Genomic DNA, 288,358 nt, shown 5'->3' on the forward strand with positions numbered 1-288,358 from the left:
ATTGCAAAAGAAGCAAAACTTGCAACTTTCACATTGCCATAGGAAGCAAGAATCATGAGCTTACACAAGAAAGCTATCTTGTATTTGCTTTCGTAATTTTTTGCTAGCTTGTATGTAGTAAAACTTGCATATCGTAAAAATTGCTAGCTTATAGTCTAAAGAGAAGCAAATAGTTGCTATCTCAAAATGCAAAATATGCTAACTTGCTATAGAAGCAAAATTGCTAGCTCAAACATTGCAAAGGAAGCAAAAATTTGCTAGCTTGCAACTTGCATATCGTGAAAACTGCTAGCTAGTAGTCTAAAGAGAAGCAATCAATAGCTATCTCAAGAAGACCAAACATGCTAAACTTACACATCTTTAATCGTTAGATTGCATGATGATAAAACTTGATATTATGTTTTTCATGCAATAAGTTGAACCCATATAACAAACACTTGATTGTGGTACTTCTCCTTTTTGTTGATGACAAAGGGGGAGAAGCATGTTGATGACATGACATGTGATGCATAACTTTTATGCATATGTTCATGATGATGTGTTGCAAGTATTCATGATGAATATTGCAATGACTTGAATTCAGTTTGAATTCAAGGTTCTATCAATATGGTATATTGATAGGGGGAGTTTGTTTAAACTCCGGGAGTTAAGGTTAACTCCGTCATCAAGTGGTTGTCATCATAAAAAAGGGAGAGATTGTTGAATCTCGTATTTTGATGATGAAACCACTTGACATGTGTTTATAATTTAAACTGCATTTTGAGTGATGCAGGTCTACTCGATCAGGATTAGACAAGTTAACGCAGGAAGAATTGACGTTGCGCCGGAAGAGATCACGTTAGGATATTGGATGGCTGAATGCTTCGGACATCGGGCATCGAGCCAAGGAGAGCGAAATTACGCCAAGGATATCAGGGTTGCGGAGGTCAACCGTCGATTGGGCAATAAGCCGCAAGAGAGGACGATGTGCTGAAGAATCGGATAAAGCGCCAACCAATGACGTGCCGGGCAACAGAATGTCAATTTGTGTTGTAATAATTGTCTAGATCAGAGTAGAGTTTTTACTTGTGTGTACAGGATTAACTACGATAACGATGAAGACATAAAGCGAAACAAAGTGTCAGAGTCAAGCACGAAGGATTTGTTGCGAGTTTGAGAGTTCGACGGAAGTCCGAAGGTTCGTCGGGAATGCTGCCGGAACTAGCCGAGAATGAGTAGGGAGCTTGCCGAAGGGTTTTTCGGAAGCTCGTCGGAAGGTTCGTTGGAAGTTCACGGAGCTCGCCGAGAAAGATCGGAGCTTGCCAAAGAAGCTCATCGGAACTCGCCAAGATCAAATCGTGAAGTCTAGGAGCTTGCCGGGAGTCCGCAGAATGGTTTCCGAGAGTTTATCGGAAGACCGCCGGAAGTTCGCCGGAAGCTCACCGGAAGAAGTCTTGACTTACGGACTTTGGAATAGCTTAGAAAATATCTTTAAATTCGTAGTTAGGACGTTAATTATGGTTAGGATTAGGTGTTAATCCTATAACCCAAGTAGGGGCCAATTGGGCCCGAGTTCGGACTAGTTTAGGCCAAGTTTAGAGCCCAACCAGTGAGCTGAATTGGCCTAGGTGGTGGCACCGCCTAGACTGGGCGGTGGCATCGCCTAACACCCGAGAGCTGGGCGGTGGCACCGCCCAACACCCGAGAGCTGGGCGGTGGCACCGCCAGTCCAATATCAGTGTCAGACACTAACAGGCGGTGGCACCGCCACTGACAGGCGATGGCACCGCCGGCCTTGGAAACCCAAGAGAATTCAAAATTTGGAGCCCAAATTTGAATCCTCTTGAGGCCTATAAATACCCCTCATTTCTCAGTAGAGAAAACAACCTTTTGAGAAGCTAGAAGTTGAGAAAAGCTTTAGGAAAAGTCTTGTTTTCAATAGCTTGAGTGTGCACCTCCTTTCTTTTCATTGAAATCTTTGTAAAAGGGTGAACCACTTGTAAGAGGTTGTAAGAGAGGTGTAAGAAGGAGGTTGATCTTCGCCTAGTAAAGGAATATCATTAGTGGATGCCGGTGGCCTCGACGGAAGAGGAATCAGAGGAGTGGATGTAGGTCACGATTGACCGAACCACTATAAACTACCGTCTTCTCTGGTTTGCATTTTGTTCTTGCCATTTACATACTGCAAACTACTTTAGTTAGTCACTACGCTTCCATATGCTTCTAAGTTATTAAGATTTTCAAGTTCAATTTTTTATCGTACGAAAGATTTTGTGAAAATCGACGTTTTAATCCGCTGCACTAATTCACCCCCCCCCCCTCTTAGTGCCGCTCCGATCCTAACACAATTTTCTTTAAATTGTAAACTGCCTTCTCATTACTTGCTACGCTCCTCTTATTTCTTTCAATGTTAAGCATTTTCAAAATCGGTTTTATCATATGAAACGAAGAAATTTTCGTAACCGACATGATTTGACCATTGCACTAATTCACCCCCCCCTTTTAGTACCGACTCTGTTCCTAACAATTGGTATCAGAGCCTTTTATTTCTCATTTGGTTTAACACCTAAGAGAAATGACTCTTTTCGGCTTTCAAGAGGGATTTTCTCTCATTCATCCTCTCTTTTTCAATGGGATGGACTACACTTATTAGAAAACTCGAATGATAGTTTTCTTGCTTTCTATTGATTTAAATTTATGAAATATGGTCGAAAATAGATTTCAAAGGTCTTCTCTTCCAATGAACTATTGGAATAATTTGGAGAAGAAGACGTTTTCTCTAAATGCTAGAGCTATGAATGCTCTATTTTATGCCTTAGACAAAAACGAATTCAATTAGTTTTCTTTATGCGAAACGATTTTCGATATTTGACACATTCTTGAAATTACACACGAAGGCATGAATAGAGTAAAAGAGTCTAAAGTCAATCTTTTATTGTACAATTTTGAACTTTTTTGAATAAAGCCGAGCGAAACCATTGTTGATATGTACACTCGTTTTATATATGTCGTCAATGGTTTAAAAGCTCTTGGCAAATATTTTTCTAATTTTGAACTTGTTAATAAGATTTTATGATCGCTTTCTGAGAATTAGGATTGGAAAATAATGGCTATATAAGAATCAAAAAATTTAAATACTTTTTTGATCGAAGAACTTATCGGGTCTCTAACGACCTATGAAATGACGTGCAATGCATGTAAAATACTTGAGAACCACCTTTCAAAGGACAGAAAGGATTTCAAACTAAGAACAATCGAAGACCACTCGAGCATAAGCTCAAGTGATGGGGAACATGAACTCCTCACTATGAAATTTAAAAGGTTTATAAAACAAGAGTTAAAGGACAAAAATAAACTTAAAAAAAACACAACTACTTGCTATGAACGCAAGAAGAGGGAAGCACTTTGGGAGGGATCGAGCTTCTCCGAAGACAAGGAGAAATCAATAAAGGCGAGGTGGCAAACTACGTCTTAACGGCTTTCGACGATGACGTAATCAAAATGATCTTAATTTATTTTGAAATTACATAGTACTTTACATGAGTTATTCTTAAATTAGTTTAGAATAATTATTTTTCTTGAAAATTATATGTTTAATAAATGAAAATATAAAAAAAAGGAATCATGCTTATCATGTTAGTAATTTTGAAAATGATAATAAAAATTACATGTTTTATGTTAAAGGAATAAAATGTTAGATTTAAATCTAATGATAATCATATGTATGTTTTTCAAGAAGAAATAATGTGTATCATGTTTATTTCCATATTGTTTCTCGATTTTGATTGAAAATGCTTCATGTTTAATGAAATCATACTTAATGATTTAATGATGCATAATGATGTAATTATGTAATGGAAATGTTAAAAAGTCTTGGTATCATGCTTGACGATTTTATAATTATGCATGGTGATTTGAAGTAATAATGAGTTTTGGGTTTATTGAGCTTGATGATTTCTATGATTTCTATATTATTTTTTGATTATAAATAATGAAGCATGGCCTTTGTATGAAAGGCTTGAACATGAAATCAATCACAAAATTTGGAACTAAAAGAACTTGAGCTATTTTTAATGTATCTATGGTGCTTTCATTAAAGGATCCGAAAAGTGATTTTGATGATCATTTTAGATTTGATAATTTATTTTTATATTTAACCAAACACTTAATTTATTCATGTTTATGATATGAGATGTATTTTATATGAATCATTTTATTCTCATATGATTTTATCATCTAAAGAAGAAAATTATCATAATGAATCTATAAATCTCTTGGACTATGTAAAAGATTTTGATGATTTTATATATTTTGGATTTCTTTTCATTTGATTCGTTTTAATAATAAGATAATATATCCAATCAAATCATTTTTTGACATTTATAACTTGAGATTTCTTATGCACGAATCAAGATCTCTTATGTTTCTTTTATCCATTTATAAAAAGAAGAGATTTGATGAAATAAATCATGTCTTATGGCATTCATGATTTGATATTATTATCTTTCATGACATGTTGTGTAAATTCCTTTGTATTTGTGGTTATAAACCTCATATTATAAGTAGAGTATTGATGTAAAAATTATATTCTTCCACTCTACTTCTTCCTTGATTACAATAAAGGGGAGAAAGAAAATTGCTAGTTTGAATGTTAAATTTAGCCAAATTGCAAAAGATGCATAAACTCTCCTTATGCATTCTTTTTCGGATCATGATCTTGATTTCTCGAATTTGAAACTTGAATCTTCTTTCTGAATCAAGATTATTTTTCCTATCATGCTTTCTTGTCAAAAACGATATATGATCTTTTGACATTCATCTTTATTGTTTACCTTTGCCATGATTTGAAAATTATTGTAAAGGGAAAAAATACAACATTGTATTCTTCCCTTCTTTTTGACATTGACGAAAGGAGAGAAATATCGCTAGCTCATCTTGCAAAATTTAGAAACTTACACTTTGTAAAGGAAACAAAATTGCTAGCTCAAACATTGCAAAGGAAGCAAAAATTTACTAGCTTGCAAATTGCATGGAGAAAGAAGTGCTATCTTGCAAATCTCAAGACGCATAAACGCAAACTTGCAAATTTTGTAATTTTGTACATCTTTAAAATTTATGATGATTTTGTTGAATCTCGGATTTTGATGATAAAATCAATTGATGGGTTAATTGAACTAATTTATATTATTAAGTTAAGTGTGCAGGATTAACTACGATAACCAGAAAACATAAAGCAAGAATACCGGAGTCAAGTTCGATGGACGTTTAAGAGACCGAAGAATCGTCGGAGATGCTACTGGAACCAACCGAGAAGAAATCGAGAACCTGTCGGAATTTTCCGAAGTTCACCGAAGAGATCGTCAAAGGTTCGCGGAGATCACCGAGAAGGCTCGGCTACTCGTTAAAGTCATTACAAGATCGGGAGCTTGCTGGGAGTCCGTCGGAAGAAGTTCGTCGGAACAAGACTCGACGTTCGCGGTTGAAAACTTGCTTAGGATGTTTTTAGTTATGTAGTTCACGTGTAATTAGGATTAGGATTAAGAGATAATCCTATATCTTGGTTAGGGGCCAACTGGGCCTAAAATTAGACTTGGTTTGGACTAAATTTAAAGCCAAACCAGTGAACCAAAGGGTTTGGCGGTGGCACCGCCAGACTGGGCGGTTGCACCGCCCAGCACCCGAGAGCAAGGCGGTGGCACCGCCCAGCACCCGAGAGCCAAGCGGTGGCACTGCCAGTCCATTGTCAATGTCATACATTGACAGGTGGTGGCACCGCCACTGATAGGTGGTGGCACCGCTAGCATTGGGAACCAAAGAGAATTCAAATTTTGGAGCCCAAATTTGAATCCTCTTGAGGCCTGTAAATACCCCTCAATTCTCAACAGAGATTACAACTTTTTGAGAAGCAATTGATTGAGAGAAAGTTCTTAGAAAAGTCTTAGCAAGTCTTGTTTTCAATTTGCTAGAGTGTTCACCTCCTTCTTTCTTGCTGAAAATTTGTAAGAGTGTGAACCGCTTGTAAAGAGTTGTAAGAGGGGTATTTGCCCTTCCCCTTCAAGAGATTTGCTAGTGGAAGGTGGGAGCCTCATCAAAGAGGGCCTCGCAAGTGGATGTAGGTCATTTGACCGAACCACTTTAAAATCGGCGTGATCTCTGGTTTGTATTTCATTATTGCTATTTACATTACTGCAAACCTTCTTACATTCTTTATTTCCTCATTACCTTTGCTGCACAACTTTACGAATACGCTTTCAAGTTAAGCACTTCCGAGTTCGATTTTTATCATAAGAAAGATTTGTCAAAACCGACATTTTAATCCACTGCACTAATTCACCCCCCCCTCTTAGTGCCGCTCTGATCCTAACAATTGGTATCAGAGCTAGGCTCACTCTCATATTTTGTTTGATACCCAAGAGAGATGGCTTACTCCGGCATACATGAGGGTCATTCTATCATACGTCCACCCATGTTTAATGGGTCGGATTATACTTATTGAAAGACTCGTATGAGGATCTTCCTCATTTCCATGGATTTCGAGCTTTGGACTATTGTTGAAAACGGATTTCAAAAATCTTCTCTTCCGATAAGCGAATGGAATGAATCGGAGAAGAAGGTTTTTGCTTTAAACGCAAAAGCTATGAATGCCTTGGTTTGTGCACTAGACAAAAATGAATTTAATCATGTTTCAATTTGTGATTCGGCTTTGGATATTTGGAGAACTCTTGAGGTCACTCATGAAGGCACTAGCCGAGTGAAAGAGTCCAAAATCAACATCCTTGTGCACTCTTACGAACTCTTCTGAATGAAACCAAGTGAGTCCATCGGAGACATGTACACCCGGTTCACGGATGTTATCAATGGACTCAAAGCTCTTGGTAAAGATTTTACTAACTTTGAACTAGCAACTAAAATCTTAAGATCCCTCCCTAAAAGTTGGGATCCAAAAGTTACGGCCATTCAAGAGGCCAAAGACCTTAAAACATTCCCTATTGAAGAACTTATTGGGTCTCTAATGACCTACGAAATGACATGTCAAGCTCATGATGAACTCGAGAACCCCCTTCCAAAGAACAGGAAGGATATGGCACTCACATCACAAGAAGACCACTTGAAAGGAACATCAAGTGATGAGGACAGTGACAATGACATTGCACTTTTGACTCAAAAATTTTAAAAATATTTAAGAAAGAATAAATTTAAAAATAATACAAAAAATAAATTCGAACACAAGAAGGACCAAGTGATTTGCTATGAGTGGAAAAAACCGGGACACTACAAGAACGATTGTCCTCAAGCCAAAAAGAGAACATCAAAGAAGAAGGCGCTCAAGGCAACGTGGGATGATTCAAGCGCGTCCGAAGAAGAGGAGTCCAACACCGAGCAAGTTGCTCATTACGCCTTAATGGCCATCGGAGAAGAGGTAATAGATTTAATTGATGCAGATTTACCTTATCATGAATTATTAAATGCCTTCCATGAGTTATTTGATGAATGCAAGACAATTAGTAGAAAATACAATTGCTAAAAAAGGAGCATGATAGTCTCACTTGTAATGTCAATAAATTAAAGACTGAATATCATGATAGTTTAGCTCCATGTATAAAATGCCATGATCTAGAAACTCTCCAAAAGGAGAACATGCTACTTAAGGACACCTTGAAGAAATTCGATGTTGGTAGCAAGTCTTTGAATATGATCCTTACAAATAAGGGTCACGTTCATAAAAGAAGTGGAATCGGATTTGTGAGAAGTCCTCACCAAAATCCAACCACCTTCATTAAAGGCCCTATCTTACATGTTCGGCACCAAAGCAATTACAACTTTTATTACAAATATGGACATAAAACTTATAAATGTCAATTGAAGAAAATTAGTCCGAACAAACTAATTTGGGTTCCTAAAGGAACCATGATCAATTCTATGCAATATGATGAACAAGTTAAATCAGTTTTTAAAGCACCCAAAAGAAAATGGGTACCTAAATATAATCCCTTCTTGTAGAAACATACACCATCACAAGCTAGGAGCAAGAGATGATATCTAGATAGTGGATGCTCAAGACATATGACTAGAGATCCATCTAATTTCTCTATGCTCACTAGCAAAGAAGAAGGGTACGTCACCTTCGAAGACAACAACCAAGGCAAAATCATTGGCAAGGGAACCATAGGTAACAAATTAAAATTTTCTATTGATGATGTCTTACTAGTTGATGGATTGAAACATAATCTCTTAAGTGTTAGTCAATTATGCGATAAAGGTTATATCGTTAGATTTGAATCAAATGTGTGTATTATTGAAAAACCAAACCATAACATAACTATGATTGCATTAAAACAAAATAATGTCTACACCATCAACCTTGATGAACTAAGTAATGAAATGTGCTTCTCCGCTTTAATTGATGATGCTTGGCTTTGGCATAGGAGACTAGGCCATGCAAGTATGAAACTAATATCTAAGATCTCATCTAGAGAATTAGTGCGAGGAATTCCAAATATAAAGTTTATTAAGGACAAAGTATGCGATGCATGTCAACTAGGTAAACAAATAAAAACTAGTTTTAAACCAAAAACTCAAATTAGCACCACCAGACCATTACAATTGATTCATTTGGACTTATTTGGGCCAATTGACACGACAAGTCTAGGAGGAAGCAAATATACGTTTGTAATTATGGATGATTATACTAGATACACTTGGACCTATTTCTTAGCTTACAAAAGTGATTGTTTCAAGTGTTTCTCTAAATTTTGTAAACTCACTCAAAACAAAAAAGGTTTCATGATTTCATCAATTCAGAGTGATCTCGGTGGCGAATTTCAAAACCGTGACTTTCAAAATTTTTGTGAAGTTAATGGATACAATCACAACTTCTCCACTCCGAGGAATCCCCAACAAAATGGATTAGTTGAAAGAAAAAATAGAAACCTACAAGAAATGGCAAGAACGATATTAAATAAACATATTTTACCCAAGTATTTTTGGGCCGAAGCCGTAAATACGGCTTGCTACATCATGAATAGAGTCCTAATAAGACCATCCCTATCAAAAACTCCCTATGAATTATGGAATAACAAAAAACCAAATATTTGCTATTTTAAAGTTTTCGGTTGTAAATGCTTTATTTTGAATGAAAGGGATGCCTTAGGAAAATTTGATGCTAAATCCGATGAAGGCATCTTTCTTGGTTACTCTTCCGTTTCTAAGGCTTTTCGGGTTTTTAACAAAAGAAACTTAGTAATAGAAGAGTCTATTCATGTAGTTTTTAATGAAATTTCTAATTTAAAGAAAAATAATTTTGATAATGATCTTGGTTTTGATAATTTGAATTTAAATGAACCCCCTCCTCAAAATAGCAACTTGGATGCACCTTCTTCCGAAATTTCCTTACCCAAGGAATGGAACTATATAGATGCTCATCCAAAGGAGCTAATTATAGGAGATACATCAAAAGGGGTTCAAACTCATTCCTCTTTCAAGAATTTTTGTGCTAACACCGCCTTCCTTTCTCAAATCGATCCTAAATGCATTGACGAGGCCTTAAAAGATGATTTTTGGGTTATTGCAATGCAAGAGGAATTAAATCAATTTGAGAGGAATAAGGTATGGAAGCTTGTTCCTAGACCTAGTGACCATTTAGTCATTGGTACTAAATGGGTCTTTAGAAACAAGCAAGACGAAAATGGTATCGTAGTTAGAAACAAGGCTAGATTAGTGGCCAAAGGTTTTAACCAAGAAGAAGGTATCATTTACGAAGAAACCTTCGCTCCTGTGGCAAGATTAGAAGCCATTAGGATGCTCCTTGCCTATGCTAATAGTAATAATTTTAAATTATTTCAAATGGATGTCAAAAGTGCCTTCTTGAATGGTTTTATTTCGGAAGAAGTATATGTTAAACAACCTCCCGGATTTGAAAATTCTCTTCTACCTAATCAAGTATTCAAATTGACTAAGGCTCTCTATGGCTTAAAACAAGCTCCTAGAGCTTGGTACGAAAGGCTTAGTTCCTTTCTTATTTCAAATAATTTTACCAAAGGCAAGGTTGATACTATATTGTTTATCAAACACTTTGAAGATAATTTTCTTATTGTGCAAATTTATGTTGACGATATTATTTTTGGCTCTTTGGATGAACCACTATGTGAATCATTTGCCAAATGTATGAGTCATGAATTTGAAATGAGTTTAATGGGTGAATTAACTTTCATTTTAGGATTACAAATCAAACAACTTAGTGATGGTATATTTCTTAACTAATCTAAATTTATATTAGAATTGTTAAAACGATTTAACATGGATAATTCAAAAGCAACAAACACCCCGATGAGTACTTCGACTAAGTTAGATTTGGATGAAAATAGTGAAAATTTCGATCAAAAAACATATAGGGAATGATAGGTAGTCTACTCTACCTCACCGCGACTAGACCGGATATTATGTTTAGTATAGGACTTTATGCTAGGTTTCAATCTAATCCTAAATTATCTCATCTTAAGAGTGTTAAAAGAATATTTAGGTATCTTAAAGGAACTCCAAATCTAGGATTGTGGTATCCAAAATCTGAAAAATTCGATTTAATAGCTTATGCAGATGCCGATTTTGGCGGATGCAGGATAGACAGAAAAAGTACATCCGGAACATGCCAATTTTTAGAACATGCACTTGTTTCTTGGACTTCCAAGAAACAAAATTCAATTGCACTATCTACGGCGGAAGCCAAATATATTGCTGCAAGTGCATGCTGTGCACAAGTTGTTTAGATGAAAAATACATTAGAAGACTATGGAATTCACTTTAAAAATATTCCCATAAAATATGATAATACTAGTGTCATATGTCTTACTAAAAATCCAATTCAGCATTCTAGAACTAAGCACATCGATGTTAGGCATCATTTCATATGCGATCATGTCCTTAATAATAATATTGTTCTATAATTCATTGGCATAAAGCATCAATTAGCAGATATATTTACAAAAGCTTTGAATGAAGACCAATTTGAATTCATTAGAAGGGAATTAGGTATGTTAAATTATCCCTAAGAATAAACTTGTTTGAATGGATTTTTCGTAAAGTTTTATCATCCTCTCTCTGTTCCTCGGTGAATTTGATCCTTCTCTTTCGATTCTAAATGACACGTTAAATTACCTTATCCTATCTTGAGTCAAACCCCGCTCCCATCTGATTAAGATTAATGATTTTATGATATTTTTTGAATCTCGAAATTGATTTTGATGGCTTGATTATGAGTTTCAAATTGACGATTTGAATTTTAATGAGTTTGTATTCGAATTATGATCTTGACTTATTGGAGTTACTACTTGAATTTTTTTTTTAATCACAATCTCTTCTTTGTACACCTACAATTTTTGTTATTTATAGAAAGAAGAGATTTGATAAAATGGATGAATGCTGAATTTTCCTTTAAGATGAACTCTACGTAAATATTTTAGCATACTTAATTTTGAATGATGAATTTTTGTATGATCAATGCTGAATTCCTGATGTTATAATCACAAATTATGTGCTTCAAGTCTCATTCCATTTTTGTTGATGACAAAGGGGGAGAAGTGATGACTAAGTGATGACTTATACCATTTCGATAGCATGACTTAATGAAAATGTCTTATGTGCATCGATAACATGACTTATATGAATTACAAGAGCTTGTATAATACAAATATCTCATATGCCTTGCAAAATCTTTGAGAATATCGCAAGATTGATTAATCATATTGAAAGCTCATATGCCTTGCAAAATCTTTGAGAATATCGCAATATTGATTGATCATATTGAAAGCATGCCTTACATCTATATCATGAAATTCATGTTGAAAATCTTTATCTCCTGTCGTAGTAAAAATTGCCCTTATCATTCGACTTGAAAATGATTTTCATCGAAGTTTCGTATTTACTATTGCTTAATGAGAATAACGATAAGTTCTATGGTTAGAACTTATCGGTTTATGCTTGAATTCAATGGGATGGAATTCAAGTGTTTTTATCTTCTCATAATATGTCATATAGATAGGGGGAGTTATGTTTAACTCCGTCATCAATTAATTATCATCATCAAAAAGGGGAAGATTGTTGAATCTCGGATTTTGATGATAAAATCAATTGATTGGTTAATTGATATAATCCATATTATTGAGTTAAGTGTGCAGGATTAACTACGATAACCAGAAAATATAAAGCAAGAATACTAGAGTCAAGTTCGATGGACGTTTAAGAGACCGAAGAATCGTCGGAGATGCTGCCGGAACCAACCGAGAAGAAATCGGGAACTTGTCGGAATTTTCGAAAGTTTGCTGAAGAGATCATCGGAGGTTCGCGGAGATCACCGAGAAGGCTTGGCTACTCATTAAAGTCATCACAAGATCGGGATCTTGCTGGGAGTCCGTCAGAAGAAGTTCGTCGGAAAGCTCGCCGGAACAAGACTTGATGTTCGCGGTTGAAAACTTGCTTAGGATGTTTTTAGTTATGTAGTTCATATGTAATTAGAATTAGGATTAAGAGATAATCCCATATCCTGGTTAGGGGCCAACTGGGCCCAAAATTAGACTTGGTTTGGGCTAAATTTAAAGCCAAACCAGTGAACCGAAGGGTTTGGCGGTGGCACCGCCAAGCACCCGAGAGCCAGGTGGTGGCACCGCCCAGCACCTGAGAGCCAAGCGATGGCACCGCTTGGCTGGGCGGTGGCACCGCCAGTCCACTGTTAGTGTCAGACACTGATAGGCGGTAGCACCGCCACTAACAGGCGGTGGCACCGCTAGCATCGGGAACCAAAGAGAATTCGAATTTTAGAGCCCAAATTTGAATCCTTTTGAGATCTATAAATACCCCTCAATTCTTAACTGAGATTACAACTTTATGAGAAACAATTGATTGAGAGAAAGGTCTTAGAAAAGTCTTAGCAAGTCTTTTTTTCAATTTGCTAGAGTGTTCACCTCCTTCTTTCTTGCTGAAAATTTGTAAGAGTGTGAACCGCTTGTAAAGAGTTGTAAGAGGGGTATTTTCCCTTCCCCTTCAAGAGATTTGCTAGTGGAAGGTGGAAGCCTCATCGAAGAGGGCCTCGCAAGTGGATGTAGGTCATTTGACCGAACCACTTTAAAATCGGCGTGATCTCTGGTTTGCATTTCATTATTGCTATTTACATTACTGCAAACCTTCTTACGTGCTTTATTTCCTCATTACCTTTGCTGCACAACTTTATGAATATGCTTTCACGTTAAGCACTTCCGAGTTCGATTTTTATCATACGAAAGATTTGTCAAAACCGACGTTTTAATCCGCTGCACTAATTCACCCCCCCCCCCTCTTAGTGCTGCTCCGATCCTAATAGATTTGACAATTATGTATGTTCTAAAATGTTGTAAGATTTACTAGCTTGCATGATGTAGAACTTGCTATCTTGAACATCACCAAGAAGTGCTATCTTGTCTATCACAAGAAGCAAAAAATGTTATCTTGCACATCTAGCAAAATTTACAAACTTGTATATTTCAAGATGCAAGAGTTGTTTTTTTGAACATCTCAAAATTTCTAGCTTGCATGTTTTAAAATGTTATAAAATTATTGTTAGCTTGCATGATAATAAAACTAAAGATTATGTTTATTATGTAATAATTTGAACTTGTATGTCCAAATATTTGAAAGTTGTTCTTCTCTTTTTTGTTGATGACAAAGGGGGAGAAGTATGATGTTATGCATAAGTTTATGATAAAATGTTGCTTGAATTTTTGAATTTAAGAGTTCTATCAATATGACATATTGATAGGGGGAGTTAAGGTTAACTCCATCATCAATTAGTTGTCATCATCAAAATGGGAAAAATTATTGAATCTCGTATTTTGATGATGAAACCAATTGATAGTGTTTATGATTTGATATGCGTTTTGAGTGACGCAAGATACTTCGATCAAGATGAGACAATTAAAGTAGGAAGAATCATGTTGGGCTAGAGGAAAACTGATACTAAGCGATAACACCACCTAACACACTGACACTAGCGGTACCACCACTCAGTCTGGTGGTACCACTACCTGATAGCCTTGGAGATTAGGCTTTTGACTATTCCAACTTATAGGCAGTTCCACCACTAGTTTGGCGGTGCCACAACCTTACCCAACTTTTGAGTAATTGAACGAGCCTCATAGTGAGCTCAAATTAGTCTCAATTTAGGCCCAATTGGCCCTTAATTAAGTTAACATGATTACACCAAAAACTAACTCAATTAGCCCCCTAAACTACTTCGATTTAGACAAATGATTACAAAGCATAAATCCTTTGTCCAGCTTGTCATTAGTTCATCCGACCTTCGTTCGATCCTTCGGTGCATCATCCTCTCTTTTAGCATATTGCCCAATCAGCATATTAATCTCTCGTAACTTTCAATATCTTTGGTAAAATGTCTGATCCCTTGGCCCGATGCTCGAACTCATGGCACAAAGTCCTTCTTGCATGTTGACCATGCTCCAGCCCGATGTCTAATCTTCTTACATGTTCTACTCCGACCCGATATTTGATTCTTCCTGCTTTTAATCAAATTATCTTTCTTTAATCGAGGTTAGTCTTACATCACTCAAATGCACATTAGATCATAACTTCATTAATTAATTTCATCATCAAAATATGAGATTCAATAAAGATAACAAGATAGACTAGTGTATTATATACCCATCCAATATTCTAACATATTTTCCTCTGGCCCAACATGATTCTCCCTGCTTTAATTGTCTTATCCTGATCGAAGTATCCTGCGTCACTCAAAATATAGATTAAATCATAGACACTTATCAATAGGTTTCATCATCAAAATACGAGATTCAACAATCTCCCCGTTTTTTATGATGACAACCAATTGATGATGGAGTTAACCTTAACTCCCCCTATCAATATGTCCTATTGATAGAACCTTGAATTCAAGCTAAATTCAAGTCATTACAAATTTCATCATGAATATTTGCAACATGTCATCATGCATAACATGATCATACTTCTCCCCTTTGTCATCAACAAAAAGGAGAAGTGACAATTATCAACTATTTGGACATAGAAGTTTAAATCATTGTATAATATAATCATGATCTTCAGTTTAATTATCATGCAAGCTAGCAATAATTTTATAATATTTTAAAACATGCAACCTAGAAATTTTGAGATGTTCAAGAAAGCAACTCTTGCTTCTTGAAATATACAAGTTTGTAAATTTTGCTAGATGTGCAAGTTAGCATGTTTTGCTTCTTGAGATAATCAAGATAGCAATATTGCTTCTCTTGAGATTGGAAGCTAGCAAGTCTAGGTGATGTTCAAGATAGCGAGTTTTACATCATGCAAGCTAGCATATTTTTACATCATTTAAAAAAATGTAAGCTAGCAATATTTCGAAAGCAAATGCAAGATAGCTTTCTTGTTGAAGTGTGCAAGCTAGCGATTCTTGCTTCGTTTAGCAATGTGCAAGTTGCAAGTTTTTACATTTTCTTGACTTGCGCAAGCTAGCGATCTCCCCCTTTGTCATTATCAAAAAGAAGGGAAGAATACAATTTTGTATCTCTTTTTTTCTTTACAACAATTTTCAAAGCATGACAAAGGTAAAATATCAATCTTATTTCAATATGTTTGTGCATCATAATAGTTTTAAATTAAAACATACATAATTTTAAAACTTTACATTTCATTTTTCATGCATGATACAAAAAAAAAATAAATCAATCATCATTATGACAGTATCATACATGATACTAAGACAATAAAATTTTTAAGCATTTATCAACATTTTGATCATGATACCAAACAATCATCATTTAAAGTATTTATGATACCAAACATTAAATCAACATTTACAATACATCATTTTAGCAACAAATCATAGCATTTTAAATCATGATGGTATCTAAATGTCAAATTACATTGCATCCCATATTTCATGCATATTTTTATTTCATCACATTCATTTCATCTCATAAAAAAAAGAAAGATCAAGTCTAAAGTTCGAGAAATCAAGAGAAAGCATGATTCATTTTAATAAATCTCCTCTTAAATAATTAACAAAAAGAATTCTTAGGAGATATAGATAAAATTCATTTAATCTTGTAGGAGAACAAGATCTCAATTCACGTATATAAAATCGTTAATCATCAAAATTATGATTCATCTAGAAAATTCTCCCCTTTAAATATTCAATGAGAGATCTTAGGAGATCAAAGGATATTCAAATGAAATTTTAAGTTATGAATTTTGAAAAAGTTATTCTCTTTAGTAAATCGTAAAAGGAAATGTAGGAGAAAAATATTTCAATTCATGCATAAGAACTCTTATGATTCATATTGAAAATTTTCTCAAAATGCAAGTGAATAAAGAGTAAGAAATCTTGATTCATAAAAGATTTCAAGTTATAAATCTCAAGAAATCAAGATCGTGATTTCGATAAAACCCATTAAATTCAAACCATCAAATCAAAATCATTTTTAAGAGATACATAAAAATGACACAAATAGATTTATCAAACTAAATTTCATGGTTCACAAAATTCATAACATAAATAGATTCATTATCTAAATTCTAATGATAATATATTTTCCTATTTATGTGTTTCATTTTAAGTGATTGATTTCAAATAAGCATGCTCAAGTTTTTCGTATGAAAACCATACATCATAGTTTAAAATCGAAAGAGCAAATATCTTCATGGAATTCATCAAGATCAATAAACCATAAATTACCCTAAACTCATCATTACTTCAAATCATCATGCATAATTTTGAAAAATAAATTTATTAGGCATGATATCATCACACATGATTTCATAAGGAATTTTTAATCAAAATCATTTTGTTTATCATAAACATGTAATTTTCATGATTATTTTTAAAATTACTAGAATGATAAGCATGATTCCTAATTTTTTTATATTTTTATTATTAAACATGTAATTTTTAAGAAAATTAATTCTAAACTAAATTAAAAATAACTTACGAAAAGCATTATTTAATTTTGAAATAAATTAAAGGCATTTTTATAACCTAATCGTCAAAAGTCGTTAAGGCACAGTTTGCCACCTCGCCTTTGTTGATTTTCTCCTCATCTTCGGATGAGCTCGATTTGTCCAAAATCGCCTTCTTATTCTTTTTATGTTCATTTTTAATTTTTTATTATTGTTTTAAAATTTTCATGAGTTTAAGTTTACTATCACTTGAGCTTATGCTCAAGTGGTTTTCAATTGTTCTAAGTCCGAAATCCTTCTTGTTCTTTGGAAGGTGGTTCTCAAGTTCTTCACGTGCATTGCACATCAATTCATAGGTAATCAAAGACCCTATAAATTCTTCAATTGGTAATGGTTCAAGTTTTTTTATTCTTGAATAGCCGTTACTCTTGAATCCTAACTCTTATTAAGAGAATGTAAAATCTTGTTTACAAGTTCAAAATAAAAAAAAATTCTAATAAGTGCTTTTAAACCATTGACGACATCCGTAAAACGAGTGTACATGTCTCCAATGGTTTCGCTTGGTTTCATATAAAATATTTTAAAATCGTGCATCAAAAAATTAACTTTAGAATCCTTAACACTACTTGTGCCTTTGTGTGTGATTTCCAAAGTGTGCTATATATCGAACATCGTTTCACATGTAGAAACTTGATTAAATTCCTTTTTGTGGAAGGCGCAAAATAAGACATTCATAGCCTTTACATTTAAGGAAAAAGTTTTCTTCTCCAAATCATTTCATTTTTTCATTGGAGTAGAAGACTTTTGAAAATCGTTTTCGATAATATTTCATAAATTCAAATCTACGAAAGTAAGAAAACTCTCATTCGATTTTTTCAATATAAATAGTTCATCCCATTAAACAAGGGAGGACGAATAAGAGAGTGACCCTCTTGAAAGCCGAAAAGAGTCATTTCTCTTAGGTGTTAAACCAATTGAGAAATAACGAGGCTTTGATACCAACTATTAGGCAGTAAAAACGTCAGTTCTGAAAATTCTTCATACGATAAAAATCGATTTCAGAAACTTAACTTGAAAGCGTGTTCGTAAAAGTATTAAAGGCAGTTTGCAATTAATGTAAATTGCAAGAAGGAAATGTAAACCAGATATTATAGTGGTTCGGTCGTCATGACCTACATCCACTCCACCGATTCCTCTTCCGTCGAGGCCACCAGCATCCACTATCGGTCTTCCTTCAATAGGTGAAGACCAACCACCTTTTACAACTCGATTCTTCTTTTACCATATTTAGAAGATAACCCTTACACCCCTACTTACTCCTCTCTCAAACTATTCTAATAGTTAGAACTTTTGAGAGGAGTTCACACAAGATTACAGCAGCATTTCTTTCTATTTTTACTCTCAAGTCTTGTGTAGTTTAACTAGGGATTAGAGGGGTATTTATAGGCCTCAAGTTAATTCAAACTTAGAGCCTAAAGACATCTCATCTCGGGTTTCCTGGGTTCGGGCAGTACCACTGCCAGTGTCAATCTGACACTGACACTGCACTAGGTGGTACCACCACCCAATCTAGTGGTACCACTACTTGGGAGGCTGTGCTGTGCGGTACCACCGCCTAGACTGACAGTACCACCGCCTGACATAGTCTCGAAGACTGTGTCACAACGGTGCCATCTCTTAGGTCATTGTTTAGGCCTTTCATTGGGCCCAACATAGTCTTTACATGGGCCCAACTGGCCCATAATTGGGTTGGTCCAAATCCAATCTCAATTATGTGCTAACTACGAATTCTAAGACATTTCCTAAGCTAAAAAAGTATGTAAGTCTAGTTTATTCCGGTGAGCTTCTAGCGATCTTCCGATGAACTTCTGATGATCTCTCGACAATGTTCTAGTGGAGTCCCAGCAAGCTCCTAGACTTCACAATAATTATCTTGGAGAGTTCCGATGAGCTTCTCTGGCAACCTCCAAGACTTCTCGGCTAGTTCATGCAGAACTTCCGAAGAACATCTGGACTTCCGATGAACTCTCAAACTCCTAACAAAATCACATCCTTGACTTCAGGACTTCATTTTGCTTCATGCCTAGCTATCGTAGTTAATCCTGCACATGTAAAACACACTTGGATTTAGACAATTATTACTAAGCTTGAATCATGTTGTCCGACATGTCATTGGTCCATCAACACTTCATCTGATTCTTCGGTGCATTGTCCTCTCTTGCGACCTATTGCCCAATCGACCAATTGACTTTTGCAACTCTGATATCATTAGCACAATATCTGCTCTTCTTGGCCTGATGCTCGAATCCATGGCTCGAAGCCTTTTGTTGATACGTCGACTGATCCTCCGGCCCGACGTCCAATCTTCTGACATGTTTTCCTTCGGCCCAACATGATTCTTCCTGCTTTAATTATCTCATCCTGATCGAAGCATCCTACATCACTCAAAACATAGATTAAATCATAAACACTTATCAATTGGTTTCATCATCAAAATATGAGATTCAATATGGTTGTTGTTTGAGAAGCCCTCCAATTTTCATCATTTGTGGGTTTGAGTAGACGACTAGTGCGTGTACCGTAAAGTCAGTCGGTTGTGGCTCTTCTTCCACATCTTCTTCTTTATGTTCAAGGCTCTGTTATGAATGTTTAATGACCTCCTCTTCTACTAATTCAATGATAAGAAGTCTCCCTTTTTTATAGCGATTCGCGTGGCTTCACAGCTTATCGCAATGCCAATATAACCCCTTCACAGATTATTTCCGAAGCTCTTCTCTTGTCAACATTTTTTATACAGGGGCTTGGTTGATAGTAGGAGGGGCTGAGAGCTTCAGTATTGTTTATTGGGTAGCAACTCTAGTCCTTTGGGCTTCATGGTTCAATTGCTCCTCTTGAAGTAGTGCGAAAGAGATGGCTGTCATAAGTGTGTACGATTGTCGCGCTTCAACTTTTTCTCGGATCTCTGGCTTCAAGCCCTCAATGAAGGTCTCTAATAGCTATTTTTTAGACCAATCATGAGTTTGATTAGATAACCTTTCAAACCAGGTTTGGTACTCCTAAATGATGGAGGTTTTTCGGATCTTTGCTAGCTATCTATCAATGTTCTCGTAATCGGTTGGTCCGAAGCGGATCAGTAGTCCTTCTTTGAATTGTCACCATGAGAGGACTCCATGAGTGTGGTCAAACTAGTCAAACCATTATATGGCATCTCTTTCAAGATGTATAGCTATAATTTCCACCATAGATGCGTCCGCAGTTTTGTGGTACCGAAAATATCACTCCGCGCACGAGATCCAACCAATCGGGTCTCCTTCTTCCCATCTAGGGAAGTCCACCCTCATGTGTGGATAGCAGGGATTGGTCATAGAGCCTCCCCTCTCTTGGAAGTTATCTCTTTGGGTTTAGTGCGATTGGTCAAAGCTCTCTCCTTGATGTGATTTCTTAGGGCTTAGTGGTCGATCCAAACTGAGTTCGGTAAAGAGAGTCTAAATCTTATCCTCCATTCGCGCCTCGAAGGCTTCGAATTTAGCATTAATTGCCTCCTCAGATGCCATAGTATATGCCTCTAAATCTGTAATGTTAAGATCTCTCTTTTGTTAATGGGTTAAAGGCATGTATAGGTTGAGAGAAGTGGTGGTCGAAAGGGTTGGTGGATTGGTGGATGTAGGTTATAGTTTAGGCTTGTTTTGTGGCTATTTAGGGTGCAGTTTGTGTCACGCCCCTCAAAATATCCATGATTTTTAAAATTTTCATCACAAACCAATCCAGGATCCAAACTAACATTTGAGGACACTGAAAAACATTCTATCAAATTCACATATATAAAACCTGTGCAGTTTATAATCATATATCACATCACTCGATAATTCACATTTATGGCAACCCAAGCCAACTTGACAAACATGAACAACACTTATAAATCCACAAGATAAATAAATTATACAATCAGAACTCCAACTATTTACCACAAGTTCATATCATCATAAATTAGGCTTAACATTTCGAAATTCCAAATAAGAGAGATCTTCTAACACTTTTACACAGTATATCCATTTCGATTCATCAACAACATTTCATTACATACAAAATATGCTTATACAATAATAACATAACAACCAACAAGACTTGCCCATAATTCTGAATAGCTATCCATTGCCTCAGCCCAAATCAAACATCTCGAAGAGTGACACGCTGACATGAAGGATTTATATAACAACGGAGTGAGCCAAAAACGGCTCAGCAAGTGACAAAACATATTCAGAACAAAAGGAACGGTTTCAAACGAGTAAGGTATCAGGTTTCAAACGAGTAAGGTATCATAATATAAGGCAGAATACAAGAATTCTCACGGATACCATCTCATTAGATACAAAATCATATGTATCAGGTCATTCAAAACATATTTGATTCATAACAAATGGAGCATAGAGTAATTGGAGCATATCAATGGCAGATAGGACATTTCAGAACATATCAGTTCATAGCAAATGGAGCATAGAGTAATTGGAGCATATCAATGGCAGATAGGACATTTCAGAACGTATCAGTTCATAGCAAATTGAGCACAGAGTAATTGGAGCATATCAATGGCGTATGAAGTGTTCCGGAGCATATCAACGACATATGGAACATTTCGAAACATATCAACAGTGGATGAAACATTTCAGAGCATATCAATAACAAATGCCGTACAGAAGCTCAAACGTCGTCTTTGACGTTGCAAACATATCAATCTTATCCAAAGCATGTACAAAAACACATAACCAAAGCTCTGGATATCATATCAAACATACAGAAGGTGTAGTGGGATCTCAGTCAGAATGTAATTCATCCATTTCTGAATGACCACCTGACAAAAGTCTACAATATCCCACAGAGCGGGACCCCATAGAGCGGGCAATAAGCGCATACCCTTTACCATTTATGGCAAAGGTCCAGAATATCCCACATAACGGGACCCCACATAGCGGGCAAATAGCGCATACCCTTTACCATTTCTGGCAAAGGTCCAGACAATCCCACACACCAGAGTACAAAAGGGCAGTTTCAACAATAAGTAGCATATATCGGAAGCACACGCGGAACAACAAAACGTACATGTGCCTTTTCAAGACAATATGCTACAAGGAACAAATCTCTCACAAATGTATTCATATTAGGAATGAAATGGAAGCAAGAGTATACAGGGAATCCAAGCAATCATATTCAGCTCAATTCAAATAAGAAGGTTAGAAGAATTCAATATCCAAAGGAATGAAACTAGAATAGGCACACATCGAAGCAAATGCGGAATCATGGGTTATACATGTGCCTATAGAAGTCAATACGATATAGCTTAAACGTTACACAATAGTTTTCAAGAATGCAAATAACTTTAAGGACAAGAGCATACAAGAATTCAGAGCAGTATTATAAAGCTCAATTGAATAAGAAAGCTAAAGGATATCAATTTCCAAAGGAATGAAATCAGAATATTAGAAATCGACCAAAGCTCGATTTCTGGCAGAATACAAGAGGCACATTGAACAAATGATTCAAACTATCAATCGTGCTCCAATTGACTCAGAAATATATCATTGGATTATACTTTCAGATAAGACAGGCTTCATATGAATTGAACTGTCCAATAGAGAGAGTTACAAATAATTTGGTAAATAAGGGTCGTAGAACAAAATCTCTGTTTGGCAGAATTCATAATGTCAGATTCAACAGATAACTAGGCAGGTGTTTGGATTCCAAATCTTTCAATCCATATATCAAAAGAAAGATCTATGAGTCTTGTTTCCAATGAAATAAGCTTTGAGGAAATCAATGTTTGCAACAGGGACTTATAAGCAGTTCAGTATCAAAAGGTCAGAAATTACGATCCCTGTTTTGCAGAATCTGTAGGCTCCTTTGAAACAGAAGTTTGGGTAGACAAACTTACTCTGAATTCTTAAAATAAGCTATCAAAACAAAGGTTTATGAGTCTATATTCTGATCAAATAAGTTTCGTCCAAATCAGAGGTCAATACATGAAGTTATAGCCATAACAAAGTAGAAGGGTCAGAATATCAGAAGTTGCATAGATTCGGATCGATATGTCTAAACAAGAGATATATCAAATGAAAGGCTAGAACAATTCAAAGTTCCTCATATTCAAAACAAATGTAACGGTAAAATTGCGGTAAGGAAAGATCAGGACACTTGCAATAGGAAAGATTAGAAAGCTTGCAATAGGAAAGATCAGAACACTTTCAATAAGAAATATCAGAGCAATTATAGGAGAAACGATCAGGGAACTTGCCTTTCAAAGATTTCGATCCGAAGATCCAAAGAAGGTGCTAGCCCAAATCCTTCTACTTTTCCTCCGTGGACTCTCTCTGTTTCGTTTTGTGCTCCCGTTTTCTTCCTTTCTTCGCAACTACACCACGTGTCGAACATCGAGGCACAGTCACCGGCTCTCTCTTACTCTCATTCCTTCTTTTTCTTTCCCAAACGCAGCTGCCACAGCCGCCGCCACTACCGCTGCCACAATCGCAGCCCCTTCCACCGCACTACCTTCCTTCCTCCCTTCTCTCGCAGACAATAACTGCTGCATATGCAGTCGCTGCCGCTGCGTCCGCAATCCCGTCCGCAGCCCCTTTTTCCCCCTTTCTTTTCTTTCCCAGCTGCAACTGCCGCAGTCGCAGTCGCAGTCGCAACCATGGCCGCAGCCACCACAACCGCAGCCTCTTCTTCTTCCGCTACTCTATTTCCTCTCCTTCTTCTCTTCCAACCGCAGCTGCCACTGCCGCAGCTGCCACCCCTTCTCCTCTTCCTCTCTTCTTCCTCTCCTCCCCTTTCTCTTCTTCTTCCTTTCCTTCCTCTTTCCCTGCCACAGCTGCAGCTGCCACAGCCGCAGCCGCAGCTACTTCTTTCCCTTCTCCTCTTCCTCCTCCTTCCTTTCTTCTTCTTCTCTTCTTCTCCTTCCTCCCCTTCTTCTCCCCGATGAACAGCTCCTCCTTTCCTCTGTTTCCTCCTGCAGGAAACAGAGGTGCCGCCTCTTCACCTGCTTCTACTTCTTCTCTTCTTCCTCACCATCTTTTCCTCTCCTTCTCCTCCAACTGCAGCTTCCACTACCGCAACCGCAGCTCCTCCTTCCCCTTCTCTTCTTCTCCTCTTCTTCTTCCCTCCTCCTCCCCGGCGTCACACACACCCTCTCCTCTGTTTCCTCTGCAGGAAACAGAGGTATCACAACCTCTTCTCCTGCTTCCTCTTCTTCTTCTCTTCCTCTTCTCCTTCCTCTCCTCTTCGAACGCCCCACACCTCACCTCTATTTCCACCTGCTGGAAACAGAGGTGCTGCAGCCCTAGCTGCTGCCACCTCTCGCTCCTCTCCCTCTTCCCTCTCTTTTCCCTCTTCTTCTCCTTCTCTTCTTCTCCTCTTCCCTTTTCCTCCCCAACGCCACACACCTCCTCGCTGCAGCCCTGCTGCAGCTATCCTCCTCTCTTCTTCTTCTTCTTCTTCTTCTTCTTCTTCTTCTTCTTCTCTTCTCCTCCCCAACGCCCCACACATACTCTCCTCTGTTTCCACCTGCGGGAAACAGAGGTGCAGCAGCCCTAGCTGCTGCTGCTGCCTCTCCCTCTCCTCTCCATCTTCCCTCTCTTCTTCTTCTTCTTCTTTTCTTCTCTTCTCCCTCTTCCTCCTCTCTTCTTTTCCCTCTTCTTCTTCTTTCTTCTCTCCTCACGCCCCACCGCTCCTCTCTGTTTCTCGAAGAAACAGAGAGTGCGTGGGAGGCGGTGGGATAAAACCGAAATTTTCGGTTTTCTTTATTTTCTTTTCATTTTGCAACTTAGCAGTTTAGTCCTTGAAATTTTTATATTTACATATAGGTCCTCAAATTTACATATAGTTTCTTATTAATAATTTTCAAAAGTGAGGGATATTACAGTTTGAGGGTATGGTTTAGTGAAGTTTTAGGGCTATGATGGTAGTGGATGAAGGTTAGGGAAAAAAGTTTTAGATCTATGATAGATGGCAGCAAAGGTTTGATAGAAATCAGTAGAAGTTGTTGCAGTTATGTGTTATCTTGTAAGAGCATAATTGTCGTCGAAGAAATAATGGTTTCTCGACAAAATTTCTAGCAAAAACCGAGAAATTTGAGGAGAAAATTTGATAGTAAAATCTCAGTTTAGATAATAGCAAAGATGACCAATTAAAACAAGAAAATTTTGGTAGTATAACAGTAAGGAAGTTGTTGCAAGTTGCGATAGCAGAATTCTCATCAAAAAATTTCAACGGTTTATGACAAAAATTTGCAGCAACACAAGAACGTTTTTAGAGATGAATTCCTCAATATATAAATTTTAGATGGAAGTCAAGATGATCTATGAAGTGTATAAGAAATTTCGTTCATAAAGGATTGCAAATAGATCGGTAAAGACCAACAATATGCGGTTGAAATTTTCTGCAGCAATCATTCGTTCGCAAAGATGATAACTTTTGCGACGAAAGGAATTCGCAACATGGGATAGATAAGAAGACTTCTTCTTGGTATTTTGAATGGAGAATTATAGCAACAAAAGGTATTAATGATAGGAGAATACCAGATCTCTGATGCAATTAGAGGTGACGACAGTAGATTAATTTGATCTAGGCAGAAGATGACGGTGGAGATGTCGATGTCAAGAGCAATTATGGAAATTGCTTGGCTGATAGTGGGCAGCAGAGATGACAGTAAAAGCAGCAAGATCGTTGCTCTGATATTAGTTGTTATAAGCCTTGCAGATTCTAAACTTGAGGTTGATCTCTTTAGGGGATCGGCCTCCTTAGAACTTTATAGGGGTTCCTTCCTCCAAATTGCTACTTAAAGGCTACAGAAAAAATTCATCTATTGCTGAAGAAAAGAGGATGAATACATAACTTTTTATAGGGCTTCTAAACCTGAACTCCTAATAGGACTTATGAATAACTCCTAATAGGATTCCTACTCAAGACTCCTATTCATTTATAACTCCTAATGCTTCTTTAAGAAATAACCTTCTAACCTTAGCCCTAGGGGCCGTTTACTAAGTGAGTTACCCCTTTTGCCCTTAACCATAACCAACTAGCCTAGTAAAAGGGGTGGCGGCTAGGAAGCTTAAAGGTGCAAATATAAACCCTAGCCACTCTTCTTTATAGGATAGAGGCGGCTAGGTGGGGTTTATTACAATCTCACATAGTTTTATTAACTACTTCTTGGTTAAGTATGTTGAATCTCATATTTTGATGATGAAGTCAATTGTAAATTATTTGATCTAATCTATATGTTGAGAAAAGTATGCAGGATTAACTACAATAGCAGTAAGACATAAAGCAAGTGTTGTGCTGGAGTCAAGATCGAGATCTTATTGGGAGTTCGAGAGTTCGACGGAAGTCCGGACGTTCGTCGGATGTTCTACCAGAACAAACCGAGAAGTCCAGGAGCTTACCAAAGAAGCTCATCGAAACTCACCAAGAAGATCATCATAAAGCCCAAGAGCTTGCCGGGAGTCTACCGGAACATTGTTGAGAGTTCATCGGATGTTAATTGGAAGTACGTCGGAAGCTCGCCGGAAGAGCAATTAATGCACCGAAACAAGAAGCACCGTAAATTATGTCTTAATTATCATAGTTAGAGTATAAATTAAGTTAGGATTGGGAGATAATCCCACTAACTTAATTAGGGGCCAACTGGGCCCTTAATAGGGTTGAATTGGGCTGAATTGTGTACCTGATTCAACCCCTGAAAACATGGCCGACGGTGTCACCGCCTGGAAGGCAATGCCCTTGGACTTCTAGGTGGTGGTACCACCCTGATTAGGTGGTGGTACCACCGACAATAGTACTGCTAGCGGTGGTACTGCCCTTGTTCGGCGATGGTACCGCCTAGTGTTAGATCAGTAATGGTAGTACCGCCCAATTACGGTAGTGGTACCACCAGTACCCCGGATTCCGGGGATATGACACTTTTTTGCTTCAATTTTGAAGCCATTGGGATCTATAAAAATCCTACCCTTTTCTGCATGAAAGTGCATGAAAGTATTAGCTTAATCTTTAAGTCTTGAGTCATAAAAGTATTGTAAAAGTTAGATTTCTCCTCCTTCATCTCTTAGCCTTGTAACCATCCAAGAAAGAGGAGTGAGACTTGTAAGAGTTATATCCTAAACTCAGTAAAAGGAAAAAGTTTAGTAAAGAGGCGTTCGGTCTTCACCTATTGAAGGAAGGCCTTTAGTGGATGCCGGTGACCTCGTCGGTGTTGAATCTTGGATTTTGATGATGAAGTCAATTGTCATTTGTTATCTAATCTATATGTTGAGATAAGTGTGTAGGATTAACTACGATGAAAGTAAGACATGCAGCAGGAGTTGTGCCTGAGTCAAGACAATGATCATGTTGGGAGTTCGAGAGTTTGACGGAAGTTCGGACAGTCATCGGAGGTTCTACGGGAACAAATCCGAGAAGTCCATAAGCTTGCCAAAGAAGCTCGTCAGAACTTGCCAAGTGAATCGTCGCAAGTCCAGGAGTTTGCCGGAAGTCCGTAGGAGCATCACCGAGGGATCATCGGTTGATCAACGGAAGTTCACCGGAAGCTCGCCGGAAGAAGCGATTGACGCACCGGAGCAAGTTGCAGTAAATGTCTTAGTAAAAATCGTAGTTAGCACAATGATTAAGTTAGAAATGGGAGGTGATCCCATTAACTGAATCTTGGGGCAATTGGGCCCCTGAAAAACCCAAATTGGGCCAAATGGATTAACCCATTCGGGCCCTGATTTCTGCCAGGCGATTGAACCGCCCAAGGCAGGAGGTTGCACCGCCTGGGCTCAGTCTCCGAGCGAGACTGGGAGGTGCAACCGCTCCAGCCAGGCGGTGGCACCGCCTGGGGCTTAGTCTCCGAGCGAGACTGGGCGGTGCAACCTCTCCTAACAGGAGGTGGCACCGCCTGAGCTCAGTCTTCGAGCTCTGCCAAGCGGTGCAACCACCTCAGTCAAGAGGTGCAACCGCCTCACTCAGGAGGTGCAACCGCCTGAGCTCGATCTTCGAGCTCTGTCAGGAGGTGCAACCGCCCCTGACAAGAGGTAGCACCGCCCAAAGGCTCAAACTTCGAGCTCTGCTAGGCGGTGCAACCGCTCTAGTCAGGAGGTGCAACCGCCTGATCCCGGAATTTCGGGAATTGACAGTTTTGAGCTCCAAATTTGAACTAGGTTGGGGCCTATAAATACCCCACCCATTCAGCACTGAAAGCACAGAACTTACACCGAAATCTTGATCTTTTTCTGTGATTCTAAAAGCTCAAAATTGTTGTAAAGGCCAAAAGTTCTTCTCCCTCTGTTCTTTGAAGTTCTGAGTTGTAAAGAGAGGAGAGAAAATTCTGTAAGGGTTGTCTCCTATGCCCGTCAAAAGGAGTGAAACTGTAAAAGGGTGGTTGGCCTTCACCTATTGAAGTAAGGCCTCTAGTTGACGTTGGTGACCTCGTCGGTGGAGGAAGCCAAAAGTGGAGTAGGTCAAGATTGACCGAACCACTCTAAATCTCGGTTTGCATTTACTTTGAGCATATTATCTTTACTGCAAACCTCCTCTAAAGCTTACTACTTTCTGCACATATACGATGGGGTTTCAAGCTTTGCACTTTCCGAATCAACGTTTAGACGTAAATCTATTTTTCGTACGATCATCATATTTCAGTTTGCATTTACGTATGATTTCTATCTTAACTGCAAACTACCTTTATATCCTTGCCTAAGCTCTATCTCGCCTAATCAAAGTGATTTACGAATCAGAATTTAGACGTAAATCAGTTTCTTCGTACGAACGTCGTATTTCAGTTTGCGCTTATATTCTAGTTTTCATCATAACTGCAAACTGCCTTCATAGATTGACTTTAACGTTATCTCGCTTGATCTTAAGTTAAAGTAATCTGAGAATCGGCCTTCACACCGAAATCGTCTTTATCGTTCGAACATTTTTTTATCATCGAAAGATTTCCGCTGCACTAATTCACCCCCCCCCCCTCTTAGTGCTCTTGATCCTAACAATTGGTATCAGAGCAGGGTTAACTCTCTAACGGATTAAAACCCAAGAGAGATGGCATACGCCAAAACCAAAAGGGCCATTCTATTACACGTCCACCCATGTTCAGTGGGACGGACTACACCTATTCGAAGACCCGAATGAGGATCTTTCTTATTTCTATGGATTTTGAACTTTGGAATCTTGTCGAAAATGGATTTTCGAAGCCTTCTCTTCCAGTGATCGATTGGAATGAATTGGAGAAGAAGGCTTTCGCTCTTAATGCAAAGGCTATGAATGCCTTATTTTATGCACTTGATAAAAACGAGTTTAACCGTGTTTCGACTTGTGAAACCGTATTTGATATTTGACATACACTCGAAGTGACTCACGAAGGCATAAGTAGAGTGAAAGAGTCAAAAATCAATCTTCTGTTACATTCTTTCGAACTTTTCTGGATGAAACCGAGTGAAACCATTGGCGACATGTTTACCCGTTTCACGGATGTCGTCAACGGTCTAAAAGGATTCGGAAAAAGTTTTTCGGATTTTGAGCTCGTAAATAAGATTCTAAGATCCCTTCCTAAGAGTTGGGATCCTAAAGTCACTCCTATTCAAGAGACAAAAGATCTAAGTAACTTCCCTCTTGAAGAACTAATCGGGTCATTAATGACCTACGAGATGACTTACAAAGCTCATGAAGAGCAAGAAGACATCCTTCCAAAGAACAAGAAGGATATAACACTTAAAACTTCAGAAGACCACTTGAGAGAAAACTCAAGTGATGAGGACTGTGATGATGACTTGGCACTTCTAACAAGAAAATTTAAAAAATTTATTAAAAGAAACAAGTTTAAGAATGAGACAAAAAATAAATTTGAACCCAAGAAGGACCAAGTTATCTGCTATGAGTGCAAGAAGCCGGGACACTACAAAAGTGATTGTCCCCAAGTCAAGAAGAGAACATCAAAGAAGAAGGCGCTCAAAGCAACATGGGATGCCTCGACGCCTCCGAAGAAGAGGAGTCCAACACCGAACAAGTTGCTCATTACGCCTTGATGGCCATCGGAGAGGAGGTAACAAATTTAATAGATGCAGATTTATCATTTGATGAATTATTAAATGCCTTCCATGACTTATTTGATGAATGCAAGATTATTAGTAGAAAATATAAATTGCTAAAAACGGAGCATGATAGTCTTACTTGTAATTTTGATAAGTTAAAAACTGAATATCATGATAGTTTAAGTTCATGCATAAAATGCTATGATCTAGAAACTCTCCAAAAGGAAAACTTGCTACTTATGGAAACCTTGAAGAAATTCGAGGTTGGTAGCAAGTCATTGAACATGATCCTTGCAATCAAGGGTCACGTTCCCAAAAGAAGTGGAATTGGATTTGTGAGAAGTCCTCACCAAAATCCAACCACCTTCATAAAAGGCCCCATCTTACATGTTCGGCACCAAAGCAAATGCAACTTTTGTTGCAAATTTGGACACAAAACGCATTATTGTCCATTCAAGAAAATTAGTCCGAATAAATTAATTTGGGTTCCTAAAGGAACCATGATAAATTCTATGGAACATGATAAACAATGTAGATCTATTTTTGAGGCACCCAAAAGCAAATGGGTTCCTAAAAATCATCCTTTCTTGTAGAAACCTATACCATCGCAAGCTAGGAGCAAGAGATGGTGTACCTTAATAGTGGATGCTCAAGGCATATGACCGGAGATCCATCTCAATTCTCTAAGCTCACTAGCATAGACGAAGGCTATGTCACCTTCGGAGACAACAACAAGGGTAAAATCATTGGCAAAGGAACCATAGGTAACAAATCCAACTTCTTTATTGAAGATGTTTTGTTAGTTGATGGTTTAAAACATAACCTCTTGAGCTTTAGTCAATTATGTGATAAAGGATACATTGTCAGATTCGAATCTAATGCTTGCATCATTGAAAAACCACACAAAAACATGTCTATGATTGCATTAAAACAAAATAACATATACACTATTGACATCAATAATTTGTGTAATGAAATGTGTTTTTCGGTTTTAAATGAGGATGCTTGGCTATGACATAGAAGATTAGGTCATGCTAGCATGAAACTAATCACTCAAATATCATCTAAAGAACTTGTAAGAGGAATTCCTCATATCAAGTTCATCAAAGATAATGTATGTGATGCTTGCCAATTAGGTAAACAAATTAAGGGTAGTTTCAAATCTAAGAATCAAATAAGCACCTCTAGGCCCTTACAATTGATCCATATGGACTTGTTCAGACCAATCTTTACATCAAGTCTTGGAGGTAGCAAATATGCCTTCGTCATTGTGGATGACTATAGCAGATATACATGGACTTACTTCTTAAAACAGAAAAATGAATGCTTTAGATATTTTACCAAGTTTTGTAAACTTGTTCAAAATGAGAAGGGTTCTATGATTTCGTCAATTAAAAGTGATCACGGTGGAGAATTTCAAAACCATGACTTCCAAGAATTTTGTGAACTCAATAGATACAACCATAATTTCTCTACTCCAAGAAATCCTCAACAAAATGGAGTAGTAGGAAAAAAAATCAAAATTTACAAGAAATGGCAAGAACCATGTTAAATGAACATAGCCTACCCAAATATTTTTGGGCCGAAGCCGTAAACACCGCATGCTATATCTTGAATAGAGTTCTAGTAAGACCCTTACTCACCAAAACTCCTTATGAGTTATGGAACAACAAAAAACCCAATGTTTCATACTTTAAAGTCTTTGGGTGTAAGTGTTTTATCTTGAATGAAAAGGAAAACTTAGGAAAATTTGATGCTAAATCCGATGAAGGAATCTTTCTTGGTTATTCTTTGGTTTCTAAAGCTTTTCGTATCTTCAATAAAAGAACTTTAATCATTGAAGAATCCATTCATGTTATTTTCAATGAGATTTCCGAAATCAGGAAAAACGATTTTGATGATGATGTTAACTTTGATTCCTTGAATTTAAATGAAACCCCATCTTCAACTAGCAACTTGGATGCATCCACTTCCAAAACATCCTTACCCAAGGATTGGAAGTATATAGATGCTCATCCTAAGGAGCTAATCTTAGGAGACACAACAAAGGGGGTTCAAACACGATATTCTCTTAAAAATTTTTGTGCCAATGCCGCTTTTCTCTCCCAATTTGAACCCAAATGTGTTGATGAAGCCATGAAAGATGATTCATGGATTATCGCAATGCAATATGAATTGAATCAATTTGAGAGAAATGAGGTATGGAAGCTTGTTCCTAGGCCAAATGACCATTTAGTTATTGGTACTAAATGGGTCTTTAGAAACAAGCAAGATGAAAATGGTATCGTGGTTAGAAACAAGGCTAGATTAGTGGCCAAAGGTTTCAACCAAAAAGAAGGTATCGATTATGAAGAAACCTTCGCTCTTGTGGCTCGATTAGAAGCCATAAGGATGCTCCTTGCCTACGCTAGTAGTAATAATTTTAAGCTGTTTCAAATGGATATTAAAAGCGCTTTTCTTAATGGCTTTATTTCTGAAGAAGTCTATGTTGAACAACCTCCTGGATTTAAAAATAATAGCCTCCCTAATCATGTGTTTAGATTAACTAAAGCTCTCTATGGTTTAAAACAAGCCCCAAGGGCTTGGTATGAGAGACGTAGTTCTTTTCTTATTAAAATTAATTTCACAAAAGGCAAGGTTGATACTACATTATTCATCAAGAATTTTGAAAATAATTTTCTCATTATTCAGATTTATGTTGATGATATTATCTTTGGTTCCACGAATGAATCTCTTTGTGAATCGTTTGCTAAAACTATGAGTCTTGAATTCGAAATGAGTTTAATGGGAGAATTAACATTCTTCCTAGGCTTACAAATCAAACAACTAAGTAATGGCATCTTTATTAGTCAAACTAAATATGCTATGAATTTACTAAAAAAGTTTAATATGAATAACTCGAAGGCTATTAACACTCCTATGAGCACCTCCACTAAGTTAGAAATTGATGAAAGTGGAGAAAGCTTCGATCAAAAAACTTATAGGGGTATGATAGGAAGTTTACTTTACCTCACTGCAACTAGACTAGACATCATGTTCAGTGTAGGACTTTGTGCTAGATTTCAATCAAATCCTAAGATATCTCATCTCAAAGCAGTTAAAAGAATACTTAGATATTTTAATGGTACCACAAATCTAGGATTATGGTACCCAAAATCAGAGAATCTTTAGTTAATTGCTTATGCTGATGCGGACTTTGCTGGCTGTAGACTTGATAGAAAAAGCACATCAGGAACATGTCAATTTTTAGGACATGCCCTCGTTTCTTGGTCATCTAAGAAACAAAACTCGGTTGCACTATCAACAACCGAAGCTGAATATATTGTAGCAAGTGCATGCTGTGCACAAGTTGTATGGATGAAAAACACCTTAGAAGATTATAAAGTTCATCTTAAAAATATTCCCAATAAATGTGATAACACAAGTGCAATATGCTTAACAAAGAATCCTATACAACACTCAAGAACAAAACATATTGATATTAGACATCACTTTATACGAGATCATGTTACTAATCATGACGTAATCATAGAGTTCATTGATACTAAACATCAACTAGCTGATGTATTTGCAAAACCTCTGAGTGAAGAGCAATTTGATTTCATAAGAATAGAATTAGGAATGTTGATGTGTCCAAATACAAAAACTAGTTAAAATTATTTTTCGGACTTTATTGAATGATCAAATCACTTGATTGCCATTACATGCCTAAATAACATGTTGGAAATTATGTGTTGAATACAAAAATGTTTTGTCTTCATGATTGTATTTGAAAATCTGTAGCATAGTCTTGTCCGAATGCATGAAAGAGTTCATTTTATTTTTGAATTTGTTTAACAATTGGAATGCTAAAAATCGGATTTTCTCATACACTCTTATGAAAAATATTTCTTCTGAAATGAAATAATTCCTGTTTATGAATTCCATCTTGAAATATGGATGATAGTATTTTTACTTGCAAAAAGCTGTTTCACACACATATCTTGACTCAAAGTAAAACTCACAAATAGTTGGTATCTTAAATGGCTTTCCTCCATCATGTGAAAAGATTATAACAAAAAAAATGAAGAAGTATTCAAAGCAATCTACGTATCATGCCTTCCTTTATATGCTTGATAATTTGCTGATATCATAACTACCATACTTTTTGTTGATGACAAAAGGGGGAGAAATATATGAATTGATATTATAAACACTGATGCTATGATTATGCCATGCTTGCATCACCAAGAGATATATGAACAGATGCCATACATTAATTTACATTATGCCTTGAGTTGATATCTTACCATGTGAAGAAATGCAATACTTGCTAAAATATTTGAAATGTGTACATTATGTAATGATATCAAAATCTTACTTCACAGCTTTACATGTTGATATCTTACTATATGATGAATTGCTACTATTACCATCATTCAAACTTGTTATATTTGAAAATGAATGTCAAGTCTTGACATCATCTTCAGAGAGATACATCATGATGGGAATAATGATGGGAGTATTGATAAGTTCAAATGATTTTAACTTATCAATATGACTCTTGAATTCTTAGGTTTTGAATTCAAGAATGACTTATCTCAAGTATGGCATATAGAGAGGGGGAGTTAAGGTTAACTCCATTATTAATTGATTGTCATCATCAAAAAGGGGGAGATTGTTGAATCTCGGATTTTGATGATGAAGTCAATTGTCATTTGTTATCTAATCTATATGTTGAGATAAGTGTGCAGGATTAACTACGATTAAAGTAAGACATGCAGCAGGAGTTGCGCTGGAGTCAAGACAATGATCACGTTGGGAGTTCGAGAGTTTGATGGAAGTTCGGATAGTCGTCGGATGTTCTGCGAGAACAAATCCGAGAAGTCTATAAGCTTGCCAAAGAAGCTCGTCGGAACTCGCCAAGTGAATCGTCGCAAGTCCAGGAGTTTGCCGGAAGTCCGCAGGAGCATCACCGAGGGATCATTGGTTGATCGACGAAAGTTCGTCGGAAGCTCGCCGGAAGAAGCGATTGACGCACCGGAGCAAGTTGCAGTAAATGTCTTAGTAAAAATCATAGTTAGCACAATGATTAAGTTGGAAATGGGAGGTGATCCCATTAACTTAATCTTGGGGCAATTGGGCCCCTGAAAAACCCAAATTGGGTCGAATGGATCAACCCATTCGGGCCCTGATTTCTGCCAAGCGGTTGAACCGCCCAAGGCAGGAGGTTACACCGCCTGGGCTCAGTCTCCGAGAGAGACTGGGAGGTGCAACCGCTCCAGCCAGGCGGTGGCACCGCTTAGGGCTCAGTCTCCGAGCAAGACTGGGCGGTGCAACCTCCCCTGATAGGAGGTGGCACCGCCTGAGCTCAATCTTCGAGCTCTGCCAGGCGGTGCAACTGCCTCAATCAGGAGGTGCAACCGCCTGATCTCGGTCTTCGAGCTCTGTCAGGAGGTGCAACCGCCCCTGACAGGAGGTAGCACCGCCCAGAGGCTCAGTCTTCGAGCTCTGCCAGGCGGTGCAACCGCTCCAATTAGGAGGTGCAATCGCCTAATCCCAGAATTCTGGGAATTGATAGTTTTGAGCTCCAAATTTGAATTGGGTTGGGGCCTATAAATACCCCACCCATTCAGCACTGAAAGCACAGAACTTACACCGAAATCTTGATATTTTTTTATGATTCTAAGAGCTCAAAATTGTTGTAAAGGCCAAAAGTTTTTCTCCCTCTGTTCTTCCAAGTTCTGAGTTGTAAATAGAGGAGAGAAAATTCTGTAAGGGTTGTCTCCTAAGCCCGTCAAAAGGAATAAAACTGTAAAAGGGTGGTTGGCCTTCGCCTATTGAAGGAAGGCCTCTAGTTGACGTCGGTGACCTCGTCGGTGGAGGAAGCCAAAAGTGGAGTAGGTCAAGATTGACCGAACCACTCTAAATCTCGGTTTGTATTTACTTTGAGCATATTATCTTTACTACAAACCTCCTCTAAAACTTACTGCTTTCTCCACATATACGATCGGGTTTCAAGCTTTGCATTTTCCAAATCAGCGTTTAGACGTAAATATGTTTTTCATACGATCATCATATTTCAGTTTGCGTTTACATTTGATTTCTATCTTAACTACAAACTGCCTTTATATCCTTGCCTAAGCTGTATGTCACCAAATCAAAGTGATTTACGAATCAGTATTTAGATGTAAATCAGTTTCTTCGTATGAACGTCATATTTCAGTTTGCGCTTATATTCTGGTTTTCATCATAACTGCAAACTGCTTTCATAGATTGACTTTAACGTCATCTCGCTTGATCTTAAGTTAAAGTAATCTTAGAATCGGCTTTCACACCGAAATCGTCTTTATCGTTTGAACGTTTTTTTATCGTCGAAATATTTTCGCTGCACTAATTCACCGCCCCCCCCCCCCCCCCCTCTTAGTGCTCTTGATCCTAACAGTCGGAGGAGGAATCCGGAAGTGGATATAGGTTACCTTGACCGAACCACTCTAAATGCTAATTTGCTTTTCATTTGTATAATTTACTTTACTACAAACCTCCTTAATCTTCTTTTGCACTTTTATGAAAGCTTTTGAGTTCAACTTCTCTCCAAAACTGATTGAATCGAAACCATTTTTGTCGGAATCAGTTTTAAACGAAATGAACAATTTTCTGAAATCGTGAAAGTTTTTCACTGCACTAATTCACCCCCCCTCTTAGTGCCACTCTTGATCCTAACAAAGTAGGACCCAACCCTACTAGGGTTCTATCATGCTATCATTCCACAGTCATCCATCAGCCCTCTATAGCCGCCCAAAGCAATTCCCGCAATTGCTTAAATTATCGTCAGCAAATTCCACCATCATCTCCACCACCTCGGATCATCCTTTGATCTCCCCATGAATTGCAATAGGTTCTGGTTTCCTACCTTATTGCTATTGCAATTTAGTTATCCTTATTCGAAAATCTAAAAAAATTATTCCTATATTGCTACATAAACATTTTGTCGTAAAGTTTTCATCTCTATGACGAAAGACACATTGTAGAATTCCAACCGCATAGCACAGTCTGTTTGATCTTGCTACTACATTTTTTTTGTCCAAAGCTCTGTGAAATTTTTATAACAGCTTTGACACTTCCTAACAGCATATTTTCCTTTAGTTTCGTCAAAAAATTCTTAATATAAACCACTGATATTTTACATCCAACCTACTACACTTGAAAATCTACACTATAGAATTCCAACCACATAGCATAGATTTTTTGATCTTGCTACTATGTTTTTTCTATCCAAATCTTTACAAAATTTTTATTACAACTTTGACACTTTCTAACAGAATATTTTTCTTTCATTTTGTTAAAAAATTCTTAATATAAACCACTGAACTTTTACGTCCAATCTATTACACTTGAAAATCTACATTACATAATTCCAATCGCATAGCACAGTTTGTTTAATCTTGCTACTATATTGTTTTTAACCAAATCTTTATGAAATTTTTATGATAGCCTTGACACTTTCTAATAGCAGATTTTCCTTTAGTTTTATCAAAAAAATTTTAATATAAGCTATTAATCTTTTATGTCCAAGCTACTATACTTTGACATAAAAATCTGCTACGGTACCTTTCTTTGATCCTCAATTCTTCTGAACCTTCCACCATCTATGCCATTAACCCATTAATAAAAAAAATACAGGGACATCTCTGATCTATAGGCATATACTATGGCTTCTTAAGATCCAATTGATGCCAAATTTGAAGCATTGGAATCTCTGATTGAATCGTGACTTAAATCGTGCTTAGAGGACAAATTGCACGCTTTGTTTATAGAATTTAGAATTGGAAAACCACTGAGTCTAACCAAATTTCAATGAGGAGAGAGTTTAAAGAGGCTTCTAGAGAAAGAGAGATAGCCCTCAGACATGCTGCAGCGATGCATGAGGGTGGACTTCCCATAATGGGAAGAAGTCGACCCGGTGGGGTGATTTCGCTTGCCGAACATTACTTTCGCTACTACCGAACTTTGGATTATGCTATGGTGGAAATTGCTATCATCCACCTTGAAAGAGATGCTATTAAATGATACAATTGGTTGGAATATAATCATGGGACTCCGATATGGAATAAATTTAAGAACACACTGCTGAATCGTTTTGGACCTACGGAGTATGAAAATATCGATGGCCAACTCGTAAAGATTCGACAAACCTCTACGATTCAAGAGTACCAAACTACGTTTGAGGAGCTATCTTACCTTGCTAGTGATTGGACTAACTATCAATTGTTAGGAACATTCATCGAACGACTCAAGCCAGAGATAAAAGGGGAGGTTAAGGTACGGCAGCCCCATACCGTGACAACTATGATTTCTTTCACCCAAATACAAGAAGAATGACTCAACCAAGATGCTTGGAGGATGAGAACCTCTCCTAGGCCCATGGCATATAAATCTCCTTTTGCTCCCAGCCATCCTTTGCTGCCAAAAAGTTTGACAAGAGAAGAACTACGTGATCGATCAGCAAAGGGTCTTTATTGGCATTGCAACGAGCCATGGAACCATGATCATTGCTGCAAAAGGGGCCGCCTCCTACTGATTGAACCTCTTAAAGACATTGAGGAGAAGGTCCAGGAGCATGAGGAAGAGGTCGCAGATGAAGAACAGCAGCCAATTGAATTACGATGCATGCTCTTGCCGGTTACACGAACTTGTAAACGATGAAAGTGGGAGGACTTCTGAAGCAACAACCTATCACCATTCTTATTGACACTAGGAGCACTAATGATCTTATGAACAGCAAGGTCACTATCCAAATGGCCTTACCTATTGAGAATTGCAATAGGTTTGATGTTAAGGTCGCCGATGGATGAATTTTGAAGTGTGATCATAGGTGCCCGCTGGTGAAACTATTATTGCAGGACCAAGAGATAATTGCAGATTTCTTCCACCTCCCTCTTGATAATTATGAGGCCATACTCAGCATCGAATGGCTGACAACATTAGGTAATGTCCTAGAATTTTATGAAACTAATTATGAAATTTTATAGTAAGGGGAAACATATGATACTGCACGAGAAACGTGGGGGTAACATAACGACGATTTGCACACAACGACTTTTTAGTACAACTTAAGCAGTAAACTAAGGGAGGGCCACCATAATTTGAAGATCCGATCCAAACCTACTTTCTTTACTTACTGAATTTTCATATATATTTGATGAACCATGCAACCTACCTCCTACCTGTCGGCATGATCATTGTATACCGATTCTTCCGGACAAACCTCCAGCAAATACTCGACCATATCAGTATCCACATCTCCAGAAGGATTAATTATAAAAGATTTTAAAAAAGATGCTCAAAACATTAGTTATTCGGCCAAGTTGCAGCCCCTATTCTTCACCGATGCTCCTCGTATGAAAGAAGGACGGAACATGGTGAATGTGCATTGATTACTAAGCTCTCAACAGCATAACTATCAAGGACAAATACCCTATTCCAATAGTAGATGAATTGCTTGATGAATAAAGGGAGCATGAGTCTTCACAAAGCTGGACCTTTGATCCAAGTATCATCAAATACGAGTGTGTGAAGAAGACATACCGAAAATCGCTTTTTGAATATACAATAACCACTACAAAATTTTGGTAATGCCCTTTGGTCTCACAAATGCTCCCTCCACCTTCCAAAGCCTTATGAATAATCTTTTCTAGAATTATCTTCATAAGTTTGTGCTGGTTTTCTTCGACGATGTCCTTATTTACAACCCTTTTATTGAAAGTCATTTTCAGCACTTACGACATGTTTTGACTATTTTGTGAGAACATGTTCTTTTTGTTAAAAAATTGAAGTGCAGCTTTCTTCAACAAAAGATAGAATATCTTAGGCATATCATATTGGAGGAAGATGTGATGGTAGACCCCTCTAAAATTAAAGCAATGTAGAACTGGCCGACCCAGAGGAACATATAATTGCTACATGGATTTCTCGGTTTAACGGGCTACTACCGCAAGTTCGTAAAAAACTACGAAAAGATCAGTGCACCCCTTACTTGCTGAAAAATGATGCTTTCTAATGGTTGGACAAAGCCACCATCGCCTTCGACGAACTTAAAGTCACAAAGACGACAACGCCCGTACTAGCGCTACTCGACTTCGGCAAGACTTTTGTTATTGAAGCCAATGCCTCCGGAGTCGGAATTGGTGCTATGCTAATGCAAGATGGCTGCCCCCTTGCTTATACTAATAAGACATTATCTCCTTCCCATCTCAGGATGACTATTTATGATAAGGAGATGATCGCGATTGTGCATGCGGTGGCCAAGTGGAGACCGTACTTGATCGGGCGACACTTTCAAATCAAAGCCGACAATAAAAGCCTAAAATATTTCTTGGAGTGGAAGATATCTTCCCCCAAGTAGCAAAAATGGGTAACAAAGCTTCTTGGATATGATTATGAAATAACTTACAAAAAGGGGAAAGAGAATGTTGTTGTAGATGCACTTTCACAACTATCCAAGTAAGCTGAATTTTTTGTCATTTCACTTCTAACCAGTGACTTCCTTGAGGATATTAAGAGGGAATGGTAGGAAGATTTAGATACCAATAAGATCATAAAAGAATTGGAGGAAGCACCATGCTCCGTGGCTCATTACAGTTAGGACTCAAAAGAATTATGCTATAAGGGACACATTGTGCTTATGCCAAATTCTACTTGCATCTTTATGAGCAGAGTTTGGACAGAGTTATTCCAGATGTAGGGCACTAAATTGAAAAAGAATATGGCCTATCACCCATAAACCGATGGCCAGACTGAAGTGTTGAACAAGTGCTTGGAGACATACCTCAGATGCTTCACTAGTGACCAACCAAAAGAGTGGACAAAGTGACTTCCCTAGACCGAATGGTGGTATAATATAACTTATCATTCATTCATAAAATGTACTCCCTATGAGGCTTTGTATGGCCAACCTCCTCCTATGATCCCAAAATATGTGTTGGGTACCTCTAAAGTGGAACAAGTAGACAGGAAACTACAAGACAGAGATAAAATACTGAAGTTGCTAAAAGATAATATCACTATAGCTCAAGTAAGGATGAAACAACAATATGATCAACACAAAGGTGAAAGAGAATTTTCAGTAGGAGATTAGGTCTTCCTACGACTCTAGCCATATAGCAAACATCAATCCAGACTAGAGCATCTATAAAGCTTTCACCTCGATTCTATGGACCCTACCAAATTTTGGAGCACATTAGGGCTGTAGCATATAGATTGGACTTACTTGCTATCTCCCAAATTCATCTAGCCTTCCATGTGTCGTGTTTAAAGCTCAAGCTAGGATAAATTGAGATAGCCCAAAGCCATCCACCAAATATGAGTACCCAAGGAGAACTCCAAACCCAACAGAGTACCATTATTGATTGACGGATCGTGACTCGACGACGACGACCCACTACTAAAGTGCTAATATAGTGGGCAAACATACTAGCAGAAAGTGCCACTTAGGAGAACTATGACGACTTGAAGGTCAAATTCTCAGAATTCATAGATCGTCAGCCTCGAAGATAAGGCTGATTTAAAGAGGGCGAGTCTTTTAGGACTCTAGCTAGGAGAGTCCTAATTAAGAGGGGTATTCATGTAAAACCTACCTAGCCGACCCCTATTAAAGAGGTGAAGAGGCCGGCTAGGGTTAGGAGGTTGTTTCTTAAAGAAGCATTAGGAGTTGTAAAAGAATATGAGTCTTGAGTATGAGTCAAATTAGGAGTTGGTTAGAAGTAGAAGTCTTGAGTAGGAGTTCTATTAGGAGTTAGAGTTTAGAAGCCCTATAAATAGCTATGTATTCATCCTCTTTTCTCAAGCAATAGATGAATCATTTCTGTAGCCTTTGAGCAGCAACTTAGAGGAAGGAACCCCTATAAAGTTCCAAGGAGGCTGATCCCCTAAAGAAATTAACCCTAAGCTTAGAATCTGCAAGGGTTCTATCAAATCCTCTCTCAGTGTCATAAGAGGAATATCTCATACGTTCTTGCTTAGGCAAATCTCTAGCCAAGATCATTCGGATGAAAAGAGAAAACGTTTTCTTGGATAATCTGATTAGAACGAGACTCAAGTAGAAACCATATAGGCTTGACGACACCATGCCCGGTATATGGTCTTTGGGATATTAGATGGATGAGGTGTTAGTTATAAGTGACCTACAAGCAAATTACATGAGTGATGGCACTTATGGCATGCTGCGATGATCTCTTTACTTATTATTACTAGCATTTTATCACATATTATCTCGATGTATACCGTGATGTCCTTGGATTTGTGCAATAGGAATCGAATTGTGATGAGATCATAATAATGAGATCGATTCATCTTTAAACACAAACCCTAAATTATCTCGATCATAGGTTATTCGAGAAGGACATCGAAATAACCAGATAGACTAGTGCACTGTATACTTATTCGTATGATGGAGGTGGCTAGTCTAATAGTCGCTCGTGTGGGAATACTAGAGGTATAATTCACTAATAAATATGCTTATGGAATACTAGATGGTTAATGATATGTAACGTCAGACAGTGATTTTGTACTCCCAATTGTGTGTCTGGTTCTTAGACTTGAGATATGAAAGATATCTTATATGAATACTCTATTCTTTAATGCTATATTTACAGGTTTGGAAGTTTCATATCTGATATAACCAATTCTCAAGAATGACAGCCAACCTTACGAAGGCAATTAAGTGTCAATAAAGGATCATCCACTCTTAGTATTGCAAGAGAAATATCCCATATGTTTTCACTCAAACAAAATCCCTAACTAAGGTCGTTAGGATTGAGAGGGAAGGAGTTCTTTGAGAGAATCAAATTAGAGCGAGACTCGGATAGGATTCCATATTGGCTTGATGTTATCATACCCAACATATAGTCTCTAGAATATTATATAGATAAAGTATTATAGATATATGGTAATTGTGGACAAACAGGTCTGATGGATTAGATCCCCCTATACCGTTTGGAGACTATGGCGTAGTGGCCTAGTACGTACATAGTCGATGAGTCGAGTGAATTGTTATGGGGATAATAATTTACTATATTAGAAGGAGTCCTAACAGAATAGACTCACGACCAGCTCGGTATTGGGCCTAAATGATCACATATATATGATGGATGTTGTGACGAGTAAAGGTATAGATATGAGATATTCGCAAAGCCCTGTGTTTGGATAATATGGATAAGATCGAATTGGACAATTGGATAGAGATCTAATTGGATAATTCGATAGAGATCAAATAAGGATACGATCCATTAAGATTTAAGTTGCTTGCACCTTTATAAATAGGAGGAACCTCACGTATCATAAGCTAGAACTTTTGGTGGTCACCCCTCCTATTCTCCTCGGCCTCCTCTCCTCCTCACTCTAATAGCCTTATGGTGCACGTGGAGAGGGAGGTTGTTAGGTACCTTTTTCTGAGCTTTTGAATAATGTTTATTGAGTCAATTTAGTCCAGTTGTTTATTGAGTCGGTTTGGTTCAGTTAGAGTCAAGTAGAGGTTTATTTAATATTTATTTATTATTAGAGTTCAAGTCCTCATGGACTCTAGGTGGAACTCTATAAATAGGGATGTAACTACTTCTTTACAGTAATCTATGAAAAATACTATTTTGTCTTTTGACAAACCCTAGGAGGTCGATCCCCTCAAAGCGATCAAGGAGGGCCAATCCCCTCGAACCGATCAAGGAGGCCGATCCCCTCGAAGTGATCTTCTCTTCTTTTTTACGATAAGACTTTAGAGTCTTATCAATTGGTATCAGAGCCTACGATAAGACTTTAGGGTCTTATCAATTGGTATCAGAGCAACGATCCTTGGCGCAGCCCACCGCAGCCTTGCTTCCCTTCTTCCCCACCACCACTACAAGGCAACTCTTTCTTCACTATTGTCATTGTTTCCCCGGCCAGCGACCTTCGACCACCGCTCGACCTCCTCGCTGCCCCATCTTGTTCAAAAAAAAAAAAAAAAAAAAAAAAAAAAACACGAGAGGAAGAAGAAGCCGTAGCCACCCCTGCATCCCCTGCTTCCGGCCAGCGCCCACCATCGCCCCGCTTCCCGGCCGGCGACCACCGTCGCCGCTGTTCCCCGACCAAGAGACGATGCTGCCAGCATCCATCCCAGCCCTACTGCCGTCGCTCGCCTCCCCTTGCGTCGCAGCATAGCCGCTCGACCTCTCCTCCTCGGCGATCATTGGGGATGCTGCTCCCAACCGTGCCACCACCGCTGCCTCTCCAACGCCACCCGCCTCCCCTTGGGTCGCAGCCGTAGCCGCCGATTGTCGCCCTCCTCTCGGCGACCGAAACAGGGCAACTCACGGATTGCCCTTGTTCCCGGCCGCATCGCCGCCGCTCGATCACCCGGCCAGCGACCTCTTCTCCTTGTGTCCTTATCTCGCACGAGCGAGAAGGACCGCCGGCACCGCAGCAGTAGCCGCCGGTTGCCGTAGCCCCTCCTTGCAGCGGTTGCAGAAACAGAGCTTCCTCTGTTGTCGCAGACCCTCGTCGATCGCAGCCACGCCTCGAGCGTCTTCGCCTTCCAACCAACCCACCACCACTACCAGCCACGGTGCGGCGACCGCTGCTCATCTCCCAACCGCTGCTCCCCCGGGCTTGGGCGAGAACGACCATTGCCACTCCCCCTTGCTCTGCCCCCTTGTGACCGAGAAACAGAGCAATCCTCTTACTACTGCGAACGTCGGTTGCCACCACCGTCGCCACTACTACCCAGCCAATAACGACGCTGCTTGCTACCTAGCCTACCACGACTGCTGCTGCCAACCACTGTAACCTTCACCTCAACCCCCTCGATCTGCACCATTGTTGCAGCCCCTTTGCTCTGCATCTTTGCCGCAACCGCCGGTTGCCACCACTGCAGCCTCAACCCCGGCCCTTCAACACCACCTCCCTCTTGTTCTGCCTCCGCTACTGTAGTTGTTGGTTGGCATCACCGTAGACTCAACCCGGCTGCTCGGCGATTGCTTCCTTGGGTCACAGCAGTCACAACCATCGCCTTTTAGCCTCGGCGCTCTCATCTCACACAGTGACAAAAACACAGGGCAGCAACTCTTCCACCATCGCAGCCACCGCAACGGCGAGTCCTTGTCGGCCACATCACCATCGCTGCGTCCCAGCCCTCAGCAGCAGCGATCCCTCCACGCAGCGACTGCAACAAGCATCGTTGCCTCTCACCAGCGCCTCCTTCTGTAGTGTGACAAAAACAGAGCAACGCTGCCTTCTATCCGCGCCGCCGCAGCTATCACAGCGGTGCTGCCCTAGCCGCACCACCATCGCTGCCTCCAAGCCCTCAGCAATAGCGATCCCTCTACGCAGCGACCGCAACAAGCATCGCTGCTTCCCACGCGGCGACCGCAGCTACATCCCTTCATCCTCGCAACAACCCTTCATTCTCATAGTGTTGCCACCGACTGCGTCACAACTGCAGCACCGAATAGGGCAGTGATTGATGCCCTTGACCAACACCAAAAATAGGAGTTGAGATTATAGATTTGCAGTCTTATGAAATGGCCACCGATAACTCAGTGAAAGCACAAATGGAAGCATTGGAAATTAGAATTGAGAACCGGTTACAAGAAGTACTTAATGATTTCAAAAAAGACTTACTGGGGAGCCTTAGTAAATTCCAACAAGGTGGGAGCTCAAGTTCTACATTGCACATATTTGAAAATACTAGAAAAGGGCCCCAAGATTGTGACATAATCTACTCATACATGAAGGTGGATGGACAACTCTCAAAAATTTGTCAGACTTCTATAGTGTTGGAATATCAGAGTAGGTTTGAAAGATTATCAAATCAAGCTAGAGATTGATCGGAACGACAACTTCTGGATACATTTATTGAAGGGCTTATTCCAGAGATCCGATGTGAAGTTAAGGCTCGTCAACCCCATACTATGATAGCTGCGATCTCATTTGCAAATCTATATGAGAAAAAAATTAGCAAGGAAAGATCAGCAAGGGGTTTGTATTATGATGAAAAATAGAGTATGGAGCACCGATGTAAACAAGGTCAACTTCTGATGATTGAACTAATTGGAGAGGAACCGAAAGCTAAGAATGTGGACTCCGATCATGAAGATATAAATTCTAATGAAGATGTTGGACCTACCATATATATAATGCATGCATTAGCCGACTACTCAAACTCGTAAACTATGGAAGTTGGCGAAACTCTGGAACATCAGCCTGTTATAGTTTTGATGGATACTGGTAGTACTAACAATTTTATGGACAGTGAGACTGTTGCCCGATTGGCTCACCACATTGAAGACTATGACAGATTCGAAGTAAAGATCATTGATGGATGGATTTTCACTTGTGATAGCAAAGGTTCAAAGATAAAATTGATTATACAGGGCCAGAAGTTTCATGCAACGATTACTACACTGAAAGACCGACCCGTTGCTTACACTATCAAAAAGTGGAGACCATACTTACTTGATCAACGGGTTGTGATGCGTTGCAGATAGTCTATGGCTAGTGCTAAAAGAGAAGCTCCCCGAGATTGATGCTACTCAGTCTTGAGGACAAGGCTGATTTGAAGAGGGAGGAACTATTAGGAACCTTTTTCTGAGCTTTTGAATAATGTTTATTGAGTCAGTTTAGTCCAATTGTTTATTGAGTCAGTTTGGTTCAGTTAGAGTCAAGTAGAGGTATATTTAATATTTATTTATTATTATAGTTCAAGTCCTGATGGACTCTAGGTGGAACTCTATAAATAGGGATGTAACTATTTCTTTGCAGTAATCTATGAAAAATACTATTTTATCTTTTGACAAACCCTAGGAGGCCGATCCCCTCGAAGCGATCAAGGAGGGTCGATCCCCTCGAAGCGATCAAGGAGGCTGATTCCCTCGAAGTGATCATCCCTTTCTCTTCTTCTTTTTTACGATAAGACTTTAGGGTCTTATCAATTGGTATCAGAGCCTACGATAAGACTTTAGGGTCTTATCAGAGGTCCCATAGCGATCTGAGGAGTGTCGTCACTATATTTACTATGTGGATCACCGTTAAAGAGGAATATGTGAGTTCTCCTTCATCCACTCCATCATATCCGAAAATCTCAAGCATATACGATCTACCTAACACTTCTCATGCGTTATGTGTAGTTTTTCTTATTTTACAATTTTTTTGTGCACCAATCATCGCACAATGACTAAATACTTGACTTTGAGAAATCTAGTTTTGTTGTTTATTTTCCGCTATGCATAAGATGTCGACCCATGATTTCCCAATAGTAATATAAGAGCCAAGTTCATCGTGCGATGATTGACTTATAAACTTCATGTGTTGTATTTAATTACGTAGAATTGTTTTTTGTGTTCTTACTATATTTGACATAGTTTTTAGATCTGAAAGACATTTTATCTTATCGTCTTTAGAGTGGTCCTTCAATGTCAAACTTGTTAACATAAATGAAGGAAATGGTGGTGGCAACTGTTGCTGCATAGTGGATGAGTTGAAGGTGTTGGGAAATATAGGGTGACATCACATATGCAGTAGAAGAATAGAAACAAAAAACATAGATTTCCCATAGAAAAATATTTCTTATCATCATGGAAAAATTCGTGCGTAAAAACCCACGAAACTGAAAAACTACGCATATATAGGAGATTGTGTTACGTAGGAAGATCGTATATCCCTGAATTTCTACAAATCTATAGGAGAGGATAAAGGAGGTCAATTATCTTTCTATTTAGTGGTGATCCATGTGACAAAGGTTGTAAAAACACTCCTCAAATCGTTGTACAATCTATTAGGATGAAGAGCGCACTAAGAGGGGGGGGTGAATTAGTGCAGCGGAAAACTTTTGCTATTTAAAAAACTTTATTTCTATTAAAGCTGATTCAACTAGAAAGATTTCAACTCAATTCATTTCAGAAGGAATTTGAACTTGAAACCTTAAGTGAAAATGCAAGAGAAGACTAAGGTGATTTGCAGCAATTTTAGTTGCACAAATGAAAAGCGTTGATTTCGTAAAGTCTTTGTACGATTAAATCTAATCTCGGAAGATGTTTATGTCAAAGTGTATGTAGACATAGTTAAAGCATAGTAAGGAGGACTAGTAGTTTGCTATAAAAGCAAGTTGCTCAAAGTAAATGTAAACTGAGTTTTAGATTAGTTCGGTTAAACGTGACCTACATCCACTTTTAGCTTCCTCCTTTGACGAGGTCACCAGCGTCCACTAGAGGCCTTCCTTCAATAGGCGAAGGCCAACCACCCTTTTATAGCGTTTCTCCTTTTGCCGGGCTTAGGAGATAACCCTTACAAGTTTCACTCCTCTCTTAAATGATCTTAACACTTAGAAAGAAGGAGGAGAACTCTAGCACTTTTACAACTTTTTAACACTTCAAAGACTCAAGAATATATCAAGATTTCGATGCCCTTTCATGCAGAAAAGGGTGGGGTATTTATAGACCCCATTGGCTTTCAAAAATGGAGCTAAGAAGTGATGGTACCACCGCCATTACTGGGCAGTACTACCGCCTAACATCTACCATTGGGTGGTACTACCACTCAGTCTGAGCAGTACTACCGCCTGATAGAGCTTGAAGACCGAGCTCTGGCAGTACTATCACTTGATAGGGGCGGTACCACCATTGGCAGTAATAACTACCGACGGTACTACTACATGACAGGGGCGGTACCACCACCAAGAATTCTTGGGAGATCGAATCTCCCAGGCGGTGCCACCGCCAGCTAGGAATTCAAGGGCCGAATGGGCTGCTCCATTCGACCCAATTAAGGCCTATTAAAGGCCCAATTGGCCCCTAATTAAGTTAGTGGGATTACCTCACAATCCTAACTTAATCTATACTCTAACTATGACAATTAAGACATGATTACTGCAATTCATGTTTCGGTGCATCAATCGCTTCTTCTGGTGAGCTTCCGACGTACTTCCGGCGAACTTCCGGCATACTTCCGACGAACTTCCGACGAACTCTCGGCGATGCTTTGGCGAACTCCCGGCAAGCTCCTAGACTTTGCGACGATCTTCTTGGCGAGTTCTGACGAGCTTCTATGGCAATCTCCTGGACTTCTCGGTTGGTTCTTGCAGAACTTTCGATAAACATTCGAACTTCCGACGAACTCTCGAACTCCCAACGTGATCTTAATCTTGACTCCGGCATAACACCTACTGCATGTCTTACTGCCATCATGTTAATCCTACATACTTTCTCAACATATAGATTAGATCAACAAATGACAATTGACTTCATCATCAAAGTCTAAGATTCAACAATCTCCCCCTTTTTAATGATGATAATCAATTGATGACGGAGTTAACCTTAACTCCCCCTATCTATATGCCATACTTGAGAAAAGTCATTCTTGAATTCAAAGCCTTTAAATTCAAGAGACATATTGATAAGTTAAGTTCATTTAAACTTATCAATACACACATCATGATTCCTATCATGAAGTAACATTCTGAAAATGATATCAAGGCATGACATCCATTTTCAAGTCTTGATATTTTAAATATGAACGATAACAATCATAGCAATTTCATTCTATGACAAGATATCAATTTGTAAAATTACAAGTTACTAGATATCTTATCATAATGAAGAAAATCTAACATCCAAACATTTCAATTATAAAATTACATATATTTATCATCAATTTACCACATTTTGGTATCATTTCTCCCCCTTTGTCATTAACAAAAAGGAGAGCGATTCAATAATAAATGCAAGTGTGGTAAAAATTCATATCATATTTCAACTTGTAAAGAAGTTCATACCAATTATAGTTCATGAATTTATGACATGGTATCATTCAAAATTTCTCAACATTATGGAGATAACTTTCATTACTTCTTCCCTTTTATTTATTATCGAAGCTTTGCGTGAAAAAGGAAAGTAAGGAGGAAAAACCATTGGGAACCAACTGTGAATGAAGTTAAAAATGATAAGAAAGTTTCATTAAATCATGCTTCATTTTTCATAAGGATCAAGATATTCATGTAAAATTAAATCCTTGCAAGTGTTCATCTCAATAAAAAAATTCTTCCTTCATCAAGAAGGAATTCATGTGAAAGGATCATCATATCAAATCCATTTCTCAATTTAAAAATTCACAAGAGATAAATCCATGAGAGATGGATTTGTCAATTAATTCCATATATCAAAAGTCATTAAGTGATGGAGCATGGATATAAAATAAACTTGATATGGCATAGACTCAAGAAACCTCCATTCAAGAAATACATTAAGTGAAAGATAGTCCAGAAAGAAAATATACATCAAATTCATGCATTTATAAAGTGTTTTGTCATAGCTTTTCATCACTATTTGCATGAGGCAAAATCATTAGTGCTTTGTAGTACTCAAAGATTAAGAATCTAATGTATGATTAAAACTACTCAATATTTAATAGAAATCATAATCATCAAGGTAAACATGATATTGCATTATTGTATGATAACATGCTCATTATCATAGAGACTTTTAACATCAAAGCACAAAATTTCCAACTTCAAAGTAAACATGTTATTGAAGCACACATCCTTATCATCATGCAAGATTTGCATCATAAAATTATTAGCACAAAATTTAAATGAGTGATCAAAGAATCAAGAAAGTCCAAAAACAAAATTTAACAAATTCATGCATTCAGACATATTAACATTCCTAACTCCGCAAATGCTCATCAAATATTACATCAAGTCGTAGATACCAATAGTTAAATATATCAAGGACTTGCGATCATCAAAGTGAGTAGCATAAAAAGTTTACAACATTAAGGTAAACAACATGGTATTACAACATTACAAGGAGGAATTGTGTCCACTTTTCCTAAATACATACACATGCTTATTCAGGTGGTGGAAAGTTAAAATGTCTAAACAAGGTATCAAACTGTCGATGAATCTGTTGTAGCTTAGTTAAGATTTGATCATGGCATTATTTAAGTCGATCTTGTCTTTGTTCAAAGCGATCCATCTGAATCCCTATGTCTTCAATAGATAAAGGAGGTCCTTGCTCTACTAGAGGCGATTCCTCAAAGAGACCAGTTGGAGGAGATAGATTACCCCTAAAGATTAGTGTATCTAGTTCTAGTTCAAGTTAGGGGGGATCGATCCTTCTAGACAGTCTAACCCACAAACCATTTCTGAATGTACATCTCATCTGTCAAAGTAGATTTTTATTTATGATACTAAATCTGTCTAGTTTTATAACTTCTTCGTCAGGTGGAATGACAATATCATAGGCATGGAGTATTCTTGTGATTAAGCCACCATATGGAAGCATCATATCCTTTTTAGATATTTTAATCATATTTTGTTGGATTAGGTAACCAAAACAGTTGTTATATCCGTTCATGATCCAATACATGGTAGCGAGTTTCATTTGGCTTACTTCATCATGATGATATTGCTTTGGGAGAATGATACTAATCAAGATATGATGAAGTATTTTGGTGCTTAATGGTAGTAAATGTTTATAGCTTTTTGGAAGTATCATCAAGTTAGTGTTAGGATCAAGAGCACTAAGGGCGGGGGGGGGTGAATTAGTGCAGCGAAAAACCTTCTGCGATTAAAATCGAAAACTGCTTTCGTTCGATAGAAGTGATTTTGGTAAGAAAGACGATTTGTAAATCACTTCAACTTTTGACTAGGAGAGATGCAGCAAAGATATAAACGCAGTTTGCAGTTATGATGGAAATCAGAATATAAGCGCAAACTGAAATACGACGTTCATACGATAAAAGCGATTTCGGTATAAAAGTTGATTCGTAAACCATTTTAACTTGAGATAAGGCGAGATGTAGTTAAAGCAAACTGAAATACAACGTTCGTACAATAAAACTGATTTACGTTTTAAACCCCGATTCGGAAAGCACTGAACTTTAAAACATGTTCGTAAAAACACAAAAGGAAATAAGCTATTGAGGAGGTTTGCAGTAAAGATAAGATGCTCAAAGTAAATGCAAACTGAGATTTAGAGTGGTTCGGTCAATCTTAACCTACTCCACTTTTGGCTTCCTCCACCGACGAGGTCACCGACGTCAACTAGAGGCCTTCCTTCAATAGGCGAAGGCCAACCACCCTTTTACAATTTCACTCCTTTTGATGGGCTTAGGAGATAACCCTTAAAAATTTTCTCTCCTCTCTTTACAGCTCAGAACTTGGAAGAACAGAGGAAGAAAAACTTTTAGCCTTTACAACAATTTTGAGCTGTAAGAATCACAGAAAAAGATCAAGATTTTGGTGTAACTTGATTCACCTTCAGTGTTGAATGGGTGGGGTATTTATAGGCCCCAACCCAGTTCAAATTTGGAGCTCAAAACTATCAATTCCCGGAATTCCGGAATCATGCGGTTGCACCTTCTGACTGGAGCGGTTGCATCGCCTGGTAGAGCTCGAAGACTGAGCCTCTAGGCGGTGCTACCTCCTGTCAGGGGCGGTTGGACCTCCTGACAGAGCTTGAAGACCGAGCTCAAGCGGTTGCACCTCCTGATTGAGGCGGTTGCACCGCCTGGCAGAGCTCGAAGATCGAGTTTAGGCGGTGCCACCTCCTGTCAGGGGAGGTTGCACCGCCCAGTCTCGCTCAGAGACTGAGCCCCAGGCAGTGCCACCGCCTGGCTGGAGCGGTTGCACCGCCTAGTCTCGCTCGGAGACTGAGCCCCAAGCGGTGCCACTGCCTGGCTGGAGCGGTTGCACCTCCCAGTCTCGCTCGGAGACTGAGCCCAGGCGGTGCAACCTCCTGCCTTGGGCGGTTCAACCGCCTGGCAAAAATCAGGGTCCGAATGGGTTGATCCATTCGGCCCAATTTGGGTTTTTCAGGGGCCCAATTGCCCCAAGATTAAGTTAATGGGATCACCTCTCATTTCCAACTTAATCAATGTGCTAACTACAATTTTTCCTAAGACATTTACTACAACTTGCTCCGGTGCGTCAATCGCTTCTTCCGGCGAGCTTCCGACGAACTTCCGTCGATCATCCGATGAATCCTCGGTGATGCTCCTGCGGACTTCCGGCAAACTCTTGGATTTGCGATGATTCACTTGGCGAGTTCCGACGAGCTTCTTTGGCAAGCTTATGGACTTCTCGGATTTGTTCCCGCTGAACTTTCGACGATTGTCCGAACTTCTGTCGAACTCTCGAACTCCCAACGTGATCATTGTCTTGACTCCGACTCACCTCCTGCTGCATGTCTCACTTTCATCGTAGGTAATCCTGTACACTTATCTCAACATATCGATTAGATAACAAATGACAATTGACTTCATCATCAAAATTCGAGATTCAACAATCTCCCCCTTTTTTATGATGACAATCAATTGATAATGGAGTTAACCTTAACTCCCCCTATCTATATGCCATACTTGAGATAAGTCATTCTTGAATTCAAAAACTAAGAATTCAAGCGACATATTGATAAGTTAAAATCATTTGAACTTATCAATACTCCCATCATGATGTATCTCTCTGAAGATGATGTCAAGGCTTGACATTCATTTTCAAATATAACAAGTTTGAATGATGGTAATAGTAGCAATTCATCATATAGTAAGATATCAACATTTAAAGCTGTGAAGTAAGATTTTGATATCATTACATGATGTACACATTTCAAATATTTTAGCAAGTATTACATTTCTTCACATGGTAAGATATCAACTCAAGGCATAATGCAAATTAATGCATGTCATCTGTTCATATATCTCTTGGTGATGCAAGCATAGCAAGTATTGCATTTCTTCACATGGTAATATATCAACTCAAGGCATAATGCAAATTAATGCATGGCATCTGTTCATATATCTCTTGGTGATGCAAGCATAGCAAGTATTGCATTTCTTCACATGGTAAGATATCAACTCAAGGCATAATGCAAATTAATGCATGGCATCTGTTCATATATCTCTTGGTGATGCAAGCATGGCATAATCATAGCATTAGTGTTTATAGCATCAATTCATATATTTCTCCCCCTTTGTCATCAACAAAAAGCATGGTAGTTGTGATACCAGCAAATTATCAAGCATATAAAGGAAGGCATGATACGTAGATTGCGTTGAATACTTCTTCCTCTTTTTTTGTTATAATCCTTTTTGCATGAAGGAGGAAAGTCATTTGTGATACTAGCTATTTGTGAGTTTACTTTGAGTCAAGATATGTGTGTGAAACAGCTTTTTGCAAGTAAAAATACTATCATCCATATTTCAAGATGGAATTCATAAGCAGGAATCTTCAGAAAAAAATATTTTTCATAAGAGTGTATGAGAGAATTCAATTTTTAGCATTCCAATTGTTAAGCGAATCCGAAAAATGAAATCAACTCTTTCATGCATTCGGATAAGACTATGCTATAGATTTTCAAATACAATCATGAAGACAAAACATTTTTGTATTCAACACATAATTTCCAACATGTTATTTAGGCATGTAATGGCAATCAAGTGATTTAAGCATTTAATAAAGTTTGAAAAATAATTTTAACTAGTTTATGTATTCGGACACATCAACATTCCTAATTCTCTTCAAATTGTTCTTCACTTAGAGGTAAAACTATCAGCTAGTTGATGTTTAGTGTTAATATCATGGCAATGTCATGACTTATCAACTGCATTGGTATATCACTTTCTCAAATTATATTTATCATGGAAATCAAGGCACAAGGTTTTCAAAACATTTAGTTTCAATGTAAAATCCAAGATAAACAATGAGAGATGTTTGTAACTCTGCATATGCTAAAAAAAAAAATATATCAAGTAACCATATCAAGGATCAAGGCAAAGCCCATCATGGTGAGTAACATAAGGAATTTACAATAACAACATATGATTGTGTTCATACAAGCTCATTCATGAGGTGGAAAATTAAAGTGCCTAAACAAAGAGTCAAATTGTCGATGAATTTGCTGCAGCTCAGATAGGATTTGATCTTGTCGATGTTCAAGCCGTTCTTGTCTTTATTCGAATCGGTACATCTGAATCCCAATATCTTCGACAGATGATGTATGAGTTTGCTCAAATGGATGTGTTTACTTAAAGGGACAGATCGGAGGAGATTGGGTACCCCTAAAGACTGGTGTTTTCGGTTCTGGTTCAGGTTGAGAGGGATCGGTTCTTCTAGGCATTCTAACCCAGTTACCATTTCTATAAAAACATCTTAATTGGTGAAGTAGATTTTTATTTATTATGTTAAACCTATCTACTTTTATTACTTCTTCTTCCGGTGGTATTATAATATCGTAGGCTTTCATTATTCTAGTGATTATACCACCATATGGGAGCATCATGTTTTTCTTAGATAGTTCTAACATGTTTTGTTGGATAAGATAACCAAGACAGCCGGAGGTGCTACCTCCAGCTGGGGCGATGCCACCGCCTGCAGGCGGTGAGCACTTGTTCTGATCGCAGTGTGATCTGATTTGAGAGTTTTTGTCTTGAGAAGAATTTTCATTCAGAGCAATCAACTTTACTTATGTAATTATGTAAGAGTTTTCATTTTAAGACAAGAACTTTTGCACGATCAAGATAGATCTTTTAACGTGCATACTCTCAATGTCGTACACATGTTTGTGACAGTTTGTTCAAGTTGGTAAGCCTTGCAAGTTCATGACAGACTTAGCCAGGCGGTGAGCACTTGTTCTAATCGCAGTGTGATCTGATTTGAGAGTTTTTGTCTTGAGAAGAATTTTCATTCAGAGCAATCAACTTTACTTATGTAATTATGTAAGAGTTTTCATTTTAAGACAAGAACTTTTGCACGATCAAGATAGATCTTTTAACGTGCATACTCTCAATGTCGTACACATGTTTCTAACAGTTTGTTCAAGTTGTTAAGCCTTGCAAGTTCATGACAGACTTAGTCAGTTCATGATATAGAGTTGGATTCGAAAGTTATGAACGGATGAAATTGATGGGTTCGAAAATCCAAAGGATATGTGAATTGAGAATCATGCATTTCTAATTCTGAAAAATCAAATAGGATTGCATCTAAATCGCATTTGTGATTTTTAATTTCTAATCTCTATCTGTTATTTAGGCTAGAGAGCATTGCGAGTTCTTTTTGGATCTTGGGTCATTAATATCGAGAATCGAAGGAGCAGAATATTATTTCTTGCTCCAGCTTATAATTTTTTATGTTTTTACAGGAAAGGATGATTTTTAAGTACCCATTTTCTTTTGGGTGCCTCAAAAATAGATCTACATTGTTTATCATGTTGCATAGAATTTATTATGGTTCCTTTAGGAACCCAAATTAATTTGTTTGGACTAATTTTCTTGAATGGACATTAATGCGTTTTGTGTCCAAATTTGCAACAAAAGTTGCATTTGCTTTGGTGTCGAACATGTAAGATGGGGCCTTTTATGAAGGTGGTTGGATTTTGGTGAGGACTTCTCACAAATCCAATTCCACTTCTTTTGGGAATGTGACCCTTGTTTGCAAGGATCGTGTTCAATGACTTGCTACCAACCTCAAATTTCTTCAAGGTGTCCTGAAGTAGCAAGTTTTCCGTTTAGAGAGTTTCTAGATCATGGCATTTTATGCATGAACTTAAACTATCAGATATTCAGTTTTTAACTTATCAAAATTACAAGTAAGATTATCATGCTCCTTTTTTAGCAATTTGTATTTTCTATTAATAATCTTGCATTCATCAAATAAGTCATGGAAGGCATTTAATAATTCATCAAATGATAAATCTGCATCTATTAAATTTGTTACCTCCTCTCCGATGGCCATTAAGGCGTAGTGAGTAACTTGCTCGGTGTTGGACTCCTCTTCTTCGGACGCACTCGAGTCATCCCACGTTGCTTTGAGTGCCTTCTTATTTGATGTTCTCTTTTTGGCTTGGGGACAATCACTCTTGTAGTGTCCCGGCTTTTGCACTCATAGCAAATAACTTGGTCCTTCTTGGGTTCAAGTTTATTTTTTGCGTCATTCTTAAACTTGTTTCTTTTGATGAATTTTTTAAATTTTCTTGTTAGAAGTGCAAAGTCATCATCACAGTCCTCATCACTTGAGTTTTCTCTCAAGTGGCCTTCTGAAGTTTTAAGTGTCATATCCTTCCTATTCTTTGGAAGGATGTCTTCTTGCTATTTATGAGCTTTGCAAGTCATCTCGTAGGTCATTAATAACCCGATTAGTTCTTCAAGAGGGAAGTTGCTTAGATCTTTCGCCTCTTGAATAGTAGTGACTTTAGGATCCCAACTCTTAGGAAGGGATCTTAGAATTTTATTTATGAGCTCAAAATCCAAAAAACTTTTTCCGAGTCCTTTTAGACCGTTGACGACATCCGTAAAACGGGTAAACATGTCGCCAATGGTTTCACTCGGTTTCATCCAGAAAAGTTTGAAAGAATGTAACAGAAGATTGATTTTTGACTCTTTCACTCTACTTGTGCCTTCGTGAGTCACTTCGAGTGTGTGCCAAATATCAAATACGGTTTCACAAGTCGAAACACGGTTAAACTCGTTTTTATCAAGTGCACAAAATAAGGCATTCATAGCCTTTGCATTAAGTGAGAAAGCCTTCTTCTCCAATTCATTCCAATTGATCACTAGAAGAGAAGGCTTCGAAAATCCGTTTTTAACAAGATTCCAAAGTTCAAAATCCATAGAAATAAGAAAGATCCTCATTCGGGTCTTCCAATAGGTGTAGTCCGTCCCACTGAACATGGGTGGACGTGTAATAGAATGGCCCTCTTGGTTTTCGGCGTATGCCATCTCTCTTGGGTTTTAATCCGTTAGAGAGTTAACCCTGCTCTAATACCAATTGTTAGGATCAAGAGCACTAAGAGGGGGGGGGGGTGAATTAGTGCAGCGGAAAACCTTCTGCGATTAAAATCGAAAACTGCTTTCGTTCGATAGAAGTGATTTTGGTAAGAAAGTCGATTCGTAAATCACTTCAACTTTTGACTAGGAGAGATGCAGCAAAGATATGAACGCAGTTTGCAGTTATGATGGAAATCAGAATATAAGCGCAAACTGAAATACAACGTTCGTATGATAAAAGCGATTTCGGTATAAAAGCTGATTCGTAAACCACTTTAACTTGAGATAAGGTGAGATGCAGTTAAAGCAAAGATATAAAGGTAGTTTGCAGTTATAATGGAAATCAGAACGTAAGCGCAAACTGAAATACGACGTTCGTACGATAAAATTGATTTGCGTTTTAAACCCCGTTTCGGAAAGCACTAAACTTTGAAACACATTCGTAAAAACACAGAAGGCAGTAAGCTATTGAGGAGGTTTGCAGTAAAGATAAGATGCTCAAAGTAAATGCAGACCGAGATTTAGGGTGGTTCGATCAATCTTGACCTACTCCACTTTTGGCTTCCTCCACCGACGAGGTCACCGACGTCAACTAGAGGCCGTCCTTCAATAGGCGAAGGCCAACCACCCTTTTACAGTTTCACTCCTTTTGACGGGTTTAGGAGACAACCCTTACAGAATTTCCTCTCCTCTCTTTACAGCTCAGAACTTGGAAGAACAGAGGAAGAAGAACTTTTGGCCTTTACAACAATTTTGAGCTCTAAGAATCACAGAAAATGATCAAGATTTCGGTGTAAGTTGATTCACCTTTAGTGCTGAATGGGTGGGGTATTTATAGGCCCCAACCCAATTCAAATTTGGACCTCAAAACTGTCAATTCCCGAAATTCCGGGATCAGGCGGTTGCACCTCCTGACTGGAGCGGTTGCACCGCCTGGCAGAGCTTGCAGACTAAGCCTCTGGGCGGTGCTACCTCCTGTCAGGGGTGGTTGCACCTCCTAACAGAGCTCGAAGACCGAGCTCAGGCGGTTGCACCTCCTGACTGAGGTGGTTGCACCGCTTGGCAGAGCTCGAAGACCAAGCTCAAGCGGTGCCACCTCCTGTCAGGGGAGGTTGCACCGCCTAGTCTCGCTCGGAGACTGAGCCCCAGGTGGTGCCACCGCCTGGCTGGAGCGGTTGCACCTCCCAGTCTTGCTCGGAGACTGAGCCCAGGCGGTGCAACCTCCTGCCTTGGGCGGTTCAACCGCCTGGCAGAAATCAGGGTTCGAATGGGTTGATCCATTCGGCCCAATTTGGGTTTTTCAAGGGCCCAATTGCCCCAAGATTAAGTTAATGGGATCACCTCCTATTTCCAACTTAATCAATGTGCTAACTACGATTTTTCCTAAGACATTTACTGCAACTTGCTCCGGTGCGTCAATCGCTTCTTTCGGCGAGCTTCCGGCGAACTTCCGTCGATCATCCGATGAACCCTCGGTGATGCTCCTGCGGACTTCCGGCAAACTCCTAGACTTGCGACGATTCACTTGGCGAGTTCTGACGAGCTTCTTTGGCAAGCTTATGGACTTCTCGGATTTGTTCCCGCAAAACTTTCGACGACTGTCCGAACTTCCATCGAACTCTCGAACTCCCAACGTGATCATTGTCTTGACTCCGACGCAACTCCTACTACATGTCTCACTTTCATCGTAGTTAATCCTATACACTTATCTCAACATATAGATTAGATAACAAATGACAATTGACTTCATCATCAAAATCCAAGATTCAACAGTTAGGATTGCCAAAAATTGTTCTTAAGGCATCAACATAAGTTGTCCCAATTGTTTCATCATCCCATTGTCCTCTAAAATAACAACATCCTTCTTTTACCGGGATTCCTATGATGTCATAAATTGATCTATCTATAATGGATATATGATGTCCTAACAAATAGATAGATACCCTTTCTTATTCATCTACATGTAGATTGTTATAAAATAATCTAACAAGTCTTGGGTAGATAAGTTCACTTATTTGTAGGATTGGGAGAATGTCTAGATTTGCAAACCATTGAATAAGTTCCAAATCACTTAGTTCATTTAAATCAATATATTTTCCCTTATGAACATGTCTAGATTCTATGGATGTAAATTTTAGTACATGTTGATTAGAATCGAAAAGTATGGATCATAATTTTCTTCTAATCTCCTCTTCTCTTTGTCCTAGAGGATCTTCTAGAACCCATAAATACTGCTATTATGAAGATAGATAATGAGCAAGAGTAGATAATACAAAAGAGAAATCAATGCCGTTTAGAGAATACCTTAGTTGAGATCTTCAAGAGGATATAGGATTGATCCTTAATCTAGCAGGAAATAGAGATTTTTGGGCAGCTAGAGGGAGAGAATGGTATTCATCGGGGGTTTGGAGCTATTTGGGGAAGTAGAAAATGAGTTGGGGTCAGTTATACCACCAGCCCTAGCTTAGTTTTATAAGGGGGCAGGTTGCGGGTGTGGCACCGCTAGTTGGGCGGTGCGATCGCCTACCACCCGTGACAGCTGACGGTGCTACCACCAGCTGGGCGGTGCCACCACCTACAAGCAGTGAGCACTGCTTACAAGTGTGTATAGGCTGATGTGGGTGATTTCAACTTGAAGGAAGTTTTTGTTTATGGAGCACACAACCTTATTTACATAATCATGTAAAAATTCACATCATAAGAAGAGAAGATTCATACATTCATGATCGATCTTATAAAATGCATACCATACCCAAAATCATATAGAACTCATATGTTTACAATATGTTCATGACTCATCATGCAAGCATCGTAAGCCTCGTAATATATAACGCAAGTTCATGATTTACATCATACAAAATTCATATACAAACCTAGCTTGCAAGACTTAAGTTAATGATCTTGTAAGATATAGTTGGATTCGAAAAAAAATTGAGGAAGGAATGTATCTGATAAATTCGAAAATCCGGAAGATGTGTGAAGGGGAATTCATGCATAAGAGTTTACAAGTTTCAAAATTTTAAGGGGTCAAAATTAAGTGTTTATCACACGAGATTAACATATGGAATATAAGTATCATTTTGTAATTGATAGTTTTAATTCTAATGACCCTCTTTTTGTTATTTTGGCTAGAGAGTTTTATGAGTTATTTTGGATCTCTAGTCATAAACCTTGAGCACCCAAAAGCAAGATACCATCTCTTGCTTCTAGCTTGTGATAATATACATTTCTACAAAAGAGGATGATTTTTAGGTATCCATTGGACCTTAGGTGCATCAAAAATCGATCTAAATTGCTTATCATGTTGCATGGAATTCTTTACGGTTCCTTTAGGAATCGAAATTAATTTGTTTGGACTATACTTTTTAAATAGACAATGATAAGCTTTATGTCCATGTTTGCAACAAAAGTTGCATTTGTTTTGGGGTGAAATATGCAAGATAAGGCCTTTTACGAATGTGGTTGGATTTTGATGAGAGCTACTCACAAATCCAATTCCACTTCTATTATGAATGTGACCCTTATTGGTATGGATCATATTAAAGGACTTACTACCAACCTCAAATTTCTTCAAAGTATCCTTGAGTAGCAAGTTTTCTTTTTGAAGTATTTCTAGATCATGACATTTTATACATGGAGCTAAACTATCATTATGCTCAATTTTTAATTTATCAAAATTACTAACAAGAGAATCATGCTTCTTTTTTAATAATTTATATTTTTTACTTATTGTTTTGCATTCATAAAATAAATCATGAAAAGTATTTAATAATTCATCAAATGATAAATTTGCATCAATTGAACATGATACCTCCTCTCTAATGGTCATTAGTGCATAGTGAGCAACTTGCTTGGTGTTGGTAGGCTCCTCTTCTTCGGATGCGGTTGAGTCATCCCATGTTGCTTTGAACACCTTCTTCTTTGGTGTCCTTTTCTTGGCTTGGGGACATTCACTCTTGTAGTGTCCCGGTTTCTTGTATTTGTAGCAAATTACTTGATCTTTCTTAGGTTCAAATTTAATTTTAGTGATATTTTTAAATTTATTTTTTTAATAAATTTTTTGAATTTTCTTGTTAAAAGTGCCAAGTCATCATCAAAGTTCTTATCACTTGAGTTTTCTCTCAAGTGGTCTTCTTGTGTTCTCAGTGTCATATCCTTCCTGTTCTTTGGAAGGGTGTAATCAAGCTCTTCATGAGCTTTACATGTCATTTGATAGGTCATTAGTGACCCAATTAGTTCTTTAAGAGGAAAATTATTTAGATCTTTGGCCTCTTGAATAGCTGTTACTTTAGGGTCCCAACTCTTTGGAAGGGATCTTAAAACTTTATTGACAAGTCTAAAATCCGAGAAACCTTTACCAAGTCCTTTTAGATCATTGATGTCACGCCCCTCAAAATATCCATGATATTAAAAAATTTTCATCACAAATCCATTCAGGACCCAAACACATATTTGAGGACACTAAAAAACATTCTATCAAATTCACATATATAAAACCTATGCACTTTATAATCATATATCACATCACTCGATAATTCACATTTATGGCAACCCAAACCAACTTGACAAACATGAACAACATTTATAAATTCACAAGCTAAATATTTTATACAATCAGAACTCCAACTATTCACCACAAGTTCATACCATCATAAATTAGACTTAACATTCTGAAATTCCAAATAAGAGAGATCGTTTAATACTTTTACACAGTATATCCATTTCGATTCATCGACAACATTTCATTACATACAAAATATACTTATACAACAATAACATAATAACCAACAAGACTTGCCCATAATTCTGAATAGCTCTCCACTGCCTCAGTCCAATTCAAACATCTCAAAGAGTGACAAGCTGACCTGAAAGATTTTATATGACGGAGTGAGCTAAAAATAGCTCAACAAGTGACAAAACATATTCAGAACAAAGGAACGGTTTCAAACAAGTAAGATATCATATGCAAGGCAGAATACAAGAATTCTCAAGGATACCGTCTCATTAGATACAAAATCATATGTGTTATGTCATTCAAAACCTATTTGGTTCATAACAAATGGAGCATAGAGTAATTGGAGCATATCAATAGCATATGAAATGTTTCGGAGCATATCAACTACATATGGAACATTTTGAAACATAACAATAGCAAATGAAACATTTCGGAGCATATCAAAGGCGTACGAAATGTTTCGGAGCATATCAATGATAAATGAAATATTTCGGAACATATCGATGGCATATGGACCATTTTGGAGCATTTCAAAGAACGAATACGAAACAGAAGCTCAAACGTCGAATTAACATTGCATTTAGTTCATTCTTATCCAAAGCATGTATAGAAACACATAACCAAAGCTCTGGATACCATATCAAACATACAGAAGGTGAAGTGGGACCATAACATAATATGGTATATCCATTTCTGAATAACTACCAAACATAAGTCTCCCACATCTGGGAGGTCTCCCACGTTTGGGAGCTCCATCCACCCACGTCTGAGTGAAGTTATAGGGGTCGGCAGAGCATCACAAGCTCTATATATAACTCCCTTCACCATTTCTAGCAAAGGTTCACAATACCCCACAAACACCAGAGTACAAAGGGACAGTATAAACAATAAATAGCACATATCGGAAGCACACGCGGAACAACAAAACGTACATGTGCCTTTACGAGTCAATACGAAGTAAGCAATAATCTTTCACAATTGTATTCAAATTTGAAAGGAAATGAAAGCAAGAGTATTCAAGGATTCCAAGCAATCACATATAACTCAATTCAAATAAGAAGGTTAGATAAATTCAATGTCCAAAGGAATGAAACTGGAATAGGCACATATTGAAAGCAAATGCGGAACAATGGGATATACATGTGCCTATATGAGTCAATACGATATAGCATAAACGTTACACAATAGTTTTCAAGAATGCAAATAACTTTAAGGACAAGAGCATACAAGAATTCAAAGGAGTAATATAAAGCTCAATTGAATAAGAAAGCCAAAGGATATCAATTTTCAAAGGAATGAAACCAGAATATACGAAATCGACCAAAGCTCGATTTTTGGCAAAATTCAAGAGGCACATTGAACAAATGATTCAAACTATCAATCATGCTCTAATATACTCAAGAAAGCTATCAAAAGAAAGGTTTATGAGTCTATATTCTGATCAAATAATTTTTGTCCAAATCATAGGTTAATACATGAAGTTATAATCATAACAAGGTAGAAAGGTCAGAATCTCAGAAGTTGCACAGATTCGAATCGTTACGTCTAAACAGGAGATATCTCAAATGCATGGCTAGAACAATTCAAAGTTTCTCATATTCAAAGCAAATGTAGAGATAAAATTACAGTAAGGAAAGATTAGGACACTAGCAATAGGAAAGATTAGAAAGCTTGCAAGAGGAAGGATCGGAACACTTGCAAAAGAAAAGATTAGAAAGCTAGCAATAGGAAGGATCAGAACACTTGCAATAGAAAGGATCGAAACACTTGCACTAGGAAGATCATAATAATTGCAATAAGAAAAATTAGAGCAATTATAGGAGAAACGATCGGGAAACTTGCCTTTTGAAGGTCTTGATCCAATGATTCGAAGAAGGTGTCAGCCCAAATCCTTCTACTTTTCCTCCGTGTCCTCTCCTTATTTCGTGTTCTACATATGTCTTTTCTTTTTCCTCCACAACTGTAGCTCATGCAGAACATAGAGGCATAGTCACCTACTCTCTCTTACTCTCATTCCTTCATTTTTTTTTTTCAAATGCAACTATCGCAGCTATCGCCGCTGCCACTACCACAGTCGTAGCCACGACCGCCCCTTCCATCACAATCGCAGCCCCTTCCACTGTGCTACTTCCTTCCTCCCTTCTCTCATTCCTACTTTTTTCTTTCCCAAACACAACTACCGCAGACGTAGCTGCCACCACCGCAACCGCAACCTCTTCTTCTTTCCCTTTCCTTTCTTTCTCTTTCCCAAAAGTAGTTGCTGTAGCCACCACCGCTGCCGCAGCTATCGCAGCCAACGTCGCAACCGCAGCTGCAGTCGCAGCCACGGCCGCAGCCACCACAGCCGCAGCCTCTTCTTCCTCCCCTGGTTTGTTTCCTCTCCTTCTCTTCCAGCTGCAGCTGCCACTGCCACAGCTACCTCCCCTTCTCCTCTTCCTCTCTTCTTCCCTTTTCCTTTCTCTTCTTCTTCCTTTCCTTCTCTTCTTTCCTAACTGCACTGCTGTAGTCGCAGCCTCAGCCACGGCCGCAGCCACTTCTTCCTCCCCTTGCTCATCTTCCTCTCCTTCTTCTCTTCCAGCTGCAGCTGCCATTGCTACAGTCGTAGCCCCTTCTTCCCCTTCTCTTCTTCCTCTCCTTCCCTTCTTCCTTCCTCTTCCTCTTTCCCTGCCACAGCTGCAGCTGCCATAGCCGTAGTCGCAGCTGCTTCTTTCCCTTCTCCTCTTCCTTCTCCTTCCTTTCTTCTTCTTCTCTTCTTCCTCACCTTCTCTTCCTCTCCTTCTCTTCCAGTTGCAGCTGCCTCCGCCGCAGTCGTGGCTCCTCCTTTCCCTTCTCTTCTTCGTCTCCTCTTCTTCTTCCCTCCTCCTCCTCAGCGTCACACTCACCCTCTCCTCTGTTTCCTCTGCAGGAAACAGAGGTATCACAACCTCTTCTCCTGCTTCCTCTTCTTCTTCTCTTCCTATTCTTCTTCTTCTCCTCTTCGAACGCCCCACAACTCTCCTCTGTTTCCACCTGCAGGAAATAGAGGTGCTGCAGCCCTAACTGCTGCCAACTCTCGCTCCTCTCCCTCTTCCCTCTCTTTTGCCTCTTCTTCTCCTTCTTCCTTCTCCTTCCTTTCTTCTTCTTCTCTTCTTCCTCACCTTCTCTTCCTCTCCTTCTCTTCCAGCTCTAGCTACCACCGCCGCAGCCGCAACTCCTCCTTTCCCTTCTCTTCTTCTCCTCTTCTTCTTCCCTCCTCCTCCCCGGCGTCACACACACCCTCTCCTTTCTTTCCTCTGCAGGAAACAAAGGTATCACAACCTCTTCTTCTTCTCTTCCTCTTCTTCTTCTTCTCCTCTTCGAACGGCCCACACCTCTCCTCTGTTTCCACCTGCAGGAAACAGAGGTGCTGCAGCCCTAGCTGCTGCCACCTCTCGCTCCTCTCCCTCTTCCCTCTATTTTCCCTCTTCTTCTCCTTCTCTTCTTCTCCTCTTCCCTTTTCCTCCCCAACGCCACACACCTCCTCGCTGCAGAAACAGAGGTGCTGTAGCCCTAGCTGCTGCCACCTCTCGCTCCTCTCCCTCTTCCCTCTATTTTCCCTCTTCTTCTCCTTCTCTTCTTCTCCTCTTCCCTTTTCCTCCCCAACGCCACACACCTACTCGCTGCAGAAACAGAGGTGCTGCAGCCCTAGATGCTGCCACCTCTCGCTCCTCTCCCTCTTCCCTCTATTTTCCCTCTTCTTCTCCTTCTCTTCTTCTCCTCTTCCCTTTTCCTCCCCAACGCCACACACCTCCTCGCTGCAGCCTTGCCGCAGCTATCCTCCTCTCTTCTTCTTCTTCTTTTCTTCTCCCTCCTCAAAATAGAGAGCGTCGGAGGTGGTGAGATAAAACCAAAATTTTTGGTTTTCTTTATTTTTTTCTTTTTGCAACTTAACAGTTTAGTCCTTGAAATTTCTATATTTACATATAGGTCCTCCAATTTACATATAAATCCTTATTAATAAATTTTTAAAAGTGAGGGATATTATAATTGATGACATTCGTAAATTGGATATATATGTCTCCAATGGTCTCACTCGGTTTTACTCGAAACAATTCATAAGAATACACTAAAAGGTTAATTTTTGACTCTTTCATTCGACTAGTGCCTTTATGAGTCGCTTCGAGTGTGTGTCAAATATCAAAAGTCATTTCACAAATCGATACTCGATTAAATTTATTTTTATCTAATGCACAAAGCAAGGCATTCATAGCCTTTGCGTTAAAAGCGAAAGTCTTCTTCTCCAACTCATTCCAATCATTCATTGGAAGAGAATACTTTTGAAATCCATTTTCTACAATATTTCAAATCTCAAAATCCATTGAAATCAGGAAGATCCTCATTCTTGTCTTCCAATATGTATAATCTGTCCCATTGAACATGGGCGGATGTGTAATTGAATGACCCTCTTGGTTTCCGGCAAATGCCATCTCTCTTGGGTTTAAAACAAACTGAGAGTGAACCTTCCTCTAATACCAATTGTTAGGATCAAGAGCACACTAGGGGGGGGGGGGGGGGGGAATTATTAGAGTGAAAAAATTTCACTATTTCAAAAACCTTATTTCGATTAAAGTCGATTCAATGAGAATGATTTCAACTAAATCCATTTTGGAAGGAATTTAAACTTGAAACCTTAAGTGAAAATGCAAGAGAAGACTAAGGTGATTTGTAGCAATGTAAGTTGCAAAGTGAAAAGCATTGGTTTAAGAAAGTCTTCGTACGATTAAAGTCGATCTCGGAAGATGTTTATGTCAAAGCGTATGTAGATGTAGTTAAAGCACAGTAAGGAGGACGGGCAATTTGCTATAAAAGAAAGTTGCTCAAAGTAAATGCAAGCCGAGTTTTAGAGTGGTTCGGTCAAACGTGACCTACATCCACTTTCGGCTTCCTCGTCCGACGAGGTCACCGGCATCCACTAGAGGCATTCCTTCAATAGATGAAGGCTAACCACCCTTTTATAGCTTTTCTCCTTTTACTGGGCCTAGGAGACAACCCTTACAAGTTTTACTCCTCTCTTGAATGATCTCAACACTTAAAACGAAGGAGGAGAACTCTAGCACTTTTACAATTCTTTAATACTTCAGAGACTCAAGAATATATCAAGATTTCGGTGCCCTTTCATGTAGAAAAAAGTGGGGTATTTATAGACCCCATTGGCTTTAAAAAATGGAGCCAAGAAGTGTCTCATCCCGATTTTCCGAGGTCTTGACGGTACCACCGCCATTACTGGGCGGTACTACTACCTGACATCTGCTATTAGACGATAGTACTGCTCAGTCTATGCGGTACTACCGCCTAACAGAGCTCTAGCGGTACCACCACATGACAGCGGTGGTATCACCGCTAGCAGTAATAACTACTAGTGATACTACTGCCTGACAGGGGTAGTACCACTGCCGAGAATTTTTGGGAGACCGAGTCTCCCAAGCGGTGCCATCGATAGCCCTAACTGTCACAGACAAACTTCGAAACAGGATGTTTGATGTAATGCCTATGTATGTTCGTGTCTTTTGGCATGTTCATGCCTTGTACAGCATGTAGAGGGGCGGCCGAAGGCTTGATCGTCCTATTTTAGTTGGGTTGGTGGCCTTTTTAGGCTTGTAAATAAAGGTTGTGTCATGTGGACACGTGCGAGAGATTTTCGGTCTGTAATGGACCATTTTACCCTTTGTTGTGCCACTGTTCAGAGCTTGTAAAGTCTGTTTGTAATTTGCATTGTCTATGAAGTGTTTTTCAGAGATGTTTGCTTGTGGATCCCGATTGAGGCGTTCTCTCTAGCCCGTTCTCTCTTTTGTTGGTCCTAAGGGACAATGGGAGACTTCGGGGAGGCTGACCTTTGTGGATGGACACGCAAGGGTGCCACACGACTTAGGCAAAACCAGCTAAGTCCGTGACAAATGGTATCAGAGCGGGACAAGCATTCATAGAAACACTTAGCATGAAAACGTGGGGGACCTAGCGGGGCTACGTTGAGGGCAGTCAGCACACGCGCGATCGTTTGGGGGAAAACGAGCATGGAGATGTAGGGAAAAGGAGTCACTCAGAGGAGCGGGCATCCGAGATTGGCATTCAGAGGAATGGCCAACCCTTCGCGCAAGAGGCACCACGAGAACAGGCAAGCTTGGAAGAATGTGGAGCGCACAAAGGTTGGGATAGCTGAGTTTGAGCTACGGCTCAATGTTGACAACTATACTTGATGGTGCTCAAGCCAAGCGAGGCGCTAGGTAAAGGATGAGACCATGCAAGGTGGAATGAGTTGCTCAACGACCAAAAGAGTTCTGCAAAGCTCACAGAGGTGAGGGGAATTGCTAACTCGAAGAATTTCATACTCATGCATGGGCTTGTATACGGATGATGCAATGTTCGTGGCCATCCCAAGGCGACCGAAACTCGGCGCCATGGAGCATTAGAACTTTCTCTTCGACATGTTAAGGATATGTCCGTAGGAGGCTGAAGTGTGCAATGAGTTCAGCATGTTGCTAGGCCTTGAGGGGTGTAGTGGGGACTGTATTGATGTGGAGGCGCAATCTAGCAAGTGCGTTTGCAGGAGGCAGAATGATAGAACCCTTGCAGATTCTAAACTTGGGGTTGATCTCTTTAGGGGATCGGCCTCCTTGGAACTCTATAGGTGTTCCTCCCTCCAAGTTGCTGCTCAAAGGCTGCAGAAAAGATTCATCTATAGCTTAAGAAAAGAGAAGGAATACATGGCTATTTATAGGGCTTCTAAACCCTAACTCCTAATAGGACTCCTACTTAAGACTCTTACTTCTAACCAACTCCTAATAGAACTCCTACTCAAGACTCCTATTCCCTTACAACTCCTAATTCTTCTCTAAGAAAAAACCTCCTACATGAATGCCCCTCACAATTAGGACTCTCCTAACTAGAGTCCTAACAGAATATCCCTCTCAATTAGGACTCTCCTAGCTAGAGTCCTAACATTTTTACATGAATGTCCCTCTCAATTAGGACTCTCTAAGCTAGAGTCCTAACAGACCCGCCCTCTTTAAATCAGCCTTGTCCTCGAGGCTGATGATTCATGAATTCTAGAAATTTGATCTTCAAGTCGTCATAGTTCTCCCAAGTGGAATCTTCTTTCGGTAGGTTCGCCCACTGTATTAGCACTTCATTAGTGGGTCGTCGTCGTCGAGTCACGATCCGTCGATCAATAATGGCACTTGGCTGAGTCTGGAGTTCTCTTTGGGTAGTCATATTTGGTGGGTGGCTTTGGGTTGTCTCCAAGCACCTGTTTAAAACTTCCGGTTGGCTGTTGGTTTGTGGGTGATATGTCGTACTCCTTTTCAATTTAGTACCCTACATATATAATAACTTTGTCCAAAATCTACTATTGAAGATGCAAGTAGAATTTGTCACAAGCACAATGCGTCCCTTATAGTGTAATTCTTTTGAGTCCCAATTGTAATGAGCCATGGGGCTTGGTGCTTCCTCCAATTTTTTTATAATCTTACTAGTATCTGAATCTTCCTGCCATTCCATCTTAATATCCTCAAGGAAGTTGCTGGTCGGAAGTGAAACGGTCGAAACTTCAACTTGCTCGGGTAGCTACGAAAGCGCATCTGCAAGAACATTCTCTTTCCCCTTTTTGTAAGTTATTTCAAAATCAAATCCAAGAAGTTTTGTTACCCATTTTTGCTGCTCGGGGGAATATATCTTCTGCTCCAAGAGATATTTTAGGCTTTTATGGTCGGTCTTGATTTGAAAGTATCGCCTGATCAAGTACAATCTCCACCTCCTTGCTGCGCGCACAATGGCGAGCATCTCCTTATCATATGTTGATATATTTTGATCGGAGGGAGATAATGCCTTGCTAGTGTATGCGAGTTGTCGACCATCTTGTATGAGAATGGCTCAAATTCTGACTCCAGATGTGTCGGCCTCAATAATGAAGGGTCGGTTGTAATCTGGTAGTGTTAGCACCGGCGTCGTCGTCATGGCTGCCTTAAGTTTGTCGAAGGCTGCGGAGGCTCTGTCCAACCATTGGAAGACATCTTTTTCTAGTAAGGAAGTAAGTGGTGCACTGATCTTTCCATAGTTTTTCACGAACTTGCGGTAGTAGCCTGTTAAACCCAGAAAGCCATGTAGCAATTTTATGTTTCTCGAGGTCGGCCAGTTTTGCATTGCTCTAATTTTGAAGGGGTCCACTGCCACACCTTCCTCTAATATGATATGCCCAAGATATTCCACCTTTTGTTGAAGAAAGCAAAAATTCGTGGTTGTTGTGTGTTCAAAAGGTGGTTTTTCGTATGTCTTCTTCGCATGCTCGTATTTGATGATACCCGAATCTAAGGTCCAGCTTTGTAAAGATTTGTGCTCCCTTTCATCTAGCAATTCATCTACTATTGGAATAAAATATTTGTCCTTGATGATTATGCCATTGAGAGCTCGGTAATCAACACATATTCGCCTTGTTCCGTCCTTCTTGCGTACAAGTAGCACCGGCGAAGAGTAGAGGTTGCAACTTGGCCGAATAACTCCTGTTTCGAGCATCTCTTTTATAATATTTTCTATTTCATCCTTCTGGAGATGTGGATACTGATATGACTGAGCATTTGCAGAAGATTTGCCTGGAAGAATCATTATACAATGATCATGCCGACAGGTAAGAGGTAGGTTGCGCGGTTCGTCAAATATATTTGAAAATTCAATAAGCAAAGGAAGTAGATTTGGATCTTCAAATTCTGTTGGCTCTCCCTTAGTTTTCTTCTCAAGTTGTACCAAAAAGCCGCTGCATGCTTTATGCAAAACATTCTCCTTTTGTTGTGTGCAAATCGTTGTTATGTCGCCCCCACGTTTCCTGTGCAATGTCACTTGTTTCTCCTTACTGTAAAATTTCATAATTAGTTTCATAAAATTCCAAGAAATATCACCTAATGTCGTCAACCATTTAATTCTAAGCATGGCCTCATGATTGTTAAGAGGGAGAAGGAAGAAATCTGTAATTATCTCTTGGTCCTGTAGCAATAGTTTCTCCTGCAAGCGCCTACGATCACAATTCAAAATCCGTCCGTCGGTGACCTTAACATCAAACCTGTAGCGATTCTCGATATATAATAATATCCGAATAGCAAGCTTACTATTTAGGAAGTTAGTAGTACTGCCCGTGTCGTTGAGAACAGTGATTGGTTGTTGTTTGAGAAGGCCTCCAATTTTCATCGTTTGCGGGTTTAAGTAGCTAGCTAGTGTATGTACCGTAACTTTGGTCGGTTGTGGCTCTTCTTCTGCATCTTCTTCTTCATGTTCAAGGCTCTCTTTTGGATGTTCAATGACCTCTTCTTCTATCGGTTCAATCATAAGAAGTCTCCCTTTACTATAGCGATGCTCATGGCTCCACGGCTCGTCACAATGCCAACATAACCCCTTCGGATATCGCTCCCGAAGCTCTTCTCTTGTTAACCTCTTTAGTGTAGGGACTTGGTCGATAGTAGGGGGCACTAAGGGCTTCAATATTACTGGTTGAGGAGAGACCCTAATCCTCCGAGCTTCATGGTTCAATTGCTCCTCTTGATGTCGTGCGAAAGAGATGGCTGCCATAAGCGTATACGGTTGTCGCGCTTTAACTTCTCCTCGGATCTCCGGCTTCAAGCCCTCAATGAAGATCCACAATAGCTATTTTTGAGACCAATCATGAGTTTGATTAGATAACCTTTCAAACCTGGTTTGGTACTCCTGAATGGTGGAGGTTTGTTGGATCTTTGCTAGTTGTTCGTTAATATTCTCGTAATCGGTTGGTCTGAAGCGAATCAGCAGTCCTTCTTTGAATTGTCGCCATGAAAGGACTCCATAAGTATGTTCAAACCAGTCAAACCACTGTATAGCATCCCCTTCAAGATGTATAGCTGCAATTTTCACCATAGATACATCCGCGGTTTTGTGGTCACGAAAATATCGCTCCGCGCGCGAGATCCAACCAATCGGGTCTCCTTCTTCCCATCTAGGGAAGTCCACTCTCATGCATGGATAGTTGGGGTTGGTCATAGAGCTTCCCCTCTCTTGGAAGTCATATCTTAGGGGTTGGTGTGATTGGGCAAAGCTCTCTCCTTGATGTGATTTCTTCGGGCTTAGTGGTCGGCCCAATCTGAGTTCGGTAAAGAGCATCCAAATCTTATCCTCTATTCGCACCTCCTAGGCTTCGAATTTAGCATTGATTGCCTCCTTAGATGCCATAGTATATGCCCCCAAATCTCTCTTTTGTTGTTGGGTTAAAGGCATGTATAGGTTGAGAGAAGTGATGGTTGAAATGGTTGGTGGATTGGTGGGATGTAGGCTGCGGTTTAGGCTTGTTTTGTGGCTGTTTTGGGTACAGTTTGAGGGTGTGGTTTGGCAGAGTTTTAGGGTTGTGGATGAAAGTTTTGGATCTGTGGTAGATGATAGCAAAGGTTTGACAGAAATCCGTAGAAGTTGCAGCAAGTATGTGCTGTCTTGTAAGAGTAGAATTGTCGTCGAAGAAACAACGGTTTCTCGACGTAATTTCCACCAAAAATTTAAGAGAATTGATGAGAGAATTGATAGCAAAATCACAGTTTATATGACAGCAAGGATATCTAATTTAATCAAGAAAATTTTGGCAGTATAACAGCAAGGAAATTGGTGCAAGTTGCAATTGCAGAATTGTCGTCGAAAAATTTCAGTGGGTTACGATGAAAATTTACAGCAACATAAAATCGTTTTTAGAGATGAATTTCTTAATAGATCAATCTTAGATGGAAGCCAAGATGATCTATGAAGTGAATAAGAAATTTCATTCAAAAAAGATTGCAAATAGATGGGTTAATGCAACGGTATGCAGCTGAAATTTTCTGCAGCATAGATTTTCAAGTGCAGCAGATTGGACATAAAAGATCAGTAGTTTATATTGAGAATTTTTCGATGAAACTAAAGAGAAATCCACTCTTAGGAAGTGTCAAAGATGTCATAAAAATTTTGTAAAAATTTGGATAGAAAAAGCATAGTAGCAAGATCAAACAGATAGTGCTATGCGGCTTGAATTCTACAATTCAAGTGCAGCATATTGGACATAAAAGATCAGTAGTTTATATTGAGAATTTTTTGATGAAACAAAAGAGAAATCCATTGTTAGGAAGTGTCAAAGATGTCATAAAAATTTCGTAGAAATTTGGATAGAAAAAGCACAGAAGCAAGATCAAACAAATGGTGCTATGCGGCTGGAATTCTGCAATGTATCTTTCGTCGTAGCGATGAAAACTTTGTGACGAAAAGTTTATGCAGCAATATAGGAACAATTTTTTTTTTTTTTTGGATTTTCAAATAAGGATAACTAAATTGCAGCAGTAGTAAGGTAGGAAACCAGAACCTGTTGCAATCAACGGGGAGATCAAGGGATGATCCGCGGTGGTGGAGATGATGGCGGAATTTGGCGATGATCTTATAAGCAATTGTGGGAATTTCTTTGGATGGTTGTGGCGGGTTGATGGATGGCTGTGGAAGGGCAGCGAGACGCCAAGAACGCTGCTCTGATACCAGGTGTTAGAACCCTTGCAGATTATAAACTTGGGGTTGATCTTTTTAGGGGATCGGCCTCCTTGGAACTCTATAGGGGTTCCTCCCTCCAAGTTGCTGCTCAAAGGCTGCAGAAAAGATTCATCTATTGCTTAAGAAAAGAGAAGGAATACATGGCTATTTATAGGGCTTCTAAACCCTAACTCCTAATAGGACTCCTACTTAAGACTCTTACTTCTAACCAACTCCTAATAGAACTCCTACTCAAGACTCCTATTCCCTTACAACTCCTAATTCTTCTCTAAGAAAAAACCTCCTACATGAATGCCCCTCACAATTAGGACTCTCCTAGCTAGAGTCCTAACAGAATGTCCCTCTCAATTAGGACTCTCCTAGCTAGAGTCCTAACATTTTTACATGAATGTCCCTCTCAATTAGGACTCTCCAAGCTAGAGTCCTAACACAGAACAATGCATAGTTTGTTCAGCAGATCGGAGTAGTCCAAGGGGATGGTGGTCTCTGAAATGAAGAGAGATGTTGCTCCAATGGGACAGTTATCCAGGAGGGATAAGTCTCGGCTCTCCAGAGGGAGAATCATGTGAGACGGACATCACATGTTGAGGAGGAGTACCTCACAAACAACAACTCCACGAAGCTCAATGGACCGAGCAAGCAGCGAGGAGTTGTCGCATGATCTTGCTCGAGAGAATGCATTGGTGGATGCATTGCGAGATCAAGTGGGGGAGCAACACAACGCAACACAAATGAAGGCACTCTTAGAGTCGATATGGAGATCGGACTCAAGGGAGGGCTGACCCGTAGAATGGTGGGCACGAGGGCCACCATCGACTCAATGCGAAAACGAGGAGCGAAGCAACTTGGGTGTGACTTGGCAAAGTACCCAAGCCGCATGAAAGGAGCCAACATAGGAGTTGGAACATGGAGCAGAGGCATAGTGCTTTCCTTAGATGGAGGTCAAGGACATGGACTCTTGTAGAGGCAAGAGTATGATCATGTTGTTCCATGGTTTCTTCATTCTGACGGAGTGGACTCATCTTGCATGGTGCCAAAGACGAAGGGAGCTTCTGGGCACATGCACCTTATCTCGGGAAAGCATTTGATGGAGGAACTAAGGTGACTCAATTTGCGGAGGTGAAGTTGGGTTCAGAAGGCCTTAGCACGGGGCAAGAGGATGCAGAGGCGGGTACTCTTGAAGAATATGCAACAGTGTTGCCATTCAAGTTGCTAGGCAGGAAGCGGTGCGCAGCGGAGATTGTGCTGGTAGGGGCAGAGGCCCAGGATCCAGACAATGGTGCACAAACTACAGTGAAGTCGATGGACTTCGGGAACTACTAGGCGACGGATTGTCCTAGAGCAGTGCTTCATCTAGGTGTGACCCAAGAGTGGGTGGATGAAGGTCGATTGCCAAAGGAGCGAACAAAATCGAAAGTGGAGGAGACCCTGCGATGTATTGGCAGAGGCCACACATGGAGGGTTCATAATTCGAGTTTATTCCACAAGGATCAGAATGCAATGGAGATGTCACCAGGAGGCGACATGGTGCAGCGGATCGTGGTGGAACAGTTCGTGGCAATGCGATACACACGACTTAGTCCCGGGAGGGACTAGATCATATGGAGGTATGATCGGGAGCTATTGGGAGCTCCACTTCGGTGAACAACACGATGGCAAGAAGGGCTATGGATTCAAGGAGTGAAGGCCATGGTACCGTAGAGGCGGGTCTTCCATGCGTGCATCAAATTTTGCATCGGATGAAAACCTTGGTCATCAGCATATGGGGGCTGGGTTCCACCAAGGGAAAAGTTTGAATGCAAGTACCAGTGAGTCCCATGGGAGGGACTTGATCATGTAGAGGTATGATCGAAGCAGCTGGAGAGTTAGACTGCTCTAGAGCTCATATTCGCTTAAGGGAGCCCGACAAGTCAGAGGACAAGGTCGAGTAAGCAAGCGTTGCTACCAAGGAAGCTAAGGAGAACAGAATCGGTGCAAACCCTACAATGTGATGGCAGAGGCCATGCATGGGAGTTGTAGTCTATCTTTCCATCGACCAAACAGACTACTTGGAGAACACAGAGGTGTTGAAGCAAGGGGTCAAAAGGGGCGAGGAAGCGACGACGAGTCCAGAGGGACTTAGCTACCCAAAATCAAGCATCAGTTAGAATGGAGGTGTACTTAGAGGAGTGCCACAGAGACATATCTACTGATCGTGAAGAAATGGGATGCAGATGCGAGGTGACGGATAGTAGGGCCATGGGCATGGCAGCGCCATGGTACCGCAGAGGCGGGACTTCCGTGAAAGTCATTGATCCCTTGCTCTCATGGAGGGAGAGCGTTTGGTCGTGAAAGGGGTCGAGGAGGTGGAGAATGCAGAGGCAATCTCCAAGTACCGAGACAAGGCTGAAGGGCAGAGGCCGAAGAACTTCGTAAGACCAGTGTCAATGTGCTTCTCATCAAGATAGCCGAAAGTGAAGGACTTCGGGTCATGCAAGAGTGCATAACCAAGGAACGAAGTAGGCAGTACGCGGTGCTGTACCTTTGCTACTCAGTGGAGTAGGCGGCAGGGTTGATGGAGAAGACGGTACAATCCCAGAGGCGACCAAACCTACGAGAGAACTACTCCAAGTTGGGGTGAAAACTTCCTGCATTCCAGAAGTTCAATGGCATTGAGAAGGTGAATCACAGTAGCTAACTCAACGCATGGAGTGCAAACACTTCATGTACTTCAGAAGTGTGAGCAAAGAGCAGGCAAAGGCCAGTAACCAGCTCGATGCATGAAGTACAACCTCAAGGAGGCGGGCGAAGTCAAGTAACCTTTGCCTTCTCAACTCTTAAGAGAATGGGTGAAACCGAGTACCCCAATTCTCTTAACTATCCAGCAGAGGAGCTCTACATATGTTCAAAGACCCTTCAAAGATAATGGAAGACAATAGTTGTCAAATCCTCACCAACGGTGATTAGTGCTACTGAGAGTAGATTGTCCGCTTCATTTTCCAACGAAATTCCAATCGAAAACAGAAGTGATGCGAACCTACTTAGATGTGACAACTAAGTGAAGGAAGAGTCAATGAGCAAATTTTTTGGAGGAAGGACCCAAAACTTCAGAAGTTTGCGAGACGATGCTCGTTAAAGCTCCAACAAGCATCTACCCAGTTCATGCAGCATGTGGAATTTGAGAGACTGGCGCAGTAAAGATGGTCTTTTCCTTCATTTGGGGGATCCGTAGGAATCAACAATGATCAACACAACTCAACCAACCCCACACCAGAGTCAGAGTCATTGGTGAGTTGCAGCAGCATGGCGGATCAAAGGTTCGACTACTCAAAAACAGCAGCAGAGAGTAGCAAGGAGCCAAGAGGCGCATTGTAGCTGGAGCAAAAGATAGAAGACTCAGCAAAGGCTAGGATTTGTAGTGTCGACAAAGGCTACAACGAGGACGTCGAAGGAATAAGTGGGGAAGAATGTCACGGACAAACTTTGAAACAGGATGTTGTTAGGACTCTAGCTAGGAGAGTCCTAATTGAGAGGGACATTCATGTAAAACTGTTAGGACATTAGCTAGGAGAATCCTAATTGAGAGGGAAATTCTGTTAGGACTCTATCTAGGAGAGTCCTAATTGAGAGGGACATTCTGTTCGGAGGTTTTTTCTTAGAGAAGAATTAGGAGTTGTACGGGAATATGAGTCTTGAGTAGGAGTCCTATTAGGAGTTGGTTAGAAGTAAGAGTCTTAAGTAGGAGTCCAATTAGGAGTTAGGGTTTAGAAGCCCTATAAATAGCCATGTATTCCTCCTCTTTTCTCAAGCAATAGATGAATATTTTCTGCAGCCTTTGAGCAGCAACTTGGAGGGAGGAACCCCTATAGAGTTCCAAGGAGGCCGATCCCCTAAAGAGATCAACCCCAAGTTTAGAATCTGCAAGGGTTCTAACACCTGGTATCAGAGCAGCGTTCTTGGCGTCTCGCTGCCCTTCCACAGCCATCCATCAACCCTCCACAACTGTCCAAAGTAATTCCCACAATTGCTTAAAAGATCATCGCCGAATTCCTCCATCATCTCCACCACCACGGATCATCCTTTGATCTCCCCGTGAATTGCAATAGGTTCTGGTTTTCTACCTTACTGCTGCTGCAATTTAGTTATCTTTATTTGAAAATCCCAAAAATATTATTCCTATATTGCTGCATAAACCTTTCGTCATAAAGTTTTCATCTCTACGACGAAAGATACATTGCAGAATTCTAGCCGTATAGTACCATCTGTTTGATCTTGCTACTGTGCTTTTCCTATCCAAATTTCTATGAAATTTTTATGACATCTTTGACACTTCCTAACAGTAGATTTTCCTTTTGTTTTTTTAAAAAATTCTAAATATAAACCATTTATCTTTTACGTCAAATCTGCTATACTTGAAAATCTGCACTGTAAAATTTTAGCCGCATAACACTGTTTGTTTGATCTTGATACTACATTTTTTCTATCCAAATCTCTACGAAATTTTTATGATAGCTTTGACACTTCCTAACAGTAGATTTCCCTTTGGTTTCATCAAAAAATTCTCAATATAAACTATTGATCTTTTACATCCAATCTGCTATACTTAAAAATCTGTGCTACAGAAAATTTCAGCGGCATATTGTTGCCTTAACCCATCTATTTGCAATCTTTTTTGAATGAAATTTCTTATACACTTCATAGATCATCTTGGCTTCCATCTAAGATTGATATATTAAGGAATTAATCTCTAAAAATAATTTTGTGTTATTGCAAATTTTCATCGTAACCCGTTGGAATTTTTCGATGACAATTCTGCTATCGCAACTTGCACCAATTTTATTACTGTTATACTGCTAAAATTCTCTTGATTAAATTAGACATCCTTGCTATCATATAATCTGTGATTTTGCTATCAATTCCCTCCTCAATTCTCTTAAGTTTTTGGTAGAAATTACATCGAGAAACCATTGTTTCTTCGACGACAATTCTACTCTTACAAGACAGCACATACTTGCTGCAACTTCCACTGATTTCTATCAAACCTTTGCTGCCATCTACCACAGATCCAAGACTTTCATCCATGGCCCTAAAACTCCACTAAATCACATCCTCAAACTGCACCCAAAACTGCCACAAAACAATTCTAAATCGTAGCCTACATCCACCGATCCACCAACCCTTTCGACCACCACTTCTCTCAACCTATACATGCCTTTAACCTAACAACAAAAGAGAGATCTTAACATCATATATTTGGAGGCATATACTATGGCATCTAAGGAGGCAATCAATGCTAAATTCGAAGCCTTGGAGGCGCGAATGGAAGATAAGATTCGGACGCTCTTTACCGAACTCAGATTGGGCCGACCACTAAGCCCGAAGAAATCATATCAAGGAGAGAGCTTTGCCCAATCACACCAAGCCCAAAGATATGACTTCCAAGAGAGGGGAAGCTCTATGACCAACCCCAACTATCCATGCATGAGAGTGGACTTCCCTAGATGGGAAGAAGGAGACCCAATTGGTTGGATCTCGCGCGTGGAGCGATATTTTCGGTACCAGAAAATCGCGGATGCATCTATGGTGAAAATTGCAGCTATATATCTTGAAGGGGATGCTATACAGTAGTTTGACTGGTTTGAACATACTTATGGAGTCCTTTCATGGCGACAATTCAAAGAAGGACTGCTGATCCGCTTCAGACCAACCGATTACGAGAATATTAACGGACAACTAGCAAAGATCCGACAAACCTCTACCATTCAGGAGTACCAAATCAGGTTTGAAAGGTTATCTAATCAAACTCATGATTGGTCTCAAAGACAGCTATTGAGAACCTTCATTGAGGGCTTGAAGCCGGAGATCCGAGGAGAAGTTAAAGCGCGACAACCGTATACGCTTATGGCAGCCATCTCTTTCGCACGACATTAAGAGGAGCAATTGAACCATGAAGCTCGGAGGACTAGGGTCACTCCTCAACCAGTAATATTGAAGCTCTTAGCCCCCCCTACTATCGACCAAGTCCCTACACCAAAGAGGTTAACAAGAGAAGAGCTTCGGGAGCGATATGCGAAGGGGTTATGTTGGCATTGTGATAAGCCGTGGAGCCGTGAGCATCGCTGTAGTAAAGGGGGACTTCTTATGATTGAACCGATAGAAGAAGAGGTCATTGAACATCCAAAAGAGAGCCTTAACCATGAAGAAGAAGATGTAGAAGAAGAGCCACAACCGACCAAAGTTATGGTACATACACTAGTTGGCTACTCAATCCCACAAACAATGAAAGTTGGAGGCCTTCTCAAACAACAACCGATCACTGTTCTCATCGACACGGGCAGTACTAATAACTTCCTAAATAGTAAGGTTGCTGTCTATATGAACTTACCTATTGAGAATTGCAGCAGGTTTGTCGTTAAGGTCGCCAATGGACGGATTTTGAAGTGTGATCATAGGTGCCCGAAGGTGAAACGGTTGTTGCAAGACCAAGAGATAATTGCAGATTTCTTCCTCCTCCCTCTTGATGATTATGAGGCCATACTCAGAATTAAATGGTTGATGACATTAGGTGATATTTCTTGGAATTTTATGCAACTAATTATGAAATTTTATAGTAAGGAGAAACAGGTGATACTGAACGGGAAACATGGGGGCGACGTAACAACGATTTGCACACAACAAATGGAGAAGGTTTTGCATAAAGCATGCAGTGGCTTTTCGGTACAACTTGAGCAGCAAACTAAGGGAAAGCCAACAAAATTTGAAGATCCAAATCTACTTCCTTTGCTTGCTGAATTTTCAGATATATTTGACGAACTACGCAACCTACCTCTTACCCGTCGGCATAATCATTATATAACGATTCTTCCAAGCAAATATCCAGCAAATGCTCAGCCATATCAGTATCCACATCTCCAAAAGGATGAAATAGAAAGGATTGTTAAAGAGATGCTCAAAACAGGAGTTATTCGGCCATGTTGCAGCCCCTACTCTTCACCGATGCTCCTCATACGAAAGAAGGATGAAATATGGTGATTATATGTTGATTACCGAGCTCTCAATGGCATAACCATCAAGGATAAATACCCTATTCTAGTAGTAGATGAGTTGCTAGATGAAAGGGAGCACAAATATTCACAAAGCTGGACCTTCGATCCGGGTATCATCAAATACGAGTATGCGAAGAAGACATACCGAAAACCACCTTTTGAACATACGACAACCACTATGAATTTTTTCTTTCTTCAAAAGAAGGTGGAATATCTTCGGCATATCATATCAGAGGAAGGTGTGGCAGTAGACCCCTTTAAAATTGGAGCAATGCAAAACTAGCTGACCCCAAGGAACATAAAATTGCTACATGGCTTTCTAGGTTTAACAAGCTACTACTGCAAGTTCGTGAAAAACTATGGAGAGATCAGTGCACCACTTACTTATTTATTGAAAAAAGATATCTTCCAATGGTCGGACAGAGCCTCTACTGCCTTCGACAAACTTAAGGCAGTCATGACGATGACACCGGTGCTAACACTACCAGATTTCAACCGACCCTTCATTATTGAGGCCGACGCATCTGGAGTCAGAATTGGAGCAATTCTCATGCAAGATTGTCGACCACTCGCATACACTAGCAAGGCATTATCTCCCTCCCATCAAAATAAGTCAACATATGATAAGGAGATGCTCGCCATTGTGTGCGCAACAACGAGGTGGAGACCCTACTTGATTGGTCGACGATTTCAAATTAAAACCGACCATAAAAGCCTCAAGTACTTTTTGGAGCGAAAGATATCATCCCCTGAGCAGTAAAACTGGGTAACAAAACTTCTTGGATTTGATTATGAAATAACTTACAAAAAGGGGAAAGAGAATGTTCTTGCAGATGCGCTTTCGCAGCTACCCGAGCAAGATGAAGTTTTGGCCATTTCACTTCCGACCAACGACTTCCTTGAGGATATTAAGATGGAATGGCAGGAAGATTCAGAGACTAGTAAGATTATAAAAAAATTGGAGGAAGCACCAAGCTCCGTAGCTCATTACAATTGGGACTCAAAAGAATTACACTATAAGAGTACTAAATTGAAAAGGAGTATGGCATATAACTCACAAACCGACGGCCAAACAGAAGTTGTAAATAGGTGCTTGGAGATAGCCTAAAGCAACCCCCCAAATATGACTACCCAAGGAGGACTTCAGACTCAGCCAAGTGCCATTATTGATCGACGGATTATGACTCGACGACGACGATCCACTACTGAATTGCTAATACAGTGGGCAAACCTACTAACAGAAGATGCCACATTGGAGAACTATAATGACTTGAAGATCAAATTCCCAAAATTCATGAATCGTCAGCCTCGAGGACAAGGTTGATTTGAAGAGGGCAGGTTTGTTAGGACTCTAGCTAGGAGAGTCCTAATTGAGAGGGACATTCATGTAAAACTGTTAGGACTTTAGCTAGGAGAGTCCTAATTGAGAGGGACATTCTGTTAGGACTCTATCTAGGAGAGTCCTAATTGAGAGGGACATTTTGTTATGAGGTTTTTTCTTAGAGAAGAATTAGGAGTTGTACGGGAATAGGAGTCTTGAGTAGGAGTCCTATTAGGAGTTGGTTAGAAGTAAGAGTCTTAAGTAGGAGTCCTATTAGGAGTTAGGGTTTAGAAGCCCTATAAATAGCCATGTATTCCTCCTCTTTTCTCAAGCAATAGATGAATATTTTCTACAGCCTTTGAGCAGCAACTTGGAGGGAGGAACCCCTATAGAGTTCCAAGGAGGCCGATCCCCTAAAGAGATCAACCCCAAGTTTAGAATCTGCAAGGGTTCTAACAGATGTTTGATGTAATGCCTATGTATGTTCGTGTCTTTTGGCATGTTTATGCATTGTACAGCATGTAGAGGGGCGGCCGAAGGCTTGATCGTCCCATTTTAGTTGGGTTGGTGGCCTTTTTAGGCTTGTAAATAAAGATTGTGTCATGTTGACACGTGCGAGAGATTTTCGGTCTGTAATAGACCATTTTACCCTTTGTTGTGCCACTGTTCAGAGCTTGTAAAGTCTGTTTGTAATTTGCATTGTCTATGAAGTGTTTTTCAGAGATGTTTGCTTGTGGATCCCGATTGAGGCGTTCTCTCTAGCCCGTTCTCTCTTTTGTTGGTCCTAAGGGACAATGGGAGACTTCGGGGAGGCTGACCTTTGCGGACGGACATGCAAGGGTGCCGCACGACTTAGGAAAAACCAGCTAAGTCCGTGACATAACGGTGCCTTCGCGGGCCAAGAATTCAGGGGCCGAATGGGCTACTCCATTCTGCCCAATTGAGGCCTATTAAGGGCCCAGTTGGCCCCTAATTAAGTTAGTGGGATTACCTCCCAATCCTAACTTAATATACATTCTAACTATGACAATTAAGACATGATCACTGCAATTCATGTTCCGATGCATCAATCGCTTCTTCCGACGAGCTTTCGGCATACTTCCGGCGAACATCCGATGAACTCTCGGCATGCTCCGGTAGACACCTGGTAAGCTTCTGGACTTTGCAATGATCTTCTTTATGAGTTCCGATGAGCTTATATGGTAAGCTCCTGGACTTCACGATTGGTTCCCACAGAACTTTCGACAAACATCCGGACTTCCGACAAACTCTCGAACTCCCAACGTGATCTTGGTCTTGACTCCGGCATAACACCTGCTACATGTCTTACTACCATCGAAGTTAATCCTGCACACTTTTCTCAGCATATAGATTAGATCAACAAATGACAATTGACTTCATCATCAAAATCCGAGATTCAACACAATCCTCCTTGTAGCATACACCACGCAATCAAGAAGGGGTTGCCCCTTCTTGCTAGCCACATGCCCCAAATAGGGGTTGTAGATTGAGGAGAATAGGGAGAGACGAGAATAGGAGGTGGCAGCTAAAAAAAACCTAGCCTATGACCCTTTGGTTCTCTCCTATTTATAGAGGTCCCCTATTAACTTAACCCTAATATATCTTGCCCTATTAAGTATTGAATCCCCATCCAACTATCCAAACCTCTTAGATTAGTAGGTCTCTACCCAATAATCTCTTACTAGATCTTATTGGATCTCATTTATAAGATCCAATAATTCATGGGCTTATTAGATAAATAATAAGATAGGAGATCCGACGGATATCTCATATCCGAATCCTTATTTATCGCAACACCTACCATATGTATATGACCCTGTAAGCCCAATATCGAGGTAGCCATAAGTCATACTTGCTAGTCATAGATGCCCTGCAAGCCAATCATGTGAGTTATGGCACGTGTGACTTGACACAATCTTTTTGCTTATTATATTTTACTATTTTATTATTTTATATTAATTATTACATATACACATATATATTGTGATGTCCTTGGATCTATGCAATGGGAATCAAATCGTGATGAGATCACGATAATGAGATTGATTCACCTTTAAACATAAATCCTAAATAATCCTGGTCATAGGTTACTCGAGAAAGATATCGAGATAACTAGATAGACTGTTGTGCTATATACCCGTCCATATCATGGATGTAGTTGGTATCAAAACTGCAGGTGCTCATTGGGGAATAAGGTTACTAATTTTTTCGCTCAAGGAATACTAAATGGTTAATGATGCCTTATTGTCAAATAACGATTCCATAGACCTAGTAGTGTATTTAGTCCATAGATTTGAGGCATCAAGGATGTCATGTATGAGTACTCCACTCTTTGATGCTAGACTTATAGGTTTGGAAGCTCCAAATCTAGTATAATTAGTTATTGGGAGTGGTAACTAACCTTATAAGGGCAATTGAATATCGATAGAGGATCATCCACTCTCAGTATCATGAGAGGAATAAGCTTCTGGACTTTGCAATGATCTTCTTTATGAGTTCCGATGAGCTTATATGGTAAGCTCCTGGACTTCACGATTGGTTCCCACAGAACTTTCGACAAACATCCGGACTTCCGACAAACTCTCGAACTCCCAACGTGATCTTGGTCTTGACTCCGGCATAACACTTGCTACATGTCTTACTACCATCGAAGTTAATCCTGCACACTTTTCTCAGCATATAGATTAGATCAACAAATGACAATTGACTTCATCATCAAAATCCGAGATTCAACACAATCCTCCTTGTAGCATACACCACGCAATCAAGAAGGGGTTGCCCCTTCTTGCTAGCCACATGCCCCAAATAGGGGTTGTAGATTGAGGAGAAGAGGGAGAGACGAGAATAGGAGGTGGCAGCTAAAAAAAACCTAGCCTATGACCCTTTGGTTCTCTCCTATTTATAGAGGTCCCCTATTAACTTAACCCTAATATATCTTGCCCTATTAAGTATTGAATCCCCATCCAACTATCCAAACCTCTTAGATTAGTAGGTCTCTACCCAATAATCTCTTACTAGCTCTTATTGGATCTCATTTATAAGATCCAATAATTCATGGGCTTATTAGATAAATAATAAGATAGGAGATCCGACAGATATCTCATATCCGAATCCTTATTTATCGCAACACCTACCATATGTATATGACCCTGTAAGCCCAATATCGAGGTAGCCATAAGTCATACTTGCTAGTCATAGATGCCCTGCAAGCCAATCATGTGAGTTATGGCACGTGTGACTTGACACAATCTTTTTGCTTATTATATTTTACTATTTTATTATTTTATATTAATTATTACATATACACATATATATTGTGATGTCCTTGGATCTATGCAATGGGAATCAAATCGTGATGAGATCACGATAATGAGATTGATTCACCTTTAAACATAAATCCTAAATAATCCTGGTCATAGGTTACTCGAGAAAGATATCGAGATAACTAGATAGACTGTTGTGCTATATACCCGTCCATATCATGGATGTAGTTGGTATCAAAACTGCAGGTGCTCATTGGGGAATAAGGTTACTAATTTTTTCGCTCAAGGAATACTAAATGGTTAATGATGCCTTATTGTCAAATAACGATTCCATAGACCTAGTAGTGTATTTAGTCCATAGATTTGAGGCATCAAGGATGTCATGTATGAGTACTACACTCTTTGATGCTAGACTTATAGGTTTGGAAGCTCCAAATCTAGTATAATTAGTTATTGGGAGTGGTAACTAACCTTATAAGGGCAATTGAATATCGATAGAGGATCATCCACTCTCAGTATCATGAGAGGAATAAGCTTCTGGACTTTGCAATGATCTTCTTTATGAGTTCCGATGAGCTTATATGGTAAGCTCCTGGACTTCACGATTGGTTCCCACAGAACTTTCGACAAACATCCAGACTTCCGACAAACTCTCGAACTCCCAACGTGATCTTGGTCTTGACTCCGGCATAACACCTGCTACATGTCTTACTACCATCGAAGTTAATCCTGCACACTTTTCTCAGCATATAGATTAGATCAACAAATGACAATTGACTTCATCATCAAAATCCGAGATTCAACACAATCCTCCTTGTAGCATACACCACGCAATCAAGAAGGGGTTGCCCCTTCTTGCTAGCCACATGCCCCAAATAGGGGTTGTAGATTGAGGAGAAGAGGGAGAGACGAGAATAGGAGGTGGCAGCTAAAAAAAACCTAGCCTATGACCCTTTGGTTCTCTCCTATTTATAGAGGTCCCCTATTAACTTAACCCTAATATATCTTGCCCTATTAAGTATTGAATCCCCATCCAACTATCCAAACCTCTTAGATTAGTAGGTCTCTACCCAATAATCTCTTACTAGCTCTTATTGGATCTCATTTATAAGATCCAATAATTCATGGGCTTATTAGATAAATAATAAGATAGGAGATCCGACGGATATCTCATATCCGAATCCTTATTTATCGCAACACCTACCATATGTATATGACCCTGTAAGCCCAATATCGAGGTAGCCATAAGTCATACTTGCTAGTCATAGATGCCCTGCAAGCCAATCATGTGAGTTATGGCACGTGTGACTTGACACAATCTTTTTGCTTATTATATTTTACTATTTTATTATTTTATATTAATTATTACATATACACATATATATTGTGATGTCCTTGGATCTATGCAATGGGAATCAAATCGTGATGAGATCACGATAATGAGATTGATTCACCTTTAAACATAAATCCTAAATAATCCTGGTCATAGGTTACTCGAGAAAGATATCGAGATAACTAGATAGACTGTTGTGCTATATACCCGTCCATATCATGGATGTAGTTGGTATCAAAACTGCAGGTGCTCATTGGGGAATAAGGTTACTAATTTTTTCGCTCAAGGAATACTAAATGGTTAATGATGCCTTATTGTCAAATAACGATTCCATAGACCTAGTAGTGTATTTAGTCCATAGATTTGAGACTTCAAGGATGTCATGTATGAGTACTCCACTCTTTGATACTAGACTTATAGGTTTGGAAGCTCCAAATCTAGTATAATTAGTTATTGGGAGTGGTAACTAACCTTATAAGGGCAATTGAATATCGATAGAGGATCATCCACTCTCAGTATCATGAGAGGAATATCTTGTGTATTCTTGCTCAAACAAATCTTTGACCAAGATCATTCGGATTGAGAGAGAAAGAGTTCTCCGTGAGAATTCAATTAGAACGAAACTCGAGGAGAAACCGTATGAGCATGATAGCAACATGCCCAGTATATGATCTCAAGATATTAGATGGATAAGAGAATATAGGTATATGGTAACTAAGGATAGATAGGAACAAAGGATTGGATTCCCTTGTATCGTTTGGGGACTACGACGTAGTGGCCTAGTACGTCCGTAGTCGATGAGTCGAATGAATTATTATGGAGATAATAATTCACTAAGCCAGAAGGAGTTATGATAGGTATGACTCACGGCCAACTAAATATTGGGCCTAGAGGGTTACACACATATGGTAGGTGTTGCGACGAGTAGATGTTTGAATATGAGATATCTGCCGGAGCCCCTATCTTATTGGATATCCAATAAGCCCCTAAATTATTGGATCCCATGAATGAGATCCAATAGAGCTAATAAGAGATTATTGGATAGAGACCCACTAATATAAGAGACTTAGATAATTGGATGGAGATCCAATACCCAATAGCGCAAGATCCATTAGGGTTCACTAGGGGCTGTTAGGAAAAGAGTTGGTACTAAGAGGGGGGGTGAATTAGTGTAGTAGTAAAATACGTCGATTCTGAAAACTTTTCATATGATAAAAGCTGAACTTGGAAATGTTTAACTTGAAAGCGTATTCGTAAATGTACTGAAGGCAGTAAGCAAGTAAAATAGTTTGTAGTAAAGTAAATTGCTCATGACGAAATACAAACCAGATTTTAGAGTGGTTCGGTTGTTGTGACCTGCATCCACTTCGTCGATTCCTCTTCCGTTGAGGCCACCGGCATTCACTATCATTCTTCCTTCAATAGGTGAAGACCAACCACCTTTTACACCCTTCTTCTCCTTTTCACAGGTTTAGAGAGAACCTTTACAAGCACACACACTCCTAAACAAAATTCTAGACTTAGACTAGAGGAGGGGATTTCTCAAGTGATTGCAACAGCGTTTCTTCACTTTAAAACTCTCTGTGCCTGTGTATCTTAACCAAGAATGAGAAGGGTATTTATAGGCCTCATGTTGATTCAAACTTCGAGCATAAAATATCTCATCCCGGGTTTCCTAGGTTCGGGTGGTACCACCGCCTATGCTGGGCAATACCATTGCTAGTGTCAGTTTGACAATAACACTACACTAGGCGGTACCACTGCCCAATCTGGCGGTACCACCACCTGGCTCCCTTCCACTCGACGGTACCACCACCCAGATTGGCGGTACCATCACCTAGTACCCTATCAAGGCCGGTTCCACTACCCAGACTAGCGGTACCATCGCCTAACACAGTCTCGGAGACTGTGCCACAACGATATCACCTCTTAGGACACTGTTTAGGCCTTTTCATTAGGCCCAACATAGTTCTTACATGGGCCCAACTGGCTCCTAATTGGGTTGGCCCAATTCCAATCCCAATTATGTGCTAACTACAAATTCTAAGGCATTTCCTAAGCTAAACAAGTCTGTAAGTCTAGTTTCTTCCGGTGAGCCTCCATTGATCTTCTAGTGAACTTCCGACGATCTCTTGACAATGTTCTAGGGGACTCCCAACAAGCTCCTGGACTTCGCGATGATCTTCTTGGTGAGTTTTGACGAGCTTCTTTGGCAAGCTCTTGGACTTCTCGGTTGGTTCCGATAGAACTTCCGACGAATATCCAGACTTATGACAAACTCTTGAACTCCCAACGAAATCATGTTCTTGACTCCGGGACTTCATTTTGCTTTATGCCTTGGTATCATAGTTAATCCTGCATATATAAAAATATACTTCAAACTAGATAATTATTACTAAGCTTTAATCATGTTGTTCGGCATATCATTGGTCTATCGATGCTTCGTCCGATTCTTCGGTGCATCGTCCTCTCTTGTGGCCTATTGTCCAATCGGCTAGTTGACCTCCATAACTCCGATATCCTTGGTGCAATATCCGCTCTTCTTAGCTCGATGCCCAAATCCATGGCCCGAAGCCTTCTGTCGATACGTCGACCGATCCTCCGGCCTTCTGAGTTGATTTCCTCCAACCCAACATGATTTTTCCTGCTTTAATTGTCTCTCCCTGATCAAAGCATCCTATGTCACTCAAAATACAAATTAAATCATAAACACTTATCAATTGGTTTCATCATCAAAATATGAGATTCAACAGGGGCCTCTATAAATAAGAGAAAACTAAAGGCCCATAGGTTGGGGCTTCTTAGTTGTCACATCCTATTCTCCTCTCCCCTTCTCCTCCTTAGATAGTAACCATCGAGATTTGAGGAGCATCATCTTAGCCTTGTTGTGTGGATCACCATTAGTGAGGAGGACACTTGACCTTCTTCATCCTCTCCAATAGATCTATAGGGATTCAGGGATATACGATCTCCCTATGTAACATAACTATCTTTTTGACCTATAGTTTTCGATTTAGCAGATTTCACACACCAATCTTCGCATTACGATGAACACATATTGGGAAATTTGGGATTTTAGTTTTTTGTTCTTCCATTATGCATGTGATGTCACCCCTAGATTTTCCTACAATACTTGTCAGAACTCCTTTTGGCTTAGTGAATCATTAGTTCCATAATAATTCACTTGACTTATCGATTACGGATGTACTAGGCTACTATGCCGCAATCCCTAGATGATACCGGAGAATCTAATCTTTTTGACCTATCTATCCTTAATTATTGTGTATTTATAGTCCCTCATCTATCTAATATTCTAGAGATTGTATACCAAGCATGGTTCTATCATGCCCATATGGTTTCTCCTCGAGTCTCGCTCTAATCGAATTCTCTTGGAAAACTCTTTCTCTCTTAATCTAAATGATCTTAGCCAAGGATTTGTCTAAGTAAGAATATATGAGATATTCCTTTCATGATACCGAGAGCGAATGATCCTCTATCGATACTTAATAGCCCTCGTAAGGTTGGCTATCACTCTTGATAATCAGTTGTGCTAGATCTAGAACTTCCAAACTTATAAATATAGTATCAAAGAGTGGATTACTCATATAAGACATTTTTGGTATCTCAAATTTAATGACTAGTTACACCACTAGGGCGATGGAATCGCTATCTGACAATGAGGTATCATCAACTATCCAATATTCTGTGAGTAGATCAATTAGTGAACTCATTCTCCAATGAGCACTTATACTATAGCCCTAGTGTCCCCACATGAGCAGCTATAAGATCAGCCTCCTCCATCATATGGATGAGTATATAGTACAATAGTCTGTCTGGTTATCTCGATGTCCCTCTTAAGTAACCTATGACCAGGATTATTTAGGGTTTATGTTTAAAGGTGAATCGATCTCATTATCGTGATCTCATCATGATTCGATTCTTATTGCACAGATCTATAGACATCACAATATACTTATGCATCAAGTAATATAAAGTGATAAAATGCTAGAATAATAATAAGCAAAAAGAGTGCATATCATATCACATGTGCCATCAATCACATGATTGGCTTACAAGGCACCTATGACTAGCAATCTCCCACTTGACCTACATCCAATCACATATGTGTCTGATCTCCTTCATATGTATGTGATACTAAAAAACAATCTAAGATAATGGCTTTGTTAGTGGATCTGTGATGTTATCTTCGGATAGAGCTCTTTCCATTATTACGTCTCCTCGAGTGACTATCTCTTTGATCAGGTGGAACCTCCTTAGAACGTGCTTTGACATTTGATGAGACATGGGTTCCTTTGCTTGAGCAATCACCCCATTGTCGTTGTAATATAATAGAATTGGCTCCTCACTACCTAGCACGACTCCTAGATCTATGATGAACCTCTTCATACAAACTCCCTCCTTTATTGCCTTTGCCATGATAATATACTATATCTCCGTGGATGAGTCATCAATAGTATCTTGCTTGAAACTCTTTCAGCATACTACTCCTCCATTCTGGGTGAACATATACCCTAAATTAGGCATACTATCATCGACATCGGGTTAGAAGTTGGAGGCATGTAGATCTCAACCCTAAGGCTACTTCATTCATATATAATAAAAGATTCTTAGTCTTTCTCAAGTACTTAAGGATACACTTTACTGCTTTCCAGTGCTCTAAGCTTGGATCTGCTTGATACTTGCTCGTGACACTCAGAGTATGTGCTATATTAGGCCTGGTATATAGCATAACATACATGATAGACCTTATCACTGAGACATAGAGTATCCTATCCATGTATGTCATTTTTTCAGGAGTCTTTGGGGACATACTCTTGTTAAGCAATATCTCATGTATCATCAGTATGAGACATCTCTTGGAATTTTTCATACCAAACCTTTTAACAATGGTATCTATGCACCTGAACTAGGACAAACCAAGTATTCTCTTGGATCTATCTCTATAAATTTAAATCCCCAATATATCGGATGCTTCCCCTAAGTCCTTAACGGAGAAGTTTCTATATAGCCAAGTCTTTAGTATGGAGAACATTCATATATCATTCCCAATTATTAGGATGTCATCCACATATAACACCAAGAAGGTGATAGTGCTCCCACTTACCTTTATATAGACACAAGGCTCATCTTCATTCTTAACGAAGTCATAAGAACTGATCACCTTATCAAATCTTATATTCCAACTTCGAGAAGTTTGCTTACATCCTTAGATGGACCTAAGCAACCTACACATCTTATCTGGACTATTCTTGGACATGAATCCTTTATATTGTATCATATACACCTTTTCATCGAGGTTGCTATTGAGAAAAATAGTTTTCACATCTATTTGTCATATCTCATAATCATAGTGTACCGTAATAGCCAATAGAATTCTGATGGATTTTAGCATGACTATGGGTGAGAAGGTTTTATCAGAGTCAACACATTGTCTTTGACGATACCCTTTAGTCACTAGTATTTTTTTATAGGTCTCTACTTTTCCATCTACTATGATCTTCTTCTTGAAGATCAATTTGCAACCGATGGGTACAATACCCTCCGATGTATCAACTAGGTTCCAAACCTTATTGGAGTATATAGAATCCATCTTAGAATTTATGGTTTCGTGCCACTTCCCAGAGTCTGTACTCGTAATAGCCTCTTCATAGGTCTGACGATCAATATCCTCAATATCCTCTCATTTGATATGTCCCACATATCTCTCTGGATGATGTGGAACTCTACCATTTGCACATAAAATCGGAACATGTGTGCTAGGTACCTGAATAAACTCAGGCTATAGAGTGGTACTTACGAGCCTTGCCTTCATAGAAAATTGATTAACTCTCCATTTAGTGGAACTAGAGAGAGAGAGTCACTAAGCTACTAGAACTCATACAAAATGATATATGTGATCCCATGTTAACTCAGGCCAAAGGTAGTTACTCCTACTTCATTACTTTCACTAATGATTGCTCTAAGTACGGACATATATACTTGATGAAGTACAAGTTTGAAGCCTTGGAGAAATTCATTAAGTATAAGAATAAAGTAGAGAACTAGACTGGAAAGAGTATTAAGACTCTTCATTCAGATCGAGGAGGAGAATACTTGAGTACAGAGTGTTATAATCGAGTCAGTACTGAGAGGGGGGGTGAATTAGTGTAACGATAAAAACCATGTAGGTTCGAAAATCTTTCATCCGATAAAAGCTCATATTAAAAATATGAGTTTAACTTGAAAGTATTTGTAAGCATAGTAAAAGTAGTAAGCAAGTAAGGTAGTTTGCAGTAAGGGAATGAAAAGTAAAACAGAAATGCAAACCGAGTTTTATAGTGATTCGGTCATCATGATCTATATCCACTTCTGATTCCTCTTCCGTCGAGGCCACCGGCATCCATTAAGGATCTATCTTTAATGGACAAAAATCAACTACCCTTTTATACTCTTTCTCCTTTTCACAGGTTTAGGAGACAACCCTTATGAGCCTCTCTTTCTTAGACCTCACTTCTTCCTTTAGAAACACTTCTAAATACTAGGAAGAAATTATCCTAAATCCTAAGAGAATTTTCTATTTTTTTTCAAGTATTCCTTCTCCCCTTTTCAAATCAATTTTGTGCTCAATTCTTACTACTCTATGAAAGAATAACTAGGGTATTTATAGACCCCAAATTGTCACGGACTTAGCTGGTTTTACCTAAGTTGTGCGGCACCCTTGCGTGTCCGTCCGCAAAGGTCAGCCTCCCCGAAGCCTCCCATTGTCCCTTAGGACTAACAAAAGAGAGAACGAGTTAGAGAGAATGCCTCAATCGGGATCCATAAGCAAACATCTCCGAAAAATACTTCATAGACAATGCACATTACAAACAGACTTTACAAGCTGTAAACAGTTGCACAACAAAGGGTAAAATAGTCCATTACAGATCGAAAATCTCTCGCATGTGTCCACATGACACAACCTTTATTTACAAGCCTAAAAAGGCCACCAACCCAACTAAAATGGGACGATCAAGCCTTCGGCCGCCCCTCTACATGCTGTACAAGGCATGAACATGCCAAAAGACACGAACATACATAGGCATTACATCAAACATCCTGTTTCAAAGTTTGTCAGTGACATTCTCCCCCACTTATTCCTTCGACGTCCTCGTTGAAGCCTTTGTCGACACTACAAATCCTCGCCTTTGCTGAGTCTTCTATCTTTTGCTCCAGCTACAATGCGCCTCTTGGCTCCTTGCTACTCTCTACTGCTGTTTTTGAGTAGTCGAACCTTTGATCCGCCATGCTGCTGCAACTCACCAATGACTCTGACTCTGGTGTGGGGTTGGTTGAGTTGTGTTGATCATTGTTGATTCCTGCGGATCCCCCAGATGAAGGAAAAGACCATCTTTACTATGCCAGTCTCTCAAATTCCACATGCTGCATGAACTGGGTGGATGCTTGTTGGAGCTTTAACGAGCATCGTCTCGCAAACTTCCGAAGTTTTGGGTCCTTCCTCCACAAAATTTGCTCATTGACTCTTCCTTCACTTAGTTGTCACATCCAAGTAGGTTCGCATCACTAATCACCGTTGGTGAGGATTTGACAACTATTGTCTTCCATTATCTTCGAAGGGTCTTTGAACATATGCAGAGCTCCTCTGCTGGATAGTTAAGAGAATTGGGGTACTCGGTTTCACCCATTCTCTTAAGAGTTGAGAAGGCAAAGGTTACTTGACTTCGCCCGCCTCCTCGAGGTTGTACTTCATGCATCGAGCTGGTTACTGGCCTTCGCCTGCTCTTTGCTCACACTTCTGAAGTACATGAAGTGTTTGCACTCCATGCGTTGAGTTAGCTACTGTGATTCACCTTCTCAATGCCATTGAACTTCTGGAATGCAGGAAGTTTTCACCCCAACTTTGAGTAGTTCTCTCATAGGTTTGGTCGCCTCTGGGATTGTACCGTCTTCTCCATCAACCCTGCCGCCTACTCCACTGAGTAGCAAAGGTACAGCACCGCGTACTGCCTGCTTCGTTCCTTGGTTATGCACTCTTGCATGACCCGAAGTCCTTCACTTTCAGCTATCTTGATGAGAAGCACATTAATACTGGCCTTACGAAGTTCTTCGGCCTTTGCCCTTCAGCCTTGTCTCGGTACTTGGAGATTGCCTCTGCATTCTCCACCTCCTCGACCCCTTTCACGACCAAACGCTCTCCCTCCATGAGAGCAAGGGATCAATGACTTTCACGGAAGTCCCGCCTTTGCGGTACCATGGCGCTGCCATGCCCATGGCCCTACTATCCGTCACCTCGCATCTGCATCCCTTTTCTTCACGATCAGTAGATATGTCTCTGTGGCACTCCTCTAAGTCCACCTCCATTCTAACTAATGCTTGATTTTGGGTAGCTAAGTCCCTCTGGACTCGTCGTCGCTTCCTCGCGCCTTTTGACCCCCTGCTTCAACACCTCTGTGTTCTCCAAGTAGTCTGTTTGGTCGATGGAAAGACAGACTACAACTCCCATGCATGGCCTCTGCCATCACATTGTAGGGTTTGCACCGATTCTATTCTCCTTAGCTTCCTTGGTAGCAACGCTCGCTTACACGACCTTGTCCTCTGACTTGTCGGGCTCCCTTAAGTGAATATGAGCTCTAGAGCAGTCCAACTCTCCAGCTGCTTCGATCATACCTCTGCATGATCAAGTCCCTCCCATGGGACTCACTGGTACTTGCATTCGAACTTTTCCCTTGGTGGAACCCAGCCCCCATATGCTGATGACCAAGGTTTTCATCCGATGCAAAATTCGATGCACGCACGGAAGACCCGCCTCTGCGGTACCATGGCCTTCACTCCTTGAATCCATAGCCCTTCTTGCCGTCGTGTTGTTCATCGAAGTGGAGCTCCCAGTAGCTCCCGATCATACCTCCATATGATCTAGTCCCTCCCGGGACTAAGTCTGTGTATCGCATTGCCACGAACTGTTCCACCACGATCCGCTGCACCATGTCACCTCCTGGTGACATCTCCATTACATTCTGATCCTTGTGGAATAAACTCGAATTGTGAACCCTCCATGTGTGGCCTCTGCCAATACATCGCAGGGTCTCTTCCACCTTCGATTTTATTCGCTCCTTTGGCAATCGACCTTCATCCACCCACTCTTGGGTCACACCTAGATGAAGCACTGCTCTAGGACAGTCTGTCGCCTAGTAGCTCTCGAAGTCCACCGACTTCACTATAGTTTGTGCACCATTGTCTGGATCCTGGGCCTCTGCCCCTACCAACACAATCTCCGCTACGCACCACTTCCTTCATGGCAACTTGAATGGCAACACTGTGGCATGTTCTTCAAGAGTACCCACCTCTACGTCCTCTTGCCCCGTGCTAAGGTCTTCTGAACTGAACTTCGCCTCCGCAAATTGAGTCGCCTTAGTTCCTCCATCAAATGCTCCTCCGAGATAAGGTGCATGTGCCCAGAAGCTCCCTTCATCTTTGGCACCATGCAAGATGAGTCCACTCCGTCAAAATAAAAGACCCATGGAACAACATGATCCTACTCTTGCCTCTGCAAGAGTTCATGTCCTTGACCTCTGTCTAAGGAAAGCACTGTGCCTCTGCTCCATGTTCTAACTTCTATGCTGGCTCCCTTCATACGGCTTGGGTACTTCGCTAAGTTACACTCAAGTTGCTCCGCTCCTCGTTTTTGCATTGAGTTGATGGTGGCCCTCATGCCTACCATTCCACGGGTCAGCCCTCCCTTGAGTCCGATCTCCACATCGACTCCAAGTGTGCCTTCATTTAAGTTGCTTTGGGTCGCTCCCCCACTTGATCTCGTAATGCATCCACCAATGCATTCTCTTGAGCGAGATCATGCAACGACTCCTCGCCGCTTGCTCAATCCATTGAGCTTCGTGGAGTTGTTATTTGTTGAGGTACTCCTCCTCAACTTATGAGGTCCGTCCCACATAATTCTCCCTCTGGAGAGCCGGGACTTATCCCTCCTGGATAACTGTCCTATTGGAGCAACATCTCTTTTCGTTTCAGAGACCACCATCTCCTTGGACTACTCCGATCTGCTGAACAAACTGTGCATTGTTCTGCCTCTTGCAAACGCACTTGCTAGATTGCGACTCCACGTCAATACAGCCCCCGCTACACCACTCAATGCCTAGCAACATGCTGAACTCGTTGCACACTTCAGCCTCCTACGGACGTATCCTTCACATGCCGAAGAGAAAGTTTCAATGCTACCTGGCGCCGAGTTTCGGTCGCCTTGGGATGGCCACGAACATTCCATCGTCTACATACAAGCCCATGCATGAGTACCAAATTCTTCGAGTTAGCAATTCCCCTCACCTCTGTGAGCTTTGCATAACTCTTTTGGTCGTTTAGCAACTCATTCCACCTTGCATGTTCTCATCCTTTACCAAGCGCCTCGCTTGCCTTGAGCACCATCAAGTATAGTTGTCAACGTTGAGCCGTAGCTGAAACTCAGCCATCCCAACCTTTGTGCGCTCCACATTCTTCCAAGCTTGCCTATTCTCGTGGTGCCTCTTGCGCGAAGGGTTGGCCATTCCTCTGAATGCCAATGTTAGAGGCCCGCTCCTCCGAGTGACTCCTTTTCCCTGCATCTCCATGCCCGTTTTCCCCCAAACAGTCGCGCGTGTACTGACTGCCCTCAACGCAGACCTGCTAGGTCCCCCACGTTTGCATGCTAAGTGTTTCTATGAGTGCTTGTCCCTCTCTGATACCATCTATCACGGACTTAGCTGGTTTTACCTAAGTCATGCGGTACCCTTGCGTATCCGTCCGCAAAGGTCAGCCTCCCCGAAGCCTCCCATTGTCCTTTAGGACCAACAAAAGAGAGAACGGGTTAGAGAGAACGCCTCAATCGAGATCCACAAGCAAACATCTCCGAAAAACACTTCATAGACAATGCATATTACAAACAGACTTTACAAGCTCTGAACAGTTGCACAATAAAGGGTAAAATGGTCCATTATAGATCAAAAATCTCTCGCACGTGTCCACATGACACAACCTTTATTTACATGCCTAAAGAGGCCACCAACCCAACTAAAATGAGACTATTAAGCCTTCAGCTACCCCTCTACATGTTGTACAAGGCATGAACATGCCAAAAGACATGGACATACATAAGCATTACATCAAACATCTTGTTTAGAAGTTTGTCCGTGACAAAATGGTTTTAAAATTTGAGCCAAAAAGGTCTCATCCCGGGTTTCCCAAGTATTAGCAGTACCACCGCTTATGCTGGGCGATACCACTGCCTATGTTAGATGGTACCATCGCCTGTAGCACTGACACTGGACGGTACTACCACTTAGTCTAGCGGTACCACCGCCTGACATAATCTTCAAGACTGTGTTTAGGCGATACCATCGCCCAATCTAGCGGTACCACCACTAGACCCTACTATAGGATATTGAATGAGCCAAATAATAGGCCCAATTCAGCATTGATTCAGGCCCAATTGGCCCTTAATTGAGTTGGCATTGTTTCACCCCAATACCGACTCAATTAGATCTAAACTAACTCGATCTAGATAAATTATTACAAGCATGAATCCTATATTGTCTAACATGTCATTGGTTCATTCGATGCTTTGTTCGATCCTTTGGCGCATCGTCCTCTCCTTCGGCATATTACCCAATCGGCATGTTATCTTCCCGCAATATCCAATCTCCTTAGCGCAATGTCCAATCTTCTTGGCCCGATGCCCGAACTTATATCACGAAGCCTTTTGTTGACACGTCGATCGATCCTCCTGCCCGACGTCCAATCTTCTAACATGTTCACTCCGGCCCAATGTATGATTCATCATACTTTAATCAATTTGCCTCTCCTTGATCGAAGTTAGTCCTGCGTTACTCAAAATGTAGATTAGATCACAAACTCATCAATTGATTTTATCATCAAAATTCGAGATTCAATAATCTCCCCCTTTTTTATGATGACAATCAATTGATGATGGAGTTTAAACTAAACTCTCCCTATCAATATGTCATATTGATTGAAACATAAATTCAGAAATAAATTATAAATCTAAGCAACATGTCATCATAAAATCATACATAATCAAAATTTCAATACATCATTCCATGCATGATTGTCATCATAACTTCTCCCCCTGTCATCAAGAAAAAGGAGAAGTGCAACTAGCAAGTTTTTGAGATATAATTTTAAATTATTGTCTTATAAATATAGTTTCAAGTTTTTGAAACATCATTGTATATATCATCATGCAAGCTAGCAAGATTTTTAGATATAAAAGTTAGCAAAACTTTTGCATCTTTTAAGATTAGCAAAACTTTTATATCTTTTAAGATATGCAAGATAGCATGTTTTCTTTTCTTTGCAATGTTCAAGCTAGTAAGTTTTTCATATATAAAATTTAGCAAAACTTTTTCATCTTTTAAGATGTGCAAGATAGCATGTTTTCTTTTCTTTGCGATGTTCAAGCTAACAAGTTTTTGAAAAAAATATAAATTTTATATCATGCAAGCTAGCATATTTTACATCATTTTAGAATATACAAGCTAGCAAATTTCATATCATTTTATAACATGTAAGCTAGCAAGTTTTTTGAGATGTGAGGTCTAGCAAAGTTTTTGCTTCTTTTGAGATAGCACCTTTTTGCTTCTCTTTACAACATGCAAGCTAGCACCTTTTTGCTAATTTTTATGATGCACAAGCTAGCAAGACCCTTGAGATATGTAAGCTTGCAAGTTTTGCCTTTCTTTGCAAGTTAGAAATATGCTTTTCTTGAGATGTGCATATTAGCAACTCTTTCTCCCCCTTTGTCATTGACAAAAAGAGGGGATGGTTACAATAGTGCAAAACTTTTTTCCATTACATTATTTTTCAAATCATCACAAGAAATAAATCAAGAAAAATTAACATGATAACGAGATATATAATTCATGGAAACAAATTTTAATTTGTGAATATCAAGAGACAAATTATGATTATTTTGGATAAATCAAATAGCGATAAGAAGAATCATATCAAATAGTCTTGATTCATAAGAATCTCAAATTATAATTATCAAAGAATTAAGATCATGATTTGGATAAAACTCCTCATTTGTAAAAAGCAAAAAGAATCATAGGAGAAACAAATAAAATATCTCGATTCATGCATAAGAAATCTCAAGTTGTCAAGATCACGATTTATATATTTAAAAAAATCTCAAAAAAATCATGATTCACAAAAAAATCTCCTCTTAAATAATATAAGAACACATAATATGATATCTTGATTCATAAAAGATTTTAAATTATAATTTTGAGGAATCAAAATCATAATATTGTTAGGATCGAAGCGGCACTAAGAGGGGGGGGGTGAATTAGTACAGTAGATTAAAACTCATAAGTTTGAAATCAATTTCATAATTGTGTAGATATTTCAATTCGATGAAGGATGACTTAACTAAAATAGCTCGAGTAAAGGAAGTTAAGAGTAGGGAGAAGAAAACCAAACAGTTAGCTGCTAAGAAGATAAGTGGTTCAGAAAATTAAACACTCACACATTCAAGGAACACCACAATGTAAAGTGGTTCGGTCAAATGACCTACATCCACTTGCGAAGCCTTCTTCGATGAGGCTCCCAACTTCCACTAGCAAATCACTTTGAAGGGGAAGGATCAAATACTCCTCTTACAACCGTTTTATAAGTGGTTCACACTTTTACAATTTTTTCAAAGAGAAAGAGGGAGGTGAACACTTAAAGCTATTAAAAACAAGACTTTGCTAAAGTTTTTTCTCAATTTCTAACTTTTCAAAAAGGTGTTTTCTCTACTGAGAATTGAGGGGTATTTATAGGCCCCAAGAGGATTCAAATTTGGGCTCCAAATTTAAATTATTTTTGAGTTTTCCGGTGTTGGCGGTGCCACCGCCTGTTAGTGGCTAACACTGATAGTGTACTAGTAGTGCCATCGTCGGTCCTCTCGGGTTCTGGGCAGTGCCACCCCCCAGTCCAGTAGTGTACTAGTAGTGCCACTATCGGATCTCTCGGGTTATGGGCGGTGCCACCGCCTAGTCCGATGGTGTCATCGCCTAGACTGTTCCAACTTACTGGTTGGGCTCCAAACTTGGCCCAAACCAGTCCAAACTCAAGCCCAATTAGCCCCTAACTGGGTTATAGGATTAACCCTTAATCTAACCCATATTATATGTCAACTATGAAATTAAAACATAGCCCTAAGCAATTTTTTAACTGACAACTTCGAGTTTCCTTCCAGCAAGCTTTCCGACGAACTTCTGATGGACTTCTGATACACCCTCATATTTCTTCCGGCGGACTCCCAACAGGCTCCTGGTCTTGTGGTGAGTTCAACGAGTCTTTGGCAAGTATCTAAACCTTCTCAGTGATCTCTGCAAACCTTCGACGATCTTTCCGGTGGACTTCCGAAAACTTCGGCAAATCCCCGATTTTTTCTCGGTTGGTTCCGGCATCACTTCTGACGATTCTTCGGACTTTCAGTGGACTCTCGAACACCCATCTAACTTGACTCCGATAAACTTGCTTTATGTCTTCATGCTATCGTAGTTAATCCTATATATGTAAAACACACTTCGATCTAGACAATTAATCCTAAGCATCTAATCAAGTTGTCCGCCATGTCATTGGCCCCTTGATGCTTCGTCCGATTCTTCGGCGCATCGTCCTCTCCTACGGCCTATTGCCCAATCGGCTAGTTGACTCCGCAACTCTAATATCCTTGGCACAATGTCCGCTCTTCTTGGCCCGATGCCCGAATCCACGGCTCGAAGCCTTCTATCGATACATCGATCGATCCACCGGCTCGACATCCAATCTTCTGACATGTTCCTCTGGCCCAACATGATTTTTCCGCTTTAATTGTCTTACCCTAATCGAAGCATCTTGCATCACTCAAAATGCAGATTAAAACATAAACACATATTGATTGGTTTCATCATCAAAATTTGAGATTCAACAATCTCCCCCTTTTTGATGATGATAACTAATCGACGATGGAGTTAACATTAACTCCCGGAGTTTAAACAAACTCTCCCTATCAATATACCATATTGATAGAAACTCTTGGATTCAAAAATTCAAGCAATATATCATTATAAAATCATGACATATAATCAACATACTTCTCCCCCTTTGTCATCAACAAAAAGAAGTACCACAATCAAGTTTTTATGATATACAAGTTCAACCCATTGCATGAAAAACATAATATCCATTTTTATCATCATGCAAGTTTGCTATCATCATAGATATACATGGTAGTACGATAGCAAATTTACAATATACAAGCTAGTAAAATTTTTTCAATATTTTAAGACACGCAAGCTAGCAATTTTGAGATGTTCAAGAAAGCAACTCTTGCTTCTTGAAATATAAGTTTTGCTAGATGTACAAGTGAACTTTTTAATTCTTGAGAGAGGCAAGATAGCACTCCCTTGTGATGTTCAAGATAGCAATTTCTTCTCTTTTGAGAAGTGCAATTTTTACTTTTTTTAAAAATTGTGCGAGCTAGCAAACTAGCTTTCTAGCATGTTTTACTCCCCCTTTATCATTGTCAAAAAGAAGGGAAGACCCTTTACATTAATTTCTAAATTATGACAAAGGTAAATAGCATGGATGAAAATTCAAGTCTTGAATGTCAAAATAATTATTTTATCATAAATATTTCATCATTGCGTGCATCATTACCATACGTTAAAATATTGCATACATAATATCAAATCATCATATATATTTTCAAAACATATAAACTCATCATTATATGCATTATTCGAAATCATCATTAATATTATTTCAATCATACTTTCAATCATCACTATAACTCATGATACACAAAATGTAAAATCATCTAACATGATACAAACATTTATTTTTAAAATATTTTTCACTATTTTCATGTATGATAATAAAGTATTCATGATACCGAACATTAAATCAACATTTTTAAGTATTTATCACTTCATGATTGTTGGTACCAAATATTTATCATTTAAAACATTCATGATACATATCATATGCAATACATCACATACATCATCATAATAAAAAGCATATGCATCATTCCAAATCATAAATATTTCAAATAATCATGGTATTAATATGTCAAATTGCATCCTGCCATGCATGGTCATAACTTTTCCCCATTTTATCATTGTAAACAAGAAAGAATAAGGGAAGAACAAAATAGTATGACATATTTTAATTATTTCAAGGCATACAAGCCGTAAATCCAATGGTATCATATCATGAAAGATAAGACTTCTTGAATTACAAAAGACATGATTCATTTTATCAAATCTCTTCTTTTTATAAATAACAAAAATTGTAGGTGTACAAAGAAAAGATCGTGATTAAAAAATCTCAGGTAGTAAATCTAAGAAATCAAGTTCATGATTTGAATACAAACTCATTCAAATCATCAAATTCATCAAAATCTCAATATTACTTTCAAATTCAAAATGGTATACATAGATTTATCATACTAATCATCAAGATCAATAAGATAGACAAAAATAATTTAAAAAATATATTTTCCTCTTTTTAGTTGTTTAAATTCATATGATTTTATTTCATTTATGCTAAATAAAAATATGTATCATATTTAAAACCAAAAGTGTAAGATTTATTATCACAAAGATCAATAAGGTACTTTCATTATGGTAAAAATCAATAATCCATAAATCACAAGATTCATCAGGCATAATTACAAATTATAAAACCATTAAACAAGATTTCAAATCAATATGCTTAAGTTTTTTGTTTGAAAACATACATCATACTTAAAACCGAAAAAGTTTCATTTCATCATGATAAAAATCGATAATCCATATATTACTTAAAAATCACCATGCATAAATTTAAAATTTATTAAGCATAATCATTATGCATGACATTAAAACATGGTTTCAAAATATTTAATATTTTCATTACATAATTTCATCATTATGAATCATCATATTTTCAAATTCAAACATGCACAATTTTAAAACCATACATTTCATTTTTCATGCATGATACAAATAAATCAATCATCATGATGAGCATATCAGACATGATATTCAAGCATTCATGATACATTATTTTGACAACATGATCATATTTTTCAATTGATGGTATCTAAATGTCAAAGTTCATTACATCCTATCATGCATGATCATTAACTTCTCATTTTATTTCATGCATAATTTCATTTTATCGCATTAGGAACATCAAGAAGAATTAATTGGGTGATGAGATAAATATTTTATGAATACACGGAATTGTATAAAAATCATATCATGAGTGTTTCATGCATTCATATCATCATATAAAGAATATCAAAAAGAATTTTGGTGATGAGATACATAAATATTGAATATAAATTTTGAATATCAAGAGACATATTATGATTCTTTTTTAATAACTCAAATAGCGAAAAGAAAGAATCATAATAGACAATCTTAATTTATAAAATAAAATTTCAAGTTATAATTTTCAGAAATCAAGATAAAAATCGTGGTTAGATGAAACTCATTCAAATCATCAAAATCACTTTTAAGATGATCAAATAGATTCATTAAAGTCAATAAGATAGAGAAAAAGAATTTTTAACAAAAATACTTTTCTCTTTTTAGTTGTTTCAATATATGTGATTGATTTTATATTAGCATGCTAAAATATTTATTCTTATGTTAAAACCATGCATCAACGTTTAGGATCGAAAAATAAATTTCGTCATGAAAACCATCAAGATCAATAAACCACAAAAATCATCATGTATAACTTTAAAATCTCATGCATAAAATCGTCAAATCATGGTATCAAAATTTCAATATTTTTATTACAACTTTATGCATCATTAAGTATATAATCGTCAAGCATGGCACTACACTATTTCATATAAGCATGCCTATTTCATTTATGTCAAATCAAAACATACATCATTTTTTAAACCGAAAAAGCAACTTTTATTATCATGGAAATTGATAATCCATAAATCACAAAAATCATTATGTATTATTTCAAATCAAACATGATTTCATTTATTTTCAAAATATTTATCATGATAGGACATTCAAGGCAAAGAAAGCATTAAACATAAAGTATATTCATCAATCATAGTTTCATTGAACATAAGGTATTTTCAACCAAAATTATTTTGTTACTTGTTGTAGTCATGCATTTTTCTTTTTAGGTGAATTTATCTTTTCATGCTTAGTTTTCCATACAAAACTCATACATCATCATTAAGCATGATATTAAACTTCTTAATATTTTCATTAACTCATCAAGCATGGTTTCAATCAAAATTGGAGATCATCAAGATACACATTTTTTCTTCTTAAGAAAACATACATATGATCATTAAATTTAAATCTAACATTTTATTCCATTAACATAAAACATGCAATTTTTATTTTTAAAATTATGATCATGATCATATTTTTGCTTTTTTAATTTTTTTAAACATGCAATTTTTAAGAAAAATAATTATTCTAAAAAAAGAAAATATATCATGGAAAACATTAAATAATTTCAAAATAAATTAAGGGGGTTTCGATTATCTCATTATTGAAAGCGATTAAGGCATAGTTTGCCACCTCGCCTTTTTTTATTTTCTCCTCATCTTCGAATGAGCTCGATTCATCCCAATTTTTGTTCTTATTCTTGTGTTCAAAGCAAGTAGTTTCGTTCTTTTTACTTTCTAATTTTTATTTTATTCGTAGTTTAAGTTCACCATCACTTGAGCTTATGCTCGAGTGGTCTTCAAATGTTTTATGTCCCAAATCCTTCCTGTTCTTTGGAAGGTTATTCTCGAGTTCCCTTTTTGCTACATTTTTCATTTCGTAGGTCATTAGAGACCCAATAAGTTCTTCGAGAGGAAATGTTTTAAGGTCCTTAGCCTCTTGAATGACCATAACTTTTGGATCCCAACTCTTTGGAAGGGATCTTAAAATTTTAGTTACTAGTTGAAAGTTAAAAAAACCTTTACCAAGAGCTTTAAGTCCATTGATGACATCCATGAAATGGGTGTACATGTCTCCGATGGACTCACTTGGTTTTATCCAGAAAAGTTCATAAGAATGCATAAGAATGTTGATTTTGGACTATTTCACTCAGCTAATACCTTCATAAGTGACCTCAAGAGTTCTCCAAATATCAAAAGCTGAATCACAAATCGAAACACGATTAAATTCATTTTTATCAAGTGCACAAAAGAGGCATTAATAGCCTTTGCGTTTAAAGCAAAAACCTTCTTCTCCGATTCATCCCATTTGCTCATCGGAAGAGAAGATTTTTAAAATCCATTTTTGACAATACTCCAAAGCTCAAAATCCATAGAAATAAGGAAGATCCTCATACGAGTCTTCTAATACGTGTAATCCGACCTAATAAACATAAGCGGACGTATAATAGAGTAACTATCTTGTATGCCAGAGTAAGCCATCTCTCTTGGGCATTAAACCAAATATGAGAGTGAGCCTAGCTCTGATACCAATTGTTAGGATCGGAGCGGCACTAAGAGGGGGGGAGGGGTGGGGGGGTGGGATGAATTAGTGCAACGGATTAAAATTCGTAAGTTTGAAATCGATTTCATAATTATGTAGAGATTTCGATTCAATGAAGGATGACTTAGCTAAAATAGCTCGAGTAAAGGAAGTCAAGAGTAGGGAGAAGAAAACCGAACAGTTTGTTGCTAAGAAGATAAGTGGTTCAGAAAATTAAACACTCACATTCAAGGAACACCACAATGTAAAGTGGTTCGGTTAAATGACCTACATCCACTTGCGAAGCCTTCTTTAATGAGGCTCCCAACTTTCACTAGCAAATCACTTTGAAGGGGAAGGACCAAATACCCTCTTACAACCTTTTTACAAGTGGTTCACACTCTTACATATTTTGTTGGGAAATCTTGGGGGCGACATCATATGCGCAACGGAAGAACAAAAAAATAAAATCCCCTATTACCAAAGAGATGTTCGTCATCATGCAAAGATTGATGTGCAAAATCTGTGAAACTTAAAATTGCATATAGAGTATATTGTGTTACATTGGAAGATCGTACATCCCTGTTTCCTTATAGTTCTTTAGGAGAGGGTGAAGGAGGTCAAGCGTCCTCCTCTCTAGTAGTGATCTATACAATAGAGCTACGACGACACTCCTCAGAACTCCAGACCTGCTCTAAGGTGGAGCGGGGGAGGAGAATTAGAGAGGCAAGCAAAGGCTCTAGCCTATGAGACTCTGAATCCCTCATATTTATAGAGGTCCCCTATCAAAACTTAATGGATCCTCCCCTAGTAGGTATTGGATCTGCATCCAATTACCCAAGCCTTTTAGATTAGTGGATCTCTATCCAATAATCTCTCATGGGCTCTTATTGGATCTCATCCAAGGGATCCAATAATTTAGGGGCTTATTGGATATCTAATAAGACAGGGGCTCCGACGGATATCTCATATCTGAATCTCTACTCATCGCAATGCCTACCATATGTGTGTGACCCTCTAGGCCCAATATCGAGTTGGCCGTGAGTCATATCTATCAGAACTCCTTCTAACTTAGTGAATTATTATCTCTATAATAATTCACTCGACTCATCGACTACGGACGTACTAGGCCACTACACCGTAGTCCCCAAACGATATAGGGGAAACCAATCCATTGGACCTGTTTGTCCTCAGTTACCGTGTACCTATAGTTTCTTATCCATCTAATATCCCAGAGATCGTATATCGACCATGGTGCTGTCAGACCCATACGGTTTCTACTCGAGTCTCGCTCTAATCGGATTCTCCCGAAGAACTCTTTCTCTCTCAACCCGAATGACCCTAGCCAGAGATTTGTCTGAGCAAGAACATATGGGATATTCCTCTTATGATGCCAAGAGTGGATGATCCTCTATTGACACTCAATAACCCTCATAAGGTCAACTGTCACTCCGAATGATCAACTGTACTAGATCTAGGACATCCAAACCTATAAGTTTGGTATCAAAGTGTGGAGCAATCATACAGTACATCCTTGGTGTCTTAAGTATAAGGACCAAATACACCACTAGGACTGTAGAATCACTGTCTGACAATAAGGTATCATCAACCATCCAGCATTCCAAAAGCGGATCAATCAGTGAACTCATTCTCCAATGAGCACCTATATTTGTATCCGTAGTGTCCCCACACGAGCAGCTATAAGACCAGTTGCATCCATCATATGGACGGGTATACAGCACACCAATCTGTCCGGTTATCATGATATCCCTCTCGAGTAAACTATGATCGTGATTATTTAGGATCTATGTTTAAAGGTGAATCGGTCTCATTATTTTAATCTCATCATAATCCGATTCCCATTGCACGAATCCAAGGACATCACAATATATACATGTATATATGCAATGATCAATATAAAGTGATAAATGCTAAAATAAAATAAGGAAAAAAATTTCATGTCAAGTCACACGTGCCATCACTCACGTGATTGGCTTGCTGGGCACCTATGACTAGCAATCTCCCACTTGACCTAAAGCCAATCACCTATATGTCTGATCCCCATCAGACCCCTATGATGTTCAAAGAAAATCTAAGACAACAACTTTGTCAGTGGATCTGCAATGTTATCTTCGGATGAAACTCTTTCCACTGCTACATCTCCTTGGGTTACGATCTCTTTGATCAAGTAGAACCTCCTCAAAACATGCTTAGATTTCTGATAAGACTTGGGTTCCTTCGCTTGAGCAATCACCCCATTGTTGTTGCAATATAAGGAAATTAGCTCCTCGCTATATGGCACGACTTCCAAATCTATGATGAACTTCTTCACCCAGACTTCCTCCTTTGTTGCATCTGCTGCAGCAATGTACTCCGCGTCTGTGATCGAGCCAGCAGAAGTATCTTGCTTGGAACTCTTCCAGCACACTACTCCTCCATTCAAGGTGTACACATACCCCGAATTCGACTTACTATCATTGAGATCAGACTAAAAACTCGAGTCTATGTAGCCTTCAACCTTGAGGGTACTACCTCCATATACTAGTAAAAGATCCTTAGTCCGTCTCAAGTACTTAAGGATACACTTTACTGATTTCTAGTGTTCCAAGCTTGGATCCGCCTAATACTTGCTCGTGACACTTAGAGCATTTGCTATATTAGGCCTAGTACATAGCATGGCATATATGATAAACCCTATCGCTGAGGCATAAGGTATCATATCCATGTTCGCCCTTTCTTTTGGAGTCTTTGGGGACATACTCCTAGAAAGTGATATCCCATGTCTCATCGGTATGAGACCTCTCTTAGAATTTTCTATGCCAAACCTTTTGATAATGGTTTCTATGTACCTAGACTGGGATAAGTCAAGCATCCTCTTAGATTTTTCTCTATAGATTCGAATCCCCAAGATATAAGATGCTTCCCTAAGTCCTTCATAGAGAAATGTCTAGATAACCAAACCTTTACTGTGGATAGCATTCCTACGTCATTCCCAATGATCAGGATGTCATCCATATATAACACCACAAAGGTGATAGTGCTCCCACTTACCTTCCTGTACACACAAGGCTCATCTTCGTTCTTAACTAAGTCATAAGATATTATTACCTCATCAAATCTTATGTTCCAACTTCGGGAAGCTTGCTTTAGTCTATAAATGGATCTAAGCAACCTGCACACCTTATTTGGGAAGTTCTTGGACACGAATCTCTTAGGTTGTGTCATATACACCTCCTTCTCGAGGTTCCCATTGAGGAATGTAGTTTTCACATCCATTTGTAAGATCTCATAATCATAGTGTGCTGCAATAGTCAATAGAATTCGGATGGATTTTAGCATTGCTATGGGTGAGAAGGTTTCGTCATAGTCAACACCTTGCCTTTGACAATACCCCTTAGCCACTAGCCTTGTTTTATAGGTCTTTACCTTTCCATCTACTCCGATCTTTTTCTTAAAGATCCACTTGCAACCGATGGGTACAATACCTTCGAGCGCATCAACTAAGTTCCAAACCTTGTTGGAGTACATAGAATCCATCTCAAAATTCATGGCTTCTTGTCACTTCCCGGAGTCTCTACTCATAATAGCCTCCTCGTAGGTTTGAGGATCAATATCCTCAACATCTTCTCCTCCAATATATCCCACATATCTCTCAGGAGGATAGGATATTCTGCCGGACCTAAGTAAAGTTGGAACTTGTGTGTTAGGTACCTGAACAGACTCGGGCTTAGAGTGGTGCTTGAGCTAGGTTCTCCAACCTCGCTTAACTCTATCATTCTCCCACTATCTCCGCCAAGAATGTGTTCCTTCTCAAGGAACACTGCTCTCTTAGTTACAAAGACCTTTTGGTCCTCAAGATGATATAAATAATACTCACAAGTTTCCTTGGGGTATCCCATAAACTTGCACCACTCTGTCCTCGATTCCAACTTATCGGGGTTGTGTCTTTTAACGTGGGCAGAGCAGCCCCAAATCTTAACAATCTTAAGATCGGGCTTCTTCCCTTTCCATATCTCATATGGTGTAGACACTACCGACTTAGTTGGAACTATATTCAGAAGGTAAGCTACGGTCTCTAGGGCATATCCCTAGAACGAGATAGGTAAGTCAGCGAAACTCATCATGGATCATACCATATCTAATAGCGTACGATTTCTTCTTTTAGAGACACCATTGAGCTGAGGTGTATAAGGAAGTATCCATTGGGATAATATCCCACGGTCCTTGAGGAACTAAGTAATCATTGAAGAGTCTTGATACTCTTTCCAATATAATTCTCCACTTCATTCTTATACTATCTAAATTTCTCAAAGGCCTCGGACTTGTACTTCATTAAGTACACATATCCATACCTTGAGAAATCATCAGTAAAGGTAATGAAGTAGGAGTAACCACCAATGGCATGAGTTGACATGGGTCCACATACATCACTATGTATGAGTTCTAACAGCTTAGTGGCTCTCTCTCTCTAGTTTCACTAAATAGAGAGTTGGTTAGTTTTCCACAAAGGCAAGGCTCGTAAGTTGCATATGACTCATAGTCGAATGGATCTAGATATCCATCCTTTAGCAACTTTTGAATCCTTCCTTCATGGATGTGACCTAGCCTATAATGCCACAGGTATGCACTGTTCACCTCATCTCGTTTCCTCTTAGACACACTTACATTCATGATATATGGAGTAGTGTCTAGCATAAAGAAACCTTTATGCAATACTTATTTCCCCTCGGCTTTGCCAGAATATATAACAAATTGCAGATGTGATAAGCAATACTAGTATCCAATACCAATGCACTATCACAAAAATCTAACAACTGGAGATTGATCATGAATGTACCTGAAGCTTCTCCAAGCTTCCGTTTCGCCCTCTCTGTAAGATACTCTTTGCAGTTCCTCTTTTAGTGCCCATTTTTGCCATAGTGGAAGCATTGGCCTTTGTCCTTTGTTGGGTCTTTCTTAGCAACCTTTGCATTACCTAGTCTGCCCTTGCCCTTGCCCTTCTTAAGGGACTTTTCGGCTTTCTTTTTCTTTCTGGTTTCACTAGTGTAGAGAACTGGCTTCTCTTTCTTGATAGTACTCTCTGTCTCCCTCAACATATTGAGGAGCTCTAGGAGAGTTACCTCAAGCTTGTTCATATTAAAATTCATTATGAACTGTGAAAAGGAATCTGGTAGGGACTGAAGCACAATGTCCACACATAAGTTATCCACTAAGACCATTCCTAGACCTATGAGTTTCTCCATCCACTCAATCATCTTTAGGGCATGGTTTTGAACCAATGTCCCCTCAGTCATTCTAGCGTAGAAGAGGCTCTTGGATATCTCATATCGTTGAGTCCTTCCTTGTTCCTCACACAATTTGCGGACATGTAGGAGAATGGATCTGGCATTCATCTTTTTATATTGTCCCTGTAACTCAGGAGTCATAGAGCCCAACATATAGCATTAAGCAAGAGTGGAGTCATCAATGTACTTCACGTAGCGAGCGATCTCATCCTCGCTTGCCCCTTCCTCGGGCGTTGGCATCACTATATTAAGGACATACGTGATTTTCTCCGTCGTAAGAATAATTCTCAAGTTACAGAGCCAATCCGATAATTTGGACTAGTGAGGTGGTTGATATCAAGTATGCCACATAAGGGATTTAAAAGCGATATTTTCTGAAAATAAAGATGCAACATAAATGAATAACATACAGATTTTACAAGAAATAAACTATCAAGATATGGACTTCTATCTTAATATGCTCCCACTATTTTGCTAGCGAGTCATGCGACACCCTCAGCCCGTGAAACGAAAGTCTCTGGCAGACTTTTAGTGGGGATCATGATCCAATCTGCGTCTTAGTGTAACCTCGAGGGACTCGACTAGTCACACTAAGCCCAAAAGGTAGGCAACTCTTGCCGATCACAACACTTTGTGATTCCCGACTTGTTTGGCCTTTAAATCACCATGGTCTCGAGGGACTCAACCAACCATGATGTTCGGTTAAGTCAACACCTTCGTTACAAGATGAGTCTGATTTGATGATATACCCTCGAGGGACTCGACCAAGCATATCATGTCCTCAAGTCACCGGTGACATCTCTATATCGTAAGCAAGATAGCAAATCATGATATAGGTGGGCCTCGAGGGACACGACCAACTCAACTTACACCGGGAATCGGTTCCTACCTATAATGATGGAAGGCCACGTGGATCAATCTAATTGCCTCGCGTTTATCGACTTAATATTAAAATGAGAGAGGTTTGTATGATTTGGTCTCCTAATATGATATGTCACACATATACATATTTAATATATATCTATATCGCATGCAAATATATATACATATCTAATATGTGTATAAGCAATCACACCAGATGATCATGGGCCATAACCTAATGTGATCAGACCTGAGCCAGTAGGCCTGATCACTCACATCAAGATTTATATGCGCAACGATGCATCTTCATGCCCTATGATTGTCCATCTCATCCTCGTCGGTTCCGTCGACATCTCGATGCATCTCCATGCATCGCAATCGTTCATTTCATGGGTCCTGCTATCGCATCCACACTCCTGCTAGCGTCTTCTCATACGATTACAACTTAATCATAAGCACGCAAGCCCGACAATAAACAAGAAATATAATGGAGGCTCGCAGGCTCCAATAATAATAATCACAAGTACACACATCACACGGTCATGATCATCCGTCCACACATCATACATCACATGTATAAATCATCATCATGTAGGACTACTAGATAATAATAAAAATAAAATTAATTAAACCTTTTAATTAATTAATATTTTTTGAAATTAGGGACATGTAGGGAATTTTAGAATCTTAGGGGTATTTTCATAATTTAGAAAAGGACATAAACTGGAATTCCTTAGATTCCCAAGGGCACAACTATCTTTTATCCAAAAAATCCTAAGCCCCTTTCTCCTTTTCCCTTGCTGTTGCTGCCGCCGTCGCCGCCACCATTTCGACTGTCGGTTGTGCAGCGAAGGGCGGGGTTGCTGCCCTCGCCTACAAGCGGCACACCCACTAGCGGCGCTGCCCCTACAGGTGGGCGCCGCCGCCTCCGCGGGCGGTTCTACCCGTGGGGCAGTGCCTACAGGCGGTGCTGCCTTGCCGGGCGGTCGCCCCTGCGGGGGGGTTTCGCTCGCGGGAGCAGCAGCGGTAGGCACCGTTGTCCAGCAGCGCCTCACCCCGCGGGAGAAGCTGCCGCATGCGCCTCTGCCCATTGGCTGCCAGCCCCGCCATTTGTAAGCCTACTGTAAGCAGGCCGTCGGCCAACTACTACAGGCACAGCGCTTACGCATGCGCCGGCACTGTGCTGCCTGGCTACGGTTGCCGTTGTAGGTGGCTGTAGGCACACAGATCGAGGGCAGCAACTATTGCTGCCTTTCCTTGTTTTTGTGTCAACGATTTGAACGTCAAAATTCTTCCTAAACACAACATACAGTTCAAAACCAATCATTCGTATGAACAACCTGGCTCTGATACCACTATTGGGAAATCTTGGGGGCGACATCACATGCGTAGAGAAAGAATAAGAAAGCAAAATCCCCTATTCCCAAATAGATGTTTGTCGTCGTGCAAAGATTGGTGCGTAAAATCTGCGAAACTTAAAACTGCATATAGTGTAGATTGTGTTACCTAGGGAGATCGTATATCCCTATTTCCTTGTAAATCTTTAGGAGAGGGGGAAGGAGGTCAAGCATCCTCCTCTTTAGCTATGATCCACACAGCAGGACTGCGATGACTCTCCTCAAAACTCCAGACCTGCTCTAAGGTGGAGAGGGGGAGGAGAATTGGAGAGGCAAGCAAAAGCTCTAGCCTAAGAGGCTCTGAATCCCTTCTATTTATAGAGGTCCCCTGTCAAAACCTAATGGATCCTCCCCTAATGGGCATTGGATATGCATCCAATTACCCAAGCCTTTTAGATTAGTGGATCTCTATCCAGTAATCTCTCATGGGCTCTTATTGACTCTCGTCCATAAGATCCAATAATTCAGAGGCTTATTGGATATCCAATAAGACAATGGCTCTGGCGGATATCTCATATCCGAACCTCTACTCATCATAATGCCTACCATATGTGTGTGACCCTCTAGACCCAATATCGAGCTGGCCGTGAGTCATACTTGTCAGAACTCCTTCTAACTTAATGAATTATTATCTCTATAATAATTCACTCGACTCATCGACTACGGACGTACTAGACCACTACGCCGTAGTCCCCAGACGATATAGGGGAAACCAATCCATTGGACCTGTCTGTCCTCCATTACCGTGTACCTATAGTCCCTCATCAATCTAATATCCTAGAGGCCGTATATCGAGCATGGTGCTGTTAGACCCATACGGTTTCTACTCGAGTCTCGCTCTAATCGGATTCTCCCGGAGAACTCTTTCTCTCTCAACCCAAATGAACCTGGCTAGGGATTTGTCTGAGCAAGAACACATAGGATATTCCTCTTATGACGCCAAGAGTGGATGATCCTCTATTGACACTCAATAGCCCTTGTAAGGTCGACTATCACTCCCAATGACCAGCTATACTAGATCTGGGACATTCAAACCTATAAGTTTGGTATCAAAGAGTGGAGTAGTAATACAGGACATCCTTGGTGTCTCAAGTCTAAGGACCAAATACACCACTAGGACTATGGAATCGTTGTTTGACAAAAAGGCATCATCAACCATCCAGCATTTCAAAAGCGGATCAATTAGTGTACTCATTCTCCAATGAGCACCTGTATTGTATCCCTAGTGTCCCCACATGAGCAGCTATGAGACTAGTTACATCCATCATATGGACTGGTATACAGCACACCGGTCTGTCTGGTTATCATGATGTCCCTCTTGAGTAACCTATGATTGGGATTATTTAGGATATGTGTTTAAAGGTTAATCGGTTTCATTATTGTGATCTCATCATGATCCGATTCCCATTGCACAAATCCAAGGACATCACAATATATACATACATATATGTAAAAATGAATATAAAATGATAAAGTTTAAAATAAAATAAGCAAATAAATTTCATGTCAAGTACCACGTGCCATCACTCACGTGATTGGCTTGTTGGGCACCTATGACTAGCAGATTTTTCAAAGAGAGAAAGGGAGGTGAACACTTAAGCTATTGAAAATAAGACTTTGATAAAGCTTTTTCTCAATTTCTAACTTCTTAAAAAGATGTTTTCTCTATTGAGAATTGAAGGGTATTTATAGGCCCTAAGAGGATTCAAATTTGGGCTCCAAATTTGAATTACTTTTGGGTTTCTTGGTCCTGGCGGTGCCACCATCTGTCAATGGCAGTGCCACCGCTTTGTCACGGACAAACTTCTAAACAGGATGTTTGATATAATGCTTATGTATGTTTGTATCTTTTGGTATATTCATGCTTTGTACAACATGTAGAGGGACGACCGAAGGCTTAATAGTCTCATTTTAGTTAGGTTGGTGGCCGCTTTAGGCTTGTAAATAAAGGTTGTGTCGTGTGGACACGTGCGAGAGATTTTTGGTCTATAATGGACCATTTTACCCTTTGTTATGCAACTATTCAGAGCTTGTAAAGTCATTGTAATTTACATTGTCTATGAAGTGTTTTTGGAGATGTTTGCTTTTGGATCCCGAATGTAGCGTTTTCTCTAACCCGTTCTCTCTTTTGTGGGTCCTAAGGAACATGGGAGCCTTCGGGGATGTTGACCTTTGTGGACGGACACGCAAGGGTGTCGCACGACCTAGGCAAAACCAGCTAAGTCCGTGACAGATGGTATCAGAGCGGGACAAGCACTTATAAAAACACTTAGTATGCAAACGTGGGGGACCTAGCAGGGCTGCGTTGAGGGCAGTCAGCACACGCGTGACTGTTTGGGGGAAAACAGGCATGGAGATGTAGGGAAAAGGAGTCGCTCGGAGGAGTAGGCATCTGACATTGGCATTCATAGGAATGGCCAACCCTTCGCGCAAGAGGTACCACGAGAACAGGCAAGCTTGGAAGAATGCAGAGCACACAAAGGTTGTGATGGCTGAGTTTGAGCTACGGCTCAACGTTGACAACTATACTTGATGGTGCTCAAGACAAGCGAGGCGTTTAGTAAAGGATGAGACCATGCAAGGTGGAATGAGTTGTTTAGCGACCGAAAGAGTTATGCAAAGCTCACAGAGGTGAGGGGAATTACTAACTCAAAGAATTTGGTACTCATGCATGGGCTTGTATGCGGACGATGGAATGTTCGTGGCCATCCCAAGGCGATCGAAACTTAGTGCCATGAAGCATTGAAACTTTCTCTTCGGCATATGAAGGATACGTTTGTAGGAGGCTAAAGGGTGCAACGAGTTCAGCATGTTGCTAGGCCTTGAGTGGTGCAGCGGGGGCTGTATTGACGTGGAGTCGCAATCTAGCAAGTGCGTTTGTAGGAGGCAGAACAATACACAGTTTGTTCAGCAGATCGGAGTAGTCCAAGGGGATGGTGGTCTTCGAAACGAATAGAGATGTTGCTCCAACGTGACAGTTATCCAGGAGGGATAAGTCCTGGCTCTCAAGAGGGAGAATCATGTGGGATGGACCTCACATGTTGACGAGGAGTACCTCAATAAACAACAACTCCATAAAGCTCAATGGACTGAGCAAGTGGCAAGGAGTCGTCGCATGATCTCGCTCGAGAGAATGCATTGCGAGATCAAGTGGGGGAGCGACCCAAAGCAACACAAATGAAGGCACACTTGGAGTCGATATGGAGATCAGACTCAAAGGAGGGCTGACTCGTGGAATGGTGGGAGCGAGGGCCACCATCAACTCAATGCAAAAACGAGGAACAGAGCAACTTGGGTGTAACTTGACGAAGTACCCAAGCTGTATGAAGGGAGCCAGCATAGAAGATGGAACATGGAGAGTAGGCATAGTGCTTTCCTTGGACAAAAGTTAAGGGCATGAACTCTTACAGAGGCAAGAGCAGGATCATGTTGTTCCATGGGTCATTCATTCTGATGGAGCGGACTCATCTTGCATGGTACTAAAGACGAAGGGAGCTTCTGGGCACATGCACCTTATCTCGGAGGAGCATTTGATAGAGGAACTAAGGCGACTCAATTTGCGGAGGCGAAGTTGGGTTCAGAAGGCCTTAGCATGAGGCAAGAGGACGTAGAGGTGGGTACTCTTGAAGAATATGCCAGTGTTGTCATTCAAGTTTCCATGAAGGAAGCGGTGCGCAGCGGAGATTGTGCTGGTAGGGGTAGAGGCCCAGGATCCAGAAAATGGTGCACTAATTACAGCGAAGTCAATGGACTTCAGGAGCTATTAGGCGATGGACTGTCCTAGAGCGGTGCTTCATCTAGGTGTGACACAAGAGTGGGTGGATGAAGGTCGATTGCCAAAGGAGCGAACAAAATCGAAGGTGGAAGAGACCCTGCGATGTATTGGTAGAGGCCACACATGGAGGGATCATAATTCGAGTTCATCCCACGAATGCAATGGAGATGTCACTAGGAGGCAACATGGTGTAGTGGATCGTGGTGGAACAGTTCGTGGCATATGCGATACATATGACATAGTCCCGTGAGGGACTAGATCATACGGAGGTATGATTGAGAGCTACTGGAAGCTCCACTTCGGTGAACAACACGATGGTAAGAAGGGCTATGGATTCAAGGAGTGAAGGCCATGGTACCGCAGAGGCGGGTCTTCTGTGCGTGCATCAAATTTTGCATCGGATGAAAGCCTTAGTCATCAGCATATGGGGGGTTGTGTTCCACCAAGGGAAAAGTTTGAATGCAAGTACTAGTGAGTCCCATGGGAGGGACTTGATTATACAGAGGTATGATCGAAACAGCTGGAGAGTTGGACTGCTCCAAAGCCCATATTCGCTTAAGGGAGCCCGACAAGTCAGAGGACAAGGTCAAGTAAGAGAACGTTGCTACCAAGGAAGCTAAGAAGAATAGAATCGGTGCAAATCCTATAATACGATGGCAGAGGCCATACATGAGAGTTATAGTCTGTCTTTTCATCGACCAAAGGGAGCTGCTTAGAGAACACAGAGGTGTTGAAGCAGGGGGTCGAAAGGGGCGAGGAAGCGATGACGAGTCTAGAGGGACTTAGCTACACAAAATCAAGTATTAGTTAAAATGGAGGTGGACTCAAAGGAGTGCCATAGAGACATATCTACTGATCATGAAGAAAAGGGATGTAGATGTGAAGCGACGGATAGTAGGGCCATGGGGATGGCAGCACCATGGTACCGCAGAGGCGGGACTTCCGTGAAAGTCATTGATCCCTTGCTCTCATGGAGGGAGAGTGCTTAGTCATGAAAGGGGCCGAAGAGGTGGAGCATGTAGAGGTAAACTCCAAGTACTGAGACAAGGTTGAAGGGCAGAGGCCAAGGAACTTCTTAAGATCGGTGTCAATGAACTTCTCATCAAGATAGCCGAAAGTGAAGGACTTCGAGTCAAGGAATAGTGCATGACTAAGGAACAAAGTAGACAGTACATGGTGCTATACCTTTGCTACTCAGTGGAGTAGGCGGTAGGGTTGATGGAGAAGATGGTTCAATCCCAGAGGCGACTAAACCTATGAGAGAATCACTCCAAGTTGGAGTGAAAACTTTCTGCATTCCAGAAGTTCGATGGCATTGAGAAGGTGAATCATAGTAACTAACTCAATGCAAGGAGTGCAAACACTTCAAGTGCTTCAGAAGTGTGAGCAAAGAGCAGGTGAAGGCCAGTAACCAGCTCGATGCATGGAGTACAACCTCGAGGAGGCGGGCGAAGTCAAGTAAACATTGCCTTCTCAACCCTTAAAAGAATAGACGAAACCGAGTACCCCAATTCTCTTATCTATCTAGTAGAGGAGCTCTGCACATTTTCAAGGACCCTTCGAAGATAATGGAAGATAATAGTTGTCAAATCCTCACCAACGGTGATTAGTGCTACTAAGAGTAGATTGTTCGCTTCATTTCCCAACGAAATGCCAATTGAAAGAGGAAGTGATGCGAACCTACTTGGAAGTGACAACTAAGTGAAAGAAGAGTCAATGGGCAAATTTTGTGGAGGAAGGACCCAAAACTTCAAAAGTTTACGAGACGATGCTCGTTAAAAGCTCCAACAAGCATCCACCCAGTTCAAGCAGCATGAGCATTTGAGAGACTAACGCATAGTAAGGATGGTCTTTTCCTTCATCTAGAGGATCCACAAGAACCAACATGGATCAACACAACTCAGCCAACCCCACACTAGAGTTAGAGTCATTGGCGAGTCAAAGCAGCATGGCGGATCAAAGGTTCGACTACTCAGAAACAACAATGGAGAGCAGTTGGGAGCCAAGAGGTGCATTGCAGCTAGAGCAGAAGATTAAAGACTCAACAAAGGCAAGGAGTTGCAGTCTCGACAAAGGAGTCGACAAGGACGTCAAAGGAATAAGTGGGGCAGAATGTCACAGACAAACTTCTAAATAGGATGTTTGTTGTAATGCTTATATATGTCCGTGTCTTTTGGTATGTTCATGCTTTGTACAGCATGTAGAGGGACGACTGAAGGCTTAATAGTCCCATTTTAGTTAGGTTGGTGGCCGCTTTAGGCTTGTAAATAAAGATTATGTCATGTGGACACGTATGAGAGATTCTTGGTCTATAATGGACCATTTTGCCATTTGTTGTGCAACTATTCATAACTTGTAAAGTCTGTTTGTAATTTGCATTGTCTATGAAGTGTTTTCAGAGATATTTGCTTGTGGATCCCGAATGAGGCATTTTCTCTAACCCGTTCTCTCTTTTGTGGGTCCTAAAGGACATGGGAGGCTTCGGGGAGGCTGACCTTTACGGACGGACACGCAAGGGTGCCGCACGACTTAGGCAAAACTAGCTAAGTCCATGACAGCCTATCAGGGCTGACACTAGCAGTGTACTGGCGGTGCCACCGCCGGTCCTCTCGGGTTCTGGGCGGTGCCACCGCCTAATCTAGTAGTATACTAGCGGTGCCACCATCGGATCTCTTGGGTTCTTAGCAGTGCCACCACCCAGTCCGACGGTGCCACCGCTTGGACTGTTCTAACTTACTAGTTGGGCTCCAAACTTGGCCCAAACCAGTCCAAACTCGGGCCCAATTGGCCCCTAACTAGGTTATAGGATTAACCCTTAATCCTAACCCATATTATATGTAAACTATGAAATTAAGACATAGCCCTAAGTAATTTTTTAATCGGCAACTACGAGTTTCCTTCTAGCGAGCTTTCCGGCGAACTTTCGGCGGACTTCCGATACACCCTCGGATTTCTTCCAATGGACTCCCAGTAGGCTCCCGGTCTTGTGGTGAGTTCAACGAGTCTTTGTCAAGTATCCGAACCTTCTCGATGATCTCTATGAACCTCCGATGAACTTTCAAAAACTTCGGCAAGTCCCTGATTCTTCCTCAGTTGGTTCCGGCAGCACTTCCGACGATTCTTCGGACATTCGGCGGACTCTCGAACACCCATCGAACTTGACTCCGGTAAACTTGCTTTATGTCTTAATGCTATCATAGTTAATCCTGCATATGTAAAACACACTTCAATCTAGACAATTAATCCTAAGCATCTAATCAAGTTGTCCGGCATGTCATTGGTCCCTCAGCGCTTCGTTCAATTCTTCGGCGCATCGTCCTCTCTTGTGGCCTATTGCCCAATTGGCCAGTTGACTCCGCAACTCCGATATCCTTGGCATAATGTCCGCTCTTCTTGGCCCGATGTCCGAATCCATGGCTCGAAGCCTTCTATCGATACGTCGATCGGTCCACCAGCCCGACATGCAATCTTCTTACATGTTCCTCCGGCCTAACATGATTTTCCTATTTTAATTGTCTCACCCTAATCGAAGCATCTTGCATCACTCAAAATGCAGATTAAAATATAAACACATATTGATTGGTTTAATCATCAAAATCCAAGATTCAACAAATATATGTAGAAACTCATTCAAATTCAAATAATCAACATCATCAAAATCATTTTCAAGATATTTAAAATGACATAAATAGATTTATTAATCACTTAGGATCTCTTGTTGAAAAATTTAATAAGTTTTATGGGATATAGACATTTAAAAAATAAATAATGCATTCCTCTATGTGATTGATTTCATACAAGTATGCCATTGTTTTCTAAGTCAAAACCATGCATTGTCGTTTAAACTCGAAAAACAAGATTTTTCATAAAAATCATCAAGATCAAAAGTGTAACCCATAATTCCAAAACATAAGATTTCAAATCATTATTACTTCAAATCCTCATGCATGATACCAAACCTTTTGACATTTTCATTATATCATTACATCATTATGCATCATTAAATCATCAAGGATGATTTTATTAAACATAAAGCATCTTCAATCAAAATTGAAAAGCAATATGAAAATCATTAATATACACATTATTGCTTCTTAAAAACATACATAGGATTAATCTCATTAGGTGTACAAACATTAGATTTAAATCTAATATTTTGTTCCTTTATCATAAAGAAATACAATTGTCATGAATAATTTTTTTAATTTTCTTCAAAAACACTAAGAAAAAATTATTAAGGCGTTAAAATGCATCAAGTAATTTCATAGTAAACTAAGGGGGTTTTGGTTACCTCGTCATTGAAAGTCATTAAGGCGTAGTTCGCCACCTTGTCTTTGTTGGTTTGCTTCTCATCTTTGGATGAGCTTGATTCGTCCTAAGTGACCTTGAATACTTTTTTCTTTTTTGGCAGCTTCTTCTTTTTAAGTTTATTTTTATTCTTTGATTCTTATTTTAAGAACTTTTTAAGCTTTCTTGAGTTTTCACTCAAGTGATATTCTATTATTCGAAGTGTCAAATCCTTCATGTTCTTTGGATGGTTATTCTCATGTTCATCAAGTTCATCAAGTATCTTACACATTATTTCATAGGTCATCAAAGACCCAATAAGTTCTTCAATCGGAAAGTGGTTCAAGTTCTTTGATTCTTGAATAGTCGTTACTTCAGGATCCTAATTTTTAGGAAGGGATCTTAGTATTTTGTTAATAAGTTCAAGGTTAGAAAAACTTTTACCAAGTGCTTTTAAACTATTGACAACATCCATAAAATGGGTGTACATCTCAATAATAATTTCGCTCAGTTTCATTCGAAATAATTCAAAATCATACATCAAAAGATTAATTTTCTTAATCTTTAACTCTACTAGTGCCTTCATATGTGATTTCAAGTGTGTGCCAAATCTCATAAGTCGTTTCGTAAATAGAAACTTGATTCAATTCATTTTTATCCAAAGCATAAAATAGAGCGTTCATATATCTAGAGTTTAAAGAAAACATTTTTTTCTCTAGATCAATCTAATCATTCAATGGTCTAGAGGATTTTTGAAAGCCATTTTCAATAATACTCTATAAATTTAAATCCAAAGAAAGTAAGAAAACTCTTATTCGAGTTTTCCAATATTGTGTAGTATGTTCCATTGAACAAAGGAGGACGAATGATAGAGTGGCCATCTTGAAAGTTGAAAAGAGTCATTTTTCTTAAGTGTTAAACCAAATGAGGGAAATGTGGCTCTGATACCAACTATTAGGATCGAGTCAGCACTAAGAGGGGGGGGGGGAGAATTAGTGCAGCAATAAAAGAGGTCTTCAGGAATAGCTCTGATACCAACCATGCTCAATTCTTACTACTTTATGCAGGAATAGCTGGGATATTTATAGACCCAAAATGGCTTCAAAATTGGAGCCAAAAGAGGTCTCATCCTAGGTTTTCCGAGTACTAGTGGTACCATCGCCTTGTTGGACAGTATCGCTACTTGTAGCACTGACACTAGGCAGTACCACCACCTGACACAATCTTGAAGACTATGTTTGGGTGGTACCACTGCCTAGTCTGGCGGTACCACTACTTGACACAATCTTGAAGATTTTGTCTGGGCGGTACCACCGCCAAGTCTGGGTGGTACCACCGCCAGACCTTATTATTGGACACTAAATAAGCTAAACAATAGGCCTAATTCAACCCTAATTTAGGCCCAATTGTCCCCTAATTGAGTTAGTATTGTTTCACTCCAATACCGACTCAATTAGACCTAAACTGACTCGATCTAGACAAATTATTACAAGCATGAATTCTATGTTGTCCAATATATCATTGGTTCATTCGGTGCTTTGTCCGATCCTTCAGCATGTTAGGATCAAGAGCTTAAGAGGGGGGGTGAATTAGTGCAGCGGAGAAAATTGTCAGTTCGTAAAATATTTCATTCGTTGAAAACCAATTTCGAAAAGTGTTTGACTTTATAAAAAAAGAACTAGCAATTATATAAGAAAGTAATTACAGTAATGAAAAGTAGAAGGAAAATGAGCACATTGGAATTTATAGTGGTTCGATCGTTGTGACCTACATCCACTTCTGATTCCTCCTCTATCGAGATCACTGACGTCCACTAATGGTCTTCCTTCAATAGGCAAAGACCAACCACCTTTTTATAGCACTTTCTCCTTTTTATGCGTTTAGGAGATAACCCTTACAAGTCTCACACGTCTCTTGAATGATCTCAACACTTAGAAAGGGAGGAGGGGGACTCTTTGCACTTTTACAACACTTTTAATACCCTAAGAATTCAAGAATATGTTCACACTTTCATGCCCTTTTATATAGAAAAGAGTGGGGTATTTATAGGCCCCAATGGATTTACAATTGAAGCTAAAATATGTCACATCCCCGGATTTCGGGGTATTAGCGGTACCACCATCATTATTGGACGGTATCATCGCTTGACTCTCTGACACTAGGTAGTACCATCGCCTAGTGTAGCGGTACCACTACCTAATAAAGCTCTCAAGGACTGCTCTGGCGGTACCACCGCCTGATAGATGGTACCACAATTGGTAGGTAATAATTGTCGATGTTACCACCTCCCAGAGCACCTGCGAGATTGAGTCCCAAGCGGTGCCACCGCCGGCCATGACTTCAGGTGCTGAATTGCCTATTCAACTAGCCCAGTTTAGCCCTATTAATGGCCCAATTGGTCCCCAACTGAGCTAGTGGGATTACCTCCTAATCCTAACTCAATTTAAGGTCTAACTATAATAATTAAAACATTTAATAAGGCATTATTGTTCTGGTATGTCAATTATTCTTCTAGCGATCTTCTGATGAACTTCCGACGATCTCTAGGTAATGTTGCGGTGGACTTCTAGCAAGCTGTTGGACTTCACGATGATCTTTTTGGCAAGTTCCGATGAGCTTCTTTGGCAAGTTCCTGGACTTCTCGATTAATTTTGGTAGAACGTCCGACGAACGTCCAGACTTCCGATGAACTCTCGAACTCCCAACGAAATCTCGATCTTGACTCTTGCATAACATTTGCTTTATGTCTTACTACTATCATAGTTAATCCTGCATACTTTTCTTAACATATAGATTAGATCAAACAATTTACCAATTGACTTCATCATCAAAATCCGAGATTCAATAATCTTCCCTTTTTTTTATGATGACAATCAATTGATGACGGAGTTAACCTTAACTCCCCCTATCTATATGCCATGCTTGAGAAAAGACATTCTTGAATTTAAGGCCTTTGAATTCAAGCATCAAATCGATAAGTTATTTTTATTTAAACTTATCAACATGTACATCATGATACTTATCATGATTTACTAATTCAAAATACGATACTACGTATTTATCAATAAAAATGATGTCAAGGTGTCACGCCCCCCCAAATTTAATTCTCATTTAGGAGGGGTGAACCTAATTCAAGATTGATAATATTTAATTCAACAAACAATCCAGGATCCAATCACACATTTGAGGTCACTAAGAAAAATATTCAAGTCATTCACCTCTACAATCCATAATTCACAAAACCTGTGCAGTTTATAATCATACATCATGTCACTAGATGATTCTTAAAATCCAAAAGCAACTTAACTAAACCATAACTATATCATAAATCCATAAGCACGGCAATTAACGCAATCACAAAACCAACATGTACTACATGTTTATATCAGTACACAGTTTAGACTTAACATTTCCAAAATCTTGACGTAAGAGGTACTTTTCAAATATTTACAAGATACATCAATCTAGATTTGTCATTGATATTTCATTACACCCAAAAAGAACTTATACAACATCAACCTATCAAGTACAAAATATTTGCCCCAAAATCTTCTAGTCTTCTACTACCTCAACCCAATTTACACATTTTAGTGAGCGATAAGCTATTCTGAAAAATTTATATAGCAACGGGGTGAGCATATAAAGCTCAGCAAATGACTAACATATCCATAACAAAGAGGACAGTTTTCAAACAAATGAGGTATCAAAATACAAAGCAGAGATACAAGATGAAATAGTAGCATGTTTTGTTTGAATGCAGAATTACAATATCATATCGTTCGAAGCACGTTTTGTTTCTACAATCGAGGAAAGATAACTGGAGCATATCATTGGCCTAAGGAGCATACGATGACATATGGTAGCTTTCAAGGTATAACAAAGTCTTATAACATTTCTGAAATATATCAAAGAACAAAACATGAATAGAAGCTCAAATGTCACATAACGATGCATTAATTTCATTCTTATCCAAAGCATGCATAGAAACATAGCCAAAGCTTTGGATATCATATCAAACACATAGAAGGTGAAGAGGGATCATAACATAATATGGTCCATCCATTTCTGAATGACTAGCAAACATAAGTCTCCCACGTTTGGGAGCTCCATCCACCCACGTCTGAGTGAAGTCATAGGGGGCCGGCAGAGCATCGCGGGCTCTAAGCATAACTCCCTTTACCATTTCTGGCAAAGGTTCACATTTATCCCACAAACACCGAAGTACAAAGGGATAGTATGAGTACTGAAATTAGCAAATATTGGAAGCACATGCGGAACAATGAACTGTGCATATGCCTTTCGAGTCAATATGATACAAACATAATCTTTCACAATGTATTCAGATTTGAAAGGAAACAAAAGCAAGAGTATACAAGGATTCCAAGAAACCATATATAGCTGAATTGAAATAAGAAAGTTAGATAAGTTCAATGTCTAAAGAAATGAAACTGGAAGAGGCACATATCGAAAGCAAATGCGGAACAATGGGATGCATGTGCCGAATCATTTCGATGCAAACATGATCTTTAGATGATAGCTGCAGATGTACAAATAAATAAAGAACAAAAGTATACAGGAATTTAAGGTAATAATGTAAAGCTTAAATGAAGTAAGAGTTTTTTTTTCCAAAATCGATTTCCAAAGAGAGGAAACAAGGAAAGCCGAAATCGACCAAAGCTCGATTCTGGCGGAATTTGATAGGAACATTGTATGAACTATTTGGATAACCAATTATGCTCCAATTTATACAAAATGGTGTCATTAGAAAGCTTTGTCAATCTAGTTTTAGGAAAATCAAGTTTAACAAGAATTGGAATTTACGACAGGGAGTTACAGATAATTTTGTAGCGTAAGGTTTGAAAATATTAGCTCTGTTTTACTGAATCCATAGGGTCGATGAAAGCAGATGTTTTAGTTAGCAATTGTACTCCAAAAATTTCAAATCAGGTATATACAAAAAGAATTTTGAGTCTAGCTTCGAATAAATCATTCTTTGTATGAATCTGAGTTCACAGCAAAAGTTATAAGTAGTTAAGCAATAAGAGGTCAGAAATTTCGGTCCCTGTTTTACAGAATCTGTAGGGTTAATTTAAACAGAAGTCTTAGTAGGCATTTAAACTCCAAATCATCCGATCTTAGTATCAAAATAAAGGTTTTTTTGTCTACTTTCAAATTGAATAGGTTTTGTCTAAATCAGAGTTTATTACAAAATGTTATGACCGAAACATTGAATAGAGGTCAGATTACCAAAAAATTACAGATTCATAGCTTTATATCAAAACGAAAGGAGGTCTGGTTCTCAGTTGAAATCTTTCAAATTTTGCAGAATAAAAATAGAAATAGAGATTAAGGTTACTGTGGGATGGGGTTAGAACACTTGCCTTAAAATTATGTGAATCCAAAAGGTGAGAAAATTGGTGAAAAACCTCAAGCTCTTCTTCTTCTTCTTCTTCTTCTTCTTCTTCTTCTTCTTCTTCTTCTTCCCTTCTCTTCTCAAACTCACGTTGGCTACAACTCTTTAGGTTTAGTTTCTTTAACATTTTATCTAATTATTTGGGTTTTGGCTAATGCAAAAGTTGCAAGGTGTCATGCATGCATGAAAGGGGCTAGGTGTCATCTTTAGAGCAAAGATAAGTGGCACTCTTAAGTTAGCTAGTGACACATGTCCACTATTTATATATATATATATATATATATATTAACTTAAATCTGAATCTTTCATAAATTATATCAAACTTCTAATATTTACTCTTAGGTCCCTAGTCATAAACTTTTAATATAATATCATTTAATATAAAATAATTATTAAACAATCCTTATTTTTACAAACAAAATTTTTACTAAATTTTCAAAAATGGGGGATGTTACACTCTCCCCTCCTTAAAGAAAAAATTAGTCCTCTAAATTTATCATACCTCATTCAACGAAAAGATGAGGATAAGCTTTCATCATTTCTTCCTAAGCTCCCAAGTTGTTTCCTCTTCAGAATGATATTTCCAGATCACTTTAACTAGAGGGATGACCCGATTCCTCAAGATCTTTTTTTTTTTTTTTTATCAATAATCTGAGTGGTCTCTTCCACATAAGACAAGTCTTTATCAATCACCCTCGGCTCATACTTAATGATATGAGAGGGATCAGGTATATACTTTCTGATCATTGAAACATAAAATATATCATGGATATGGCATAATGATGGTGGCAAGGCAATCCTGTAAGCGGCAGAACCAACCCTCTCAAGAATCTCTAAAGGTCCAATAAATCTTGGGCTTAACTTTCCTTTCTTCCCAAATCTTACAATGCCTTTAGAAGGAGAGACCTTTAGGAATACAAAATCCCCGATTTGAAACTCAATATTTCATCTTCTGTTATCAGCATAACTCCTTTGACGACTATGAGTAGTCTTTAACATTTTTCTTATAAGTTGAATTTTCTCAGTAGTCTCTTGTACTTTTTCTGGTGCTAATAACTTTCTATCATCAATTTCTTCCCAACATATAGGTGTCCTGCACTTTCGCCCATATATAGCTTCATAAGGAGCCATCTGAATACTTGAATGATAACTATTATTGTAAGTGAACTCAATAAGAGAAATATCTTTATCCCATTTACCTTTCCAATCCATAACATAGGCTTGAAGCAAATCCTCAAGTGTTTGAATGGTTCTTTCTGATTGACCATTAGTTTGAGAGTGATAATCAGTGCTAAACTTGACTTTAGCGCCCATAGATTCCTATAACCTTCTCCAAAAATCTAAATAGAAATCTGGAGTCTCTATCAAAGATGATCTCCATTGGAACACCATGAAGTCTTACTATTTTATTGATATATAAATCTGCAAGCCTATCAAGAGAATAAGTCATATTGATCGGTAGAAAATATGCAGATTTCGTTAACCTACCAATGATAACCCAAATAGCATCATGCTTTCTAGAAGTTCGGGGTAGTCCTGAAATAAAGTCCATGGTAATACATTCCCACTCTGTCACGTTTCCTCGAATTTAATTTTCATTCAGGAATATCTAAAGGTTGCAACAAACCTCCAGGTCTTTGGTGTTCTGCTTTGATTTGCTGACAAGTCAAACACTTTGAAACATATATTGCAATCTCCTTCTTCATGCCTTCCCACCAATAATGACTTTGGATATCTCTATACATCTTAGTGCAACCAGGTTGCATGGTGTACTTTGAATTATGACCTTCCCTTAGGATTTGATTTTTTTTTATATCTGAGTCATTTGGAACACATATTCTATCCCCAAATCTTAATAGGCCATCATTTGAAACTCAAAAATTCAGTTTCAATCCCTTTTCCACTTTATTCCTTAAGCAGATCAAGCGTCGATCTCATAGTTGTCATTCTTTAATTTGTTGAATGAGATCATATTGCACTTGGATGGAGGCTATTAATATCATTGAGTCTTGCCCTTCTCTCATAACATTCAAATTATAATTCTCTTCTAATAACTTCTATTACTTCAAAACCAAAGTCATCAAAAACTTATAGATTGTTTTTTTTTTTTTTTTTACTAAGGGCATCTGCTACAACATTAGTTTTACCCGGGTGATAATGAATGGTACAATCATAATCCTTTCGAAGTTCTATCCATCTCCGCTGCCTCATGTTTAACTCTTTTTTTTTTTTTTAGTAAAAATATACTTTAAACTCTTGTGATCAGTAAAGATTTTAAATGTTTGCCCATACAAGTAATGCCTCCAAATCTTTAGAAAAAAAAAATAATTGCTGCCAATTCTAAATCATGAGTTGGATAATTCAGTTCATAACTCTTTAGTTGTCTAGAAGCATAAGCAATCACTTTCCCTTCTTACATCAAAAAACATCCAAGGCCCTTTCTTGAAGCATCAGTGTAAACCATAAATCCCTCATCACCACTTGGAATAGTGAGAATAGAGGCACTAGTCAATCTCCTTTTTAACTCTTGAAAACTTTGCTCACAATCATCACCCCATGGTGAAGCACCGGGTCGAATGAAACCCTTATCTAATAGTTCTTATAGTTGCTTTTTCAATTCCTCTAGCTCAAGTGGTGCCATTTCGTAAGGAGGCTTAGATATTTGGGTTGTCCCGGGGACCAGATCAATAGTAAATTCACCCTCTCTATCTGGAGATAAACCAAGCAAGTCATTTGGAAATACATCAGGCAAGGAGGTAAATCATGCCCAGTACTCTCAAAATAAAAGATGAGATGATCTAGTATACAAAAAGTGATCATTTTGTATAACAATCTATACTGGTATGATTGGAAGATAGTCAATCCATACTTAGTATAATATCAAAACTCTAAATATCTAGGAGAACCAAATCAGCAAGAAGTTCGTGTTCTCCGATAGAAATCAAACAAGATGACCAGATCGAGTTTGTTATCAAACAATCCCCAATAGCAGTATTTACGTATAGCATATAATCCAGTGGTTTAGGTTGAATACCCATGTGATAAGCAAAATATTGCGAATCAAATCATAAATGAGACACATGGTCAAACAAATATTTGCATTCTTTCATAAACATGAATAGTACCTTCGACCACTAATTCAGAAGTTTTAGAATCATATTCCGTGATAACATACACTCTGGCATGGGCTAATGATTTATGAGGTAGTGATTCTTTCTTCTTATCCAAAGGGCAGTCTTTTATTTTATGATCCAAATTTTCACAAGCAAAATAGGCTCCATTCACCTACCAATACAAACTTATTTCATAATTTATCTCACATCGTACACAGGATTGAATCTTTTGTGGTGACTTCCCTTGTTAAATCGATGATGTCTTGACCCTCTTGTTATCACAATCTAATTCATTACTAATCTTTTTTTTTTTTTTTTTTAGTAAACTTGTTCTTGCTATTCCTGTTCTTGATCTCTAGAAATTCTTTTGATCATCAGAACAATTTCGTACCTCAAATATCTTCTCCAATCGTATCATCTATTTTTTTTTTCTGCTACAAATGTATTAGGTTCACCACGCTTTTATTGCGCCACTCTGATTTAATATCCCCGATCAACCCTTTTTATCGCACTTAATTAATCAAAATAGATAAAGTAGGAGGACTAAATGTCCTCGTCATCCTAGATTCCTAAAATGCATCAAAGAAAATTTCCACCAATCACTATAGTTCACTAGACCTCAATATATTTTGCACGTCAACATATCAAATATTTCAGTGATCCTCAAACCATGCTCTGATACCACTCTGTCATGCCCCCCCGAATTTAATTCTCGTTTAGGAGGTGTGAAGCTAATTCAAGATTGATAATATTTAATTCAACAAACAATCCAGGATCCAATCACACATTTGAGGTCACTAAGAAAAACATTCAAGTCATTCACCTCTACAATCCATAATTCAGAAAACCTGTGCAGTTTATAATCATATATCATGTCACTAGATGATTCTTAAAATCCAAAAGCAACTTAACTAAACCATAACTATATCATAAATCCATAAGCGCGACAATTAACGTAATCACAAAACCAACATGTACTACATGTTTATATCAGTACACAGTTTAGACTTAACATTTCCAAAATCCTGACGTAAGAGGTACTTTTCAAATATTTACAAGATATATCAATCTAGATTTGTCATTGATATTTCATTACACCCAAAAAGAACTTATACAACATCAACCTATCAAGTACAAAATATTTGCCCGAAAATCTTCTAGTCTTCCACTGCCTCAACCCAATTTACACATTTTAGTGAGCGATAAGCTATCCTAAAAAATTTATATAGCAACGGGGTGAGCATATAAAGCTCAGCAAATGACTAACATATCCATAGCAAAGAGGACAGTTTTCAAACAAATGAGGTATCAAAATACAAAGCAGAGATACAAGATGAAATAGTAGCATGTTTTGTTTGAATGCAGAATTACAATATCATATCGTTCGAAGCACGTTTTGTTTATACAATCGAGGAAAGATAACTGGAGCATATCATTGGCATAAGGAGCATACGATGACATATGGTAGCTTTCAAGGTATAACAAAGTCTTATAACATTTCGGAAATATATCAAACAAAACATGAATAGAAGCTCAAATGTCACATAACGATGCATTAATTTCATTCTTATCCAAAGCATGCATAGAAACATAGCCAAAGCTTTGGATATCATATCAAACACATAGAAGGTGAAGTAGGATCATAACATAATATGGTCCATCCATTTCTGAATGACCAACAAACATAAGTATCCCACGTCTGGGAGCTCCATCCAACCACGTCTGAGTGAAGTCATAGGGGGCCGGCAGAGCATCGCGGGCTCTAAGCATAACTCTCTTTACCATTTCTGGCAAAGGTTCACATTTATCCCACAAACACCGGAGTACAAAGGGACAGTATGAATACTGAAATTAGCATATTTTGGAAGCACATGCGGAATAATGAACTGTACATATGCCTTTCGAGTCAATACGATACAAACATAATCTTTCACAATGTATTCAGATTTGAAAGGAAACAAAAGCAAGAGCATACAAGGATTCCAAGAAACCATATATAGCTCAATTGAAATAAGAAAGTTAGATAAGTTCAATGTCTAAAGAAATGAAACTGGAAGAGGCACATATCGAAAGCAAATGCGGAACAATGGGATGCATGTGTCGAATCATTACGATGCAAACATGATCTTTAGATGATAGCTGCAGATGTACAAATAAATAAAGGACAAAAGTATATAGGAATTTAAGGTAATAATGTAAAGCTTAAATGAAGTAAGAGTTTTTTTTTCCAAAATCGATTTCCAAAGAGAAGAAACAAGGAAAGCGGAAATCGACCAAAGCTTGATTCTGGCGGAATTTGATAGGAACATTGTATGAACTATTTGGATAACCAATTATGCTCCAATTTATACAAAATAGGTGTCATTAGAAAACTTTGTAGCGTAAGGTCTAAAAATATTAGCTCTATTTTACTGAATCCCTAGGGTCGATGAAAGAAGATGTTTCAGTTAGCAATTGTACTCCAAAAATTTCAAACCAGGTATATACAGAAATTATTTTGAGTCTAGCTTCGAATAAATCATACTTTGTTTGAATCTGAGTTCACAGCAGAAAGTTATAAGTAGTTAAGCAACAAGAGGTCAGAAATTTCGGTCCCTGTTTTACAGAATCTGTAGGGTTAATTTAAATAGAAGTCTTAGTAGGCATTTAAACTCCAAATCGTTCGATCTTAGTATCAAAATAAAGGTTTTTTTGTCTACTTTCAAATGGAATAGGTTTTGTCTAAATTAGAGTTTATTACAAAATGTTATGACCGAAACATTGCATAGAGGTCAGATTAGCGAAAAATTACAGATTCATAGCTTTATATCAAAACGAAAGGAGGTCTGGTTCTCAGTTGAAATCTTTCAAATTTTGTAGAATAAAAATGGAAACAGAGATTAAGGTTACTATGGGATGGGGTTAGAACACTTGCCTTAAAATTATTTGAATCCCAAAGGTGAGAAAATTGGTGAAAAACCTCAAGCTCTTCTTCTTCTTCTTCTTCTTCTTCTTCTTCTTCTTCTTCTTCTCAAACTCACGTTGGCTGCAACTCTTTAGGTTTGTTTTCTTTAACCTTTCATCTAATTATTTGGGTTTTGGCTAATGCAAAAGTCGCAAGGTGTCATGCATGCTTGAAAGGGGCTAGGTGTCATCTTTAGAGCAAAGATAAGTGGCACTCTTAAGTTAGCTAGTGACACATGTCCACTATTTATATATATATATATATATATATATATATATATATATATATATATATATATATATATTTTTAACTTAAATCTGAATATTTCATAAATTATATCAAACTTCTAATATTTACTCTTAGGTCCCTAGTCATAAACTTTTAATATAATATCATTTAATATAAAATAATTATTAAACAATCCTTATTTTTACAAACAAACTTTTTACTAAATTTTCAAAAATGAGGGATGTTACACAAGGCATGTCCAATATTGAAAGATGATAATCAATCATCATTTTCAAATATGATATGAGTTTCGAATGTAAAATTTATCAAGATGACAATTCTTGATAAAAGATAAAAATTCATCATTCCGTGGCAAGATATCAATTGTAAATAGCAAGTTAAGCTCTTGATATCTTATCATAATAAAAGACATTTATCAAGCATTTATGAAACATTTCAAATATCTACGATACATATGATGCATATGCAATACATTTTGATATGTTTCAAGTATTTGTAATGTATTTGATGATTCTAATTATATTTGAAGCATTCGTAAAACATTCAAGCATTTATGACAAGATATATTTTATACATTTGTCTCAAGCATTCGTCATGCTAATTTATCATCAATTTATCATGTTTCTCCCCCTTTGTTATCAACAAAGAAGAGAATAATTCAACAATGCAAGTGTAGTAAAAATTCAAGCAAGTTCCACACCTATTTTTCCAAGCCATAAAGGAAGATAGGCAAAAACTTTGCATGATAACTTTTTGAAAAGCTAATATTTTTACTCAACAGCATTTTGGTTCTTTGTTAGTTGTGCAAGTTTCTTTCTTCCTTTGTAATAGAAAAATAAGAAAATGAAGAAGACTAAGGAAAGAATCCATCAAGAACCAAATGAAAAGGATCAAAATATCCATACGAAATCAAATCCCCATTCTTGCTAGTGATTATCACACACTAAAAATTCATAAATTTTTTTGTTTTATGAGAAGAATAAGGAAGAAGCATCAAATAAAGGATTAAAAATCCTTGAATAAAACTTCATAAATCAAATCCATTTCTTATTAAAAATTTACAAGAGTGAAATGTTAGGATCAGGAGCACTAAGAGGGGGGGGGGGGGTGAATTAGTGCAGCGAAAAACTTTCGTCGGTTCAAAAAGACTTCACACGAAAACCATTTCGGAAAGATCTTTAACATGAGAGCAAACAGAAGTATAGTTAATGTAAAGCAATGGAGGCAGTTTGCAATTAAAATAAAGAGCAGAATGTAAATGCAAACCGAGATCTAGAGTGGTTCGGTCAATCTTGACCTATATCCACTTTTGGCTTCGTCCTCCGACGAGGTCACCAACGTCCACTAGAGGCCTTCCATCAATAGGCGAAGGCCAACTACTCTTTTATAGCTTTTCTCCTTTTGACGGGCTTAGGAGACAACCCTTATAAGTTTTCACTCCTCTCTTGAATGATCAACACTTAGAAAGAAAGAGGGAGAAGAACTCTAGCTTTTACAGCACTTTTAAGCTCTCAAATACTTAGAATAAAAGCAAGCTTTCGGTTGCCCTTTTATGCAGAAAGGGTGGGGATTATATAGGCCCCAATCAGTTTGAATTTGGAGCTCAAAAGTATCATCTCCCGGATTTTCGAGGTCCTAGCGGTACCATCGCCAGAGCTGGGTAGTACTACCACCTTGCATCTAACACTGAGTGGTATTACCGCTCAGTTTGGGCGATACTACCGCCTGACGTCGCTAGGAGACCGAGCTCATGCGGTACCACCGCTTAACAGGGGCGGTACCACCGTTGGCTTTCAGTGCCTTTGGGTTACCCTTTCATTGCTGAAAGGGTGGGGTATTTATAGGTCCCAACCCAGTTTGAATTCCGAGCTCAAAACTATCAATTCCCAGAATTCCGGGGTATGGCGGTTGCACCGCCTGACTGGGGTGGTTGCATCGCCTGGCAGAGCTCGAAGACTAAGCCTCTAAGCGGTGCCACCTCCTATCAGGGGCAGTTGCACCTCCTGCTAGAGCACGGAGACCGAGCTCAGGTTGTTCCACCGCCTGACTAGGGCGGTTGCACCGCCCAGCCAGAGCTCGGAGACTAAGCCCTGGGCAGTGCCACCGCCGAACCAGGCGGTGCCACCTCTGGCCAAGAAATCTGGGTCCGAATGGTCTGATCCATTCGGCCCAATTTGGATCTGTCAAGGGGCCAATTGCCCCAAGATTAAGTTAATTGGATCACCTCCCATTTCGAACTTAATCATCATGCTAACTACGAATTTCTTAAGACATTTTCTGCAACTTGCTCCGGTGCGTCAATCGCTTCTTCCAGCGAGCTTCCGGCGAACATCCAACGAACCTTCGACGATGCTCCGACGGACTTCCAGCAAACTCCTGGACTTACGATGATCCACTTGGCGAGTTCCGACGAGCTTCTTTGGCAAGCTCCTGGACTTCTCGGATTTGTTCCCGCAGAACCTCCAACAACCGTCCGGACTTCCGTTGAACTCTCGAACTCCCAACGTGATCATAGTCTTGACTCCGGCGCAACTCCTACTATATATCTTTCTTCCATCGTAGTTAATCCTGCACACTTAAAACAAAACTTTGATCGAGACAATTAATCCTAAGCAATTAACCAAGTTGTCCGGTATGTCATTGGTCCCTCGACGCTTTGTTTGATTCTTTGGCGCATCGTCCTCTCTTGCAGCCTATTGCCCAATTGGCCAGTTGACTTCGTAACTCCGATATCCTTGGCACAATACTCGCTCTTCTTGGCCCGATGCTTGAGTCCATGGCCCGAAGTCTTCTGTCGATACGTCGACCGATCCACCGGCCCGACGTCCAATCTTCTGACATGTTCCTCCGGCACACCATATTTTCCTGCTTTAATTATCTCATCCTGATCAAAGCATCCTGCGTCATTCAAAACGCAGATTAAGTCATAAATATATATCAAGTGGTTTCATCATCAAAATACGAGATTCAACAATCTCCCCCTTTTTGATGATGACAACAACTTGATGACGGAGTTATCCTTAACTCCCGGAGTTTAAACAAACTCCCCCTATCAATATGTCATATTGATAGAACTTTGAGTTCAAACTGAATTCAAGTCATTGCAATATTCATCATGAATACGTGCAACATGTCATCATGAACTTATGCATAACATCATACTTCTCCCCCTTTGTCATCAACAAAAAAGAGAAGTCCAACTATTCTTGTGTTTGGAATATAAGTTTGAATCATTGCATGAAAAACATAATATCAAGTTTTATCATCATGCAGTTTTGAAGCTAGAAAATTTAGCAAGTGTTACATCATGCTTAGAACATCCAAGCTATCAAGTTTTAGATATGTAAGTTTTACAACATACAAGATAGCACTTTTGGTAATGTTCAAGATAGTAAGTTCTACATCATGCAAGCTAGCAATGTTACAACATTTTAGAAGTTGCAAGCTAGCAATTTAGAGATGTTCAAGAAGGCAACTCTTGCTTCTTAAAATATGCAAGTTTCAAGCTAGCAAATTTTTGCTTCCTTTGCAAAGTGTAAGTTTAGCATGTTTACTTTTCTTGAGATAGCAACTATTTGCTTCTCTTTAGATTACAAGCTAGCAATTTTTATAATATATAAGTTTTACTACATACAAGCTAGCAAAAATTTTGAAAGCAAATGTAAGATAGCTTTCTTGTGTAAGCTTATGATTCTTGCTTCCTATTGCAATGTACAAGTTGCAAGTTTTGCTTCTTGAGATAGGCAAGATAGCACTTTTGCAATTTTTGTTTGGCAAGCTTGTGATGTTCAAGATAACAAGCTCTTTCTTCTCTTTTGAGAAGTGTCATTTTTGCTTTCTTTGCAAAGTGCAAGCTAGCAAAATGCCAAACTAGCAAGAGATAATGTTTTACATGAGGCAAGCAAACAATTAGGCAAGTGTTACATTTGCATCTTCTCTTTTGAGAAGTGTAAGTTTTGCTTTTATCTTGAATTGTGTAAGCTAGCTAGTTTGCCTCTTTTCATGATGTCCAGGCTAGAAATTCTTGCTCCCCCTTTGTCATTGTCAAAAAGAATGGAAGACCCTTTTATCAATTTTCAGATTATGACAAAGGTAAGTATCAATCTTATTTGTGCATCATTATATATTTAAATTAAAACATACACAATTTCAAAAACCTTATTTTTTATGCACGATACTGAAAAATAAATCAATCATCATTAATGGGCATATCATACATGATACTCAAACATTAAAATTTTTAAGCATTTATCAACATGTTGATCATGATACCAAACATTCATCATATAAAGCATTCATGATACATATCATATGCAATACATCATGTACATCATGTACATCATTGTCATAAGTATTGCATACATCATTTCAAATTCATGAATATTTCATCATTGCATTCATCATACCAAATCATAAAATATACAATCATCATTAATGCATGTTTCCTAATCATCATTTATTTTACATCATGATGGTACCAAATTTGTCAAATTACATCCTACCATGCATGATCAAAACTTCTTATTTGTATGCATCAAAACAAATTAATGAATATTTCATGCATTCATATCATCCCATAAGGAATATCAAGAAGAATTATTAGGTGATGAGATGTATTTCATACAATCAAAGAATTTCACATAACAAAATTCAAGTCACAAGCCTTAAAATATGTCATGAAAGGACATATAAACAATCTTGATTTATAAAATGAATACTCAAGTTATAATTTTGAAAAATCAAGAGAAATCGTGATTCATTTTAACAAATCTCCTCTTAAATAAATAACATAAAGAATTCTTAGGAGATCATGAAAAAGATAGAATCCATTCAATCATGTAAGAGAACAAGATATTAATTCATGCATATAAAATCTTGATTTAAGCATAAGAAATCTCAATTTATAAATTTTAAAAAATCAAGATAAAGCTAATTTAAATCATCAAATCAAGATCATTTTTAAGAGACTCACAAAAGTAATACAAATAGATTAATTAATTTTCCTTTTTGAAAAATCAATAAAGTCTAAAAATAAATTTTTCAAGAAGAAACCTTTCCACCTTTTTGTTGTTTTAATTCAAGTAATTTATTTCATACATGCATGTTCTTTTCTTTTATGCCAAATAAAAACATGCATCAACGTTTAGGATCGAAAAATAAATTTCATCATAAAACCATCAAGATCAATAGATTCTCAAAAATAAATTGTTAGGATCAAGAAAATCTGAAAATGAAATTTAACACTTTCATGCATTCGGACATGGTTTTGCCATATGTTTTTCAAATACACTCATGAAAATAACACATGCTTATTATCATGTATAACTTAAAATCTCATGCATAAAATTGTCAATCATGGTATCAAAATATTTAATATTATATCATTATGCATTTCTTCAAGCATGATTTTATTTAATCAAAATCGAGAAATAACAAAGGAAATCAACATGATACACATTATTACTTCTTAACCATATATAGCATGATTTCATATTTTCAATCAAAATCATTTTGTTTGTTTATCATAAAACATGTAATATTATTATTTTAGAAATTACTAGCATGATCATAATTTTTGTATTTTTATTTTTAAACATGTAATTTTCAAGAAAATTAATTCTAAACTAAAAAATAAAAAACATCATGAAAGCATCAAGTAATTTCAAAGTAAATTAGGGGGATTTCGATTACCTCATCATTGAAAGCGGTTAAGGCGTAGTTTGCCACCTCGCCTTTCTTGATTTTTTCCTCATCTTCGGAGGAGCTCGATTCATCCCACTTTGTGTTCTTCTTCTTGTGTTCAAAGCAAGTAGTTCTGTTCTTTTTGTTCTTAAATTTTTGTTTCTTTAATTTTTTAAATTTCTTAGTGAGTAGTTCTTGTTCACCATCACTTGAGCTTATGCACGAGTGGTCTTCAAATGTTCAATGTCCCAAATCCTTCTTGTTCTTTGGAAGGTGGTTTTGTTCATCATGTTCATCATGTGCATTGTGCACCATTTCATATGTCACCAATGAACCGATAAGTTCTTCAAGTGGAAAATTATTTAAATCTTTTGTTTCTTATATTGCCGTTACTTTTGATTCCCAAGCTTTAGAAAGTGATCGTAAAACTTTACTAGCAAGTTCAAAATTCGAGAAACATTTGCCAAGAGCTTTTAAACCATTGACGACATCCGCGAAACGGGTGTACATGTTAACATTGGTTTCGCTCGGCTTCTTTCGAAAAAGTTCGAAATCATGCATCAAAAAATTTACTTTAGAATCTTTTACACTACTTGTGCCTTCGTGTGTGATTTCAAGAGTGTGCCAAATATCAAAAGTCGTTTCGCACATAGAAATCCAATTAAACTCATTTTTGTCCAAAGCGTAAAATAAGGCATTTATAGCCTTTGCGTTTAAAGAAAAATACTTCTTCTCCAAATCCGACCATTCGTTCATCGGTTTAGAGGGAAGTTGAAAACCGTTTTCAATAATATTCTATAAATCCAAATTAATAGAAATCAAGAAAACTCTCATTCGAGTTTTCCAATAAGTGTAGTCCAATCCGTTAAATAACGGTGGACGAACAACCGATAAGCCCTCTTGAAAGCCATGAAGAGCCATTTCTCTCGGGTGTAAATCCGAAATGAGAAATATCGGGCTCTGATACCAATTATTAGGATCAAGAGCACTAAGAGGGGGGGGGGGGGGGTGAATTAGTGCAGCGGAAAACTTTCGACGATTAAAACTGCGTTCGTACGATAAAAGTGATTTCGATAAAAAACCCAATTCGTAAATCACTTTAACTTGTGATCAAGCGAGATGCAGTTAAAGCGAATATCTAAAGGTAGTTTGCAGTTATGATGGAAATCAGAATGTAAGCGCAAACTGAAATATGATGTTCATACGATAAAACTGATTTACGTCTAAACACCGATTCGGAAAATACTGAACTTTGAAACACTATCGTAAATGCGCAGAAGGCAGTAAGCTATTGAGGAGGTTTGCAGTAAAGATAATATGCTCAAAGTAAATGCAAACCAGAGAGAACCGTAATTTTAGAGTGGTTCGGTCAATCTTGACCTACATCCACTTCTGGCTTCCTCCACCGACGAGGTCATCGACGTCCACTAGAGGCCTTCCTTCAATAGGCGAAGGCCAACCACCCTTTTACAGTTTCACTCCTTTTGACGGGCTTAGGAGACAACCCTTACAAATTTTTCTCTCCTCTCTTGAAAGATCAAAACTTGGAAGAAAAGAGGGAGAAGAACTTCTAGACTTTACAACACTTTTGAGCTCTAAAATCATAGAGTAAGATCAAGCTTTTGGTGCCTTTCGGTTACCCTTTCATTGCTGAAAGGGTGGGGTATTTATAGGCCCCAACCTAGTTTGAATTCCGAGCTCAAAATTGTTAATTCTCGGAATTTCGGGGTCTGGCGGTTACACCGCCTAGCAGAGCTCAAAGACTGAGCCTCTAGGCAGTGCCACCTCCTATCAGGGACGAGTGCACCTCCTGCCAGAGCTCGGATACCGAGCTCAGGCGGTGCCACCGCCAGACTAGGGCGGTTGCATCTCTATCAGAGGCGGTGGCAGCCAGAGCTCGGAGACTGAGCCCTAGGCGGTGCAACCGCCGACCCAGGTGGTGCCACCTCTGGCCAAGAAATCTGGGTCCAAATGGGCTGATCCATTTGGCCCAATTTGGGTTTGTCAAGGGCCTGATTGCCCCAAGATTAAGTTAATGGTATCACCTCCCATTTCTAACTTAATCATCGTGCTAACTACGAATTTCTTAAGACATTTACTGCAACTTGCTCCGGTGCGTCAATCGCTTCTTCCAACGAGCTTCCGGCGAACATCCGACGAACCTTAGCGATGCTCCGGCGGACTTTCGGCAAACTCCTAGACTTGTGATGATCCACTTGGCGAGTTCCGACGAGCTTCTTTGGCAAGCTCCTGGACTTCTCGGATTTGTTCCCGCAAAACCTCCGACGACCGTCCGGACTTCCGTTGAACTCTCGACCTCCCAACGTGATCATAGTCTTGAATCTGGTGCAACTCCTGCTGCACGTCTTTCTTCCATCATAGTTAATCCTGCACACTTAAAACAAAACTTCGATCGAGATAATTAATCCTAAGCAATTAACCAAGTTGTCCGGAATGTCATTGGTCCCTCGACGCTTTGTTTGATTCTTCGGCGCATCGTCCTCTCTTGCAGCCTATTGTCCAATCGGCTAGTTGACTCCGCAACTCCGATATCCTTGGCACAATACCTGCTCTTCTTGGCCCGATGCTTGAGTCCATGGCCCGAAGCCTTCTGTCGATACGTCGACCAATCCACCGACCCGACGTCCAATCTTTTGACATGTTCCTCCGGCATAACATGATTTTTCTGCTTTAATTGTCTCATCCTGATCGAAGCATCCTGCATAACTCAAAACACAGATTAAGTCATAACTATATATCAAGTGGTTTCATCATCAAAATACGAGATTCACCAAGCTTCCAGTGAACTTCCAACGAACATTTAACGAACCCTCGGCGATGCTCCGACGGACTCCCTGTAAAATCCTAGAGTTGCGACGATCCTCTTAGTGAGTTCCGACGAGCTTCTTTGGTAAGCTCCTGGACTTCTTGGATTGTTCCCGCAGAACCTCCGACAACGGTCCAGACTTCCGACGAACTCTCGAACCCCCAACATGATATTTGTCTTGACTCCGGCTCAACACTTGTAGCATGTCTTACTGCCATTATAGTTAATCCTGCACATATAAAACAAACTTTGATCTAGACAATTAAACTAAGCATTAATCAAGTTATCCGGCCTATCATTGGTCCCTCGACGCTTCGTCCGATTCTTCGGCGCATCGTCCTCTCTTGTAGCTTATTACCCAATCGACCAGTTGACTCTACGACTCCAATATCCTTGGCGCAATACCCACTCTTCTTGGCTCGATGCCCGAATCTACCAAAGCCTTCTGTCGATACGTCGACCGATCCACCGGCCCGACGTCCAATCTTTTGACACGTTCCTTCGTCCCAACATGATTTTTCTTGCTTTAATTGTCTTATCCTGATCGAAGCATTCCGCGTCACTCAAAATATAGATTAAAATATAAACACAATTATCAATTGATTTCATCATCAAAATATGAGATTCAACAATCTCCCCCTTTTTGATGATGACAACCAATTGATGATGGAGTTAAACTTAACTCCTGGAGTTTAAACAAACTCTCCCTATCAATATGCTTATTGATAGAAACTCTTGGATTCAAAAATCTAAGCAACATGTCATGATCATATCATGCATGTCATCAACATACTTCTCCCCCTTTGTCATCAACAAAAAGGAGAAGTACCATAATCAAATGTTTGTAATATAAGTTCTAATCATTTGTATGATAAACATAATCTCCATTTTTATCATCATATAATTTTGCTATCATCATAGACATGTAAGGTAGTAAGATAGCATGTTCTACTTCATACAAACTAGCAAATTAGAGATGTGCAAATTTAACATGTTTTGCTTCTTGAGATAGGCAAGATAGCACTTTTGCTTCTTTTGAGATAGCAATTCTTTGCTTCTCTTTAGATCACAAGTTAGCAATTCTAGCAAATTTTACATCATGCAAGGTAGCAAATTTTTTGTGATGTTCAAGATAGCTATTTTCGCCTCTTCTTGAAATTTCAAGCTAGCAATTCTTAGTGATGTTCAAGATAGCAATTTCTTTCTTCTCTTTTGAGAAGTACAATTTTTTGCTTTCTTCTTGAATTGTGCGAGCTAGTAAATTAGCTTTCTAGCATGTTTTGCTCCCCCTTTGTCATTATCAAAAAGAAAGGAAGACCCTTTACGTTAATTTCTAAATTATGATAAAGGTAAATAACATAGATGAAAATTCAAGTCATAAATGTCAAAACAATTATTTTATCATGAATACTTCATCATTCCATGCACCATTATCATAAGTTAAAGTATTGCTTGCATAATTCCAAATCATCATGTATATAAAATCATCATTACATATATAATTCTAAATCATCATTTATTTCACATCATGATGGTACTAATTTTATCAAATTACATCCTACCATGCATGATCGAAACTTCTTATTTGTATACATCAAAATAAATTAATGAATATTTCATGTATTCGTATCATCACATAAGGAATATCAAGAAGAATTATTGGGTGATGAGATAAATATTTCATGAACACAAGTAATTGCTTAAAAATCATATCATGAAAAGATAAATTCATATGAATACCAAAAGACATGATTCATTTTGACACATCCCCTTTTTAAAAAATGAAAGGAATTTTTAGGAGATCATGATATAGATAAAATTCATTCAATCTTGTAGGAGAACAAGATATTAATTCAAGCATATAAAATTTCTCAATTCATTATAAAACATAAAAAAATATGGTTCCAAAAAATCATGATTCATTTAGGAAAATTTTCTCTTTAGTACACGATAAGAAGAAATATAGCAATGATACCAATCATGATTCATTTGGATGGTAGATGGCAAAAAGAAACATTGAGGATAAAAGATCTCGATTTTTATAGAGTAAATCTAAAGTTATAAATCTCAAAAAATCAAGATAATGCTCATTTAAATTCAAATCATCAAATCAAAATCATTTTCAAGAGATTCATAAAAAGATGATAAAATAGCTTCATCAAAGTCAATAAGATAGAGAAAACAAATTTAAAAAAAAATGATTTTCTCTATTTAGTTGTTTCATACAAGCATGCCTTTGTCCTTTTTGTGCCAAAAAAATATATATCATCAATCGTTTAGGATCGAAAAATAAATTTCATCATAAAAATCATCAAGATTAATAAACCACAAAAATCATCATGTATAACTTTAAAATCTCGTGCATAAAATCATCAAATCATGGTATCAAAATTTTAATATTTTCATTCAACTTTATACATCATTAAGTATACAATCGTCAAGCATGACACTTACACTATTTCATTTTTGTCAAATCAAAACATGTATCATTTTTTAAACCAAAAAAGCCACTTTTATTATCATGAAAATTGATAATCCATAAATCACAAAAATCATTATGCATCATTTCAAAAGAAAACTCATTAAGGATGATCATTATGCATTACTTTAAATCAAACATGATTTCATTTATTTTTAAAATATTCATCATGATAGGATATACAAGGTAAAGAAATCATTAAACATAAAGCATATTCATCAATCATGGTTTCATTGAGCATAAGGTATTTTCAACCAAAATCATTTTGTTATTTGTTGTAGTCATGCATTTTTCTTTTTAGGTGAATCTATCTTTCCATGCTTAGTTTTCCATACAAAAGCCATGCATCATCATTAAGCATGATATTAAACTTCTTAATATTTGCATTAAGACATAAGCATGGTTTCAATCAAAATCGAAAATCATTATGATACACTTTTTTTTTTCTTAAGAGAAACATACATATGATCATTAGATTTAAATCTAACATTTTATTCCATGAACATAAAACATGTAATTTTCATTATTATTTTGAAAATTATGAGCATGATCATATTCTTGCATCTTTATTTTTTTTTTAACATGTAATTTTTAAGAATAATTATTCTAAAAAAAAGAAAATGCATCATAGAAAATATCAAGTAATTTCAAAATAAATTAAGGGGGTTTCGATTACCTCATCGTTGAATGCCGTTAAGCGTAGTTTGCTACCTCGCCTTTCTTGATTTTCTCCTCGTCTTCAAAGGAACTCGATTCATCCCAATTTTTGTTCTTCTTCTTGCATTCAAGGCAAGTAGTTCCGTTCTTTTTGTTCTTAAGTTTTTATTTCATTGATTTTTTAAATTTCTTAGTGAGAAGTTCATGTTCACCATCACTTAGCTTATGCTCGAGTAGTCTTCAAATGTTCTAAGTTCATAATCCTTTTTGTTCTTTGGAAGGTGGTTCTCAAGTTCTTTACGTGCTTTGCACGTCATTTCATAGGTCATCAAGGACCCTATTAGTTATTCGAGTGAAAAATGTTTCGAATCATTGGCCTCTTATATGGCCGTTACTTTAGAGTCCCAAGTTTTATTAAGAGAATACAAAATCTTATTTACGAGTTCAAAATCCGAAAAATATTTGTCAAGAGCTCTTAAACTATTGACGATATCTGTAAAACAGGTGTACATGTCAATAGTGGTTTCACTTGGCTTCATTCAAAAAAGCTCGAAATCATGCATTAAAAAGTTGATTTTCGAATCTTTAACTCTAGAAGTGCCTTCGTGTATGATTTCAAGAGTGTGCCATATGTCAAAAGTCATTTCACACAAAGAAACCTGATTGAATTCATTTTTATCTAAGGTGCAAAACAAGGCATTCATAGCCTTTGCATTTAGAGAAAACGTCTTCTTCTCCAAATCATTCCAATAGTTTATTGGAAGAGAAGACATTTCAAATCCATTTTCCACTATGTGCCAAAATCAAGATTCAATGAAAGCAAAGAAACTCTCATTAGAGTTTTCCAATAAGTGTAGTCCGTCCTATTGAAGAAGGGAGGACGAATGAGAGATTGACCCTCTTGAAAGCCGAAATGAGCCATTTTTATTTGGGTGTTAAACCAAATTAGAAAACTATGGCTTCAATACCAATTATTAGGATCAAGAGCACTAAGATGGGGGGTGAATTAGTGCAGCGAAAAACTTTCATCGGTTTAAAATTACTTCGTATGAAAATCGTTTCAGAAAGATCTTTAAATTGAGAGCAAAAGAAAGTACAATTGATGTAAAGCAATGAAGGTAGTTTGTAGTTAAGATAAAGAGCAGAATGTAAATACAAACCGAGACATAGAGTGGTTCGGTCAATCTTGACCTACATCCACTTTTGGCTTCCTCCTCTAACGAGGTCCCCAACGTCCACTAGAGGCCTTCCTTTAATAGGCAAAGACCAACTACCCTTTTATAGCTTTTCTCCTTTTGACGGGCTTAGGAGACAACTCTTACAAGTTTTCACTCCTCTCTTGAATGATCAACACTTAGAAAGAAAGAGGGAGAATAACTCTAGCTTTTACAACACTTTTAAGCTCTCAAATACTCAGAATAAAAGCAAGCTTTCGGTTATCCTTTCATGCAGAAAGGGTGGAGTTTATATAGGCCTCAATTAGTTTGAATTTGGAGCTCAAAAGTATCATCTCCTATATTTCTAGGGTCCTGGCAGTACCACCGCCAGAGCTGGGTGGTACTACCACCTAGCATCTAACACTAAGTGGTACTACCACTCAGTCTAGGTTGTACTACCGCCTGATGTCACTCGGAGACCGAGCTCAAGTGGTACCACCACCTAACAGGGGTGGGACACCGTTGGCAGTAGTAATTGCAGGATGTACCAACACCTAACAGGGGTGGTACTACCACCCAGAATTCCTGGGAGACGAAGTCTCCTGGGCGGTGCCACTACCGGCCCTAGCGGTGCCACCACCTGGCAAGAATTCTGGGTACGAATGGACTGATCCATTCGGCCCAATTTGGGTCTGCCAAAGGCCCAGTTGGCCCCAGATTAAGTTAATGGGATCACCTCCTAATCCTAACTTAATCTATATGGTAACTACGATAATTAAGACATCAATACTGCAGATCGTGTTCTGGTGCATCAATCAACTCTTCCTGCGAGCTTCCAGCGAACTTCCGATGAACATCCGACAAACCCTCCACGATGCTCCGACGAACTCTCGGCAAACTCCTGGACTTGCGATGATCCTCTTGGCAAGTTCTGACGAGCTTCTTTGGCAAGTTCCTGGACTTCTCGGATTGTTCCCGCAGAACATCCGACGACCGTCCGGACTTCCAATGAACTCTCGAACCCCCAACGTGATCTTTGTCTTGACTCCGGCTCAACACCTGCTGCATATCTTACTGCCATCGTAGTTAATCCTGAACATGCAAAACAAACTTCGATCTAGACAATTAATACTAAGCATTAATCAAGTTGTCTGGTATGTCATTGGTCCCTTGATGCTTCGTCCGATTCATCGACGCATCGTCCTCTCTTGCGGCCTATTGTCCAATCGGCCAATTGACTCCGCAACTCCGATATCCATAATGCAATACCCACTCTTCTTGGGCCGATGCCCGAATCCATGACTCGAAGCCTTCTATCGATACGTCGACTGATCCACCGGCCTGACGTCCAATCTTCTGACATGTTCCTCCGGCCCAACATGATTTTTCTTGCTTTAATTGTCTCATCCTAATCGAAGCATCCTACGTCACTCAAAACACAGATTAAAATATAAACACAATTATCAGTTGGTTTCATCATCAAAATACGAGATTCAACATGAAATCCGTGAGAGATGTATTTGTCAATGAAATTCCATGAGTGAAGGGACTATGTGTATCAAAAATCATTAAGTGATGGAGCAAGGGTATAAAGTAAACTTGATACCAAGGAAGATAAAAATAAAATAAATTCATGAAAGCTCCATTCATGAAATACATTAAGAGAAAGATAGTCCGAAAAAGAAATACAACAAACTCATACATTCGGACAATTTAACATCCCTAACTCCGCAAATGATCATCATATGAGAAGTAATATATCAAGTTGTAAATACCAAAAGTCGAATCTTTTCTTTTAAAGAAAAAATCTTTCTTGATTTTAAAAAGAAAACTGAGAAATTCAAATAATATATTAAGGAATTTATGCATTCAAAAGATTTATCAAGTCTAATTCTTAGAGTAATGAAAGCATTAAACCATCATTAAGAAGTGCATCATAATATTAAGAAGCACATGACATCAAAGGTTACATCATAGAATGTAAAAGTATAGTATATCAAGAAGTATAACTCATCATGGTACTTTTTAGTTCTCTACTCCCTTTTATCAGTAATACAAATTCTATTCAGGTGGTGGTAAATCAAAATGCCTAAACAAAGTATTCAGTTGCTGATGAATTTGCTATGTCTCGATTAAGATTTGATCTTGACATAGTTCAATTTGCTCTTAACGTAGTTCAAATCGATCTAGTAGTCACTATTGGATCGATAGATGAGGAGGGTGCTTGCTCTGTTAGAAGCAATTTGGTGTTGAAAGGTAGTAAGTGTTCGTGAGGATAGACAAGTTTGATAACTCAGGCTTGATGGCACTGACCAAAATGCTTAAGCTAAAGTTTATAGTAGTACACTTATCAGAGTGAAAGCATAGTCCTTTCCTACTCGAGCCTCCTATTAAGACCATAAGGTCTTATCGTGAGAGAAAGGGGAGAAAAGGGAATTATCGCTTCAAGGGGATCAACCTCCTTGATTGCTTCGAGGGGATCAGTCTCATAGGGTTTTGTCATAACACTGAATAATATTTTACTAATTGATTGATTAGAAAGGGTTACATCACTATTTATAGAGTTCCACCTAAAGTCCAATAGGACTTTGACTCTTAATAATAATTAAATATTAAATAAACCTCTACCCAACTCTAATTGAACCAAATAAACTCAATAAACATTATTCAAAAGCTCATAAAATAAAAGACTCCTAACAATTTCTCCCTCTTCAAATCAGCCTTGTCCTCAAGGCTGAGCAACATCAAACATGGGAGCTTCTCTTTCAGCACTTCAGTCATAGGTTATTTGCAACGCATCACAACCCGTTGATCAAGTATGGTCTCCACTTTTTGATAGTGTAAGCAATATATCTATCTTTCAGTGTAGTAAGCATTACAAGAAACTCCTGGCCCTGTATAATCAATTTTATCTTTGAACATTTGCTATCATAAGTTAAAATCCATCCATCAACAATCTTTACTTCCAATCTGTCATAGCCTTTAATGTGGTGGGTCATTCGGTCAACAGTTTCACTATCCATAAAATTGTTAGTGCTCCCAGTATCAATCAAAACTATAATAGGTTGATGTTCTAGAGTTCTGCCAACTTCCATAGTTTGCGAGTTAGAGTAGTCAACTAATGCATGCATTATATATATGATAGGTCCAACATCTTCATTAGAATTTATACCTTCATGATCGGAATCCACATTCTTAGCTTTCGGTTCCTCTCTAATTGATTCAATCATCAAAAGTTGCCCTTATTTACATTGGTGCTCCATACTCCACTTTTCATCATAGTACAAACCCCTTGCTGATCTTTCCTTGCCAATTTTTTTCTCATGTAGATGTGCAAATGAGATCACAGCTATCATAGTGCGGGGCTAATGAGCCTTAATTTCACACCGGATCTCTAGAATAAGCCCTTCAATAAATGGAGCCAAAAGTTATTGTTCCGACCAATCTCTAGCTTGATTTGATAATCTTTCAAACCTACTATGTTATTCTAATACTGTAGAAGTCTAACGAATTTTGGCAAGCTGGCCATCAACATTCTCATATTCGGATAGGCCAAAGCGAACAAGAAGCCCTCTTTTGAACTGCTCCCATGAAGGAACTCCGTGGTAAGTTTTATACTAATCGTACTATTGGATTGCATCTCCATTGAGCTAGATTGAGGCCACTTCTACCTTAGATTCTTCTAGGGTTCTGTGAAAATGGAAAAAAATTTCTGCCCTAGAGATCTAACTGGTCGGATCTCCATCTTCCCATCTCAAAAATTCCACCTTCATGTGTGAGTAGTTTATATTACAATCTTGGGGTCCTTTTCCTATATTTTCAGATCTGTGCAATGTAGAACTTGAGCCCTCATCTTGTTAAAATTTTCTGAGGCTCTCCAGTAGGCTCTTTTTTAAATCATTAAGTGTTTCTTGCAGCCGGTTCTCAATTCTGATTTCCAATGCTTCCATTTGTGCTTACATTGAGTTATCGATGGCCATTACGTAAGACTGCAAATCTGTAATCCCCAGTTCTTGTTTATGATGTCTAGTCAAGGGCATCAACACTAGCGATGCAAAGTTGCTAGGAAGCGGACATCGAGGGCAGTGCTGTGGTCGCGGCATTAGAGGAAGAGTTGCTGCCCTGTTTCCATCACTACGTAGGGTGAGAAAGCCGGGGGCTGGAAGGCGACTACGTCGGTGTGGTTGTAGCTGCATGGGGTGAGAGCGCTGGTGGCTGCGATGGTGTGGATGGAAGGCAGCATTGCTTTGTCTCTATCGCACTGCAGAAAGAGGCACTAGTGACATCGAGGGATCGTGTGCAGTTGAGGAAATGATGGTGGCTGCGGTGGTCGTGGTTGCCTTGTTTTGATCGCCATGGGGACGGATGGTCGAGCGACTATAGCTATGACCCAAGGGGAGGCAGCGATGGTGTCGTGGTTGGGGGCAGCGTCACCGATGGTAGAAACGATGAGGGGTTTGGTCCGCTGGTCGGGAAACAGCGACGAGGAAGGGCGGCATTGAAGCGGCCGAGGTTGAAAAGTGGAGTCGGTGTATGTGTTGTCAGGTTTGAGGCAGGGCCACATAAGAACTTGCTATGGTTGCTGTGTGTGCTACTGGAGGGCAGCTACGGCAGCAGTGGTGGTCACTGACCGAAGTGCAACGGCAACGGTGGTCACTAACCGGAAGTAGAGGAAGCGGTTGTAGCGTGGTTGGAAACAAGAAACAGGAAACAATGCTATGTTTCTGTCACTGCTAGAAGGGAAGGTTGCTACCGAGGTTGAGAGGCAGCAGTGGCAGTGCGGTTGAGAGCAAGGTCGTCGAGGGTGAGGAGCAGCAAAGGATCACCGAGGTTGGGCGCTGCCAAGGAGTGGTCCGCTGGCCGGGAATGGTGGCGATAGCCCTTTCTCGGTTGCCCTATTTTGGTCACTGTGAGGAGGGGAGGTTACTAGCTAGGGAGCAGCAGCGGTGGTGGTCGAGTGGCCAAAAAGTAGTGGTGGCGGTGGAGAAGGAGGCAGCGAGGGTCGCGGCTATGATCGACGAGGGGTTGCGGCAACAGAGAAAGCTCTGTTTCTACAACCGCTGCAAGAAGGGGCTGCAGGGTGTAGGGGGCATGATTACAGACTAGGGCAGCATCACCAATGGTAGAAGCGGCGATAGGGTGGTCCGCTGGTTGGGAAACAACGCTGGCGGTCCTTCTTGCTCGAGCGAGATGGGGAAGCACGAGAAGGAGAGGTCGTTGGCCGGGTGGGGGAAGCGGCGGTGGTGGTGGCGGCTTGCTGGGCAATAGTGGTGGTCCCTTGGTCGGGAAGCAACAACGGTAGTGATCGAGAGCAGGGGCAACGGTGGGTTGGTGGGAAGCAGGGGTGGCTGCGGCTTCTTCTCTCTCTTCTTTTTTTTTTTTAAGATAAAGATAACTGTAGCAAGGGGGCAGCAGCAGTAGTGGCGACTACTGATGGTTGACCAAGACGTGGAGGTTCCTTCTCGGTTGAGAAGGATCGGCGTTCGTGGCTGCCGGCTTCACCCTTCCTCACACAAATTTCTTTCTTTCTTTTTTTATAGCTATGGCAACATGCTAAGGATCGCTACTCTGATAAGACCTTAAGGTGTTATCGTGAAAGAAATGGGAGAAAGGGGGGGATCAGCCTCCTTGAACACTTCGAGGGGATCGACCTCCTAGGGTTTTGTCATAATATTGAATAATATTTTATTAATTAATTGATTAGAAAAGGATTATATCACTATTTATAGAGTTCCACCGAGAATCCACCAGGATTTGGACTCTTAATAATAATTAAATATTAAATAAACCTCTGCCTAACTCTAACTGAACTAAATAGACTCAATAAATATTTTTTTAAAACTCATAAAATAAAAAGGTCCTAACACCCCCTCACTATACCCAAATACTAGGTCGGCTTTAATACTAAATGTCATAACCCGATCCTAATGAGCTAATTGGCCTATTAAATTTATTTGATCTAAACCACTAACCAAAATGCTTAAGCTGAAATTTATAATAATATACTTATTAGACCCTAATAAGCTAATCTTAATCTTGCCCACTTCCGATGTGGGACTAATCAAGGTTGTTACCTCTATACTCTATGGTTAAAAATTTAAGGGTATGTTAAGGAGAATCAAAGAGTAGGGAGTAATAGGTTTCATCTACTCTCCTCTTTCATTTGTCCCTTGAGGATCTTCTAGATGTCATGAGACTACACACATAATTAATAAGAGAGCTATATATAAGAGGCAAGATCTATCAATGAATAAAGAGAAAAGGTTTGAGAATTACCCTTGTAGTGATCACTTGAAAAGTTGAGATTGATCCTTAGATTTGAAGAAGAGAAGAGTTTTCTTGAGTTTCTAGAGGAGGTGCAAGGAGAATGAGGGTTGAAGAAGGTTTTAGAGGTGTGGGGAAGAGATGTAGGAGGGCTTGGGGTCGATTCTATTGTCAGCCCTAAAAGCCTTTTTATAAGGCAGAGTTATGGGTAGTGCCACCGCCAATTGGGCAGTGCCACCGCCTACAACTAGTGCCTACTAGCGGTGCCACCACCGGTGCACTGTTTTCCTCAATTTATTGTTTTTCTTTATCTAGCATTATTACTTCTCTTTTGAGATACTATAGGCAATCATTCTTGCCTCCTCTTTTAAGTAAGATGATAGTCTTTTTTTTGGTGTGAACACTTATTCGTGTAAATATCATATCTAGTCAAAATGAAGCTCAATTTTTGTAAATGGGAGGAAGAACTTTTATTGAAATTGTCAATTCGTTAAAGACCAATCATACCAATGTTCCATGAATCAGATTTCCCTTTTTTTGCAATGAGAAGAAATGATTTCGAAAAAAGAAGACTCAATTTTCAAATGTCGAGAAATCTGAAAATCTGAAAAATGTGAGAAAGGAACTCATGCATAAGAATTCTCAAGTTTCAAATATTGAGAGATCAAGATCAAATGTTTATCACATAAGATTTCAAATAATCATTGCATCAATAAGTCATTAAACATGATCTTATGGAATATAAAGTATCATTTTGTAACTGATAGTTTTAATTCTGATGATCTTTTCTTTGTTATTTTGGCTAGAGAGCTTTTTGAGATATTTTGGATCTCTAGTCATAAGCATTAAGCATCCACTATCAAACTATCATTCTTGCTCCTAGCTTGTTATGATAGACAATTCTATGAAAAATGATGATTTTTATGTACCTATTTGACATTGGGTGCCTCAAAAATCGATCTACACAACTTATCATGTTGCATGGAGTTCTTTATGGTTCCATTAGGAACTCAAATCAATTTGTGTGGATTACATCTCTTAAACGGATATTGATAAGCAACATGTCTAAATTTACAACAGAAGTTGCATTTGTTTTAAGGTGAAACATGCAAAGTTGGGCCTTTAACGAAGATGGTTGGATTTTTATGAGTGTTACTCACAAAGCTGATTCTATCTCTTCTATAAACATGATTCTTACTTGCAAGAATCATGTTTAAGGATTTGCTACCTATTTCAAATTTTTCTAAGATTTCATGTAGTTGTAAATTTTTCTTTTTAAGCGTTTCTAATTCATCACATTTTGTGCAAGGAGCTAAACTATCATCATGCTCAATTTTTAGTCTATCAAAATCACTAACAAGAGAAGCATGCTCCTTTTTTAACAATTTATATTTTTTACTAACTAATTTACATTCATCAAATAAATTATGAAAAGCACTTAGTAGTTTATCAAAAGATAAATTTGCATCTAATGAATTGCTTACCTCATCTCCGATAGCCATTAGTGTGTAGTGAGCAACTTGCTCTGTGTTGGTTAGCTCCTATTCTTCGGATGTACTTGAATCGTCCCAAGTTACTTTAAGAGCCTTTTTCTTCTTTGGTTGCTTCTTCTTTTCTTAGGGACATTCACTTTTGAAATATCTTGGCTTCTTGCATTCGTAGTATATAACTTGTTCTTTCTTGGGTTCAATTTTACTTTTAGTATCATTTTTAAATTTATTCCTTTTTATGAATTTTTTAAACTTTCTTGTCAAGAGTGCCAAGTCATCATCATAGTCCTTATCACTTGAATTTTCTTTCAAGTGGTCTTCTTGAGTTCTTAGTGTAATATCCTTCTTGTTCTTTAGAAGGTTGTTCTCAAGCTCTTCTTGAGCATTGTAAGTCATCTCATAGGTCATTAGTAACCCAATAAGTTCTTCGAGAGGAAAGTTATTTAAATTCTTGGCCTCTTGAATGGTCGTTACTTTAGGGTCCCAACTCTTTGGAAGGGATCTCAAGATTTTATTAACAAGTTCAAAGTTCAAAAAACATTTACCAAGAGCTTTTAAACTATTGATGGTATACGCAAAATGGGTGTACATTGCGACAATAGTTTCACTTGGCTTCATCTGAAGCAATTCATAAGTATGAACTAAAATATTTATCTTTGACTCCTTTACTCTACTAGTGCCTTCATGAGTGATTTTGAGTGTGTACTAAATATCAAAAGTTGTTTCACAAATAAACACTTGATTGAACTCGTTTTTATCTAAAGCACAAAACAAGACATTCATAGCCTTGACATTTAAAGCGAAAGTCTTCTTCTCTAACTCATTCCAATCGTTTATCGGAAGAGAAGACTTTTGAAAGCCATTTTCCATAATGTTCCATAACTCCAAATCTATTAAAATTAGAAAAATCTTCATTCTAGTCTTCCAATATGTGTAATCCATCCCATTGAACATGGGTGGACATGTAATTGAATGACCCTCTTGATTGCTGACAAATGCCATCTCTCTTTGTTTTAAACCAAATGAGAGTAACCTTGCTCTGATACCAATTGTTAGGATCAAGAGCAGCACTAAGAGGGCGGAGAGTGAATTAGTGTAACGGAGAAAATCATCGGTTTGTAAAATATTTCGTTCGTCGAAAACTGATTTCGGAAAGTGCTAGACTTTAGAATGAAAGAACTAGCAATTATCTAAGAAAGAATTGATAGTAATGAAAAGTAGAATGGAAATGAGCACACTATAATTTATAGTGGTTTGGTTATTGTGACCTATATCTACTTCCAATTCCTCCTCCGTCGAGGTCATCGGCGTCCACTAATGGTCTTCCTTCAATGGGCCAAGACCAACTACCTCTTTAAAGCACTTTTTTCTTTTCACAGGTTTAGGAGATAACCCTTACAAGCCTCACACCTCTTTTGAATGATCTCAATACTTAGAAATGGAGGACTCATTGTACTTTTATAATACTTTTAACACCCCAAGAATTCAAGATTATGTTTACACTTTCGTGCCCTTTCATACAAAAAAGGGTGGGATATTTATAAGCTCTAATAGCTTCAGAATTAAAGCCAAAAAGTGTCACATCCCTGGATTTCAGGGTATTGGTTGTACCACCACCATTATTGGGTGGTACCACCATCATTATTGAGTGGTACCACCGGCCTGACTCTTTGACACTTGGTAGTACCACCGCCTAACAGAGCTCTCAAAGACTGAGCTCTGGTGGTACCACCGCCTAACAAGCGATACCACAACTGGTAGGTAATAACTACAAGTGGTACCACCACCCAGTCTAGGTGGTACCATCGCCCAGAGCACTTGGGAGACTGAGTCCCAAGCGGTGCCACCGCCGACCATGACTTTAGGTGCTGAATGGGCTATTTAATCGGTCCAATTTAACCCTATTAAGGGCCCAATTGGCCCCTAACTGAGTTAGTAGGATCACCTCCCAATCCTAACACAACTTAAGGTCTAACTACAATAATTAAGACATTTAGCAAGTCATTATTGTTCCAGTATGTCAATTGTTTTTCCGATGAGCTTCCGATGATCATCCGACGAACTTCTGATGATCTCTTGGCAATGTTCTAGTGGACTTCCGGAAAGCTCTTGGACTTCATGACGATCTTCTTGGCAAGTTCTGATGAGCTTCTTTGGCAAGCTCCTAGACTTCTTAGCTAATTCTGGCAGAACTTCCGATGAACATCTGAACTTTCGATGAACTCTCGAACTCCCAACAAAATCTTGATCTTGACTCTGGCATAACATTTGCTTTATGTCTTACCACTATTGTATTTAATCCTGCACACTTTTCTTAACATATAGACTAGATCAAATAATTTACCAATTGATTTCATCATCAAAATCCGAGATTCAACACGGCGTATCGTCCTCTCTTTTGGCATATTGCCCAATCGGTATATTGTCTTCCCATAACATATGATCTCCTTAGCGTAATGTCCAATCTTCTTGGCCCAATGCCTGAACTTATGGCATGAAGCCTTCTGCTGACACGTTGATCGATCCTTTGACTCGACGTCCAATCTTCTAACATATTCACTCCGGACCAATGTTTGATTCCTCCTGGTTTAATCAATTTGCCTTTCCATGATCAAAGCTAGTACTGCTTCACTCAAAACATAGATTAGATCACAAACACAACAATTGATTTTATTATCAAAATCCGAGATTCAACACTTAGTTCACTTAGTTCCTAAAGGACTATAGGGATTCTATCCCATTAGATACCTCCTTATACATCAAGCTCAATGGTGTATCAGAAAAGAGGAATCATATCCTATTCGATATGGTTTGGTCCATAATGAGTTTCGTCGACCTACCTATCTCATTTTGGGGATATGCCCTAGAGACCACAGCTTATCTTCTGAACAGAGTTCCATCTAAATTGATAGTATCTACACCATATGATATATAAAAAGAGAAGAAGCTCGATCTTAATGTTATTAAGATTTGGGGCTGCCTTACCCACATTAAAAGACATGATCCTAATAAATTAAAATCCAGGACAGAATGGTGCAAGTTCATGGGATACCCCAAGAAAACTTGTAGGTATAATTTCTATCATCCCGAGGACTAAAAGGTCTTTGTTGCCAAGAGAGTAGTATTCCTTCAAAAGGAACACATTCGTGATGAAGACAGTGAGAGCATGATAGAGTTGAGCAAGGTTAAAGAACCTAGCTCAAGCACCATTCCGGAGACTAAGTCTATTTAGGTATCTAACACACAAGTTCCAACTTTGCGTACGTCTGGTAGAGTGTCATAGTCTCCTAAGAGATATGTAGAATATACTAGTAGAGAGGACACTCAAGATTTTAATCCTCAGACATACAACGAGGATATTATGAGTATTGACTTTGGGAAGTGGTAAGAAGCTATAAATTCAAAGATGGAATTCATATACTTTAATAAGGTTTGGAACCTTGTTGATGCACCTAAGGGTATCATAGCCATCGGCTGCAAATGGATCTTCAAAAAGATCGGAGTAGATGAAAAGATGAAGACCTATAAGGTAAGGCTAGTGGCTAAAGGGTATTATCAAAGGCAAGGTGTTGACTATGATGAAACCTTTGCACCCGTAGTTATGTTAAAATACATCCAAATTCTATTGACTATTGCAGCACATTATAACTATGAGATATGATAGATGGACGTGAAAACTATATTCCTCAATGGTAACCTCGAAGAGGTGGTGTATATGATATAGCCTAAGGGATTCATTCCAAGTAGAGTCTAGATAAAGTATGCAGGTTGCTTAATTTCATTTATGGACTAAAGTAATCTTTCCGAAGTTGGAACATAAGATTTTTTGAGATAATTAGATCTTATGACTTCATTAAGAATGAAGATAAGTCTTGTGTATACAGAAGGTAGTGGGAGCGCTATCACCTTCTTAATATTATATGTGGATAACATCCTAATCATTGGGAATGATGTAGTAATCCTCTCCACAGTAAAGGCTTGGCTATCTAGACACTTCTCCATAAATGACTTAGGGGAAACATCTTATATTTTGAGGATTTCTTTATATAGAGATAAATTCAAGATGATGCTTGTTTTGTCCTAGTCCAGGTATATAGACATCATTATCAAAAGGTTTGACATGAAAAATTCTAAGAGATGTCTCATACTAATGAGACATAAAATTTTACTTTTTCGGAGTATGTCCCCAAAAACTCCTAAAGAAAGGGCAAACATGAATATGATACCCTATGCCTCTACGATATGGTCTATTATATATACTATGCTATGTACCAAGCCTAATATAGCGTATGCTCTGAGTGTCACGAGTAGGTATCAAGCATATCCATGCTTGGAGCACTAGAAAGCAATAAAGTATATACTTAAGTACTTGAGAAGGACTAAGGATCTTTTACTAGTATACGAATGAGGTAGCCTCCATGTTGAGGGCTATATGGACTTGAGTTTTCAATCTGATGTCAATGATTGTAACTCAAAATCAGGATATGTGTTCACCCAGAATAAGGCAATAGCGAGCTGGAAGAGTTCTAAGCAATATACTACTATTGACTCGACCATAGAGGCGGAATACATTACTGTGATAAAAGCAGCAAAAGAGGGAATCTAGATGAAGAAGTTCATCACAGATTTGGAAATCATATCAAGTAGTGCGGAACCAATTCCTATATATTACGACAACAACAGGGCAATCGCTCAAGCAAAGGAACCCAGGCCTTATCAGAAGTGTTCTAACGAGGTTCTAGCTGATTAGAGAGATCATGGCCCATGGAGTGATAAGACCCTAAGTCTTATCGTAGGCTCTGATACCAAATGATAAGACCCTAAAGTCTTATCGTAGGCTCTGATACCAAATGATAAGACCTTAAAGGTCTTATCGTAGGCTCTGATACCAAATGATAAGACCCTAAAGTCTTATCGTAGGCTCTGATACCAAATGATTGTTGAATCTCGTATTTTGATGATGAAACTACTTGATATATGTTTATGATTTAATCTGCGTTTTGAGTGACGCAGGATGCTTCGATCAGGATGAGACAATTAAAGCAGGAAAATCATGTTGTGCCGAAGGAACATGTCAGAAGATTGGACGTCGGGCCGGTGGATCGGTCGGCGTATCGACAGAAGGCTTCAGGCCGTGGACTCGGGCATCGGGCCAAGAAGAGCGGGTATTGTGCCAAGGATATCGGAGTTGCGGAGTCAACTGGCCGATTGGGCAATAGGCTGCACGAGAGGACGATGCGCCGAAGAATCGGACGAAGCGTCGAGGGACCAATGACATGTCGGACAACTTGGTTAATTGCTTAGGATTAATTGTCTCGATTGAAGTTTTGTTTTGTTGTGCAGGATTAACTACGATGAGAGTAAGACAAGCAGCAGGTGTTGCGCCGGAGTCAAGATCATGATCACGTTGGGAGTTCGAGAGTTCGACGGAAGTTCGGACGGTCGTCGGAGGTTCAGCGAGAACAGATCCGAGAAGTCCAGAAGCTTGCCAAGCGAAGCTCGTCGGAACTCGCCAAGTGGATCGTCGCAAAGTCCAGGAGTATGCCGGATGTCCGCAGAAGGATCACCGAGGGTTTATCAGATGATCGACGGAAGTTCGCCGGAAACTCGCCGGAAGAAGCGATTAACGCATCGGAGCAAAGCTGCAGAAGTTGTCTAAGAGTTAATCGTAGTTAGCACGATGATTAAGCTTGAAAATGGGAGGTGATCCCATTAGCTTAATCTTGGGGCAATTGGGCCCCTGAAAAGATTCAAATTGGGCCGAATGGAGCGAACCATTCGGACCCTGATTGCACCAGGCGGTGCAACCGCCTAGGACAGGAGGTGCAACCGCCTGGGCTGCGGGACTGGGCGGTGCAACCGCCCCAGCCAGGCGGTGCAACCGCCCAGGCCATGTCTTCCAGCGGGGCTGGGCGATGCAACCGCCCCAGCCAAGAGGTGCAACCGCCCAGGGCTCAGTCTCCAAGCGAGACTGGGCGGTGCAACCTCCTCTGTCAAGAGGTAGCACCGCCAGAGCTCAAGTTTCGAGCTCTGCCAAGAGGTGCAACCACCAAGCTCGGTCTTCAAGCTCTGGCAGAGAGGTGCAACCTCTTTGGACAGGTGATGCATCGCCTGAGCTCGGTCTTCGAGCTCTGGCAGAGAGGTGCATCAGCCTGAGCTCAGTTTCGAGCTCTGCCAGGTGATGCAACCACCGAGCTCAGACTTCGAGCTCTGCCAGGTGATGCAACCACTGAGCTCAGACTTCGAGCTCTGCCAGGCGATGCAACCACTGAGCTCAGTCTTCGAGCTCTGGCAGAGAGGAGCAATCGCCTGAGCTCAGTCTTCGAGCTCTGCCAGGCGGTGCCACCTCTCCAGTCAGGAGGTGCAACCGCCTGATCCCGGAATTCCGGGATTTGATCATTTTGAGCTCGAAATTTGAATTGGATTGGGGCCTATAAATACCCCACCCATTCAACACTGAAAGGATACAGATCCACACCGAATTCTTGATCTTTTCAGTGATTCTAAGAGCTCAAATTTGTGTAAAGTCCTAAAGTTCTCCTCCTTCTGTTCTTTAAGTATTGAGTTGTAAAGAGAGGAGAGAAAGGATCTGTAAAGGTTGTCTCCTAAGCCTGTCAAAAGGAGAGAAACTGTAAAAGGGCAGTTAGCCTTCGCCCTTTGAAGGAAGGCAGCTAGTTGATGTCGGTGACCTCGTCGGAGGAGGAAGCCAAAAGTGGAGTAGGTCAAGACTGACCGAACCACTCTAAATCTCTGGTTTGCTTTTACCTTGAGCACTTTATCATTACTGCAAACCTCCTACATTGCTACTGCCCTCTGCGCCTTTACGAACGAGTTTCTAAGCTCTGATCTTTCAGAATCTGCATTCAAACGTAAATCGTGTTTTCGTACGATCTTCACACTACAGTTTACGCTTACATTCGGATTCCATTTATAACTGCAAATTGCTTTCTACGTAAAACGCTTTTCAAGGTTCAAAACTGCTTTTAGACGCAAAACTACATTTAGACGTAAAATTACGTTTAGACGTAAAACTGCGTTTAGACGCAAAACTGCGTTTAGACGTAAAACTGCGTTTAGACGTAAAACTGTGTTTAGACGTAAAACTGCGTTTAGACGTAAAACTGCGTTTAGACGTAAAACTGCGTTTAGACGTAAAACTGCGTTTTGACGTAAAACTGCGTTTGGACGTAAAACTGCGTTTAGACGCAAACTGCGCTTAGACGCAAACTGCGCTTAGACGCAAACTGTGCTTAGACGCAAACTGCGCTTAGACGCAAACTGTGTTTAGACGCAAACTGCGCTTAGACGCAAAACTGCGCTTAGACGCAAACTGCACTGTGATTCTGCTTTTATATCGAAATCATTTTTTATCGGACGAACGCAGCTTTAGCTTTTAAATTGCTGTAAGATTTCCGCTGCACTAATTCACCCCCCCCCCCTCTTAGTGCTCTCGATCCTAACAATTGGTATCAGAGCGGGGTATTTCTCATTTCGGATTTACACCCGAGAGAAATGACTTTTCAAGAGGGCTGTTCGGTCTTTCGTCCATCGTTCTTTAACGGATTGGACTACACTTATTGGAAAACTCGAATGAGAGTTTTCTTAATTTCTCTAAATCTGGATTTATGGAATATCATTGAAAACGGTTTTCAACTTCCCTCCAAACCGATGAACGAATGGTCGGTTTTGGAGAAGAAGAATTTTTCTTTAAACGCAAAAGCTATGAATGCCTTATTTTGCGCATTGGACAAAAATGAGTTCAATCGGATTTCTACGTGTGAAACGGCTTTCGATATTTGGCGCACTCTTGAAATCACGCACGAGGGAACTAGTAGAGTCAAAGACTCGAAAGTTAATATTTTACTACTTGATTTCGAGCTTTTTCATACGAAACCAAGCGAAACCGTTGTTGACATGTACACAAGTTTTACGGATGTCGTCAATGGTTTAAAATCACTTGGTAAATGCTTTTCGGATTTTGAACTCGTTAACAAAGTTTTGCGCTCACTTTCTAAAACTTGGGATTCAAAAGTAACTGCTATTCAAGAATCGAAAAACTTGAACCATTTTCCACTTGAAGAACTAATTGGTTCATTGATCACATATGAAATGACGTGCAATGCACGTGAAGAACTTGAGAACCACCTTCCAAAGAACAGGAAGGATTTGGGACATAGAACATTTGAAGACCACTCGAGCATAAGCTCAAGTGATGGTGAACTTAAACTACAAATGAAACGAAAATTAAAAAGCAAAAAGAATGGAACTACTTGCTTTAAACGCAAGAAGAAGAACAAAAATTGGGATGAATCGAGCTCATCTGAAGACGAGAAAGTCAACAAAAGCGAGGCGGCAAACTACGCCTTACTAGCTTACGACATTGAGGTAATTAAAATGCCTTTGGTTTATTTTGAAATTACTTGATGCTTTTATGATATATTTTCTTTTTTAGTTTAGAACTAATTTTCTTGAAAATTACATGTTTAAAAATAAAAATACAAAAATTATGATCATGCTGATAATTTCGAAAATAATATTGCATATTTTATGATAAACAAACAAAATGATTTTGATCATGGTTAAGAAGTAATAATGTGTATCATGTTTGATTAACATTGTTGAATGAAATCACGTTTGATTTAAAGTAATGCATAAAGATGTAATATGAAATGGTTATTAACAATTTTATGCATGTGATTTTAAGTTATCCATGATCATGAGCTTGTTTGATCTTCTTGACTTAATTTCAAGATCTATAGCAAAAATCATGTTTGAATATATGAAAGTGTTAATTTCATTTTCGGATTCAGTTAACAATTGGTATCCTAACAATCGGATTTTCTCATACACTTATGAAAAATATTTTTCTAAAATGGATTTGATGAAATGATTCATGCTTATAAACTCCATCTTGAAATATGAATGATAGTGTTTTTGCTTGCAAAGATTTGTTTCACATTCATATCTCCTATGATTCGTGTGCAGAAAAAGAATTTATAAATCATAACACAATGTGATTTCTTATGCAAAAATAAAGTGCTTTTGTGATTCTTTGCTAAAGAGAATAATTATTAAAATCATGATCTTGATAACATGAAGCTCTTTATGAATCAAGATCGTTCATTATGCTCCCTACATTTATCAAAAAGGAGTTCTTCAAATGAAATGGAATTCAATGAAGTGTCATATTGATATCTTGAAACTTGGAATATTTTAAAATGTGATCTTGATAAGAATGTTTCAAGTTGCTCTTTGTACTATATCTTTTCGAATGAATCATGAGCCTTGATATCATATATTTCATAATACAAGATTTCTTTGCCTTATGTCTTGAAATTTAATGCTTATCTTAATTTGGCATATAAAGACTAAGGCATGCTTAGGTGAAAAAGAATCTCTTAAAAAATGCTTTTCCCATCTGATCGAGATTAATGATTTCATGATATTTTGTGAATCTCGAAATTAATTTTAATGACTAGATTATGAATTTCAAATTAATAATTTGATTTGAATAAGTTTTATCTAAATCATAATCTTGATCTTGCAAAATTGAAGTCACAAATAATATCTTGTGGTATTCATGAATTGATACTCACAATATGAAAGCATTGATATTCATGACTTGAATTGGATTGAAACATTGTATGCTTAATTTAATCATTCTCCTATGTTTCAAAAATTCCTTAAATGCCTTATGTGATGATTGAAAACTAATCTGCTTTATGATGAATTATGAATCATGACTTGATCTATGATATAAATGCCTTGAAATGATTGAAATATTTAACACTTTTATGCTCTACCCCCTACTTTGTTCTTGTTTTCAATGATAAAATGGGGAGAAGTTTTGATCATGCATGGTAGGATATAATTTGACAAAATTGATACCATCATGATATGAAACATTTATGATGTACAATTATGCATGCAATACTTGTGCTTTCTAATTATGATGTAATGTATTGCATATGATGTAAATCATGATTTAAAATGCTATGAGTGCCAAGTTACACATTTTGAGAAGAAATTGTTATATTGAAATATTAATGTAATTATGAATGGTGATATGATATCATGCATGTAATACTTCAAGTTATGATAATGATGCATGCAATGATAAAATATTCATGATGAAAAATTGTCTTGACATTCATAACTTGATTATCCATCATTTGTCATGATTTTGAAATCGTTCTAAAAGGAAAAGAGAACTACAAAACTGTATTCTCTCTTTCATTTTTACAATGACAAAGGGGGAGATAGCTAGCTTGTACAAGTCAAGAAGATGCAAAAACTTGATTGCTAGCTTACCTATTTTAAGAAGCAAAGATTGCTAACTTGCTTATTTCAAGAAGAAAAATTGTCTTCTTGAACATCACTATCTTGAATATCTCAAGAAGCAAAACTTGCAATTTGCACATTGCAATAGGAAGCAAGAATCATGAGCTTACACAAGAAATTTATCTTGCATTTGCTTTCGAAATCTTTGCTAGCTTATATATTGTGAAACTTGTATATCATAAAAATTGCTAGCTTGTTGGTCTAAAGAGAAGCAAAAAGTTGCTATCTCAAAAGAAACAAATGTGCTATCTTGCCTATCTCAAGAGGCAAAAATGCTAACTTACGCATCTAGCAAAGTGAGCAAAATTTTCAAGAAGCAAGAGTTGTCTTCTTGAACATCTCTAATTTGCTAGCTTGCATGATATAGAACTTGCTATCTTGAACATTACCAAAAGTGCTATCTTATATGTTATAAAACTTGAATATCTAAAACTTGATAGCATGAATGTTCTAAGCATGATGTAACACTTGCTAAATCTTCTAGCTCCAAGATTGCATGATGATAAAACTTGATATTATGATTTTCATGCAAAGAGTTGAACCAATATCACACACAAACACTTGATTGTGATACTTCTCCTTTTTGTTGATGACAAAGGGGGAGAAGTATGTTGATGAAAGTATGCTGATGACATGACATGTGATGCATAAGTTTATGCATATGTTCATGTTGACGTATTGCAAGTATTCATGATGAATATTGCAATGACTTGAATTCAGTTTGAATTCAAGGTTCTATCAATATGGCATATTGATAGGGGGAGTTTGTTTAAACTCCGGGAGTTAAGTTTAACTCCGTTATCAAGTGGTTGTCATCATCAAAAAGGGGGAGATTGTTGAATCTCGTATTTTGATGATGAAACTACTTGATATATGTTTATGATTTAATCTGCGTTTTGAGTGACGTAGGATGCTTCGATCAGGATGAGACAATTAAAGCAGGAAAATCATGTTATGCCGAAGGAACATGTCAGAAGATTGGACGTCGGGCCGGTGGATCGGTCGGCGTATCGACAGAAGGCTTCGGGCCGTGGACTCGGGCATCGGGCCAAGAAGAGAGGGTATTGTGCCAAGGATATCGGAGTTGCGGAGTCAACTGGCCGATTGGGCAATAGGCTGCACGAGAGGACGATGCGCCGAAGAATCGGACGAAGCGTCGAGGGACCAATGACATGTCGGACAACTTGGTTAATTGCTTAGGATTAATTGTCTCGATTGAAGTTTTGTTTTGTTGTGCAGGATTAACTACGATGAGAGTAAGACAAGCAGCAGGTGTTGCGCCGGAGTCAAGATTATGATCACGTTGGGAGTTCGAGAGTTCGACGGAAGTTCGGACGGTCGTCGGAGGTTCAGCGAGAACAGATCCGAGAAGTCCAGAAGCTTGCCAAGCGAAGCTCGTCGGAACTCGCCAAGTGGATCGTCGCAAAGTCCAGGAGTATGCCGGATGTCCGCAGAAGGATCACCGAGGGTTTATCGGATGATCGACGGAAGTTCGCCGGAAACTCGCCGGAAGAAGCGATTGACGCATCGGAGCAAAGCTGCAGAAGTTGTCTAAGAGTTAATCGTAGTTAGCACGATGATTAAGCTTGAAAATGGGAGGTGATCCCATTAGCTTAATCTTGGGGCAATTGGGCCCCTGAAAAGATTCAAATTGGGCCGAATGGAGCGAACCATTCGGACCCTGATTGCACCAGGCGGTGCAACCGCCTAGGACAGGAGGTGCAACCGCCTGGGCTGCGGGACTGGGCGGTGCAACCGCCCCAGCCAGGCGGTGCAACCGCCCAGGCCATGTCTTCCAGCGGGGCTGGGCGGTGCAACCGCCCCAGCCAAGAGGTGCAACCGCCCAGGGCTCAGTCTCCAAGCGAGACTGGGCGGTGCAACCTCCTCTGTCAAGAGGTAGAACTGCCAGAGCTCAAGTTTCGAGCTCTGCCAAGAGGTGCAACCACCGAGCTCGGTCTTCAAGCTCTGGCAGAGAGGTGCAACCTCTTTGGACAGGTGATGCATCGCCTGAGCTCGGTCTTCGAGCTCTGGCAGAGAGGTGCATCAGCCTGAGCTCAGTTTCGAGCTCTGCCAGGTGATGCAACCACCGAGCTCAGACTTCGAGCTCTGCCAGGTGATGCAACCACCGAGCTCAGACTTCGAGCTCTGCCAGGCGATGCAACCACTGAGCTCAGTCTTCGAGCTCTGGCAGAGAGGAGCAATCGCCTGAGCTCAGTCTTCGAGCTCTACCAGGCGGTGCCACCTCTCCAGTCAGGAGGTGCAACCGCCTGATCCCGGAATTCCGGGATTTGATCGTTTTGAGCTCGAAATTTGAATTGGATTGGGGCCTATAAATACCCCACCCATTCAACACTGAAAGGATACAGATCCACACCGAATTCTTGATCTTTTCAGTGATTCTAAGAGCTCAAATTTGTGTAAAGTCCTAAAGTTCTCCTCCTTCTGTTCTTTAAGTATTGAGTTGTAAAGAGAGGAGAGAAAGGATCTGTAAAGGTTGTCTCCTAAGCCTGTCAAAAGGAGAGAAACTGTAAAAGGGCAGTTAGCCTTCGCCCATTGAAGGAAGGCAGCTAGTTGATGTCGGTGACCTCATCGGAGGAGGAAGCCAAAAGTGGAGTAGGTCAAGACTGACCGAACCACTCTAAATCTCTGGTTTGCTTTTACCTTGAGCACTTTATCATTACTGCAAACCTCCTACATTGCTACTGCCCTCTGCGCCTTTACGAACGAGTTTCTAAGCTCTGATCTTTCAGAATCTGCATTCAAACGTAAATCGTGTTTTCGTACAATCTTCACACTGCAGTTTACGCTTACATTCGGATTCCATTTATAACTGCAAATTGCTTTCTACGTAAAACGCTTTTTAAGGTTCAAAACTGCTTTTAGACGCAAAACTACATTTAGACGTAAAATTACGTTTAGACGTAAAACTACGTTTAGACGCAAAACTGCGTTTAGACGTAAAACTGCGTTTAGACGTAAAACTGCGTTTAGACGTAAAACTGTGTTTAGACGCAAAACTGCGTTTAGACGTAAAACTGCGTTTAGACGTAAAATTGCGTTTTGACGTAAAACTGCGTTTGGACGTAAAACTGAGTTTAGACGCAAACTGCGCTTAGACGCAAACTGCGCTTAGACGCAAACTGTGCTTAGACGCAAACTGCGCTTAGACGCAAACTGTGTTTAGACGCAAACTGCGCTTAGACGCAAAACTGCGCTTAGACGCAAACTGCACTGTGATTCTGCTTTTATATCGAAATCATTTTTTATCGGACGAACGCAGCTTTAGCTTTTAAATTGCTGTAAGATTTCCGCTGCACTAATTCACCCCCCCCCCCCCTCTTAGTGCTCTCGATCCTAACAATGATAAGACCCTAAAGCCTTATCGTGGAAGAAAGAGGAGAAATGGGGATGATAATGATCTCTTCGAGGGGATCGGCCTCCTTGATCGCTTCGAGGGGATCGGCCCTCCTTGATCACTTCGAGGGGATCGGCCTCCTAGGGTTTGTCCAAAGACAGAATAGTATTTTTCATTTATTACCGAAAAGAAGCAATTACATCCCTATTTATAGAGTTCTGCCCAGAGTCCATCAGGACTTGAACTATAACAATAAATAAATATTAAATAAACCTCTACTTGACTCTAACTGAACCAAACCGACTCAATAAACAATTGGACTAAACAGACTCAAGAAACATTATTCAAATGCTTAGAAAAAGGGTCCTAACAGTTCCTCCCTCTTCAAATCAGCCTTGTCCTCAAGGCTGAGCAGCATCAATCTCTAGGAGCTTCTCTTTCAGCACTTTAGCCATAGACTGTTTGTAACGCATCATAACCCGTTGATCAAGTAAGTATGATCTCCACTTTTTAATAGTGTAAGCAACAAGTCGGTCTTTCAATGTAGCAATCGTTGCATGAAACTTCTGGCCCTGTATAATCAATTTTATCTTCGAACCTTTGCTATCATAAGTGAAAATCCGTCCATCAACTATCTCTACTTCGAATCTATCATAGTCTTCAATGTGGTGGGCCAATCGGTCAATAGTCTCACTATCCATAAAATTGTTAGTGCTACCAGTATCAATCAAAACTATAAAAAGCTGATGTTCCAGTGTTTCGCCAACTTTCATAGTTTGCGGGTTAGAGTAGTCGGCTAATGCATGCATTGTATATATGGTAGGTCCAACATCTTCATTAGAATTTATACCTTCATGATCGGAGTCCACATTCTTAGCTTTCGATTCCTCTCTAATTGGTTCAATCATCAGAAGTTGCCCTTGTTTACATCGGTACTCCAAACTCCATTTTTCATCATAATACAAACCCCTTGCTGATCTTTCCTTGCTAATTTTTTTCTCATGTAGATTTGCAAATGAGATTGCAGCTATCATAGTACGGGGTTGACGAGCCTTAACTTCACATCGGATCTCTGGAATAAGCCCTTCAATAAATGTATCCAGAAGTTGTCGGTTCGACCAATCTCTAGCTTGATTTGATAATCTTTCAAACTTACTCTGATATTCTAACACTGTAGAAGTTTGATGAATTTTGGCGAGCTGGCAATCAACATTCTCATATTCGGATGGGCCAAAGCGAACAAGAAGCCCTCTTTTGAACTGCTCCCACGAAGGAACTCCGTGAAAAGTTTCATACCAATCGTACCACTGGAGTGCATCTCCCTCGAGTTGGATTGAGGCCACTTCTACCTTGGATTCTTCTGGGGTTCTGTGAAAACGAAAAACATTTTCTGCCTTAGAGATCCAATTGGTCGGATCTCCATCTTTCCATCTCGAAAATTCCATCTTCATGTGTGAGTAATTTGTGTCATAATCTTGGGGCTCTTTTCCTGTATCTTCAGATCTGTGCAACGTAGAACTTGATCTCTCACCTTGTTGAAATTTACTAAGGCTCCCCAGTAAGTCCTTTTTGAAATCATTAAGTACTTCTTGTAACCGGTTCTCAATTCTAATTTCCAATGCTTCCATTTGTGCTTTCACTGAGTTATCGGTGGCCATTGCGTAAGACTGCAAATCTGTAATCTCAACTCCTGTTTTTGGTGTCGGACAAGGGCATCAACACTGTAGATGCGAAGTTACCGAGGAGGTGGACGCCAAGGGCAGTACTGCGGTCGCTGCGTTGGAGGAAGAGTAGCTGCCCTGTTTCAATCGAGGCGTGGGGTGAGAGCGCCGAGATTGGAAGGCGACTGCGTTGATGTGGCTGCAGCAGGGAGCAGCGTCGTCAAGGGCCTGTCACTGCGGTGGTTGCGACGGTGCGGATGGAAGGCAGCGTTGCTATGTCTCTACCGCACTACGAAGGCGTTGGTGACGTCGATGGATCGCGTGCGGTTGAGGACACAACGGTGTCGTTGAAGCGATCGAAACAGAGCTTGCTGCGTGTGCTGTTGGAGGGAGGCTGCGGTGGTGTTGCCGAGGTTGAGGCTGCAGGGGAAAATAGGAATCGACGGTGGCAGCCTGGGCAGCGAGCGGCGTCGTCGCTGGCGGCAGCAGCGGCGACGGTGGTGGAAACCGTTCGCAGCAGCAAGAGGATTGCCCTGTTTCGGTCACCAAGGGGGCAGAGCAAGGGGGAGTGGCGGCGGTCGTTCTCGCCCGAGCCAAGGGGAGCGGCAGCTGGGAGGCGAGCAGCGGTCGGCGCACGGTGGCTGGCAGTGGTGGTGGGTCGGCTGGAAGGCGACGGCGCTCGAGGCGTGGCTGCGATCGACGAGGGGCTGCGGCAACAGAGGAAGCTCTGTTTCTGCAACCGCTGCAAGGAGGGGCTGCGGCAACCGGCGGTTGCGGCTGCGGTGCCGGCGGTCCTTCTCGCTCGAGCGAGATGGGAACGCGAGGAGAAGAGGTCGCTGGCCAGGTGATCGAGCGGAGGCGATGCGGCTGGGAACAAGGGCAATCCGTGAGTTGCCCTGTTTCGGTCGCCGCGAGGAGGGCGACAATCGGCCGCTGCGGCTGCGACCCAAGGGAAGGCGGGCGGCGGTGGTGGCGCGGCTGGGAGCAGCGTCACCAACGATCGCCGAGGAGGAGAGGTCGAGCGGCTGCGCTGCGACGCAAGGGGAGGCGGGCGGCGGTAGTAGGGCTGGGATGGACGTTGGCAGCGTCGTCTCCTGGCTGGGGAACAGCGGCGGCGGTGGCCGCCGGCCGGAAAGCGGGCGATGGTGGGCGCTGGCCGGAGAGAAGCAGCGGCGGGTGGGCTGGCCGGAAGCAGGGGTCGCAAGGGTGGCTGCGGCTTCTTCTTCCTCTCGTGTTTCTTCATTTTCCTTTTTTTTTTTTTTTTTTTTTAACGAGATGACGAACTACAGTGAGAACGCCGAGGATCGCTGCTCTGATACCAAATGATAAGACCCTAAGTCTTATCGTAGGCTTTGATACCAAATGATAAGACCTTAAAAGGTCTTATCGTAAGCTCTGATACAAAATGATAAGACCCTAAAGTCTTATCATAGGCTCTGATACCAAATGATAAGACCCTAAAGCTTATCGTAAGCTCTGATACAAAATGATAAGACCCTAAAGTCTTATCATAGGCTCTGATACCAAATGATAAGACCCTAAAGCTTTATCGTGGAATAAAGAGGAGAAATGTGGATGATAATGATCTCTTCGAGGGGATCGGCCTCCTTGATCGCTTCGAGGGGATCGGCCCTCCTTGATCACTTCGAGGGGATCGGCCTCCTAGGGTTTGTCCAAAGACATAATAGTATTTTTCATTGATTACCGAAAAGAATCAGTTACATCCCTATTTATAGAGTTCTGCCCAGAGTCAATCAGGACTTGAACTATAATAATAAATAAATATTAAATAAACCTCTACTTGACTCTAATTGAACCAAACCGACTCAATAAACAACTGGACTAAACAGACTCAATAAACATTATTCAAATGCTTAGAAAAAGGGTCCTAACATGGAGATATAGTAGTGGAAAGAGTTCCATCCAAAATAACATTACAAATCCACTAATGAAGCCATTGACTCAAATTGTATTTAAGTATCACAAAGGTCTGATGAAGATCAGACATATAGGTGATTGGCTTTAGGTCAAGTGAGAGATTGATAGTTATATGTGCCCTACAAGCCAATCATATGAGTGATGGAACTTATGACATGCTGTGATGATCTCTTTAACTAGTATTTTATCATATATTATTTGCATGTATATTATAATGTCCTTAGACCTGTGTAATGGGAATCAAATCGTGATGAGATCATGATAATGAGACCAATTTGCCTTTAAACATAGACCCTAAATCATCCCGATAATATGTTACTCAAGAAAGACATCGAGATAACTGGATAGACCGATGTGCTATATACTCATGCATATGATAGAGGCGGTTGGTCTTATAGTCGCTCATGTGGGGATACTAGAGGTATAGTGCAAGTGCTCATTAGAGAATGAGTTCACTGATTGATTCACTTACGGAATGTTGGATGGTTAATAATAACTAACATTAGATAGCGATTCCGTAGTCCCAATTATGTATATAGTCCTTAGACTTGAGATACTAAAGATATCTCATATGAGTACTCCATTCTTTGACATCAGACTTACAGGTTTAGAAGTTCTAGATCTAGTACAATTGGTTCTCAGAAATGATAAATAACCTTACGAAGGTAATTTAGTGTTAACAAAGGATCATCCACACTCAGTATCACGAGAGGAATATCTCATATATGCTCACTTAAACAAAATCTCTGGCCAAGGTTGTTTTTAAATTGAGAGAGGAGTTCTCCGGGAGAATCCAATTAGAGCGAGACTCTGATAGGATTCCATATGGGCTTGACATTACTATACCCAATATATAGTCTCTAGGATATTAGATAGATGAGAGACTATATATACATGGTAATTGTGGATAGAAAAGTTCAATGGATTAGATACATGGTAATTGATGATGAAATCAATTGATGGGTTAATTGATCTAATCCATATTATTGAGTTAAGTATGCAGGATTAACTATGAAAGCCTGAAAACATAAAGCAAGTCTACTGGAGTCAAGTTTGATAGGTGTTCGAGAGTCCGAAAATTCGTCGGAGATGTTGTCTGAATCAACCGAGAAGAAATCGGGGACTTGTCAAAGTTTTCGGAAGTCCGCCAAAGAGATCGTCAGAGGTTCACGGAGATCACCAAGAAGGCTCGGCTACTTGCTGAACTCACCACATGATCGGGAGCCTGCTAGGAGTCCGCCGAAAGAAATCTAAGGGTGTATCGGAAGTCCACCGAAAGATCACCGGAAAGCTCGTCGGAAGGAGACTCAACGTTTGCCAGTTAAAAACTTGCTTAGGACTATGTTTTCAGTTGCTAGTTTACATGTAGTTAGGGTTAGGATTAAGGGATAATCCTATATCCTAGTTAGGGGCCAATTGGGCCTGATATTACTTGGTTTGGGCCAGATTTGAAGCCCATCTAGTGACCCGTAGGGTCGAGCGGTGGAACCACCGGACCGGGCGTGGCACCACCCAGAACCCGAAAGGTTGGGCGGTGGAACCGTCGAACTAGGTGGTGGAACCACCCAGAACCCGAGGATCGGGCGGTGGTACCGTTGAACTAGGCGGTAGCACCGCCCAGCACCCGAATGGTCGGGCGGTGACACCGCCATCGACAAGCGATAGCACCGCCAGTAAACGATCAATGTGATATTGACAGGCGGTGGCACCGCCAGCTTCGGGAATCTAAGAGAATTCAAATTTGGAGCTCAAATTTGAATCTTCTTGGGGTCTATAATACCCCTCAATTCTCAGTAGAGAATATAACTTTTTGAGAAGCAATAGATTAAGACAAAAGCCTTTATAAAGTTTTTAGCAAGCCTTATTTTCAATTGCTTGAGTATTCACCTCCTTCCTTTTCGTTAAAAAATTGTAAGAGTGTGAATCACTTGTAAAAGTTGTAAGAGGGGTATTTGTCCTTCCCCTTCAAAATGATTTGCTAGTGGAAGTTGGGAGCCTCATCGAAGAAGGCTTCGCAAGTGGATGTAGGTCATTTGACTGAACCACTTTAAATTGGTATGTTCCTTGAATGTGTGAGTACTTACCTTTCTGAAATTGTTATTTACACTGCAGCAAGCTTTCGTTTTCATCTTCTCACTTTACTCAAGTTATTGTTGAATCGAAATCTCCTCGCATTTACGAATTCGGTTTCAAACTTACATGTTTTAATCCGCTCATCAAATACGTCCATAATCGATGAGTCAAGTGAATTATTATGGAGATAATTATTCACTATATTAGGAGGAGTTCTGACAAGATCGACTCACAGCCAACTCAGTATCGAGCCTTGAGGGTTACACACATATTGTGGATATTACGATGAGTAGGGGTATGGATATGAGAAATCCACAGAGCCTTTAGTTTAGATCCTGTGGATAAGATCTAATTCGATAATTGAATAGAGATCCAATTGGATAACTGGAAAGATATCTAATAAGGATAGGATCGATTAAGAGGTAAGCTGCTTACACCTCTATAAATATAAAAAACCTCACCTTTCATAGGCTAGAACTTCTAGTGGTCACCCATCCTATTCTTCTTAGCCTCCTCTCCTCCTCCTTGGCTTTGGTAGCCTTATAGTGCGCGTGGAGAGGGAGATCCTATAACTATCTGAGGAGCATTATCACAACGTGTATTATGTGGATTGTTAGGATCGAGTCGGCACTGGGGGGGGGGTGAATTAGTCCTAATGATAAAAACGCATCGATTCAAAAATCTCGTTCAATAAAAGCTCATATCGGAAATGTGAGTTTAACTTGAAAGCATTCGTAAGCATAGTGAATAAATAAATTAGTTTACAACATAAATGAAAAGCATAAAGTAAATATAAACCAGATTTATAGTAGTTCGGTCGTCGTAACCTACATCCACTCCCGATTCCTCTTCACTCGAGGCCACCAGCTTCTATTACCAATCTTCTTTTAATGGGTGAAGATCAACTACCCTTTTACACTCTTTCTTCTTTTCATAGGTTCAGGAGATAATCTTTATACCTCTCTCTTTTATACATAGACCTCACTTCTCCCTTTAGAAAAACTTTCTAAATACTAGGAAGAAGGGACTCTAAATCCTAAGAGAGATTACATAATTTTGCTTAAGTATACTTCCCCTTTCAACTCAATTTCTAGCTACTCTATGTAGGAATAGTTGAGGTATTTATAGACACAAATGACTTCAAAAATGGAGTAAAAAAAAGTCTCATCAAGGGTTTCCCAAGTCCTGGTAGTACCACCGCCTGTGTTGGGTGGTACTATCACCTATAGTACTAACACTGGGCGGTACCACCAGTAGACACGGTTTGGGAGATTGTGTCTAAGTGGTGTTAGGATCAAGAGCACTAAGAGGGGGGGGGGTGAATTAGTGCAGCGGAAATCTTATAATAAATTAAAAACCAAAAGCTGCGTTCGTTCAAAAACTATTATGATGCAAAAGCAAATTCTCAGTTTGTATCTAAGTGCAGTTTGCGTCTAAGCGCAGATTGCGTCTAAGCGCAGTTTTGCGTCTAAGCGCAGATTGCGTCTAAGCGCAGATTGCGTCTAAGCGCAGTTTTGCGTCTAAGCGCAGTTTTGCGTCTAAACTCAGATTTACGTCTAAATGCAGATTTACGTCTAAACGCAGATTTACGTCTAAACGCAGTTTTTCGTCTAAACGTAGTTTTACGTCTAAACGCAGATTTACGTCTAAACGCAGTTTTACGTCTAAACGCAGTTTTACGTCTAAACGCAGTTTTACGTCTAAACGCAGTTTTACGTCTAAACGCAGTTAGACGCAGATTTACGTCTAAACTTTGAAACTCGTTTGTATACTCGCAGAAGGCAGTATGCAGTTCAAACCAAGACGTAAACGTGAACTGAAATCTGATGATTGAGCGAAGAAAGCCGATTTACGTCTGAATGCAGTTTTACGTCTAAATGTTGAAACTCGTTCGTAAAATCGTAGAGGACAGATTGCAGTTATTAATAGGATTAAAATGTAAGCGTAAACTGCAAGGAAGCTCGTTCGTAAAAGCACGGAAAACAGTTCTGCAGAATCAAACGTAAACGTAAACTGTAATGTATGAAAATACGAGTTTACGTCTGAATGCAGATTTGGAAGAACAGCACTTAGAACTTGTTCGTGAAAGCGCAGAGAGCAGTAGTGATGAGGGAGGTTTGCAGTAATGATAAAGTGCTCGAAAATAAACGCAAACCAGAGATTTAGAGTGGTTCGGTCAGCCTTGACCTACTCCACTTTTGGCTTTGGTGTGGCTGCAGATTTGGAAGAACAGCACTTAGAACTTGTTCGTGAAAGCGCAGAGAGCAGTAGTGATGAGGGAGGTTTGCAGTAATGATAAAGTGCTCGAAAATAAACGCAAACCAGAGATTTAGAGTGGTTCGGTCAGCCTTGACCTACTCCACTTTTGGCTTCCTCCACCGATGAGGTTGCCGACGTCAACTAGGTGCCTTCCTTCAATGGGCGAAGGCCAAACTTCCCTCTTACAGTTTCTCTCCTTTTGACAGGCTTAGGAGACAACCTTTACAGACCTTTCTCTCCTCACTTTACAATTGAAAACTTGAAGAACAGAAGGAGGAGACTTAAAGGCTTTACAACACTTTTGAGCTCTTTAGAATCACAGAAAAGATCACAATTTCGGTATGGGTCTGTATCTTTTCAGTGCTGAATGGGTGGGGTATTTATAGGCCCCAACCCAATTCAAAATTCGAGCTCAAAACGATCAAATCGATCAAATCCCAGAATTCTGGGATCAGGCGGTTGCACCTCTCGACTGGAGAGGTGGCACCGCCTGGCAGAGCTCGAAGACTGAGCTCTGCCGATTGCTTCTCTCTGCCAGAGCTCGAAGACTGAGCTCGATGGTTGCATCACCTGGCAGAGCTCGAAGACTGAGCTTGGTGATTGCATCACCTGGCAGAGCTCGAAACAGAGCTCGGTGGTTGCATCACCTGGCAGAGCTCCAAGCTGAGCTCAGGCTGATCCACCTCTCTGCCAGAGCTCGAAGACTGAGCTTGGTGAATGCATCACCTGGCAGAGCTCGAGACTGAGCTCAGGCTGATGCACTTCTCTGCCAAAGCTCGAAGACTGAGCTTGGTGGTTGCATCGCCTGGCAGAGCTCGGAACTTGAGCTCTGGCGGTGCAACCTCTTGGCTGGGGCGGTTGCACCTCCCAGCCGTGCAGCCCTGGCGGTTGCACCTCCTGGCTGGGGCGGTTGCACCTCCCAGCCCCACAGCCCAGGCGGTTGCACCTCCTGGCTGGGGCGGTTGCACCTCTCAACCCCACAGCCCAGGCGGTTGCACCTCCTGGCTGGGGCGGTTGCACCTCCTGGTGCAATCAGGGTCCGAATGGTTCACTCCATTCGACCCACTTTGAATCTTTTCAGGGGCCCAATTGCCCCAAGATTAAGCTAATGGGATCACCTCCCATTTTCATGCTTAATCATCGTGCTAACTACGATTATCTCTAAGACAACTTCTGCAGCTTTGCTCCGATGCGTCAATCGCTTCTTCCGGCGAGTTTCCGGCCAACTTCCGTCGATCAACCGATAACCCTCGGTGATCCTTCTGCGGACATCCGGCATACTCCTGGACTTTGCGACGATCCACTTGGCGAGTTCCGACGAGCTTCGCTTGGCAAGCTTCTGGACTTCTCGGATCTGTTCTCTCTGAACCTCCAACGACCATCCGAACTTCCGTCGAACTCTCGAACTCCCAACGTGATCATGATCTTGACTCCGGCGCAACTTCTGCTGCTTGTCTTACTCTTATCGTAGTTAATCCTGCACACTTATCTCAACACATAGATTAGATAACAAATTACAATTGACTTCATCATCAAAATCCGAGATTCAACAATCTCCCCCTTTTTGATGATGACAATCAATTGATAAAGGAGTTATCCTTAACTCCCCCTATCTATATGCCATAGTTGAGATAAGTCAACCTTGAATTCAAGACCTAAGAATTCAAGTGACGTATTGATAAGTTAGATCAGTTAAACTTATCAATGCTCCCATCATGATGCCTATCATGATGTATCTCTTCAAGAATTATGTCAAGGCATGACATACATCATCAAGTTTGTATGATAGTGTTTGTAACCATTCATCATGTAATCATATAAAGCTACGAAGGACTTTTTACATGATGCTCACATTTGAGATTTTTTAGTAAGTTTGCATTTTCTTCACAATATCAAATCAAGATATGATGCAAACTATAGTACATGTTCACATATTTCTTGGTGATGCAAGGATGGCATAACATTGTTTATGGCATAACTTTGTTTATAGCATCACTCAAGTATTTGCAATTATGACATAGATATGATTATGGCAGTTCAGCTATGACATAGTGTTTATCAATTCATATTTTTCTCCCCCTTTGTCATCAACAAAAAGCATGATAGCATTATCAAGCATATAAAGGAAGTCATGACACATATATCACTTTATTGTTTTTGCTTGACGGAGGAAAGTCATTTTCCAAGGAGTTTTCATAAGAGTGTACGGGAACATCCCATTTTTAGCATACAACCCGAAAAATGAACTTCTTACATGCATTTGGTTAAAAATATTTGTCACATAATTTGCAACATGTTATTTGATCAAGCGTTGTCAAGGCATGTAATAGTAATAGCATTCGAATAATTTTGATGTAGTAACACAATTATTTCAAGTGCAGCATTATATCATATTGCATAGTAGGATTTTTATTTCAGCAAGTGTAGCATTGCATCACATGGTAAGATATCAGCTCGTATGATGCAAATTTTTGTTTGATACATGGCATGATAGCAATCATATTAGCAATAGCTACCATATCAACGTCATACTGCTGACTTATCAACTTACATTGGTATGTTGCTTCATATTTTCAAGGCATAGGCTTTTAAACCTTTTTAGTTTCAGTGCAAAAACCGAGATAAACAACAAGAGATGTTTGCAAATATACTTACACAGACAAAGATAACCATATCAGGGTAACATATGTACAGCATATCAGATAACCATAAAGACAAAGTCCTTCATGAATAACATAAGGAGTTTACAACATGTCATATCAAAAACATCAGATGTTTATACAAGCTTATTCATGAGGTGGAAGATTAAAGTGCCTAAATAAAGAGTCAAATTGTCGATGGATTTGTTGTAGCTCGGTTAGGATTTGATCTTGTCGAAGTTCAAGCCGTTCTTGTCGTTGCTCAAATCGGTCCATCCGAATCCCGATATCTTCGATGGATGATGTGTGAGTTTGCTCAACCGGATGTGTTTCCTCAAAGGGACAGATTGGAGGAGAGTGGGTACTCCTAAAGACTGGGGTTTCCGGCTCTGGTTCAGGTTCAGGTTCAGGGGGATTAGTTCTTCTAGGCATTCTAACCCAGTTACCATTTCTATAGTGACATCTTAGTCGGTGAAGTAGATTTTTGTTTATTATGCTGTATCTATCTGATTTCATTACTTCTTCTTCTAGTGGTATTTGAATGTCGTAAGCTTTCATTATTCTAGTAATAATTCCACCATATGGGAGCATCATATCTTTTGTAGATAATTCCAACATGTTTTGTTGGATCAGATAGCCAAGACAAATGTCACGTTCTTTCATAATTAGGTACATAATTCCTAATTCCAATTGACTCACTTCATCATGATGGTATTGCTTAGGAAGAATTATACTAGTCATGATATGATGAAGTATCTTAGTGTTAAAGGGCATTAGATGTTCACAACTTTTAGGAATAGATTCTACGTTAGGATTGGCAAGGATTGTTCCTAAGGCTTCAACGTAGGATGTTTCAATAGTTTTTTCATCCCATGATCCTCTGAAGTAAAGTCCTATGCTTTTCATGGGAATACCTATCATATCACAAATGAATCTATCAGTGATTGAGATGTGTTGTCCTAAGAGATAGGTTGATATCCTTTCTTCATCATCTTTTTGCATGTTGTTATAAAACAATCTAACTAGTCTAGGATAAATGGGTTCGTTGATCTGCAAAATGGGAAGTAGATTTAGGTTTGCAAACCAATGGATAGTCTCTACATCTCTTAGTTCATTCAGATCTACATATTTTCCCTTATTGATGCTTCTTAGTTCGAAGGAGAGAAATTTTTCAGCATGGTTTTTGGAATCAAAAAGAGTGAGATCAAACTCTTCTACTACTCTCCTCTTTCCCTTGTCCCTTGAGGATCTTCTAGATCCCATTACTACTGCTGTTTTAGAGGGATGATGATGAGCTAAAGTAAATGAAGAACAAAACAGAATTTTAAGAGCTTCTTAGAGAGTACCTTTGTGAAATCTTCAAGAGAAGGAAGGATTCTTGATGTTTTGCTCCGAAATGGGAGGTATTTGGAAGGCTTAGAGGAGTGAAGTGGGAGTGGAGGAGTCTTGGAAGAGTAGAGGAGGGAATGGGGGTGAGTTGGGGTCGGTTCCTTAGCCGGCCCTAGCGTGATTTTAGAGGGCAGAGCTGCTGGCGGTTGCACCTCTGGCTGGAGCGGTGCAACCTCTGGCAACCCGTGATGGCTGGAGGTGCAACCGCCAGCTGGAGAGGTGCCACCGCCTGCAGCAGGTGAGCACTTAGGATGTTTTGATTTAGGGAGCCTTTGCCTTGAGGAGAGTTTCAGAGCAATTGATGTTTGTTACATGATTTCGTATGAGTTTTTATTTAAGAAAGAAGCTCTTTGTAAGATAGATCTTTTAACGTGCATACGAATGTTTGTTTGGTGTCCCTTTTATGACATGTTTAGTTTCTACAAGAATTAATTCGTAGATGAACAGGTTTTGAAGATCAGGGGTATGTGAATTTGGATATTATATGTTTCTAATTGTATCGTATTTGTGATTTCATAGCTTCCACTTGTTACTTAAGCGTTGCGAGTTCCTTTTTGATTTTATGATCATTGAGAGTCAAGGAGCAGAACATTATTTCTTGCTCCGGCCTAGACTTTCAATAATTTTATAGGAACGGATGATCTTTAGGAATCCATTTGCTTTTGGGTGCCTCATAAATAGATCTACATTTTCTATCATGTTGCATAGAGTTTATCATGGTTACTTTAGGAACCCAAATTAATTTGTTTGGACTTATTTTCTTGAATGGACAACAATGTGTCTTGTGTCCAGATTTGCAACAAAAGTTGCACTTGGTTTGGTTTTGAACATGTAAGATGGGGCCTTTTACAAAGGTAGTTGGATTTCGGTGAGGACTCCTCACAAATCCAATCCCACTTCTTTTGGGAGCATGACCCTTGTTTGTAAGGATCATGTTTAATGACTTGCTACCAACCTCGAATTTCTTCAAGGTGTCCTTAAGTAGCAAGTTTTCTTTTTGTATAGTTTCTACATCATGACATTTGATACATGAATTTAAACTATCATGATGTTCGACTTTTAACTTATCAAACTCACAAGTAAGATTATCATGTAGCTTTTTTAGCAACTTGTATTTCTTATTTATAACTTTGCATTCATCAAATAAATCATGGAAGGCATTTAGTAATTCATCGAAAGATAAATCAGCATCTAATAAATCCGTTACCTCCTCTTCGATGGCCATAAAGGCGTAATGAGCAACTTGCTCGGTGTTGGAATCTTCTTCCTCGGATGCGCTCGAATCATCCCATGTTGCTTGGAGCGCCTTCTTCTTTGTTGTTCTTTTCTTGACTTGGGGACAATCACTTTTGTAATGTCCCGGCTTTTTACATTCATAGCAGATCACTTGGTCCTTCTTAGGTTCAAGTTTATTTTTCACATTGTTTTTAAACTTGTTTCTTTTGAAGAATTTTTTAAACTTTCTTGTCAAAAGTGCCAAGTCATCGTCACAATCCTCATCACTTGAGTTTTCTCTCAAGTGGCATTCAGAAGTTTTAAGTGCCATATCCTTCCTGTTCTTTGGAAGGATGTCTTCTTGCTCTTCATGAGCTTTGCAGGTCATTTCGTAGGTCATTAATGACCCGATTAGTTCTTCAAGAGGGAAATTTTACAGATCTTTTGCCTCTTGAATGGCGGTGACTTTAGGATCCCAACTCTTAGGAAGGGATCTTAGTATCTTATTAACAAGCTCAAAATCCGAAAAGCTCTTTCCGAGTCCTTTTAGACCGTTGACGACATCCGTGAAACGGGTAAACATGTCGCCAATGGTTTCACTCGGTTTCATTCGGAAAAGTTCAAAAGAATGCAGCAACAGATTGATTTTTGACTCTTTCACTCTACTTGTGCCCTCGTGGGTCACTTCAAGTGTGTGCCAAATATCAAAAGCAGTTTCGCAAGTTGAAACACGATTAAACTCGTTTTTATCAAGAGCGCAAAATAAGGCATTCATAGCCTTTGCATTAAGAGCGAAAGCCTTCTTCTCCAAATCGTTCCAATCGATCATTGGAAGAGAAGATTTTGAAAATCCATTTTCAACAAGGTTCCACAGTTCTAAATCCATAGAAATAAGAAAGATCCTCATTCGGGTCTTCCAGTAAGTGTAGTCCGTTCCACTGAACATGGGTGGACGTGTAATTGAATGCCCCTCTTGGTTTCCGGCGTATGCCATCTCTCTTGGGTTTTAATCCTTTAGAGAGTTAACCTTGCTCTGATACCAATTGTTAGGATCAAGAGCACTAAGAGGGGGGGGGGTGAATTAGTGCAGCGGAAATCTTATAATAAATTAAAAACCAAAAGCTGCGTTCGTTCAAAAACTATTATGATGCAAAAGCAAATTCTCAGTTTGTATCTAAGTGCAGTTTGCGTCTAAGCGCAGATTGCGTCTAAGCGCAGTTTTGCGTCTAAGCGCAGATTGCGTCTAAGCGCAGTTTTGCGTCTAAGCGCAGTTTTGCGTCTAAACTCAGATTTACGTCTAAATGCAGATTTACGTCTAAACGCAGATTTACGTCTAAACGCAGTTTTTCGTCTAAACGTAGTTTTACGTCTAAACGCAGATTTACGTCTAAACGCAGTTTTACGTCTAAACGCAGTTTTACGTCTAAACGCAGTTTTACGTCTAAACGCAGTTTTACGTCTAAACGCAGTTTTACGTCTAAACGCAGATTTACGTCTAAACGCAGTTAGACGCAGATTTACGTCTAAACTTTGAAACTCGTTTGTATACTCGCAGAAGGCAGTATGCAGTTCAAACCAAGACGTAAACGTGAACTGAAATCTGATGATTGAGCGAAGAAAGCCGATTTACGTCTGAATGCAGTTTTACGTCTAAATGTTGAAACTCGTTCGTAAAATCGTAGAGGACAGATTGCAGTTATTAATAGGATTAAAATGTAAGCGTAAACTGCAAGGAAGCTCGTTCGTAAAAGCACGGAAAACAGTTCTGCAGAATCAAACGTAAACGTAAACTGTAATGTATGAAAATACGAGTTTACGTCTGAATGCAGATTTGGAAGAACAGCACTTAGAACTTGTTCGTGAAAGCGCAGAGAGCAGTAGTGATGAGGGAGGTTTGCAGTAATGATAAAGTGCTCGAAAATAAACGCAAACCAGAGATTTAGAGTGGTTCGGTCAGCCTTGACCTACTCCACTTTTGGCTTTGGTGTGGCTGCAGATTTGGAAGAACAGCACTTAGAACTTGTTCGTGAAAGCGCAGAGAGCAGTAGTGATGAGGGAGGTTTGCAGTAATGATAAAGTGCTCGAAAATAAACGCAAACCAGAGATTTAGAGTGGTTCGGTCAGCCTTGACCTACTCCACTTTTGGCTTCCTCCACCGATGAGGTTGCCGACGTCAACTAGGTGCCTTCCTTCAATGGGCAAAGGCCAAACTTCCCTCTTACAGTTTCTCTCCTTTTGACAGGCTTAGGAGACAACCTTTACAGACCTTTCTCTCCTCACTTTACAATTGAAAACTTGAAGAACAGAAGGAGGAGACTTAAAGGCTTTACAACACTTTTGAGCTCTTTAGAATCACAGAAAAGATCACAATTTCGGTATGGGTCTGTATCTTTTCAGTGCTGAATGGGTGGGGTATTTATAGGCCCCAACCCAATTCAAAATTCGAGCTCAAAACGATCAAATCGATCAAATCCCAGAATTCTGGGATCAGGCGGTTGCACCTCTCGACTGGAGAGGTGGCACCGCCTGGCAGAGCTCGAAGACTGAGCTTGGTGATTGCATCACCTGGCAGAGCTCGAAACAGAGCTCGGTGGTTGCATCACCTGGCAGAGCTCCAAGCTGAGCTCAGGCTGATCCACCTCTCTGCCAGAGCTCGAAGACTGAGCTTGGTGAATGCATCACCTGGCAGAGCTCGAGACTGAGCTCAGGCTGATGCACTTCTCTGCCAAAGCTCGAAGACTGAGCTTGGTGGTTGCATCGCCTGGCAGAGCTCGGAACTTGAGCTCTGGCGGTGCAACCTCTTGGCTGGGGCGGTTGCACCTCCCAGCCGTGCAGCCCTGGCGGTTGCACCTCCTGGCTGGGGCGGTTGCACCTCCCAGCCCCACAGCCCAGGCGGTTGCACCTCCTGGCTGGGGCGGTTGCACCTCTCAACCCCACAGCCCAGGCGGTTGCACCTCCTGGCTGGGGCGGTTGCACCTCCTGGTGCAATCAGGGTCCGAATGGTTCACTCCATTCGACCCACTTTGAATCTTTTCAGGGGCCCAATTGCCCCAAGATTAAGCTAATGGGATCACCTCCCATTTTCATGCTTAATCATCGTGCTAACTACGATTATCTCTAAGACAACTTCTGCAGCTTTGCTCCGATGCGTCAATCGCTTCTTCCGGCGAGTTTCCGGCCAACTTCCGTCGATCAACCGATAACCCTCGGTGATCCTTCTGCGGACATCCGGCATACTCCTGGACTTTGCGACGATCCACTTGGCGAGTTCCGACGAGCTTCGCTTGGCAAGCTTCTGGACTTCTCGGATCTGTTCTCTCTGAACCTCCGACGACCGTCCGAACTTCCGTCGAACTCTCGAACTCCCAACGTGATCATGATCTTGACTCCGGCGCAACTCCTGCTGCTTGTCTTACTCTTATCGTAGTTAATCCTGCACACTTATCTCAACACATAGATTAGATAACAAATTACAATTGACTTCATCATCAAAATCCGAGATTCAACAAGTGGTACCACCACCTAGACTGGCAGTACCATCTCTTGACATTGGGTGGTACCACTACCTAATCTGACGATACTATCGCCTAACACAATCTCAGAGATTGTATCTTAGAGATTGAGCCTTTAGTAGTGCCACTACCTAGATCGATGGTGCCATCGCTTGACCCAACTTTTGGGTCACTGAATGGGCCTTTCTCTTGGCCCAAAACAACCCCAATTCGGCCCAATTGACCCCTAATTGAATTGGCCTAATTATATACTAAACCAACCCAATTAGAACTTAAAATTACTTCGATCTAGATAATTATTACAAAGCATTAATCATATATTATATGGTATGTCATTGGTTAATCGACGCTTCGTCCAATCCTTCGGCGCATCGTCCTCTTTTACGGCCTTTTGCCCGATCAGCACGTTGACCTCCACAACTATATTCTTAGTGCAATATCCACTCTTATAGGCCTGATGCCCAAACTTATGGCACGAAGCCTTCTACCGACATATCGACCGATCCTCTGGCTCCATATCCGATCTTCTAACATGTTCTACTCCGGCCCAATATTGATTCTTCTTACTTTAATTGTCTCTTCATGATCGAAACTATTCTTGTGTCACTCAAAACGTAGATTAAATCATAAACTCTATCAATTGGTTTCATCATCAAAATTCAAGATTCAACTATCTCCCCCTTTTTGATGATAATAACCAATAGATGATAGAGTTTAAACCAAACTCCCCCTATCAATATACCATATTAGTAGAAATGTAAATTCAGAAATAAATTATGAATCCTAGTAACATGTCATCATAAAATCATGCATAATCAAAATTTTAATATATCATTCCATGCATGATCATCATCATAACTTCTCCCCCTTTATTATCAACAAAAAGGTGAAGTGCAACTAGTAAGTTTTTGAGATATGGAAGTTTTACAATGTACAAGTTAGCAATAATTTAGAACATGAATCATGAGTATTGCCTCTCTTGAGATGTGTAAGTTTTGCTTCTCTTAAGATGTGCAAGATAGCACTTCTTGCTTCTCTTTTGAGATGAGCAAGCTAGCAAGTTTTGTCTTTCTTTGTAAGCTAGAAATTCTTACAAGTTTATAAGTTTTTGCTTCTTCTTGAATTATGTAAGCTAGTAAAACTTTCTCCCCCTTTGTTATTGTCAAAGAAAAGGGAAGAATGTAATATTGTAATTCTTTTCCCTTTACATCAATTTTCAAATCAAGATAAAAAGTATACAACCATAGATACAAAGGAGTTGTACATAAAAAATTATTAACATCAAGAAGTCAAGTGACATATCATGGTATATTTGGATAAGTCAAATAGTGAAAAGAAAAATATCATAGTAAACAATCTTGATTTATAAAAAATTCTCAAGTTATAATTCCGAGAAATCAAGAGAAACCATAATTCATATGGATAATTCTCTACTTTAGTAAATGGTAAAAAGAAACATAAAAGATAAAATAGCAATGATACCAATCATGATTTATTTGGATTATAGATAACAAAAAGAAACATAGAGGATAAAAAATCTCTATTCATATAGAATAAATCTCAAGTTATAAATATCGAGAAATCAAGATAAAATTCATGATTAGATAAAACTCATCCAAATTTAAATCGTCAAATCATCAAAATCACTCTTAGGAGATTCAAAATGACATAAATAGATTTATCAATTTCTTATTGAAAAATTGATAAGATAGAGATAGCGAAATTTTAAAATGTATTACCTTTTTAGTTGTTTCAATTCATGTGATTGATTTTATACAAGCATGTCATTGTTTTCTAAGTCAAAACCATACATTATCATTTAAAACCAAAAAATAAGATTTATCACAAAAATCATTAAGATCAAAAGTGTCACGCATAATTCCAAAACATAAGATTTTAAATCATCATTACTTTAAATTCTCATGCATAGTATAAAATCATCAAGCATGATATCAAAACTTTTAACATTTTCATTATATCAGTACATCATTATGTATCATTAAATCATCAAGTATGATTTTATTAAACATAAAGCATTTTTAATCAAAATTAATTTTTTATTGTAATAATGTATTTTTCTTTTTAAGTGAATCAAACTCTTCATGATTAGTGCTAGGAGTTAACATGCAATTGTCATGCTTAAATTTTTAATTTTTTTTAAATTATTAGAAAGAGAAGCATGATTTTTTTTACATATTTTTATTTCTTACTAACTAATTTAAAATCATCAAATAACTCAAGTAATTATATTGTAAGTTAAAGAGATTTCGGATTAGTCATTTACCTTATCATCGAGAGCCACCAAGGCATAGTTCACTACTTTGTCTTTCTTGGTTTGCTATTCATCTTCGGAGGTACTTGATTTATCCGAAGTCATCTTGAGTGCATTCTTCTTCTTTGGCAATCTATTTTTTTAAGTTTATTTTTATTTTTAATTCTTGTTTTATGAACTTTTTAAACTTTATTGTTAGGAGATCAAGTTAATCATCACTTGAGCTTTCGCTCGAGTGTCTTCTTTTGTTCTAAGTGCAAAATATTGAATCGTGGATTTTGATGATGAAACCAATCGATAAGTGCTTATATTTTAATCTGTGTTTTGAGTGATGCAGGATGCTTCGATCAGGATGAGATAATTAAAGCAAGAAATATCATATTGTGCCGAGAGAAAACATGTCAGAAGATTAGACGTCGGGCGGGAGGAATGGTCGACGTATTGACAGAAGGCTTCGGGCCGTGGATTCGGGCATTGGGCCAAAAAGCGCAAATATTGTGCCAAGGATATCAGAATTGTGGAGTCAACTAGCCAATTGGGCAATAGGCCACAAGAGAGGATGATGCGTAGAAGAATCGGACGAAGCGTCGAGAGACCAATGACATGTCGGACAACTTGATTAATGCTTAGTATTAATTGTCTAGATCTAAGTATATTTTTTCATGTGCAGGATTAACTATGATAGCAAGACATGAAGCAAAATGAAGTATCAAAGTCAAGGACGCGATCACATTGGGAGTTCGAGAGTTCGTCGGAAGTCCAAACGTTCATCGGAAGTTCTGGTCGAACCAGCCGAGAAGTCACAGAGCTTGCCCGAGAAGCTCATCAGAACTTGCCAAGAAGATCGTTGTGAAGTCCAGGAGCTTACCGGGAGTCCGCCGGAATATTGTCGAGAGATCATCGGAAGTTCATCGGAAGATCGCTGGAAGCTCGCCGGAAGAATGATATAGGGACTTGTTTAGCTTAGCAAATATCTTAGGATTTCGTAGTTAGCACGCAATTAGGTTTGGATTTGGGCCAACCCAATTAGGGGTCAGCTAGGCCCATGTAAGGATTGTGTTGGGCCCAATAAGAGGCCCAAACAATGCTCCAAGGAGTCTCCTCGTCGTGGCACAGTCTTCAAGACTGTGTCAGGCGGTGTTACTACCAGTCTGGGTAGTTGTACCACCCCTAGCAGGGTGCCAAGCGATGGTACCACCCAGCACTAACCCCCAGGTGGTGGCACCACCAGACCTAGGCAGTGGTACTAACCAGGGTAGTGTTAGTCAAACTAACACTAGGTGGTGGTACTACTTGTGCCCAGGGAACCCGGGATGGGAAAGTTTTAGGCTCCAAGTTTGAATCAACTTGAAGCCTATAAATACCCCTCTCATCCCTGGTTAAAGCACACAAGCACAAAGAGATTAAAAGAGAGGAAACGCTGTTGTGATCATAAGTGGATTCCCTCCTCTAAGTCTAAGTGTTAGATTTCTATTTAGAGAGGAGAAGTGCTTGTAAGGGTTATCTTCTAAACCCGATAAAAGGCGAAGAGGGGTGTAAAAGGTGATTGGCCTTCGCCTATTGAAGAAAGGTCTCTAGTGGATGTCGGTGACATCATCAAAGGAGGAAGCTAAAAGTGGATGTAGGTCAAGATTGACCGAACCACTCTAAATCTCGATTTGCATTTACTTTCTGCTATTTATCTTAACTGCAAACTGCCTACATTGCTTTACATCAACTACACTTCCGTATGCTTTCAATTTAAGTTAAGTTTCTAAAAATGGTTTTACATCGGAAACGGTTTTATCGTACGAAGTCTTTTTAAACCGACGAAAGTTTACCACTACACTAATTCACCCCCCCCCCCCCCCCCCCTCTAGTGCCGACCCTAATCCTAACAATTAGTATCAGAGCCTCGTTATTTCTCAATTGGTTTCACACCCAAGAGAAATGGCTCTTTTCGGCTTTTAAGAGGGTCGCTCTCTCATTCATTCTACCTTCTTCAATGGGACGGACTACACTTATTGGAAAACTCGAATGAGAGTTTTCTTGCTTTCTTTATATTTAAATTTATGGAACATTGTTGAAAATGGTTTTCGAATGTCTTGAACTCACTAAGAAATTTAAAAAGTTAATGAAACAAAAATTAAAGAACAAAAAGAACACAACTACTTGCTTTGAACGCAAGAAGAAGAACATAAATTGGGATGAATTGAGCTCCTACGAAGACGAGGAGAAAATTAACAAAGGCGATGTAGCAAACTATGCCTTAACAACCTTCGATGTTGAGGTAATAAAAAAGCCTTTAGTTTATTTTGAAATTACATAATGCTTCTCATGACTTATTTTTAATTTAGCTTTAATTTAGTTTAAGAAAATTAAATATTTTTTATTGCATGTATAATGAAAATACAAAAATAAAATTGGATCATGCTTACCTTTCCAATTATTTTAAAAATAATCATGAAAAATACATATTTTATGATAAACAAATAAAATGATTTTGATTGAAAATATTATATCATGTTTAATGATTTAATGATGCATAATGATATTTTGAAACCATGTTTTGATGTCATGTATAATGATCATTCTTAATAAATTTATATTTTGAAATTATGCATGATAATTTTTGTGATTATCGAACTTTACGATCTTTTGAAAGATCTTTTTTGGTGTTAATGAATGATGCATGGATTTAGCATAAAAGAACAGAACAAGCATGTATGAAATCAATCAATGAGTTGAAACAAAATGAGGAAAGCATTTTTCTTAAAAAATTTTCTTTTTATCTATCTTATCGATTTTTCACTAAGAGACCAATCAAATTATTTGTCTTTTTGAATCTCTTGAAAGTAAGGTTGAGATTTTGATGATTTGATGATTTGATGATTTGAATTTGAAATGAGTTTTATCAAAATCATGATATTGATTTCTTGGAATAACATGAGATTACCTTTGATGATCATTTTGATTATTTTGATTCATGGAATTTTGGATTCATGACTTGATCTTTCATTTGTTTATGAGATGATTGAAATCTTTGTACCTTTGAATTATTCCCTTCTCCTTTCAATTTTTGAATTTATGCATGTTATATGTTAAACATTTGAAACCATGTTTTGGTATCATGCATATCTAAGAAATGTTGATTTGACAAATTGAATGAGTTAAAAATGAATGATGATTTTTTTCTTAAATATAACTTGTAATATTTTTTATAAATCATCATCTTGATTTCTCGATATTCGATACATGAAATTTTTCTATAAATCAAGATTCTTTCATGATATGATTCTTCTTGGTATTCACTAATAATGATATATTCAAATTAACCATGATATGCTACTCGACATCTTGATAAATGACTTGAATTTTATTATGTAAAATTCCTTGCATTCATGAAATGCATATCTCATCACCAAAATTCTCTTGATATTTTGAATGTGATGAAATAAAATTATATATGAAATACAAATGAGAAGTTAATGATCATGCATGATAGGATGTAGTGAATTTTGACATTTTGATACCATCATTTGAATAGATATAATCATATTGCCAAAATGATGTTTCGTGAATACTTGAATATCATGTATGATATGCCCATAGTGATGATTGATTTATTTGTATCATGAATGAAAAATGAAATGTATAGTTTTGAAAATGTGCATGTTTTAATTTGAAAATATAATGATGCACAAATAAAATTGATACTTACCCTCGTTATAATTTAAAAATTGATGTAAAGGGTCTTCCCTTCTTTTTGCAAATGACAAAGGGGGAGAAAGAGTTGCTAATGAGCACATCTCAAAGAAAAAGATGCTAGCTTGCACAATTTAAGAATGAAGCAAAATTTTGCTAGCTTGCACTTTGCAAAGGAAGCAAAAATGACACTTCTCAAAAGAGAAGAAAGAGCTTGCTATCTTGAACATAACTAGCTTGCTTATCTTAAGAAACAAAAATTGCAAAAGTGCTATCTTGCCTATCTCAAGAAAAGCAAACATGCTAAACTTTCACATCTTTAATTTTTGCTAGCTCCAAATTGCATGATGATAAAACTTGATATTACGTTTTTCATGCAATGGGTTGAATTTATATCTTCTAAACATATGAGAATTGTACTTCTCCTTTTTGTTGATGACAAAAGGAGAGAAGTATGTTGATGACATGCATGATTTGATCATGACATGTTACTTGGATTTTTGAATCCAAGAGTTTCTATCAATAAGGCATATTGACAGGGGGAGTTTGTTTAAACTCCGGGAGTTAAGGTTAACTCCGTCGTCGATTGGTTGTCATCTTCAAAAAGAGAAAAATTGTTGAATCTCAGATTTTGATGATGAAACCAATCGATAAGTGTTTATATTTTAATCTGCGTTTTGAGTGATGCAGGATGCTTTGATCAGGATGAGACAATTAAAGCAGGAAATATCATGTTGTGCCGAGGGAAAACATGTCAGAAGATTGGACGTCGGGCCGGAGGAACGGTCGACGTATCGACAGAAGGAATTGGGCCATGGATTCGGGCATCGGGCCAAGAAGAGCAGATATTGCGCTAAGGATATCGGAGTTGCGGAGTCAACTGACCGATTAGGCAATAGGCCGCAAGAGAGGACGATGCGCCGAAGAATCAGACAAAACGTCGAGAGACCAATGACATGTCAGACAACTTTATTAATGCTTAGTATTAATTGTCTAGATCGAAATATGTTTTTACATGTGCAGGATTAACTATGATAGCAAAGCATGAAGCAAAATGAAGTCCGGAAGTCAAGGACGCGATCACGTTGGGAGTTCGAGAATTCGTTGGAAGTCCGGACGTTCGTCGGAAGTTCTGGCGGAACCAGCCGAGAAGTTACAGAGCTTGCTAGAGAAGCTCATTGGAACTCACCAAGAAGATTGTTGTGAAGTCCAGGAGCTTGCCAGGAGTTCACCAGAACATTGCCGAGAGATCATCGGAAGTTCGCTGGAAGCTCACCGGAAGAATGACATAGGGACTTGTTTAGCTTAGCAAATGTCTTAGGATTTTGTAGTTAGCGCGTAATTGGGCTTGGATTTGGGTCAACTCAATTAGGGGTAAGCTAGGCCCATGTAAGGACTATGTTGGGCCCAATAAGAGGCCCAAACAGTGCCCCAAGGAGTCTCATCGTCGTGGCACAGTCTTCGAGACTATGTCAGGCGGTGGTACCACTAGTCTGGACGGTTGTATCACCCCTAGTAGGGTGCCAGGCGGTGGTACTGCCAATCTGGGTAGTGGTACCGCCCAGGGTAGTGTTTGTTAGACTAACACTGGGCGGTGGTACCGCCCAGCACAGGCGGTGATACCGCTCGTGCCCGGGGAACCCAGGATGTGAAAGGTTTAATCTCGAAGTTTGAATCAACTTGAAGCCTATAAATACCCATCTCATCCCTGGTTAAAACACACAAGCATAGAGAGATTAAAAGAGAGAAAATGCTGTTGTGATTATAAGTGAATTCTCTCCTCTAAGTCTAAGTGTTAGATTTCTGTTTAGAGAGGAGAAGTGCTTGTATGGATTATCTCCTAAACCCGGTAAAAGGAGAAGAGGGGTATAAAAGGTGATTAGTCTTCGCCTATTAAAGGAAGGCCTCTAGTGGACGTCGATGACCTCGTTGGAGGAGGAAGCAAAAAGTGGATGTAGGTCAAGATTGACCGAACCACTCTAAATCTCGGTTTGCATTTACTTTCTGCTATTTATCTTAATTGCAAACTGCCTCCATTGCTTTACATCAACTACACTTCCGTATGTTTTCAATTTAAGTTAATTTTTCGAAAATAGTTTTACGTCGAAAACGATTTTATCGTACGAAGTCTTTTTAAACCAATGAAAGTTTACCGTTGCACTAATTCAACCCCCCTCTTAGTGCCGACCCTGATCCTAACACAAAATCCTTCTTATTCTTTGGAAAGTTATTCTCAAGTTCATCATGTGCCACATATGTCATTTCGTAGGTCATCAATGACCCGATAAGTTCTTCAAGTGGAAGGTTGTTCAAGTCTTTGGCTTCTTAAATTGCAGTTACTTTCTAATCCCAATTTTTAGAAAGAGATTGTAAAACTTTATTAACAAGTTCAAGATTCAAAAAATATTTGCCAAGAGCTTTTAAACTATTGATAACATTCGTAAAACGGGTGTACATGTCAACAATAGTTTCACTTGGTTTCATTCAAAATAATTCAAAATAATGCATCAAAAGATTAATTTTTGAATCTTTAACTCTACAAGTGCCTTCATATTTGATTTCAAATGTATGCCAAATCTCATAAGTCGTTTCACATATAAAAACTCGATTGAATTCATTTTTATCCAAAGAACAAAATAAAGTATTCATAGCTTTGGTGTTCAAAGAGAAAGTCTTCTTCTCCAAATTATTTCATTTGTTCATTGAAAGAGAAGACTTTTAAAATCCATTTTTAATGATATTTCATAACTCAAAATTCATAGAAAGTAAGAAAACTCTCATTCGAGTTTTTCAATATATGTAGTTTGTCCCATTAAACCTAGAATGATGAATGATATAGTGACCCTCATGAAATCCGATAAAAGTCATTTCTCTTAGGTGTTAAACCAAATGAGAAAAATATGGCTTTGATACTAACTGTTAGGATTAAGTCGACACTAAGAGGGGAGAGTAAATTAGTGCTTACAATAAAAATACGTCGTTTCAAAAATCTCATTCGATAAAAGCTCGTATCAGAAATATGAGTTTAACTTAAAAGCGTTTGTAAGCATAATGAATAAATAAATTAGTTTGCAATATAAATGACCTATATTCACTCCCGATTCCTCTTCACTCGAGGCCACCGACTTCCACTACCGATCTTCCTTCAATGAACGAATATCAACTACCCTTTTACACTCTTTTTTCTTTTCACGGGTTTAGGAGATAATCTTTACACCTCTCTCTTTTAGACCTAGACCTCACTTCTCCCTTTAGAAAAACTTTCTAAATACTAGGAAGAAGAGACTCTAAATCCTAAGAGAGATTATACAATTTTGCTCTAAGTATACTTTCCCTTTTCAACTCAATTTCTTGCTACTCTATTCAAGAATAGTTGGGATATTTATAGATCCCAAATGACTTCAATAATGAAGCAAAAAAGGTCTCATCCTGGTTTTCTTGGGTCCTGGCAGTACCACTGCTTATGTTGGGCGGTACTACTGCCAGCAACACTAACATTCGACGGTACCACCACCCAATCTAGTGATACCATTTCTTTACAGTATGGGAGACTATGTTTGGGCAGTACCACGGCCTGACACTAGGCATTAACACCGCCCAATTTGGTGTTCCTATTGCCTGACATAGTCTCGAAGGCTGTCTTGGAGATTGAATCTCTAGCGATGCCACTAGTTGACCTAACTTTTGGGTCACTGAATGGGCCTTTCTCTTGGCCTAGAACAACCCCAATTCAGGCCCAATTGGCCCCTAATTGAGTTGACCTAATTATATTCTAAACCAACCCAATTAGAACTTAAAACTACTTGAATCTAGATAATTATTACAAAGCATTAATCACATGTTATCCGACATGTCATTGGTTTATCGGCGTTTCATTCAATCCTTTGGCGCATCGTTCTCTTTTGCGGCCTTTTGCTAAATTGACATATTGACCTCGGCAACTCCGATCTTCTTGGTGTAATATCCGCTCCTCTAGGCCCGATGCCCAAACTCATGGCATGAAGCCTTCTACCAACACATTGACCAATCCTCTGACTCGACATCCAATCTTTTGACATGTTCCACTCTGGCCCAATATTGATTCTTCCTTCTTCAATTGTCTCTTCATGATCGAAGCTAGTCCTGTGTCACTCAAAAAGTAGATTAAATCATAAACTCTATCAATTTGTTTCATCATCAAAATTCAAGATTCAACATAGATCATTGTTAAAGGGGAGCACATGAGTTCTTCTTCATCCACTCTATCAGATCTAAAAATTTTAGGAAAATACAATCTCCTTAGGTAATACTTCTCATGTGATATATGCAATTTTTCGATTTTGCAATTTTCTCACTCACCAATCGTCGCACAACAACCAAATACTATAGTAAATCTAGTTTTGTTTTTTGTTTTCCACAGCACATGAGATGCCGACCTATTATTTCCTAGCATGAGGATTATAAATATATGATAATTAAGGACAGATAGGTCTAATGGATTGGATTCCCCTATATCATCTAGGGATTGCGGCTTAGTGGCCTAGTACATCTGTAATCGATAAGTCGAGTGAATTATTACGAAGATAATAATTCATTGAGCCAGAATGAGTTCTGATAAGTATGACTCACGGCCATCTCGATATTGGGCCTAGAGGGTTATGGACATATGGTAGGTGTTGCGTGTTAGGACTCTAGCTAGGAGAGTCCTAATTGAGAGGGGCATTCATATTAACCTACCTAGCCAACCCCTATTAACGAGGTGAAGAGGTCGGCTAGGGTTAGGAGGTTATTTCTTAGAGAAGCATTAGAAGTTGTAAAGGAATAGGAGTCTTGAGTATGAGTCCTATTAGGAGTTGGTTAGAAGTCCTTTTAGGAGTTAGGGTTTAGAAGACCTATAAATAGTCATGTATTCATCCTCTTTTCTTAAGCAATAGATGAATCTTTTCTGCAGCCTTTGAGCAGCAATTTAGAGGAAGGAACCCCTATAGAGTTCCAAGGAGGTCGATCCCCTAAAGAGATCAATGCCAAGCTTGGAATCTGCAAGGGTTCTAACATTGCGACAAGTAGAGGTTTAGATATGAGATATCTATTGTAGCCCCTATCTTATTGGATATCCAATAATCTCCTAAATTATTGGATCCTATGGATGAGATCTAATAAGAGCTAATGAGAGATTATTGGGTAGAGACTGATAAGACCCTAAAGTCTTATCGTAAAAAAGAAGAAGAGAAAGGGGATGATCACTTCGAGGGGATCGACCTCCTTGATCACTTCGAGAGGATTGGCCATCCTTGATCGCTTTGAGGGGATCGGCCTCCTAGGGTTTGTCAAAAGACAAAAATAGTATTTTTCATAAATGATCGAAAAGAAGTGGTTACAACCCTATTTATAGAGTTCCGACTTTAGCTAAACTAAACAGACTTAATAAATACGTAGAAAATAAAAGAAAAACACAAAAAATAAAAGGAAAAATAAAAGGATCCTAACAATCCCGCCTACTTTCATTCAGCCTTGTCCTCAAGGCTAAGCAGCATCAAATTCTGGAAACTTCTCCTTTAGCATGCTGTAGGACTCCCAAGTGGCATCTTCCTTTGGTAAGTTGGCCCATTGCACCAGCACTTCAGTTAGAGGATGTTTGCGGTATATTGCAACTCGTTGATCAAGTATGACTTGTGGTTGAGCTTGAACTTCCCCAGTAGTAGAAGTGTTGAATCTCGGATTTTGATGATAAAATCAATTGATGGGTTAATTGATCTAATCCATATTATTGAGTTAAGTGTGCAGGAGCAACTACGATAACCAGAAAACACAAAGCAAGAATACCGGAGTCAAGTTCGATGGACGATTAAGAGTCCGAAGAATCATCGGAGATGCTGCCGGAACCAACCGAGAAGAAATCGGGAACCTGTTGGAATTTTCGGAAGTTCGCCGAAGAGATCGTCGAAGGTTCTTGGAGATCACCGAGAAGGCTCGGCTACTCGTTAAAGTCATCACAAGTTCGGGAGCTTGCTGGGAGTCCGTCGGAAGAAGTTTGTCGGAAAGCTCGCCGGAACAAGACTCGACGTTCGGGGTTGAAAACTTGCTTAGGATGTGTTTTGTTATGTAGTTCACTTATAATTAGGATTAGGATTAAGAGATAATCCTATATCCTAGTTAGGGGCCAACTGGGCCCAAAATTAGACTTGGTTTGGGCTAAATTTGAAACTAAACAAGTGAACCGAAGGGTTTGGCGGTGGCACCGCCAAACTGGGCAATTGCACCGCTCAGCACCCGAGAGCTGGGCGGTGGCACCGCCCAGCACTGTCAATGTCTAACAGTGACAGGCGGTGGTACCGCTAACATTGGGAACCCAAAGAGAATTCAAATTTTGGAGCCCAAATTTGAATCCTCTTGAGGCCTATAAATACCCCTCAAATCTCAACTGAGATTACAACTTTTTGAGCAGCAATTGTTTGAGAGAAAGGCCTTAGAAAAGTCTTAGCTAGTCTTGTTTTCAATTTGCTAGTGTTCACCTCCTTCTTTCTTGCTGAAAATCTGTAAGAGAGTGAACTGCTTGTAAAAAGTTGTAAGAGGGGTATTCACCCTTCCCTTTCAAGAGATTTGCTAGTGGAATGTGGGAGCCTCATCGAAGAGGGGCCTCGCAAGTGGATGTAGGTCACTTGACCGAACCACTTTAAAAACGGCGTAATCTCTGGTTTGCATTTCATTACTGCTATTTACATTACTGCAAATCTTCTTACTTGCTTTATTTCCTCATTACATTTGCTGCACAACTTTGTGAATATGCTTTCAAGTTAAGCACTTCCGATTCTGATTTTTATCGTACGAAAGATTTGTCGAAACCAACGTTTTAATCCGCTGCACTAATTCACCCCCCCCTCTTAGTGCCGCTCCGATCCTAACAATTGGTATCAGAGCTAGGTTCACTCTCATATTTAGTTTGATATCCAAGAGAGATGGCTTACTCCGGCATACATGAGGGTCATTCTATCACACGTCCACCCTTGTTTAATGGGTCAGATTATACTTATTGGAAGACTCGTATGAGGATCTTCCTCATTTCTGTGGATTTCGAGCTTTGGACTATTGTTGAAAATGGATTTCAAAAATCTTCTCTTCCGATGAGCCAATGGAATGAATCGGAGAAGAAGGTTTTTGCTTTAAACGCAAAGGCTATGAATGCCTTATTTTGTGCACTAGACAAAAATGAATTTAATCGTGTTTCAATTTGTGATTCGGCTTTTGATATTTGGAGAACTCTTGAGGTCACTCATGAAGGCACTAGCTGAGTGAAAGAGTCCAAAATCAACATCCTTGTGCACTCTTACGAACTTTTCCGAATGAAACCAAGTTAGTCCATCGGAGACATGTACACCCGGTTCACAGATGTCATCAATGGACTCAAAGCTCTTGGTAAAGATTTTACTAACTTTAAACTAGCAACTAAAATCTTAAGTTCCCTCCCTAAAAGTTGGGATCCAAAAGTTATGGCAATTCAAGAGGCTAAAGACCTTAAAACATTCCCACTTAAAGAACTCATTGGGTCTCTAATGACCTATGAAATGACATGTCAAGCTCATGATGAGCTCGAGAACCCCTTTCCAAAGAACAGGAAGGATATGACACTCAAATCACAAGAAGACCACTTGAAAGGAACATCAAGTGATGAAGACAGTGACAATGACATTGCACTTTTGACTCAAAAATTTAAAAAATATTTAAGAAAGAATAAATTTAAAAATAATATAAAAAATAAATTTGAACAAAAGAAGGACCAAGTGATTTGCTATGAATGCAAAAAACCGGGACACTACAAGAACGATTGTCCTCAAGCCAAAGGGAGAACATCAAAGAAGAAGGCGCTCAAGGCAACATGGGATGATTCAAGCGCGTCCGAAGAAGAGGAGTCCAACACCGAGCAAGTTGCTCATTACGCCCTAATGGCCATCGGAGAAGGGGTAACGGATTTAATTGATGCAGATTTACCTTATCATGAATTGTTAGATGCTTTCCATGAGTTATTTGATGAATGTAAGACAATTAGTAGAAAATATAAATTGCTAAAAAAGGAGCATGATAATCTCACTTATGATATCAATAATTTAAAAACTGAATATCATGATAGTTTAGCTCCATGTATAAAATGCCATGATCTAGAATCTCTCCAAAAGGAGAACTTGCTACTTAAGGACACCTTGAAGAAATTCGAGGTTGGTAGCAAATCTTTGAACATGATCCTTACAAATAAGGGTCACGTTCCTAAAAGAAGTGGAATCGGATTTGTGAGAAGTCCTCACCAAAATCCAACTACCTTCATTAAAGGCCCCGTCTTACATGTTCCGCACCAAAATAATTGCAACTTTTGTTGCAAATATGGACATAAAACTTATAAATGTCCATTCAAGAAAATTAGTCCGAACAAACTAATTTGGGTTCCTAAAGGAACCATGATCAATTCTATGCAATATGATGAACAAGTTTTTAAGGCACCCAAAAGAAAATGGGTACCTAAAAATAATCTCTTCTTGTAGAAACATACACCATCACAAGCTAGGAGCAAGAGTTAGTATCTAGATAGTGGATGCTCAAGACATATAACTGGAGATCCATCTCATTTCTCTATGCTCACTAGCAAAGAAGAAGGGTACGTCACCTTCGGAGACAACAACCAAGGCAAAATCATTGGCAAGGGAACCATAGGTAATAAATTAAAATTTTCTATTGATGATGTCTTACTAGTTGATGGATTGAAACATAATCTCTTGAGTGTTAGTCAATTATGCGATAAAGGTTATATCGTTAGATTTGAATCAAATGTGTGTATTATTGAAAAATCAAACCATAACATAACTATGATTGCATTAAAACAAAATAATGTCTACACCATCAACCTTGATGAACTAAGTAATGAAATGTGCTTCTCTGCTTTAAATGATGATGCTTGGCTTTGGCATAGGAGACTAGGCCATGCAAATATGAAACTAATATCTAAGATCTCATCTAGAGACTTAGTGCGAGGAATTCCAAATATAAAATTTATTAAGGACAAAGTATGCGATGCATGTCAAATAGGTAAACAAATAAAAACTAGTTTCAAACCAAAAACTCAAATTAGCACCTCTAGACCATTATAATTGATTAATTTGAACTTATTTGGACCAATTGACATGACAAGTCTAGGGAGAAGCAAATATGCGTTTGTAATTGTGGATGACTATACTAGATACACTTGGACCTATTTCTTAGCTCACAAAAGTGATTGCTTCAAGTGTTTCTCTAAATTTTGTAAACTCAAAATGAAAAAGGTTTCATGATTTCATCAATTCGGAGTGATCACGGTGGCGAATTTCAAAACCGTGACTTTCAAAATTTTTGTGAGGTTAATGGATACAATCACAACTTCTCCACTCCGAGGAATCCCCAACAAAATGGAGAAGTTGAAAGAAAAAATAGAAACCTACAAGAAATGGCAAGAACTATGTTAAATGAACATAGTTTACCTAAGTATTTTTGGGTCGAAGCCATAAATATGGCTTGCTACATCATGAATTGAGTCCTAATAAGACCATCCATATCAAAAACTCCATATGAATTATGGAATAACAAAAATCCAAATATTTCCTATTTTAAAGTGTTCGGTTGTAAATGCTTTATTTTGAATGAAAGGGATGCCTTAGGAAAATTTAATGCTAAATCCGATGAAGGCATCTTTCTTGATTACTCTTCCGTTTCTAAGGCTTTTCGGGTTTTTAACAAAAGAACGTTAGTAATAGAAGAGTCTATTCATATAGTTTTTAATGAAATTTCTAATTTAAAGAGAAATAATTTTGATGATGATCTTGGTTTTGATAATTTGAATTTAAATGAACCCCCTCCTCAAAATAGCAACTTGGATGCACCTTCTTTCGAAATTTCCTTACCCAAGGAATTGAAGTATATAGATGCTCATCCAAAGGAGCTAATTATAGTAGATATATCAAAAGGGGTTCAAACTCGTTCCTCTTTCAAGAATTTTTGTGCTAACGCCGCCTTCCTTTCTCAAATCGAACCTAAATGCATTGATGAGGTCATAAAAGATGAATTTTGGGTTATTGCAATGCAAGAGGAATTGAATCAATTTGAGAGGAATAAGGTATGGAAGCTTGTTCCTAGACCTAGTGACCATTTAGTCATTGGTACTAAATGGGTCTTTAGAAAAAAGCAAGACAAAAATGGTATCGTGGTTAGAAACAAGGCTAGATTAGTGGCCAAAGGTTTCAACCAAGAAGAAGGTATCGATTACGAAGAAACCTTCGCTCCCGTGGCTCGATTTGAAGCCAAAAGGATGCTCCTTGCCTATGCTAGTAGTAATAATTTTAAACTATTTCAAATGGATGTCAAAAGTGCTTTCTTGAATGGTTTTATTTCCGAAGAAGTATATGTCGAACAACCTCCCGGATTTGAAAATTCTCTTCTTCCTAACCATGTATTCAAATTGACTAAGGCCTTCTATGGCTTGAAACAAGCTCCTAGAGCTTGGTATGAAAGACTTAGTTCATTTATGTTGACGATATTATTTTTGGCTCTTCGGATGAATCACTATGTGAATCATTTGCCAAATGTATGAGTCATGAATTTGAAATGAGTTTAATGGGTGAATTAACTTTCTTTTTGGGATTACAAATCAAACAACTTAGTGATGGTATATTTCTTTACCAATCTAAATATACATTAGAATTGTTAAAATGATTTAACATGGATAATTCAAAAGCAATAAACACCCCTATGAGTATTGCGACTAAGTTAGATATGGATGAAAATAGTGAAAATTTCGATAAAAAAACATATAGGGGAATGATATGTAGTCTACTCTACCTCACCACGACTAGACCGGATATTATGTTTAGTGTAGGACTTTGCGCTAGGTTTCAATCAAATCCTAAATTATCTCATCTTAAAAGTGTTAAAAGAATATTTAGGTATCTTAAAGGAACTCCAAATCTAGGACTGTGGTATCCAAAATCTGAAAATTTTGATTTAATAGCTTATGCAGATGCCGATTTTGGCGGATACAAGATAGATAGAAAAAGTACATCTGGAACATGCCAATTTTTAGGACATGCACTTGTTTCTTGGACTTCCAAGAAATAAAATTCAGGTGCACTATCTACGGCAGAAGCCAAATACATTGCTGCAAGTGCATGCTGTGCACAAGTTGTTTGGATGAAAAATACATTAGAAGACTATGGAATTCACTTTAAAAACATTCCCATAAAATGTGATAATACTAGTGGCATATGTCTTACTAAAAATCCAATTCAGCACTCTAGAACTAAGCACATCGACGTTAGGCATCATTTCATACGCGATCATGTCCTTAACAATGATGTTGTTCTAGAATTCATTGACACAAAGCATCAATTAGCAGATATAATTACAAAAGCTTTGAATGAAGACCAATTTGAATTCATTAGAAGGGAATTAGGTATGTTAAATTGTCCCTAAGAAAAAACTTGTTTTAATGGATTTTTCGTAAATTTTTTCATTCTCTCTCCGTTCCTCGGTGAATCTGATCCTTCTCTTTCGATTCTAAATGACTTGTTAAATTATCTTATCCTATCTTGAGTCAAACACCGCTCCCATCTGATCAAGATTAATGATTTTATGATATTTTGAATCTCGAAATTGATTTTGATGGCTTGATTATGAGTTTCAAGTTGACGAATTGAATTTGAATGGATTTGTATTCGAATTATGATATTGACTTATTGGAGTTACTACTTGAAACTTTTTTCTTATCCCAATCTCTTCTTTGTACATCTACAATTTTTGTTATTTATAGAAAGAAGAGATTTGATAATATGGATGAATGCTGAATTTTCCTTTAAGATGAACTCTGCGTAAATATTTTAGCATACTTAATTTTGAATGATAAAATCTTTGTATGATCAATGATAATATAGATGAATGATGTATGATCAATGATAAAATCTTTGCATGACAAATTATGTGCTTCAAGTCTCATTCCCTTTTTGTTGATGACAAAGGGGGAGAAAAGTGATGACTTGTATCATTTTAATAGCATGACTTATATGAATTGCAAAAGTTTGTGTGATATGAATGTCTTATATGCCTTGCAAAATCTTTGAGAATATCGGAAGATCGATTGATCATATTGAAAGCATGCCTTACATTTATATCATGAAATTCATGTTGAAAATCTTTATCTCCTACCGTAGTAAAAATTGTCTCTTATTATTCGACTTGAAAATGATTTTCATCGAAGTTTTGTATTTACTATTGCTTAATGAGAATAACGATAAGTTCTATGGTTAGAACTTATCGGTTTATGCTTGAATTCAATGTATGAAATTCAAGTGTTTTCATCTTCTCATAATATGGCATATAGATACGGGGAGTTATGTTTAACTTCGTCATCAATTGATTGTCATCATCAAAAAGGGGGAGATTGTTGAATCTCGGATTTTGATGATAAAATCAATTGATGGGTTAATTGATCTAATCCATATTATTGAGTTAAGTGTGCAGGAGTAACTACGATAACAAAAAAACACAAAGCAAGAATACCGGAGTCAAGTTCGATGGACATTTAAGAGTCCGAAGAATCGTTGGAGATGCTGCCAGAACCAACTGAGAAGAAATCGGGAACCTGTTGGAATTTTCGAAAGTTTGTCGAAGAGATCGTCGGAGGTTCACGGAATTCACCGAGAAGGCTCGGCTACTCGTTAAAGTCATCACAAGTTCGGGAGCTTGCTGGGAGTCCGGCGGAAGAAGTTCGTCGGAAAGCTCGCCGGAACAAGACTCGACGTTCGCGGTTGAAAACTTGCTTAGGATGTGTTTTGTTATATAGTTCACTTGTAATTAGGATTAGGATTAAGAGATAATCCTATATCCTGGTTAGGGGCCAATTGGGCCCAAAATTAGGCTTGGTTTGGGCTAAATTTGAAGCCCAACAAGTGAACCGAAGGGTCTGGCGGTGGCACCACCAGACTGGGCGGTTGCATCGCTCAGCACCCGAGAGCTGGGCGGTGGCACCGCCCAGCACTGTCAACGTCTGACAGTGACAAGCGGTGGCACCGCCAGCATCGGGAACCCAAAGAGAATTCAAATTTTGGAGCCCAAATTTAAATCCTCTTGAGGCCTATAAATACCCCTCAAATCTCAGCTGAAATTATAACTTTTTTAGCAGCAATTGTTTGAGAGAAAGGCCTTAGAAAAGTCTTAGCTAGTCTTGTTTTAAATTTGCTAGTGTTCACCTCCTTCTTTCTTGCTGAAAATCTGTAAGAGAGTGAACCGCTTGTAAAAAGTTGTAAGAGGGGTATTCACCCTTCCATTTCAAGAGATTTGCTAGCGGAAGGTGGGAGCCTCATCGAAGAGGGGCCTCGCAAGTGGATGTAGGTCACTTGATCGAACCACTTTAAAAACGGCGTAATCTCTGGTTTGCATTTCATTACTGTTATTTACATTACCGCAAACCTTCTTACTTGCTTTATTTCCTCAATACATTTGCTGCACAACTTTATGAATACGCTTTCAAGTTAAGCACTTCCGATTCCGATTTTTATCGTTCGAAAGATTTGTCGAAACCAACGTTTTAATCCGCTGCACTAATTCACCCCCCCCTCTTAGTGCCGCTCCGATCCTAACAAGAAGTGTCCGGCAAATGGCACTACACTATTGCATCTTCACCCAATTTCCTTTTAAGGCATGCAATATGAAAGACTGGATGTATTTTAGAGCTAGCAGGCAAATCCAAGCGGTAAGCCACTGGTCCAATGCGTTCTAATACCTTATAAGGCCCAAAAAACCGAGGAGATAGCTTCATGGAAGATCGAACCTTTATGGAAGTTTGCTTGTAGGGTTGAAGACGAAGGAAAACCCAATCACCCATAGTAAATTCTCGTTCACTTCGGTGTTTATCAGCTTGTTGTTTCATTCTTGCTTGTGCAGCTGTGAGGTTATCCTTTAAAAGCTGAATAATCTTATTTCTATCCATAAATTCCTTGTCCACTTGATCAACTTTAGAAGAACCGGGTACATACTTTATAATTGTAGGTGGGGGTTGGCCATAAACTGCTTCAAATGGAGTCATTTTAATAGAAGAATGGTAAGAGGTATTATACCACCACTCTGCCCAAGGAAGCCATTTGACCCATTCCTTCGGCTTGTCGCTAGTAAAGCATCGGAGGTAATTTTCTAGTCACCTGTTTATCACTTCAGTTTGCCCATCTATTTGCGGATGATAAGCAGTGCTCATATTCAGTTGAGTACCTTGTAAACGAAAAAGTTCTTTCCAGAAGGAGCTAGTAAATATCTTGTCTCTGTCACTAACAATGGAACGGGGACTCCCATGCAATTTAGCTATGTTTTCCACAAAAATACGAGCAACACTTGCAGCAATATAAGGATGTCGTAAAGCACAGAAATGAGCATATTTTGTAAGTCTATCCACGACTACAAGTATAGTACTCTTTCCTTGAGATGATGGGAGATTGTCAATGAAATCCATAGATATGTCGGTCCAAGTAGCATCAGGAATAGGGAGGGGCTGTAGTAAGCCTGGGGTGGCTACTGTCTCACTTTTGTGTCGTTGGCAAACTTCACATTCAGTAACAAATTTCTTGATAAAATTTATCATACCTTTCCAGGAAAAAAGTTGTCGAACTCGCTTATAAGTGCGGAGAAATCCCGAGTGACCAGCAATTGGTGATGAATGGAACTCCTTCAGAATTATTGTCTGGCAAGAAGAATGTGGGGCAACCACTATTCGGCCTTTATAGCGTAAGTCCACCGAATCCCAACTATAATTTGAGACAGAACCTGGGGCTTCTTCTAATCTTTTAATGATGTTTTGGATCTCAGGGTTATTTATCCATTCCCTTCTGATAACTTCCAAAGTCTCGCAAATAGGAATAGAAATAGCTACTAGTTCAGCTTGTTCTGGAAGGCGTGAGAGGGCATCTGCTACTAAATTCTCACTCCCCTTTTTATAAATGATCTCATAATTGAATCCCAGTAGCTTTGTGACCCATTTCTGTTGCTCTGGAGAAGAAATTTTTTGCTCTAGAAAATATTTGAGGCTTTTGTGATCAGTGCGTATTTGAAACCGTCGACCAATTAGGTAGGGTTTCCTGTATTATAGCTAGCATCTCCTTGTCATAAATAGATCAACTCAAATGGGAAGGGGAAAGAGCCTTACTTGCATAAGTGATAGGCCGACCTTCCTGCATTAATACAGCCCCTATTCTAGCTCCAGAAGCATCAGATTCAATCACAAACATCTTATTAAAATCGGGTAAAGCCAACACGGGTGTAGTAGTCATTGCAGTTTTCAAGAATTGAAATGCCTAAGTTGCCTCTTCTGACCATCTAAATACATTTTTCTTTAGAAGTGACGTCAAGGGGGCACTAATTTTACCATAATTCTTCACAAACTTTCGATAATAGCCTGTTAGTCCCAAGAAACCTCTTAAAGCTTTGATTGACTTTGGAATTGGCCAGTCTGTCATCACTTGGATTTTTTAAGGATCAATTGCAACACCCTTTTGAGATATGATATGGCCGAGGTACTCAACCTCAGGTTGCCCAAAACTGCACTTGGATTTCTTGACAAAAAGACCATGCTCACGAAGAATATTAAAGATAATTTGTAAATGTAATAAATGACTTTCTAGAGAATGACTGTATATTAAAATATCATCAAAGAAAACCAAAACAAACTTATGGAGATGAGCCCGAAATATATCATTCATTAAACTCTGGAAGGTAGAGGGCGCATTGGTTAACCCAAAATGCATTACTAGAAACTCATAATGGCCATTATGTGTCCTGAAGGCAGTTTTCTAAACATCCCTTTCATGTACTTTGATTTGATGATAGCCCGATCGTAGGTCCAATTTAGTGAAGACCTGAGCTCCTCCCAATTCGTCCAATAGTTCATCTACTACTGGAATAGGATATTTATCTTTCACTGTAATGTTGTTAAGTGCTCGATAGTCGACACACATCCGCCATGAGCCATCCTTCTTTCTGACTAGTAAGATTGGGGAAGAATATGGGCTAACACTAGCTCATATAACTCCTGTTTTGAGCAACTCTGTGACAATCCTCTCTATCTCTGCCTTTTGAAAATGTGGATATCTATAAGGTTGGACATTGGTTGGTGCCTTCTCGGGTAATGGTGGGATCCGATGATCATGACATCTAAGAGGTGGAAGTCCGTGTGGCTCTGCAAATATATCGGCAAACTCTGTTAGCAATGATTCAATATTTCCAATCGAAATGTCCACTGTCATTTCCTTTTCAATGTTATGCAATTGCACCAAAAATCTGGTGTGTGTCTTCCGAAGGACCTGCTCCATCCGATGCCTAGTGAGAGTTGTAACCTTACCTCCACGTCTTCCTTTGAGAGTCACCTGTCTTCCATTAATAAAGAACTTCATAGTCAGTTTAGGAAAATTTCAAGAGACATCACCTAGGGTTGATAGGCATTCAATTCCGAGCACCACTTCATAGTCTTCCAAGGGTAATAAAAAGAAATCCACAAATAATTCTTGATCTTGTAAAATTAGTTTTATCTTTGAGCACTTGCTGTCACAAGTTAAAATCCATCCATAGGTGACCTTGACTTCAAATTTGTCACAACATTCGATGCGGTAAGCTAATCGGGCTGCAACTTTTCTATCCATAAAATTATTAGTGCTACCCGTATCAATCAAAACAGTGACAGACTGGTGTTTCAGAGTTCTCCCAATTTTCATAGTTTGTGGATTAGAGTAGCTAGCCAATGCATGCACTATATGTGTGACGGCTTCAACATCATCATTAGTCTCCACTTCTTCATGATCAGAATCCGATACTTCTACTTCCGGTTCATCCTCGATCGGTTCAATCATCAAAAGTCTTCATTGTTTGCATCGATGCTCCTTACTCCACTTTTCATCGCAATGCCAGCACAAACCCTTCGCTAACCTTTCTTTGAGTTCCTCTCGGGTTAGTCTGCTAGTGTTGTGGTTTCGACTAGGAGTAGATGAAGTAGGTTGCCTACTAATCACCTGTTTATTAGCACCTCTGTTTCGACGATATTCCACATTGATTTTTTCTTCATGTAGGCGTACAAATGAAATTGCAGCCATCATAGTGCGGGGTTGACGAGCCTTAACCTCGCACCGGATCTCGGGAATAAGCCCTTCAATAAATGTACCCAGAAGTTGTCGTTCTAACCAATCTCTAGCTTGGTTGGACAATCTTTCAAATCTACTCTGATACTCCAACACTGTAGAAGTCTGACAAATTTTGGCAAGTTGGCCATCAACATTCTCATATTCGGATGGGCCAAAGCGAACAAGAAGTCCTCTTTTAAATTGCTCCCACGACGGAATTCCATGGCAAGTTTCATACCAATCATACCACTGAATTGCATCTCAATCGAGCTAGATTGAGGCTACTTCTACCTTGGATTCTTTTGGGGTTTTGTGAAAACGAAAAAAAAATTTCGCCCTAGAGATCCAACTGGTCGGATCCCCATCTTCCCATCATGGAAATTCTACCCTGATACGTGGGTAGTGTGTGTCACCATCCTGGGGCCCTTTTCTTGTATCTCCCGATCTGTTCAGCGTAGAACTTGAGCTCCCATCTTGTTGAAACCTGCTAAAGTGCTCCAACAAGCTCTTTTTGAAATCATGAAGAGTTTCTTGTAGCCGATTTTCAATTCTAGTTTCCAACGCTTCCATTTGTGCCTTCACTGAGTTATCGGTAGCCATTGCGTACGATTGCAAGTCGGTAATCCCCAGTTCTTGTTTCTGATGTATAGTCAAGGGCATCTGCACAGTAGCTGGCAGTAGTAGTGACGGTGGCAACAGCCGGCAGCAGCATGCGACCCCACGCGGCTGTGGCGCGGTTGAAAACTAGGGCATAGCAAGTGTGCTCTGTTTCGGTTAGATGCAGAGCTAGGTGGAGCGGCGACAGTTGGGAGGCGAGCGGTGGTCGTTGCACGGTGGCCCACAGTGGTGATGGGTCGGTTGGGCGGCGACGGCGCTCGAGGGGAAGAGGAGTGCTGGAGGAGGCGCGGCTGGAAACAAGGGCAGCAGTAGTGAGTTGCCCTGTTTCGGTCGCCGTGAGGACGGGGGCAACCGACGGCTGCAGTTGCGACCCAAGGGGCGGGGCACAGCTAGGGTTGCAGCTGGGAGGCAGGCAGCGGTGGTCGATCGGCCGGGAAGCAGCGGCGGCGGTGGAGAGGGAGTTGCCCTGTAGTGGCGGTAGAGAAGACGAGCAGGGTTGCGACGGAGTGGGACACTGACAGCGTTGTCTCCTGGCAGTGGTGGTGGCTCGGGTGGGAGGCGACGGTGGACTCTGGCCGGAAGTGGGGCAGAGCCGGTTGCTGGCCGGAGAGCAGCGACGGGCGGCAGGTGGGCTGGTCGGAAGCAGGGGAAGCAGGGGTGCGTGGTGCGGTTGCTGCTTCTTCTTCTTTCTTTCTTTCTTTCTTTCTTTCTTTCTTTATTTCTTTCTTTCTTTCTTTTGTTTTTTTTTTTTTTTTGATAGCTTCGTTGCAGCGAGAACGCCAAGGATCGTCGCTCTGATACCAAATGATAAAACCCTAAAGTCTTATCGTAAAAAAAAAGAAGAGAAAGGGGATGATCACTTCGAGGGGATCAGCCCTCCTTGATCGCTTCAAGGGGATCAGCCTCCTAGGGTTTGTCAAAAGACAAAAATAGTATTTTTTATAGATGATCGAAAAGAAGCAGTTACATCCCTATTTATAAAGTTCCGACTTTAGCTAAACTAAACAGACTTAATAAATACGCAGAAAATAAAAGAAAAGCACAAAAAATAAAAGGATCCTAACAGAGAACCACTAATCTAAGAGACTTGAGTAGTTGGATGGAGATCCAATACCCAATATTGTAGGATCTATTAGGGTTAAGTTGATAGGGGGCCTCTATAAATAAAATGAAATCAAAAGGTCATGGGCTAGGTTATTTTGGTTGCCACTTTTTATTCTTCTTTGTCCCTCTCCTCCTCAACCTATAGCCCTTATTTAGGGGCGTGTGGATAGCAAGAAGGGATAGCTACTTCTTGATTGCATGGTGCACATAGCGAGGAGGATTGTACAATAATTTAAGGAGTGTCTTTATATCTCCTACCATGTGGATTACCACTAGAGAGGAGGACAATTGACCTCCTTCATCATCTCCCACAAATCTATATATGATCTCCCTAGGTAACATAATCTCCCTTATACGCGTAGTTTTTCTGTTTTGTAGGTTTTGCGCATCAATCTTCGCACAATGACAAGCGACTTATTTTCTATAGGAAATTCTAAGATTGTTATTTTCTATTCTTTCATTATGCATGTGATGTCACCCCAGATTTTCCTACACCCATAGGAGCAGCTATGAGACCAATCACCTCTATCATATGGACAGGTATACAAAATATTAATTTATCCGGTTATCTCGATATCCCTCTCGAGGAACCTATGACTAGGATTCTTTAGAGTTTGTGTCTAAAGGTGAATCAGTCTCAATATCATGATCTCATCATGATCGAATTTCCATTGTATAGATCCATTGACATCACAATAAATGCAGCATGCAAGATAAAGTGATAAAATATCAAATAATATACTAAGCAAAAGGAATACATATCTAGTCACATGTGTCATTACTCACGTGATTAGTTTGCAGGACACCTATGACTAGCACCATTACCCATCTTGAGATCCATCTCGCCTCTAACCAATCTCCTAGATCTTGTTAGAACCTGCAATGAATTATAGATGTGATAAGCACTACCGATATCCAATACCCATATATTATCATAAAAATCTGACAAATGAAGACGGATTATGAATGTAATTGAAGCTTATCCAAGCTTATGTTTCACCTTCTTTACAAGATAATCCTTGCAGTTCCTCTTTTAGTGCTTGTCTTTGCCATAGTGGAAGCACTGGCCTTTATCCTTTGCCGGATACTTCTTAGCAACCTTTATTTTACCTGGTCTGCCCTTGCCTTTGCCCTTCTTAAGGGACTTTTCTGCCTTTCGTTTCTTTCTAGTCTCATCAACATAGAGAACTGGCTTCTCTTTCTTGATAGTGCTGCTCTCAACCTCTCTTAACATATTGAGGAGCTCAGGGAGAGTCATCTCAAGCTTGTTCATATTAAAATTCATAATGAACTGAGAAAAAGAATCTCATAAGAACTGAAACATAAAATCCACTCACAGGTTATCCTCTAGGATCATTCATAAACTTATGAGTTTCTTTATTCACTCAATCATCTTTTGTACATGGTTCTGAACCGGTATCCCCCTAGTTATTCTAGTATAGAAGAGACTCTTAGATATCTCATATCGATGAGTCCTTCCCTATTCCTAAAATAATTCACAGATATGCAGGAGAATGGATTTGGCATCCATCTTTTCATATTGTCTTTGTAACTCATGAGTCATGGAGCCCAACATGTAACACTAAACAAGAGTGGACTCATCTATGTACTTCACGAAGTGAGCAATCTCATATTTGCTTGCCCCTTCCTTAGGTGTAGGCATCACTATATCAAGGACATACATGATTTTCTCCGTCAAAAAACGATTCTTAGGTTACAGAGCCAATCCGTGTAATTTGGATTAGTGAGAGAGTTTGTTATGATCGAGTCAGTACTAAGAGGGGGGGTGAATTAGTGCAGCGATAAAAATTTTACATCGATTTTAAAATCTTTGTATGATTAAAATCGATATCCGAAAAGAGTGTAACTTGAAAGCATTCATAAGCATAGTGAATAAGTTAGTAAAGCAGTTTGTAATGAAAGTAAAGAGCTTAAAGTAAATGTAAACCAAGTTTTATAGTAGTTCGATCATCGTGACCTATATCCACTCTCGATTCTTCTTCACTCGAGGCCATTGACTTCCACTACAGATCTTCCTTCAATGGGCGAAGATCAACTACTCTTTTACACTCTTTTCTCCTTTTCACAGGCTCAAGAGAGAACCTTTACACCTCTCGTTTAGACCTTATTCTTCCCTTAGAAACCTTCTAACTCTAGGAGGAAGAGACTCACTAATCTAGAGATTATAATTTTTACTTAAGTATTCTTTCCCCCTCTTTTACTCAAATTAGTGCATCTCCATGCCGGAATAGCAGGGGTATTTATAGACCTTAATTGGCTTTAAAAATAGAGCCAAAAAAGATCTCATCCTAGGTTTCCTGGATCGTGACGGTACCACCGCTTGTGCTGGGTGATACTAGCACCTATAGCACTGACACTAGGTGGTACCACCACCCAGTCTAGCGATACTACTACTAGTACCCTCTGACATTGGGTGGTACCATGACCTGACATAGTCTAGGAGACTATACATGGGCTGTACCACCACCCAGTTTAGCAGTACTACCACCTGACATAATTTTGAAGATTATGTTTGGGCGGTACCATCGTCCGGTCTGGGTGGTACCACCACTAGACCTTGCTATAAGACACTGAATGAGCCAAACAACAGGCCCAATTCGGCCCTAATTCAGACCCAATTGACCCCTAATTGAGTTGGCATTATTTCACCCCAATACCGACTCAATTAGACCTAAACTAACTCAATCTAAACATATAATTAGAAGCATAAATCCTATATTATCCGGCATATCATTGGTTCATCCACCGCTTTGTCTGATTCTTCGGTGTATCATCCTCTCCTTCAGTGTATTGCCCAATCGGTACATTGACTCCCGCAACTTTCGATCTCCTTGGCACAATGTTTGATCCTTTGGCCCAATGCCCGAACTCACGGCATGAAGCCATCTATCGATACGTTGATCGATCCTCCAACTCGACGTCCAATCTCCTAACATGTTCTACTCTGGCCCAATATCTGATTCCTCCTACTTTAATTGATTTATTTTTTTTAATCAAAGTTAGTCCTACATTACTCAAAACGCGGATTAGATTGTAAACTCTATCAATTGACATTAAGTATGTCACGTAGGGATTTAAAAGTGATATTTTCTGAAAATAAACATGTAGTAGAAATAAATAACATGTAGACTTTATAAAAAGTAAACAATCAAGATAAAGACTTCTATCTTAATCTACTCCCACCATTTTCTCGCAAAACACACAACTCCCCTTTGTATGCGAATTAGAAATCTCCGATGGATCTCTAGTGGGGATTGAGATCCAATCATCATCTCAACGTAACCTTAAGAGACTCAACCAATCACGCTAAGCCTAAAATGGTAAGCAACTCTTACTAATCATAACTTCTTGTGATTCTCGTCCTGTTCAGCCTCCGAATCACCATGGTCTCGAGGGACTCAACCAACTATGATGTTCGGTTAAGTCATCACCATTGTTATAAGATGAATCTGATTTGATGATATGCCGTAAAGATACTCGACCAAGCATATCATGTCCTCAAGTCACCGATGACATCTCTTTATCATAAGCAAGATATCGAATCGCGATATAGGCCTTGAGGGACTAGACCAACTCAACCTATGTCGGGAATTGATTTCCTCATATAACGATGGAAGGTCATGTGAGTCAATCTAATTACCTCACGTTTACCGACTAAATATTATTAAGAGAAGGGATATTGATTCGGTCTCCTATGACATGTCACACACATACATATTTAATATATATCTACATCACATGCAAATATATATACATATCTAGTAGGTATATTAGTAATCACGCATCACATGAGTAATCATACTAGATGATCATGGACTATAACCTAATGTGATTAGACTTAAGCTAGTGGGCCCAATCACTCACATCATGATCTATGTGTGTATTAGTGCATCTTCATGTCTTGTGATCATCTATCTCGCTATCTCGTACTTGCCGGTTTTGTTGGCATCTTAGCGCATCTCCATATATCGTGATTGTCCATCTCGGTCTCATGGGTCCACTATCACCTCCACACTTCCGCTGCACCTTTACGTGTAATTATAATATAATTATAGGCATATAGGCCCGATAATGAATATGAAAAAATAGAGGCTCGTAGGTCCCAATAATAATAATAATAATCACAATACACACATACATCACATCACATGGTACATGATCATCCGTCCACATCACACATCACATGTATACATGTTAGGACTCTTTTTCTGAGCTTTTGAATAATGTTTATTGAGTTTGTTTAGTCCAGTTATTTATTAAGTCTGTTTGGTTCAGTTAGAGTCAAATAGAGGTTTATTTAATATTTATTTATTATTAGAGTTAAAGTCTTGATGGACTTTAGGTGGAACTCTATAAATAGGGATGTAATTGCTTCTTTTCAGTTATCTATGAAAAATACTATTCTGTCTTTTAACAAACCCTAGGAGGCCAATCCCCTTGAAGTGATCAAGGAGGGCCGATCCCCACGAAGCGATCAAGGAGGCCGATCCCCTCGAAGTGATCATCCCCTTTCTCTTCTTCTTTTTTACGATAAGACTTTAGGGTCTTATCATTTGGTATCAAAGTGACGATAAGACTTTAGGGTCTTACCATTTGGTATCAGAGTGACGATCCTTGGCGTTCTTGCTGTGTTGCCATAGCTATCATTAAAAGAAAAAAAATTATGAGAAAGGGTGAAGCCAGCAGCCCCACACGCTGTTCCTTCTCAACCGAGAAGGAACCTTTGCTTCCCTGCGCCGACCACCACTACCTCTTCTCCACCGCCGGTGCTACTTCCCGGTCGATGACCACCGCCGTCGTTGCTCCCTTTCCAACGCCCACCGCCACGGCTGTGCCCCGACCAGCAACCTCCTCTCCTCGCTTCCCCATCTCGCCCAAGCAAGAAGGCCGCGACCGCTGTTTCCCAGCCACCAGACCACTCCTCGTAGTCGTCCATCGGTGACGCTGCCCTAGCCGGACCGCTGCTCACCTCCCAACCGCCGCTCCCCCTTGCTCTGCATCTTTTGTAACTGAAACAGGGCAATCACGGGCAACTCACATCTGCTGCCCTTGTTTCCAACCGTCGCCGTCACCTTGAGCGTCGTTGCCGTCGCCTTCCAGCCGCTGCTCCCCCATGCAACGACCACCGCTCGCCTCCCAACTGCTACTCCCGCTCGCTTCCCAGCCGCTGCTCCCCCTTACTCTGCATCCGTGGTGACCGAAACAGGGCAGTTACCACCGTCGCAGTCGCGGGTCCCCTTGCTACTATAGTCGCGGATCCCCTTGTTGCTGCAAACGCCGGTTGCCACCACCTTCGCCACTGCTGCCCAGCCAGCGACGATACCGCTCGCCGCCCAGCCTGCCACGACCCTCACTGCCTCCTCCACCACCGCCGCTATGCTTCGGCCAGCAACGATTATTGCTGCCAGCCACCGCAGCCTTCACTTCAACCCCCTCGATCTGCACCATTGCTGCAGCCCCCTTGCTCTGCATCTTTGCCGCTGTTGCCGGTTGCCACTACTACAACCTCAACCCCAGCCACTTCAACGCCACCTCCCTCTTGTTCTGCTTCCACTAATGTAGTTGTTGGTTGCCATCACCACAACCTCAACCCGGTTGCTCGACGATTACTTCCTTGGGTCACAGTAGTCACAACCGTCACCTTTCAGCCTCGGCGCTCTCATCTCACACAGTGACAAAACATAGGGCAGCAACTCTTCCTCCATCGCAGCCACCGCAGCGGTGAGTCCTTGACGGCGCTACCCCCAACCACACCACCATCGCTGCCTCCTAGCCCTCAACAGCAGCGATCCCTCCACGCAGCGACTGCAACAAGCATCGCTGCCTCTCACTAGCGCCTCCTTCCGCTGTGTGGCAGAAACAGAGCTTCCTTTGTTTCCACAGCCCCTCATCCATCGCAGCCATGCCTCGAGCGCCGTCGCCTTCCAGCCGACCCACCACCACTGCCAGCCACCATGCGGCGACCGCTGCTCGCCTCCCAACTGCCGCTCCCCCTGGCTCAGGCGAGAACGACCGCCACCACTCTCCCTTGCTCTGCCCCCTTGTGATCGAAACAGGGCAATCCTCTTGCTACTGCAAATGCCGGTTGCCACCACGTCGTCGTTGCTGCCCAGCCAGCGATGATGCCGCTCGCCGCCCAGCCTGCCACCGTCGATTCCTATTTTCCACTACAGCCTCAACCTCGGCAATGCCATCGCAACCGCCCTCCAACAGCACACGCAGCAAGCTCTTGTGCGGCCACCTCAACCTCGGCAACGTACGCACCGACTCCTCTTCTCAACCTCGGCCGCTTCAACGGCACCGTCGTGTCCTCAACCCCACGCGATCCCTCGGCATCACCAATGCCTCCTTCCATAGTGCGGTGGAGAGAAAGCAATGCTGCCTTCCATCCACACCATCACAACCATCGCAGCGACAGGCCCTTGGCGACGCTGCCCCCAGCTGCAACCACATCAACGCAGTCGCCTTCCAACCCCGGCGCTCTCACCCCATGCAGCGATAGAAACAGGGCAACTACTCTTCCTCCAATGCAGCGACCGCAGCACTGCCCTTGGCGTCCACCTCCTCGGCAACTTCGCATCGACAGTGTTGATGCCCTTGGCTGACACCAAAAACAGAAGTTGAGATTACAGATTTGCAGTCTTACGCAATGGCCACTGATAACTCGGTGAAAGCACAAATGAAAGCATTGGAAATTAGAATCGAGAACCGACTGCAAAAAACACTTAATGATTTCAAAAAGAGCCAATTGGAGAGCCTCAGCAAATTTCAACAAAATGGGGGCCCAAGTTCTACGTTGCACAGATCTAAAAATACAGGAAAAGAGCCCTAAGATTGTGACACAAATTACTAACACATGAAGATGGAATTTCTGAGATGGAAAGATGGAGATCCGACCAATTGGATCTCTAAGACAAATTTTTTTTTCCATTTTCATAGAACACCAGAAGAATCCAAGGTAGAAGTGGCCTCAATCTAGCTCAAGGGAGATGCACTCCAGTGATACGATTGGTATGAAACTTTCCATGGAGTTCTTTCGTGGGACCAGTTCAAAAGAGGGCTTCTTATTCGCTTTGGCCCATCCGAATATGAGAATATTGATTGTCAGCTCACCAAAATTCGTCAGACTTCTACAATGTTAGAATATTAGAGTAGGTTTGAAAGATTGTCAAATCAAGCTAGAGATTGGTCGGACCGACAACTTCTGGATACATTTATTGAAGGGCTTATTCTAGAGATCCAGTGTGAAGTTAAGGCTCGTCAACCCCGCACTATGATAGCTACGATCTCATTTGCAAATCTATATGAGAAAAAAATTAGCAAGGAAAGATCAGCAAGGGGTTTGTACTATGATGAAAAATGGAGTATGGAGCACCGATGTAAACAAGGGCAACTTCTGATGATTGAACCAATTGGAGAGGAGCCGAAAGCTAAGAATGTGGACTCCGATCATGAAGGTATAAATTCTAATAAAGACATTAAACCTACCATACATACAATACATACATTAGTCGACTACTCTAACCCACAAACTATGGAAGTTACCGAAACTCTAGAGCATCAGCCTATTATAGTTTTGATTGATACTGGTAGCACTAACAATTTTATGGACAGTGAGATTGTTGACCGATTGGCCCACCACATTGAAGACTATGACAGATTCGAAGTAAAGATCGTTGATGGACGGATTTTCACTTGTGATAGCAAAGGTTCAAAGATAAAATTGATTATACAGGGCCAGAAGTTTCATGCAACGATTACTACACTAACCGACCTGTTGCTTACACTATCAAAAAGTGGAGACCATACTTATTTGATTAACGAGTTGTGATGCATTGCAGATAGTCTATAGCTAAAGTGCTGAAAGAGAAGCTCCCCGTGATTGATGTTGCTCAGCCTTGAGGACAAGGCTGATTTGAAGAGGGAGGAACTATTAGGACCTTTTTTCTATGCTTTTGAATAATGTTTATTGAGTCTGTTTAGTCCAGTTGTTTATTGAGTTGGTTTGGTTCAGTTAGAGTTGTTAGGATCAAGAGCACTAAGAGGGGGGGGGGTGAATTAGTGCAGCAGAAAACCTTCTATGATTAAAAAAACTACGTTCGTTCGATAAAAGTGATTTTGGTAACAAAGCCTGATTCGTAAATCACTTTAACTTTTGATTAAGCGAGATGCAGCAAAGATATAAATGCAGTTTGCAGTTATGGTTCAAATCAAATAGTAGGCGCAAACTGAAATATGATATTCATACGAAAAAACTGATTTACGTCTAAATGCTGATTCGTAAATCACTTGATTAAGCGAGATGCAGTTAAAGCAAGGATATAAAGGCAGTTTGTAGTTATGATTGAAATCAAAACGTAAGCGCAAATTGAAATATGATGATCGTATGATAAATCTGATTTACGTCTAAACGTCGATTCGGAAAGTGCAAAGCTTGAAACCCGATCGTATATGCATAGAAAGCAGTATGATTTTGAGGAGATTTGCAGTAAGGATAAGATGCTCAAAGTAAATGCAAACCGAGATTTAGTGTGGTTCGGTCAATCTTGACCTACTCCACTTTTGGCTTCCTCCACCGACGAGGTCACCGACGTTAACTAGAGGCCTTCCTTCCATAGGCGAAGGCCAACCACCCTTTTACAGTATCACTCCTTTTGACGGGCTTAGGAGACAACCCTTACAGAATTTCCTTTCCTCTCTTAACAGATTAGAACTTGGAAGAAAAGAGGAAGAAGAACTTTCAACTCATACAACACTTTTGAGCTCTAAAAATCATAAAGTAAAATCAGAATTTCGGTGGTTTCTAGGTGCCCTTTCAGTGCTGAAATGGTGGGGTATTTATAGGCCCCAACCCAATTTGAATTTGGAGCTCAAAACTGTCAATTCCTGAAATTCCGGGATCTGGCGGTTGCACCGCCTGACTGAGGCGGTTGCACCGCCTAACTGAGGCGGTTGCACTGCCTGGCAGAGCTCGAAGACTAAGCCTCTGGGCGGTGCCACCTCCTGCTAGAGCTCGAAGACCGAGCTCAGGCGGTGCCACCGCCTGACTGAGGCGGTTGCACCGCTCAGCCAGAGCTCAGAGACCGAGCCCAGGTGGTGCCACCTCCTGGCTGGGGCGGTTGCACCACCTAGTCTCGCTCGGAGACTGAGCCTAGGCGATGCCACCGCTTGGCAGAAATCAGGGTCCGAATGGGTTGATCCATTCGGCCCAATTTGGGTTTTTCTGGGGCTCAATTGCCCCAAGATTAAGTTAATGAGATCTCCTCCCATTTCCAACTTAATCATTGTGCTGCCTACGATATTTCCTAAGACATTTACTACAACTTGCTCCGGTGCGTCAATCGCTTCTTCCGGGGAGCTTCCAGCGAACTTCCGTCGATCATCCGATGAACCCTCGGTGATGCTCCTACGGACTTCCGGCAAACTCCTAGACTTGCGACGATCCACTTGGCTAGTTCCGACGAGCTTCTTTGGTAAGCTCAAGGACTTCTCATATTTGTTCCCGCAGAACCTCCGACGATTGTCCGAACTTCCATCGAACTCTCGAACTCCCAATGTGATCATTTACTTGACTCCGGCACAACTCCTGCTGCATATCTTACTTTCATCGTAGTTAATCCTGCACACTTAAAACAAAACTTCGATCGAGACAATTAATCCTAAGCAATTAACCAAGTTGTCCGGCATGTCATTGGTCCCTCACCGCTTCGTCCGATTCTTCGGCGCATCGTCCTCTCCTGCAACCTATTGCCCAATCGGCCAGTTGACTCCGCAACTCCGATATCCTTGGCACAATACCCGCTCTTCTTGGCCCGATGCCCGAGTCCACGGTCCGAAGCCTTCTGTCGATACGTCGACCGATCCACCGGCCCGACGTCCAATCTTCTGACATGTTCCTCCGGCATAACATGATTTTCCTGCTTTAATTGTCTCATCCTGATCAAAGCATCCTACATCACTCAAAACGCAGATTAAATCATAAACATATATCAAGTAGTTTCATCATCAAAATATGAGATTCAATAATCACCCCCATTTTAATGATGACAACCACTTGATGACGGAGTTAAACTTAACTCCCGGAGTTTAAACAAACTCCCCCTATCAATATTCCATATTGATAGAACCTTGAATTCAAACTGAATTTAAGTCATTGCAATATTCATCATGAATACTTGCAACACGTCATTATAAACTCATGCATAACATCATACTTCTCCCCCTTTGTCATCAACAAAAAGGAGAAGTCCAACTATTCTTGTGTTTGGAATATTAGTTTAACTTATTGCATGAAAAACATAATATCAAGTTTTATCATCATGCAATTTTGAAGCCAGAAAATTCAGCAAATGTTACATCATGCTTAGAACATTCAAGCTATCAAGTTTTAGATATGCAAGTTTTACAGCATACAAGAAAGCACTTTTAGAACATGCAAGCTAGCAATGTTACAACATTTTAGAACTTGCAAGCTCGCAATTTAGAGATGTTCAAGAAGGCAACTCTTGCTTCTTGAAATATGCAAGTTGCAAGCTAGCAAATTTTTGCTTCCTTTGCAATGTTTGAGCTCGCAATTTTGCTTCCATTGCAAGGTGTAAGTTTAGCATGTTTAATTTTCTTGAGATAGCAACTATTTGCTTCTCTTTATACTACAAGCTAGCAATTTTTACAATATATAAGTTTTACTACATACAAGCTAGCAAAAATTTCGAAAGGAAATGCAAGATAGCTTTCTTGTGTAAGCTCATGATTCTTGCTTCTTATTACAATGTATAAGTTGCAAGTTTTGCTTCTTGTGATAGGCAAGATAGCACTTTTGTAAATTTTTGTTTCTTAAGATAGGCAAGCTTGTGATGTTTAAGATAGCAAGCTTTTTCTTCTCTTTTGAGAAGTGTCATTTTTGCTTTCTTAGCAAAATGCCAAACTACCAAGAGACAATGTTTTATATGAGGCAAGCAAACAATTTGGCAAGTGTTACATTTGCATCTTCTCTTTAGATGTGCAAGAAAATAAACACGTTTTTGCATTTTCTTGACATTTCAAGCTAGTAATTATCTATGATGTTCAAGATACCAATTTCTTCTCTTTTGTAATTTTTGTCTTTTTCTTGAATTGTGCTAGCAATCTATCTCCCCCTTTGTCATTGTCAATAAGAAGGGAAAAACCCTTTACATCAATTTCTAAATCATGACAAAGGTAAGTAATCATTCTTATTTGTGCATCATTATAATTTTAATGCATAAATTCATTAATATTTCATTTTTTATGCACGATACCGAAAAACCAATCATCATTATGAGCATATCAAACATGATATTCAAGCATTCATGATATATCATTTTGGCAACATGATCATAGCTATTTAAATGATGGTATCTAAATGTCAAAATTCATTACATCTTATCATGCATGAGCATTAATTTGTATTTCATGCATTATTTCATTTCATCTCATAAGGAATATCAAGAAGAGTTATTGGGTGATGAGATAAATATTTTATAAATACACGGAATTGTATAAAAATCATATCATAAGTGTTTCATGTATTCATATTATCACATGAAGCATACAATGCAAAGAAATAATGTCATGAAGAATATAAATGTGAAAATTCAACAAAAATCACATGATACAATCGCAAAGCATGATATAATTATGCGATATATCATGAGATGATAATTTATCATATCAATGAAAGATATCAATGAGGATCAATTCGTGAATACCAAAGATATGATTCATGGTTCATTAAAATTCTTCTTAACAAGTTCACGATTAGGATTCATATAATTCATAATAAAGCAAATTATTACACAAGACATACAAGGCAAAGAAATCTTGTTATTTCTATATTATAAAATATATGATATCAAGGCTCATGATTCATTTGAAAAGATATAGCACAAAGAGCAACTTGAAACGTTCTTATCAAGATCACATTTTACAAGAAATTTCAAGTATCAAATATCAAGTAATCATCATGTTTCTTCAAAATTCTTAAGTCAAGAAGTCAAGGGAAAGTTCATGATTCGGTTAAAACAAAATTTCATTCAAGTTAATTCATAAAAAAAATCATAATCAAATTATCATTTTTGAGATTCATAACATGAATAATGTTATTACTATTTCATCAAAATCGAGAACACTAGAGATAGAAAATGATTGAAGCATTTAGCATGATTCATATTTAAAATGTATCTTATGTCGTAAATATGAATCAAGCATTTGTCAAATCTGAAATCATCCTCAAAATTCAATAAATTCATATATGACAAGCATAGATTTATTGAAAAATCAATAAGATAGAGGATTACATTTCATTTTTATAAATTTCTATTCATGTGATTTGCTTCTTGTGAGCATGCCTTTGCTTTTAAAAAGAATGTCAACATAGAAAGGTAAATTTCGTAAAATAAATTATCAAGCATGATTCCATGATAACATCCTTTTAATATCTTGATATTCATTATCAAGTATGATTTCAAAAAGTATGTTCAAGAGAAATCATTAAGACCAAATGCATGATACACTCATTTATTTCAAAATATTCATCATGTTTATTTTCATGAGATTTACAAGATTGGTAAAATAAATTCATTAATCTCAATAGGATATAAAATTCATTTCCATTTCATACAATTGATTTCATGTGAGGGTGTTCAAGTCTTTTTGTGAAAACATGTTTCATCATTTAAAATCAAAATATAAGTTTCGTCATAAAGTCGTCAAGACCAAACACATCAAAAATAAAACATCATGATATCACATCTATCATCAAAAGATTATCAAGAAATTCATACATAGATGTACATGCACTATGTCATCTTAATATGTCATAAAAATGATTAAACCAAAAATATGTTAATCCAAAATGAGAGTTTCAAATCAACATTTACTTCAAAAGCTCATGCATGACATAAAATCATCAAAATACACATGCATGGATTAATCTTAAGCATTATCACATATCATATAACTATTATCCATAATGTTGCATACATCATTCAACATTTCAAAACATAACATGCATGAAACCTTAGCAATATACTTTTCATGATCAAATTTTTAGTTCTTCGAAAATGGTAAAAAGAAAAACATGATATAATTTTTTAAAGACAATTTTTTTTTTCTTATTCCTACTATCTAAATTAAGCACTCATGAAAAACTTTAAGTAATTTCAAAATAATTCAAGAGAGTTGAGTTACTTACCTTATAGTCGAAGCCCGTCAAAGCCCAATTCGCTGTTTCACCTTTGGAAGTTCTTGATTCATCCTTGGTTGCCTTCCTTTTCTTTGGCCTCTTCCTTCGTTCAAGTTCATTATCTATTTTATATTTTTGTTTAATAAACTTATTAAGATTTAGTGTTCGAAGTTCAAGTTCATCATTGTCCTCATCACTTGAGTCATCGCTCAAGTGGTATTCATTTGTCCGGAGTTTCAAATCCTTCCTGTTCTTTGGAAGGTGATTTTGTTCATCATGTTCATCATATGCATTGTGCACCATTTCATATGTTATCAACGAACTAATTAGTTCTTCAAGTGGTAAGTTGTTTAGGTTTTTAGCTTCTTGTATTGCAGTTACTTTTGAATCCCACTTCTTAGAAAGAGAACGCAAAATCTTGTTTACGAGTTCAAAATCCGAAAAATATTTTTCAAGAGCTCTTAAACTATTGATGACATCTGTGAAACGGGTGTACATGTCGCCTATAGTCTCGCTTGGTTGCATTCGAAAAAGCTCAAAATCATGCAATAAAATGTTAACTTTTGAGTCTTTGACTCTACTAGTTCCCTCGTACGTGATTTCAAGTGTTCGCCAAATGTCAAAAGTCATTTCGCACGTAGAAATCCGATTGAACTCATTTTTGTCCAAAGTGCAAAATAAGACATTCATAGCCTTTGCGTTTAAAGAAAAATACTTCTTCTCCAAATCCGACCATTCGTTCATCGGTTTAGAGGGAAGTTGAAAACCGTTTTCAACGATATTCGATAAATCCAAATTCATAGAAATCAAGAAAACTCTCATTCGAGTTTTCCAATAAGTGTAGTCCAATCCATTAAACAACGGTGGACGAACAACCGATAAGCCCTCTTGAAAGCCATGAAGAGCCATTTCTCTCGAGTGTAAATCCGAAATGAGAAATACCAGGCTCTGATACCAATTGTTAGGATCAAGAGCACTAAGAGGGGGGGGTGAATTAGTGCAGCGAAAAACCTTCTACGATTAAAAAAATTGCGTTCGTTCGATAATAGTGATTTCGGTAAGAAAGCCTAATTCGTAAATCACTTTAACTTTTGATTAAGCGAGATGCAGCAAAGATATAAATGCAATTTGTAGTTATGATTCAAATCAAATAGTAGGCGCAAACTGAAATATGATATTCGTATGACAAAACTGATTTACGTCTAAATGCTGATTCGTAAATCACTTGATTAAGCGAGATGCAGTTAAAGCAAGGATATAAAGATAGTTTGCAGTTATGATTGAAATCAAAACGTAAACACAAACTGAAATATGATGATCGTACGATAAAACTGATTTACGTCTAAACGTCAAAGCTTGAAACCCGATCGTATATGCGCAGAAAGCAGTAAGGATAAGATGCTCAAAGCAAATGCAAACTGAGATTTAGAGTGGTTCGGTCAATCTTGACCTACTCCACTTTTGGCTTCCTCGACCGACGAGGTCACCGACGTCAACTATAGGCCTTCCTTCAATAGGCGAAGGCCAACCACCCTTTTATAGTTTCACTCCTTTTGACGGGCTAAGAAGACAACCCTTACAAAATTTCCTTTCCTCTCTTAACAGATTAGAACTTGGAAGAAAAGAGGAAGAAGAACTTTCAACTCATACAACACGTTTGAGCTCTAAAAATCATAAAGTAAAATCAGAATTTCGGTGGTTTCTGGGTGCCCTTTCAGTGCTGAAAGGGTGGGGTATTTATAGGCCCAACCCAATTTGAATTTGGAGCTCAAAACTATCAAGTCTCGTAATTCCGGGATCTGGTGGTTGCACCGTCTAACTGAGGCGGTTGCACCGCTTGACAGAGCTCGAAGAATGAGCCTCTGGGCGGTGCCACCTCCTGTCAGGGGTGGTTGCACCTCCTGCCAGAGCTCGAAGACCGAGCTCAGGCGGTGCCACTGCCTAACTGAGGCGGTTGCACCGCTCAGCCAGAGCTCGGAGACCGAGCCCAAGCGGTGCCACCTCCTGGCTGGGGCGGTTGCACCGCCCAGTCTCACTCGAAGACTGAGCCTAGGCGGTGCCACCGCCTTGCTTGGGCGGTTCAACCGCCTAGCAGAAATCAGGGTCCGAATGGGTTGATTCATTCGGCCCAATTTGGGTTTTTCAGGGGCCCAATTGCCCCAAGATTAAGTTAATGGGTTCACCTCCCATTTCCAACTTAATCATTGTGCTAACTACGATATTTCCTAAGACATTTACTGCAACTTGCTCCGGTGCGTCAATCGCTTCTTCCGGCGAGCTTCCTGCGAACTTCTGTCGATCATCCAATGAACCCTCGGTGATGCTCCTGCGGACTTCCGGCAAACTCCTGGACTTGCAACGATCCACTTGGCGAGTTCCGACGAGCTTCTTTAGCAAGCTCATGGACTTCTCGGATTTGTTCCCGTAGAACTTCCGACGACTGTCCGAACTTCCGTCGAACTCTCGAACTCCCAATGTGATCATTATCTTGACTCCGGTGCAACTTCTGCTGCATATCTTACTTTCATCGTAGTTAATCCTGCACACTTAAACCAAAACTTCAATCGAGACAATTAATCCTAAGCAATTAACCAAGTTGTCCGGAATGTCATTGGTCCCTCGACGTTTCGTTTGATTCTTCGGCGCATCGTCCTCTCCTACAGCCTATTGCCCAATCGGCCAGTTGACTCCGCAACTCTGATATCCTTGGCACAATACCCGCTCTTCTTGGCCCGATGCCCGAGCCCACGGCCCGAAGCCTTCTGTCGATACGTCGACCGATCCACCGGCCCGAAGTCCAATCTTCTGACATGTTCCTCCGGCACAACATGATTTTCCTACTTTAATTATCTCATCCTGATTAAAGCATCCTACGTCACTCAAAACGCAGATTAAATCATAAACATATATCAAGTAGTTTCATCATCAAAATACGAGATTCAACAAAAGTCACGTAGATGTATATTTAATATTTATTTATTATTAGAGTTCAAGTCCTGATGGACTCTGGGTGGAACTCTATAAATTGGGATGTAACTACTTCTTTTCAGTTATCTATGAAAAATACTATTTTGTCTTTTGATAAACCCTAGGAGGCTGATCCCCTCGAAGTGATCATCCCCTTTCTCTTCTTCTTTTTTACGATAAGACTTTAGGGTCTTATCAATACATCATTATGTAAGACTATTAGATAATAATAATAATATTATTATTATTATTATTATTATTCTTATTATTATTATTATTTAATTAAATATTTTACAACACTTTGGGGTACCCGACTCTAGGGTGCCCCATGCAGCCAGGGTGCCTTGGGCGGCCAAGGTTCCCTAGCCCCTAAGGTTACCTCTATAGCCAGGAAACCCTAACTATTGGCTTGCCCCATGCAGCCAGGAGTCCTAGCCGCTAAGGCAACCCTTGCGGCTAGGAAACCCTAGCCACTAGGGTTGCCCCTTACAGCTAGGAAACTTGTCTTAACGATTGCGGATGTACTATGCCACTACGCCATAGTCCCTAGACGATATAGGAGAATCCAATCTATTGGATATGTTTGTCCTTAGTTACCATGTATCTATAGTCTCTCATCCATCTAATATTCTAGAGACCGTATATTAGGCATGGTGTTGTCAGGCTCATACAGTTTCTACTCGAGTCTCGCTCTAATCGGATTCTCCCAAAGAACTCTTTTTTTCTCAATCCGAATGACCCTGGCCAAGGATTTGTTTGAGCAAGAACATGAGATATTTCTCTTATAACACTAAGAGAGAGTGATCCTCTATCGTCACTCAATAGCTCTCGTAAGGTTGGTTGCAACTCCCGATGACTGATTGTGTTAGATTTGGAACTTCCAGACCTATAAGAATAGTATCAAAAATTCGAGTATTTATACAAGACATCTTTCGTGTCTCCAGTCTAAGGACCAAATACACCACAGGGATGATAGAATCGTTGTCTAATAATAAGATATCATCAATCATCTAGTATTCGGTGAGCAGATCAATCAGTGAAATTATTCTCTAATGAGCACCTGCATTGTATCCATAGTGTCCCCAAACGAGTAGTTATGGGACAAGCCGCCTCCATCATATCGATAGATATACAATATACTGGTCTGTTCGATAATCTCAAAGTCCATCTCGAGTAACCGATGGCTATATATACATGTATATGTATATACATACATGTATATATATAAATAAATAAATAAATATGTATATATATATATATATATATGTATATATGTATATATGTATATATGTATATATGTATATATGTACATGTATGTATATATATAAATATACATGTACATGTATATATGTATATATGTATATACATATATACATATATACATGTATACAATATACGTGTATACATGTATACATATACATGTATATATAAATAAATATATATGTGTATATATATGTATATATATATACATATATACATATATATATGTATATATATGTGTGTATATATATATACATGTATTTATGTATATATACATGTATACATGTATATATATATATACATGTATATATTTATATATATATACATATATATGTATATATCATAATAATAACAAATGAAAAGTTTATGCAATATGTCATACATATTATCACTCACGGCTTACGGGACACTTATAACTAGTACTATATTAACTAAATCTTGAAGAGATTCAACATATAGCTTTGCTCAACAAATGTTACACTTGTGACTAAAAGTAAAAAATTCAGTTATACCCAATGTCCTAAAAGTGATTTAGAAAACAATAAATGAAAAGTATTATGTATGCGTGCACAATTTGAAGTCTATTATAAGCCAAAAAATGTAGTAAGTTAAAGTATCAATTTTACAGTTGGAATACTAGATAAATACTAAAGTAATATAAGATATCTGCAAAGGATGAATGATTATATGCTCACTTAAAGAAGGTACGATTAGCTAGAAGTGATAAGATATTTCGATGCTAGGATATTTAGATATTGATTTTACAAGTTACCTTGATAGTAAAAAGTCTACTTTAGGGTATGATAGATCAAATAATTTTTTGGAACAGTGCTAAGCAATCTATTATCACATAATCAATGATGAAAGCTAAATTCGTGGTATGCTTTAATGTCACTAGCCAAGTTTTATGGTTGTGGAATTTTATATCAAGATTTAGCATGATCTCAGTTGTTAAGTTATTTAAGATATTTTGTGATAGTATTACAATAATTTTCTTTTCTAAGAATAACAAGTATTCAAGTCGTTCTAAGCTCATTAACATAACGTGGTTGATTTTCAGAGAATGAGTCAAGAAACAAAACATATTATTTGATAACCTAAGTATTCTTAAAATGAGTCTTATGAGAAACCTATAATGTATGTCTAAGTGGCTCTTGTAATTGATATTATTATTTATGTCACTAATAGTTATTATTTTAGCTATCTTATTTTGTTATTATGTATATACATATTATTTTTATACATGATAATAAGATTATCCTAAGGGGGTCATTATGGACTGTATTAGGAAAGGCTAATAGTATTATAGTATTTAGAAGAAAATATGATATAAATAACATATAACCATTATAACTCACATTTATAGTCTCACTTAATATAGTATTATGATAATTATTAAATATATAATATGTTTTCTAAAATTATGCATATATTAAATTATTTTTTCAAAACATAGAATCGAATCAAACAAAATTATTTTAAAAAATAATTTTATTTTTATGATTTTAAATTTTAAATTTTATATTTTTTTATTAATGAATCAAGTGAAAAAAAAATATTAATCATATATGTGGTCATAACCTAATTGGTAAGATATATTAAAGATATTGATTAGATTCTAATTAAAGATTTAAATATTAATATATATGTAAATCCAAATCCTAGATATTGATATTGATAGAAGGGAATATCCAAGTTACCTGTTTAAACCCTCCGAAGTCTTGCCTATAAATAGGTAGAGTATTTTGAAATGAATCTATTAGGTAGAGTCGTTTGAAATGAATCCATGACTTTACAACAGGAAGTAGAAGAGAGAGTCGAAGAGGATTAGTTCTTTACGGGGATCAAATCAAAGGCAATAATCACATTGAAAGTATTTCGATTCAATATAACATATTGAATAAAAATATGGATACCATTTTTTCTCAGATTTATGATATAAATATTTTTTACATTACAGATATGTCTAACAACAATTACAACATGGCCCTATCTCATTTCAACTCGATTCAGATTCCTGATATGGCCCTTGTTGATGGTGTCAGTGATCTCAGCGAACTATTCTGCCATATATGGTGGGGGCTTCACAATTGTAGTTATTAGATTGGGATGAAAGAGGATGATGAAGTCCTTGGAGTCATACAACTCTAGTTATTGGTTGAGTTGGAAAGATGGAGATGCTTGGAGGCATACAACTCTAGTTATTAGTTGAGTTGGAAAGATGGAGAGGCCATGGAAAGCCCATAAACATGGCCTCATTCAGGTCGTTGGTCTTAGGCCTCATTCAGGCTTTCCGTAAACGTGGAAAGCCCATAAACATAAATATCGTCCCATAAATATTAAGGACTTCATTCTCCGTATAGGATGCGAAGGTCAAACCCTAGCTCTCGAAACCTCATTCCTTCTCAGTTCCACTTCTATAACACCGATACACTAATGAAAAATCATTAATTCAAACATGATTTCCTCAACGGTTGACGGATAACATAATGAAATCCATAAGGAAACATTAGTAAGTAATGGTGCAACACATATATATCTCATCAATAAGTACTGATATCTCATAGTATATAGTCCCAGGCAATCGTACTAGTGGTCTTTGCTTTGTTTTCTTTCTTTCTTTTTTTTTTTTCTTTTTTGAGTGACACTAGATCGTATTATCCTGTTGTTCTTAAAAAAAAAAATATTGCGTGAAGTTTAAGCATGAGATTTTACGCCTCTTCGTTTACTTTTGCAGCATGATATTACAGAATTTTGAAATATTTGTTGAATTCAAATTGGCTCCGTTATAAGGATCAGTTTCTTCATTGGTTGTGTCAATTTGTCACAAGCTAACATGACAATAGAACCACTTTGAGCCAATTTCTGGAACAGGAATTTCAGACAGCTAAGTCGGCACTGTTCACAATAGAATGGCTTAGACATGTCTCTGTTTCAGCAATACTAATCAAGATGCTGCTGCATCAGGGCTTAAATCCTGGTGTGCATTTATGAATTTTGTCTTGCATTACTGTTCCTTGTACAAGTTGGAAACATAACCTTCTTCATAAAGCATCTTTATTGTGTAAGTCTCTCCATTTGTATGCCCTGCTTCACTGTTGTTGTATGCCAAGTTCACCTTCAACTTTCAGTTCTGAATATTCTGACATGCTGGCTGTTGTATATCAGTTCTGATTCCACTCGTAATCATCATAATCTCCAATAGTGAGTGAAGACCCTCTCCCTTTCAGATTTACGGATGTAAATGGTATCATGATTCTTAAGAATAGGAATGAAATGAAAATGATATCTATGTTTTATACGGTGCTCTCTATTGATACACATAAGGAGGGGGATTTTCCTCAACAGACTAGTAATATTTTCTTATATAGTTGGAAAAATCTCAACTGTTATCATGAGAAATCTTAGCTATTATCATGTCCCCACAATATGGTGCTCCTGTCAAGGATGTCGATCTTCAACCGATACGACAAAAATAGTTTACGGGCTTGAAGCTTTGTGAGTGAGTCTATTAGTTGATAGCCATATACATGTGAGAAACACATAGTTGATGTCTAACAACTTATTCTCGTATGAAGTGAAAGTTGATAGCTATATGTTTCATGAGTGAGTGGAATACTGGATTGGCGCATAGGTACGTGGCGCTAACATTATCACAATATATTGTAGGAGTAGAGATGGAGTTGATGTCGAGTTCTTTGAGTAGATTCGTAACCCAATTGAGTTCTGCAGCAGCAGTTGTAATAGCACGGTCTTCAGCTTCAGTTGTAGATCGTGCAACTGTCTTTTACTTCTTAGAACTCTAACTGATTGGATTAACTCAAAGAAAGATAATATACCCCAATGTGGATATTCTGCCATCAAAGTTCCCTGTCCAATTAGCATCAACAAAGGTATGGAGATGAAGGGAGGAGTATTTACGAAAAAAGAAATCATGATTGAGGGTCCATGAAGATATCATAAGATTCGTTTAACTGCAAACCAATACATAGTAGATGGCCGATGCATGAATTGTGATAATTTATTGACCGCAAATGAGATATTCGGGCGGGTGAGAGATAAGTACTGTAAGGAGCCAAGTACTTGACAGTATTGAGTTGAGTCTGTAGCAAGGCTTCCATCACGTAGTTTAAGGGACTCACTAGTAGATAGAAGAGTTGTAATCGCTTTTGCATCTTGCATGTTCGTCTTTGATAATAGATCTTAAATATACTTTCTTTGTGATAGGAAGAGTCCTAAAAATGTGTATGTTGCTTCCACTCCCAAAAAATAGCTCAATGTTCCTAGATTTTTAAGAGAGAATCGATATGCTAAATGCTCGAGGAATGCCTTGATTTCCATAGGATTGTTGCCTATGATAATAATATCATCCACATATACCAGAAGATATATTGTATTACCACTTTGGTAACGGAGAAATAGTGAGGTATCAGACTTGGAGTTGATGAAGCCAATTGATGTAAAAAATGAGCCAAGTTCAGTGTACCAAGCTCTTGGAGCTTGACGAAGTCCATAAATAGCTTTTTGTAGTTTACAAACATGCCTTGGATACTGAGGGTGGATGAAGCCAGGAGGTTACCGCATGAAGACATCATCAGTTAGCATCCCATGTAAAAAGGCATTGTTAACATCAGTTGTCATAAATGCTAGTCTTTTGAGATAGCCAAACTCAAAATAAGTCGGATAGTTGTGGGTTTAACAACAAGACTAAATGTCTCTGTGAAGTCAACACCAGGACGTTGATGAAACCCTTTGGTTACTATACGTGCTTTATATCTAGCAATAGATCCGTTTGGGTTTCGCTTAATTCGAAAGGTACACTTACACCTGATGATATTTTGTGTAGGATAAGAGGATACAAGGGTCCATGTAAAATTATGGAGGAGGGCATCATATTCTTCATATATGGTTTTACGCCAATATGGATATTTTTATGCTTGAGTAATTATGGTAGGTTCATTGTTCTCTAACGAGGATTTTGTGATAGCATGTAAGTCAATGACTTGTCATAGTTTAACGATACCACTTTTGGAGCATATTCTCATTAGATGTCCAATGGCTATAGGGTGTGATGTAAGTATGGGCGGTAGAGAGGCATTGACATAGGTTGAGGCAAGCTGAGGTACTTCAATATCATTAGTCCTAGGAGAGGATAAAGGTAGTGGTTGGATTTTCGAGGGCATTACTTCAGTAGTTGGGAAACCTTTTGAAGAGGGGAGAGGAGCAATGGAGGGAGTAAGAAGCTATTGAACTGGGAGAAGAAGAGAGTATGGATCTCGAGGAGAAGGACTGGATGGTGTTATGGGAGACTCGATTGACGGGATCGGCGGTATACTCCAGTGATGTATATTTGCTGGAGTAGGTCGCACAGCGGGAGACTCAGGGTTATGAAACGGAAAGGTAGTCTCTATAAAAATAATATGACGGGAAGTAAAGACTTTTTGAGTTTGGGGTTCGTAGCATCAAAAGGCATTATGTTCAATAGAGTGCCCAATGAAAATACAAGGCTTAGATTTTGATGTTAACTTATGTGAGGCATAGGGACGAAACCATGGATAAAATAAACAGCCAAACACTTTAAGTTTTTGAAGATTTAGAGATTTATGAAATATTTTTTCAAATAGTGACTCGTATTGGAGGACTAGAGTGAGCATATAATTAATGAGGTAGATGGTAGCTTGAAAGGCTACAATCTAAAATGTTGTTGGCATGGAGGCTTGATATCATAGTATTAGACCAGTTTCAACTATATATCGATGTTTGTATTCAATAGAGCCAACAAGTTGAGTATATGGGGGTGACTTAAGGTGTTGTATACCGACAAGTAGAGATGTAGGATGTGAGGGCTTGATATTCACCGCCATAATCAGAGTAAATTATTTTAATTATAGACTGAAAGAAGTTCTTGACCAACCTTCTAAAGTTTGTAAAGATTATTGAAACTTCATATTTATGGTAGAGAGGGTATAACCATGTGTACTTGGTGAAATAGTCTATGAAAATAACATAAAATCAAAACTTGTCAAAAGAAGTGATTGGGGCAAGGCCCCAAACATCAGTATAAATAACTTCAAAAGGTTTAGAGCAAGATATGGAGGATAGTCCAAAGGGGAGTCGATGACTTTTATTACTTAAACAAGCATAACAATGATTTATAATGCTATTGGTTTGAAGCATAGGAAGAGAATAACGAGAAAATATTTTTTGTTAGATAAAAGATGAAGGATGACTAAGACGACGATACCACACATCAGTTAGAGCTGCGACCGAAGAGTAGGCAGTGGGCTGGGTGATTTGTGGAACTGATGGCCACTCGTAAATATTATCCTTGTTGTTAGGATCGAGAGCACTAAGAGGGGGGGGGGGGTGAATTAGTGCAGCGGAAATCTTACAGCAATTTAAAAGCTAAAGCTGCGTTCGCCCGATAAAAAATGATTTCGATATAAAAGCAGAATCACAGTGCAGTTTGCGTCTAAGCGCAGTTTTGCGTCTAAGCGCAGTTTATGTCTAAACACAGTTTGCGTCTAAGCGCAGTTTGCGTCTAAGCACAGTTTGTGTCTAAGCGTAGTTTGCGTCTAAGCGCAGTTTGCGTCTAAACTCAGTTTTACGTCAAAACACAGTTTTACGTCAAAACGCAGTTTTACGTCTAAACGCAGTTTTACGTCTAAACGCAGTTTTGCGTCTAAACGCAGTTTTACGTCTAAACGCAGTTTTACGTCTAAACGCAGTTTTACGTCTAAACGCAGTTTTGCGTCTAAACGTAGTTTTACGTCTAAACGTAATTTTACGTCTAAATGTAGTTTTACGTCTAAAAGCAGTTTTGAACCTTGAAAAGTGTTTTACGTAGAAAGCAATTTGCAGTTATAAATGGAATCCGAATGTAAGCGTAAACTGCAGTGTAAAGATCGTACGAAAACACGATTTACGTTTGAATGCAGATTCTGAAAGATCAGAGCTTAGAAACTCGTTCATAAAGGCGTAGAGGGCAGTAGCAATGTAGGAGGTTTGCAGTAATGATAAAGTGCTCAAGGTAAAAGCAAACCAGAGATTTAGAGTGGTTCGGTCAGTCTTGACCTACTCCACTTTTGGCTTCCTCCTCCGACGAGGTCACCGACGTCAACTAGCTGCCTTCCTTCAATGGGCGAAGGCTAACTGCCCTTTTACAGTTTCTCTCCTTTTGACAGGCTCAGGAGACAACCTTTACAGATCCTTTATCTCCTCTCTTTACAACTCAAGACTTGAAGAACAGAAGGAGGAGAACTTTAGGACTTTACACAAATTTGAGCTCTTAGAATCACTGAAAAGATCAAGAATTCGGTGTGGATCTGTATCCTTTCAGTGTTGAATGGGTGGGGTATTTATAGGCCCCAATCCAATTCAAATTTCGAGCTCAAAACGATCAAATCCCGAAATTCCGGGATCAGGCGGTTGCACCTCCTGACTGGAGAGGTGGCACCGCCTGGCAGAGCTCGAAGACTGAGCTCAGGCGATTGCTCCTCTCTGCCAGAGCTCGAAGACTGAGCTCAGTGGTTGCATCGCCTGGCAGAGCTCGAAGTCTGAGCTCGGTGGTTGCATCACCTGGCAGAGCTCGAAGTCTGAGCTCGGTGGTTGCATCACCTGGCAGAGCTCGAAACTGAGCTCAGGCTGATGCACCTCTCTGCCAGAGCTCGAAGACCGAGCTCAGGCGATGCATCACCTGTCCAAAGAGGTTGCACCTCTCTGCCAGAGCTTGAAGACCGAGCTTGGTGGTTGCACCTCTTGGTAGAGCTCGAAACTTGAGCTCTGGCGGTGCTACCTCTTGACAGAGGAGGTTGCACTGCCCAATCTCGCTTGGAGACTGAGCCCTGGGCGGTTGCACCTCTTGGCTGGGGCGGTTGCACCGCCCAGCCCCGCTGGAAGACATGGCCTGGGCGGTTGCACCGCCTGGCTGGGGCGGTTGCACCGCCCAGTCCCGCAGCCCAGGCGGTTGCACCTCCTGTCCTAGGCGGTTGCACCGCCTGGTGCAATCAGGGTCCGAATGGTTCGCTCCATTCGGCCCAATTTGAATCTTTTCAGGGGCCCAATTGCCCCAAGATTAAGCTAATGGGATCACCTCCCATTTTCAAGCTTAATCATCGTGCTAACTACGATTAACTCTTAGACAACTTCTGCAGCTATGCTCCGATGCGTCAATCGCTTCTTCCGGCGAGTTTCTGGCGAACTTCCGTCGATCATCCGATAAACCCTCGGTGATCCTTCTGCGGACATCCGGCATACTCCTGGACTTTGCGACGATCCACTTGGCGAGTTCCGACGAGCTTCGCTTGGCAAGCTTCTGGACTTCTCGGATCTGTTCTCGCTGAACCTCCGACGACCGTCCGAACTTCCGTCGAACTCTCGAACTCCCAACGTGATCATGATCTTGACTCCGGCGCAACACCTGCTGCTTGTCTTACTCTCATCGTAGTTAATCCTGCACACTTATCTCAACACATAGATTAGATAACAAATGACAATTGACTTCATCATCAAAATCCGAGATTCAACAATCTCCCCCTTTTTGATGATGACAATCAATTGATAAAGGAGTTGTCCTTAACTCCCCCTATCTATATGCCATAGTTGAGATAAGTCAACCTTGAATTCAAGACCTAAGAATTCAAGTGACGTATTGATAAGTTAGATCAGTTAAACTTATCAATGCTCCCATCATGATGCCCATCATGATGTATCTCTTCAAGAATGATGTCAAGGCATGACATACATCATTAAGTTTGTATGATAGTGTTTGTAACTATTCATCATGTAATCATATAAAGCTACGAAAGACTTTTTACATGATGCACACATTTGAGATTTTCTAGCAAGTTTGCATTTTCTTCACAATATAGAATATCAAATCAAGACATGATGCAAACTATAGCGCATGTTCACATATCTCTTGGTGATGCAAGGATGGCATAACTATAACATTGTTTATAGCATCACTCAAGTATTTGCAACTATGACATAGACATGATTATGGTAGTTCAGCTATGACATAGTGTTTATCAATTCATATATTTCTCCCCCTTTGTCATCAACAAAAAGCATGATAGCATTATCAAGCATATAAAGGAAGTCATGACACATATAATTCTTTGAGTATCTCTTTATTGTTTGTTGCTTGAAGGAGGAAAGTCATTTTTCAAAAAGTTTTCATAAGAGTGTACAGGAACATCCCATTTTTAGCATACAAACCGAAAAATGAACTTCTTACATGCATTTGGTTAAAAATATTTGTCACATAATTTGCAACATATTATTTGATCAAGCGTTGTCAAGGCATGTAATAGTAATAACATCCGAAAAATAATTTTAACTAGTTTAAGTATTCGGACACATCAACATTCCTAATTCTCTTCTTATGTAATCAAATTGTTCTTCACATAGGGGTTTTGTAAAGATATTAGCTAGTTGATGTTTGGTATCAATAAACTCTATGGTTACATCATGATTAGTGACATGATCTCGTATAAAGTGATGTCTAATATCAATGTGTTTTGTTCTTGAGTGTTGTATAGGATTTTTAGTTAAGCATATTGCACTCGTGTTATCACATTTAATGGGAATATCTTTAAGATTCACTTTGTAATCTTCTAAAGTGTTTTTCATCCATACAACTTGTGCACAGCATGCACTTGCTGCAATGTATTCAGCTTCGGTTGTTGATAGAGCAACCGAGTTTTGTTTCTTAGATGACCAGGATACAAGGGCATGTCCTAAAAATTGACATGATCCTGATGTGCTTTTTCTGTCTAGTCTACAGCCAGCGAAGTCCGCATCAGCATAAGCTGTTAATTCAAAATTTTCTGATTTTGGGTACCATAATCCTAGATTGGTAGTTCCATTAAGATATCTGAGTATTCTTTTGACTGCTTTGAGATGAGATATCTTAGGGTCTGATTGAAATCTAGCACAAAGTCCTACACTGAACATGATGTCTGGTCTGGTGGCAGTAAGGTAAAGTAAACTTCCTATCATACCCCTATAGGTTTTTTGATCGAAGCTTTCTCCATTCTCATCAATTTCTAACTTACTGGAGGTGCTCATAGGAGTGTCAATGGCTTTTGAATTATTCATTTTGAACTTCTTTAGCAAACTCACAGCATATTTGGTTTGACTAATAAAGATGTCATTGCTTAGTTGTTTGATTTGTAGGCCTAAGAAGAATGTTAACTCTCCCATTAGACTCATTTCGAATTCACGACTCATAGTTTTCGCAAAGGATTCACAAAGAGATTCATTTGTAGAACCAAAGATAATATCATCAACATAAACTTGAACAATGAGAAAATTGTTTTCAAAGTTCTTGATGAATAATGTAGTATCAACCTTGCCTTTTATGAAATTATTTTCAATAAGAAAAGAACTAAGTCTCTCATACCAAGCCCTAGGAGCTTGTTTTAAACCATAGAGAGCTTTAGTTAATCTAAACACATGATTAGGGAGACTATTATTTTCAAATCCAGGAGGTTGTTCAACATAGACTTCTTCGGAAATAAAGCCATTAAGAAAGGCGCTTTTAACATCCATTTGAAACAACTTAAAATTATTACTGCTAGCGTAGGCAAGGAGCATCCTTATGGCTTCCAATCGTGCCACAGGAGCGAAGGTTTCTTCATAATCGATACCTTCTTCTTGGTTGAAACCTTTGGCCACTAATCTAGCCTTGTTTCTAACCACGATACCATTTTCATTTTGCTTGTTTCTGAAGACCCATTTAGTACCAATAACTAGATGATCATTTGGTCTAGGAACAAGCTTCCATACTTCATTTCTCTCAAATTGATTTAATTCATCTTGCATTGCGATAATCCATGAATCATCTTTCATGGCTTCATCAACGCATTTGGGTTCAATTTGGGAGAGAAAGGCGGCATTTGCACAAAAGGTTTTAAGAGAAGATCGTGTTTGAACTCCCTTTGATGTGTCTCCTAAGATTAGCTCCTTAGGATGAGCATCTACATACTTCCAATCCTTGGGTAAGGAAATCTGAGAAGTGGATGCATCCAAGTTGCTAGTTGGAGACGGGGTCTCGTTTAAATTTAAAGAGTCAAAATTAACATCATCGTCAAGATCATTTTTCGTGATTTCAGAAGTCTCATTGAAAACAACATGAATGGATTCTTCAATAATTAGAGTTCTTTTATTAAAGATACGAAAGGCTTTAGAAACTGTAGAATAACCAAGAAAGATTCCTTCATCGGATTTAGCATCAAATTTTCCTAAGTTGTCTTTTTCATTCAAGATAAAACACTTACACCCAAAGACTTTAAAATATGAAACGTTGGGTTTTTTATTGTTCCATAACTCATAGGGAGTTTTGGTTAGTAGAGGTCTCACTAGAACTCTATTTAAGATATAGCATGCAGTATTTACGGCTTCGGCCCAAAAATATTTGGGTAGGTTATGTTCATTCAACATGGTTCTTGCCATTTCTTGTAAATTTCGATTTTTTCTTTCTACAACTCCATTTTGTTGAGGGTTTCTAGGAGTAGAGAAATTATGGTTGTATCCACTGAGTTCACAAAATTCTTGGAAATCATGGTTTTGAAATTCACCACCATGATCACTTCTAATTGACGAAATCATAGAACCTTTCTCATTCTGAACGAGTTTGCAAAACTTGGTAAAAGATCTAAGGCATTCACTTTTCTATTTTAAAAAGTAGGTCCATGTGAATCTGCTATAGTCATCTATGATGACAAAAGCGTATTTGCTACCTCCTAGGCTTGATGTGGAGATGGGTCCGAACAAGTCCATATGGATTAATTGTAAGGGCCTAGAGGTGCTTACTTGATTTTTAGATTTGAAGCTACTCTTAATTTGTTTACCTAATTGGCAGGCATCACATACATTATCTTTGATGAACTTGATATGAGGAATTCCTCTTACAAGTTCTTTGGATGATATTTGAGTGATTAGCTTCATGCTAGCATGACCTAATCTTCTGTGCCATATCCAAGCATTCTCATTTAAAGCAGAAAAACATGTTTCATTACATAAATCATCGATCTCAATAGTGTATACGTTATTTTGTTTTAATGCAATCATGGATATGTTTTTGTGAGGTTTTTCAATGACGCAAGCATTAGATTCAAATTTGATGATATATCCTTTATCACATAATTGACTAATGCTTAGAAGATTATGTTTTAGACCATCAACCAGCAAAACATCTTCAATAGAAAAGTTGGATTTGTTACCTATGGTTCCTTTGCCAATGATTTTACCCTTGTTGTTGTCTCCGAAGGTGACATATCCTTCGTTTATGCTAGAGAGCTTAGAGAATTGGGATGAATCTCCGGTCATATGCCTTGAGCATCCACTGTCAAGGTACCATCTCTTGCTCCTAGCTTGCGATGGTTTAGTTTTCTACAAGAAAGGATGATGTTTAGGTACCCATTTGCTTTTGGGTTCCTCACAAATAGATCTACATTTTTTATCATGTTGCATAGAATTTGTCATGGTTCGTTTAGGAACCCATATCAATTTGTTTGGACTTATTTTCTTGAATGGACAACAATGTGTCTTGTGTCCAGATTTGCAACAAAAGTTGCACTTGGTTTGGTGTTGAACATGTAAGATGGGGCCTTTTACAAAGGTAGTTGGATTTCGGTGAGGACTCCTCACAAATCCAATCCCACTTCTTTTGGGAATGTGACCCTTGTTTGCAAGGATCATGTTTAATGACTTGCTACCAACCTCGAATTTCTTCAAGGTGTCCTTGAGTAGCAGGTTTTCTTTTTGCATAGTTTCTAGATCATGACATTTGATACATGAATTTAAACTATCATGATGTTCGACTTTTAACTTATCAAACTCACAAGTAAGACTATCATGCATCTTTTTCAGCAATTTATATTTTCTACTTATACTCTTGCATTCGTCAAATAAGTCATTGAAGGCATTTAATAATTCATCGAAAGATAAATCAGCATCTAATAAATCCGTTACCTCTTCTCCGATGGCCATTAAGGCGTAATGAGCAACTTGCTCGGTGTTGGACTCCTCTTCTTCAGATGCGCTCGAGTCATCCCATGTTGCTTGAAGAGCCTTTTTCTTTGATGTTCTTCTTTTGACTTGGGGACAATCATTCTTGTAGTGTCCCGGCTTTTTACATTCGTAGCAGATCACTTGGTCCTTCTTGGTTTCAAGTTTATTTTTCACATCGTTTTTAAACTTGTTTCTTTTGAAGAATTTCTTAAACTTTCTTGTCAAAAGTGCCAAGTCATCATCACAGTCCTCATCACTTGAGTTTTCTCTCAAGTGGCATTCAGAAGTTTTAAGTGCCATATCCTTCCTGTTCTTTGGAAGGATGTCTTCTTGCTCTTCATGAGCTTTGCAAGTCATTTCGTAGGTCATTAATGACCCGATTAGTTCTTCAAGAGGGAAGTTGCGCAGATCTTTTGCCTCTTGAATGGCAGTGACCTTAGGATCCCAACTTTTAGGAAGGGATCTTAGTATTTTATTTACGAGTTCAAAATCCGAAAAACTTTTTCCGAGTCCTTTTAGACCGTTGACGACATCCGTGAAACGGGTAAACATGTCGCCAATGGTTTCACTCGGTTTCATTCGGAAAAGTTCAAAAGAATGCAGCAACAGATTGATTTTTGACTCTTTCACTCTACTTGTGCCCTCGTGGGTCACTTCAAGTGTGTGCCAAATATCAAATGCAGTTTCGCAAGTTGAAACACGATTAAACTCGTTTTTATCAAGTGCGCAAAATAAGGCATTCATAGCCTTTGCATTAAGAGCGAAAGCCTTCTTCTCCAAATCGTTCCAATCGATCATTGGAAGAGAAGATTTTGAAAATCCATTTTCAACAAGGTTCCACAGTTCAAAATCCATAGAAATAAGAAAGATCCTCATTCGGGTCTTCCAGTAGGTGTAGTCCGTTCCACTGAACATGGGTGGACGTGTAACAGAATGCCCCTCTTGGTTTCCGGCGTAAGCCATCTCTCTTGGGTTTTAATCCTTTAGAGAGTTAACCTTGCTCTGATACCAATTGTTAGGATCGAGAGCACTAAGAGGGGGGGGGGTGAATTAGTGCAGCGGAAATCTTACAGCAATTTAAAAGCTAAAGCTGCGTTCGTCCGATAAAAAATGATTTCGATATAAAAGCAGAATCACAGTGCAGTTTGCGTCTAAGCGCAGTTTTGCGTCTAAGCGCAGTTTGCGTCTAAACACAGTTTGCGTCTAAGCGCAGTTTGCGTCTAAGCACAGTTTGCGTCTAAGCGCAGTTTGCGTCTAAGTGCAGTTTGCGTCTAAACTCAGTTTTACGTCCAAACGCAGTTTTACGTCAAAACGCAGTTTTACGTCTAAACGCAGTTTTGCGTCTAAACGCAGTTTTGCGTCTAAACGCAGTTTTACGTCTAAACGCAGTTTTGCGTCTAAACGCAGTTTTACGTCTAAACGTAATTTTACGTCTAAATGTAGTTTTACGTCTAAAAGCAGTTTTGAACCTTGAAAAGCGTTTTACGTAGAAAGCAATTTGCAGTTATAAATGGAATCCGAATGTAAGCGTAAACTGCAGTGTGAAGATCGTACGAAAACACGATTTACGTTTGAATGCAGATTCTGAAAGATCAGAGCTTAGAAACTCGTTCGTAAAGGCGCAAAGGGCAGTAGCAATGTAGGAGGTTTGCAGTAATGATAAAGTGCTCAAGGTAAAAGCAAACCAGAGATTTAGAGTGGTTCGGTCAGTCTTGACCTACCCCACTTTTGGCTTCCTCCTCCAACGAGGTCACCGACGTCAACTAGCTGCCTTCCTTCAATGGGCGAAGGCTAACTGCCCTTTTACAGTTTCTCTCCTTTTGACAGGCTCAGGAGACAACCTTTACAGATCCTTTATCTCCTCTCTTTACAACTCAAGACTTGAAGAACAGAAGGAGGAGAACTTTAGGACTTTACACAAATTTGAGCTCTTAGAATCACTGAAAAGATCAAGAATTCGGTGTGGATCTGTATCCTTTCAGTGTTGAATGGGTGGGGTATTTATAGGCCCCAATCCAATTCAAATTTCGAGCTCAAAACGATCAAATCCCGGAATTTCGGGATCAGGCGGTTGCACCTCCTGACTGGAGAGGTGGCACCGCCTGGCAGAGCTCGAAGACTGAGCTCAGTGGTTGCATCGCCTGGCAGAGCTCGAAGTCTGAGCTCGGTGGTTGCATCACCTGGCAGAGCTCGAAGTCTGAGCTCAGTGGTTGCATCACCTAGCAGAGCTCGAAATTGAGCTCAGGCTGATGCACCTCTCTGCCAGAGCTCGAAGACCGAGCTCAGGCGATGCATCACCTGTCCAAAGAGGTTGCACCTCTCTGCCAGAGCTTGAAGACCGAGCTCGGTGGTTGCACCTCTTGGCATAGCTCGAAACTTGAGCTCTGGCGGTGCTACCTCTTGACAGAGGAGGTTGCACCGCCCAGTCTCGCTTGGAGACTGAGCCCTGGGCGGTTGCACCGCCCAGCCCCGCTGGAAGACATGGCCTGGGCGGTTGCACCGCCTGGCTGGGGCGGTTGCACCGCCCAGTCCCGCAGCCCAGGCGGTTGCACCTCCTGTCCTAGGCGGTTGCACCGCCTGGTGCAATCAGGGTCCGAATGGTTCGCTCCATTCGGCCCAATTTGAATCTTTTCAGGGGCCCAATTGCCCCAAGATTAAGCTAATGGGATCACCTCCCATTTTCAAGCTTAATCATCGTGCTAACTACGATTAACTCTTAGACAACTTCTGCAGCTATGCTCCGATGCGTCAATCGCTTCTTCCGGCGAGTTTCCGGCGAACTTCCGTCGATCATCCGATAAACCCTCGGTGATCCTTCTGCGGACATCCGGCATACTCCTGGACTTTGCGACGATCCACTTGGCGAGTTCCGACGAGCTTCGCTTGGCAAGCTTCTGGACTTCTCGGATCTGTTCTCGCTGAACCTCCGACGACCGTCCGAACTTCCGTCGAACTCTCGAACTCCCAACGTGATCATGATCTTGACTCCGGCGCAACACCTGCTGCTTGTCTTACTCTCATCGTAGTTAATCCTGCACACTTATCTCAACACATAGATTAGATAACAAATGACAATTGACTTCATCATCAAAATCCGAGATTCAACACTTGTTAGGATCGGAGCGGCACTAAGAGGGGGGGGTAAATTAGTGTAGTGGATTAAAACTCATAAGTTTGAAATCGATTTCGTAAATGTGTAGAGATTTTAATTCGACGAAGGATGACTTAGCTAAAATAGCTCGAGTAAAGGTAATTAAGAGTAGGGAGATGAAAACCGAATGATTTGCAGTTAAGTAGAGAAATGGTTCAGAAAATTAAACACTCACACATTCAAGGAACACAATGATGTATAGTGGTTTGGTCAAATGACCTACATATACTTTCGAAGCCTTCTTCGATGAGGCTCCCAACTTCCACTAGCAAATCACTTTGAAGGGGAAGGACCAAATACCCCTCTTACAACCTTCTTACAAGTGGTTCATACTCTTACAGATTTTTTTCAAAGAGAAAGAGGGAGGTGAACATTTAAGCTATTGAAAACAAGACTTTGCTAGAGCTTTTTCTCACTTTCTAACTTCTCAAAAAGGTATAATCTCTGCTAAGAATTGAGGGGTATCTATAGGCCCCAAGAGTATTCAAATTTAGGCTCTAAATTTGAATTACTTTTGGGTTTCCTAGTGCTGGCAGTGCCACCACATGTTAGTGTCTGACACTGATAGTGTACTGGTAGTGCCACCGTTGGACCTCTCGGGTTCTGGGCGGTGCTACCGCCTGGACTATTCCAGCTCACTGGTTGGGCTCCAAACTTGGCCCAAACTAATTCAAACTCGGGCCCAATTGGCCCCTGACCGGGTTATAGGATTAATCCTTAATCCTAACCCAAATTATATGTAAACTATGAAATTAAGATATAGCCCTAAGCAAATTTTTAACCGGCAACGTCGAGTTTCCTTCCGGTGAGCTTTCTAGTGAACTTCCAGCGGACTTCCGATACACCCTCGGATTTCTTCCGGCGGACTCCCAGCAGACTCCCGGTCTTGTGGCAAGTTCAATGAGTCTTTAGCAAGTATCCAAACCTTCTCAATGATCTCCGCGAACCTTCGACGATCTTTCCGGCGGACTTCTAAAAACTTCGACAAGTCCTTGATTATTTCTCGGTTGGTTCCGGTAGCACTTCCAACGATTCTTCGGACTTTCGGCGGACTCTCGAACACCCATCGAACTTGACTCCGGTAAACTTGATTTATGTCTTCAAGCTATCATAGTTAATCATGCACACTTAACTCAATAATATGGATTAGATGAATTAACCTATCAATTGACTTCATCATTAAAATCTGAGATTCAACAATCTCCCCCTTTTTGATGATGACAATCAATTGATAACGAAGTTAATCATAACTCCCCCTATCTATATGCCATATTATGAGAAGATAAAAATACTTGAATTCAATCTCTTTGAATTCAAGCTTAAACTGATAAGTTTTATTTGTTGAACTTATCGTTATTCTTAATAAGCATGAACAAATACGAAACTTCATATTTCTCATAATTTCAAGACATAAAAATTATTTTCAAGATGAATGATAAAAGATAATTATCATTTTGATAAGAAATAATAATAATTTAAAATTTCAACATGGATCTCATGATATAAATGCAAGGCATGATTTCATATGATCATGAGATGATTGCTTATTATATATATAAAATAATAATAAACATGATATGACAACCAATCTGAAAACTTTCATATGTGATATGCTTAAAAAGTTTTACGATGCTTTTAAGGAATATAACATATATAAGACATTTTTCATTGCATTATACAGCATATAAGCTATTGCAATACGATACATATAAGTTATGCTAATTTCATATTTGCATAAGTCATCAATCCTTTGCACATTCTTCTCCCCCTTTGTCATCAACAAAAAGGAGATAGTTTTCAAGCATAAAACTCATGATCATTGAAGTCATTCATAAAATCATCTCATAAGAAAAAAAAATCTTGAAAAGGAGATGTCAAAATTGACAAAGCTTCAACTTGGCATTTAGATCGATCATTCAAGGAAGACATCAAATCATCCAAAATAACATGAAGGTGCCATCAATATGTTGATAAAATTTCAAAAAGAAACATCCAACATCATATACTAGGATAATGTCAAACGTATGTCAAGGTAGCATAGAGGTTTACAATAATAAGAAAGGTTTAATACAACGATTATTCCTTAGGAGGAATTCCAGAGTTCCTATACATGGTATCTATCTTCTAGTTCATCTGTCGTAGTTCTCTCAAAATTTTAACTTGTTGTAATTGGATTTGCTCTTGTTGTGATTTGATTTGATTTAATTTTGCCATGATGGGATCTTCATAAGATAAAGTAGGAGATAGTTCTGAAGGTGCTGTACCAAATGGACTAGGAGGAAGAGATTCATTTCCCTTAAAAATGGGTGTTTCAGGGTGTTCTACTGGTGGAGGAACTGGATCAGTTCTTCTAGGTTGCCTAATCCATATACCATTGCCAAAAGTGCACCTAAGTCTCTTGAGTAGGTTTATGTTGATAGTGTTAAATCAATCGACCTGGATTATTTCTTCATCGGGTGAGACACAAATATTATAGGCAAGCATTAATTGAGTGACTAACCCCCCATACGGTAACATTGAGTCTTTAGCTATTATGTCTTGCATATGTTGTCGGATTAAGTATCCAAAACAATTATTTTGGCCGGTCAAAATCCAATACATAGTACTTAACTCTATTTGACTAATCTCATCATGATGAAATTGTTTAGGAAGTAGGATGCATCATGATGTGATGAAAAAATTTAGAGTTAAAGGGCAACAAGTTCTTGCAACTTTTGGGAATTATGCCTAGGTTCGGGTTTGGCAAAAATAGTTTCTAAGGCTTCAGAGTAAGTTGCTCCGATTGCATTGATATCCCATTTACTTCTAAAATAACAACCCCTATCCTTTTCGGCAATTCTAATTAACTCATATATAGTGCTATCAAAGATTCGAATTTGTGTTTCTAAGATATAGGTAGTTAAGCTATCATTGTCCACACTTAAGTTTGCATAAAATAACCTGACCAACCTAGGGTAAATTGGTTCATCGATTTGTAGGATAGATAAGACATCTAAATTTGTAAACCATCTAATGGGTTCTAGGTTTCCAAGTTCATCTATATCAATATGTTTGCCCTTATGTATTGTTCTTGTTTCAAAATTTGGATACCTAAGGGTTACTTCATTAGATCTAAAGAGGATTTGGTCATAGGAATCTCCTTCCACCCTTTTCCCTTTGGTTCTTGATGATCTCTTAGGAGCCATATCTAATCATGATGATAGATTAAGAGAGAACTTTAAAGAATAGGCCAAATAATGAGAGGAAGAAAAAAAATTTCAGATCTTATCTTATATAAGTTTCCTTGGGAGGTAGAGAGCTTGATCTAAGAAAAACCCCTCTCTTAGGTTTCTAGAGGCTTAGAATGAGGTTGAGAGGTTTAGAGGGCTTTGTGAGAGTTCTAGGGAGGGTGATCTCGGGTTGGGGACGGTTTCACCGCTGACCCTAACCACACCTCCCTCCCCCCCCCTCTCTCTTTATAAGGGGGTTCTCGAGCGGTGCCATTGCCAACCGAGCGGTGCTACCGCCAATTCAAGCGGTGCCACCGCTGGCACGTTAAAAAATATTTTTTTTTTTATTTTCAGAAGTTTTAATGTGTTTGATTTAAGATAGGATAGTGTCTTGGATCACTCTTTAAGATGTCATTCAAAATAAAAAAGAAAGAAGTCAAATCCACGAAAATCGAAAAGAGGATAAAAAATTTTCGAAAAATATATACAATCAAGCTCATTCACAAGGACAATTCAACATGCCTAATTCCCTTCTAATAAAGTCAAATTGATCTTCATTTAAGGCTTTTATGAAAATATCCGCTAATTGATGCTTTGTATCAATAAATTCTAGAATGACATTATTATTATTGACATGATCTCATATAAAGTGATGCCTAATATCAATATGCTTAGTTCTAGAGTGTTAAATTGGATTTTTGGTTAGACAAATAGCACTTGTATTATCACATTTTATGGGAATGTTCTTTAAGTAAATTTCATACTCTTCCAACGTATTTTTCATCCAAACAACTTGTGCATAGTATGCACTTGCAACTATGTATTCGGCTTCCACCATAGATAGTGCAACCAAATTTTGTTTCTTAGAAGTCCAAGAAACAAGTGCATGTCTTAAAAATTGATATGTTCCGGATATGCTTTTTCTATCTATCCTATATCCGCCAAAATCGATATTTGCATGAGCTATTAAATCAAAATTATCGGATTTTGGATACCATAATCCTAAATTAAGAGTTCCTTTAAGATATATAAGGATTCTTTTAACACTTTTAAGATGAGATAATTTAGAATTAGCTTGAAACCTAGCACAAAGTCCTACACTAAATATGATATCATGTCTAGTTACAATGAGGTAAACTACCAATTATTCCCCTATATATTTTTTAATCAAAGCTTTCACCACTTTCATCAATGTCTAACTTAGTGGAAGTGCTCATAGGAGTGTTTATAGCTTTTGAACCATCCATGTTAAATCATTTTAACAATTCTAATGTATATTTAGATTGATTAAGAAATATACCATTACTAAGTTATTTAATTTGTAATCCTAAAAAGAAGGTTAATTCTCCCATTAGGCTCATTTCAAATTCATGACTCATACACTTGGCAAATGATTCACATAGTGATTCATCCGAAGAACTAAAAATAATATCGTCAACATAAATTTGAACAATAAAAAAATTATTTTTAAAATATTTGATAAACAATATAGTATCAACCTTGCCTTTTGTAAAATTATTTAAAATAAGAAAGGAACTAAGCCTTTCATACCAAGCTCTAGGAGCTTGTTTTAAGCCATAGAGAGCTTTAGTCAATTTAAATACATGATTAGGAAGAAGAAAATTTTCAAATCCGGGAGGTTGTTCAACATACACTTTTTCAGAAATAAAACCATTCAAGAAAGCACTTTTGACATCCATTTGAAATAGTTTAAAATCATTACTACTAGCATAGGCAATGAGCATCCTAATAGCTTCTAATTTTGCCATAGGAGTGAAGGTCTCTTCGTAGTCGATACCTTCTTCTTAGTTGAAACCTTTGGCCACTAGTCTGGCCTTGTTTCTAACCACGATACCGCATTCATCTTGCTTGTTTCTAAAGATTCATTTAGTACCAATGACTAAATGGTCACTAGGTCTAGGTCTAGGAATAAGCTTTCATACCTCATTCCTCTCAAATTGGTTCAATTCCTCTTACATTGCAATATCCCATGAATAATCTTGCAAGGCTTTGTCAATGCATTTAGGTTCAATTTGAGAAAATAAGGCGACGTTAGCACAAAAATTCTTGAAGGAAGAACGAGTTTGAACTCCTTTTGATGTATCTCCTATAATTAGCTCCTTTGGATGAGCATCTATATACTTCCATTCCTTGGGTAAGGAAATTTCAGAAGAAGATGCATCCAAGTTGCTATTTTGAAGAGGGGGTTCATTTAAATTCAAATTATCAAAACCAAGATCATCATCAAAATCATTTTTCTTTAACTTAGAAATTTTATTAAAAACTACATGAATAGACTCTTCTATAACTAAGGTTCTTTTGTTAAAAACATGAAAAGCCTTAGAAATGGAAGAGTAACTAAGAAAGATGCCTTTATCGGATTTAGCATCAAATTTTCCTAAAGTATTATTTTCATTCAAAATAAAGCGTTTGCAACCGAAAACTTTAAAATAAGAAACATTTGATTTTTTTTGTTATTCTATAATTCATAGGGAGTTTTTGATAGAGATGGTCTTATTAGAACCTTATTCATAACATAGCAAGCCATATTAACGGCTTTGGCCGAAAAATACTTAGGTAGTCTGTGTTTATTTAATATGGTTCTTTCCATTTCTTGTAAATTTCTATTTGTTCTTTCAACTATCCCATTTTGTTGAGGATTTCTCGGAGTGGAGAAGTTGTGGTTATATCCATTGGATTCACAAAAACTTTGAAAGTCACAGTTTTGAAATTCGCCACCGTGATCACTCCGAATTGATGAAATCATGAAGCCTTTTTCATTTTGAGTAAGTTTACAAAATTTAGAGAAACATTTGAAACAATCACTTTTGTGAGCCAAGAAATAGGTCCAAGTGTATCTACTATAGTCATCTATAATTAAATAAGTCCAAATAGTTCAATTGTAATGGTCTAGTGGTGCTAATTTGATTTTTTGGTTTGAAACTAGTTTTTATTTATTTTTCTAGTTGGCAAGCATCACACACTTTGTCCTTAACAAACTTTATATTAGGAATCCCTCGTACTAACTCTCTAGATGAAATCTTAGATATTAGTTTCATACTTGCATGGCCTAATCTCCTATGCCAAAGCCAAAGCCAAGCATCATCATTTAAAGCAGAAAAACATATTTCATTACTAAGTTCATCAAGGTTGATGGTGTAGACATTATTTTGTTTTAAGACAATCATTGATATATTATTATTTGGTTTTTCAATAATACACATATTAGATTCAAATCTAACGATGTAACCTTTATCGCATAATTGACTAATGCTTAAGAGATTATGTTTTAATCCATCAACTAGCAACACATCATCAATTGAAAATTTTGATTTGTTACGTATGGTTCCCTTGTCAATGATTTTACCTTTTTTGTTGTCTCCGAAGGTGACATACCGTTCTTCTTTGCTAGGGAGCATAGAGAAATGAGATGGATCTCCGGTCATGTGCCTTAAGCATCCACTATCAAGATATCATCTCTTGCTCCTAGCTTGTGAGTTCGTCTACAAAAGAGGATGATTTTTAGGTACCCATTTGATTTTGAGTGCCTCAAAAATTGATCTATTAATTTTGTCATTCATCATTGAATTATTTATAGTTCTTTTAGAAATCCATATCAACTTATGTAGACTAATTTTCTTAAATGAACATTTGTAAATAATATGTCCGGATTTACAATAAAAGTTGTATTTCAAATGAGGTAAAACATGTAATGTGGGTCCTTTAATGAAGGTGGTAAGATTTTGGTGAGATTCTCTCACAAAACCAATTCCACTTCTATTTGCAATGTGACCCTTGTTTGCAAGTATCATATCCAAGCCTTTGCTACCAACCTTAAACTTGTTTAAGACCTCCTTAAGGAGCAAATTCTCATTTTTTATTGCTTCTAAGTGTTCACACTAAGAGCATAGAGGAGTTTGAAAACTATCAAGCTTATTTTGTAGTAAGGCATGCTCTTTCTTTACTAGATTGAACTTCTTACTAATAGTTCTACAATCATTAAATAATTCATGAAAAGCGATAGAAAGTTCATCGAAAGATAAATCTTCATTAATTAAATCACATACCTCTCCTTCTAAAACCATTAGCACGAAGTTTGCCTCCTCTTTGTTGCTAGCTTCTTCAATCTCAGAATCACTTGAGTCATCCCAAGTCGCTTTTAAAGCTTTCTTCTTCTTCGGTTACTTCTTCTTGGCTTGGGGGCATTCATTTTTAAAGTGCCCCGGCTTCTTGCATTCGTAGCATATTACTTGGTCCTTTTTATATTCAAGTTTGTTTTTGGTGTCATTTGTAAATTTGTTCTTTCTTATAAATTTTTAAAATTTTTGAGTTAAAAGTGTAATGTCATCATCACTGTCCTCATCACTTGATGTTTCTTTCAAGTGGACTTCTTATGTTCTAAGTGTCATATCATTTCTGTTCTTTAGAAGGGGGTTCTTGAGCTCTTCATGAGCATGGCACATCATTTCGTAGGTCATTAGAGACCTAATAAGTTTTTCGAGAGGAAATGTTTTAAGGTCCTTGACCTCTTGAATGGCCATAACTTTTGGATCCCAACTCTTTGGAAGGGATTTTAAAATTTTAGTTACTAGTTCAAAGTTAGAAAAACCTTTACCAAGAGCTTTGAGTCCATTGATGACATCCGTAAAATAGGTGTATATGTCTCTAATGGACTCACTTGATTTCATCTAGAAAAGTTCGTAAGAATGCACAAGAATGTTGATTTTGGACTCTTTTACTCGGCTAGTGCCTTCAAGAGTGACCTCAAGAGTTCTCCAAATATCAAAAGCCAAATCTTAAATTGAAACGTGATTAAATTCATTTTTATCAAGTGCACAAAATAAGGCATTCATAGTCTTTGCTTTTAAAGCAAAAACCTTCTTCTCCAATTCATCCCATTCGCTCATCGGAAGAGAAGATTTTTGAAATCCATTTTTGACAATATTCCAAAGCTCAAAATCCATGGAAATAAGGAAGATCCTCATACGAGTCTTCCAATATGTGTAATCCGACCCATTAAACATAAGCGGACATGTAATAGAGTGACCCTCTTGCATGCCGAAGTAAGTCATCTCTTTTGGGTATTAAACCAAATATGAGAGTGAGCCTTGCTCTGATACCAATTGTTAGGATCGGAGCAGCAATAAGAGACGGGGGGGGGGGGTGAATTAGTGCAACGGATTAAAACTCGTAAGTTTGAAATCAATTTCATAAATGTGTAGAGATTTTGATTCAACGAAGGATGACTTAGCTAAAATAGCTCGAGTAAAGTTAGTCAAGAGTAGGGAGATGAAAACCGAATGATTTGTAGCTAAGTAGAGAAATGGTTCAGAAAATTAAACACTCACACATTCAAGGAACACCACGATGTATAGTGGTTTGGTCAACTGACCTACATCCACTTTCTAAGCCTTCTTCGATGAGGCTCCCAACTTCTACTAGGAAATCACTTTGAAGGAGAAGGACCAATACCCCTCTTACAACCTTCTTACAAGTGGTTCACACTTTTATAGATTTTTTTCAAAGAGAAAAAGGGAGGTGAATACTTAAGCTATTGAAAACAAGACTTTGTTAGAGCTTTTTCTTACTTTCTAACTTTTCAAAAAGGTATAATCTCTGCTGAGAATTGAGGGATATTTATAGGCCCCAAGAGGATTCAAATTTAGGCTCCAAATTTGAATTACTTTTGGGTTTTTCGGTGCTAGCAGTGTCATCGCCTATCAGTAGCGGTGCCACCGCTTATCAGTGCCACCGCCTATCAGTAGCGGTGCCACCGCTTATCAGTGCCACCGCCTATCAGTGGCGGTGCCACCGCCTGTTAGTGTCTGACATTGATAGTGTACTGGCGGTGCCACCATTGGACCTCTCGGGTTCTGGGCAGTGCCACCACCCAGTCCGGCGATGGCACCGTCTGGAATGTTCCAGCTCACTAGTTAGGCTCTAAACTTGGCTAAAACTAGTCCAAACTCAGGCCCAATTGGCCCCTAATCGGGTTATAGGATTAACCCTTAATTCTAACCCAAATTTTATGCAAACTATGAAATTAAGACATAGCCCAAACAAATTTTTAACTGGCAACGTCGAGTTTCCTTCCGGTGAACTTCCGGTGGACTTCCAATACACCCTCGGATTTCTTCTGACGGACTCCCAGTAGGCTCTCGGTTTTGTGACGAGTTCAATGAATCTTTGGCAAGTATCCAAACCTTCTCGGTGATCTCCATGAACCTCCGACGATCTTTCCGGCAGACTTCCAAAAACTTCGGTAAGTCCCTAATTCTTTCTCGGTTGGTTTCGATAGCACTTCCGACGATTATTCGGACTTACGGCAGACTCTCGAACACCCATCGAACTTGACTCCAGTAAAATTACTTTATATCTTCAAGCTATCATAGTTAATCCTACACACTTAAATCAATAATATGGATTAGATCAATTAACCCATCAATTGACTTCATCATCAAAATCCAAGATTCAACAGTCCTTACTCTGGCCTTGGACCAAGGATGCCTTCGTGCTCAAATCCTTGATAACAAAGGAGTTAGGAAAGAATTCAATTGATGTATGATTCTATTTGCAGAATTAAGAAACAAAAATAAGGTTTCGTTTGATGTGGGGTGCACATAAAACATTATCGAGCGTAAACGTAGTGCTATGTGAATTAAGCATTGTAGAACTAGTATGAGTAATGGGGAGTCTATTACCATCACTAACGATGATATCTTCGTTTCTACCATAGTTGTTATGGATGGACAAGTTCTATAGATCAGAGGTGATGTGATGAGCTGCACCAGAGTCCACAATCCAATTTTGATGACTAATAGTCGAAGTAGTTGTAAGATTAGTATGAGGCCAATGCGATAAAGGAGCTGTTGAATCTCGGATTTTGATGATGAAACTAATTGACATGTATTTATGATTTAATCTACGTTTTGAGTGATGTAGGTCTACTCGATCAGGATTAGACAGTTAACGCAAGAGGAATTGACGTTGCGTCGGAGGATATCACGTTAGGATATTGGATGGTAGAAGGCTTCGGACGTCAGGCATCGGGCCAACCAATTACGTGCCGGGCAACAGAATGTCAATTCGCGTTGTAATAATTATTTAGATCGGAGTAGAGTTTTGGCTTGTGTGTGCAGGTTTAACTATGATAACGATGAAGACATAAAGCGAAACAAAGTGTCGGAGTCAAGCGCGAATGATTTGTTGCGAGTTCGAGAGTTCGACGGAAGTCCAAAGGTTCATGGGGAATGCTGCCGGAACTAGCAGAGAATGAGTAGGGAGCTTGCCGAAGGGTTTTTCGGAAGCTCGCCGGAAGGTTCGTTGGAAGTTCACGGAGCTCGCCGAGAAAGATCGGAGCTTGCCGAAGAAGCTCGTTGGAACTCGCCAAGATCAAATCGTGAAGTCTACGAGCTTACCGGGAGTCCGCAGAATGGTTTCCGAGAGTTCGTCGGAAGACCGCCGGAAGTTCGCCGGAAGCTCGCCGAAAAAAGTCTTGACTTACGGACTTTCTAATAGCTTAGGAAATGTCTTTAAATTTGTAGTTAGCACGTTAATTAGGGTTAGGATTAGGTGTTAATCCAATAACCCAAGTAGGGGCCAATTGGGCCCGAGTTCAGACTGGTTTGGGCCAAGTTTGGAGCCCAACCAGTGAGCTGAAATAGTGTAGGCGGTGGCACCGCCAGATTAGGTAGTGGCACCGCCAGATTAGGTGGTGGCACCGCCTAGAACCTGAGAGCCAGGCAGTGGCACCGCTTGGCTAGGCGGTGGCACCGTCCAGCACCCGAGAGCCAGGCAGTGGCACCGCTACACTGTCAGTGTCAGACACTGACATGCGGTGGCACCGCCACTGACAAGCGGTGGCACCGCTAGCATCGGGAACCAAAGAAAATTCAAATTTTGGAGCTCAAATTTGAATCCTCTTGAGGCCTATAAATACCTCTCAATTCTCAGCTGAGATTACAACTTTTTGAGAAGAAATTGATTGAGAGAAAGGTCTTAGAAAAGTCTTAGCAAGTCTTGTTTTCAATTTGCTAGAGTGTTCACCTCCTTCTTTCTTGCTGAAAATTTGTAAGAGTGTGAATCACTTGTAAAAAGTTGTAAGAGGGGTATTTGCCCTTCCCCTTCAAGAGATTTGCTAGTGGAAGGTGGGAGCCTCATCGAAGAGGGCCTCGCAAGTGGATGTAGGTCATTTGACCGAACCACTTTAAAATCGGCGTGATCTCTTGTTTGCATTTTATTATCGCTATTTACATTACTGCAAACCTTCTTACGTGCTTTATTTCCTCATTACCTTTGCTGCATACCTTTACGAACACACGTTCAAGTTAAGCTTTTCAAGTTCGGTTTTTATCGTATCAAAAGATTTGTCGAAACCAAAGATTTAATCCGCTACACTAATTCACCCCCCCCCCCCCTCTTAGTGCCGCTCCGATCCTAACAATTGGTATCAGAGCCCGGTATTTCTCATTTCGGATTTACATCCGAGAGTTTATGGCTTTCAAGAGGGCTTATCGGTTGTTCGTCCACCGTTGTTTAACGGATTGGACTACACTTATTGGAAAACTCGAATAAGAGTTTTCTTGATTTCTATGAATTTGGATTTATGGAATATCATTGAAAACGATTTTCAACTTCCCTCTAAACCGATGAACGAATGGTCAGATTTGGAGAAGAAGTATTTTTCTTTAAACGCAAAGGCTATGAATGCCTTATTTTGCGCTTTGGACAAAAATGAGTTCAATCAGATTTCAACGTGTGAAACGGCTTTTGATATTTGGCGAACACTTAAAATCACGCACGAGGGAACTAGTAGAGTCAAAGACTCGAAAGTTAACATTTTATTGTACGATTTTGAGCTTTTTCAAATGTAACCAAGCGAGACTATAGGCGACATGTACACCCGTTTCACGGATGTCGTCAATAATCTAAGAGTTCTTGGTAAATCTTTTTAGAATTTTGATCTCGTAAGCAAGATCTTAAGATCCCTTCCAAAAATGTGGGATCCTTAAATAACCGTAATACAAGAAACAAAATATTTAAATATTTTTTCACTTGAAAAACTAATTGGTTCATTGATGACATATGAAATGGTGCACAATGCACATGATGAACATGATGAACAAAATCACCTTCCAAAGAACGGGAAGGATTTGGAACTCCGGATAAATGAATACCACTTGAGCGATGACTCAAGTGATGAGGACAATGATGAACTTGAACTTCGAACACTAAATCTTAATAAGTTTATTAAACAAAAATCTAAAATAAACAATGAACTTGAACGAAGGAAGAAGCCAAAGAAGTGGAAGGCAACCGAGGGTGAATAAAAAACTTCCAAAGGTGAAATGGCGAATTGGGCTTTGACGAGCTTCGACTACAAGGTAAGTAACTCAACTCTCTTGAATTATTTTGAAATTACATAATACTTTTCATGAGTTATTTTTAATTTAGTCTAGGATTAATTTTCTTAAAAATTACATAAAAATATATAAAAAAATGAGAAATCATGCTTATCATTCTAGTAATTTTGAAGATAATCATGAAAATTGTGTGTTTATGATAAACAAAATGATTTTGATTAAAAATGCCTTATGAAATATGATATCATGCCTAATAAATTTATTTTTTGAAGCTATGCATGATGATGATGAGTTTTGGGTAATTTATAGTTTATTGATTATTGATGATTTCCATAATGATCTTTTACGATTTATGGATTATCGATTTATACCATGATGAAAGTTGCTTTAGAAAATGATGCACGGCTTTTGTATCCAAACTAAGCATGAAAAGATAGATTCACCTAAAAAGAAAAATGTATGTCTAAAACAAATAATAAATGATTTTAGTTGAAAATACTTTATACTCAATGAAACCATCATTGATGAATATGCTTTATGTTTAATAGTTTCTTTGGCTTATATGCTCTATCATGATAAATATTTTGAAAATAAATGAAATCATGTTTAATTTGAAGTAACGCATAATGATCATACTTAATGATGCATTTTTTGATTTGACATAAAAGTGGCTTTAAAAAATGATGTATGTTTTGATTTGACATAAATGAAATAGGCATGCTTATATGAAATAGTGAAGTGTCATGCTTGACAATTGTATACTTAATTATGCATAAAGTTGTAATAAAAATATTAATATTTTAATACTATGATTTGATGATTTTATGCATGACATTGTAAAGTTGTATATAATAATGCATAATGATGAAATTGTGTAATAAACATATTAAATATTTTGAAACCATGTTTTAGTGTCATGCATATTGATCATGCTTAATAAATTTCGAAATTATGCATGATGAATCGTACGATTTATAGATTATTAATTTTTACCATAATGAAAGTACCTTATTGATCTTTGTTGAAATAAATCTTACTCTTTCGGTTTTAGACATTATATATGTTTTTATTTGGCATAAATGAAACAAAATCATATGTTTTGAAACAATCGAAAAGAGGAAAACATTCTTGAAAATTATTTTGCTCAATCTTATTGATTTTGATGAATCCATTTGTATCATCTTTGTGAATCTCTTGGATTTTGATAATGATTTTGATGATTTAAATTTGAATAATTTTTTATCGAAATCACGATCTTAATAATTATGTTTTGAAACTTTATGTAAACCAAGAATGTTCATCATGATTCTCTCTTTGAATATTTTAAGAGGAGAATTTTCTAGATGAATCATGATTTTTATGATTGAATATTTGATGTGCATGAATTGAGATCTTACTCTCCTACTATTCTTTTTACTATTCACCAAAAGGAAGACTAATTCTAATAAACCATGATATGCTATATGAATTTTATTGTATTCATGAAGTAATATCTCATCACTAATTTTTGTTTATATTCCTTCATGTGATGATATGAATGTATGAAACACTTATGATATGATTTTTTATACAATTCCATGTATTCGTGAAATATTTATCTCATCACCCAATTAATTCCTCTTGATACTCCTAATGTGATGAAGTGAAATTATGCATGAAATACAAATGGGGAGAAGTTTTGATCATGCATGGTAGGATATAATTTGACAAATTGATACCATCATGATATGAAACATTTATGATTTGTAATGATGTATGCAATACTTGTGCCTTCTAATTATGATGTGATGTATTACATATGATGTAAATCATGATTTAAAATACTATGAGTTGTTGTTAAAATAATGTATTATAAATATTGATTTAATGTTTTGTATCATGAATACTCTAAATGATGAATGTTTGGTATCATGATCAAAATGTTGACAAATAGTTAAAAATTTTAGTATCATGTATGATATCCTCATAATGTTGATCGATTTATTCAATATCGTGCATGAATAAATATAAGGTTTTTGAAAATGTGCATATTCTAATTTGAAAATATGATGATGCACAAATAAGATTGATACTTACCTTTGTCATAATTGATGTAAAGGGTCTTTCCTTCTTTTTGACAATGACAAAGGGGGAGATAGCTAGCTTGCACAAGTCAAGAAGATGCAAAAACTTGATTGCTAGCTTGCCTATCTTAAGTAACAAAGATTGCTAACTTGCTTATTTCAAGAAGCAAAAGTTGTCTTCTTGAACATCACTATCTTGCCTATCTCAAGAAGCAAGACTTGCAACCTGCACATTACAATAGGAAGCAAGAATTGATAGCTTACACACTTCAACAGGAAAGCTATCTTGTATTTGCTATCGTAAAAGTTGCTTATATGTTGTGATCTAGCTTGTAGAGAAGCAAAGAATTGCTATCTCGAAAGAAGCAAAAAATGCAAAACTTAGAAAACTTGCAATAGAATTGCTAGCTTGTATCAAAAATAGGTTGATATCTATAATAGCATCACATTAAATTTTTTAGTATCCGCAATGTATCACATGTATTGCAAATTGAAATTTTTGAGACTATTATCATATCATGTTTAACAATTGATGTCTTTCATGACATGATTTCTTTGCATTTTTGTCTTGTATATATCATGTGATGAATTGAAATATTGATTGATGCAAATTCATAATTTATGTAAAAGTCTAAATCATTGGTTTCTCTCCTTCTTTTCGGCAATGACATAGGGGGAGAAAGATTGCTAGCTCAAGGCAAATGTTGGCTAGCTTGTACTGTTCCCTTCTTTTTGACAAAAACAAAGAGGAGAAAGCTTTTGCTAGTTAGAACATGCAAAAAAAAGCAAAATGCAATCTTGCACAAAAATTCAAGTGTTGAATTGTCACGAACTTAAGAATCTTGCTATGCTTTTGTGCTTATATGTTGTGATCTAGCTTCATGTTGCAAAAAATTGCATATCTTTTAAAATAGCTAGAGCTACTTCTCCTTTTCGTTGATGACATAGGGGGAGAAGTATATTGATGACTTCATGCATTGAATTGAATATTTTATATATATTTGCATGATGGTTTAAATGTTTTTCATAACATGTGATGAATGTTATAATCCAAGTGTTCTATCAATGACATATTGATAGGGGGAGTTTGGTTAAACTCGGGGGAGTTAAGGTTAACTCCGTTAGTCATCAATTAGTTGTCATCAAAAGAAATAGGGAGATTGTTAAATCTTGGATTTTGATGATGAAACTAATTGATATGTGTTTATGATTTAATCTATGTTTTGAGTGATGCAGGTCTACTCGATCAGGATTAGACAGTTAACGCAGGAGGAATTGACGTTGCGCCGGAGGAGATCACGTTAGGATATTGGATGACAGAAGGCTTCGGACGTCAGGCATCGGGCCAACCAATGACGTGCCGGGCAACAGAATGTCAATTCGCATTGTAATAATTGTCTAGATCGGAGTAGAGTTTTGGCTTGTGTGTGCAGGTTTAACTACGATAACGATGAAGACATAAAACGAAACAAAGTGTCGGAGTCAAGCACGAAGGATTTGTTGCGAGTTCGAGAGTTCGACATAAGTCTGAAGATTCATCGAGAATGCTGTCGGAACTAGCCGAGAATGAGTAGGGAGCTTGCCGAAGGGTTTTCCGGAAGCTTGCCAGAAGGTTCGTTAGAAGTTCGCGGAGCTCGCCGAGAAAGATCAAAGCTTGCCGAAGAAGCTCGTTGGAACTCGCCAAGATCAAATCATGAAGTCTAGGAGCTTCTCGGGAGTCCGTAGAATGGTTTCCGAGAGTTCATTGGAAGACCGTCGGAAGTTCACCGGAAGCTCGCCGGAAAAAGTCTTGACTTACGGACTTTGTAATAGCTTAGGAAATATCTTTAAATTTGTAGTTAGCATGTTAATTAGGGTTAGGATTAGATGTTAATCCTATAACCCAAGTAGGGGCCAATTGGGCCCGAGTTCGGACTAGTTTGGGCCAAGTTTGGAGCCCAACCAATGAGCTGAAATAGTGTAGGCGGTGGCACCGCCAGATTAGGCGGTGGCACTGCCTAGAACCTGAGAGCCAGGCGGTGGCACTGCTTGGCTAGGCGATGGCACCGCCCAGCACCTGAGAGCCAAGTGGTGGCACCGCCAGTACATTGTCAGTGTCAGACACTGACAGGCAGTGGCACCGCCACTTACAAGCGGTGGCACCGCCAGCATAGGGAACCAAAGAGAATTCAAATTTTGGAGCCCAAATTTGAATCCTCTTGAGGCCTATAAATACCCCTCAATTCTCAACTGAGATTACAACTCTTTGAGAAGCAATTGATTGAGAGAAAGGTCTTAGAAAAGTCTTAGCAAGTCTTGTTTTCAATTTGCTAGAGTGTTCACCTCCTTCTTTCTTGCTGAAAATTTGTAAGAGTGTGAACCGCTTGTAAAAAGTTGTAAGAGGGGTATTTGCCCTTCCCCTTCAAGAGATTTGCTAGTGGAAGGTGGGAGCCTCATCGAAGAGGGCCTCGCAAGTGGATGTAGGTCATTTGACCGAACCACTTTAAAATCGGCGTGATCTCTGGTTTGCATTTTATTATCGCTATTTACATTACTACAAACCTTCTTACGTGTTTTATTTCCTTATTACCTTTGCTTCATACCTTTACGAACACACGTTCAAGTTAAGCTTTTCAAGTTCGGTTTTTATCGTATCAAAAGATTTGTCGAAACCAAAGATTTAATCCGCTGCACTAATTCACCCCCCCCCCCCCCCCCCCCCCCCTCTTAATGCCACTCCGATCCTAACAGGAGGAAGGCTGGGTTTAGTTCTACAGACTTTTACAAAGTAGTCAAACTTTATCACACAACTGGCAAACAACTCTTTATTTATTTATATGATCAAGATGCTAGGGTTGAGGATAATTGAAGTAGCTGCTTTGATGGTTATAATTGAAATGTTGAGGAGTTTGAAGAGGGGAGGTTTGTTTAGAGCCCACAAATTCAGGAGGTATACTGGCCAAACCTTTGTTGATGGTTTTGTTGTACCAGTTGCTCTTCTTCTTGGATTTTTTACTAACTTGGGCTGTGATGGATGGTCCTGACAACTTATCCTCATGCTTGAGATATATCTCATAGTCAGTCACAGAGTTCTTCAAATGACATCGGTGAGTCGCATGCCCGTATTGCTGCTTCTAATTCCTTATACTCATCCCTAAGGTCGTTAAGTGTGTAGATAATGATTTTTTTATCACTAAGATTATGATCTATCAACGCCAAGTTATCGATAATAACTTTTATATTTTGTAGATAGTCAGCAATAGTACTTCCCTCTAGTTTTACTTGCATGAGACTAGATAGGAGACTAAGTAGGCGAGTGCACAAACGATTTGCCAAGGTGGTTTGCAGTTTGCACCAAGCTTCCGCAGCAGTGTCACATGAAGATATGAGTGGGGCAAGGGATCTAGCGACTGAAGCTTGAATTGCTTGAAGGACAAGATGATCTTACGTAATCATAGTTTGTGGTCTAGATTTGGTACTAGATTGGACGCTCTTGGAATGTTGAGCATTACTGGTAGACAACGGAGAGAGTCATCGATGTAGCCTAATATATCATAGCCAAATAAGAGATTAGAAAATTAAGCATGCTAGGATGCGTAGTTGCCACCTTTAGATAACTTGAAGAGAAAAAGAGTTGCAGCATTGATGGAAATAAGGCCTGTAGAGGAAAAGATATTATGGTTTCCTGTAGGAACAGTAACTGGAGCGTCAGATGTAGATGATGAGGATATATTGGGAATATGTACCAATCTAAGGGAGCAAGGTGGGAGTCTATAATGATTATGTGGGTGAGAAAACAACTGTGATTAAGTGCGGGCAGTTATACTTCTTCCTTGGAGGAATTATTGTTGTAGCGATGGCAGTGATCAGGAAGAAGTGTCAATGCAGATTAGTGTTGACAAGAGAAGCAGTTCTATTCTGCTACGAGGAGGCCTCTTGTACCGATCACTTGCTAACTTTCAAAGCAAAAGGGTATTTGCCATGTGATGCTACTGTAAGTATAAAAATCTATAATTATATTGTATTAAAATACAAAAATAACCTTTATGTTAGGATTAAAATCAAATACATAGATCTCGTTTAACGATGCGTACCATTTGATGCCATATGTTCAAAGATTTCTATTTGATCTACAAACATCGTCTTTAATCCAAGATCGCTGCGGAATCTGTAAGAAGTAGATTCTTTCTCCTCTTTTTCTATCCTTTCACAGGACCAACTAGATTTCAATCTAGTTTGATAGTTTTAGGGAGAGGGTTTGGGGAGAGAGTTGAGGAAAAAATTGTAATCCCTCAACGGAGACGGAGAGGTGCATCTGTACGTCTGTATGTGAGTATGTGCCCTCAGTCCCTAGAGGCCCTGTCTTTTTATAGGCGAGAGCAAATGGTCTACAATAAGATCTTAGAAGATTTCCTCCCATCAAGGTTATCTCCTAAGGAATCATTTAGTAAGTGGACTTCTATTCTATTGGCAAAAATATTTCAACGGAACCCAATTAGTTATATTATACATCTTATCTAATTATAAAGGGCCACAAAATCTAACATTCTCCCATTTGGCACATTAATTGATAAGATATAAAAGAGATATTTAAAATCAAAATAAACAAAAAAAATTTGTTTGAAAAATAATTTTACCTAATTAGATTCTAAAGAATTTTGAAAAGCATTTTATATATGGCCATGTTTTTAAAATAAACGAATAAGTCCAATAAACACAATAATACTATATCAAGTCTAACTATCAATACGAGTCAAAACGATTGTATTTCATCAATGTTATACTCCCTTCTATGTACCACAATATTATTAGTCTTTCCTAATATAGTCCATAATGACCCCTATAATTTATCTTGTCAAAACAATCCTGTTATTACATTCAACTATAATATGCATAAACATAAATGTAAACAGGATAGCAAAAATAGATAACTTTAATTAAGCAAGAAGAATGTCAATAATAGTATCCATATAAACATGCATCACCATATCTTTTATAACTTGTTCACAAGCCTCATTCTAAGAATATGTTCTTTGAATATTTTACACTGTAAGGCTTTTGTCAATGGATCAACAATCATCATAGTGGTGCTCAAGTTCTCAATTGACACTTGTTGTTTTTGGACTCTTTCTCTAACCATCAAGTACTTTATCTCAATGTGCTTGGAACCACTAGAGTACTTACAATTCTTAGAGAAGAAAACTGCTGTGGTGTTATCACAAAATATCTTTATCGGCTTGGCAATTGAGTCAACCACACTAAGTCTTGAGATGAAATTTCGTAGCCATAAAGCTTGATTTGTGGCCTCAAAGCAAGCCACAAATTCAGCTTCTATTGTTGATGATGTAATAAGCGATTGCTTTGCACTTTCGTCAATTGCAGATATCTCATTACTTTATTTGTAGCTTTCCAATGTTCCATTCCTGGGTTGATTTGGTATCTTCCCAGCATTACAACTGCAAAACTGATATCTGGTCTTATATAGGTTTGAGCATATAATAGACTTCCAACTACGTATCCATAAGGAATATTTTTCATTTGATTCTTTTCTAAGTCATTTCTTGGGCATTGGTTTTGACTGAATTTTTCACCTCTAGTAATAGGTACATCATTGGCTGAGCAAAGTTGCATATTAAATCTCTCCAAGATACGATTAATATATCCTTTTTGAGATAATCTTAATAATCCTTGAGATCTATCCTTGAATATCTTAATGCCAATAACATAGGCTGCCTCATTCATATCAATCATCTTAAAGTTCTTGTTGAGAAATATCTTGGCTTCGTGCAATAAACCAAGATCACTACTGGCAAGTAAAATATCATCCACATATAAGACCAATATAATAAACTTGCTCCCACTTACCTTCAGGTATATACACTGATCAATAGTGTTTTTCTTAAATCCGAAGGAAGTAATGGTATTATGAAACTTTATATACCATTGTCTGGAAGCTTGTTTAAGGTCATAAATGGATTTCTTAAGTTTACAAGCCCAATTTTCTTTTCCCTTTTCAATGAATCCTTCAGGTTGTTTCATATAGATTTTCTCATCTAGATCCCCGTTCAGAAATGCTGCTTTCACATCTATCTGATGCAACTCAAGATCATAATGAGTTACTAATGTCATGATGATTCTCAATGAGTCTTATTTAGAAACTGGAGAAAAAGTCTCATTATAGTCGATGCCTTCCATTTGATAAAAACCTTTGGCCACAAATTTGGCTTTATATCGTTCGATATTGCCCATTGAGTCATATTTTGTCTTAAAGACCCATTTATAATTGACTTTTTACAATTATTAGGCAATTCAATGAGATCCCAAACACCATTCTGGACCATTGATTTTAACTCTTCTTTCATTGCATCATACCATTTTTCAGAATCATTACTTTCTATGGCTTATAAAAATGATAAAGGGTCCCTTTTTATTCATATATCATAATCTGATTCTTATAGATATACCACATAATCATCAGAAATGGCATATTTCTTTTTCCTTTGAGATCTTCTCAAATCTGCCAATTGTGATTATTTTACAAAATCATCAGTAACGACATCAACATCATGTGAGAGTTCTTCGATGTTATTTTGTTGTTCACCCTCATCAATACACTCATTGATTTGAGGAACAACAATCTCTCGAATAGGAGATGATATGGGAGAATTAATCTGAATCTCCTCAATATCAAAATTAATCCTTCGAGATTTTTCACTCCCATTGATTTTATCATTTTCTAGGAATTTTGCATTACCAGATTCTACTATCCTCATACTATGATTAGGGCAATAGAATATGTATCCCTTAGATTTTTCTAGATAACCAATAAAATATCCTGAAATAGTTATTGGATCAAATTTCTTTTCATATGGATTGAATACTCTTATCTCTGCAAGACACCCCCAAATATGTAAATGTCTTAGATTGAGCTTCCTATCAGTCCACAACTCAAATGGAGTCAATGAAACTGACTTATTAGGAACCCTATTCAAAATGTATGTAGCTGTCCTAAGAGCTCACCCCACATCGACTCAGGTGCAAAAAATAGCTCATCATGCTCCTAACCATATATATCTAAGTACGATTTTACCTTTCAGCAACGCCATTCTACTATGGCACACCTGGTAATGCATATTGAGCACAAATACCCCGTTGTTCTAGGAATCTAGTAAAAAGACCAATATTCTGATCAGATCCATCATATCTGTCATAAAATTTACCACCCCTGTCAGATCTGATAATTTTAACTTTTCTATCTAATTGTCTCTCAACCTCATTTATGTACATTTCAAGAGTATCAATAGCTTAAGACTTTTCATGTATTAGATAACCATAGCCATATCTGGATAAATCATCTATAAATGTTATGAAATATTTTTCTCCACTAAAATAAGGAATATGGAATGGTCCGCAGATATCAGTATGAATAATCTCAATGAGTTCTTTACTTCTTATGGTATTTTTCTTTATATGTTTAGTTTGCTTTTCCTTAATACAATCTATACAAACATCAAAATTAGTGAAGTCTAAATGTTCCAAAATATTATACTTTGCTAATCTTTCAATTCTTTCCTTGGAGATATGCCCCAATCATCTATGTCATAATATAGATGATCTTTCATTATTGAAACTATGTTTCAATCCAACACATGATTGCTGGGTCATTAATGTTTTTGTAAACTCAAGATCCAAATTAATTATGTACAAACCATCATACAGAATTCTAAAACCAACATTTATTGAATCATAAAACATGTTGAGTTTACCATTACCAAAAGAAAGACAATATCCTAACTCATCAATTCTAGAAAGAGAAACTAAATTTCTAGAAATTATAGGAATATAACATGTGTCAATAAGATTTATTAGGTGACCCGTCTCTAAGCGTAGATGATAAGTTCCCACTAATATCACTTTCATTTTAAGACGATTTCCTATAATGATAAATCTTTCATGTTCTTTTGGTTTTCGAATTAAAAGAAATCCCTGCATATTATTGGTAACATGAGTTGAAGCACCAGAATCAATCCACTAAGTGTTAGAAGGAACTTCTGTAATGTTTGATTCGAAACATACAAAGGTCGAGTTAATACCTTTCTTTTTTAACCAAGTCTTGCATTTAATGCAGTCCTTCTTGATATGTCCTTTCTTGCCATAAAAGAAGCACTTTACAGTAAAGGCTTTCTTTTCATTAGTCTGTTTAATATTCCCAGACTCGGCAAGTTTCTTTGATTAATAATGCTTCAATTTTCTTTTCTTATTACCAGCTCCTTGAGTAGTAGCCATGACATTATATGAACTTTCCTGTCTTAATCTCAATTCTCAGGAAGAGAATTGAAAATAAACTACACGAGGAAAGACTCATCAACATTCATGCCTAATGTTTTAAGTTTTACAGCTTTGTCAGCCATATTGAGGATGTGATCCTAAATTCCTCGAGTGCCATCATACTGAGCCATAGTCAGTTCTTTCATTAATGTGCGACTTATTAGTAGATTTAAATCTGTCTTCAATTACTTTTAAATATTCCTTTGCGCTAGTTGCAATCGGTAATGAAGTCTTTATGTTATTTGCAATTGTCATTCTTATGAACATTAAACTAGGCCTATCAGATCTTTCCAAAGCCTTCATTTCATTAACTTGTTCTACTGTACTTTCATCAGTCAAGTCTGCAAGTTTTTCAACAAGTAATGCTAAATCAAGATCTAATACACCCAGTGTGAATTGCACATGCTCTAACCATTCTGAATAATTTGATCCAGAGAGTACAGGGACATAATAAGACCCTAAAGTCTTATCGTCGCTCTGATACCAAATAATAAGACCCTAAAGTCTTATCGTAAAAAAGAAGAAGAGAAAGGGGATGATCACTTCGAGAGGATCGGCCTCCTAGGGTATGTCAAAAGACAGAATAATATTTTTCATAGATCCTTGAAAAGAAGTAGTTACATCCCTATTTATAGAGTTCCACCTAGAGTCCATCAGGACTTGAACTCTAATAATAAATAAATATTAAATAAACCTCTACTTGACTCTAATTGAACCAAACCGACTCAATAAATAATTGAACTAAACAGACTCAATAAATATTATTCAAAAGCTCAGAAAAAGGGTCCTAACAGTTCCTCCTTCTTTAAATCAGCCTTGTCCTCAAGGCTGAGCAGCATCAATCTCGGGGAGCTTGTCTTTTAGCACTTCAGTCATAGGCTATCTACAACGCATCACAACCCGTTGATCAAGTAAGTATGGTCTCCACTTTTTGACAGTGTAAGCAATAGGTTGATCTTTCAGTGTAGTAATCGTTGTAAGAAATTCCTGGCCTTTGCTATCATAAGTTAAAATCCGTCCATCAGCTTCGAATATATCACATTCTTCAATGTGGTGGGCTAATTGGGCTGCAACTTTCCTGTCCATAAAATTATTAGTGCTATCTGTATCAATCAAAATAGTGACAGGTTGATGCTTCAAAGTTCCTCCGATTTTCATAGTTTGTGGGTTAGTGTAGCCAGCCAATGCATGCATTGTATGTGTGATGGCTTCAATATCTTCATCAGTTTTCATACATTTATGATCGGAGTCCAACTCTTTTACTTTTGGTTCCTCTCTAATTGGCTCAATCATCAGAAATTGCCCTTGTTTACATCGGTGCTCCATACTCCACTTTTCATCATAGTACAAACCCTTTGCTGATCTTTCCTTAAGTTCTTCTTGGGTTAGTCTTCGGGTGTCAAGACTTTGGTTGGGAATAGATAGGGCTGGTGGCTTACTGATCATCTGGTTATTGTCACTTTTGTATCCATGATTTTTCCTGTTGATTTTTTTCTCATGTAGAAGTGTGAATGAGATCGCAGCTATCATAGTGCGAGGTTGACGAGCCTTAGCTTCACATCGGATCTCTGGAATAAGACCTTCAATAAATGTATCCAGAAGTTGTCGTTCCAACCAATCTCTAGTTTGATTTGATAATCTTTCAAACCTACTCTGATATTCCAACACTGTAGAAGTCTGACAAATTTTTGAGAGCTATCCATCCACCTTCATGTATGAGTAGATTGTGTCATAATCTTGGGGTCCTTTTCTAGTATTTCCAGATCTGTGCAATGTAGAACTTGAGCTCCCACCTTGTTGAAATTTACTAAGGCTCCCCAGTAAGTCCTTTATGAAATCATTAAGTACTTCTTGTAACTAGTTCTCAATTCTAATTTCCAATGCTTCTATTTGTGCTTTCACTGAGTTATCGGTGGCCATTTCATAAGACTGCAAATCTATAATCTCAACTCCTATTTTTGGTGTTGGTCAAGGGCATCAATCACTGTCCTATTCAGTGTTGCTGTTGTGACGCAATCGGTGGCAACACTATGAGAATGAAGGGTTGCTGCGAGGATGCAGGGATGTAGCTGCGGTCGCCGCGTGGGAAGCAACGATGCTTGTTGCGGTCGCTACATAGAGGGATCACTATTGCTAAGGGCTTGGAGGCAGCGATGGTAGTGCGGCTAGGGCAGCACCGCCAAGGGCTCACCGCTGCGATGGCTACGACGGTGCGGATGGAAGGCAGCGTTGCTCTGTTTCTATCACACTGCGGAAGGAGGCGCTGGTGAGAGGCAACGATGCTTGTTGCAGTCGCTGCGTGGAGGGATCACTGCTGCTGAGGGCTGGGAGGCAACGATGGTGATGTGGTTGGGGGCAGCGCCGGCAATGACTCGCCATTACGGTGGCTGCGATGGAGGAAGAGTTGCTGCCCTGTGTTTTTGTCACTGTGTGAGATGAGAGAGCTGAGGCTGAAAGGCGACGGTTGTGACTGTTGTGACCTAAGGAAGCAATCACCTAGCAGCCGGGTTGAGGCTGCGGTGATGCCAAACAACAACTGCAGCAGCGGAGGCAGAACAAGAGGGAGGTGACGTTGAAGCGGTCGGGGTTGAGGTTGTAGTGGTGGCAACCGGCGGCTGCGGCAAAGATGCAAGGGAGCTGCAGCAACGGTGCAGATGAGGGGGTTGAGGTGAAGGCTGCGGTGGCTAGCAGCAGCAGTCGTGGCAGGCTAGGTGGCGAGCGGCGTCGTCGTTGGCTGGGCAGCAGCGGCGACGGTGGTGGCAACCGGCGTTCGCAGTAGCAAGAGGATTGCCCTATTTCTCGGTCATAAGGGGGCAAAGCAAGGGGGAGTGGCGGCGGTCGTTCTCGCCCGAGCCAGGGGGAGCGGTGGCTGGGAGGCGAGCAGCGGTCGCCGCACAGTGGCTAGCAGTGGTGGTGGGTCGGCTGGAAGGCGACAACGCTCGAGGCGTGGCTGCGATCGACAAGGGGCTGCGACAACAGAGGAAGCTCTGTTTCGGCAATCGCTGCAAGGAGGGGCTGCGGCAACCAGCGGCTGCGGCTGCGGTGCTGGCGGTCCTTCTCGCTCGAGCGAGATGGGGACGCGAGGAGAAGAGGTCGCTGGCTAGGTGATCGAGCGGCGGTGATGCGGCTAGGAAAAGTGGTGGTGACGCGGTTGGGAACAAGGGCAATCCGTGAGTTGCCCTGTTTCGGTCGCCGCGAGGAGGGCGACAATCGGCCACTACGGCTGCGACCCAAGGGAAGGCGGGCGGTGGTGGAGAGGCAGCGGTGGTGGCACGGCTAGGAGCAACGTCACCAACGATCGCCGAGGAGGAGAGGTCGAGCGGTTGCGCTGCGACGCAAGGGGAGGCGGGCGGCGGCAGTAGGGCTGGGATGGACGCTGGCAGCATCGTCTCCTGGCTGGGGAACAGCGGTGGCGGTGGTCATCGGCCGGGAAGCATGGTGGGCGCTGGCCTGAGAGTAGCAGCGGCAGGTGGGCTGGCCGGAAGCAGGGGTGGCTGCAGCTTCTTCTTCCTCTCATGTTTCTTCTTTTCTTTTCTTTTTTCTTTCTTTCTTTTTTATTTTTTGAACGAGATGGGACAGTGAGGAGGTCGAGCGGTGATCGAAGGTTGCTGGCCAGGGAAACATCGACAATGGTGAAGAAAGAGTTACCTTGTAGTGGTGGTGGGGAATAAGAGAAGCAAAGGTTCCTTCTCGATTGAGAAGGAACAACGTGCGGGGCTGCTGACTTCACCCTTTCTCACAAATTTTTTTTTTTCTTTTTTTTTGAATGATAGCTATGGCAACACAGCGAGAACGTCAAGCATCACCACTCTGATACCAATTGATAAGACCCTAAAGTCTTATCGTCGCTCTAATACCAAATGATAAGACCCTAAAGTCTTATCGTAAAAAAGAAGAAAGAAAGGGGATGATCACTTCGAGGGGATCGGCCCTCCTTGATCGGTTCGAGGGGATCAACCCTCCTTGATCACTTCGAGGGGATCGGCCTCCTAGGGTTTGTCAAAAGACAGAATAGTATTTTTCATAGATTACTGAAAAGAAGCAGTTACATCCCTATTTATAGAGTTCCACCCAGAGTCCATCAAGACTTGAACTCTAATAATAAATAAATATTAAATAAACCTCTACTTGACTTTAATTGAACCAAACTAACTCAATAAACAACTGGACTAAATAAACTCAATAAATATTATTCAAAAGCTCAGAAAAAGGGTCCTAACAGGACACTAGAAGCATAAGAATGTATATACGGAAGTACCACTACAAAAATATAGAATAACATTAATGCTTTGAGTTTGTCAAAAATTGATAAACTATTGATATCATCTATATTACACTTTTGGGTGAAATATTGACATATCTAGTATTTACTCAAGAATATTTATGGATGGCTGATACCATCCTTGTGAAATAGTATTGTTACCTTTGGGTATACAACCCTAAACTGCAAGGATATCCAAAACAGTATCATCCTACCCTATCACATAATTATTTGAATTAGATTCTCCTTTGAGATTATCTAAATCTCCTAATTATATGTGTCATTATGAATATTATTTCCTTAATATCATTTAGGACTTATTTCTTAATATTATTTTATAAGTCATTAGTCTAGGTCACTTCTGTGGCTACAAGACTAATGCAATAATATAAAATAAAATTTAAAATGTCCTATAAATGATAAAATTTTTATTATAATTCATATCACAAAAGTCTATTATCTCCCAAGCCACTTTGGCAGCTATAAGTCAGATAAATCTTAGAAGATGAATAATAAATAATGTTCATCAAATTTCTTTAATTTTTACTAAGCAGTTCAATAATAGAATAAACATAATAATTATTAAATATTAATGCTAGGTAGTTTAATAATAAATAACAATAATAATTATTGAACATTAATGATAAGCAGTTCAATAATAAATATCAACTATAATAATTATTGAACATTAATCAGTAAATAGTTTAATAATAGAATAATCATAATAATTATTGAACCTTAATCAGCAAGAAAACTCATATGATAATCATGATAACATATAATAATGCCTTCATGTGAAAGGTAAACATTATTTCAAAATTTCAAATATATACATATGAATAAATAAATAAAATTTCAAGAATAATAATTGGATTTTAATTTTACTTACCATATGTATAATCAATAATTCATATGAGAAAACTAAACCATAATTTATATTTTTTTAATCAAAATTAAATCCAATCAAATAATCAAAAATATAATCATGATTAAATTTAATCACAATTATAATAAATCACACTTATCAATTTTATAATTGAGAATATAAAGTAAATTTCTCAATTTCATAATGATAAAAACAAACTAAAAATATTTGATAGGATATAAATCGAAAATATACGATTTATGAAGGGTAGAACTATAATTTGGCAGAAATTAGACCCGAAGGCAAAATCATAAATATGTTGACAGAACATAAACTAAAATTATGAAATTTACAAGGGGCAGAATTGTAATTTTGTAAAACCCTAGACTCGAGGGTAAAATCATAAATATGCCAAAACCCAAATCTGCCGTGCGCCACGCCACTACTGCTTGTGCATGGTCGCCGCCTGTGCGTAACTACCTACGGTAGTTCCAGCCTGCGCCCGGCCGCCGCATGGGCGCGGCCTACCCGTAGGCACGACCGCCGCCGGGGCTGTGTGCCTTCGTGCTACCGGTCGTCGTGTGGGCAATGTGATGCCCGCATACGGTGGCTGCATGTGCTGCGGTGCGCACGCTACCTAGCGTAGCCTTTGCCGCAGATTCGCAGCGAGGTCGACGATGACCATTACTGCTTAGCAATTCTTGGAGGATAAAGGTAATTCATGCATCGTAAATAAATTAACAGATCTAATGCATTTGATCTCAAAAACCTAGGCTCTGATACCAATTATAAGCATAAAAATCTATAATTATGTTGTATTGAAATACGAAAATAACCTTTATGCCAGGATTAAAATCAAATACTTAGATCTTATTTAACAATGCGTACCTTTTGATGCCATCTGTTCAGAGATTTCTATTTGATATGCAAACACAGTCTTTAATCCAAGATCGCTGCAAGCACCGTCTTTCATCTAAGATCGCTGCAGAATCTACAAAAAGTAGATCCTTTCTCCTCTCTTCCTATCCTTTCATAGTGTTAGTGAACAAATGTGCCATGGCTGATGAGTCGGCACGGCTTGGTCCATGGGTCGATGTAGGGAGTCTTTTGTCGGCTGAGCTGGATGTCGAGGTCGACCAGGCCCTCGCGTTGGGGTGCTGGTTGGAATTGGTCGGGAGCCGAGTCGATTGGCTACTCTCCTTGGTGCACTGGATGGTGATTCCCGGGTGGTTGGCAACTCACTTTTGTGAGGTGGCTACGTTTTCCTGCAAAAATGGCCCTCGTCGGGATCACCCCACGAGGCCCCTCCAACAAGCAAGTCAATGGAGTGATCAATTGATCTTTTTTTTCCTCTTGCCCCTTTTCCTGGATCAGGTTGGGGGTATTATACCTGCGTACGGGAATTGGTCGGGCCCTAGTCCGGCATGGCCATTGACTCTGGGGCAGAACAACCTCTCTAACGAGGTGGCATCTTTGGGGGTGCTTGAGCGGCATCAGACGACACTGCCATAATAGCAGATGGCACCGCCCCTAGCTCTTGGGTTGGTCAGGCCACACAATTGCACCATTGGAGCTTGACGTGGCATGCACCCCGCAGTTCTGAAGGCGTACGATGTTGCATTGGTCTACAGTGTTTGTCGGTGGTTCACATAGGACCAAAATATGCCCTATCACTCCCCCCCCCCCCCCCCTCCGAGGCATGCCGACGAATTGCTGATGGTCCGAGAGGCATGCTTGGGTTTGAGGGATATGACAGCGTTGGGCTTTTTGTGGGAGGAACGAATTGATTTGTCGGGGGTAATTTAGGGGGGGTGATGCCTAGTGATCTGGGCAGGACTGACCTTATTGGTCAAACGGTAGAGGCCTGTCAAGGCAAAACTGAAGCATCGAAACTGGCGAGGTGAGACCTACGCGGTGAGGTTGGATTGACTTGTCGGGGGGCGTTTTAGAGGGGCAGTGCCCCGTGCTTTGGGCAGGATTGACTCTGCCGATCGAACGGTAGGGGCCTGTCGAGGCGAAACCAAAGCGTCGAAACCGGCGAGGCGAGACCTGCGTGGTGAGGCTAGATTGACTCGTTGGGGGGTGTTTTAGAGGGGCGGTGCCTCGTGCTTCGGGCAGGATTGACTCTACTAATCGAATGATAGGGGCCTATCAAGGCGAAACTAACATGTCGTAGGTCGGATAACGGGTTTGGCACGCCCCAGATTTATGGTTGCGGAGATGCGACTAGGGCGTGGCTCAAGAATTGGATTGGCCGAGGTGTGCTGAGGTCATGGCTCGAGCGTTGGACTGGCCGAGGTGCGCTGCTGAGGCGTTGGATGGCCGATGTGTGTGGCTCGGATGCTGGATTTGGTTGAGATATGATTGGGGCATTAGATGGCCGATGTGCATGGCTCAGATGCTGGATTTGGCCGAGATTCATGGCTCGGGCGTTAGATGGCTGATGTGCATGGCTCGGCTACTGGTTTGGCCGAGATGCGACTCGGGCATTGGATGGTCGAGATGCGTGGCCCGGATGCTAGATTTGGCCGAGATGCGTGGCTCGGGCGTTGGATGGCCGATGTGCATGGCTCGGACGTTGGATTTGGTCGATATGCGACTAGGGCGTTGGATGGCCGAGGTGCGTGGCTAGGATGCTAGATTTGGCTAAGGTGCATGGCTCAGTCATTGGATTGGCCGCGAGACATGTTGAATCTCGGATTTTGATGATGAAATCAATTGTCATTTGTTGTCTAATCTATGTGTTGAGATAAGTGTGCAGGATTAACTACGATAAAAGTTAGACAAGCAGCAGGAGTTGCGCCGGAGTCAAGATCATGATCACGTTGGGAGTTCGAGAGTTCGACGGAAGTTCGGACGGTCGTCGGAGGTTCTGCGAGAACAGATCCGAGAAGTCCAGAAGCTTGCCAAGCGAAGCTCGTCGGAACTCGCCAAGTGGATCGTCGCAAAGTCCAGGAGTTTGCCGGAAGTCCACAGAAGAATCACCGAGGGTTCATCAGATGAACGACGGAAGTTCGCCGGAAACTCGCCGGAAGAAGCGATTGACGCATCGGAGCAAAGCTGCAGAAATTGTCTTAGATTTAATCGTAGTTAGCACATTGATTAAGTTGGAAAATGGGAGGTGATCCCATTAGCTTAATCTTGGGGCAATTGGGCCCCTGAAAAGATTGAAATTGGGCCGAATAGAGCTAACCATTCGGACCCTGATTACACCAGGAGGTGCAACCGCCTAGGCTAGGAGGTGGCACCGCCTGGGCTAAGTCTCCCAGCGAGACTGGGCGGTGCAACCGCCCCAGCCAGGAGGTGCAACTGCCTGAGCTCAGTCTTCGAGCTAGACTGGGCGGTGCAACCTCCCTGACAGAGAGGTAGCACCGCCTGAGCTCAGTCTTCGAGCTAGACTGGGCAGTGCAACCTCCCTGACAGAGAGGTAGCACCGCCTGAGCTCGGTCTTCGAGCTCTGGCAGAGAGGTGCAACCGCCTCAGTCAAGAGGTGGCACCGCCTGGGGCTCAGTCTCCGAGCCAGACTCAGGCGGTGCAACCGCCCCTGATAGAGAGGTGCAACCGCTTGGGCTCAGTCTCCGAGCTCTGCCAAGCGGTGCAACCTCTCTAGTCAGGAGGTGCAACCGCCTGATCCCGGAATTCCGGGATTTGATCGTTTTGAGCTCCAAATTTGAACTGGGTTGGGGCCTATAAATACCCCACCCATTCAGCACAGAAATTACACAGACCTACACCGAAATCTTGATTCTTTCTGTGATTCTAAGAGCTCAAAATTGTTGTAAAGCCTTTAAGTCTCCTCCTTCTGTTCTTTAAGCTTTTGAATTGTAAAGTGAGGAGAGAAAGGTTCTGTAAGGGTTGTCTCCTGAGCCCATCAAAAGGAGTGAAACTGTAAAAGGGCAGTTGGCCTTTGCCCATTGAAGGAAGGCAGCTAGTTGACGTCGGTGACCTCGTCGGAGGAGGAAGCCAAAAGTGGAGTAGGTCAAGACTGACCGAACCACTCTAAATCTCTGGTTTGCTTTTATTTCGAGTACCTTATCATTACTGCAAACCTCCTACATAACTACTGCTCTTTGCGCCTTTACGAACAAGTTCTAAGTGCTGATCTTTTCGAATCTGCATTCACATGTAAATCTGTGTTTTTCGTACGATCAGCTTACGTTTGTGTTTTGATTCTGCAAAACTGTCTTCTGCGCTTTTATGAACTAGCTTCTAAGTTTAGATCCCTTTGAAACTATTTTAGACGCAAACTACGTTTAGACGTAAAACTGCGTTTAGACGTAAACTGAGTTTAGACGCAAAACTGTGTTTAGACGCAAACTGCGCAAACTGTGTTTAGACATAAAACTGTGTTTTAGACGTAAACTACTTTTAGACGCAAACTGCGTTTAGACGTAAAACTGCGTTTAGACGTAAACTGAGTTTAGACGCAAAACTGCGTTTAGACGTAAAACTGTGTTTAGACGTAAAACTGCGTTTAGACGCAAACTGTATTTATACGCAAACTCAGTTTAGACGTAAACTGTGCTTAGACGTAAACTGCGCTTAATCTTAAGTAATCTTAGAATCGGCTTTTACATCGAAATCGTTTTTATCGGACGAACGCAGCTTTCGTTTTTAAATCGCTGAAATATTTCCGCTGCACTAATTCACCCCCCCCCTCTTAATGCTCTCGATCCTAACAATTGGTATCAGAGCGAGGTTAACTCTCTAACGGATTAAAACCCAAGAGAGATGGCATACGCCGGAAACCAAGAGGGGCATTCTATTACACGTCCACTCATGTTCAGTGGGACGGACTACACCTACTCGAAGACCCGAATGAGTATCTTTCTTATTTTTATGGATTTTGAAATGTGGAACCTTGTTGAAAACGGATTTTCAAAGTCTTCTCTTCCAATGATCGATTGGAATGAATTGGAAAAGAAGGCTTTCGCTCTTAATGCAAAGGCTATGAATGCCTTATTTTGCGCACTTGATAAAAACGAGTTTAATCGTGTTTAAACTTACGAAAGTGCATTTGATATTTGGCACACACTCGAAGTGACCCACGAGGGCACAAGTAGAGTGAAAGAGTCAAAAATCAATCTGTTGTTGCATTCTTTTGAACTTTTCCGAATGAAACCGAGTGAAACCATTGGCGACATGTTTACCCGTTTCACGGATGTCGTCAACAATCTAAAAGGACTCGGAAAAAGTTTTTCGGATTTAGAACTCGTAAATAAGATACTAAGATCGCTTCCTAAGAGTTGGGATCCTAAAGTCACTACTATTCAAGAGGCAAAAGATCTGCGCAACTTCCCTCTTGAAGAACTAATCGGGTCATTAATGACCTACGAAATGACTTGTAAAGCTCATGATGAGCAAGAAGACATCCTTCCAAAGAACCGGAAGGATATGGCACTCAAAACTTCTGAATGCCACTTGAGAGAAAACTCAAGTGATGAGGACTGTGATGATGACTTGGCACTTTTAACAAGAAAGTTTAAAAAGTTCTTTAAAAGAAACAAGTTTAAGAATGATGCGAAAAATAAACTTGAACCCAAGAAGAACCAAGTGATCTGCTATGAATGCAAAAAGCCGGGACACTACAAGAGTGATTGTCCCCAAGTCAAAAGAAGAACATCAAAGAAGAAGGCGCTTCAAGCAACATGGGACGACTCGAGCGTGTCCGAAGAAGAGGAGACCAACACCGAGCAAGTTGCTCATTATGCCCTAATGGCCATCGAAGATGAGAAAACTAAACCATCGCAAGCTAGGAGCAAGAGATGGTACCTTGATAGTGGATGCTCAAGGCATATGACCGGAGATCCATCCCAATTCTCTAAGCTCACTAGCATAGACGAAGGATATGTCACCTTCGGAGACAACAAGGGTAAAATCATTGGCAAAGGAACCATAGGTAACAAATCCAACTACTCTATTGAAGATGTTTTGCTAGTTGATGGTCTAACACATAACCTCTTGAGCATTAGTCAATTGTGTGATAAAGGATATATTATCATATTTGAATCTAATGCTTGCATCATTGAAAAACCACACAAAAACATATCTATGATTGCATTAAAACAAAATAACGTATACACTATTGACATCAATGATTTATGTAATGAAATATATTTTTCTGCTTTAAATGAGAATGCTTGGATATGGCACAGAAGATTAGGTCATGCTAGCATGAAGCTAATCACTCAAATATCATCCAAAGAACTTGTAAGAGGAATTCCACATATCAAGTTCATCAAAGATAATGTATGTGATGCTTGCCAATTAGGTAAACAAATTAAGAGTAGCTTTAAATCTAAAAATCAAATAAGCACCTCTAGGCCCTTACAATTGATCCATATGGACTTGTTCGGACCCATCTCCACATCAAGCCTAGGAGGTAGCAAATACGCTTTCGTCATCGTGGATGACTATAGCAGATACACATGGACTTACTTCTTAAAACAGAAAAGTGAATGCCTTAGATCTTTTACCAAGTTTTGCAAACTCGTTCAGAATGAGAAAGGTTCTATGATTTCGTCAATTAGAAGTGATCATGGTGGTGAATTTCAAAACCATGATTTCTAGGAATTTTGTGAACTCAATGGATACAACCATAATTTCTCTACTCCTAGAAACCCTCAACAAAATGGAGTTGTAGAAAAAAAAAATCGAAATTTACAAGAAATGGCAAGAACCATGTTGAATGAACACAACCTACCCAAATATTTTTGGGCCGAAGCCGTAAATACTGCATGCTACATTTTAAATAGAGTTCTAGTAAGACCTCTACTGACCAAAACTTCCTATGAGTTATGGAACAATAAAAAACCCAACGTTTCATATTTTAAAGTCTTTGGGTGTAAGTGTTTTATCTTGAATGAAAAAGATAACTTAGGAAAATTTGATGCTAAATCCGATGAAGGAATCTTTCTTGGTTATTCTACAGTTTCTAAAGCCTTTCGTATCTTCAATAAAAGAATCTAATTATTGAAGAATCCATTCATGTTGTTTTCAATGAGATTTCCGAAATCACGAAAAATGATCTTGATGAAGATGTTAATTTTGATTCCTTGAATTTAAATGAAACCCCTTCTCCAACTAACAACCTGGATGCATCCACTTCCGAAATATCCTTACCCAAGGATTGGAAGTATGTAGATGCTCACCCTAAGGAGCTAATCCTAGGAGACACGTCAAAGGGGGTTTAAACACGATCTTCTCTTAAAACCTTTTGTGCGAATGCCGCCTTTCTCTCCCAAATTGAACCCAAATGCATTGATGAAGCCATGAAAGATGATTCATGGATTATCGCAATGCAAGATGAATTAAATCAATTTGAGAGAAATGAAGTGTGGAAGCTTGTTCCTAGGCCAAATGACCATTTAGTTATTGGTACTAAATGGGTCTTCAGAAAAAAGCAAAATGAAAATGGTATCATGGTTAGAAACAAGGCTAGATTAGTGGCCAAAAGTTTTAACCAAGAAGAAGGTATCGATTACGAAGAAACCTTCGCTCCTGTGGCTCGATTAGAAGCCATAAGGATGCTCCTTGCCTACGCTAGTAGTAATAATTTTAAGTTGTTTCAAATGGATGTTAAAAGCGCTTTTCTAAATGTCTTTATCTCCGAAGAAGTTTATGTTGAACAACCTCCTGGTTTTGAAAATGATAGCCTCCCTAATCATGTGTTTAGATTAACTAAAGCTCTCTATGGTTTAAAACAAGCCCCAAGGGCTTGGTATGAGAGACTTAGTTCTTTTCTTATCGAAATTAATTTCACAAAAGGCAAGGTTGATACTACATTATTTATCAAGAATTTTGAAAATAATTTTCTCATTGTTCAGATTTATGTTGATGATATTATCTTTGGCTCTATAAATGAATCTCTCTGTGAATCTTTTGCTAAAACCATGAGTCTTGAATTCGAAATGAGCTTAATGGGAGAATTAACATTCTTCTTAGGTTTACAAATCAAACAATTAAGCAACGACATCTTTATTAGTCAAACAAAATATGCTATGAATTTATTAAAAAAGTTTAATATGAACAACTCAAAGGTTATTAACACCCCTATGAGCACCTCCACTAAGTTAGAAATTGATGAAAGTGGAGAAAGCTTTAATCAAAAGACTTATAGGGGTATGATAGGAAGTTTACTTTACCTCACTACCACCAGACCAGACATCATGTTCAGTGTAGGACTTTGTGCTAGATTTCAATCAAACCCTAAGATATCTCATCTCAAAGCAGTCAAAAGAATACTTAGATATCTTAATGGAACCACAAATCTAGGATTATGGTACCCAAAATCAGAAAATTTTGAGTTAACAGCTTATGCTGATGCGGACTTCGCTGGCTATAGACTAGATAGAAAAAGCACATCAGGATCATGTCAATTTTTAGGACATGCCCTTGTATCCTGGTCATCTAAGAAACAAAGCTCGGTTGCTCTATCAACAACTGAAGCTGAATATATTGCAGCAAGTGCATGCTGTGCACAAGTTGTATGGATGAAAAACACTTTAGAAGATTACAAAGTTAATCTTAAAGATATTCCCATTAAATGTGATAACACGAGTGCAATATGCTTAACTAAAAATCCTATACAACACTCAAGAACAAAACATATTGATATTAGACATCACTTTATACGAGATCATGTCACTAATCATGACGTAACCATAGAGTTCATTGATACCAAACATCAACTGGCTAATATTTTTACAAAACCTCTAAGTGAAGAACAATTTGATTTCATTAAAAGAGAATTAGGAATGTTGATGTGTCCGAATAAATAAACTTATTTTTCGGACTATATTGAATGATCAGATCACTTGATTGCCATGTTTATATGTGAAAATCTGTAACAAAATCTTGTCCAAATGCATCTTATTTGTTCGAATGCTATAAAAAAGATTTATTCGTACACTTTCATAAGTTTTTGAAATAAATCTGATAAAGTGATTCCTGTGTATGTATTTCATCCTGTAATATCTTTGCGGGTAAAATGGATTATAACAAAATGGGGAAGAAGTTTTCAAAGCAATCTATGTAAAATTCCTCTATAAGCTTGCTAATATTGTTTTCCTGGTATCAAAATTACCATGCTTTTTGTTGATGACAAAGGGGGAGAAACATATGAATTGATAAACACTGCCATGATCATGTCTATGTCATAGTTGCAAATACTTGAGTGATGCTATAAACAATGTTATGGTTATGCCATCCTTGCATCACCAAGAGATATATGAACATGTGCTATAGTTTGCATTATGTCTTGAGTTGATATCCTATCTTGTGAAGTAAATGAAAACTTGCTAGAAAATCTCAAATGTGTGCATCATGTAATAGTCCTTCGCAGCTTTATATGATAATATTCAATTACATGATGAATAGTTACAAACACAATCATACAAACTTGATGATGTATGTCAAGCCTTGACATCATTCTTGAAGAGATACATCATGATGGGTATCATGATGGGAGTATTGATAAGTTTAACTAATCTAACTTATCAATACGTCACTTGAATTCTTAGGTCTTGAATTCAAGGTTGACTTATCTCAACTATGGCATATAGATAGGGGGAGTTAAGGATAACTCCATTATCAATTGATTGTCATCATCAAAAAGGGGGAGATTGTTGAATCTCAGATTTTGATGATGAAGTCAATTGTCATTTGTTGTCTAATCTATGTGTTGAGATAAGTGTGCAGGATTAACTACAATGAAAGTTAGACAAGCAGCAGGAGTTGCGCCGGAGTCAAGATCATGATCACGTTGGGAGTTCGAGAGTTCGACGGAAGTTCGGACGGTCATCGGAGGTTCTGCGAGAACAGATCCGAGAAGTCCAGAAGCTTGCCAAGCGAAGCTCGTCGGAACTCACCAAGTGGATCGTCGCAAAGTCCAGGAGTTTGCCGGAAGTCCACAGAAGAATCACCGAGGGTTCATCGAATGAACGACGGAAGTTCGCCGGAAACTCACCGGAAGAAGCGATTGACGCATCGGAGCAAAGCTGCAGAAATTGTCTTAGATTTAATCGTAGTTAGCACGTTGATTAAGTTGGAAAATGGGAGGTGATCCCATTAGCTTAATCTTGGGGCAATTGGGCCCCTGAAAAGATTGAAATTGGGCCGAATGGAGCTAACCATTCGGACCCTGATTGCACCAGGACGTGCAACCGCCTAGGCTAGGAGGTGGCACCGCCTGGGCTAAGTCTCCCAGCGAGACTGGGCGGTGCAACCGCCCCAGCCAGGAGGTGCAACCGCCTGAGCTCAGTCTTCGAGCTATACTGGGCGGTGCAACCTCCCTGACAGAGAGGTAGCACCGCCTGAGCTCAGTCTTCGAGCTAGACTGGGCAGTGCAACCTCCCTGACAGAGAGGTAGCACCGCCTGAGCTCGGTCTTCGAGCTCTGGCAGAGAGGTGCAACCGCCTCAGTCAAGAGGTGGCACTGCCTGGGGCTCAGTCTCCGAGCCAGACTCAAGCGGTGCAACCGCCCCTGACAGAGAGGTGCAACCGCCTGGGCTCAGTCTCCGAGCTCTGCCAGGCGGTGCAACCTCTCCAGTCAGGAGGTACAACTGCCTGATCTTGGAATTCCGAGATTTGATCTTTTTGAGCTCCAAATTTGAACTGGGTTGGGGCCTATAAATACCCCACCCATTCAGCACAGAAATTACACAGACCTACACCGAAATCTTGATTCTTTCTGTGATTCTAAGAGCTCAAAATTGTTGTAAAGCCTTTAAGTCTCCTCCTTCTGTTCTTTAAGCTTTTGAATTGTAAAGTGAGGAGAGAAAGGTTCTATAATGGTTGTCTCCTGAGCCCATCAAAAGGAGTGAAACTGTAAAAGGGCAGTTGGCCTGCGCCCATTGAAGGAAGGCAGCTAGTTGACGTCGGTGACCTCGTCGGAGGAGGAAGCCAAAAGTGGAGTAGGTCAAGACTGACCGAACCACTCTAAATCTCTGGTTTGCTTTTATTTCGAGTACCTTATCATTACTGCAAACCTCCTACATAACTACTGCTTTCTGCGCCTTTATGAACAAGTTCTAACTGCTGATCTTTTCGAATCTGCATTTAGACGTAAATCTGTGTTTTTCGTACGATCAACTTACGTTTGTGTTTTGATTCTGCAAAACTGTCTTCTGTGCTTTTATGAACTAGCTTCTAAGTTTAGATCCCTTTGAAACTGTTTTAGACGCAAACTACGTTTAGACGTAAACTGAATTTAGACGCAAAACTGTGTTTAGACGCAAACTGCGCAAATTGTGTTTAGACATAAAACTGTGTTTTAGACGTAAACTACTTTTAGACGCAAACTGCGTTTAGACGTAAAACTGCGTTTAGACGTAAACTGAGTTTAGACGCAAAACTGCGTTTAGACGTAAAACTATGTTTAGACGCAAAACTGCATTTAGACGCAAACTCAGTTTAGACGTAAACTGTGCTTAGACGTAAACTGCACTTAATCTTAAGTAATCTTAGAATCGGCTTTTACATCGAAATCGTTTTTATCGGACGAACGCAGCTTTCGTTTTTAAATCGCTGAAAGATTTCCGCTGTACTAATTCACCCCCCCCCCCCCTCTTAGTGCTCTCGATCCTAACAAGACATGGCTCGGGCATTGGATCGGACCGAGATGTGACTTAGGCATTAGATTGGTCGCGAGGCATGGCTCGGGCATTGGATCGGGTCGAGATGTGACTCGGGCATTTGATTGGCCACGTGGCATGGCTCGGGCGTTGGATCGGGCTGAGATATGACTCGGGCATTAGATTGGCTGCGAGGTATGGCTCGTGCATTGGATCGGGCCGAGTTGTGACTTGGGCATTAGATTGGCCGCAAGGCATGGCTCGGGCATTCGATCGGGCTGAGATGTGACTCGGGCATTTGATTGGCCACAAGGCATGGCTCGGGCGTTGGATCGGGCCGAGATGTGACTCGGGCATTAGATTGGCCACGAGGCATAGCTCGGATGCTGGATTTGGCTGAGATGCATGGCTTGGGCATTGGATGGCCAATGTGCATGGCTCGGACATTGGATTTGGCCAAGATGCGACTCGGGCGTTGGATGGCCAAGTTGCATGGCTCGGATGCTGGATTTGGCCGAGTTACATGGCTCGGGCGTTGGATGGCCGATGTGCATGGCTCGGACATAGGATTTGGTCAAGATGCGACTCGGGTGTTGGATGGCCGAGGTGCGTGGCTTAGACGCTAGATTTGGCCGAGGTGCGTGGCTCAGGCGTTGGATTGGCTGCGAGGCATGGCTCGGGCATTGGATCGGGCCAAGATGTGACTCGGGCATTAGATTGGTCGTGAGGCATAGCTCGGGCATTGGATCGGGCCGAGATGTGACTCGGGCATTTGATTGGCCACGAGGCGTGGCTCAGGCATTGTATCGGGCCAAGATGTGATTCAGGCATTAGATTGGCCGTGAGGCGTGGCTCGAGCATTGGATCGGGCCAAGATATAACTCGAGCATTACATTGGCCGCGAGGCGTGGCTCGGGCATTGGATCAGGCCGAGATGTGACTCATGCATTTAATTAGCCACAAGGCGTGGCTCGGGCATTGGATCGGGCTGAGATGTGACTCGTGATGAATCTCGAATTTTGATGATGAAGTCAATTGTCATTTGTTATCTAATCCATATGTTAAGATAAGTGTGCAAGATTAACTACGATGGCAGTAAGACATGCAGCAGGAGTTGCGTCGGAGTCAAGACCATGATCACGTTGGGGGTTCGAGAGTTCGACGGAAGTTCGGACGGTCGTCGGAGGTTCTACGGGAACAAATCTGAGAAGTCCAGGAGTTTGCCAAAGAAGCTCATCGGAACTCGCCAAGTGGATCATCGCAAGTCCACGAGTTTGCTGGAAGTCCGCCAGAGCATCGCCGAGGGTTCGTCGAATGTTCGCCGGAAGTTCGTCGGATGCTCGTCGGAAGAAGCAATTGATGCACTGGAGCAAGTTAAAGTAAATGCCTTAAGAAATATTATAGTTAGCATGTAGATTAAGCTAGGAATGGAAGGTGATCCCATTAACTTAATCTGGGGGCAATTGGGCCCTTGACAGACCCAAATTGGGCCGAATGGATCAGCTCATTCGGACCCAGATTTTATGGCCGACGATGGCACCGCCTAGGAGCTCAAGAAAGTTGGGCGGTGCAACCACCCAGGTCAGGAGGTGGTACCGCTTGGGCTCAGTCTCCGAGCAAGACCGGATGGTGGTATCGCCCCTATCAAGCGGTGGTACCGCCTAGGCTCAGTCTCCGAACGAAACTGGGCGGTGGTACCGCCCCTGTCAGGCGGTGGTACCGCTTGAGCTCGGTCTCCGAGAGGTAGTACCGCCCAGTTATGGCAGTAGTACCGCCAGGACCCCGGAAATCCGGGATATGACATTTTTGAGCTCCAAATTCAAACCAATTTGGGGCCTATATAAACCCCACCATTTCCTGCATGAAAGGGCACTGAAAATCCAATCTTACTCTATGATTTTTAGAGCTCAAAAGTGTTGTATAAGCTAAAAGTTCTCCTCCCACTTTTCTTCCAAGTTTCGATCATTCAAGAGAGGAGTGAAAATTCTAAAAGGGTTGTCTCCTAAGCCCGTCAAAAGGAGTGAAACTGTAAAAGGGTGGTTGGCCTTCGCCTATTGAAGGAAGGCCTCTAGTGGACATCGGTGACCTCATCAGAGGAGGAAGCCAAAAGTAGATGTAAGTCAAGATTGACCGAACCACTCTAAAATTGTGGTGCTCTCTGGTTTGCATTTATTGTTGCTGCTTACCTTACTGCAAACCTGCATATGTGTTTTACTTACTCATTACTTTTGCTGCACTCCTTTATGAACTCGCTTTCAAGTTAAGTTTCCGAAAACGGTTTTATGTCGGAAACGATTTCATCGTACGACCGTCGTTTTAAATCATCGAAAGTTTTCCGCTGCACTAATTCACCCCCCCCCCTCTTAGTGCTCTTGATCCTAACAATTGGTATCAAAGCGAGGTTAACTCTCAAACGGATTAAAACCTAAGAGAGATGGCATTTGTCGAAAACCAAGAGGGCCACTTTATTACACATCTACCCATGTTCATTGGGACAGACTACACCTATTGGAAGACCCGAATGAGGATCTTCCTTATTTCAATGGATTTTGAACTTTGGAATCTTGTCGAAAATGAATTTTTGAAGTCTTCTCTTCCAATGATTGATTGGAATGAATTAGAAAAGAAGACTTTCGCTCTTAATGCAAAGGCTATGAATGCCTTATTTTGTGTGCTTGATAAAAATGAGTTCAATCGTGTTTTGGTTTGTGAAACTGTGTTTGATATTTGGCATACACTCGAAGTGACTCACGAAGGCACAAGTAAAGTGAAAGAGTCAAAAATCAATCTTTTAATACATTCTTTTGAACTTTTCCGAATGAAACCGAGCGAGACTATTGGCGACATGTACACCCATTTCACGGATGTCGTCACTGGTCTAAAAGGACTCGACAAAAGTTTTTCGGATTTTGAGCTTGTAAATAAGATTCTAAGATCCCTTCCTAAGAGTTGGGACCCTAAAGTCACTACTATTCAAGAGGCTAAAGATTTAAACAACTTCCCTCTTGAAGAATTAATCGGGTTATTAATGACCTATGAAATGACTTGCAAGGCTCATGAAGAGCAAGAAGACATCCTTCCAAAGAACAGGAAGGATATGGCACTTAGAACTTTAGATGACCACTTGAGAGAAAACTTAAGTGATGAGGACTGTGACGATGACTTGGCACTTCTAACAAGAAAATTCAAAAAATTCATTAAGAGAAACAAGTTTAAAAATGATACAAAAAATAAATTTGAACCCAAAAAGGACCAAGTTATTTGCTACGAGTGCAAAAAGCCGAGACACTACAAAAGTGATTGTCCCCAAGCCAAGAAGAGAACATCAAAGAAAAAGGCACTCAAAGCAACTGGGATGACTCAAGTACATCCGAAGAAGAGGAGTCCAACACCGAGCAAGTTGCTCATTATGCCCTAATGGCCATCGGAGAGGAGGTAACAAATTTAATTGATGCAGATTTATCATTTGATGAATTATTAAATGCCTTCCATGACTTATTTGATGAATGCAAAATAATTAGTAGAAAATATAAATTATTAAAAAAGGAGCATGATAGTCTTATTAGTAATTTTGATAAATTAAAAACTGAATATCATGATAGTTTAGCTCCATGTATAAAATGTCATGATATAGAAACTCTCCAAAAGAGAACTTGCTACTTAAGGACACCTTGAAGAAATTCGAGGTTGGTAGCAAGTCTTTGAACATGATCCTTACAAATAAGGGTCATGTTCCCAAAAGAAGTGGAATCAGATTTGTGAGAAGTCCTCGTCAAAATCCAACCACCTTCATAAAAGGCCCTATCTTACATGTTCAGCACCAAAGCAAATGTAAATTTTATTGTAAATATGAATATAAAACGTATCATTATCCATTCAAGAAAATTAGCCCGAATAAACTGATTTGGGTTCCTAAAGGAACCATGATAAACTCTATGTAACATAATAAACAATGTAGATTAGTTTTTGAGGTACCCAAAAGTAAATGGGTACCTAAAAATTATCCTTTCTTGTAGAGACATACACCATCACAAGCTAGGAGCAAGAGATGGTACCTTGATAGTGGATGCTCAAGGCATATGACCAGAGATCCATCTCAATTCTCTAAGCTCACTAGCATAGACGAAGGCTATGTCACCTTCGGAGACAATAACAAGGGTAAAATTATTGGCAAAGGAACCATAGGTAACAAATCCAACTTCTTTATTGAAGATGTTTTGTTAGTTGATAGTTTAAAACATAACCTCTTGAGCATTAGTCAATTATGTGATAAAGGATATATCATCAAATTCGAATCTAATGCTTGCATCATTGAAAAACCATACAAAAATACATCTACGATTGTATTAAAACAGAATAATGTATACACCATTGACATCAATGATCTTTGTAATGAAATGTGTTTCTCGGTTTTGAATGAGGATGATTGGCTTTGGCATAGGAGATTAGGTCATGCTAGCATGAAACTAATCACTCAAATATCATCCAAAGAACTTGTACGAGGAATTTCTCATATCAAGTTCATCAAAGATAATGTGTATGATGCTTGTCAATTAGGAAAATAAATTAAGGGTAGTTTCAAATCTAAGAATCAAATAAGCACCTCTAGGCCCTTATAATTGATCCATATGGATTTATTCGGACCAATCTCTACATCAAGCCTAGGAGGTAGCAAATACGCCTTCGTCATTGTAGATGACTATAGTAGATACATATAGACTTATTTCTTGAAACACAAAAATGAATGCTTTAGATATTTCACCAAGTTTTGTAAACTTGTTCAAAATGAAAATGGTTTTATGATTTCATCAATTTGAAGTGATCACGGTGGTAAATTTCAAAACTGTGATTTCCAAAAATTTTCTGAATCTAATGGATACAACCACAACTTCTCTACTCCAAGAAATCCTCAACAAAATGGAGTAGTAGAAAGAAAGAATAGAAATTTATAAGAAATGGCAAGAACCATGTTGAATAAACATAGCCTACCCAAATATTTTTAGGTCGAAGCCGTAAACACTACATGCTATATATTGAATAGAGTTCTAGTAAGACCCTTACTCACCAAAACTCCCTATGAGTTGTGGAACAATAAAAAACCTAATGTTTCATATTTTAAAGTTGTTGGGTGTAAGTGTTTTATCTTGAATGAAAAAGATTCCTTAGGAAAATTTGATGGTAAATCTGATGAAGGAATTTTTCTTGGTTATTCTTCGGTTTCTAAAACTTTTCGTATCTTCAATAAAAGAACTTTAATTATATAAGAATCCATTCATGTTGTTTTCAATGAGATTTCCAAAATCAAGAAAAATTATTTTGATGATGATGTTAATTTTGATTCTTTGAATTTAAATGAAACCCCTTCTCCAACTAGCAACTTGGATGTATCTACTTTCAAAATATCCTTACCCAAGGATTAGAAGTATGTAGATGCTCATCCTAAGGAGCTAATTCTAGGAGACTCATCTAAGGAGGTTCAAACATGTTCTTCTCTTAAAACTTTTTGTGTCAATGCCGCTTTTCTCTCCCAAATTGAACCTAAATGTATTGACGAAGCCATGAAAGATGATTCATGGATTATCGCA

Source organism: Musa acuminata, chromosome BXJ2-9 (genome assembly GCF_036884655.1).
Source record: "Musa acuminata AAA Group cultivar baxijiao chromosome BXJ2-9, Cavendish_Baxijiao_AAA, whole genome shotgun sequence".
Classification (NCBI taxonomy): Eukaryota; Viridiplantae; Streptophyta; class Magnoliopsida; order Zingiberales; family Musaceae; genus Musa; species Musa acuminata.